Consider the following 288,358-nt stretch of genomic DNA (forward strand, 5'->3'; position numbering starts at 1 on the left):
ACAGAATGTGGGAGAATTCAAAGACAATGCATAGAGTTTGTACTTAAAGCGGAAGGCAGATGCTGTCATTTAAAATAGCTTTACGGATTGCTCCCATGTTCCCATAAAGTGTACTGGAGACTAAACGACCCCATGTGTGAGAAGAGCAAGTCGTTTTGGCTTTTAAAGGCATTCTTTTGAAAACCAAGCATAATGCTGTTAGGCAGTAATGCAGTCATTATCCTGATGAGCTGAGTAAGCAAACACACATACCTCCTGTGTTATCTTAACGCACACAAACACACACACACTCAGTCTGAACAGGGAACATTTATGTTTTCAAGTGTTAAGATGTTCGTCACTTAGTTTAAATAGTTACTGATTGATTTTATGCATAGGCCTAATCTAAACTAAGTAGATGTACATGCATGAATTGTACTCACTACATAGGATTATTCCAATATTAACCAGAATACAGTCATGTTCCAATTACATAAATGTAAATGCACAGTAAATACATACCTGACTGCCATTATCAGATTAAACAAATATTCCAGATTCTTAAACTCTGAAGACAGCTGTCATTATGTCTATTAATCAGAATTTGGGTTTGTGTAAAGACATTATTCTGGATATCTACTTTAACCAAACATGTATTTATAACTGCAAATGAAGGTAATTCTGTGTGACATAAAATAATCGGCATGTCTTCGCTTATTCAGATTATTCTGCCTTGTGAAAAAGAAGTACACTTTAGCACACTTTTAGTACTTATTACAGAAAACGTAAAAAAGTGTGAACTGAATGCATTGCTTTCAGGCACTTATTTGCATGTTAACTGTAATTAAATTAACATTTATTGTAGTTTAAATTTATATTAAAATACATGAGATGATGTTTGGAGTGCATTTTGACCCACTTAAGTTTCATGATTACTTCTATTGTTTTTTAAATAATACTAAAATTAATGTATTTTTTATTGAAACTTGTATGTAATGTATTTAAATATGTGTTATTGCACATTTGTAATTATGAAGTTGCATTAATGTAATATCTAATAACAAACAGATTGCATTAGCAGCATAATAATGACACTTATTACACACATTTTCTAAATTAACAATAATCTATTTCTTAACTTTGTTGTTGCCACATTTGCAGCATTTAGTTTGGTAAAATGAATCTCAGTTTTGAAGTTCTCTCTTCAGGGGACTACTGGCTCTCTGTAGGGAAAGCATCCCTCAGGCACTAATTAAACAAACCCGTACTCACCTCCTTTCACTTGCATCTAAATAAACCTATTATTTATTAATACTATTAGTACAAATGACAGATTGGGACAGACTGAGATCACATTCTCTGTGTGTCATTATGGCTCTTTTTGTCTAAGCAGTGTTTGTTTAATAAGTAAAGCATAAATGAGTCAGCCTTTTGAGATGATTTGGCTGTGAGTCAGGTCCTCTCTCTGTCAGGATACAGAAATACATATCGTCTAAAGGGGTACATGGTAATCCTAATTAGAATGGCTTTGGATTAATACAATTAATGCTGGGTTTGAAATTTTATTATTGTGTAAATAACTGAACTATGGTCTTTTGTATTTTTTAAACCTCACTTTTGTCTATTTTTGAAACAAATCAATACAATGCGTGAACCTGTCACTAAAGGCCCATAGTATTTTAAATTCATGTTTTTTCTTTGTTGATTCTTGTTTATTTTGTTTAGTTTGTTTCCATACATGAACATGAAGCACTCCTTTAATTGCTCACTATTTATAATGTGTGTCACAGCTGCATTTCCAGGGCTTTTCCGGAAAAGGCCTCTTTTTATATGAGGATTTGCTTGAGTCAGAGCTTGTGAAATGACAGCTCTGATGAATTATTCTATTCTGATTATGTTCTTTACAACATAAACCAAATATTTTTGTCATCCTCCTGACTCCCTGAGAGAATCATGTCAGTGACCCCCAGCAGTCTTGGGAATCTCAAAATCATCAACCGCCTGACCAGATAAACTCCTCCAGATTTCTCAACAGTGAACATTTTTGCCATTTTAGTGACCAAAGTTAATAGGGCCTGATGAATCACAGCACATCAGTTTTACACATCGCATGTGCCATGGATCATGTTGCACGGTATTAACACATCAATGAATGTCTCTAAATTCCTCCCATTGACTATTTAAGGTCATCTTTCCTGTGGCTACTCATAAACATTGGGGGGATTCATGTTTAACCCTGATATCTTGCTCAGTAGATTCCCAAAATGAGTCATAAGTTGTGCATGTTGAAAATGTTTGTGTTTCACTGTTTGCTTGCTTTGAAGAATGGGGAATGGTATGTTACTATATTTCACAATGAGTCCCCCCAGAGGCTTCTGGAGAAGAGTTTTTTTTTTCTTCAATCATTCTGTAACTGTAGAAACAAACTATTATAGAGCGGAACAAAACTTTATCCCAACTAACAGGAAAATCTGGCACGGTTCTCTCAAAATTAGATTTTTTTTTTTTTTCCTTTAATAATGTTCTCAAAACAATAGCATAAAAACTTAATTAATACACTCTTTATGGAATGTTTTTATTTTTATTCTGAAATGTTTTGGTTCGAAACTCATTTAATGTGTGTTTTTTTAATGTTACTATTAGTTTCAGAATGTTCAGAGAGCATTCAAAAGTAATGTTCCCATAATGTTTGTAAAATAATGAAGTGGAAATTCCCATTAACGTTAGAATAACCAAGAAACTTAAAACTTAATGTTTTGAACGTTCAGAGAACATTCAGACATAATGTTATTATAACTTAATGGGAACATTAGCAAAACGATCTTAGAACATATTTCTGTTCGGTGCTATCTTGAGCGAACAGTAATAGTATACTCTTCCAAACTGTCAAAAGGTCGATAACTTTTAGATTTAGGATATAGAAAGTAAGATCAGCTTGCTTTGTAATACTATTATGATGGGCTTTAAAATGAAAATAAATGAGATTTGTGTCTGTGTGCATTTATGGAACATTGAAGTGCTTTGTGTGGTCGATGTGCCTCTTTTTATAGTGTATGTTGATGTGAGATGGCTGCAGTGAGCATCATGTTACAGCAAACATTAGTGATGGCTTCGCAAGACTACTGAACCCAAGTTCCCTCACATTCATAAATGAGCAGAACTCAAAATATGTTGAACTTTTCAGGCCTGTTCTGGAACTGCTTGGTCCACAGCAGGATTTCTCCTTATCTTCCAGCACAGTTAACTGTGAGGTCATTTAAAGCCCCCCTCTGTTGCCCCCCACGATCTTCTGCATTCCACGCCTTTGTAAGTTTCTCATGCACTGCAGGATGATGGTTAAACCAACACAAACCTGCCCCCTTCCAAACTCCTCTTTGGCCTTCCACCCTGATTATATTATTAAGTATATAGCAGCTCTGTCCCAAAACCTTGTGAGTGGTCTTGTTTCCTACCTACCACACACATACAGTATAGGGCAGTTGTCTTCTAAGGCAGCATCCTAATCATCAGGCAACCTCACAAGTGACTGATTTGGACATTGTACATTGACAACAGTCCAACAAATGTCAAAAAAAAAAGAAAAGAAAAAAAAAGAAAAGAAAAAAAAATAGTCTGACATTGTAGTGTTTTTGAACCATTTTCAACTTTTTAATTCATTTACAGCAAAACTTTAGTACTGTGAAATACTTAAAACGTATAACTGACATTTCTAACAATTCACCCACCTTCATGGAGTTTGTTGCAATGCATTCTGGGTTGCCTGCTACACCATGAATTAATGCAATTCTGTATCATAATTAGTCTAAAATGAAGTAAGTAGTGCTTACTTGGCTCACAATTTTTTTAGTAACCACAAATATTAACTGAAATTCTTAACGTTTTATGTCACCTATTAGGTAGCACAACACAAAATGCAATGTTCTTCTAACATGTTGTAACGCTGAAGATCTACACAATTTAGATCCATCAATTTAGAGGGCTCAATTAAATGAGTTCATGCACTTAGCATTATTTTCCTGTAAGTGTCTTGCCCAGTAAATAGATGATGACTTAGAGCAGAAAGTATGAATGAGATCATTTAGATTACTGTTTTTGAATTGTGATGTCTAGTGCATTGTGAAAATCTGCCATTCAGACTTTCTTCTTTTGTGGTGCACAGAAATTTGGTGTTTTAATGAATATTTGGTTGAGGGTAGATGGCGAAAACCTGCTTTCATAAGAAAGGACATAAAAGGAAGGAAGGAAAGGAAGTAAGGACATACAATTTGAAGGAGCAAGTCCTTACATTGGTTTGTGAAATGCAACTAAAACACCAGAAGAAGAATAGCACATTTCCACCACCTACTGGAATGGAGTGTGAGGCACTGCAGGACACAGGAGAGCTATAGCTGCCAAGGTTGTATTGTTAAAATGGCTTAAAATATATATTTTTTCTACCAAAACTGATGGGAAAACATGTAAAATGAGTTTTAAGTAATTCAAATTTTTTGAGACATCAAGTGTGTAATTTATGTCAGTAGTAGACACAAGTCAAAATAATACAATAGTACACAAGCATGGTGTTCAGAGTAATCGCCCCAAGACAGTCATTACAGTACTGTTGATCGAAAAAGGGGTTGTGTGTCCTCTCTAATATGATTTTATGTTCGAGGCGACAGTGCATGCACTTATCTGACGTTTCATTTGTTGTGACATTAGCTCAATACATGTTCTGCTGCATCAAGGCATTAGTGCCATTCTGTTTTTATATAATCACCACAAGCCTGATCATGTGATAATGCAGTGATTGCACTACAACTGAGAGTCATTAGAAAGACTCTTTATCTAACTTGCTCTCCATCATATATGACCCTTTTTCGCCCCATTAACTGAGATCTGATGCTTTCAGCCCAGGGTTAATTGATCTTGCCTCGGGCCTGATTGAGTGTTAGATTGTTACAAAGACTGCCATTAATCCACAAGAGATCACTGTCAAAAGCAGAGCATAATACATTTCTGTGTTTGCAGATGCTATGTCTACAATTTTGGCAGCAAGTAAACTGACTCAGGGTCAGGAGACTGAAACAAACTCTCAGACAGACAGACTGTGTGCCAAACAAGCTCTCAGACAGACAGAATTGACTGCAGAACTGGTATTTGTATGCATGGTATGCCAGAGCAGAACAGCTGATGTAAAATCAGAGCGCAAACTGTGAATGTGGCAAAAGCCCTACAAGAGACTATAAGCATTTTACTATTTTGATGGCTGACATTTACTCTGCACTAATTATGCTGACTTTGAATACGGTGTGTGTGTGTGTGTGTGTGTGTGTGTGTCAGAGAGAAGACACACTGTTGTCTACTGACACACAGAAGGGCTATTCAGGCCCTGTAGGGGATCTTCTGACAGCTCCACTGGTAGTGGCTTTGTTCTGTTTTTCTCACAGAGATGGTATGTTAGATCAGGAGCGTCATGCACCATACTCTTTTTTTTCTTCTTTTTGAGGGCATCTCAGTTGCAATCCTTGCTTGTTTTGTGTCCTAGGCCAGGGTTTTCAAACATTTGCCCAGAGCCCTAAATATGATGACCTTACTAAAATATATATATATATTTTATTTATAAAGAGTCAAGACCAACTGACCAACCATGTTATAAAAATATAAAGTGTGATATTATAAAGGCAACATTCAAAAATAAATAACTGATATTTATATTGTCATTGTGCTAAAGAAAATTATTAAAATATTATCTGGAACATATTTATTAAAAGTTTATATTTTCTACTGATTATTATAATAAAGTTAGATGCATGAAACTGTTAAAAACAAATTCTGTGTCACTTCTTTAATGTGCTGAATCTGAAACCTGACAATCGTAATAATAAAGAATGAAACAGTAATAATATCAAATATGTTTTAAAAATGTGTTGGTTTTTATTTATTTAGAAAAAAAAGGTTTTTTAATCAATATGCAAGTATTACTTATATACAATATATACATATATATTATAATTAAATAATTGTGTGTTAATAAAAATGTTGTTTGTATAAAACACTTTGGCTAAATTTTCCAAAAGTGTTTTAAACAGAAAATTGTCATCAATGTCACTTTCAGTTGGATTGAAAGAAAAAAAATCATTACTGTCTCATCCTGCATTTTTAATGTTTTAATTTCAAATTCAAAAATCAGAGGTGGGTCCAAAGTATCATTTTCACAAGATCAATACAACATGATGCAAAAAATTTATTCACACATTTTATTGACACACTCTCACTTTAACATGCTTTTCTGAAATCTGTATATGAAATGATAAAATGACTGCATGTATCACATAGAGTTGGTGCTGGTTAATGAAGATATTCTCCAGAGGGCTATGGGGGGCGGGGCTACAGAAACACTGCCAGGTTGTCTCTGTCTGTTCCCCTCCCCCATTTCCTCATGGGCCGCTCTGATTAGCCAGTAGCAGCCACCCCACTGCCTGCCTTTGTCTGAGCTCTTTGTCTGACCTCAGGTATTGCACAAGACTTTATCTTTGGTGACCTGAAATTTTCTATAATGCATCTCAGCATGCGCACCACACAGCTGAACCAGGTTAAATTATGAAATGGAGTGAGACTAATTACAAATCTACTTTCTTTTGTGTTTGCTGAAATAGATGGGGGCTGGTGCACCACTTTAACACAACACCAACCCATCCAATCAAACAATGTACAGCATCCTTGAATACTGATAGTGTCATAATAACCCACTTGAGTTGAAACTGATCATTCAGATTTTCTTTTTATTTGTAATATGAAATACTACATAAAGAAACAGACCTTTTATATATATATATATATATATATATATATATATATATATATATATATATATATATATATATATATATATAAATAATTTATATATCAATTATTTCCAGGGGTAAATTAGCACAAAGCAATAGAACAGAATCGCACTAATCAGCAGCTTAGCATGAAACTGTCATTTAACAGATCTCCTTCTTCTGGGATCTGTCACCGGCACCTGATGCCTTTCTCATACCAGTCACATGCCTCAGTCTAAAGCAAACACAAAGTCGAAGGCTGTTTATAGCAGCGTTTGCACTGATGTTAGAGAGATCTGAAATCTGCATAGAATAAAATCTGATTGTCTGAACAGAGCTAGATATAAACCTAGGTAATGAGCTTCACTGCATACTCAAGTAATCAGTTTGACTGGGATTAAAGCATAAGAGCATGTTTGGTTAAACCTGGATCAGAAATACAACAGAATGCAATGAAAAACAGCTCAAGACTTGAAACAGATCATGTTCTCTGTAGTACACATGACTGTGACTGAGCTCTTATTAAATGAGTAATTCACCCAACATTTTATTCACCCTCAGGGCATCCATGATATAAATGAGTTTATTTCTTCACCAGATTTGGGAAAATGTAGCATTACTTCACTTGCTTGCCAGTGGATCCTTTGCAGTGAATGGGTGCCGTCAGAATGATAGTCCAAACAGCTGATAGAAACATAATAACAATAGTCCACAACAAGGCTTCAGTTCATCAGTTCACATCTTGTGAAGAAAAAGCTGTATGTTTGTAATAAACAAATCCATCAAGATATTTTAACTTTAAAATGGCAAAAATACAAGCCCATGGTCTATAATAACTAATCTTGCAGCTGAAAAAGTCTATCCCTGTTGTTCATACAAACATGGAGCTTTTCAGTTCACAATACATTAATTAAAGGACTGGAGTTATGTTGATTACTTGTGGGTTATTATGACATTTCAAAAAGCAGTTTGGACTCTCATTCTGATGGCACCCATTCACTGCAGAGGATCCATTATTAGTGAACAAGTGATGTAATGCTAAATTTCTCCAAATCTGTTCTGATACAAAAACAAACTCATCCACATCTTTGATGGCCTGAGGGCTAGTAATTGTTTTACAAAAAGTTTTAATTTTGGGCGAACCAAACATTTCTTTAATAACTGATAAATGCACAATTTACTAGACAGGCACCTATTTTGAGAGTCAACTCTTGTATTCAGCTCTTTTTAATATAAAGCATCTCTTTATTTGCTTATGCAGGCAAGTCTGACACAGACAGAGCTAAATATTCTGAATTGACTTTGATCAGAAGCAGTAACTACTTCCTGTCTGGCAAGTTATTAAACAAGAAACATCAATTAAATGTCTACAATTTTCACTCTTTCGCTTTATAAGTACATAAAGACGTCGGATGTCACCGTTGTTTACAAAAAAAATCTTATTAAGCCTGCTATATAAATTGTATTCACTTTAAAACTCACGACTGAACTGAATCTTTTAGGCTTCTACATCTTTCGCAGACCACTCAACCAGAGATTAATGTCCTCCCCAGTCCTACGGAGTGCTTTTATGACAGAGCACTTTGAATATAAAGCCATGGATCAGATAGAATGGAGTTTGGGAGAGGACATTATTTTATCCCCAGAAGAACCACTTGACTCCATTTCTATTGATTCTTATCTTACCAAATCTAATTTTATGTCTTAAAAAGTTTATAGGACATACATTTTCAAGTAGAGCTGCAGTTAAATTTGGGCCTATCAAAGTACTTCTGAATTCAGACTTCTAGTTTGGGGATCCAAGTCATTTTAAAACATTAATGCCATGTCCAAAACTCCCAGAGTAAAGAGCACAGCAAATGACTGATGAAAAACTGATGATTGCTCTGGCCTTTCTCTGTCCTTGCAGCCCCAGCTGATAGAAAGCTAACCTAAATGAGAGAGGTCACATAGCACAGTGCCTACAGCAAGAGCAGCTGTAACACATTTATACAGACAGACCTCCCTCAGTCTGTGACTTGAGAGGAGCTCCTAATAGAGATTCATAGGAGCTCACTTGAATATAATTAACCCCGCTGTAAGGGTCAAACAAGCTGAGATAGTAGCTCTCATTACTGATACTGATAGAATGTCAGGGTGTGGACCCTGAATATATTCATTGTAACATATTATTCATAACCATTCCCAAATATTGATTTGATATTATTATTATTTTACACATAAATACCTTTTTGCATATGTTATAGCTATTTGTTAATTGGCATATGTTAATATTTATATTTAAATGTTTTAAAATGATGGCCGATATGTATCTTTAAATTTGTAGGAAGTTTAAATTTGGGTGACTTTCCAAAGAGGACAGTGGTAATCCAGGCACTAAGTGGGTCAAAGCCATTCCAGGTTTTTCCCAAAATAGAATTCCCTGGATATTTTTTCTTCTTCTCTCTATTGGAATGCTCAGAAAATCCACAATTTGTTGTGTCCCGAGCAATGCTGAATTCTCACCATAAAAGTATTGATATTATTATATATGTCTAAATAAGTTAGGACAATTTCTGAGGAAAATTGCAAAATCTCTATTCTGCCTTAAAATTAAAAAAAGAAACAAATGTATATATTTTAGTGTTAGTGTTATAGTGTTCTCTGCTGTTTGCAAATTGAATAGCCTATAATCTTGATATGCTATTTTTATATGAATACATGCATAATATAATATAACATCTATCTATCTATCTATCTATCTATCTATCTATCTATCTATCTATCTATCTATCTATCTATCTATCTATCTATCTATCTATCTATCTATCTATCTATCTGTTTCTCTATCTGTCTCTCTATCTATCTACGTATCTATATATAATCGCCTTTTTGTTTCTACAATTAGTCTATACAAAGCATTTCAGTACTGATCAAATAATAAAGAAGATCTTGGTGCCAGACCACTATGCAGCTCTAGCGCTCTCACACGGGTGTGTCTAGTGGGCGGGGTGTCGTTGCCAAGCCCCGCCTCCAGCAGTCATACCCAAATGAGCCGGTGGCCTCTTGTGTTTTCTCTTCACAAAGATACAGAAGCGCACGCTGCGCGAGACGAGCCGGACCGCCGCTGGGATAAACGCGAGCTTCTTCTAATACACACAAGAGACACAATCCAGCCCTCGTAGCGGCTTCCCAGGCAGTTTGTCAAGAGTGTCTTAAGAGAGCTTTAAGCTTATTCAGAGGAATTACTGTATGGAAGGTGCGATGGGAACTTCAGCTGTTTGTTAACCGCGTGAATGAAGAGCATCTCTACAGTCAGTGGTACCCTGAGCACCAAACACCGGACAGGACCTTAATACAGATGGATACCTTCTTTGTTGAGGTGGGTGGAAAACTTGAACACTTCACTGGAACCCTCTCTCCCTGTTTCCTTTGTGATGGTTCTGCCTTTCAAAGGATGCTGCTGAGCTTACATCAAGTTTTGATCACTTTGCCAAATTATACTGTCTTGAATCAAAACATTATATATATATATATGTGTGTGTGTATGTATGTATGTATATAATGAAAAATATATAAATTGTGTCATTGTTGTTGCTGTACAGTCCTTTTTTTTGCTGAGTTAGGTGACTATAAAAACATGGTCTATGAAATGTAAACAGTACTTGCTGTGTTTCATTATTATGTGTTAAATCTGTTAGGACCCTCTGTCACTTCAGGTGAGAAAAAAATGGGGAGTCCCACATTAATTACCAGTTCAAAGGTTATTTAACACCAAATCACTGCCTTTGAAGATCACTAGCGCTTGCTGAGAAGCAGTGAACAAAATACCATCTTGATCCAGAGTAAAATGATCATAAATGGCCTAGTAGAGACCCCCAGGATGTGTTTCATGCCTCCCTCTGTCTGCTTTGCTCTTCAGTCTCTGTGTCAGCATGAGAACAAACCTGCTGGCAATGAAAGCTCAGACCTCACACACACCGCACTGACCCACGGCAGCAGTATTAAATAGATACTTATATAGCATTTGGATAGCCGTATAAACCCCCTTCCAATATTTCAGACCACCATAGAGTAGACATAGAGTTGGTAGACAAAATAAATAAATTTAAAGCCCCCACACCCTGGTTGAAGTCAGGTTTAACCAGTTAATTTTTGCACTACATGTGTTATTCTCTCTTAACTTTGGTGGTCTAATTAAAGAACAGTTCTTTTTACCTCAGCTGTACATAGGCAGCTGTTTTCCACACAACCCTTTTACTTTATCATACAGAGTAACATACTCATGTTGTATTGTGAGATATGAAGTCACAAAGTCGGGCTTTCATAGCAGAGCATTGGAGGACAACAGCAGGCCTTAATGGGAAGAGTAATTAAACATCTGTCTGGAATGGAGGACAGAAAGGGTCTGAGACACATCTAGGATTAAAAGCTAGGATCCACATGCATGGATGCAGCCGGAATGATGAGGCTTAGAAGTAGCAACGCAAACATTCCATGATTATTTATAGACGTGGTCTGCTGTCAGGAGGAAGTTCCCATTCATTGGCCAATGCAGCGGCCAGTGTGGCTTTAATTAATCTGAAACATTGAAAGCATTTTTACTCAGATCTACATCAGAATTATTAAGGCATGAGTTGGTTTGGAATTATTTAAACAATGTGTCTGATAATCAGGATGGATTTTTTTCTGAGCTCTGGCCTTAAGATTCTTCACCTTACTTGTATGATTTGTAATTCAGGGTTAAGCTATATTTCCGCTGTTATGTTTCACTGATATGTCAAAGCATTGCCTTCCTTTCCGTCTGAATCCACGTTTGGGACCAGGCATAATGATATTGCCAAATCCCTAGCTTCCCCTCCAAGCGGTGTCCTCCTTCAGACAAGCCCTCATCCTTCCTCTGCCAGCTGCTGAGTCACTAGACTATTAAACACTCAGAGTGCGTCATTTAGATCATTCTGCTTGAGCGTACCTGTCCATGCCTACTGATCCTTATGACTAAGTTTGGTTGTTCCCAGACAGACTAGTGGGTTCGTCCACATGGAGAGATTTATGAAGCATGGGCTTCCCGTTCCACTCAGCACTCCCACCCACGATAGTCTCGTCAAGGCTTTAAAGTGAGAGTTAACCCTGTGTTCCCCTGGAACAGTGTGTATATATGGTGTTTTAGAAACATAAATTAGAAACATTAGAAATGTAACTTTTATGTTTAAAGTGTTATGGATATTTCAGCTGAACTACCTCAGCTACTCTTGCATCGTTTTTTTTTTTTTTTTTTTTCATTTTTGGCAGTGAACTGCTGTCATGTTTACCTGTTGGAGCGTAACCATGTTATGTGCATGAAATAAATGGTGGCACAGTCAAAATGGGTAACTGGAGAAGTGCTAAATGTTTCAGTCAATGATTTCAGCCTTTGAAAACTATTTGATTAAAAACCATTTCAGCTGGATATTTTCAAGTTTGAATTCTGCTATGTGTGTAAAAATACACTGCCTTGTACTTGAATAATTCAGAGGTGTATTGGATTGAAAAATTAAAACCTATACAATGAAAATGAAAAATGATACATCCTGGACATTAATCAAACTTGCCTCATTACGAAATTTTGGAAGCAATGTTTTGGTCAATTAAATGGTTAGTTCACCCAAAAATGAAAATTAGGCCATAAATTACTAACCTTGAAGTCATCCTAGGTGTATATGACTTTCTTCTTTCATATGAATCCAGTCAGAGTTATTTTAAAAACTGTCTTTGATCTTTCAGGCTGTTTAATGCCACTCAGCGGGTGTTGCACTCTATCAGTCCAAGATAATTTTATTAAAAAGCTTTTTCTTAATGGATGCACTTTTTATTAAACTTCGATTGGACTGATGGAGTGCAACACCTGCTGAGAAACATCAGATAGCTTGAAACTCCAACTGGATTCGTCTGAAAGAAGAAAGTCATATACACCTACAGTAGGATGACTTCAGAGTAATTCATGGTTGAACTTTTTGGTTGAACTAACCCTTTAACCAACATTCAGGGTTACCTTAAATTGATCAAAACATTGCTATTTTTTTGTTTTTAAATAATGGAGGTTTGCATAGACTATGTTTTAGAAATCCTGTATGAACACCCTCTTCACTGGAGTGAGATAAAGTGGATAATGTTGAAGGAAACTGGGCAAACTGGATCCTAAGATACAGCTGGAAATGATGCCATAACTAAACACAAAATAAAAAACGAGGCCCCTTTTTGACATGTTTTTGCATATAGAAATGAAATTGTTCGTGGAGTCAGAAAATTATTAAGCAGTTACATGGGCACTCATGCCCATCCATAGTGTGCAGGAATGTTTATATTTCTCATTCGCATACTGATTTGAGGAATGTAGTTCATTCCTCAAACAGCACATGTGTCCATTCATTAACAGAACCACAAATACATTTCCAGCTCAGTGTCAGCTACGTTAAAAATACCCACAAAGTCCACTTCAGAGGAGCAACCTAAAAAAGGGATCGATGCAGTGATGATGTCGCCTGGAACAACAGCTGACCTGCTTCAAAAAAGGAATTCCTACTTTTAAAGTGTCTCTCAAAAGAGTGTCTCACATCCAACACCGGATTCCTTTTCCAGATACATTCCTGTCCTGAGGATCTCAGTCTCTTTAACCCTGACCCGAGATTCCTAGCCATGCCTCCTAGTCGCCCCATAGCTCTTAGATTTAAAGTACCTCTGGTTTAGATTTCACGCTATTCTTCTCACTGTGACTTTGACTTCCTCAGGCAACATCTTGGTGCTGAGATGTTGATGGCAGCTGAAATCATAGCTTTTCCTTTTTGCTCTGTTGGGTGTACTAGACAGGAAGAACAAAACAATAAAATCGATTTTTGTCTCTTCCTGTTCTCTGCCACACCTATTTTGTTCATCAGACCTTTCATGGGTACATCTCTTCTTAAGGAGGATCCATTTATCAATATGTTTGCTTGTTTATTATCAATAATAATCTGTTCTAAGGCACCCACTTGCACCGTTGTAATCTCTTATTATGACTAATCTGTCACAGGATTGACCGTATGTGCTCAGGAAGTGCTTTCGTCATGCTACAGGTTGATGTGATGAATTATGTATCGTCCTCTCACACGTGCAGGAGTTATTTCAGTTCAAACCGGATTGCTAGTTGATCCAAACTTGAGCAGGAGTGGGGCTATATGAGTACACCAGCAATCCCACAAGGCCATATTAATCCCTTTCACTGTGGCCTGGACTTTAGGAAGGCTTGCTTATTCTCGGGACCGCCTTATTTATTAAAGCTTGTCTGTTATACAGTTTTTGTGCATGGATACAGACAGGATTTATTCTTTGTAACCAGTTTTTTTTACATGATTATTAGGTTGTAGTGTGCATCTGGACACAAACCCAGATGGATTCACCCCAATCCAACTCTTTGTTCAGTTTGTGGGCTTAATTGGTCTTGTGAGGCCAATCTGTTGTTTTATTTTTGTTCATTGTGGAGTTTAAGCACCATAGCTGTCTAAATTTGCAAATGCCATTCTTGTTTTTTTTTATCCAAAAATCACAGCATGGCGGTTTTGGAGCCCTTTTGGAAACATTGTGCAGTAAACCAAAATATCCATGGCTCAAGAAGTCTTAAGCATGACTCAGTAAGAATAAATCCCTTTTGGTGAGCTGTATAAAGTTTATTTGTTTAAGACATAGCAGCATTTTTAAGCTACTGAATATAGTAGGTGTAGACTTGCACTAGACTTGTCTGTGATGCATTCAGTGTACGTACATAGCACTTTGTGTTAAAAAAAAAAAATGTTGACTAATTTGCTGTTTCAAAAACACTATTAAAGCTAAGGCATTGTACAGGACTGATTCTTTTTAGACACAATTTGCAGTGCCTTCTAAAGAGCGTGTGCATGTAAATAGCACTTCCTCTGTCATCCCCTTTGAGGCCTGGCCGGGTGTGCACTGCACCCCTTCCCCCTTCATTTCTTAATACTATACCTCTGCAGTTGTATCTCCATCTGCCACCACTCCTGCCCCCTGCTGCGGTACAGTGGCCCTGGATCCTCGCCATCAACACCAAATTGAGCTTATTGAAAAGGCTTTTGTTGTGCCTAAGGGGCAAATTATGTGGAAGTAGTTGCCAGTTTGTGCCAATATACCATTCAAGCCTTGAGGACTATTGAAGGTTGTCGTGTTAAGAGAATTTTTGGTGGAAAGTGTTGGTCGATCATCTTTTTTTGTAGTCACTGTATGTGTGGCACCAGAAGAATGGCTTCATATGAAAATAGTCATTATGATAATTCCAAAATATGATCATATAGGCTTAATCTCATTTTGGTCATCTGATTGTAGACTGTCATTTCTTTTCTTGTTTTCTGTTTTTTGGACTTGTCATGCTTAAAAAAAAAAAAAAAAAAAAAAAAAACGGGTTAGCAGAGATCACTTTCTGCTTTTTAGACCTGCAAGAGTGCATGAAAAAAACAAACCCTTAGAGGAATCTTGAAACATTTTGGCATAATAGAGCATCTGTACAATTATGACCCACTCGGGACCAATAAATTAGTCAGGTGGACCCACCTTTTCGTAATAGCTGTACCATCCCATCCTTCCTGTCCTTCTGGTGACGGTGCAGCATTATTTATGTGCCCCTGTCAGCGGCTGTAGCTCGGGGCACAGAGAGCAGACAGGTTTAGCAGACAGGCTTTAAAGGCTCTGATTAACACAATCAGTTCTTGTGCTGTAATCTGTCCACAAGAGACGGTCCCCTGACCAGACCCAAGAAAGATTCACAGGTGGCCGTGTCTATACACACAGGTTACCAAAAGACAGACAAGATGCTGGGTATGGTGAATTGGTCAGGAAATTTATTTGACATTTTTTATTGATATTTATCTATTATTTTACCATGTTTGCTTAGATATTGTACTCATCTCTTCTTTTAAAAAATAAATAAATATATATTTGTAAAATGTTTTAGGGGTTTATCTCTAAGGAGATTAAGCCGTTGCACAGCTGACATGTAAAATCATCCTTCAATTTAAGCTTGTTTAATGTCAAACCTGCTTTGACCTCACAATGATTTGTTTCATAATAGTTGGAATATTACTCTATGTTAATGCTAGCACACCACCTGGGACTTGACCTGGACTCAGAGGCGGATATGTTTTAAGCTAGTTATAAAAAATGAATGTTGCTTGAATATAAAGCATATATATAATACAGGATTTAGCTATTTTCTGTGGTAGTTTTGCAGTTAAAGAAATGTGTACGCAATGCATGCTATACAAAAACAAACGTCATTGGTTTTCATGCATCAAGCAAGCACTTCTGAGCTTTGGTTGACCATATTTGATGTGTTTTATGTATGTGCATTTTAGTGTTATATAGCCTTAAATGATTATGTTTGAGTTAAGTGATTGTGTTAAACTTGGATTACTCGATTCATGTGGATTACTTTTACAATGTTTTATAAACATTTTAAAGAAGTCTAAATGTTTTTGAGGAAAGAATTTGCTACATTTTTATTTGGATGATGAACAAAGTGTGAATTTTTATTTGTTAGGTATATGTCAATTTAATAGAAAGAAATATCAATAATCCTTGCTTACTTGGGAGACCATCTTGAGTAAAAAAAAAAAAAAAAAAAAACTCAACATGTAATTGTTTATCCAGCCCAGATGGTGAGTTTCCTATTTTAGCACGAGTTTTGCCCTGTGATTAAGACATCACGGAGAGACATCTGTGAATACAGTCACAGGTTTAAAAAAACGAGTTTGAGCATCCTGCCGTCCAATTAAACTGCAGCCGTATTATATTACCCTAATTGAGTCCCTCTGCATTGTTGTGTAACCTAAGTTGAAATAACTGTAATTAATTTATTTTTATGTGACTTTAAATGTGTCTGTAAATGGTGTTTAAATTGGTTATAGTCATCATTAGATGATCAGCAAGCTAGCTGTTTGCATTACTGGATGTGGCAAAGCAGATTTAGCTTGAGGCTTTGGAGCTCCAACCATCTCCTCCATCAGAGAAATACACTTCTCATTATGTTCTCAGTGGGTAGCACGACCTGGGTGGCACCATCGCTGTTATTTGCTGATGTATAAAGGATGTTGGAATAGTTTTAGATTTTTTTTTTTTAGTTCTAAGCGATACAAGTGGAAAAATTAATTGTACAGTCAAACACTTATGACACTGTTTAGTGCTTTATAACTTTAAAACACTTTTTTTTCTAAATGCTGAAAATTTGATAATCTACTGCGAAATACGATTTTTCTTCGGTACATCACCAGTGGTATCTCCATTGTAAAAACCTCTCACTCTTGTCAGCGTAGGCCATAGTTAGAGTAGAAATTTATCTTGATTTTATCTTGTTTCTATTTTGGGAAAAACTGTTTGGGAGCATTTTACCCCGTGGGGTGTTTTCCCTGACTCCACCCTATGCGTTCCCTACAGTGTACACATAAAATCTGAATTAGATTTTTGTGGTATTAACAGGGAAAAAAACCTGGAAACTGCCCAGTCTATTTTTCATTGGTTGATAGATTCTGATAGATGTGTTCTCAGCACTGCTTACTCTATTGCACACACCCGATGAGACTCTGAATTTATGAAGTTCTCCCTGGTATTGGTCCAGCTCTTGAAGTTACATTTCAACCAGTCTTTTCTAAAGTCTTTATTGCTTGCTTAGTTGTGGTACGTGCAGCACCAAACTTTACATATTCCCTTTCATTTCTTTTGTAATGTTGTCTCCCTGTGTTCAGATTTAAATACTGGCCTCATTAAAAACATAATCAATGACCAAGCTTACACTGAACCCGCAGCTGCAGTCTGAAGAGAAAAATACATTTGAACATATATAACTTGTAGTTTGAATAGTTGATAAAAAAAATAGATCCAATTTAACATATCTGTACTGTAAACAACGCTGTCTACTGTGTAGGAGTATTCATCCACAAGTTTCATTTACTTAGTACAATACATTTTTTTTTATTTAATTAAATTTTTTAATTTAAAACCTGTCATGACTGTTAATCACTGTCTGTTTGCTTTATGCAAATCAGTCAAACATCTCAGTTGTAAGGTTAATACCATTAAGTGTCACAATCTCTTAATGCTAATAGCACTCTTTCTGTTTCTCGTCTGGTCTGGGGGAAGTCTGGGAAGTGTCCTTCCCCTGGGGCCAGGATCTCTCCATTAGCTGATTTCTGATCAGCTGCACCTTCCATCATTTATTCAAACTGCTGTCAGCCCGGTGATGTTTATCTGATCCTTTACAAAACACTTCTCCTTCTCTGACTCTCTCTCTACTGTCAATTCATCTGTGAATTTACATGTTCTAAATTCTTAATGTTGTAAATGTATCGCTCGAGCATGACGTAAGGGTGCTTGTTGCAAATCATTCCTGAAATTTGTCCCAGAGTTTACCAATGTTTGAGTTCACCATCAGGAATTTAATTCAACAGGATGCTAAACGTCCATCTCGACTGGGACCCTGATTTGAGGTGAGGCAAAGCTCTCATTGGCTTGCATGATGTCATGCAGGTCTGGGGAGGTTGAGGTTGACACGGGGTAGGGAGCGCTGTCTTGATTTCACTTGGCAGTAACATGTGACATACAGTAGGCATCCTAAGGTACAGTTTCCCCTCTTGCACTAGATTGGGCTTTTGTTAGTCTTGTGTGTGGTCCAGTTGCTCTTGTCATGTATTTTAATGGAATCCAGAGTTGGACTAGGTGCAAAAGTAGTTTTGAATATTACATTAACTGAATGAATTTTTTCTTCAGGAAGCCAGTAAAACAGAAGATACTTTTATGTTGTTTATGTTTATAAATATACATACAGTATGTATTATTTTTGTTTATGTTACAATAGATTTCCATTTCAAATAAGTGTGTTCTTAAGTTAATAAGTTTCTGTTCACCAAATAATTCTGAAAAAGTAGTAGTAGTATTAATCAGAACAACTGTTTTCAACAATGATAATAAGAAATACTGAGCAGCAAATCTGCATATCAGCATGATTTCTGAAGGATCATGTGACACTGAAGTGGCTACTTAAAAATAGTGAAGACCATAAGATAATTATTTTAAAAACATTCAAAAATCTTACTGGTTCCAGACCTTTTAATGGTAGAGTATACTTAAGTGTGTATTTCGTCATTTAAACAAGTGAATCTGTTAAATAAATAAGTGCTTTGATAGCTAGTTACAGCTTTAAATTCACACACATTTTCAAACACTTACAATCTGAAAGCTAAAAAATCTTAAAGGGGTCATGAACTGAGAAATCAAAATTCCCTTGATCTATTGATATATAAGAGGTCATTGTGCTATAAAAAATATTCTGTATTTCAGAACTCAAAACTTTCTCCTTAGTTTAAAAACAGCTTATATTGAAGTTATTCTGCCAAATTGACAGGTTGTGGAATGTGCCACTTTATGATGTAATAGTGTGGCTAAACACCGCCTCCACAGTAGAAGATCAATGCCTGCTTCTACATCACTGCCTGAGTGTCCCCGCCCACCAATTTGCGTATGTAGTAGGTAAATGACTAGAGTGGCAAATGCAGGTCTACGGAGAAACCAAACAATAAACTTTATTTGAAGAACTTTATTTTTAAGTGCCAGACCACGTCAGTAAGAACTCAGTCCTTTATTCACTTCATTTTACTGCAGATTTGTTTACAAACAAGGTGCAATTTGATGCAGGATTTTCAGAAAGATTGAAACTAAAAGATGATGTTAAGCCAACTATATCTTGGATCTGACAGTATGTCGCAACACGAAAGTGTGGGTAACTGTTTTTATTACATTGTCACATTTGTTTTGTCTGTTATTACAGATTGTTTGATATGTACTGAGTATTTATGTGTCCATCTGTGAGGGATGTAGGGTGTCAAACATAATGCGCACAGCACAACTGTTCGCCAATCATAACAATGGTTGTTTACTTCCTAGTCTTCAATCCGCCACGCCTATTCAGTCAGAGCGTTCTGATGAGGGGGTTTAAAAACAAGACTAAAAATAGCATTTTACCTCGAAATGAAGATTTTTTTATGTAAAAATATTGATAACATAAGTGGAACTCAGAGAACATTACAAAATAATAAAAAAAGGCAGTTCATGACCTCTTTAATAAACACACTAGTTGACCTCAGCAATCCGCTGGGCAGTTGTTGACTGTCCTAACCCAACCCTACAGGGTATGTCAACACTCTTCAAATCACATATGTAGATCTGGAAGACTTTAAACTTGAGCCTGTAAGGTCAGCAGTAATTTCAGTCCATCTAATCAGATACCAACCCTTAATCTCACTCATTTCTTGGCCAATTTCTCTTCATTTCTGTCACTCAGTACTCCTCAGATAAAATCCCTGATCCTGGACATGTTTCTGCAACTTAACTTAAATCTTTCCAGTGACTAGTGAATGATTTTAAATACAAAAGAGCAGTTTTCTTTTAGCTTTGAACTGTCATCTGCCATGTTGCAAAGTAAATTAACAGTTGGACCAGTGGAAGTCCTAATGATGGAGAAAAGTGTTGCTGGAATGAATTCAAAGAAATGCTCTGTATGTTTTTTTTTTTTTGTTTTTTTTTACTCTATTACTGTCTCAAGATAATTACAATAAATATAGCATAGTGTTATGCAATTTACAGATTAAACCAAGACTCATTGAGATGTCTGTAGCAGTATCATTCAGTATTGAGTTTCCTCAGACAGATTATTCTTCAGTATAGCCGAGGCCCTCAGGAACGTGAAGAGCTCTTCACATCTGCACAGCTGCACTGAAGGAGAGCCAGAGGTCAGCGGAGGTGTCAGTATTTGTTATGATAATCTGAATAAGTGTCACTGTTTGAGATCTAAACAGTGTGCAGAAATCTCTTTGTAATGTTGCGTGACCAGCTGCTTTCTAAAAGACTCTTTATGATATTTGTGAAGTCCACAGGAGTCCACTCAAACAAGTTTTCTCAAACAAAATGTCTAGTAGTTCTGGTAAGTTCTCTGTCCCTCTTTCTCATGCATAATCGGGTATCCCAGACTAAGTAATAGTGTGAGTGGAAAAAAATTAATTAGCTTCGGACTAATTGCCAAATAACATCAAATTTTGTGGATGTTGATTAGTTTTCTTTTGTTGGGCTGATTGGATCACTCGATACTCTTGGTCTTGGGCTTCCTGCCACAAGGAGAAACAGACACGCCACCTTGCACTGTGTAGTCTCATTAATGATTGAGGCTCATTAATTAGCAAATCTCCTCCAAATTTGGCACCGTTAAACACAGAGGTAATAGTAGCCTTTTGTGACGGTTCAGAGTGACGGAGTGTTTTAAACTGTGTTTTCTGTTTTAAAGGGCAAGGGACTATTTTAGCAGTTAACAGCTACTGTTAAGTATTAAGATCCTTTGAATTTAATTCATCAACTTCATCAGCTTCGACTAAATGGTTGGAGAATCCAAAGAGTAGTCTGTCGTTTCACTGGAAGATTCAGTTATGACATTCTGATTAAGATGACAAGATCAAAATAGTAAAAAAAAAGAAAAACCCATGCACAGATGCATTGGTCATGAAATTATTAAGATATGCTATGTACTGCAGAGCAGTATGTTAGTCAACTATCTAATCGATTCACTGGCGTTCCAGTTGAAAGGAGCTGATTCATGTCTCTAACTATAATGCAATATGATATGAAGGAGTTATTTTGTTTGCATGTGCGCTGCAGTTTGACAGACAAAACCCTGCCTTGCAGTTGCCCAGCTGGCCTTTGTTGCGGGATTTCCGCTCAGCTGCCCTCTGGGACCCGAGCATGACCATTCTGCTTTGAGATGGGCGAGGTGATGGAAAGGTGGGGGAAGGAGGGGATGAAATGATGGAAGTGGAGGAGGTTTGTGTTTCTGTGACCATCTGTTGCCTATACAATACTCCCGGTGCACAAAGCAGGTTTACACTGCTGTGCTTTCAGAGGCATGCATCATGGAGCTCGCTTCTGGAAAATCTGTTAACCTCACCGCATAATCGATGACATCACGCGGTTTGCAGCAGTGCCAGTGGAAACATGTCTGGTCTTAAACGCTGTCATTATAGTGGGGATATTATAAGACTTTCAGAGTTCTTCTTCTCCTTTGAGTTCTCTCAAAATAAATATGAAATACAGGACCTCAAGGAAGAACCCGTTGTTTGCTGTTTCAGCATGATAAAAAAATAATTACACGGTAATGCAGTAAAAAATAGTAATGTTTTTGGAAAAAGATGTTTGTTGAGCACAATAGCTGTACTTGGCCAGATGCTGTAACTGTAATTTATCTCTGTCCATTCTGCCTTTAAATGGGGTCATGGGGGAAAAGTCAGATGTTTTGGTGCCGCTTGACATTGTGTGTCCTTGAGTAAGAGCATCTGTTATTTGGCCGTGTTTCTCTCTGTAGACTTGAAAGATCAATTGCTAGGGTGGTTGTTTACTAGACCAAGTCAAATAGTTTCTATGATAATCTGCTCCCTAGATACAACTTGAGATATGTAATATTTTTCACCAGTTTTATCATCCACCAGGCAAAATCCTCAGTCTGACTGCTTTCAAAAGTAGTTGCATTGAGCTATTAATTTTGATTATATGGACAAGTTCACATGGTCATGTTTATAAAAAAAAATTGTCAGTTTTTTCATAATGTCTAACATTAATTATTTGAGCATTCCTTTAGGGAAACACTACGATTAATCTCAAATATTCCATGAAAGCTAATCCTTATTCTTCCACCACATAAAAATAGAGTTCAGCAGTCTGAACCACAGTTATCTGAATCATGAAGAAGTTACTACATTAGTTATTCCCATGCCAGTTTTCAACCCACAATACCCATTTATTTATGGTAAATACAGCTGGATTATTACCGGTATATATTATGTGATTTATCTTTATTTGCAACTGTCATATTTTTGTATGTTAGTTTTTGAGTTGCTCTTATGCCCTAATGGTCTTATGCACTCTCATGTATATTTTATTATTTTGTCAATTAAACACAAAAAAAGATAGTATAATCCAACCACCTTTAATGCACTCAATCAACTATTGCAAAGGCTCTTATGTTTACTTCCTTTAATCTATGAGATTAAACACAAGTAATTCAATGACACCATGTGCCATAAAGTGCAAATGCTGTAAATGAGAATTATATAACAATGGCATCTGATCTCCTTAAATCCGTAGACCCTGCTTCAAATGTAATTCAGTTTGGTCAGGTCACGTGAAGCAGCTTTTCCGAGTCCTGTGCTTAAGTAATTATCCTCTCGTGCCAGTCGCAGACCTGGCTGATCTCTCTCATCTGATCCATGATTCCAGCTCAATAAAATGATGCCCTTTAGCTGTTTTAATTGTATTACTGTAAAGTTAAGCTAGTTTGTTGTGAGTGAACGCCTATGGCACACATTAACCAATGAAGGTAGTCATATTTAGTCTCACGCATATGTGATGATTGGACATGTCAGAGAATTTGAATGTTGGCTTTCTTCCTCTGCTCGTCAAACAATAGGAACACATTAGCATGCACTTTTAACCTCCCCACCTCTTCTTTTCTTCAAGCCCTTTTAACTCGGTCCCATAGCCCCAAAGCATAAGTGCTACATTTAGCAAGGCTTTGAGGCTTTTTTTGAAACCTGAAAAAGATCCTGTTGATACAGGACATGATGCTGTGTGGCACATACGGAAAAGAGATGATGGATCAAAGGTAAACTCCTATAGTAGTAAACAAGAAGATTTTTTTGTGTGTGTTCCAATTTCTTCCAAAAGCAAAACAGATGTTTTTATGACTTTCCAAAAGAGGAAAGAAGTATTGAGAGATTGATTATGGTGGTCAGAAGAGAGAAAGATCCATCATTTTGCATCACTATCTCAGTATTTTTGTAGAAATGCATACACAGCAGTGTAAACTTATTTTCTGTAATTTAATGCAAGTCAAAGTATATATAAAAAAAAAAAAATGTAACTGTAGACTGTGGAGATGCATCATCACAGTCTATGAAAAAGGTCCATAGAATTGAATGGTGACCAGGTGTTTTCAAGCTCCAAAAATGACAAAAAGCACCACAAAAATGTCAGGGAAGTCACTTATTTGAAAAAAAAAAAAAAGGCAGCATGAACATTCTTAATTACCCCATTTGATTCCAACAGAAGGCAAGTAAATAAAATGGGTTTAAATAGCTATTGAAACATCATGATTGTGAGTAAATGATGATAGAATTTTAATTTATGGGTCAACTATACCTTCAGTGAATGCCTCCTCTTAAAGCCTAGAATATGTCTGGCCTCATTATAATCTACATCTCTTTTCCAGTGTATCATATGTCTATGATCATCTTCATACCGTGTGTTTTGGAAAGAGTGGATGTATATTGTGCGTGTGCCTGCACATGCTGCCTACGGGACCCAGTGCTGTTGCACATGTCAGGTCATTATTAATAGTTAATGAGGATTGATATCTCTGAGCTCTGACCTTGGGGCTTGGGTTTCCTGGTGGAATCCGCTCCCATTGATCCTTTGGTTCTCATGTGCTGTTGGACAAACTACTCTCTCAACACTCCATTGGCCGTCTGAATGGCCGCGCTATGGAGATTTATGCCTGTCAGAGTAAACGTGAGGGCCATCAGAACCTGGCACACCATACACACATTTACACCAAGAGCGATCCCTATAAAGATAACTCAAACTATATTTGTGTTATTCTGTTTATTATAAGTAGTTCTGTCATCTGTCGCTTTAAATGTTTAAGCTATTTAAAGTCAGGTGGATGCTGATTAGCAATCCATTTTTTTTTAATCGATCATCAGCTGAAAATTTTTTTTTCCGAAATTGATTCCAACAACATGAATCCTTTGCATTGTTATTATTATAGTTGTGGTAGTAATGTCCCTATTCATTTTGAATTAAAACTCTTTTTAAACTTTATAGTTATAGTTGTTATCGTCCTTGGTGTAAGTAGCTCTTAGGACAGTGTTCGGGTTCACAACAGAAGGAAATGACTAGTGGTCTTAGCAGCCAGACTTGTGTCTTCCTGTTTTTACATGATCTCCATTTCTGCATTCTTGGCCTTCCGATTGAAAACATGGAAGCTGGCGGCATTGTTAAAGCATGCCACACAATTAGACAAAAGCATAGCTAGACCGCCCTTTTATTGCAGCTGTTTTCATCATCTGAGATTTTGAACAAAAATCAAAATGTTGTCAGCAGTTACTTACCTTAATTTCATTCCAAACGTATGTTGTTGCAATATGTTTCTGGACCCCACTGACTGTAATAGTAAGAACAAACTTGGGTTGTCCACAGAAAAAAGTTTTGTCAAGTTTGCTATTACATTTCAGAGTGATCAGATTGGGATTTGATTTTATTTGGCTTTGGAGCCAGTAAGCAACCATCCAGTGCACCCTAGAAACTACTTAGCAATGTGCTGGTATCCACTCAAATCTCCCTGTTATGGTGGCGAGTGCACAAGCAAAGGCTCCATGAGAAACAACCCTCTCTTTTTACACAGAGACAAGTAAAGGCTTTGGTGCTGCCAAAGGGCTTTACTTTGGTTTGCAGCATGTGCTGTTGGCATGAATAGAGTTCTGTAATGCCCATGTACCCACAAAGTGCGTTTAAACCCTTTGGGAGGGAGCTTTTCCCAGTCAAATTCACCACTGTATGTCTATGAAATTAAAGCGTAGCGAGATAGAATGGCTGTGGTGCTTTAAAGACCATGATGGCCTGTGGTTGAGATCACTGCTCTCTATTGGATCAATTGAAATTGCTCAGTGATATTCTCTCTGTATCATCTTGTTCGGTCCTCAGCTCTTTTTAGAAGCACATAATGTTGCCTGCATGCTCCATAAACATTTATATTTAATTTCTGTACCAGCCGCAATAGGAAGGAAATGTCTGCCATCTTCGGTCGTATCTTTAATGCTTGTGCCTTTTTATGGCTGCTCTTGATTGGTTTGCTGTGTTTAGTGTTTCATACAGTCTGTCTGTCTTTTAGGGAGCTTGTGTGTGGGTGCGGGATAAGGAGCAGCTCCTGCCCTCCACCGTCAGCTGCTGCGATGACCGGACCCTCATCCTCACCACAGACTATGGAGAGGTAAGAAAGACCATCTGCTGAAAACACAATTAGGAAACCTTAATTTTAAGATCTTTAATATCCAAATCCCATCTTTACTGATGACTAAACAGTTGTTTTTGCCATTATATTCTTGATGAATTGAAATGCCCATCTGTCTGAGAGAGATAAACATAAAGGTCTTAGTTGTGTGAGATTTTGTAGGTAGGTTATAGTATGCTTTGTCGGATCTGCAGTTTCTCACCGCTACTGAAGGACCTTTGATATGAATAGCAGGAATGTACATAAACGAGCCAATTTTAGCCAGTGTGTTTAATCAGTATGGCCCTCTGTTAAAGCTTTGTGTCTGGAGGAAATCCTGTTCTCATAGCACAATGAGAATGCAGTTCAGAATATATTTATCAGATGTGTCAACATGTAGCCTGTATGCTTTGTTCTGGTTCTTCAGAATGTATGAATGTGATATACTGTTCAGCTCATGTTTAAATATTCTTTGCATACTTCATGTGATACATCTTTTATCTCCATCTCCATCAGTCTGCGTCTATCTATGTCTGTTTCTCTCTATACATCTGTCTCTTTATGCACTGAAAAAGTCATGGGACCATCTATCTAAAATAAATTAGTACAAAAGTAATGTAAATAATTTATAGTGTTATAAAAGATTAAAATTTCAAATAAATGCATTTTTTTTGTAAGAATCATGAGAAAAATATTTCACTGTTTCCAAAAAATATTAAGCAGCACGGCTGTCTTCAACATTGATAACTATAAGAATTTTTTTTTGAGGGATCATTTGAAACTGAAGCATGAAGTAACTGCCATCATAGTAATCAATTTTCAAAATACATAAAAAAAAAAATTTAATTAAAAAGTTTGTAATATTTCACAATATTACTTTTTTACTATATTTTTGCTCTAATTAATGCAGTCTTTGTGAGCATAAGACATTTCTTTCAGATCTCTTTCATTATTTATTGTGCTCTGTATTCTATCTTGAGTCCAGTTTATCTGCCAAATGTAAAGGGAAATTTGGTTCTTTGTAACATATTGACAGAATATATGGACCTTCTGGATTTATTGCACTTACTGAAATTCTTCTATATGCATTAACATAAATGACTTCCACTCTGTGAGATCTGTCTATCTGTTCAGTCCAAATTCAGCCAAGTATACATTATGTGACCATATAGACCATAGAGAGGGTATCGAAGACCACACCGACTACAACTGATCATGAAAAAAGTTATCTCTCAAGTCATTTCCAAGTGTTCACACCCGAAACTGCAAGTTAGACTCTTACAGGGCTCCCAACATGCAGTTTAGCACCTGACTCATAAAATTGCATGGTGAAGCAGGGGTCGGCAGAGATCAGGAGGGTGTGTGTGTGTGTGTGTGTGTGTGTGAGTAGAGTTCGGTGAGGTGTGGAGAGACTGACACACCAACTTCCTCTGGCCAGAGCCATACAATCTATCTATTCATCTATTGTGTTATCTATCGTCCTGTCAAACATTCATTCTATAGTTATAAATACTGTTCATTAATATCTATCTATCTATCTATCTATCTATCTATCTGTCTGTCTGTCTGTCTGTCTGTCTGTCTGTCTGTCGCTCTGTCATTGTTCTGCTATTGTTCTGTTGTTTGTTCCGGCATTTTATCTATCGCTGTCTATCATTCTGTTACTGTATCTATCTGTTTTGGTCTTTATCTTTGTTTTTATCTAAAGCTGAATAATGACTCATGTATTAATACTGTACAATAAAGCAATTTTTTGTAATAATTTTAGACTTAAAATTGTTTTAACACAGTTGGAAACATATTATAGACTCCTGGCTTTCACTAAGTCTGTAGTTAGTGTTTTGTAAAGCAAACCCTGTGTTTTTCTGGGATTGCTTTGGGCAGGGTGCGACTCAGCAATGGTACAGCGGATGGGATGAGAGAAGACTGCTTCCTGTGAAGAGTACAGCCATTTCAGCTGTTCATTACTGGGCCGTCTCTGTCCTCCAGGCCCCACCCACATCATGCATATTCATATAGGCCATGCTCAATAATACAGCAGGGTGTGGTCTTTCAAACACAAAGCCTCATGCAGCACACTTGCAAGGAAGAGCAGAGAATCAAATATCCCAGTTACTCTTTTAATTACATACCTTCACTTAAAACCTAACAATTTTATTTATATACACATTTTTTTATTATTATTAACTAGTATATTAACTATTAGTATATTTTAATTACATCATAAAATGATATGTGCTTGGTTTTTAACACAGTCCTTCCAGTATGCACTGTAGAGATTATATTTATTCATTCTCTCAGATAGTAATTTTTTATGTGCTTTCTTTTAGTCACAATGGTGCATAAGTCAACGTTGCTGCCCTCGGTGAAAAGGCCACATTAGGAAAACATTGATTGTGTGCTTAATAACTCTAGATCAATGGATTTAGCAGATGGCTTCACATGCACAGGCACATTTAGGGGAGGGTGTTGTTGCTCACGCAAGTGGATTGATGTTGCATCTGTACTTAGTGTTTGGAAGACCATGAAAGCATTTATTGAATACTAGGACTTGAAGTGTACAATACTTACAGGAAGGAATATGTCATTTCTCATGCAAGTCATGCAAAATGAAATGAAGATTCACTATAATTCCTAATGCCTAATCACTGAGGAAGTCTTGCTGCTGAGGAAAAGAGATAAACCCGCATGGACAATGGAAGCAGTTCCGCTAAACCACTGGAAATGTAGTGTCTTTCCAGTGGTTGCATACTGGAACACAAATAAAAACTCCAGGAAATTCCATTTATTTATCTAGTACGGTGCATCATTTTTCAAACTGACTGCAGTGGTTGTTTTTTCCTCATGTTTTATTGATGACCCCATCATCAGGATTCCCAATACTCCCAGGGCTGGTCCATTGCTTAGCAACCAGAGGTGATGTTCCTGTTTCCTGGCACACTGTCAACACTGACACCCATTGTCCCGTCTGAATGCCTGTAATGTGCTAATGGCTTTATGGCAAGCTGACTCCCTGCCATGTGTCAATTTGTTGAGCACAGCAGGCCACTATAACCTGGAGCGAATAGATGATCATAGACGTTAAGTACACTCTACTGCGGTCTTGAAATATTCTCACAAATATAATGACAATTGGGTTGTGTTCTGTAACATTTGGTCTGTTGTTGTTGCTTTAGATTAAGCTCAGAACAAACGACAGCATTGGTATTTTCTTTTATGATAGCTTCCATTATCTTTTAAATGTTCATCTGCGTTGTAGGCCATTTTTCCTGTTCACTGTACTTTGTAGGGGTTACAGTTAGGGGTTGGTTAGATTTTTGAAAAATGTTTTTGAAAAAAGTCTCTTATCCTCACCAAGTCTACATTTATTTGATTTAAAAAAACAGTAATTGTCACACTACAGTGGAATGAAACGCACAAGGAAGATGATGAGCAATGCAAACATTCTTTAATAAATCCATGCAAAGGTAAAGCCAGGACAGACCAGGAGCACACGTAGGGACATAGTAGACCGGATGACAAACAGTGACCTGAACACAACTAATATAGAAGGGCTGATGAGAGTAATTAATGACACACACCTGAAACCAATGACAATAATCAGACATGAGGGAAAACTAGGTCACACAGAACACATTAGGAATGAAAACACAACAAAAGTCCAATGGGGTGTGACAGTAATATTGTGAAATTATGACATTTTTTAAATGGTTAATTCATTAATAATTGTTTTCTATTTCAGTATATTTAAAAATGTATTTTAGTGGCAAACTGAATTTTCTGCATCATTACTCCAGTCTTCAGTGTCAAATGATCCTTCTGAAATCATTCTAAAATGTGAATTTGGTTTGAAAAAAATTGTGCTGTTTAATTTGTATTTTTTCAAGATTCTTTGATCAATAGAAAGAACAGCATATATTTGAAATAGAAATCATCTTTGACATTATTACTGTATTTGCTGTAACTTTTGATTAGTTTAATGCATCCTTGCTTAATGAAAGTATTTATTAATTGTTATTTCAGTTTTCAAGTTATGGGCCCCAAATGTTTGAATGGCTGTTTATATATTAGACTATAAAATAAATTACATTTAAAAGAATAGTAAATAAATACGTTTAAATACAATTTAAAAACAGAGTTGTTATAGTGTTACTAGCAGCAGGTATCTAGTTATCTAGTTTATGACCACTATAGTGATATGTTTTATTTTATATGTTTTTTCTGTAATTTTTCTTTTTCTCTACAAATTTTTTTAGTTTATTTTGTAGTTAATTTTCCTTTATTTATTTTTGATGTAAATGGATTCATTTAGTTTTGCCGTTTTTTTTTTTTTTTTTTTTTTTTTTTGTGAAAATGTTTTATTTAGGTGGACTATGTTTTTATGAGACCCTATAATTAGGGCTGTTGATTGATTTAATTTTAAACCATTATTATGGATGATCACCCATACTCTTGAGTCAACCACAAGGCCATTTTACTGCAGCCTCTCTCTCTCTCACCTCCTCCTGTGAATATTTGGTCGAGACACATTTATTGTCATGTTACCGAGTGTTGTTCCAGCGTCCAGGCTGTTTGTTTGGCCTTAGCGGTGGGAGCAAGCATCTCATGAACAGGAATTTGGGGAATTCGTCTCTAGCGGGAATGTTTTTTTGCTTAAACTTCCTTGACCTCTGTGCTGGATGCTTGCTAGTGGATCACATGGCTTGAATCTTGTATTTTGTGTGTGAACTTTGACCCGGAGTGCGTCTGGTGGCCTGCTGTGTTGAGAAATTACCCATAGACAGCAGATTCCTGGTCTGGTTTTAAAGTCGAGGCGTCACACAGCGATAACATAAACTTTGAGACACATTCACACAACTATGAGCTGCTCTGCTTTTGCAGCAATGACTTCATTATACTTAAATGAAGCATTATAATAGTGCTTTCTAGAGTGAATTAGTGAAGAAACTTGTTCACAGATTCACACCCACAACTCTTATATGGTAAACAGAGCCTCAGGTGTTACGACACATTGATTTTGCGTATCTTTGTCGTATCTCCATACAGATCACATTAGCTCAGATGGGGGCGGGTGTTCTGTCAAAGTGCTGTTTCCTTCCTGTCTTGTCTGATTAATTAAGCTCATCCTTCTGGAGACAGACCTGACGAGCCACAATGATAAGATCATTATTGTATGACATCATTCAATTTTAGTGCCACTCTTTGCTAATGGATTTATCTTCCATCTCAGTTACCAGAAAAACACATCCAACACATTTCACACAAATTTAAGGAATATAGATATTTTTTAAATATATTTTCCATATTTAAAAATAATTTTATTTTATTTTTAGATTTCCAGTTTTTTATTTTATTTAGTTTTAGTATTTTATGTTTTTTTTATGTTTATCTGTATTTCTAATTAACTTTTCTATTATTTTATTATATTATATATTTCTACTTTTTAGCTATTTATTTAGCTAATAGTTTTAGTAAAATAGTTAATAGTTTTGCCACGGTTAAATAAAACATTTTCCCCTAAGTTTAAATGTGACTTCGGACCACAAAACCAGTCATAAGGGTCTTAACATTTTTTTTTTCAAAAACTGAGATTTATACATCACATGAAAGCTGAATAAATAAGCTTTCTTATATTTGGCCGAGATACAACTATTTGAAAATCTGGAATCCGAGGGTGTTGCCAGTGTATATTACTAATTAAAAAATTGTTTTGATATATTTGATATATATTTACTTAATATCTTCATGGAACATGATCTTTACTTAATATCCTAATGATTTTTGGCATAAAAGAAAAATCGATCATTTTGACCCATACAATGTTTTTTTGGGCTATTGCTACAAATATACCCAGTGACTTAAGACTGGTTTTTGTGCTCCAGGTTCACAAAAATTAACCTTATATTCGACCAACAATTTAGCAAACTCCAATAATTACACTTTTCCACCCTAAATACCTGACTTTTGCTGTCTGGAAGACAGGTATCATAAATTTTGATTCTGATATAATATGAACAATTATTTAGACTTCTACTTGAAGATTTATCTAGCCCAAATACTTGCATATATAACCTTAAGGCAAACCTCAGTGTGGGTTGCTTATAAATCAGTGTAAAATGACAGATACACTAGATAATGTCTGTATGATTCAGCAAAAAAAAAAAAAAAAATGAAATCCTCAATGTCAGTTAGGTAGATAAAAGAGAAGCATTTCAAATGTGATGTGTAAAGGAGATGTCAGCCTTGTGATCTCAAATAATGTTTCGAGTCCAAGGAAGATGTGTTCAGGACAGTGAAAGTGAGAGGAGCGCTGTGAGGATGTCATGGGGGTATGGTTTCAGGAATGTGAAACAACTTGGCTGAAAGATGGAGCAGGTCCGGACGCATTAGTAAAACAAGCTACAGGCTCACACATACACTGCGGTAAATGAGCCCTGCCTGAGCGCTCTGTTGATTCATAGCAGCATAAATCACAGCTTATTTCTTCACACTTCGGATTCCTATTGTGTTATTTTGGAATTAATATTTAGTCATGTCAATCATGTGTTCACTGAACTGTACGCTTTCTGGTTAATCTGAAAACACTTAAAAGTAATGTTCACAGTTGTTCCCCTGTGGACAGTGTGTGTTGTTAGTCACAATGAATGTGTGATTTTATGTGTTAAAGGTGATAACTCTGGATCAGGGTGAGGTGAACAGGCTCAAGGTTTTCCCCATGCATCCCACCAGCATCAGTGGAGTGGAGGACATGTCCAATCTGGCCGAGTTACACGAGGCCGCCATCATGCACAACCTCTTCCTGCGATACCAGAAGGACCTCATTTATGTAAGCTTCTTTTTAAAAAATAGACTTCTCTTGTTTGTATGTATAGCTGGTTATAAACACTGTAACTTAATCCACACCCTAACCCTAAGAGAAAACATTCTGCATTTTACAATTCAAAACGAAAAAACTAAACTTTAATTACAATAATTTATATATATATATATATATATATATATATATATATATATATATATATATATATATATATATATATATATATATATATATATATATACATACACATTTTTTTTTTTTTTTAAATACAAATGAGTACTGTCCCCAAAATGAGGGTTTATTAGAATTAGGTCACTTCTGGGTACAAATGTGTCTCCAAAATTTGGTTAAGCAGGTCCACAGAGAAACACACACTAATTCTCTTCATTACATTCAAATTGGAGTTTGGACTTTGCAGTGTTTTCACGTAAACAATGGAACAGTCTGTGCTTTGAGGAGTCTTGTGCCTCAAAAGAACTTTGTTCCATGAACCTTAATGGTGTTTAATCTGTGCAGAATTTCCTGTGTATCAATAACTGTAAGCATAAATTAAGCAATTATTGATGGCTATCCATTTCGTTTTTTCCTTCACAAAAAAACTGCTAGTGGTATTTTTGTTCTTACCAAATTGTTTAGAAATAAAATTCATTACGTGGTCTTCTAATCTGTATTTCATCTGATGATAATTGTATCTGACTGAAACTAATTAGAATTCATACTTTATGGAAATCATTTTTGATAATGTCTTATTATTATTCATATGAATTAATAATTTTTATTATCATTTTACTATTTCCTGAATTGTCAAAACAAATTTCAACACATTTTGGAATTATCATGGCATTATATGTAAAAGAAAAAAAAAAAAAAAGAAGAAAAAAAAAAAAAATATATATATATATATATATATATATATATATATATATATATATATATAAGCCCAAAATATTGAACAATTGATCATGCAGTTGTTGGTGGATTTGTAGAACTTTGGAAATAACAGGCATTTGAATTCTATAGAAATCTTTCGTGTGTAGAATCCATTTGATGCTAAATATATCTATGAGAAAACATTTTTGAACCAATAATAAAATAAAACAAAATAATTCCTGAACTTTCCATGTTAAACTTCAGTGTAAGATCAAGCTTGTATGTTCTTCTCATTGTCATTCATTCACTCTACCTTGCAGACCAACATAGGCTCCATCCTGGCGGCTGTGAACCCTTATAAGCAGATATCAGGTCTGTATGACACCGAGGCAGTGGATGTGTACAGCAGACATCACCTGGGTGAACTACCTCCACACATCTTTGCTGTGGCCAATGAGTGTTACCGCTGTCTGTGGAAGAGACATGACAGTCAGTGTGTGCTCATCAGGTAATGTCCTGCTCGTTTTAGGTTGCTTAACTTGAAGGCATTATTATCAGATTGGAATGGAATTAATTAGTAATTTTAATAGACAGCTAATAAGATAATCTACATATAAAGCTCACTAGACTGCTGCTGATGATTTGTGCATTTCAAAAAGCACACAAGATGACTGAGGTGCATTGGTGTTTTGGTCATCTGCTATTCCATAGGACTGCAATCCAATCAGTGTGACTGCTGAATCTAGAAATGGATTATGTTTGATTTATACTGCAAGGTTTATTGCATAACTCATCTTGGCATGGAGGTCAGAGGTCACTTTTATTTGCTTAGTGGCAGCTTGGAATCAGAAGACCTCTGAAGTGAGCACTTGGAATGAATGTGGGCTTGGTCTAATAGTGCTGTGTGAAGTGTTCTTCACATTGTATTTGCCCATATTAATCAAAAGCTTAAATCGTAGAGAGTTAATAGTATTGTGAGGGATTGCATAGGTGTAATTGAACTGCACATAGAACAAGTATATATAAATATATAATTTCACAGGAATTGGAGAGGAATATTTGACCCACCATCCACTGTGCACTTCCTCAGTAATGAACAAAGTTTGGCTAAAATAAATAGTGAAAGAATTAACCGTCATTCACCATTCAGGAGCAGATATTACTAAATAGAAGGTTTTGGGCTGTAATGAGTGATGCAATTTGAATTCATTTATTAATACCATTTAAAAGTTTGGCATCAGTAAGATTTTCTTTTGAAAGAAATTATAAATTTTTCTTAGAAGGGATATGTTAAATTCATTCAAAGATTCAAAAAATATTCATATTTGAAAGAAAGACTTTTGAACGTTCCATTTTTCAAAGTATCTTGACGAAATGAAAAAAATCAGTCAGCTCAACTGATTTCAACAATGATAATGATAAATGTTTCTTGAGCAGCAAATCAGCATATTAGAATGATTTCTGAGGATCATGTGACAGTGAAGACTGGAGTAAAGATGCTGAAAAATCTTCTTTACCATCACAGAAATAAATTCAAATTCAACAGCACTTATTATTTTAATTACAGTTTTTTCTGTATTTTTTAACAAGTAAATGTAGCCTTGGTGAGCATAAGAAACTTTTCTCGAAAACAAATAACCACAGACAAAATGTGTTCATACTTTATGCATCTGTATTCTCAGTGTTTTATGTTTATGCTTCATGCATCTGCATTTTCAGTGTTTTATGTTTATGCTTCATGTATCTGTATTCTCAGTGTTTTATGTTCATGCTTCATGCATCTGTATTCTCAGTGTTTTATGTTCATGCTTCGTGCATCTGTATTCTCAGTGTTTTTTATGTTTATGCTTCATGCATCTGTATTCTCAGTGTTTTTAATGTTTATGCTTCATGCATCTGTATTCTCAGTGTTTTATGTTCATGCTTCGTGCATCTGTATTCTCAGTGTTTTTTATGTTTATGCTTCATGCATCTGTATTCTCAGTGTTTTATGTTCATGCTTCATGCATCTGTATTCTCAGTGTTTTATGTTTATGCTTCATGTATCTGTATTCTCAGTGTTTTATGTTCATGCTTCATGCATCTGTATTCTCAGTGTTTTATGTTCATGCTTCGTGCATCTGTATTCTCAGTGTTTTATGTTTATGCTTCATGCATCTGTATTCTCAGTGTTTTATGTTCATGCTTCGTGCATCTGTATTCTCAGTGTTTTTTATGTTTATGCTTCATGCATCTGTATTCTCAGTGTTTTCTGTTCATGCTTCATGCATCTGTATTCTCAGTGTTTTATGTTTATGCTTCATGCATCTGTATTCTCAGTGTTTTATGTTCATGCTTCGTGCATCTGTATTCTCAGTGTTTTATGTTTATGCTTCATGCATCTGTATTCTCAGTGTTTTCTGTTCATGCTTCATGCATCTGTATTCTCAGTGTTTTTAATGTTTATGCTTCATGCATCTGTATTCTCAGTGTTTTATGTTCATGCTTCGTGCATCTGTATTCTCAGTGTTTTTTATGTTTATGCTTCATGCATCTGTATTCTCAGTGTTTTATGTTCATGCTTCGTGCATCTGTATTCTCAGTGTTTTTTATGTTTATGCTTCATGCATCTGTATTCTCAGTGTTTTCTGTTCATGCTTCATGCATCTGTATTCTCAGTGTTTTATGTTTATGCTTCATGCATCTGTATTCTCAGTGTTTTATGTTCATGCTTCGTGCATCTGTATTCTCAGTGTTTTATGTTTATGCTTCATGCATCTGTATTCTCAGTGTTTTATGTTCATGCTTCATGCATCTGTATTCTCAGTGTTTTATGTTTATGCTTCATGCATCTGTATTCTCAGTGTTTTATGTTCATGCTTCGTGCATCTGTATTCTCAGTGTTTTTTATGTTTATGCTTCATGCATCTGTATTCTCAGTGTTTTCTGTTCATGCTTCATGCATCTGTATTCTCAGTGTTTTTAATGTTTATGCTTCATGCATCTGTATTCTCAGTGTTTTATGTTCATGCTTCGTGCATCTGTATTCTCAGTGTTTTTTATGTTTATGCTTCATGCATCTGTATTCTCAGTGTTTTATGTTCATGCTTCGTGCATCTGTATTCTCAGTGTTTTATGTTTATGCTTCATGCATCTGTATTCTCAGTGTTTTCTGTTCATGCTTCATGCATCTGTATTCTCAGTGTTTTATGTTCATGCTTCGTGCATCTGTATTCTCAGTGTTTTATGTTTATGCTTCATGCATCTGTATTCTCAGTGTTTTTTATGTTTATGCTTCATGCATCTGTATTCTCAGTGTTTTATGTTCATGCTTCGTGCATCTGTATTCTCAGTGTTTTTTATGTTTATGCTTCATGCATCTGTATTCTCAGTGTTTTATGTTTATGCTTCATGCATCTGTATTCTCAGTGTTTTATGTTTATGCCTCATGCATCTGTATTCTCAGTGGAGAGAGTGGTGCTGGGAAGACAGAGAGCACCAAACTGCTGCTGAAGTTCCTGTCCGTCATGAGTCAGAACTCCACAGGTTCTCCGCTCTCAGAGAGGACCACCAGAGTAGAGCAGGCCATCGTACAGAGCAGGTCATACATGCTCTATCACACTTGCTCTGTTCTTACAGATGTTGTCATATCTCTTTCCATTTTAACACCCATTTTTTTCTCTTTCACTCCAGTCCAATAATGGAAGCATTTGGAAATGCAAAAACCGTTTACAACAACAACTCCAGTCGCTTTGGCAAGTTCATTCAGCTCCACTTTTCTCAGAGTGGAAATATCCAGGGTGGCTGTATTATTGATTATTTACTTGAAAAGGTATCTTCTATATGTATATTTATATTTATTTTAAAAAAAGAACTGTTTATAGCCATGCATTTAAGCAGTTATATTAAATGCATTGTGTTTTAAAAGTGTCATTACATTCCAGAATCGAGTTGTGCGGCAGAATCCGGGAGAGAGGAACTACCATATTTTCTATGCATTGTTGTCAGGTGCTAAGTATGAGCACAGAGGTGAGATTTTAGCATTATTTCATTATGTTTTGGAGGCACAGGCATTGCACACTTCACCTTTACACAAGCTGAACCTTTGTTTTTTTCTCTTTGGCCATTGAAGATTAACCCTGTGTTCTTTCCATCAGAAATGTACATGCTGGCTGATTCCCCCGAGGCGTATCATTACCTCAACCAGTCCGGCTGTGTGAAAGACAGAAGCCTGGATGACAAGCACCTCTATGATAGTGTGATGGTGAGTCAATACTGTATGTCTGACAGCATTCTCGACTCTTAAACAGTTGCTTTTCATTAAAAAAAAAACACAAGGAACAACATGAAAGAGTAAATGACAAAAATGACAAATTTGGTCTCCTTGATGCCATGAAATTGGGCTTTAATAAATGTCCACTAGAGGGCACCACATCATCTCTTATCTGTAACTTGTTTGAAAGGCATTAGGTTGAAATAATTCAACTCCAGTTATTCTGAGGTTTTTTTATTTATTGATTTCTGTTGGTCAAGTAAGAATGACCTTTGTGATCATAGTAAGTATAATGTGTCCAGATCCCATTTCTGATACATATTCTTCTGTTTACTACAGGAAGCATTGAAGGTGATGGAATTCACTGAGGAAGAGATCCGTGATGTCTTCAAGCTTCTCTCTGGGGTCTTACAGATCGGCAACATCGAGTTCATGACTGCAGGGGGTGCTCAGATCACCACTAAAGGAGGTTTGAGGCAAATCTGCATTTGTCAGAAGCATTGCTTTTGTGGAAGGATATCGTAGTGCATAGCATAGGGGAAGGATCTATTAAATACTGCCTGTAGACCTGACACACAATATCAGCTTATATTTTATCTGTCAGGAATTAAAGAGTAAAGACCTTCACTGAGTAGAGTGTGTGGGGGCATGCTACAACATGTCAGAATTCACTTTGATAACCGCACGTCATATGGGTGAAAACTCAGTAACCCGTCTTAAAGCTAGAGCAGTTCCAAAAGACTGTTGATTCATTAAAAAATAAAAAATAAAATAAAATCACTTCTGTCATTAATTACTCAGATCTACTGGTTGCATATTTCCATGCAGTCACAATGAATGGAGACCAAAGGTTATTATTGCAATTAAATTAAATTAGCCATTAAATTACTATTTCAATATATTTTATTCTTGTGATTGGAAAACTGAATTTTACTGAATTTGTTTCACGATCCTTCAGAAATAATTCTAAAACAGTAGTGGATTTGGACCTCAATTTTTTTTTTTTTTTTTTTTTTTTGTATTGTTATCGTTGATGTTTAAATGTTTAGTATTTTTGTGGAAACCATGAAGCATTTCGTTTAGGATGAATAGTTATTTTGATAGAAATCTCTTGTCATTTTATAAATGTCTTTACTGTTACTTTTGATCAGTTTAATGGGTCATTGCTTAACAAAGGTTTTATTTTTTTCTGACCACAAATTTTTGAATCATGGTTTGATTTCAGTTCTTTATCTTATGAATGCAATGTATACTGAAATGTGTAATTGTGTCATGTTGACTGTTGAATCTGTGTTACATAAACAAAAAGTTTGCATGTCATATGATGGAATATTTACGTGAAACTATAATATCCACTGAAGATCATCATTAACTGTGTGTGCACAAACACTTTACACATTGTGAAGGCTTATACTTGGTGTGTATTTGAATGACAGTGGTCAGCATCGTCAGTGATCTGCTGGGACTCGACTCCTTTCAGCTGTCTGAGGTTCTGACTCAGCGGTCCATGATCCTGAGAGGAGAAGAGATCTGCTCACCTCTCACTGTAGAACAGGTGAGGAACCAGGACATCTGTCCTTTTTTGTGATGTTGTATAGTATATATAGCACGGGTCTGTCTAGAAATAAGATATAGCTATGCATTTGCCTATTTAAATCTGGTTTATTTACATTTTGGCAAAGGCTTGCTTTTTTTTTTTGGTTTGTTTGCTTTAGCCGTCATGTTGTATCATGTCCTGGCATGTCTGTGCTGTGCCCTCAGTGTGTCCAGACACATGTTTCCCTGCATCCCCAGGCTCACCCCAGATTTACTGACAGACTGTCATTAAAAACATGCTCACACCCATACGCCTGTGTAGAAAGCGTCTTTGCGTGACTTGGTACCATTTCCTGTTTTTTTGTCCCCTCGGATTCCTGCTATAATAACTCGGTGATAAAGATCTCATGAGAAGCAACACAATAGAGGCCGAGTGTGGAGACAGCGGTTAGCAGCCGCCTAATGGGGGCAGTCTATTACACAAATATGCACGCTAAACACAAGAAACAGTCGATGTAGCACCAGTGCTTAAGAATTCCTCTTTTCCGCAAAGGAACCAAAATCAAAGGCTTGATTTTTGAAATGTAAAACCGGTTTATGGGATGACTGATGAGGGGAAAGTGTATGCATGTGAAGAATAAAGAGACCCCAACCCACGTAGCATGTAGAACGGACCGACTCGGTAGAAACACACAAGCAATCTTTTCATGAACAAAGACAATGGCCACTAACTCCATCCTGTGTCAGCGGTCATAAAGCAGTGCCACGTCTTAATGGAGGCCCTTATTCCTCCTCCTCCTTTCCCCATAATGCATTAACACAGTGGTCAGGACCTCAACAGCTGCCATTGGCCGTATCCTGCACAAACAGCCATTCTTTCAGGTCTTTCTGATGGAGCCAGCACACTGTTCAGAATCAGGCAGAAGTGTCTCTGACTGATGAATTATAGTGTTGCTCATACAATAGACGGGAGTTTGGCATCTTAGGAATAGCAGAGTCTAATTTGTGGGTATTAACTTTCTCTCCATCTGTAATCCAGTAATAGCAGCTCAGGGTTATTGCTGGGTTTATGAGCTGAACTGAAACTCCAGAAGCAAAGAGCTTCCACACTTTTCATCACTTTTGCGAAATGAATTGGTACGCCGGTTTCAGTGCATTGACTGTGTGAAGTCATTTCTCACAGTCTGTATGTGTAGTCTTGCACCAGTGTAGTTTATCAGATTTAATATGAACAAGTTACACTACTATTTTTTATTTCTTAATTCTGAGCATACTGTAGCTAAAAACAGAGCGTAATAAAAATGATGCTACTTTTTTTGGGAATGGGTGGTTTAAATGTGACTTAAGTGTCCAAATACTCATTGGGGTCACTGTATTGTATCCAGTCTAAGCTATAAATCAGGAAAGACATCCATTGTTTTCAAACTTGTCACGATGTTGAAATTCAAACAGACATATTGGTGTTTTGTAATAATCTCTCGAGGCATCGCTTGTTGACATTGTGGTTTTAAATTGCGCTGTTGCTGTTCCTAACTAAAGGAAACTATCTCTAGATTAATATTTGTCTCTGCCCTGCTTTCCAAAGGCAATTGATTCCCGGGACTCTGTGGCCATGGCATTGTATTCCCAGTGTTTTTCTTGGATCATCGCCAGAATTAACCAGAAAATCAAAGGAAAGGACAACTTCAAGTCCATTGGCATTTTGGATATCTTTGGCTTTGAAAACTTCGAGGTGAGAGTTGGTGGAGCACAAAGAGGTGAAATGTTCCAGCCAGACTGTCTGTCGATGGCATGTTGTCATGTTTTTATGACTTTTCCCCCTCTAGGTGAACCGGTTCGAGCAGTTCAACATTAACTATGCCAACGAGAAGCTCCAGGAGTACTTCAACAAGCACATCTTCTCCCTGGAGCAGCTTGAATATAACAGGTGAGTCCTGTCAGTGACCCTGCTCCTTGAAGAGATCTGTCAACAAAAAGAGCTTTATTTCTCTGATTTTGGCCTAAATAATGAGTGCTGAATAATGAGTCTTTAATACCCCATATTGCCATATTAGGTTTATGCGTGATCATAAGACCAAAACATTTACTTAAAAGTAGACTGGTCTAATGGCATATTAAAAGGTTTATCACATGCACACTTTGATGCTTTTCACTGTCTCAAAAACTATTTTTCGCATACTATGGGCCTACAGTTTGGAAGTTGGGCACAGTGTGTTTCCTGTCATAGCTATGCAAAGATTTGATTTAAAAACAGTATCATTACTATTAAACTAAATCTTATGATTTTAAATCTGGACTTGTCCTTAAAACAATCTTAATGTTAAAAGAGGTGCTAAAGTGTTTTTTTTTTTTGTGGTTGCACATTAAAATAAAATGATTGTAATCTTAATTCAAGTGAAGAAGGATTTTGCTGTTTTACAGTAATCGATGTTAGGTGCTACCGTAAGGTTAATCCTGCCTGATTTAAGTGTTTGAAAATGCTTAACGTTTGAACACTTTGGTAAGAATTTAGAAAAGTACCAAAAAGTAATCAGTTACATTACTTTGATAGAATAATTGAAATAGTTACACTACTTATAACATTTTAAATAGGGTAACTGTGTAATGTAATCAGTGACATTTCCAAAGTAACTTTCCCAACACTGGTTATAGCTGCTAATAACCAGGGGCGGACCCCAAAACAATAACTGCTCTTTTACACCTAACCCTTATTTTGCCCTCACTCTATTTTAAAGTTTATTTATCCCTAATTAATCAACCTGATGTTCTAAAGCCATATTAGGCTACCTTATTTTTTTCAGATCACAAACAAAAGACATTATAAAAATGTTTTTACTAAGTTAAAAACTTTTTCAATCTTTTTACCATCATAAATTATATCCCATGCAACTCACTCGATCGCATTAGTGCATTTATACAAGTGTGCAGCAGTTTGCACCGGCGTGCCTAAGAAAACCATTCAAGAGAGTCATTTTGAAACAACAAGACAAATAAAATTATTACTTGAAACACAATACTTTCTTCTCTGAGGTTAATATATCTGGTTTTAGACAGTATTATAGAGCCTAGAATGCACGCAAAGGGCACCCCCTCATAATCAAAAGCTGTCACTCACTTGAGTTCATTGTGATCTCATTGTGATCCATTAATAAGCCCTCTACACTTCAACAATGAATCTCTTATCTACATCGTATCTACTGTACACTTCGTCATAATGAGAGGATTCCCAAGCTTGTAGAACTCGGCACTTCAGCAACTTCACTGCGTTCAAGAAATCAACAGATATGTTTGTGATGAATTGATAAAGTGATGGCTAAACTGCTCAGTGCTGCAAATATGCTTTGCCAATTTCAGATGGGGCCCCTTGATTCCCTGAGGCCCTAAAAGGCCATTTACCTCGCTTAAATGTTAAGTCCACTCCTGAGAATAACACATTTTGAATACTGAGGGCTGTTGCTGACCCACAGTAATGCAAGGATAAGTGTATACGACTGGACTGCACAACTGCAACGTGTTGTCCGAGCATTTGTGTGCTTGCGCCTCCCTGCGTACGTTATGTCCTCACTGTTACATCATCATCAGGAGATGAAATCGCTGCGTGAAACCCAAAGCGTACCATACAGGCTCGTCTGTAGACACATAGCTTCACACTATCAGGTGTCCCAGAGAGCTCAGGACACAACGGGGTGAAATAGCGTAGAAGGGTGGAGGTGCGACCTGATCATGATATCCTGTGATCTCTTTTAGGGTAAAGTGATGGAGAGATAGCAGATGAAGTGAGGGCGGGTTTCTCAGCCTGTTTTTGCTGTAGTGGCTATGGAGGCACTCTGCCAGATGTGTGAATGGGTCTCCTCTTTCCCACACAGTTGTGTTCTTGTGTTGAAATGTGATGGCTGAGGGGGGTCAGCAGAGCCCGGTCACAGCTCATTTCATCACATGAACCCTGAGGATAATACCACCTTTGTGTACTTGTAGTGTTGTGATGTTGCTCAAGAGGTTCTCTTGTGTCTCCGCACAGGGAGGGGATACACTGGGAAGCCATCGACTGGATGGACAACGCAGAGTGTTTGGATCTGATCGAAAAGGTGACCTTTTGACCTTTTATCAGCTGTCACTGTGACCACGCAGTGCTCATTAGAAACCATTCCACTTTTGATAACTATTAGCACATGAGCAATTTTAGAATTTCAAACTATCATTTCCAGGAATCATCCCTTTTTTTTTTTTTTGAAGGCTTTGTCAATCATAAAAAAAAAAAACTATAAATAATTAGGGTCCATGTCTAGTTTAGCCGTGATGCTCATACAGGTGATGATGCTTTCTCTTCTCTGCATCATTTACACTACTTACTACTTTAATTTTTTTACATTCATTCACTTAGTGTTTTAATGCAAATTATTATTTTTTTTTATTGCAAAATATTTTTGTTTCAAATAAATTTGTTGAATTTTCTGTTCATAGAAGAATCCTAGAAAAAAAATCACAGTTTCGACCAAAATATCAAACAGCACAACTGCTTCCAACATTGATAATAATAAGAAATGATTTCTTAAATAAGAAATTTCTGAAAGATTATATGACAGTGAAGACTAGAGTAATGACTGCTAAAAATTCTGATTTACCATTACAGATTTAAATTATAATATAAATTACAATTTAAAATATATTAAAATAGGAGCATTTTAAATTGTAATAATTTCCCCCCTTGTTTTTTTTTTTTTTTTTTTGCTCGAATTATTGCAATTATTTTATGTTTGGTGAGGATAAAAATAAATAAATAAATAAATCTTGCTGACCCAATCATTTGAACAATGGTGTAAATCTCTAAGAGGTCTGGACCGTGTATCATCATAATTAGTATAGATATCTCCTAAACATTCTAAAACAGTGAATTTGCATGAACAAAAAAGGAGAGAAACAGATTCTGAATGTTAAACACTGAACTTTTTAGAGATTGCTAATTATTGCATATTATGTTTCAGAAAGAATTGCATGTTCCAGCTGCAATCGAAAAGATGTATGACCCATATGCTCTCAGGGCTTCCATATCAAGTGGCTAAAAAGGGCAATATGTAAAAAAAAAAAATGCAGCTAAGTTGTCACTTAGAATAATCCACAAATTGAAGTTGACTTGAAGCTACATGACATTACAAGTAAATATTAGTGTAATTTGAGAGATATCTCTCACAAACTAGACCCCTGTGGTTAATGTGGAGAGCCATAGAGAGCGTGTGCTTAGATCAGTGTGCTCTTTCCTCAGAAACTGGGCATGTTGGCTCTTATCAATGAAGAGAGCAGATTCCCTAAAGGCACGGACTACACCCTGCTGGAGAAACTCCACAGCCGGCATGCCGTAAGTCCTTCTTTTGAAAACACTCACAGACATACAGTATGCGTTTCTTTCCCCCATCTCATTTCAGATCACAGAGAGTTAATTCTTCTTTAAACTCACTGATAAAGGCCAGCGCTGAGCCAATAGGCAACACCCAGTCACACCCCCACAGCCTCTCACATGCACATGCACAATACAGTAACGTGAGCAGGCTTTCCTCAGGGCACAGGAACAATGAGTGTGTCCTCAGAGAACACACATACAGTATGCCCTGACTGAAGTACCTCTGTGTGTGCTCACTGCAAATATAATCAGTATGAAATATAATGTGCTGTGTGTTTCTATCTCTGCAGACAAACCCTTACTATGTGAAACCAAGAGTGGCAGATCACCAGTTTGGTATTAAACATTATGCAGGAGAGGTAATTACATCAACAAGAAGTGTTATTTTAGCACGTTTATATTATTCAGTCAGCTTTTCTTTTTTCTTTTCAGTTTTAATGTTAATTTAATTTAAATTTTATTTTCAAATATATATATATTTAGCTTATTTTTATTTAACTTTTATATTTTTTGTTTGATTTTAGTATCCAGCAATGTTTTTTTTTATTTTATTTCTATTTTATTTTTTTTAAGTTAACATTTGCATTTACAATTTGTACTATTAATTAATTTACTATTAAAAATTTTACTATTAGTAAACTGTAACCAAACTGTCAACAAGTGTTTGACAAATGTGAGAGAAACAAACATTTTTTTAAGATGCAGCTTAGAATTTATAGTGTGTCTTGCCAGGTATGTAGAAGAAAATTACAGTGTATAGCAAAAGTATTTTACAGTATTTGTTTTGTGGTGCATTATTTGTGAGGTTGGAAAGATTTTATAAGGTCTGCAGAAATTTATAGAACAGTTTAAATGCATTTAATTGACATCTGAGTTGGCAGGCTCCAAACACACACACACACACACACACACATATACACTTATGCATGTACATGTGGAAGTGTAACACTATTCTGTGTTTTACAGTAACATTGCAGTAGATAGGCTAAAATAGTATAACCTATTAATACAAAATATGATACACAAAATTGCTGAATATAAGTTAACACTAATTTTATGCAATATTTACTGACTATAAAGATATTTAAATAATGTCATATGAGCAAGATTGCTGTTGTTCTGAGTATTCGATCCAGTTATAGACACAAGGCATAGGGTAATGCTAATAAATCAAATACTCAAACTAAATGTAAAACATAAAATGTGCATTATTCATAGACAAGGTTGTTAGTTCATTTTGGAAACAACAGCAGGTGGCATGACCATTTCTGCTGAGACCTATAATCTCAAATATTGGCTGATATCCCTGTCTATCACTATTGCACAGGTGTGACACTGGACTTCCCCAGTCTTCTCCTTCTCTCATCATCTACACTACCAGTTTCAGACTTTAAAGGGATAATTTATAATTAACACGCAAAAATGAATATTCTGTCATCATTTACTCACCCTCATGTCATTCCAAACCTGTATGAGTTGCTGTCTTATGTTGAACATAAAAGAAGATATTTTGAAGATTGCTTGTAATCAGACAGCTGGTGGTTCCCATTGAGGGTGAGTAAATGATGACCGAATTTTCATTTTTGGGTGAACTATCCCTTTAAGAGAGGAATTAGTCTTTTCAGGAGAGTGAGAGAAAACAGTCAGAACAGTATGCTGAAAAAAGCACAGAGAGAGATGGAAAGTGAAGAGCTGGTTTGCCCTTTCACCATGGGCACCACACGAATCCTCCACAGTTTAATGTGCAGGAAACCACACGCCTAACATGCACTCCCACGAGAAGCATTTGGCATGCTGTCCAGCTCCTTCTCTAGTTGCCTTTTCTTTTTTCCTGACAGTTTCAATTCACGCTTGTACTTGCATTTTACTCTTTACTTTCTCTCCTCCAAAAAAAGTCATTTTAATCAGTCATGCTTTCCAGTAAAACATCTAAAATTGCATAGGGTATTAAGACTTGTATCTCATGGAGTTTTGCTCTCAATCTGCTTTTAAGGATGTTTATATATTGTTTATGCATAAAAATCTAATTTTGCCTGATATCTTCACCACAGTCTTGTGTGCAAACTGTCTGATGTGATGCATGTTTCACACAATCTGTATCCAGTCTTCGAAATGCTTTCAGGTGGAGAATATCTTTAGCATCTGCTCTCTAGGCCAACACAAATGAAAGATCGGACTATAAGCTTTAGATGAATTCTCTGTTTAAATGAGAGATTGTAATGATCAAGATGGCGTTATAAATACCACCAGCATGTGTTGTGGATGATGCATACTTTACAGCTCAGGAGTTTATTTCATAGTGTTAAGATCAGTGGAGGAATCTGTCGCCACGGAGGTCATGATTGAGTAATACTCAACAGGTGACTGCATTAAAATGCGGCAGCTCGATCAACCTCTCTCTTCAGCTGAAATGTTAGGAAAGAGACACTTTAAACAATCTATAATTTAAAAATATATTTTCCATCCATAAAATAAATGTATGCATGATCATTAGGTCATTGAACATGTATTTAGTAACTGTTTTTGTGTGTGTCAGGTACTGTATGATGTGCGTGGCATTCTAGAGAAGAACAGAGACACATTCAGAGATGATATTCTCAATATGCTGAAGGACAGCAGGTAACAAATCATTCACTTTGTTTCTGTTATTCTAAGCAGTGCTCCTTAGCTTGTCATGAGATCAATAATGTATATATGTACTGTAAATGGTGCTTCTCATACTACGAAAACTATTGCTAAGAAATATTTTGGGCATTCTGACATGGGTTTGTGATACTATAATGCATCTCAAATCATTCATTAATGAAGTTTTTATGAATAAATTTGAATTAACAGACTACATGGAATATTATTTATGCCACTGTCAGCATTTTTGATAATTTTCACTAAACGTTCATAGCCCCCAGAATATTTTGCTGTACGAATATCAGAACATGCAGTACATCAAAATAAAAAAGAAAGCCTCTACTTTCAAACAAAAAATTTTTATTCTTAATTTATTCTTTATTCTTTATGCTTCATTCTAGCTTCAAACATTCTTTTTTATCAACATGTTTTTGATTGGCACATTCTATACTAATTCAGGAGATATAGATAATACAGTAGTGGCCAAAAATATCTGCCCCCTTGGTAAATATGAACGAAGAAGGCTATTCTACGAAAATTCATCTGCATTGTTAATCCTTTAGATCTTTTATTTAAAACATTCATTAAAATGTATCATTTCATTGGATAATAAGAATTTAAAATGGGGGGGAAGTATAATTATGAAATAAAGTTTTTTCTCAAATACTCTTTGGACACAATTATTGGCACCCCTAGAAATTATTATGAGTAAAAAATCCCTGAAGTATATTCCCATTCATATTCACAATTTTGAGCACTCCAGCGTGATTATAAACATGAAATTAACCAGCCATGGCTTCCTGTTTCACAGAAATATAAAGAGGAGGGAAAACAAAGCCCAAATTCCCTTAATCATTCATCAAAACGAGAAAACCCAAAGAACATATTTCTGATGTGAGGCAAAAGATAACTGAGCTTCACAAATTAGTGAAGTGGCTTTAAAAAAGAGCTAGAGCAGTGATTTCCAATCAACAAAAAATGTTATGAAACTGCCTGGAAGAGGACATGTGTCTATATCATCCTAATGTGTGGTGAGAAGGAGAGTTTGAGTGGCTAAAGACTCTCCAAGGACCACAGCGGGTTCAGAAATCTTGTCAAACAGCACCTACATCACCACATGTTGTTTGGGGGGTTTCAAGAAAAATTCTGCTAGCTCATCCAAAAACAAACTCCAGCATATTCAGTTATCAGACATGACTGGAAATTCAAATGGGACTTGCTTCTAGGGTAAGATTAAACTAAAAAATGAGCTTTTTTAGCAGTAAACACTTAAGATGGGTTTGGTGAACACAGTGATAAAAAATACCCCATGTGTACAATGAAACATACTTTTTATGTTGTGGGCCTATATTTCTGCTGGAGGTCCTGGACATCTTGTTTAGACACATGGCATCTTTGATTCTATCAAATACTAACAGAAAAAAAATCAGTAAGTGACTGACTCTGTTAAAAATCTTAAAATGGGCAATGTTTAGATCTTCCAACCATACAGTTATCCAAACACAGTCCTCAAAAACAACACAGAAATGGGTCACTGAGCACAAAACCAAGCTTCTGCTATAGCCATTCCAGTCCTCTGACCTGAACCCTACAGAAAATGAGAGGAGTGAACTTGAGAGGAGAAGAACCAACATGGAGCTGGGAATCTAAAGGGTCTGGAGTGATTCTGGATGAAGGGATAGTCTCTGATCTCTTGTCAGGTGTTCTCTAACCTCATCAGGCATTATAGGAGAAAATTTAGACCTGTTAAACTGGCAAATGGAGGTTTCAAAAAGTATTGAATAAAGGGTGCCAATGATTGTGTCCAACGTGTAATAGAGAAAAACCTTTATTTCATAGTGATATTTCCCCCCATTTTCAAATTCTTATTATCCAATGAAAGGTTAGATTTTTGTGAATTTCTTAAATAAAAGATCAAAAGGACTATCAATGCAGATTAATTTTCAAAGCCTTCTTTGATCATATTTACCATGGGTGTCAATATTTTTGGCCATGACTGTATATACCCAAGCATTTGATTGGAAAACAGTTAAAAATAAATTTGACACACTGAAGGACCATTTAAAATCATGTAATGAAGGCAAAAAGCTGTAAGTTGATGGGTCCAAGATATACACTTTCCTAAATACATTCATCTAAATTCGAACTTAAAAATCCAGCTACCCTGAAGCAGTTGTTGCTGATCTTTATTTCTTCTGATATGAATGATGTTTGTGAGAGATGTTGTCTCTGTTGTGTGTCTCTCAGGCTTGACTTCATCTATGACCTGTATGAGCGTGTTGGTAGCAGGAATGGAGACGAGACTCTGAAGATGGGCACTGCCCGCCGCAAACCCACCGTCAGCTCTCAGTTCAGGGTGAGACAATCGATGATCTACTGTAAATGTGCCATCTGATGTTTTTATACAATCGTATAAAGAATCAGAACAAGAAGGCTGTGAGACATGTGTTCTTCCCTAAAGCCTAGCATTTTAAGGCATTATAGACATAATAAAATATCTAGTTTTCACTAAGTTAAAAGGCGTGGTTCACATAAACAGTTACTCCCAGAATACACTGCTCATTGAAAAAATAGATCCATGATGATGGATGAAGAAAAACATATTTCAGTTAATACTGTAAGAAATCTGCAAAACAGTTCAGTGTAATTAAAAATAGATTATTTGATTCAGCATTTATGTGTTATGTACTTCTATCTGAGTATTGTGTTATTAGCTTAGCAACTTGCTAACATCAAACTCTGGTTGACCTGGACTGTTGACCCTTAACCTTTAAAGACAGACCTACTCATTGCTGATTGGTTTAGCTCATGGCTAATAACTCTTTAACAAAGACCTTTTAAAAATGTCAATGGGAAAAAAAACCTGAACCAAGGCTGCTGAAAAAGTGGTTGATCACTGTTGCACTCTGTTGAAATCAGTTGTTAAATCACATGTGTGAAGTCCTTTTTGTGTGGCACGAGGAATTGCAGCCTATGTTGAACGTTTCAAGTCAGTCACTTATTGGGTTAAGGATGCTCCCTTAAAAGACAGCTGCTTTAGTAGGCAGTAGTAAGTAAGGCAGCTCAGTAAGTTTTGAAACAGAGCTAAAATGTGTGTTTTTGTGTTTAGGCTTAATATTTTGGGTGGACATTCCAGATTATGAATGCAAACCTAGCAGAATTTTTTTGTTTATTTTCCTGCACATGTGTGACTCTGTGTGTACCTTGCATGAGAGTTTGTGTGTGTGTGTGTTTTGTCCTCTTGTCTATGTCCCTGTATATCTACCCGTTTGCGGGGTTACGGGGCTTTGCATGTCATAACTGCCTTGCAGGGGATTTGACAGCTGCCCTTGTAGTGCGGCTCTTAAAGCCTGGGGATTACCCACAAACCGGGCACAAGGGTTTGACAGGGTCCGTGCATGTTCCCCTGTTCCGCTGCCATTAAAGCCGACCTGGAGCCTCTCAGTCTGAGACTGTGGGACAGAGTGCCAGGTTGAAGGGTCCTTGATGTGACTGGGTAAATACTAGCCCTGTCACTGTCTGTGTTTGCCAGGGGGACAGACAAGCAAATAGCAGCTGTGGTTGCTGAACGGCAGTTTTGGTGCTGTTACTTTCCTGTGCAGGGCTGTAATTTAGTGTTATTGTGTCTGTGTGTTTCAGGACTCTCTTCATGCACTGATGGCCACTTTAAGTGCCTCCAACCCTTTCTTTGTGCGCTGCATCAAACCTAACATGGAGAAGGTAGGATTGACACTTTTTGTACTAACCATGTCACACTCAAAGCATATTACTTTCGTTACTGAATCAAACAGAAAATAAAATAATTCTTATAAAACATCCTTTTCAAATGAATAGCTCAACCCAGAATGAAAGTCCATCATTGTTTATTCACCATCAGGTTGTTTCAAACATGTTTCACTGTCTTTCTTCTGTCAAACACGAAAGAAGAAAATTTGAATGAATGTTCATGCTGCTCTTTCCATATATTTCAACAATCAAAGAGCAACTTATAGTTCACCCCAAAATAAAAATTTGCTGAACATTTCCTCACCCTCAGGCCATCCAAGATCTATGAGTTTGTTTCTCTATTGGAACAGATTTGAAGAAATTTAACATCACATCACTTGCTCATTAATGGATTCCCTGCAGTGAATGGGTGCCATCAGAATGACAGTCCAAACAGCTGATAAAAACATGACAATATTCCACAAGTGACGTTAAAACAGCTTGTTCATTATAAACAAACTGATCAACAGAAAGCTGCTTCACTTGAAAGTTATAATATATAATCATGCCGGCACATCAAGAAGTGTTCCGCAATGTTTGGCGTCAGTAACATTAAGCAGCAGTGTTTTTGCTTGTCTCGTAACCAAATATTGATGCACCTAATTTGAATTTGCAGAAATAAATGCAAATGAGATTTGAGAGCTATGTGAGAGATTGTCAGTGACTTTTTTTAACTCGGCTTTCTCTGGTCACTATATGCTTTCATTGTCTGGCAAATAACACCTTGAACATAATTAGCAATTTCTTCGTTTTTTGTTGTTGTTTTTTTGTTAAATGAATTTTAAAAATCCACATGGGTTTGGTATGAGGGTGAATAAATGGGAGTTTAGATTTTTAAGTGAACTATTTAGCTATTTAACCTTTTAACCCCTGCAAACAAACAAACATGATTCAATAGTTTTATTAGTTACATGCACAGCTACTGTATACTTAGAATACAATTTCCAGGGAAATCTTAATCTGGTTCAACAACTTAAACTGTGAATTAAATATCTAAATGATGGATAACAATGGTGAAATCAGACAAACATAAGAAATTATAATTGATAAACTTTAAGTTTTCAAATGAAATACTTTTTTTTTCTGATGGTAAACATGTCCAAAATGTCTGATTAAGAAATCATTAGTATAAGTCCAGTGGCCTCTGCTTATGTTAAAGTGAAACTTCACAGGACAATCTAGCATCTTCACATTGTGAGGAGCTGTACAGCCAGCAGCACTCTGCACATAGAGTCACTGTGCTGATCTGCTCAGATTGGAGCAGCCCATCCCCACCGCCAGCACATTCCTGCAGCCCAAACCTGTCTGTGCTTGGGTCAGAGGTCACGGCTGTCCGCTTCAGCGGCACGGAGAGGGGTAGCACACTCCTGACCTGCAGCAGAGGAATGTAGAGATAACAGCCAGAAAATTACACAGAGCCTCTACCCTTTATTATGTGACACAATCAAGCTGTAATAATGCTCATTTACTGGAATCATTATGATTGCATTGATTCATAGATGACTCTCGTTTCAGTGGGCAGAGGATCAGGTTGGCTCTTCTGATGGGGTTGTTGTATCGTGATAACTGTCCTCAGGGAGGGGAATCACGGCTGTGGCTTTGTCTGGCGCCTGGCCTCCTCCGTCATTCCACACCTATTCTTCTATCATTTATGCCACACAACACATCCCACCTCACTTCGGGGCCCCTTTAAAGACAACTGTGATACTGCATACTTCATGCCTGACCCAGGTTAACTGCCCGAATTACAAAGGCAGACCAGAAATACACCTCAGTCTCTTGTCACATTAGCCTGACATTATCATTTCAGTTCAGATTGTGCTGACTGAAATGAAGGACATGGCAAATGGCAATAGTAGAACATGCTGTTAAGACGCACCAGATGTCCAGGCCACCAAGAATGAAACCCGCTCTCTAACATAGCGATCAAACAGCCTGATGAGACAGGACAGTGTGGGAGCAGCTGAACACCAGGCACTGACGTTCCTGATCCAGCTACAGATCGCCACTAAACATGACGCAACACCTCACACAATAGACATAATCAATCCCAGTTTAAAGCTCCCATGGCTGACGTTGGTGTTTGACCCCTTTTTCTGCCCACAGACGTCTTTTGTTCTTTGTGTGACAAATCAAAACAAGCATATCTCTGTTATCTCATGCTTAAGTCATGGTTAAAGTCAGAATCAAACCAAAATAGATCCTATAAAAATTCCTGGTCAGATTGAAAAAGATTCAACCGGTCTTTGTTATCCCGAAGATAAAATGTTTGTCTTTGTAATCTTTCATCAGCAACTGTGAAACATCGCCAAGCCCTCTTACTTTCCAGATCCTTCCCTTTAGCATAAACTTCAAAAAAAGTATTTTCTTCAATGTTTTATAGCAGTATTTTTGCCTTTTTAAAAATGTTATATTTGACTAAATTAAGATGTTACTAAGATTTATTATCAGATAATGCATTTTGGTGTATGTATCATATACCACTGGCATTTTTGTCCTTTTTTATTAACAATGAGCCTTTATGTATTTTTAATGCATTAATTATGCCTTGTAATGCACCTTAATGCCTTGTACTGTCTTGTGAATAATTGTAACCACAGTAAATACATTATGACACTTATGAATTAATTGTTACACTATCTATTGTCTGTTAAAATGATTAACAACAAGATATAATGTATTACAAAACATATTATGAATAATTTTAATACCCTTTAATAACCCTTTATAATGCATTATACATAAAGTCATTAAGTAAAGTGTTACCCAGTTTTCTCTTTTAAGCATAAACCTCACAAAATCCATCATCTTCATCTTAAAAAAAACTGCTAATGAGAAAAGAGCAACACATAGAACCAATAGAAAAATCTTGCGTCAGTGGAATTGGAATAGGGCCACTGTTCAATACTGAGGTTTGGTCCATTCAGTTTCAAGTAATATTGGGCTTAGTCGGTTGATGCCAGTGCTGATGGACATCTCCTTCGATCTTCTTCCAGAACGCAAATAAATTTGATGCAGATGTGGTTCTGAATCAGCTCCGTTACTCCGGAATGCTGGAGACAGTGAAGATCCGTAGAGCAGGCTTTCCTGTACGGAGAACCTTCCAAGACTTCCTCAGCAGGTGAGCTACATCGCCAACAAACCACTGACAGTCCATCAAAATACAGCTAGAAACACAAAATCTGCTCCAGATGCACATATTTGGTCTCTGACAGTTTTTGGAAAGGTAATGTGAAGTTAAAGTTCTTGAAATCATAATGAACAATACCGGGGAAGTTCTTCTGAATCTATCAGTAAATTGTTCTCTTGCAGTGAATTGAGTGAGGTGGAATGTATGTATGTGTGTTCAAGCTGTGCCCACTTCCTGTGCAGATACACAATGATCCTGAGGGACAAAAACCACACGGCGGACGAAAGGAGGAAATGTACAGATCTGCTTACGAAGTATGACGTCACAAAGAAAGAGTGGCAGCTGGGAAAGACTAAGGTGCGGTTGCGTGACCAACACATGTTCACACACACAGTTTAAAGTTCCAGGATAAATAATCAGTGCTAGACCTCAGTGCAAGAGTGCAAAGACTTTCTTTGAAATTCGTTTGAATTTATATCTGAATGCAAAAAGGAAAAACCATACAGTGTTCAGTGTTTACATTACAGTGTTTAATAACCATGGCATTTTACAGCAAGGAGAGTCTGTGAACCCTTTGAAAACGTCCAGATTTCTGCATTGCTAACTCATAATATGTGGTCTGATCTTAATTATATCACAGTTATAGCCAACCCAGCCTTAGTGAGAGTGGCAACAGTCCAGAATGTTCAGCATTTGTAGAATCCTACCATGGATGGATGAACATCCAAGTTGTTGCTTTTTTCAGCGTTGTGCATCTCTGTTATGCTTCGTTATGGTCCTGTGAAAGCCTTTGTGATCGAGGTATGGTTCACACTAACCCGTCATTCTTGAGAAGAATATATTTAGTCGAAGTCATGTTTTTTGTGCCTCTTTTTTAATGTGCAACACACTTTACCAATCCCACTTCCTTAATTGACTCCAATTAGTCATTTGCTTATATTTTCCACACTGCCCTGCCCTGTAAACAATCACAAAGTGTTTGTGTTACTAGTGTTTGTCTGTAATTGTGCACATTTAATAAGTAATTAATGCTGAAGTCCAGATATATTCAAAGGATTCACAAATGTATTTTTGCCAGTATGGTACTCTGAGGGACTTCTTTATAGCGAGCGCACAGATGATACACTTTTGGAATTTTCATAGGGGATTTTTTCAGTCTTATGGTGTTTTTTCTGTCTTTCCTTTTTACATTCTTTCCTTTTTCTTCCTCATACTTCCTCTGTTCTAACCCCTCTCAAAAAACCCCTCTCCACATCTTGGTAAGGAGTTTTGCGCTCCCTCACTTTACTGAAATGACTCATCCCGATCTAGCCGGACTGAAACAAGAGTGCAGCACTTCAAGGGCGTTTGGCAACAGGAGCACAGCAGCTCTGAAAAGAATACTTTCTGTTCTCTGTTCAACACTGTCTATTCATTCTTATCTTGTAATCAGTCAGTTATTCACTCTCCTTAGTCAGTCTCTGCCACACATTAAGCATGGCCGTTCAGTTGGTCTGTTTTTACAGTAAGCGGAGCTCTGAGGTTTCTAAGGAACAGGAAGGCACTGTAAATAAAAGGCATTCTTGCGTGCTTTGATTCAGACCACTTTTCTTTAAATTAATTGAATCCAGCATGCTCTGTGTTATTTCCTTTGCGGTCTTGTGGTTTCTGGCTTTCCTGAGAGCTCGTTTGGGTATCTCTTTATCAGGGGTCACATTGTAAGTTTGACAGGGCCTTAATGTGGTGTTGCTGTGATTACTTGTGTTTAGGTTTGGTTTTATTTGGGGCAGAGAAATGATCTCCTGAATCAAATAACTTGAGATGGAAACAGTGATGACCTGTCAATGCTCCTTTCGGTCATGAGATGCCATGTGGGTTATTATGAACGAAAAACCAATTCAAACCAAACAATTAGATGACTTCTGTACACAGTTAGGCTCTACTACTTAAGGAGCATTAAGGCAAAATATCTGTCAGAGTCCTCAAAAACATGATAATAATGATGATAAATAATGATAATAAGAAAGATCATGCGACTCTGAAAACTGGAGTAATGATGCTGAAAATTCAGCTTTGCCATCACGGAAATAAATTACAGTTTGAGAGATAGTAATTTCACAATATAACTGTTTTTACTGTATTTTTTGTAAAATAAATGTGGCTTTGGTGAGACTTTTTATTTATTTATTTTTATTATCAATTTTACTGATCCAAAACATTTTAATGCTTGTGTATATTCAGGTGAAGAGTATTTTGCGTTGCATGGCACATACCATCTGAGATTACTTTCAAGGCATAGCAGTGTCTATGATAAATTCAATGATATGGCATATATACTTATATAGTAGCGTAATTGTAATTGATTATATTTAATAGTCATACATCTTCGTGAACTGGTGCTGCTAAAGCAAATGTACCATAAAATCAAATATCACAGAAAATTTTATGCTTTTAAAAACAATTTCAGATGGTATGTGCCATGAAATGCACAATTTTTCTGAATTCATCATGGCCTCAATAGACGATTGAACGTAATGCACTATTTCTCCTTTTCCTAGAATTGATCTTTCTGTCTCCCACACACACATGCATTAAGACAGTGAAACAAATTAATTCAGATACACACACTGGACACGCAGTCTCGCTCCCTGCTGAATAGAGTCATGCTTTACAAATTGTTTAGCTGTAAAATAGCTTCATTGTTCTGAGCAGTGGGGTCAGAGCTGGATGGCTCCAAACTGTCCTCAGCACGTCATGTACTCAAGGTCAGCTACTTTAACCTACAGCTCTCACTGCTCCACCAGGCTCCATGATCATACTTGTTAAACAGCCTGTTGCCCTTAATGGACCCATAGAAAGCTGGTGTCTTCATGACAGAAGCTGGTCTAATGGACCATGCATATATCTACCAAAATGCACAGTTCAAAGTCTCTCAAAGATCACCCAACACAATACTTCACTAAAACATTACCCCCCGGTTTCAGTCCCAGTCTAAAATGTAAGTCTGAGCTGTGTCAGCTGAAAGAAACTTGCACTGACTGATCTTAAAATATATCAGTGCCTTTCTTTTGGCTCAGGATGCACACCAGTAATGTGTTTTCTAAAGCACGTTTATGAAATATTACATAAATGTCCTAATTAAACTATGGGCTAATTCTGGCTTAGTCTAAGCCCTGTCTGTGAAACAGGCCTACATGCATTTGTTCCCCACAGTTACCAGTTGATTATGTTTATCCCATTCAGAAAATACCAGTGTAATTGGCTCCCAGCATACAGTATGTTGTGTTTTGGATATTCACACAGGATATCATACCTAGTTTAGTGTCAACATGAATCAGCGTTCCTGACTCGCTTTGCTTTCATGGAAACAAACGATTCAGCGAGAAAAAAAAAATGTAGGTCATGAACTGGTTTGTATCTATTGGGAATTAACTTGATATTGAAATGTAGATATTACAAAATATAGCCTAATCTATGGGAGTTTGCCTAAATATCTATTTGGCGATTGGTTAACATCAATAGAGATGCAGAGCGAGTTATTACATTTTGAACAAAGAATATGGAAACAAACATTCTCTCTTAGGAATAATGTGTGCCAATTAATTGTTTGCAGTAATAGCAGAACATGTCTGGCAATGCTTCTCAAATCTTTGGACTCCACAGCCCCCCTTTGTTCAAGTCATTCGAAGGTCCTGCTATCTAAGCGGATATGTACTTCCATTATAATAAAAATAAACTTCAAATAACTTCCATCAACATTTACTCAACCGCAAATCGCCCAAAACCTGTATGTGATTTTTTCTTTTGTTGAGCACAAAACTATTTATTATGTATTTGGCAAATACTATAGATGTCAATGGCCATCAACTGTTTGGTTTCCAACATTCTTTTAAATATTATCCCTGTAAGTTTTGCGGAAGAAATGCAAAGCTAAGCTGGTCCTGAAATAAACCAGCATAAACCATAATGGGCCAAGATTGGTAGACACATAAAAGATATGGCACTTATCTAGTTTTTAAATAAAAACACCCATCTTTAATATCCAGCTTGTGTTCTGTTGGGAATAGGTGGTTGTGTGCTTCTTGTCTTTTTCAGTCAGGGATCTGTTGAAGTCAGGATTCTGGCCTTATGTCGTAATAGGGCCACATGAAGCGTTATTAGAAGTAGACATCAGGCAGTGCTGTAAGGAGTTTGTTTGATCGGTGTTTACACATATGTTCCTCACATGTGTTTCATGTGTCTATATAAATACAGTCTCTTGTGTAAAACAGTTTAATGTATTCCAGCAAATCTAGGCTGGGAGTCAAAGCTCCAGCCTGTGACCTATGACTGCGTCCGTCGCTGCTGTACGTGTTCGGCGGGTCGTTATAGTTGTTATCATGGCTTGAGGTGTGTTTTCTTTTATGATTTCATTCAGGAGTGTGTGATTGTGATCAGCAGGGAATGTGTGTTCACGGCTTTTGTTCGTGGTGTTTTCGTGAGTGTCAAATTTGAGGTGGAGGTTAGGGGAGGGGCTTCAGATCAAGAAAGGGGTCTGAGATTGTGTTTCCTTGCTCAAAACAAACCAACCTGTGTGTAATTATATCCACGCTGATTGTGTGTTGAGGAAGTGTGATCCCTAGATCGGGGCTCAGGGTTTTTGGGGATGGGATGGGGGAAGGATGTGGACGAGGAAACTTCCTCCTGTGTGTGTGTGTGTGTGTGTGTGTCTGCAGCTGTGCGACGTTGATTACAGGAACATCTGGGTCGTCGGTTTCAGGAAATCTCACAATGAGCTTAAAAGATCTGTGGGAGGCCAGACATGACGCGGTGTTCATGATTCTGGTAATGCCACCATATACTGTATAGACTGTACAGAAAGTACATTATAGTACATATGTATATGTATATTGGATGCTGCTTTGCTGGTGTTCCCATCAATCTTTTTCTTTTTAGCTTAACCAGTATAAACCAGCTCAAGCATGAAGACCATGCTAGGTGACCAGCAACAACTCAGCTCAGGTTTTGATGGACATTTCATGTTGGTATAATCACAGTTTCCACAAAATTACTAAACATGACCATTTTTATTTTTACATTGATAAATAATAACTGTTTCTTAAGAGGCAAATTAGCATAGAATGATTTCTGAGGGATCATGTGACACTGAAGAATGGAGTAGCCTAATGATGCTAATTCAGCTTTGCATCGTATAATTAAATTACATTTCGAAATGTATTCCAGTAGGAAACTGTAAGAAGATTTCACAATATTAATGTTTTACTGTATTTAAAATATTTAAAGCATTTAAAGCAAACAAACAAAAAAATAGTACCAACCCTAAACTTTTGAACACTATTGTGTGTATGAAGTCATGGGAAAGAAGTCATCACATTCATAAATGGCGTTAAACAGAGACTGTAGGTCATATGAGAGTGCCAACATGGAGGATATATTTTGTCCAAGTTATAGCCATAATACAAAACATGCACACTAATTGAGAAGATTTCCTGAAATACAGTGCATACTATGACAGTGCATACATTTAGAAGTAGTTGTTGTAGTCTTGTATCTAACCATCCAGCTTATTTTTGTGGAAAGGTGTGTGAAAATCAATTTGGGCATCACTACTCAGGATTTATTAAAAAACATTTTTTTTTTACCTTTGTTGCTCTTTCTTACCGAGTTCTCCTATTGTCTCTGTTGGATAAGGATAATAAAAAGTGTGTTTTTATTGTCTAATTTCTCTTCAATTAACCTGATTCTGCTAGCATATCTATAGAGGCGGCAGCCAATGAATGTGAGGATACTCTTCGACCATCAGTGAAAAACAGCGAGTCACGCCATTTCAACTTAGTGAAATACACTGAGAGGGGTGAACTGCACAATACAAAATTTGAACTATTTTCAGTACAGTTTTTATTTCTTGTGAGTGAAACCATTGTAGTAAAAGTCATTTTATGCCTTAAAGGGACAGTTCACCCTATAACTGAAAGTTCTGTCATCATTTACTCACCCTCATGATGTTTCAAACCTGTATGAGTTTCTTTCTTCCATGGCTACCATCAAATGTTTTGGTCATTCTTTAAAATCATCTTTTGTGTTTAGCATAAGAAAGAAAGAAATACAGGTTTGGAACAACATCAGGGTGAGTAAATGCTGACAGAGATTTGATTGCTCTATCCCTTAATGTATAAAACTTTTTTCAAATAGAGTCACACTACTCAATGTCCAGTACTGTTTAGGATAAATGTTCATTTACATTTAGAGTTCATTATAAAGCAATTAATGCAGATCATCCCTTTAATTCACCAGTGTTTCAGAGGTTTCTCTTCTATGAGTCAGCGTCAGTGAGTAAAGAGTTAAACCTACATCTTCTGTCTCTGAGACAGAGAGAGAGTGAGGGTGTGGCCTGCTCTTTGGCCGAGAGCCACTCTTTCCCCCTCCTCCTCTCTCTCTCTCTCTCTCTCTCTCTCTCTCTGTGTCTGTGCACGTCAGTCTGTCTGGAATAGCCCGAGCAGCAGCAGTAACAGGAAATCAGAGCGCTGTGGTTTCAGCACAATGGCAGAGCTCCACAGCTCAGCTCCCTGTAGCCTGTAGCCTGCTGAGCACACTGGAGACGTGCTCTTCACACCGCCTGGAGAGAGTGACCCATCAGTTGACCTAAACCTACTCTCTTCCCTCTCCTTGTCTTTCCTCTTTGGTGCCTTGCAGGTGTTCCTGAAGGAAGCTTTGGAGCAGAGGCTGGAGAAGGAAAGAGAGGAGGTGCGCACAGCGGCTGGTATGGTGATCCGGGCCCACATACTAAGTTATGTGGCAAGGTTAGTGCAGCTTTGTGTGTGTTTGTGTATAAACACGCTCTGTTGGATGGGGTCGGGGGAGTTACCAAAGACTGTGGTTGTGACTTGAGTGACTTGATTGCTATAATCGAATATGTGAATGAGATGGAAGTTTGCATAGCAAAATCATTTAGCAGGGCTGCCTGAAGCAGTGAATTGAGAGCAATGCAAAGTGGATTAGAATCATTATGAAAGTGCAGGGAAACAAATGAGGGAAGACTCTTTTCACTGCAAATACTGGCTGAATTTATTTACATGCTTTTTTTTTTAATCTTTTTTTTTTTTTGCCAGTCTTGACATAATCAGGGGATTTATGTTGGTTTACATGCAACTTTGTGTTTCAGAAGTGATGCTTAAACCATGGTGGTTTAGTTTTAGTTTTGCTGTTTGTTTTTTTTTAAAGGGATTTTGGGAACTTGTCAACCGATTAATCTGTAAAAACATCTGGCTGACAAACTAAGACCATCTGGGAAAGGCTTGGAGACCAGTTTGAACTATAGCTAAGACCAGCAAACCAGTTTAAGATGTTTTCAAACAGGTTGCTTTTACTGCTGTCGTTTATGGGATTGCTGAAGTGTCTGTTTTGCCTTTGTTTATTATAAATCCAGCATTAAAGGTCAGATCTGAGATTTTCTGATTTAGGTGGCCTGGTGTAAATGTATGAGAACTGTGGCACAGCTGCTCACACAGATCAAATGTCTTTTATTATCACAGACACCAACTAGCCCGAGTGTTTTATATTAATGACCCTCTTTCATATTTGTCATGCTGATTGCTTCTTAAATGCGTTACTGATGTGTTAATGACAGAGTTGTTAATTATGTTGAGTAATAGCTGTAATACACTCATAATTACGGTTATATCCTGTCAACTAATCACTGGTGAAGCCTCAAAGGCTTGCTCTCTAATGTTGCAACTCTCGTCCTCGCAGAAAAAACTATAAAAAAGTCCGGACCAGCACCATCACTATCCAAAAGAACTACCGCGCTCACTTCTGGAGACAAGCTTTCCAGCGTTTCCGCTCCGCTGCCGTGGTCCTCCAGAAACACATCCGCGGACAGATCGCTCGACGGCTCTACCGGCAGCTCTTAGAGGAAAAACAGAAGAGAGAAGAGGAGGAGAGAATCAGAAGAGAGGAAGAAGAGAAGAGACGACTAGAAGAGCTGTGGAGACTTGAAGAAGAGAGACTAAGACAAGAGGAAGAGAGAAAGAGGGAGGAGGAGGAGAGACAGAGGCTTCAAGAAGAGGAACAGAGAAGGAAAGAGGAGGAACAGGAGGCTTTACGGATACAGCAGGAAGAGGAAGAGTCGAACAGGAGGCAGGAAGAGCTGAAGAGCAAACAGATACTGGAGGATAGAGAGGCAGGGCACAGCAGGTAACACGCAATCCGGGCAAATGTTTGAGTTTTAATTTAGGTCATCTTAAATCTGTGTGGGCTGCCGGACTGTGCTTAATCCCTGTCTAAAAGGATTCTCTCCTGTTTTGCCTCATATTAGGAGTCTAGTGGAGAAAAATCATCACAACCACAAGGTATTATTTCTACTGGACATTTGATTTTATATTCTTATGAGAGTGATTTAAAACCTGGAAAGATATAACCTTGCATTATCCTAAATCTCTATCTTCACTTAAAAAAAATCTGTAGTAAAATCACAGTACAATTGTAAATTCAGGGGTAATTTTAAAAAAGAGCCTCTTGAGAAGCTTAACTAGTTTGGAATAGTTTTATTTTTTATAAAACTGTTTCAATGCCTGTTAATATGTAGATTATTTTATTTTATTTTATTTTATTTTATTTTATTTTATTTTAAATCAAGTTAAATGATCTGACCAACATGCAGAAATAAAAATAAATAAATAAGAATTTTTGTTTTATTTTTATATCATACAGATAGCTGCCTCTCAAAAATCTGATAAAATGACCCTTTTAGGAAATGGTCAGGGGAGCGTTTCCCAAAACCTTAATAGTATTTTTTATAAATTAATTAAATTAACTTTTTAACTTGAAAAATATATTTAAAAAAAAAAGTTAAACGTGAAAAAATATATTTAAATTTTTTTTTTTGAGTTTTTAAACTTTTCTTATAATGGTATACATTATATATATATTTTAAACTGATTTAAAAAAAAATCTTCTAGTTTACATGAATACACAAAATATCATATATTAAATGCGTGAATGATTACCATATTCATGTGTGCATGATGTTTACATAATACCAAAACTGAAAAAAAATACCATGGAATAACCATAGTGCATGTTAAAGCATTGGGCTTTTTCATTAAATCTGATATTTTTGGGGATTGACTGAAAGAACTGTATATATTTGGCGTGTCCTCACTATCCCTCCCCTATATTCCAGAAGGACGTGTCCCAAAGCCTGTGCCAGTACTCGTCTGAAGAGGAGAGTCGTCAGATGGAGGCGATCCTGCGGCTGGAGCGAGAGATTGAACGGCTGCAGAGACAGAGAGACGAAGGGGTGTCCTTGCTAAACGACAGCTCCAGAGACGACCTGCGGCAGAAGAGGGACGCCGAGATCTACCGCTTGGAGAAAGAGGCTTCACGCGTGGCCACTGAGTTCCTAGAGATGCTAGACTTCGGAGGTTTGGAGCAGTCGCTCTCCAGCGAGGAGAACCTTCACGACCCGTCAGAGACCACCGCACCTCTGGCCGAGGAAGAGGTGGATGAAGGCTTCCACGCAGAGGACGAGTGTATCCCACTCCCTGACTTCCCTCTCCCAGCTGCCGTGCCCATGGACAAAGAGATTCTCTCCAGTCTTCCACCTCCACCACCAGCCTTTGCTGAAGGTCTGGTGGCCACATCCTCACCTGCACGGATGGAGCGACCAAAATCCAATACCTCCATCAAACAAAACAGACTCTCAGACATTCCCCCTCCTCCAACTACAGCTCCACCCCCTCCTCCAGCTGCACTGCCGTCAACCACGGGAGATTATGGAGTGGTGTATAAAAACACCAGGAAGACGATAACAGAGATTGTACTGCCAGTGGAGGAAACCAGCTTCAGTATTCTGCCCGACACTGAGTCGGACTATGACCAAGAGGAGTTTGAGGAGGCGCTGGGGAGCTGTGGGGATGCAGGAAGTACTAATGACGGACACCTCACTGACGAGGAAGTGCTACATAGATCTTCCTATACCTACAACAGCACAGACTCCTTTAGAGGAAGTTCAGACTCAGTGAGTTCACTCTTTTCACACTTTATTTCACTGTACATCAGTATATCTCAGAGCTTTTTTGAACAAATGCATCATTTCAGGTAAATGCACTAGTTTTGCAATTTTTTTTAGGATGCAAATGTTTGCAAGAAAAAGCATTGCATTTCCCCCTCCCATCTCATTCTTCCCCCTCCATCACATGGAAACGAACACTGTAAGAAAATATGTCTATATTTATGGTAAAGAAAAATGGCAGGCTTGGTTGCCAGAAGTGTAATATGTTGGCAGTGTTTCAGGTATTATGGGATGGCATTGTATCTTTTATATAAAATAGACAAAACACACTTGCATATGTATATATATATATATATATATATATATATATATATATATATATATATATATATATATATATACACACACACACACACACACACACACACACACACAGAACAGGAGTTGTAACAAACATCATAATTTACATATCCTATAATTTTATATTTCAAGTGATTCTACTTGAACTACCAAAATCTACTTTATACCTTACACCAATAACCGCCATAATATTGCAAGTGGAAACAGAAAGCCAAATGATGAGTCAGAGTTCAAAGTAAGTGGCCTGTCTATAAAACATGACTAATAATTGTAGAGAGAGTGCACAGGGTCACACGCACAAAGACAAAACAACATCAAGGTAACTCACAAAACTAAAGTAATGCAAAAAACATTAACTAAACGAATGAAAATGTGACAAAATAAGACACTATACTAATAACTATAATATAAATATAAAATATAATCTTATGTGAGTTCACACAGGGACATCTGGGAATGTCCTTTTACTGTTTCTCACCAGAAGTATTTATATGGTATGGTGTATTTACTTGGGGAAAATAAAACTAATTTGACAGTATTTTCACAGTATTTCACAGTTCACATGTTAAACCTTTTTACGGTTCCCCATATAGGGCAAGGCAACTTACAGTATGGAACCCCGCACATCGCAGGCAAGAAAAAATAAATCAATTGTGCTCATTGAAATAATTCCCTTGATGTACTAAAACGTGCATATGATTACTATTTTATTACCTCAGTATACTAATTAGTTCCCTTGATTTGCCAAATCATGCACAAAATTTACTAATTCGTTCTCTCGATTTATAAATTGTATGCAAATCGAGGGAACAAATTAGTAAATAATGGGCATAATTTCTAAATCGAGGCAACGAAATGGTAAATACTGCATGCAATTTAGCATGCCATGTGCGGGGATCCATGTTATAGTTACTTAATTAGACATTTATTTTTCAGTGTATGTATTTAGCGTAACAACTGAATCATTGAATTTTCTTGTGTTTGACCACTGCTTGGATTGTCTTAGGAGCAGTGCTTTAAAGGGCATGATTTTAAACACAACATGTCAGCATGTTTTTATTTTATTTTTTTTTTTTACGATTTATTTTGCCATTTTAGTTTTTAGTATGATATGACAGTGTAGAGGAGACAGGAAGCGAACTGGGAGAGAGAGAGAGAGAGAGAGAGAAAGAGGGGGGACAGGGGATCGGGAAAGATCCTCGATTCAAACTCGGGATGCCCATAGTGCAATGGTGCGATATGTCAGCGCGCTGTCCAGAAGGCTATTGGTGCCAACTCAGCATGTTAACAGTCAGTGCATCACAACCCACGTGAATAAGTTAATCTCCTTTACAGCACTGCTGCTCTTAAATTTTGACATTCACCAGTATGAGCAGCTAGTTGATCTACAAATCTGTCTGTTGTTGTTTGTTGTGTTTCTACACAATTTTTGTTGGACCATGTTGGTTTCACTGTCTGTAAATCCATTAGTAGTCACTAAAGATTAGAGATTTTGCGAAAGTTGTGATCTGCTAATCTTTGTGGCATCTTTAACATCTTTGTGGCCTTTCACTTAAAATGAGCGACTTCCAACTGCTTTGTCACTGCAAAGTGTGAACGCCTCGTAAGGCATTTGGAATGAAAGGAATATGCATTTCATCACATTTATACAGTTTAGTGTCAGGGTAGTGAGATCCGGTATTGCCTGGAGCAAAACAAAAACACTCAACACTTTTGTCCTAATTCTTTTAAGACCTTTAAACTTGGCATAATACCATAATGAATGCATTATTGCTTTGGATTCCTTGTAGCTATTCATGTTTTATTTGCTAAAGCAGCATGAGGGGATCAGGTGAATATGATTTGATATATATTGAGTCTTTGTCCTTCGGGGTATTTCCAGAATGTGCAACGATTAGCCAATGCATGTCACACCTGCTCCAAACACAGTCCTGCAGCAGCTTGATTGTTGACTCTCGGAGAATATTTGAACTCAGAAACCTGATTCGGGTTCTGTTTGGGTGTAATGTGAAACTTGACATGACAGTTAACAATGGGAGGATATTTACTGATGTCATGCTCTTTTTGTTTGCATTAACTAGTAGGATTAGACAGTGAAATACAGATGTCATACTGCAGCAAGCGCAAAATTCTCCAGGGTGTACGGTTACAGTGTAAAGAAGCATTTTTAGCCAAAACTTTTATTGGCTTTCAAAATTTTGGGGTCTGAATTAATAATAATTCTAAAGGTTTTTGAAAGACGTCTTTTATGCTCACCAAGGCTGCATTTATTTGAGCAGAAATACAGTAAAAACAGTAGTATTGTGAAATACTATTGTAATCATTACATCATTTACTTTTTTTTTTTTTTTTTAACAGAGGTATACTGTAGTACAAGCTTTTTACTGACATTCACAATCCTTTTCCCCCCACAGTTCATTGACAGCAATGACGAGAATGACGGATATGTGGACACAGACGAGGAGGTTTCCAATGGTAGAGTGCATCTGCTAAACGGAAGTGGACCTCCTTATTTCCACAGCTACCTGTACATGAAGAGTGAGTGTTTCCTACCGTTTACTTGCTTACTGTTTAGCTAATGGCTGTATCACTGGATGACATTGCTCAAACTGAACGTATCAATGGATAGAGTAGATTCATGTTTCTTATTGTTCTTTTTTAAGGTGGGCTGATGATCCCGTGGCGCAGGCGCTGGTGTGTTTTGAAAGACGAGACTTTCATGTGGTTCAGGGCGAAGCAGGATTCTCTCAAGTCAGGCTGGCTGTACAAGAAAGGTGGAGGGATGTCCACTCTGTCCCGCAGGAACTGGAAGATGCGCTGGTTCGTCCTTCGAGACTCTAAGCTCATGTATTTCGAGAACGACAGTGAGGAGAAACTGAAGGGAACCATTGACATCAGAGCTGCCAAGTAAGACCTCAGTGCCCAGATGTTTGCTTCAAACGGCAATGCATAGCTTCTGCAACTGGCAAAAGACAAACTGATGGCTTACTGTTTTAATGTTCATCGACTGATAATCTGTGGTGTTTCCCATAGGGAGATTGTGGACAACCATGAGAAGGAGAATGCACTGAATATTGTGACCGAGGACAGGACTTACCAAATCTATGCAGAATCTCCTGAGGATGCAAGGTAGATTAAAAATGTATATTTATTTTATTCCAATTTTCCTGATCAATAGACTTTATTCAATGTGTGCAACTTTCCTATTCATCTGTTGCGCCCCCTTGTGGAGTATTAAAATGGATTACGTATTGTTGCCTAATACCTGTCATGCTTGTGTTGCAGTGGCTGGTTCAATGTGCTGAGCCGCGTCCACAGTGCCACTCCAGAACAGCTTCTGCAGATGCAGCACGAACAAGCTAACCCCAAGAACGCAGTCGTGAGTGTTCACACTAATCTTAACTTCAAGCACCTGTAAGTGATGTAAAGGTGGCATGTACCTTATATTTTCATATGACGTTTCATCCTCAGGGAACACTGGATGTTGGGCTTATTGACTCTGTATGTGCCTCTGACAATCCAGACAGGTAATGCGTGTTATCAAGCTTAAAATTATTCCAGAAACATAACATTTTCTGTGTCATCCGTACTGTATGTATTTAACCTATTAATTTTGAATTATTTTAGAACATTTCCTTTTAAATGGTAGTTTTAAAATAGTATTCCTGATATAATGGTCTGTGCTGTACTCACAAGATTTCTTTTCTTTAGGCCAAACTCGTTTGTTATAATCACTGCTAACCGTGTGATCCATTGCAACACTGACACACCTGAGGAAATGCACCACTGGATCGGCCTTCTGCAGAAGCCTAAAGGAGACTCGAGAATAGACGGCCAGGAGTTCATAGTGAGAGGTGAGTAAGACCGGTCTGTACAGGATTACAGAGATTTACCAGCACTATGCTTGCTACATCATTGAGGTCATAACGAATCCTGGTAAAAGAAAAACTAAAACAATGGGTGTCATTCATGTCCTCAATACACAAGCACTGTTTTATTTCAATTTTATTTTATTTTTCAGGTTGGCTGCATAAAGAGATGAAGTCCAGTGGGAAGAGCACATCTCTCAAGCTAAAGAAACGCTGGTTTGTTCTGACCAATAACTCACTGGATTATTATAAATCATCAGAGCGCAGCGCCTCTAAACTGGGAACACTGGTGCTCAACAGCCTTTGCTCGGTTGTTCAGCCTGATGAGAAGGTTTATAAGGAGACAGGTGAGTTTGCACATTTTTAATGCAAAACAAAATTTCTTCAAATATTCTATGGACCTTTTTAAATTTCTCTGTTCACCACAGGTTACTGGAACATAATAGTCCATGGGAGAAAGCATTCTTACCGTCTTTACACCAAACTACTGAACGAGGCCATGAGATGGGCTTCAGCCATTCAGGTGGCCATTGACAGCAAGGTTCCCATTGAAACACCTACCCAGCAACTCATCCGAGATATCAAGGTACATTCACCTTAAAAAATCAAATTGAATTCAGGATTCCACATGGAGTAAGGTTTTTCATCTTCTTAACAATCATGTTTCAGTTGGGGAAGCCGATACCTCTTGAACCCCGACAGTCCCTCAGGGGGAAAAACTGTAGTGTTAAGTGAGGTACACGGATGGGTGCTCTGTGTGCTGTTCACTCAGACTGTTTTCTCTCATTTTATTCTAATTTCTCGATTTATTTGATTATTTCTGCGTGCTTCTGTTCTACATTTATGCAACAGATTTGAGTCATTTTCAGTCATGTAAATGTAGCTCAGAATTCCTCTGTGTGCTGTGTTTCCATCTTCAGTAATCAGTGGATGTACATTGTGTTACATGAATAAACAAACCCTAATGCCTTTGTTCTTTTTATGGTTGTGCAGGAGAGCAGTCTTAATGTGGAGGCTGTGGAGCAGATGTACTGGAGGAACCCCATCCTGAGATACACGCAGCACCCTCTGCACTCGCCCCTGCTGCCGCTACCGTACGGAGAGGTCAATGTCAGCTGTGAGTCTCTCCTTCACACTGATCTACCTCTGTGTTTCAGCTGAGCATAACCATGGGTTTGATTCCCAGAGAATGAACTGTACTGTAATCAATTAACAAAATGTGTACCCTAAATGCAGTCTCTGAAAATGAAGTCACTGTGGATAAAAGCCTCTTTTAAATACATAAATGTAAATAATTTTTAAATAAGCTGAAGTGCTAAAATTATAAAAGTCATTAAAATAAAATACAATAATAATAATTATTATAAAATGCAAAGGCAGATAATAAAATTAAACTAAAATCAAAATGAAAACTAAGAATGTAAAAATAAATCCTATATTAAAATTGTAATAAATACTACTAAGTGTACATGTTCTTCAATACTTCACTGGAAGTCATAAAATCTGCATATATAATAATTCAGTTTTTTTTTTTTTTTTTTTTTAAACGCATGTCATGTCAACTACCCTTTTACAAACTAAAAGACAAAATTATATTCTGTGGTAATTGAGTGCAGGCCACTTATTCCATTCATAGATCTTACTGTTTATTTACTAGCATTCCTTTCTTAATCGTTCACACACATTCATGCAGTTGACATATTTTGGCCCTATTGTTGGATTGTTCACTGGTGATTTATTTGCTCAGTGACGCACAGTTTTATCTTTTGAACTCTGGGTTTGATCCTTTGTGTCTGTGTCCCTTTCTCCATCGGTCTCCTCTTTCTGTCCTACTTCCTGCAGTGCAAAAGGAGAAAGGCTACACCAGCCTGCAAGATGAGGCGGTCAAAATCTTTAACTCATTACAGGAGATGGAAGCTGTGTCAGACCCAATGCCCATCATTCAAGGCATCTTACAGACATGTCAAGATCTGCGGCAGCTCAGAGATGAAGTGTACTGTCAGCTGATCAAACAAACCAATCACGTGCCTCAGCCCAACAGCCCTGCCAACCGCGCACACTGGCATCTGCTCACCTGCATGAGCTGCACCTTCCTGCCCAGCCGCGGCATCCTCAGATACCTCCGCTTCCACCTGAAAAGGTGTCGTAGATGCACTTTGAATATGACATTTACTGTCTTTTTTTTCTATAGATCATAGATTTTCATAGTCTTTTAATAAAGAATTTAGTGGTTTTTAACATATATATGAAGGATTGTGGTGCACTTTGTGAAGAAAATACAGCAAGATGTTGGGAAAAGCATCCGGGCCCAAGCCCTTGTACATCAGCCAAAATAATGAAATTCATTGCTTCCTTTGTAAATTATAACAGTGACATAGACCATCCTATTTGTGTTGGGTGGCAACACAACAATTTGCAAAAATGTAAACTCATTTGATCTGCATGAATTATGTTAATGACATGTTTTGACAAAAAATTAAGAATTTTTCCGTAGGGCAATAAGTTTACAGCATTTTAAGAAACTTAAAAATTGTGGGGTATTTTACCTAAAGACTTTTATTTTAGTGTTATATTATTAATATATTATAATTATATTTATTCACATTTCAAATGGGCTTTTATGTTTATTTTTTTCAGTTCAGTTTAATTTTAGTTTGACATTTCTATTAACTTAATAACAATTTTTATAAATGTAAGCTTTATAATTTTACTAAAACTTGTGAATTTCAATTAGTTTACAAGGAAACTTGTCTACTTTTACATCTACAATTTTTATCTTTATTTTAATTAAATCATCTTTATTTATGTTTCATCTCAGCTTTATTTCGAATGCAGATTTTTTTATTAGTTTTAATTTAGTTAGCAATAACAACACTGATTCTAAGCACAGAACGTTTTGCATTTAGTGTCATGAATATTTTCTGATTTCCATGACTTTTTAGGATAAAGGAGTTGTTCCCCGGGACAGAAATAGAGATGTTCGCTGTGTTCATTGGCGAGTCGCTGAAGAAGACAAAAGCGCGGGAGTTTGTGCCTTCGCAAGAGGAGATCATCGCTCTTTTGCACAGACGTGAGATGACGACCACCGTTTACTGCCATGGTGGAGGCTCCTGCAAGATTTCAATCAACTCTCACACTACAGCAGGAGAGGTGAGGGATGCTAACAGACAGAAATATCATAAAGCAGTTTATAATACAACAACCCAGAGTTCTACGGGAAAAATCAGATATATTCAGAACTGCACTCTTGCACCTACAAATGTAATCATGCTTTTTTTATGCAGAATGACATAACAGATAATGATTTCGGCTCAGGTTATTGAGGGGATGAAAGTCTACCTGAGCTTTAACGGAGAACAGAAAACTGCAGATGAACAAATCTTGCCTAGATATATATTATGTTGCTCTTATTCAGGAATGTGTGGTGTAATACGCTGATGGAGAGTGTTTTGGTTTGTTTCTGTTCTTTGTGTAGGTGGTAGAGAAACTGATCCGAGGCTTGGCTATGGAGGACAGCAGGAACATGTTTGCTTTGTTCGAGCATAACAACTCGATCGACCGGGCCGTGGAGAGCAGGGTGATCGTGGCCGATGTGCTTGCCAAGTTCGAGAGGTAAAATCACACCACAAAGCTGCGCCTATTCACTCTCAGAAATTAAACTCTGTTCCTACAAAACGCTGCCAAATGCATGTGTCATCACTTGGTTATTAAAGCTGTAATATTCTAATATAATCTCCAAAGTCTCTAAAACCAATCTGAAATAACACAAAAACGATTGTTTGTGGTGGTGGTTGTTTCTCAGGTTGGCAGGAAGTGAAGTGGAGGAAGACGGCCCATGGAAGCTGTACTTCAAACTGTATTGTTTCTTGGATGTGGAGAGCATGCCCAGGGAAGGAGTGGAGTTTGTCTTCATGTTTGAGCAGGTCAGTCATTTATAGTTTCATTTCTTGCCTCTATTCTGTTCAAGTCAGTCATGGAGGTGTGTAATACCTGGAGAAACTATCCATACCATTCCCATGCAGCTGACAGTCGGTTTCTTTGACTGATTTAGCTTTTATATTTTTAATTTTAGTATATATGCTATTTAAGTTGTATTAATTTTAGCAACTTAAACTTACTTATTTCAGTTAGTTTCCAAAATATTTCTAATTTATACGGTTTATAAGACTAATAATTCTATTACATCTTTTTTTTATTTGATCTTATTTCAGATTTGTTTTCATTATTGAACATTTTTATTAGTTTTAGCATCAACAGTATTGATTCTGAGCATAGAATATTTTGCATTTTATGACATTTTCTGATATCAGTCACATCTTAGGATAAGGATTAGAAAAATATGTTCATAGGCAAGTTGCTGAAGAAGTGAAATTCATTTTTTCACTTCTTCTCTTTATTCTGTTCAAATCACTTTCTATAGAGTTTCAATTTAAAAAATCATATTCTGAATGGTCATCATTGGAGAAAGATACTTGAAGTGTTTGGTTACGGCATCTACCAGCAACAGTGCTAACTAGCTAACAGTGCTAACTAGCTAAATATTATCCCCTGTAATTCAGTTCTGTTCTATGTATTGCACCTTTGCACTTGATTTTACTCTATTTAGCATTGATATGTTTCCAAAATTTGGTATCTGCAAGCATGAAAAAAACACGGAAGTCGTCAGATGTGAGTCTCCATCTTATTCATCTCTCCAGGCTCATGAAAGTTTAATAAGCGGTCACTTTCCTGCCCACGAGGACACCCTCCAGCACCTGGCTGCCTTACGTCTGCAGTACCTGTATGGGGATGTGTCTCGTGTGAACTGGAGCTTGGACAGCGTCTACCCCACCGGCCGTCTGCGCAACCGCATACTTCAGTTCACCAAAGTAGGAGGCGCAGCCGGATCAGGACAAACCCTGGAAAGGAGGAGGACGAGCTTCCTGGACGGCACGCTGAGGCGAGGGCTGAAGACAGGCACCATGAAGAAGCAGCGCAGCATGCAGGAGGAACAAATGATGGAAATGTGGATCAAGGAAGAGACTTCAGCCACCAGGGCCAACATTATGGAGAAATGGAGTCGCCTGCATGGTCTGGATCAGCATCAAGCCATGCTCAAATACATGAACATCATTAAAGAGTGGCCTGGGTATGGATCAACACTGTTTGATGTGGAGGTAAGAACTGAGGATTTGAGATGATTACATTCATTGAAATGATCAAAAAAGCTCTCTGTGCCTCCTTTTACACTTGATATCAACATGCGTTTTCAATCCAGGATTGGCTGATCTGACGCTTGTTGTGATTCTGTGTGCAGTGTAAAGAAGGAGGTTTCCCTCATGATCTCTGGCTGAGCGTGAGTGCCGAGAACGTGTCTGTGTATAAGCGAGGAGAGGCCAAACCTCTGGAGACTTTCCCCTATGAACACATCGTCTTCTTTGGAGCTCCCCACGCCAGCACATACAAGATCACCGTGGACGGGAGGGACATGTTCTTTGAGACACCTCAGGTAATCAAATGTCATTTTAAATGGATTGTTCACCCCCCAAAATTCTGTTATTCTGTTATCACTGACTTTTCTCACCCTGATGTCGTTCCAAACCCATTAATCTTCAACATTTCTGTCGCCTCATTGAAAGCTCATGACACACAAACAGACATTGAAGACACAATCAGTATGAAGCAAGCAGTTTATTCCATGTCTTCTGAGGAGACAAGATTCCTTAAAATGAGATTTAATTTAGGCCTTTATTCACATTAAAACACTGATCAATGCAAATACGTAGAGCACACCAAATATAGTAAACGGAAACTCAAATGTACTACAGAAAGATTTGTTCTCACACGTCAAACAAGCACGCTTGAGCTTCCTCAAGAACCAGTGTGGTTTGTTCTCAAGTATCACACAGTGCGGTTGAGCTTCCATTCACCACATTTAATGTGCTGTAGGATTTTGTTTGTACTTGGATTAAACCTTTGATTCATAAGAACTATTTCACAATTTTGAAGCTTCAAGGTTTTGTTTTCACTAAGATTTGGAATGACACGAGGGCGAGTAAATGATGACATAGTTTTCATTTTTGAGGTGAACTTCTATAATAATCAACATGTAATTGAATAGAAGTGTTTCTTGGTTGGCTTTCTTCAGTGTTGTTCACTGTGAATAAACCGTGGCTTTTTTCAGGTTGGAGAGATCACCAAAATAATGAAAGCCTACATCAACATGATAGTGAAGAAACGATGCAGTGTCAGATCAGTGGCCAGCTTTGGCAGCAACTGGATCAGGTGATGAGTGCTGACCAATCAAGACGAGAGAGACTTCCTTCACACTGATGAATAAATGAATTCAACAGCAGGGATGTGGATTGATGAATATAAGATGATGATACAGGAACAAGTTACAAGACAAAAAGTTTTTCTTTTCTTTTCTTTTTATCTGCATGTGTGTAGACAACCACCCCTATTACAACATATCATGATTGATCTTTAATATACAGTAACATTTTGGACCAATGAGATTCCACTGTGGGCGGGGCTACACACAGACTGTCCTGTCAATCATCCAAGCTAAATTAAGCACTCGTTCCTTTATCCCATCACGTCTGGTTAGTACGTGGTGCAGTGCTAGTTGACCAGCAAATGTTCATCACCAGTACCTCAAAGTCCTGAATGCTTCAACGTGCTCCTTTCTGCTTTTGGCCAGCTTCAGTTTCGAACACTCTTTGGAGAGGAAAGATCAAAACACAGTTTTAACTGTTACACACATAACAATGTTTTGTTGAGAACTTTGGTTTCAAAGACTAATGGGCTTAGATGATTGCACACACTGAAGGCCTCAACAGCCATGTCAAAACTTGTCCATTTGCCTTACTCCACACAAGGGCTGGTCTGTGCCGATTTGTGTCATTTAGATGGCTTTCTGTGTTACTGTTACTTGGGTTGAGAGAATGAGAAAAAGTTGTTTTTTTACCCGTCTTGCCATTTTTATCCATGCATTCTCTTGTGTATTGTTCATGAGGGGCTATTCACACAGAAAGTGTTTTTTTGCATTCCACTGCACTGCTTTTTCACTGATGTATTTCTATACTGTATGTAAACATACGCTAGATGTGGCGCGTCTTTTGCAGTGTCTCATACATGGCACAGCGTTCTAAAAAATTTGTAAAACATGCCTCTAGACTTTACTTCTTGCTCTTTTTTTAGAATGCTGTATCATGCGAGATGCCTCAAAAGATGGAAGGTAAAACACTTCAGTCAAACATGTCTGTCTAGTGTTTACATAAAAAAATCAAATGTGAACGGCCCCATCTGGGTTAAGCTCAGGTACAGTATAAAGACATAAGCAATAACTCAACATTTCAGTGCAGTGTTTTGGTTGTTATAGCAAAAAGATCTGAAAGGAAATTGGTGGAATACTGCTGTACTGATATTTGCAGAAAAGCTATGACACAGTAGGTCAGTTTTAAATCCTTACTTTCAAGATAAATTGATCCATTTCAGTTTAAATGTCAAACCTTTTTCAGACTGATGTTTGGAATATGCTTGTCTTTTTTCTTAAGAATGTTTTTTTAAGGAAGCCTGCATACTTGTAACTGAAGGAAGATTTTGTGTGCCTAAAAGAGAGTGAATAATTATGGGTGGGCTGGGTATTTATTCAGTGTTCGTGTCATTGTGTGGATGGTGATGTTGATGGCATGTCGTGTACAAACTCCCTACATCAGTGATGTAACACACAGTGATAATATGAATGGAGGATGTCACTGTGGTATCAGAGACTCATTTACGTGTTACCACAACCTCATTCAAAGTCCTGTTCATGATTGCTCCATTAATAAATCTGGTGATCTGCTGGTCAGTTCACTGCCAGAGTGCATCTCATCATCTTTAGTTTAGAGTCACAATATTCCAGTTTGTGTAGAGGATGAAAATCAAAGATTCTTTTTTTTTTTTTTTTTTTTGTAACTGGATTTACAAAATGCTTAATAAATTATTTCAATTCCAATTGGTTTGGATTATTTTAAAGTGTCATAAAATTACCTGTTTTCCTTTCTTCCTAGCTTTCCCACAGTCTCATTCACATGATATAAAAAAGTCTCTTCTAATAAAAATATTTGGTTTCTTAGGTGGTTTCTGTTCATCTTTGTTACAAACAAAGTGCATTGCTAGAAGGCTGCCAAAATTCCTAGCACACTTCCTAATTTCATGTTTAAGTAAATCCCAACTGAGGCCATATTTACTTTCCTTTTGTGCTTTGATCCAGTGATATTCAATCAAAATGTTTTTCCTTAATTGATCATGCTTAAGAAAAGAAGAGTTAAACTTCCAATAAGAGACTCTAGGTTTTGAAGAAGAGATAACTGAAGATAGAGGGGAATGAATAAGAGTTGCTTTATGCAGTCATGGGTGAAGGGAGAATGCTAAGTCCCTAACAGATTGTGAAACAAGCCAGTAGTCTATTCAGGACTGTCTAGAACCATTTTTGTTACTCCAAGTATAGGATTTAGTATTCAGAAATGTTTCGCACCAAATATCTAAAATATCAAATTTATCCATCAATATCTTTAATTTAGAATTAGCAGAGGCAGTCTGTTTAGGTGGCAGTCTATCAAGATTATTATCAGGTACAATATTAACCCTTTCACGCATAGGGGTCACTACAGTGGACAGCTATTAAAAAAGCATTTTCTTGAATTTGCAAGGGTTTTTATGGCAAATTTGCACATCAGCCTCTTCATTGGTCCCTGGTGCATCATACTATAAATTGTGACCAAGTGGTAAGCTGTTGTGTTTCGATTTTTCCCCCTCCAAACCAAGATGGCCAAGGGTCACTCAGACATGCCAAGTTGTCCCATAATATCCACCCATTCCTTCTATCCTAGGAGACTCTTGTAGGTAAAAAAAATATTGCAGCATCAAGCCTTATCTAATGAGTCATATCACAGTAACATTTTCCAAGTTTTGATTTTAGATTGAGAGAAAACTCTGATTAACCACGTCCACTGTAGTGGACGTCATGCATCAATTGCTATATTTCAGCTACAATTCATAATTATAATGTGAATTTTGTTTTTGAAACTTAAAACTTAAAAACTTAATCGCAGTGACTTTTTTACTGTAATTAAGTGTATTTGTATTATTAGAATGTAATTTTCATTGACATTGAAAAAAGTCATGTGATTACATAATGTATGACAATTGTAATGCATGACTTTCCTTGTTAGATCAAAAAGTTATCTGATTTCGTAATGCACGTTATTGTTATGCGTTTTTTACTCATAACATCAAAATGTAATCTGATTACGTAATGTATGTTACTTGTAATGCATTTCTTTACACAACATCAAAAAGTAATCTGATTACGTAATGCATGTTACTTGTAATGCATTTCTTTACTCATAACATCAAAAAGTAATCTGATTACGTAATGCATGTTACTTGTAATGTGTTTCCTTACTCATAACATCAATAAGTAATCTGATTATGTAATGTGCTTTATTGTAATGCGTTTTTTACTCATAACATAAAAAATTAATCTGATTATGTAATGCATGTTACTTGTAATGCTTTTTTTACTCAAAACATCAAAAAGTAATCTGATTAGGTAATGCATGTTACTTGTAATGTGTTTCCTTACTCATAACATCAAAAAGTAATCTGATTACGTAATGCATGTTACTTGTAATGCGTTTCCTTACTCATAACACTAAAAAGTAATCTGATTACGTAATGCATGTTACTTGTAATGTGTTTCTTTACTCATTACATCAAAAAGTAATCTGATTAGGTAATGCACATTACTTGTAGTTAATTACTTGTTAGCTCAAAAAGTAATCTGATTAGGTAATGCATGTTACTTGTAACACATTACTTTACTTGTAACATCAAAAAGTAATTTGAATGTGTTATGCATGTTACTTGTAATGCATTACCCCCAACACTAATCATTTCAGATGAGATTCAAAAAACTTATTGCTAGGTTTTCTCAGAGGAGGGCTATGATAGAAATGTGCATGTCCATCTTGTACATAATCAGAATTATCAGCTAATAAGGGTAAATATCCATACTCTGGTGCACTGGAGGGAGCATCTGAGTGGTTTCCACAGTTGTACATTGACAGGCTGTAGAAAATTCTGATGAAATCATGTCCTCATGTTCTAATATCAAAGAAAAGTGCAACTTGTATGAAGTTGTATGAAGCCTTTGCAATATTTTGCATTTATATTTTTTTGTATATTTATAGTTTTCACATGATTTGATATAATTGTATTGATTAGTTTGTTAAATTCACATACTTTATCTGTTTGATTATTGTCTTATATTTAATATAGTATATCTTCAGTTTAAACCATAACCGCATGCTGTCCACACAAGTGGACATCTGAAGATCTCTTTGAAAAATTTGTACAAAAATAAAATAAAAATCAATTCTTGTTTTTCATGCCCTAAGAGCAATAAAAACACATAGGAAAAAATAAAATCCTGAGGTTATCATAATTCATGCATAAAAGGGTTAAAGTCCCCACCAATGAAAATTAAGGCATTTGGGTATAGTAGTAATTAGTATGGATTGAGCCACAGCAAAATTTTCTCTTCTATCGCATCAGTGTAGATCATTCTCATGAGAACTATTATACACATAGATATTAATTAGTATTACCAAAGTGTTGATTAAACAAATGACCATAAGCAGAAAATGTCCATTCGGGTCGCTAAAGTAGTGCTGCAGAACGTCCCCAGCAAAAAGGTTTTCCAAAGTCAGAACTTCTTTTCTTACTTTTCATGATGTTTTAGCAGCCAAAATGACGTCATGTTTTATTTTAATGTAGCCTACTTTTGCCAGCAATTTACTTTTATTTAACCCACATTAGTGTTTGTCAGGAAAACAACGTCTAAATCAGCAAATCAAATCAAATCCTGCTTAACCATAAAGCACTATTTCGAAACTGGGAGGATCTTGTAAAAGTCGTCGTTCAGTGCTTGAGTGCTTCCAGCAACACATGACCAGCAGCCAGGCCTGAAATCAACACAGATCCGCTGCGTTTGCAATCATGATCCAAACTCGGACTTCTTTACTTTTTACTTTTGTTTTCTTTGTCTTCTGCTTTGTGGTAGTTTTTGGTCAGACGACAAGTCCAGAAACAAGTAAGTTTCATCCATACTACTGTATGCTTACAAGCTTTTTAACCGTAGATATTGTCAAACAATGGCTGTGGCTTTACAATCTACTTGGATAGAGTTTTGGGCATCAACTAATTTCACGCAATCGGTTCAGAACGCGTTCATCATGACTAAATGCTCTCTGTGTATGCAGCTCGCGAGGAAACGCAGCCAATGTTTTTGCAGTTCGTTTGTCTGGCATTGAATTAATCGTCCAGCATATCGTCTGTTTCTTGGAAATTGTTACGTTTTAATAATAAGTCATGTATAACCAAACTGTTGAACGACAGTGTAACTTGGAAGTGACTTCAAGCAGTGATCATATGACTCGGCTCAGTAAAACAAATCTGGACCCCAAGCAGTGTTTTACTAGTTGAAATACTTAAAAAAATGTGTGAAAAGTTGTTTTGGTTTTCAATCAACTGTAAACCGTAACCATGGTAAACTAAGATTTTATTTGCTGGTTTGAATACCTTTTTTACTAGTTTCCTGTGGTTTATTAGGCAGAGAGACTTTTAAATCACATGATCGGCTAGAAAACAAAGGAATATTGTGTTCAGTATAAGAGTTTTATAAGAGAGGTCATCTCAGCAAGGCTGATTTCTGAGTTCATATGGCTTAGGTTTCAAATATTGAAATCAATTTTGAGAAAATGATTGAGATTTATAATAGTGATATGGTTAAAATCAGTTGTCACTGATATCAAACTGTTATTTTCACAGACTGCACTATAAAAAGCAACACAACTTGTGAAGAATGTTTGAAGATTGTTTCGGTAAGATATCATTTATTTATTCACTGTCAGCAATTGTGATCATCTGACTTCTAAACTCTTGTTTGTTCCACAGACACCAATAATTAGTGAAACATAAAATGTGTGCAATGTGTTTCTTTTTAAATCCTCTTTTTCAGTGTTTGTGGTGCATCTCAAGCCAGAAATGCATTGACTATCCAGTGAAGAGCATCCTGCCCTCTCACAGTGTTTGTGCGCTCTCAGAAGCACGATGGGGAGTATGCTGGAGTAAGACTGCCTCTTACATACATACAAGATACATCATGTCATCTCTTTACCTTCTTAATGGATGTATTGTATGCATTTGTTAAGAAATGAACTGTAAAAACAAGAAGAGCTTCACATTCACAGTTCATGGCAGCTTTATCTTGATTGTCACTTTATTACCCTTACACTCTTGTAAATTGTCAAGGCCAGTTTAACCTTTACATTTATTGCCTGTGACTGAGAACAAGCAGTGAGATTTTGCAAGAGTGTTCATCTGTTCTGTGTTGTTTGAATCTCAGTGAATTTCCAGACTCTCATCATTACCATCTCTGTGATCGCGGGGGTGATCATCATCGCCCTATTTGTCTGCTGCTTCTGCTGCTGTAAATGTGAAAACATTGGGTAAGATAAAAAACAGCACTTGTTAGAGTTTGTGACATCACCATCAGCCATTAATTGGTACAAATTTATCTTCATAATGTATTCTTGTCATTGAAAATGATATATAGTGATTTACTGCTATTAATTATTAATAACAAAGCACTTTAACTTTGGAACGTGTAAGAAATTGTTACATTTAATTTCTGCTGAAAATTCAAAAGGTCTAAAAGGAGTGACGAGCGAATGGAGAGACAAACTCATCTGAGAAAGTTCCGTCAAGAGGAGAGGTACGATATGTTTTGAGAAAATAAATTTATTAAAATGTCATACATTTTGATTATTTTAAGAACTGTGGAGATGTTTTGATGAAATAGGGCTCAGTAAGAAAAAAGTTCTTATTTGAATGCAGGAAAGCAGAGATGAGGCAGAGACATGAAGAAATGAGATTGAAATACGGTAAGATTTCCCTTTCATCATATATGATATAAAATAATATTGTATTCGCTTTATAGTTCACTGATAAATAGTAATTACACTATGTTTCAGAGTTTTATCGTTGCTTACTCTGTTTTAGGTTTGAAAAAGGATAACCAGTACTCCAGATTTGAGAACAGCTAAGAAACTAGTGATGATGCTCCACTGTTATCTTTTCTTTTACCTCACACCTATTTCAGAAATGAACACGGTTTCCTGCATAGCCAGCACTCCTTTTTTTTTTTGAAAGACACTGAATTTATCAGTTAGCTGCTGACCACACAAACATACCTTTTCTCTGGCTTGAAATTGAATTAACTAACACCTGTATTTTTCAATGAATCTTTAAGCAAACAGTATGAAGCCTTGTAAATATAGTTAATGGATGACATTTGCAAATCCAAATAAGCATCAACCAAATTAAGCAAGACATGTTGATTTTTGAGTCTGCATTGGACTTTTAGTCGGCAGTACAATTCATTTTTATTTAGCCTTAGCTAATTTTAGCTGTGTAGCTTTTTACTCTGATTAAACTTCATATAGAAAATGTGCTATAATAAAGTGCGCTTTATAGATTAATTTCCCACACATTTCAAATTGATGAATCGATTTGTCCCTGCCTTTGCTAGTATGTTGGCATTTCAGTGTAATTTGTCTATGTGCTGCATTTTTGAATGTTTTGATCACTAGCTCATAATGTATTTACCAAAGGGTTGATTTGTCAGTACAATTTGCAAAAGTCCAATAAACTGTGAGAAAGCTATCAATAAAAGTGAATATTTTACCGTAAACGGGAAGCAAATATACATCATTAAAATGTTAAATTGCTTTTAAATAGATTTGACTTAAATCATATTGTTAGTAATTTTGACACATTAAACATCAAAAGTACAACACAATTTTTTTTTAGCAATGTCAGTTAATTTATTATATATTTTAATATTTTAGTTATAATAAACTAAAGGTAGTTTATATATATTTACATTTTTAAATGTATATCATGTTTAATCATGTTTTAGTTTTTTTTATGCATGAGACCCCAAAGAAGCACAATAAGTTTACATTGTAAGAGCAATAATATGCAAATGCTTTGACAAGCCTGTTAGCCTAATGCAGTACATGTAGAAATGTTTAATACACATGATACGTATGTGTGTGTGTGTGTATGTATGTTACAGGCATAAACAATAAAACAAGCAGTTATGAAACGAACAGACTGCAAGTGTTGGAGGATCAAGTCAACAAATAGTTAAAACAAAATTAGAATAGACATTGCTAAAGGGCCTATTAAAAAAGGAAGAGATGTGTTTTTAGTCGTTGCTTCATTAACCAAAATGAACACATTATCATTTTGAAATCATATTCATAATTAAAAGTAATTTTTAACCTCAAACGTTAACCAGAACATGAGGATTGGTCACGTGGTTTCATACTGTCCAATAAAATGGACGAGTTGATTTTGCGCGTTCTTGGTCTACAGCGCCCTGCTGGGCGTCACGTGGTTTTGCCCGGGCCAATCAAACGTGGGAATCCAGTATGCGCTTTCTTGCAGAGCGCGGGGAGGACAGGACTCGTGGTACCGTCACATCCACATCTACCGGGAGAATCCTACATTTCTACAAAAATGTCAGACGAGAAGCCAAAGGTACATATATGTCTCTGTGCTCCGAGCTCTTGTAGCGTGTAGGGGTGTATTTTGATGTGATTATAATGTGTGATTATACATTGCCGGGATCGTGCACTTAATATGCGCGGAAACAAAGAGGTTTTCAACAAAGATTTTGCGCATTTTCTGCATATGGCCATGTATCTGAGCCATCCTTCCAACTAGATGGAGAATCAATACATTTATTGTCGCTAACAATATAATCGGCAGTATGCTGCTCCGTTTCAGCATCAACGAGGTGCTCAGATTGGCTTTCTTTCGTTAACGTTAGTTGCTTCAACTTTGCGCCAAACGCAGTTGCACCGAAAGCGTCGCACAGTTCTTTACGCGGTTCTTTTTCCAATAACTCTAGTGTTTTAACACATGCTGATGATATAGATGAAAGTCTGGCTGTTTTAGCGCGTTGTTCATCTCTGTACTCGGTATCACAGGAACCTCTAACGTTAATGATTAATACAGGGACTGCATATAAAGCACAAGGTGGTTTTAACTAAAATGATCTGTTAAGTTACCTGGTGTGTGACTAAGACCCTTCACAACAGTGCATGTTTATGATTCATCTTTGTTTAACACCACACACACTGCATATTTCATTTCAGGAGGGCGTGAAGACTGAAAACGACCACATCAACTTGAAAGTGGCCGGTCAGGATGGATCTGTGGTCCAGTTCAAAATTAAAAGGCACACCCCCCTCAGCAAACTGATGAAGGCCTACTGCGAAAGACAGGTGAGGATGCTAGACTGGAGCTTGAGCTCCGGTGACCCTGACATCTGTACACGCCAAACTTTGCACATTTGACGTTATGTTGATATGCAGCAGATCTATAACTTTTTGTTTTCTTTCAGGGTTTATCCATAAGGCAAATTAGGTTCAGGTTTGATGGTCAGCCGATCAATGAGACGGATACGCCTGCACAGGTTTGCACTCTTATTTTTGAATTTGTTGGTACAGATGTTAGCAGCTTCTAATATGTTAACCGATTAAAGGAAGAGTTCATGTTTTCCTGAATAGTTGGCAGAAAATGCACTTGCCCTCAGGCCTTATCCAAGATATAGACTTCTTCCTTTATTGGAACAGATTTGGATCAATTTAGCGCTGTCTCGCTTGCTCACTAGTGGCTGCTTTGCAGTGAATGGGTGCCGTCATAATGAGAGCCCAAACAGCTAGAGTCAAACATCACAACTCACCCTATTTTTAGTAATATTTTTTTAAATAAACATGTTTGGTGTCTTGCTATGTGGACTGTATTTTCCTAGTTGCTTTCAGTAATATTTAATCACCTCAATTTCTCATCGAGGATGCAGACTTTGTCCAAAAAAATTAAGCAATCCATAAAAACTGCTTTAAAAAACAAAAACTGCATTTGTCATAGTGTATTTGCGTACCTGGAGCTTGGCGCACACAAACGGTTATAAGGCCTCAGTTGTAAATGTACTCAGTGTATGTTTTTGTGAATTTTCAGCTGGAAATGGAAGATGAGGACACTATCGATGTATTCCAGCAGCAGACGGGCGGAACCTGCTAAAGATGAAGCTGGTTTATTTGTGCTCCTCTTCACTTCCACTGCAGTTCAGGGCTGAAATGGAAAAGGTTTTGGAAATCAAATCTGTTTAAGTTAATAGCTCTCTCTCTCTCTCTCTTTTTAATTTTTTTTTTTTTTAATCATCTAAAGACCTCGTTTCCGTTTTTGCAATGTTGTCCCTGAACTAAGTTGAGTTGACAGTTAATGTTTTCTATTTTTTTACCCCTTTTGGAGATTGTATGCCTGTTGTATATGTTTTTGTATTATGTATGTTTGCACCTCCCCCATCAATTTTTACATACAAGGAGGGAAGCTTTGTGAAAGAGGATGTTTGTGACCTTAGTATAGTCCCAGAATTTCTTTAATTGTGGTAAACAACTTAACTTTAAGACAACCTTTTTATGAACCGTTTCGAACAGTGACATTGTGTTCTTCTGAAACCTCAGGTTTAATAAATCTAGATTGTGGTTGCGGTACATTTTTTTTATTTTAAAAGGTTTTATGCATATGTCTTTAAAATTTGCTATGAATTTCATGATATAAACGAAGTGTTCCCCTTAATTTTATCATCTCATAGTTTGCCCTCTACAAATACGTCATATAGACACATTTCTCTCATTTAGCCCTTCTGGCAAATCAACAGTATTAAACTCTATCCTGGTGTAATTGCAACTCCACAGTGAATTCAAGCCAAATCAATATGTGGGTGTTGTAATAGGAATGGCAGGGCTGTTTGAGTGAGGAGAGGATCCTATGTTGGGCCATTTACTACTGTAAATAATAAATATACTTTGATACTGATGTGGATTTGTCTTGTTCTTCAGGCTGTATAAAGGTCAGTTCAAGACTGCAATGGTTTGCCACTAGATGGAGTAACTAGTGCAGGGTTTTTTTCCTTCGTTTTTTGAGAGAGATTGCATGCAGTTCTGAAATATTTTCTACCAACTAATCCTAAAATTTCTGCCACTGCATTTAATGGAATAGTATTAGTAAGAGGCTATTGTTTGAATGAGTTCAGCACACTGATTCTCACAATGTTTCGTTTATACGGAAACAAATTGCCATATGTAGAATTATTTTTATTTTTTTAAGTTAAGATTTTCTTACAACACTCTTTGAATCCAGGAATCCTTGTCTTATTTTTTTTCTTTAAAGTAATATCCAGTGCTACAATACAACAACAAAATATATTGTAGCTACATTCATGGCTAACATTCATAAAGACTAAACATAACATTAATATAGTATCGTCTTGCTTTACTGTAAAATTGTTTTACTGTGATGTGAATGTTTGACAATGCCACAGAATAGATCAATCTAGAGAAAGAGCTCTTTATTGTGGATCTGTAAAAGTCTGAGCCCCAGAATCATTATAAAACAAGTGTGACATGTTTTAGTTACGGATTAATTTTCATACCTCGGGCTAATACGTGTTCCATATATTACATATGAATTTAAGCATTGATACCTGACTGTTAAATGAGGTAAATTGGTAACATTATTAAGATAATGAGATGAGAAGGATTGTTTGCATCGGCATGCTTTATGAAGAACAATATATATTTGCATAACCTGATTTTGTAATTCATCTAATTAATAACAATGGAATCCCCACACAATTTGCATGGTTTAGCTGTGAGCTAAATAAAGCAGTCTTTACATTTCAATTTGCATTTATATCAAAGCTGTTTATTTATTCTCAATGTGTCTACATTCAGTCTGTGTAGGGATTCAAGCAGAGAAGTCCAACTGTGCTAATGAGTGAGTTCACAGTATGCTGGAAAACACCTCCCCCTTACACTGGAACACATTTTGCAACAGAGAGATCAGAGAGGAGCAGCAGAGAAGTGTGTTTATCTCAAGCATTTAACTTGAAGCACTCAGTAATCCCCTCTAAAGGCGGATGAATTACCTCCTGACCTGCCCGTACATGTGGAGAGTCAATGAGGGTACAAAGGGACATTTAGCATCCCAAAGATTCAGTGGGAATGTCGCGGTTTGGAAACATTATTCATCTCTCTTTTTTGAAAGATTTCATAAACATTGTACGGCAAGGTTGTTTGATTATACTCCCTACACAAAAATCGACTTCATTGTCTTCTCACAATCCCATGTTGACATGTTTTGCCTACATGATTGCTTCTCATTCCCACTCTTGAGCCACAACATGACGGCTAATGCTAATGGTGATGGATAAAAAAAATTGTCACTGGAAGGTTCTTTGGGGCACCAGAAATGGTTCTTCTATGGTATCACTGTGATACTGTGATGTTAAAGGGTCTTCATGGAACCGTATGCCAATAAACAACCTTTATTTTTGAGAGTGAACCAAAGATGAAGTTGCAAGTTTTCCATCTATGCACCTTAAAGGTCAGTCGCTATTGTCTATATTTCCTTAGATTTGAAATCACAGTTCAAATCTGTTCACATATTCTCATCCTAGTCCTGTGGTCTTTCAGTCTTCATGCTGTTTGGAGGCTTCTGACAAAGGCCATGTGATGAACTGCGTTAGATAAAAGTTGTCTTCAATGGCAGCAGGTGAAGGGCTGCAAACCTCTTACAGCCCACATCAAGGCCTAATAGGATATTGACTCACATTAAAGCGCTGAAGAGCATGTTGGAAAATGCCACGGCATTCTTTATCCCTTCATCTGAATGATGGTGTTATTTGATATGTGCAGGTGTTTGTTACACTTATAAAGATTAAAACTTTAATGATACATGCTGGTCTTGTGGAAAGCATCAGTTAGCGTAAACAGAATGATTATGCTGGATTCACACTCGAAAGTCCAAGTGTGTTGCTATTTTCACTATTTGCACATAATTGACTCATAGATATGATTACAGGACTGTCACTGTCCATGTGTGTGTGTGTGTGTGTGTGTGTGTCTGTTTGGGTCTCTGAAATGTTTGTCCCCAGAGTCTCTGGTGCTGCTGTGGTAAATTGGAGAGCAAGGTCTGATCTCACATGAGGAATGCTGTTCTGTGTGAGCTGATGAGCGGTTCGCTGGTCTGATTAAAGGCTCCCGCCGCTCTGATGTATCTCACGTGTCAGACAACCATCAGTCTGGACACAGACATAAACACGCTGACCTTATTTCAGCTATTGTGTCATGCATTCAGCAAGCCATTTAAGACAAGTGTGAAAAAACAGCAGTGTATGTGGGTGGGGGAGTTTTGTGTGAGACTGAATACAATAACCTGAATACAATTTTTACTGCATTTAAAACCAATTCTGTTTTGTATGTTTGTTTTTAATACATTTTCTGGTAAAAAATATTGATGCAATTACTGATCCAAGAAATGGTTCAGTGGGAATTTCTTGTAATGGAATAAACTTTTAGGGTAAGTTTAAGAGAAAAAAGTAACTAAAGTTACTACACTACTAGTATAACTACATGTTCAGTTGCGTGACGGTATAAGCATTATACACACACACACACACACACAGACAAAATTGTTTCTTCAGCGGTTCTTTGAGTTGGTTAATGTGCCATATGCCATACAAAGAACCTGTTAAGCCACTGTATAGTTCTTTAACTCTATCTTAATTATTTAGTTTAGCTGTGGAAAGAATTAAAAACGACATTAAAATACATTGTATTTCCTGAAAATAACAACATTTTTGCCCCCAAGGCCTGGAAATATTCCAGGGCCCCCACATGAGACTTTTTGACTTCAGAAAAGCTTAAAAGTGATTAAAAACAGCTTTTGCCTTTGTACTAAATTCCCATTCATAGCAAGAGTGGAGCAACGTATCCAAAATGTGGGGAGTAGAATGGGGTTCCACTTATGGTTCTACTGTACATACCATTTGAAAAAGGTTCTAGATAGCAGTTAAAGTGGTTCCTCTATGATTACGGGCCAATTAATCACTAATATAAAATTTTTTTGAGTGTTAATGTAGCTTTCAGAATTCCAGATAATTCTAGTGAGTCAGTTTGTTCAATTTGCAAAAATGGTTCACCTTGCCCGCTTGGACAAAAACCTCTTCTGTGTCCATGTAGTATCAGGCCTCATTCAGAGTTATGTAACACGTCATTACACACATTTATCACCCCAGTGATTATATCAGCCAATCATTTCCCCCTTGCCCCTCATATTCTCCCCAAAACACCTCAGGGTAGAGCATCACAGAGCTGCCGGTGGTTATCTGCTACTGTAACTCTTTGGCTGCTCACCATGGGCTGAGGGGCCCTTGAGATGTGAAGGGCCGTTGGATCAGGCAAACACTGAGCCTGATAAAGTGTTTCCTGTGTGGAGGAGCGCATTATCTGCCCTGCTGGAGGAGTTATCAGATGGTTATCAGTCTGTGTCTCAGCCTCTAGATCAGGCAGGGTGGCAGAGCTTGGGTACTGGGGCGGCAGATAGCATCTATGGTATAGCTGCAGTACATGCTATGAATACATGTAGGATTTGATTTGTCCTGACGTAGGATGGGATCTTTTGATCTTTGACTTGTGTCTCAGTAAGTAGCCTACATCAGATGGTATTGATGGAGTCGATATTTAAGTTTCAGCGAATTGTGTTTATAGTAAATTTCTTTACCATGCATTTCAGTCCTAATGTGTGTAACAAAAGGAATAGTTACCCAGAAATGGCTAATACCCGAAAAACAAAATCCTATTTTCTCCTGTAGCTCTCAGATCTCATTCACGCTTGTGCATATTCAAAATTGGCATTTTGAGTTTGGTTAAGAGACACATGAGAGCCAAAATTGTGTATCACCTTTTTAAAACTGTATAGGATTCTTGAATTTCCATCCCTTGTCAACTAATATAAAGGTTCCCAGCTGAATACATAAATGAAGAAGAAAGCAGTGGATGAACTGACCACTTAAAATGTGTACAAGTTACCAGTTTACTCATGGAGCCACACTGAGATCCCAATATGTCTACAACTGAACCTAATAGGCCTTTAAAAATGAAGATACCAAAAGAAATGTTAAGAACCAAAAACTGATAGGATATAAAGACATCTTAAACACTTCTGGAGATCCAGGCATGCAAACTTAAAAAATAAAACTTCAAAAGTTAGATACAATTGTGAATTACTTTTATTCTTCCATTACTTTTAATATTTTGGCTCTCATCACAATTTATGTTTGCCTTTCTTCAGACAAAAATTTTAACACAATAAAAAAAAAAAAATTGCGAGGGAAGTGTTTGAACTGGAACACTGAAAGCCTCGCACATTGAAAGTAAAATAGCAAGGCCTGTTATGTTAAAACTGAGGTGAATAGGTTCTTCAGGTCAGTGTAGTTTCTGGGTTGTTTAAAGCACCAGTCAATAAAAGGTTCACAAAAGACGTTCTTTGTGGAACTTATAAAGGTTCTGTAAAACCCCATTTGAAACTTTTTAAAGATTGATTCTTAGTTACCCACCTTTATCGCTCTGGGCCATAGTGCTGATAGTTTTTGATTGTTTGTGGCTCTTTGGATCAGATGACACTTTAAGCTCAGAATACAAAAGAATTGATCACACAATGAAGCCACTGACAGAGATGCTGCATATCTGATACATTTCCCCTCTGTCTGTACACTGGATACTACACCAGAATACATGTGATAGACACAGGACACAACTTGTGCCAAAACATGGATGTTATTTAGTCTTAAAAAAAAAAAAAAAAGTTAAACCAGAGTTATACTTGAAGTGTCCAAACTTTTGTAAAATCTAATGTCCTTTACAGCTTCCTTTTTGTCACACAAACTCTCTGTTAAAGGTTGAATGAATTATCAAATGTAGAAAAAGAAAATAAATATAACAAATATTGAAATTCAGAAAAACAATGTTTTAACTCTATGCAGTGTTTTATATATAAACGTTTCATCTATCTTAAAAATGCCACACATTACTGTAGTACAATCATGCATATCAATAGAAGTGAAATGCGAATGTTTCTCTGAAGTCATTAGATCCGCTGTGCCTCATATAATAAGAGTATGACATCCTCATGCATGCAGTCATGGGGTCAGGCTCAGGTATTTGGGTGTTTTCTGAGGTCAGGTGGTCAGTTGGAGGGTTAATGAGTAGGTGAGATGGACTGGTTGAGGCAGAGAGCAACAGTAATGACTGGGGCTGCTTCCCTTCCTGATTACAGCCTTACTGCGAGTGTCAATGTAGCCGCCCAACTATTAGCTGCCCTTTTACAATGCATTAGAGTGAAATATCACAGCCAGCTGACCTCACAGCCCTCAGGCTGAACAATAAATCCACTGTTTGCTTTTAATAGTTTTTGCCACTATGTAAAGAAAATAAATAATAGAAAATGATAGGAGTGTTCTTGAAGTTTGGTTGTTTTTTTATTTTATTTTATTTTTTATTCACTGTCCAGCCTGTAAAATAAGAACACAATGGTGTTTGTATTTAGATTGTGGATGTCACAGTTGTAGGGTGTTCCTCTCCAGAGGGCAGAAGATGTTCAAATGCAAACAGTAGCTGTCATTTCTCACATGCACTGATCGGTTATTCACCTGCCCAAACACGCCAGGATTCTTCCTCACACTGATAATGAAACGAAAACAGAAATGTAAGAGCTCCTACTTCCATAGAAAAGAAGAATGGAGCTTCACTGCTGCTGCTTTTTGTATAAATTTCCTAATTGTTTAGGGGTGAACTGCTGGGACTTATTTGACGTATGTTTACATGGCAGAGTTGTATCCATTATGCTGTATTACACACAATTTATCTTTGGCATCGCTGCGCAGAACCTGTAAGGAGTTTTGTAGCCAGCATCAACAAAAGAGAGCAGATTAATGTTGACCCTGAAAGATAATTTTCTCTTGTGTTGTGCTTTCTGTTTTATTCTCCTTTGAACATTTTCTATCAAGTCAATCTCTAACACAATAACATGGAAGACTGGATTACTGTTTGACCCTGTGTGCAATATCTTGCATTAGATTTACTGCAATGTATTTAGTTTTTTTGTGTAATTGTTTGTTATTTTTATCAGACTTTTCTCTTGTTTCCTTTTAGTGTAATCTATGTCTTTTTCACACCTTCAGAATGCATGACAGATTTTCAGATAAGACTGAGCAGCTTTGAGGAAGGAAATTGAAGACAAAATACGGCACAGGTGAAAAGGGCACAGAGTGTTCTTATTATTGCCTAAGTGCTTTGATGTATATTTTTTTATAAAATGTTAGGGAAACTGAGGCAAGGCACACACAATTTTCAACTGAACACAAATAAGATATTTTGAAGAATGTGTGTAATCAAACGGTTGCCGGTCCCCATGGACCTCAAAAGTCCAACAGAAGAAAGAAACTCATACAGGTTTGGAACAACATGAGGGTGGGTAAATGATGACATCATTTTCATTTTGGGGTTATCAATCCCTTCAATTTTAAAAGATGTTCAAAAATGTGTATTTTTACATGTTTAAGAGTTTCATCATGCAAGTTATGATTTTGCTCAGTTTAAATGTATATCTATTTTATCTTTGGGTTGGTGGCTAAACAGACACGCAAATGTCAGATATTTTCTATCGCTGGCAGCTACTTCACAGGATTACATCACGGTCAGGTAATGTAATGTTTTAAAATGCATAGTGAACATTATTAAATTAAGACTTAAATTTATCAGCTGATCAGTATATTTTAAAAGCAAAAATAATTTTAACATTAAATAACATTTCAAATTAAATGTCCCACATAGACATTAGTTTTTTAAATAAATAAAGGGGTCATATTACGTTGCTAAAAAAGAAAATTATGTTGTGTATTTGGTGTAATGCAATGTGTTTATGTGGTTTGAGGTTAAAAAAAATCACATTATTTTCCACATAATGTACATTATTGTTTCTCCTCTTGATTTTTACAAAGCTCATCATTCTGAAAAGTGAGGTGTGCTCTAATTGGCCAGCTATCCAGTGCATTGTAATTGGCCGAATGCCGCAAGTGTGTGATGTAAATGTTACGCCCCTCGCCATACTGTGATGCCATGTCCCGGTGACGAGACAAAACCAATAAAACCCATTACAAACTAGGCATTTGTTGCATCCAGTGGGGACACAATTACTGATTATGATAACTTGTTGGTTTGTGGAATTCTCCTTTAAAGGGGGGGTGAAATGCTATTTCATGCATACTGAGTTTTTTACACTGTTAAAGAGTTGGATTCCCATGCTAAACATGGACAAAGTTTCAAAAATTAAGTTGTACGTTTGAAGGAGTTTTAATGTTCCAAAAATACTCCTTCCGGTTTGTCACAAGTTTCGGAAAGTTTTTTTCGAGTATGGCTCTGTGTGACGTTAGATGGAGCGGAATTTCCTTATATGGGTCCTAAGGGCACGTCTGCCGGAAGAGCGCACGCTCCCATACAGCAGAGCACTGAGAGCACAACAGACGTTCACTGATCAGAGCGAGAGCGAATTGTCACAAAAGAACTGTGTTTTTGGTTGCCAGGGCAAGACAACCCTGCACAGATTACCAAAAAAAAAAAAAAAAAAAAAAACTGCATTAAGGGACCAGTGGATGAAGTTTATTTTTACAGAGCATCAACGGAGTTGTGCAAGTGTTTTTGTTTGTTCCCTGCATTTCGAAGATGCTTGTTTTACAAACAAGGCCCAGTTTGACGCAGGATTTGCATATCGTTTATTTCTTAAGGATAATGCAGTCCCAACGAGAAAGGGTCACGATCGTGTGTTGGAACTGCAGGCGGTGAGTAAAACTGCTTCAAATATCTCTGTGTTGTTAACTTAGCAATCGGCGCGTAAGCACATCAAGTAAACAACATGCGATGTTGTCATCAAACTGCACTTTCCACATGTACAGCTTAAAAAAAAAAAAAAAAAAAAAAAGACGACATAAAGTGGAACTTAGTCATTTTCCAAAACCGCTAAGCAAATATATACAGTTTTAATACATACTAGGGCTGTGCAAAAAATCAAATGCGATTTTCATGCACCTCTCATCAGTAAAGACGCTCCTGTAATTAGAAGTATATCTCCAGCATGTGCGTTCAGATCAGGGTTGCCAGGTTTTCACAACAAATCCTGTCCAGTTGCTTCTTAAAACTAGTCCAAAACTAGCCCAATCGAGTTTCTGGGAGGTTCCCCGATAAAAATTGCTTCCCAGGGTTAAAATAAAATTTTTGGGAAGGGTGAAATTAGCATTTTAGGGGCTAAATATCACGTTATTGGAATTGGGATTGCTTCAAACCGCGGACATGAAAAACAACCGCAGACTTGGCAACACTGGTTCAGGTGGAGCGGCAGTTACTACACAGAGCCATAGTCTACCGACAACTAACACAAAATCACTTTCAAAATCGACAAAGAATCGCCTGCGATTTTAACATCGATTTTGTGTAGATTGTCAGTGAATTACGGCTCGGTGTAGTAAATGTCCACCAGTGTTGCCAAGTCTGTGGTGGTTGTTTTTCATGTCCGCGGGTCACAGCGACCCCAATACAAATAACGGGATATTTAGCCCCCAAAATGTGAATTTTACCAAGGCAACCCTGCTAAAAAACGTATATTTTAACCCCGGGAAGCAATGTTTTATCGGGGACCTTCTGGAAGCGGGATTGGGCTAGTTTTGAGAAGCAACTGGGCAGGATTTGTTGTGAAAACCTGGAAACCCTGATCTGAACACACGTGCTGGAGATATACTTCTAATTACAGGAACGTCTTTACTGATGAGATGTACATGAAAATCGCATTCAATTTTTTGCACAGCCCTAACATAGAGAGTCGTTGCTGCTGCTGCTCTTGTTAAATTTCAGCCTCTGGATCTGATTCTGGATCATAAATATACGCTGAATCTGACTGTTAGCCATGGTTTGTTTTGGATGGTTTTTTTCCTCATGGTAATGTCACAGCTTCCACATGCTCTCAACGCAAAAGCTTACTCGGGCTCGTGATTCTTTAGCTCCGCCCACACGCCACACGTGTTTTTCCGGGATAAATCGGTACAGACTATCTTTCTCTTATGAATATAATAAAACTAAAGACTTTTTGGCGTTATGAAGGATGCAGTACTACTCTATAGGTACTCAAGATTAACAGGATATTGAGTGAAAACGAGCATTTCACCCCCCCCCCCCCCCTTTAATGCTAATGAGCTCTGCTGACCCCACCCTTATCTTTCTCTGAGGGACTGTTTACTTCAGCCACATTCATAGTGAAACTTGCTAATTAGCACATTAGGAAAGGTGATTTGCAATGATTCATAAAAAATACATTATACTAAAACTGCTTCTTTAGGTGAGGCTGGATCTTGAATGATTGATTCGTGCATGAACATAAACGCATTTAAGTAGATCAAGTGCGCATTTCTTTCAGATCCAATAAATTGGATTTGATTTCAGTCAGAAAATGATGACTGCTATGTTCATTATTACATCCAAGAACGAAACACCTCAATCACTTAGGAGTCATTCCTGTCTGCATCTCGGACTGATGACGGCTCACTCAGGGCGGGTCTGAGGTAAGACACAAATCCAGTCTGTGCTGAAACGCTGCTGTCAATCAAACAATCGTGGGAGGGGCCTCCGACCGTGTGACGTCACATGGTTAGATGGCTCGATTTGAGAAAGGGGAAAACATTTAACGAGATTACAAAAAAACAAACACTTGGTGGATTTTTATCATTATACAGTGGTTGTGTACACACACTGTCAACACACATTTCAGTTCAAACTATTTGTAAAAGTGCACGTAGCATTATATGACACCTTTAACTTTTTATAAAGAATGAGCTGTGTATTTCAGGTTTTGCAAAAATGTAAAATGCAAAACTTGAAATGGCATCATAAGACCCCTTTAATAAAGGGTTTCAATGCAGTTACTGTGATATTCTAACCTTATTTATTAAATTATGATTATAATAAATAATAATTATACTAAATTCTTTGTCAGTGTCAGTGTTTTTATAAAAAAAAAATTGTACTTTTACAGTATCAGTACAGTATATTTATTTTACTGTTTTATAAATATCTGATTCATGCTTCAGGCAAAATTATACAACTCCACTTTCACTCACATACTTTGGTCTAGTAGAATGATATTCAATCACTGAATTCGCATTGCTGTATATTAGACCGTAAATCAGCATTTTGGACCTCAATCAACCAATCACATCCAAGGACTGGAACTGAGCATTATGTGTTTATCAAATTAGAAGAATGTTAACAGTATTTCCTTGTAAACATTTGTTTATCCAGCGCTTGTTTCCCCTCCAGCCAGCCACATGGGTGTTGTTGAAGACACAGGTTGATGGGTTGAGATGCAGGTGAGGAAACGATTGACTGAAGGGAGATTTCCTTGACACGGGGTCCTCAGGGTATGGTGCTCATCACACCCATCGAAACGAGCAATGCAGTTTAGAACAAGAGCAACCTGACACACACACACACACACACACACACACACGTAAGACTCTGGGGAATTCCTCACGACACCTTGAAGACATGAGATAAGAGCTGGAAAAAGCCTCTCTCTCTCTCTCTCTCTCTCTCCTGTGTGTTTCACTCACCCCACCTATCCCTCTCTTTAACGTCGACCCCTCCCTTCTACAGCTGACTTATTCTCATTTAAATGTCTGTGGGGTAAAACACCTCTCCCTGTTCATAACTCACAGGTGAAATTTGCACTCCCCTTCATAGCACACTGACATGTACAGCAAAGCAGAGAGACCTCAGCTGGACACTGTTCAAGGAGGAAGTTCTTCACAGCCATGGAGTTCTGATAGACTCTCTTGAACAAAAGAAGTTTGGCTTTGATAACGCAAAATGCATTGGCATTGTATTCTGCATTGCTTGATCATGCATTCATTGTAATGCTTATTAAAATTAAAAAAAGGACATCAGAGGACAGCAGCATCTTCAGGAGTGAGTAAGATGCCAGTTTAATCGAGTGACACCTCAGCTGTTACCTGGACATCTTCTCATCCTCACAGTGATTTGTTGTGTTGGGATGTAAGGATGGTCTCTGGGCTTTGAGAATCACTTTGTTTCTGGCTGTGTGTGAATGGAGCAGAGAGAGTGGAGACCCTGATGTCGGAGCTGCTGCTGCTGGCCTGTGTGCTCCTCTCCTGGATCATCACCTGCCAATCTGGACCATGGAGACCTTGCACAGGTCAGGCCTACTTGCTGATTTAACATATATACAGCTATAAACAAACACGTTAGAAGCAATTTATGGAAGAATAATCCATGATAAGCGTTTTTTTTTTTTCTACATTTTTAAATTTTTATTTGGAAAAAGTCTAGTCTCAGTCACAGCTTGTCCCCTTTGTTAAAGACACTATGTGAGTCTTGTTATCCTTTATAATTATTGCAGATTTTCTACCGAATTGCCATTGGATTATGGGCTTTATGTTCAGTAAACCATTTCGGAAAAATAAATAAAGGTAGACGGTCATGGGAGGAAAAAAAACAGCTCTTGTAATTCAGACAATGTCAATCAGTTCTTACTGTCACGTTATACGCTACTCTTTTCTCTTTTTTTTGGTTATATACTTGGACAGGATAAGCCACTCTGAATATCTTGTTTCCCAGTGGGATGTAAGTGTAAAAGAAGACACAGATTAGATGTGGTTGCCAGGTGCTGATGTAAAACACTCTGGTGTTGTACAGTGGTTTCATTTGAAAGACGTCATGCTCCGTAGAATGACAATTCGGGGCCATTTCTAAACTATGTATCCTTGGTTTGTAACAACTGTTGCTTGACGGACCTAGCTAACAAATATCTGTTCTAAGAACATTTGCTTGCATTCCCATTAAGTTATGAAAATATTATTTCTGAAAATACTCTGAATGTTCAAAATGTACAGTTCTTGAAAGAAATTTTTCTCGTTTATGCATTAATGTTAAGAAAACATTTCATTTTATTATTTTGCAAACATTATGGACATTATGAAACATAAAAATGTTAGATGAATGTTGAACTAAAATATTTTAAAAGAAAATCATTCTGTGGGTAATATAAAGAATATTTTGTTGAGATCATTATTAGAAATAAATCTGAACCGAAGTTGTTCATAACTTTGAGAGAACCTTGTCAGAACATCAACAAAAGTGTCGTCAGCAAATTACACTTGTTAGTGACACTATGTGGAAACAGAACATTGTACACAATTCATCTCGGTATCATTGCTTTTATTGAATAAACTCTTTGAAAATATGATATGGTCCCAGGACAGGGCAAGTACAAAATGGCCAGAACACCTGATACAACTGATATTATATTGGAGAGAATCCAAAAAGCTGTGATAAAACATCAAACCAGATGTTTATGGCATTACTGCCTCTCTCATTTTTCATCTCATCACAACATTAAAATCATAAAGGGGCTTATAATGTAACAGGAATAGATTTAGTTTTCCTTCTAACTAAATCTACTCACAGGCAGATGCAGATCTAATAACAAGATAAGCAACTGTTATGGTAACATTATCCAAGCAGAATAAAATAGCCTAAAGAATAAAACATGGCAAGGCTTTTCACACACGCTTTGCTGAGTTTGTTAATAGTCAACAATGCTGAACAGCTTATGTGTCTAAAATGTTTCTGTTCTTTCAAAAATTTCCTCAAGTTGAGGGTATTGTAGAATTGAAATGAATATTCTACCAGTACGAGTTACAGTATCAGAATCAGCAGCTCAAGATGTGTTATTCAGCTACAGACCCACTGCATCTGAAGTGTAATCTGTACCAGCATCCTGAAATCACTGAGCTGTATATCTAAATGTGAGGTATTTTGAAAAGCACTGTTTGCTTTCCAAAATGTCTTTTGCTTTGCTGTCTTTGAAATATGATCCATAAAGTGTTCTTCACTCTAACCATTTCCTTCTTTGATTTACTGAAGTGAATCAAAACAAGAGCACTTGCCCTTTGAATCTTTCGTTTATATGCCCTAAATAATTTTATAGAATCCTGTAAGTCAATTAAACAGTGTTATGGTGCTCAAAAGTCTGGGTTGGAATTTATAATTATATATAAAAAAAGAACTCTCTTATTTTTACCAAGGCTACATTTATTTGATTAAAATGCTCTAAAAGAGAAGTATTGTGAAATATTACTACAAACTAAAAAGTATTAAATATTACAATAGTCATAAATCCCCCCATCTGAGGGTTGTCCCCTCTAAAATGTTGATTAAAACCACGCTGTGTATTGTAAATAACAATGCTTTATACTTTAAACAATTGTGTAAGTAGTAAAACAACACAAATGGGCCAAAAATGCATTTTAAGTTTAGAAAGATTTTTAGTCTCCCCCTCCCTTGCTTCACAGTGCTTTGGTCGAAATTCCCGCTTTGCTCAAACACACACACACACACACACACACACCAAGTCCTTTGAGAGAGACTTCAATAGTTATGGAACTCCAGTAAGTAAGGGTGTCGGCTATATTATTCACTTAAACATTGGATAAAGTGATTATTTTATTTTTAATACATGATGCCATGAGTCCACTATATTTTATTATTATTATTATTATTATTATTATTATTATTATTATATTACTACAGTCTCTTTCTTACATAATGAGGCAATTCCAGCTTAAATGAATTTTTCATGTATATTTATTTATTAATGTGGTATATTATTGCTGCTGAATGCACATAATCCCATAAAGCAAACAGTATAACGCATTCAAAATGTTATGATAAATTAATGTGAGTTTCTTTTGCAGATCTGTTACCACTGGACCTCCTGTCCCGGGTGCTTCCTGTGTCCGGCAGGGCTCAGGATGGGATACGCATGGTCCAGTCCAGAGGTGCTCGTGGATTTCAGTTTTCTGGATCTCCACAGCTGTTCAGCTTCCCTGCCTCTCAGCTCTTCATTAACTGTTTCTTCTTCCCCGCTGAGTTCTCCATCGTTGTCACACTGAAAATCCCACAGATGGCTCCTGAGGTGAGAGCAACAACAAAAAAAGATAAAGATATTGTTGAGTTTAAGTTTGAAAACATCAAAGAACTTTCAGAGGCCATTTCCTCAGAATATGCTGTAGATTTCTGAACGGCGATAGTGATCAGTCTTCACTCTTTGATGTGCAGAAGAGTGAATACATCTTCACACTGTTGGAGGGAGATTCAGATGAGCTGCTCCTCGGCCTGCGTCTGTCCCAAAACAAGTTCCAATTGCTACAGAAGGGTCACGGTAGCAGGAAACGCATCACTTTTAAGGCAGTAGGGCTGGATGATAACCGCTGGCACACTGTGGTCTTGGCAGTGACGGGACGCTACACAATTCTCACTGTGGACTGTGGCACACCTCTAGAACTGTAAGACTCTCTTTAGATGCTGTAGATGATATTCGAGTCAAAATGGGAAAACATTTGTACATTTATGTATTGAACTAATTTTGTTGCATTAAAATGTCCTGTTTTGTCTCAAACAGAGAGCTTGAAAGACCTTTCCCTGATGATCTAGATACAACTGGTTCCACATTCTTCATTGCTAGCAGAAAACGATGGAACGGCCTATTTTCTGTACAAAACTCATTTCAAGGCTTTTAGCATTTTAATAAGATTCCCAATGCACATGAAATCTAAATGCATCAGTTCATGCCACTGTTTTTTTGCAGGGTCTGATACGGCAGCTAGTTTTTTTACCTGGTTCAGATGCTACCTCACAAATTTGTCCCTCGTCTGAGCCCCGGCTGTCCGTGCTCTCAGTTCCTCAGGCCCTCTTACACCTGCCAATCAAACCATCATCCACTGACCTTCCCCTCCACCCTTATGGTGAGACTACAAAAACATTAACACTGGAATCATAGGCTGCATGCACAGTAATCACTAAAAGTACTCCGCTGGCACATACGTAGAGTATCACCTTGATAACACAATATCATGTATGGTTTCCATTTGCATGCAGGTGTTAGCAAGTCTTCATTCAGTAACTTGATATTTTGAACCTGTAAACTTGTCTCACCAGTAAGAATCGAAATGTAAGCTAATCTTAAAAAGGTGCAGGTGTTATAGATTGGTTTCTGTGCAGGTTATGTCCACTAAGGATGTCTTTAAATCTGCAGGAGTCCGTCCTCTAGGAATGCTGTGTGTTTTAGCTGTAAACACAGGTCTGTGATTGTATGGGGATGTGAGTAACTCTATCTCAGAGGCCTGTTACTGATCTGCTGACATTGACTGACAGCCTTGTGCTTTGAGTTTCTCTGTGTCTCAGAAGAAGTGCTGGTGTTTGAAAGCAGGGTGCAGTTGTGCAGGGCTCTCTGTTATGCTTTATACTGTGGGCCTGTTGAGAGACATGGCCACAGGGCCATGTTTGCTTTATTTACCCTTATATAATGTAGGCAGACTTAGGCTTCAATATATATTACATTCATACAGTTTTATGTGAGACAGATTTCTCAATACTTGAGCAATTTTCAAAATAGATCGTCTTACCAGCTTTCATTTTGGCACAGCATTTAACGTTCAGAATGCGTAGGCTAGATGATAACCTAATTGAAAAACAACACTTGTGTAGGTATTCAGATACATCTAATTGTTTTGTTCAGCTTAGAACTTAAGTTTAACAGTTTTGAAAGGAGTATGAAAAGGTGCATGTTGGCTTGTGGTGGTGGTGGTTGTGTTTTTTTGAGAAACGAATTCATGTAATTTGTAGTCGTTGAATGATTTTGTGGTAAAGCAGTCGAAAATAATCCAGAGTTAAATGTTCTGAGAATGAATCTCAGAGATTGTAAAAACTATCATAAATCCTACCATTCATCTGTGGAAGCTGTTTATATAGGGTTCATTAATATTGATGGCATAACTTCTGAAACTGAACAGCTCTGTTTATTTGACACAGAGGCGGAGGTTCGGGTGACTGCTGGTGTGATTCCTCCCTGTGGACACTCAGAGGAGGGACAGCTGTGGTTTAACACACTGAAGAGAGGACTGTTTCTCTGTGATGGGATTACATGGCTCAATATGCTGCAGGGTGATTTTGTAACCGTAATTTGCAACTGTAATTTGTATGAATGCAGCTTCTATTTATAACCGCTCAGGTATCTAACGATCAAATTGCATCTCTGCAGTGAAAGAGAAGCTGGACTACGTGGAGGATCACCAGGATTTATTTACCAACTCTGAGACATTTGACATTGAGGTTTTCCACATCACTTCTGTTGGACTTTTCATGGCGACCGCCAACCGTGATTCCAACCTTGGATCAGGAATTTACAAATGGACAGATGGGAGGTTTGAACGATATCAAAACATCAGCACCTATGATGCACAAGCATGGCAGTACTTCACAGTGGGCATAAAGGTGCGTGTGGACTACTGGGAGAATGTGATATAGCTTTTATACAATGAATAGTCAAGTCAAGTCAAGTCACCTTTATTTATATAATGCTTTAAACAAAATACATTGTGTCAAAGCAACTGAACAACATTCATTAGGAAAACAGTGTGTCCTTAATGCAAAATGACAGTTAAAGGCAGTTCATTACTGAATTCAGTGATGTCATCTCTGTTCAATTTAAATAGTGCCTGTGCATTTATTTGCAATCAAGTCAATGATATCGCTGTAGATGAAGTGACCCCAACTAAGCAAGCCAGAGGCGACAGCAGCAAGGAACCGAAACTCCATCGGTGACAGAATGGAGAAAAATACCTTGGGAGAAACCGGGCTCAGTTAGGGGGGGGGGGGGCAGTTCTCCTCTGACCAGACGAAACCAGTAGTTCAATTCCAGGCTGCAGCAAAGTCAGATTGTGCAGAAGAATCATCTGTTTCCTGTGGTCTTGTCCTGGTGGTCCTCTGGGACAAGGTATTTACAAGGGATCTGTATCTGGGGCTCTAGTTGTCCTGGTCTCTGCTGTCTTTCAGGGCAGTAGAGGTCCTTTCTAGGTGCTGATCGACCATCATGTCTGGATACGTACTGGATCCGGGTGACTGCAGTGACCGTCTGGTCTGGATACAGACTGGTTCTGGTGGCTACAGTGACCTCGGAACAAGAGAGAAACAGACTAATATTAGCGTAGATACCATTCTTCTAATCATGTAGCAAGTACACCGGGTGTTATGGGAAATGTTACCGGTTCCGGTTTTACCTAATTAATGCAGCCTAAAAATTAAAAGAGATGGGTCTTTAATCTAGATTTAAACTGCAAGAGTGTTGAATAAAATGTCAACATGGAGTAACTTACATTTGAGTAAACATATTGTAGGTTAATTTGTCTATTTTTGCTCTGCAAACAGCCTAGTAGTGGCATTCAGGATGAATTACAAGTTGGTTGGGTGAATAATTCAATGACTCCCTCAGAAAGGCAATTTCTTGTTTCATTCCTAAACGAATCAGTTTGCTTGAATGAAGCAATTTGGTAAATGATTCGGTGAATCACTTTTAAAGACTTTTTGCAATTTTTCATCACCTACTGGCATATCTGATGAAATAAATCCACACCTCTAATACAAAGACTTACAGTATATCTGAAGCAAACATAGACAAGCGGAGTAATACAAACAGTAAAAACTCTTAGTGCTGTTGGACTGGTACATCAGCACTCTTGGAATGTTGCTAAGCCACTCAGATTTGAGGACCGAAACGAACTGTTGTATAAAGGAAACCTGTGATATTGATGGGTCTGCCAAGTGGAACAGCTGCTAGGCCACTATCAGAAGATTGTGCAGAGTAAAGAACGTCTGTTTGCTCATCCCCAGCTGTTCTTTACACATTAGAGTGATTTTTTTATGTGGTTTTCAAGTGGGAGAAGGGGTGGAAACTTGGCTCTCAAGTTTTAATGTTGTAAATCACATGTGCATAATAACATAAATTAATTTTGTCTGATGCTGTATCCAAAATTTACAGCAGACACCTCCTGCTTCCCTTCACCGTAACTTACTGCATAATTACAGTCAAGAGTTAGAAAGCCGTATGGGACTCTGTTAATACCTGCAGTGCAATTATCCATATGTTTTTCTTCTTGGAAGTCTAAGATAAAATTATGATTCATGTTCAATTTAAGGTGAAATAGAGGGTGGAAGGCTTTGTAATTGCACCAGTGACCAGTTATTAAAAGATAAATCAGTGCACCATTAAACTAAAGTTCAGAGCTAGTCAATTCATTAAAATATTCCCATCAGCACAGCTTTGAAATCTGTCCGGGATAATTAAAAGCCTCTGAAGATGCAGAAAGCACCTACAATTATGAAGTACAAAACTCATTACAATTTAATTCTGTTTTTCATCACAGTACCCTTTAATTTACTGAAGCTGCCGACATGTTTTCTTACAATCGTTTTCCTGTGACAGAAGTTCCTGGTTGTTGCTAACTGCAGAAGTAAGGATGCAGGAGACCAGGAGCAGTCTGTGATCTATAAGTGGAGCTCGAGGAAGCTGAAATTTATTCGCTATCAGACACTGAACACACACAGCGCTCGTGACTGGGAGGCTTTCAGCATTCAAGATGAAACTTTCCTCGCGGTGGCCAATCATAGGCAAGGTAATGTTTATCAGAACAGCTCATTGCACATCTGTCATCTCGTGTGGCGTTGTTGTTGTCCTTTTAAATTGTATAACTCAACAGGTTTTATCTGCTGCACAATAAGAGGAGGAAGTTCATTTATATGATTTCTAAAAGAAGATTAAACTTGAATTCCATACAAATCTCATACAAATCTATGGTCTTTGAGGCACACAATCGGAACAAAAACACCATCAAGGAAATCTTTTTAAGGCTAAAAGGTCTCCTTGTTTATGTGGTTCACTTTGATTCTGCACTTGATGTCTATTCGCTTACGAGAGCACACTATGCTCATCCGTTTGTGTGATGTTCTCACGTGCACCTCTGGCATTGATCAAAGCGGAAACACAGGCATAAAAGACACCTTTCATAGCACTTCATAACCATACAGGCCCCATCTATACACCTGCATCTGCTGGAACCCATCCAAACTGAACCATTTCCGAGTTAAAATCAGGCTGAAGAAATGATTCCAGGCTCATATATGTTGATTTTTTTTTTTTTTTTGTCCACAGGAGAGAGAAACCATAACATTGACAGTGTAATCTACAAGTGGAACCCAGTTACTCAGTTTTTTGAGGTCAATCAGACAATCCCCACCACTGGTGCTTACGACTGGGAGTTTTTCACCATCGGCCCATATTCCTTTCTCGCAGTCGCTAACACTTTCAATGGGAGATCTACAGTCATTGATTCTACCATCTATATCTGGCTGGGAGGGATGTTTCAGCCTTATCAGTTCATTACAGTGAGTGAAACTGTTATTTTATCATCTCTCTGCATGATCATCATCACAATCGAAGCAGCAAAGGGACATACACATCCCTTTGTTCCCTGGTCTGCAAATCAGTTTTGAGTTTTTAGTGTTTTTGAAACCATTTTTGATCAGTAATAAATTATACATTATTCCATTATAAATGTCTTTACAGTCACTTGAGGAAGTACACCTGTCTGAGTAAAAGCATGAATTTCTTTCAGACCTTTGGGGCGATAGACTGGGAGATGTTCCAGATTGAAAACAGGGTCTTCTTGGCTGTGGCCAACAGTCAGATGCTCACGGAGGAGGGCAAGATTCTGTACTCCATCAACTCCACCATCTATGAGCTCAGCATGGCATCTCAGACCTTCGTCAAGTTTCAGGAGATTGAAACGAACAGGTGAATTGTGTGCTCTTCATTAGAAAAAAACCTTACTTTTCAGTTTTAAGGTTTTTATTTAAGGAACACGTTGTTGTCTGGGTCTTTCAGTGCTTTGGACTGGGAGTATTTTACAGTGGGAGATGACAAGTTCCTGGTGGTCGCCAACTCCTACGATGGAAACTCATACTCTCTTAATAGTGTTATATACAGGTACAGCTCTCGTATTGCACCAGGGTTATTTTATTCAACTAAAACTAAAACCATAAAATGTTTTACTACTTTAAATAAAACAAATATTAATTGAAATATAATGTGAAAAGAAAAAAAAATGAAACTTATTTTTATTTCAGCTAGTTACCAAAAAATAAAATAAATAATAATAAAAATAATATATATATACTGTGTGTGAGTGTGTTTGTGTGTGTGTGTGTATATATACTTACAGCTTCAGTATCTCAAAAAATTTGAATGTTCCGATTTGAACTTGATTAGTTTGATTAATAAAGAGGTACCCAGTAAATTTAATTGTAAATTTACTGGTTACCTCTTGGGCTAGTTTATAACATGCAACCACAATTAGGTGAAAGACTACTGACTTGACAGTTGTCCAGAAGACAATCATCAACACCCTCCGCAAAGAGGATAAGCCACAGAAGGTCATTGCTGAAAGGGCTGGCTATTCACAGAGTGCTGTATCAAAATATATTCATAGAAAGTTGACTGGAAGGGAAAAGTGTGGTAGGAAAAAGTGCACAAGCAGCAGTGATGACAACTTCCTTGGGAAGATTGTTAGGAAAAGCCGATTCAAGAGCTTCACAAGGAGTGGACTGAAGCCGGAGTCAGTGCATCAAGAGTCTCCACACTCAGACGTCTGCAAGAAAAGGGCTACAGCTGTCACATTACTAGAACCAAGCCACTCCTGAACCAGAAAAAAAAAAAAAAAAAAAAAAAAACTCAGAAGCATTTCGCCTGGGGTAAGGAGAAAAAGAACTGAACTGTTGCTCAGTGGTCCACAGTCCTCTTTTCAGATTAAAGTAAATATAGCATTTCATCTGGAAATCAAGGTCTGGAGTCTGGAGGAAGACTGGAGAGACACAGAATCCACAGTCCAGTGTGACGTTTCTACAGTCAGTAATGATTTGGGCATTGTGACGTCTGCTGGTGTTGCTCCATTGTGTTTTATCAAGTTCAAAGTCAATGCAGCCATCTACCAGGAGATTTTGGATCACTTTATGCTTCCATCTGCTGACAAGCTTTATGGAGATGCTGATTTCATCAGTAAATCATGCAAAAGGAGCCCCAACCAAGTATTGAGTGCATAATTAAATCTGCTTTAGAGATCTTGAACATTTCTGGTTTGTAAATCTTTTTTGATTGATCTTTGAGAAAATAATAAAATTTTATGAGATACTGATTTTTATTTCCCTAAGCTGTAAGTCATAACCATCAGAATTAAAACAAAAAAACTCTTGAAATATTTCAGTTTGTGTGCAATGATTATAGTATATAAGAAAGTTAACTTTTTTGAATTAAATGACGAATAATAAAGAATTTTCCCATGATATATATATATATACATACAGTGGGGATCGAAAGTTTGGGCACCCCTTGCAGAATCCGTGAAAATATGAGTAGTTTTCAAAAAATAAGAGAGATCATACTAAATGCACGTTATTTTTTATTTAGTACTGTCCTGAGTAAGATATTGTACATAAAAGATATTAACATTTAGTCCACAAGACAAAAGAACCCCACTCAAAAGTTTGGGAACCCTTGGTTCTTAGTACTGTGTGCTGTTACCTGATGATCCTCGGCTGTCTTTCTGTTTTGTGATGGTTGTGCATGAGTCCCTTGTTTGTTCTGAACAGTTAAACTGAGCAGCGTTCTTCAGAAAAATCTTCAAGGTCCTGCAGATTCTTCAGTTCTCCAGCATCTTTGCATATTTGAACCCTTTCCAGCAGTGACTGTATGATTTTGAGATACATCTTTTCAGACTGAGGACATTTGAGGGACTCAAACACAACTATTTAAAAAGATTTAAAAACTTTTGGAATTTGAAGATCAAGGTAAATTGTACTTAATTTGTGTACCGGGAAACATACAAGTATCTTCTGTTGCTTACGAAGGGCAGAACTAAATGGAAAACAATTATTTTCAACAAAATAAGAAAAATGTGGCCATCTTCATCGTGTTCAAAAGTTTTCACCCCCCAGCTCTTAATGCATCTTGTTTCCTTCTGGAGCATCAGGGAATGTTTGAATCTTTTTAAATAGTTGTGTTTGAGTCCCTCAAATGTCCTCGGTCTGAAAAGATGTATCTCAAAATCATACAGTCACTGCTGGAAAGGGTTCAAATATGCAAAGATGCTGGAGAACTGAAGAATTTGCAGGACCTTAAAGATTTTTCTGAAGAACGCTGCTCAGTTTAACTGTTCAGAACAAACAAGGGACTCATGCACAACCATCACAAAAAAGAAAGACAGTCGAGGATCATCAGGTAATAGAACACAGTATTAAGAACCAAGGGTTCCCAAACTTTTGAGTGGGGTTATTTTAATAATTTCAGCAATTTTTTTGTCTTGTGGACTAAATGTTAATATCTTTTATGTACAATATCTTACTCAGGACAGCACTAAATAAAATATAACATGCATTTAGTATGATCTGTCTTATTTTTTGAAAATTAATCATATTTTCACAGATTCTGCAAGGGGTGCCCAAACTTTCGATCCCCACTGTATATATATAAACAGGCAGTCCTGTACCTGACAAGTTGACAGCAATTCTGTTTGATACTGCTAGTAGTTCTGAAATGACACACTGCAACTTTGAGTAAATTGACAATCTGACAGTGCAATGCATTCTTTCCAAATGTTTTATAAACATTATAAATGGGTGTTTTGCAGGTGGCAGGGTTATGAGGGGTTTATCCCGGTGCACAGACTGCCCACCAATGGCTGCAGAGATTGGGAATATTTTAACACAACCGATGGCTCCTACCTCATCTACTCCAGTGCCAGAGCTGCTCTCTCTAAAGTCCTTAAATTAAGGACCATCTAGTGGCACTGGACATATGGACAGTATCTGCTGGGAGACTAGCTGCCAGAATCAGCGACTCAAAGCATGGACATAAGTGAACCCCCATAGCAGATGTTCTTCAATTAAAATTTTATCCAAAACTTAATCACATGATGACACTTCAACACATGCACTTAATGACATACCTTGAAACCAGCTGAAGGATGAATCTCTTCACTAACATTCAAAACAGTCCACTGACCGCCTGAACTACACAAAACATGTAAAAACACACATTTCAGAAGACTTAAAGCTGCACTTATTTGCACACAGATCATCAATATGCTATGTTGATTAAAATGTCATTATGTCCTGTGGTTATGCATCATTACTCTGCACATGAAGACAGTTAACAATTTATGGATGACTGGAAAAATAGTTTTATCAGCCAGCAAAGACACTGTGTTTAACTGTACTGTACTGTCTGTAAGCTAATGATTTATTATTATTATTATTTTTTTTATTAGAAGGCCTTTAAATTGAAGTATTCAAGCATATGCAATAAATATAATTAAGACATTATTTATAATAGATAAATAATAATAAAAAAAAGAAAACAAGGATTTCAGTAATACACAGACTATTTTATTTTTATGTTATAACTATGACTTATTTTAGAACTTGATTGTGTTGTAAAACAATGGGTTTTTTTTCTGTTTGTCATAATTATTAGTGGGCTGTGCCGCATTATATTGCAATATAAGTCATACTGATGCATTAAACACTTTTAATTTTTTTTATTTTAGTAAGTTTATTAACCTTTTGGGTTTGTCAAGAAATGCAGGCCATATTCATCCTGTCTTGGGCTTAAAGGAAAATGATTGTCAAAATAATTATTTTGTGCCAATACACATTTTTATTGAAGATTATACTTCACTCTACACGTGCTTATTTATTGTGTTATTGGATATTATAAAAAGTCGCTCTTTAAAAGACTTTTAAATCTGATGGCAGAAACTCTCCTGACGCTCATTAAAATGATTAGCCTACACAAAAATGCAATTTTGTATCTAAGGCGCCATCTACTGGAAACTCAATACGAATTTTATTCAAGTCACCATTTTATATATACCGTTTAGCGCTTTTACAGTGAAGATTGTGTCAAAGCAGCTTTACAGTAGTAAACAGGGAAATTGTGTGTTGAAATACTTTAAGTTATTTTAAAATTATAATTTATATATTTAAAAAAACTAAGAATACGTGTTTGTGTATGTAGAAAGATAATAACAAATATAAATGCTTTTTGTTTTTATGTTAGTATTATCCCCGTCTGTCCCACCCCTGCTGTTTTTCTAAAAAAGGAATCATATATATAACGTATAAAGGAATCAAATAAAATATACATGTGCAGTTCGCTGTTGTGTATGAAACAAAACATACTCTAGTAAGGCAGCAAAATGCTAATTACTAAGTATAACACTTAAATAGCTCTTTTAAAAAAGTATTGGAGTATACCGTTACTTCAAACAGTCAAGTGAAGAAAACAGTTTCCCATTCATATAATTTCTAGTGTAGTGAATGTGGGAAAAATTACTATCAGCGCCGTCCAATCGATGTCTTGCACGGATAACCTCTTTTATATATCGACCAATCAGGTCCTTGCTTACTGAGTAGTAAAGAATCTTTTCGAAATAGGAACAGCCACCCCGCATTTGATACCAGTCGGATGTTTTTTTTTTATCCATTGCTCTATGCAAAATGAATTGAATACAGCTCTGGTAGTGTAAACCATATGTTTATTATAGATGTATAAATAATGTAAAGTCTTTGACAATAAGCTTTTATCTGTGTATTATTTTCAACGCCCTCTTCCGGACGTTGCTCCGTGGGAGTGGAAACGCTGGTTTCTAAATGAAGCCTCTACGGCCGAGAAAAGCGCTCGATCCGTCGTTTCTTCGTTTGGACACTCTGTTTGTGTTTCATTATCTGTGATTTCTCTTGCGGTGCTACCATTGCAGCGTAATACATACTAAACAAAAATGAGTGACGCCGAGAAGGAATTCGTTGAGCGGGTATGTAGTATTTCTTGTACTGTTTTGTTTTTGTTAGTTTTTTGCACGCGCTCGTTTTTTTTCTAGCAATGCCTTCCATGTTGTGTGCTAGCCAGCAGGACTGAGTCAGGCGGGCTTCATTCATTTTGTAAAATCTGATCTGATCTTATTAATGTAGAAATGCAATGATTTTATAACGTCTTTAGAAACTTAATAAAATGTTATAACTACTAACGTTACATATATGGATATCGGTTAAAGTACGTTACGTTAGCCAGCTTCAGTACTAGCAGACCGTCTTTTTGCTTTTTCAATATTAAAGCAATTTGTTTTAACATTACTGTTTGAACCAAATGTAGTTTTGTCTTCGCATGTATTCGATATAACCTGTATGAGTAACACTTGCTGCTAATACTCGAGAGAAGGTCATCCTGAGCCTTAAAGTTAATCTCACATGCACAAAATGCTAATTCGTTTCAAAACCACGTGCGCTTTTAATATTATAACGACATTAGTATTTTGCTAATATTGTAACATAACAGTAGACTTGATATGTAACGTATTAGGCATATCGGAATTATTTTTTCAAATCCTTCAAGTTGACTTAGATTACTTTATGTAATATTACAAGAAATGCAGTTAAGTATTATTTTGTAATTGGAGTAATATGCATGCATTCACAAGGCTCAGGATGCACCTGTAAGTATCTAACTGCTCTTCATGATGGATATTCAAGCTCACTTTTCATTTCTGTTGGTTGTGATGTCTGGTGTTAACACAATCTTCATCCTTTTGTTTTTTTTTTGTTGTTTTTTTTTTGTTAAGGTTAAGGTTGGAAGAAGAAAAAATCTGAATGAAGTCAAATGTCAAGTTGTTAATGCAAATAATTTGAAGCTGAATTTTCAGTGCATGATAATTTTCGGAGCAAAAGAAGTCCCCATATAGCATTTATGGGCATTGAGAGAAAAGAGGGAAGAGGAATGAAGTCAGAAATGAAATTGAAACTGAAGAAAGAAGAAAAGATATGTTATGAAGTTAAGATCAGAAGTTATCTGGGATAAGATCACAGCGCTAAGTAACTCTTAGTATGTTTGTCCCATGCGTGCATGCAAACATCTTCTGTTGTCCATTTGTATTACAATAGTTACTATTGTCCTGTAGCATGACAGATTTACAGGTAGTAATTTTCATAATAATGCATAACATTTCAAAAATCTACCAATTTCAATGTTGTAAGTGCTTCAAAGTCATTTTAGGCTATTAACACTAGTTCCTGAACCTGCAGGGAAAAGGCCACTGCATATTATCCTAGTCTAGAATGCTCTCAGACTCATTTATATGCATACAGTAATTAGTTAAACATTCTCAGTTTTACCATGTTTTCTGGCTCAAACATGATTTGGATGTGGTTGGTTTAGGAGTCCCGTTCGACCTCTAGGAGCCCAAGTCCTAAAGGATCTGCTAAGTCAGCCAGTCGCTCACCTGCTCGGTCGAAAGAGGGATCCCACCACTCCAAGTCCCGCTCGCGCTCCAGGTCCAAGACTCGGTGAGGATTTCTAGATGTATTTTTTTTTAGGTCAAACAATCTGCATCTGAAAGCAAGGGTCTTCAACGTGTCCTTAATAATAAACGTTATTTGTATAGCACCGTCAGTACAAGGAATGATGTTCAAAGTGGTTTACAAAAAAAAAAAAAAAAAAAGCTGTTGCGTTTGATTAAGTCTTAAACTACATGTCATTTGAAACGGTTGAAATGTCTTTGTGGCTCAGCTACTAGTGGAATTCACAGTACACAGAGTTTCAGAGTAGAAGTCACATCTGCTACATTCCAGTTAAAAGTAGAAACGATGTTTGGGCCAGATATAAAAAAAAAAGAAAAAAAAAAGGTTCCCTCCCCACCCAGGACTTTGATTTTAAGCACTCTGCAGTTGATCATTTTACATCATGCATTGGTAGCAACTTGATATATAATGAAACTGAAGCCAGAGGTTCTTGTCTGTCTAAGAAGTTGAAGACCGGACTTATCACTTGGTAACTTGATAGTCTCCCTGTCTGTTGTTTTTTACGGTGCTCTTTTTCATTTTACTCCATCCTTCTGCAGGTCCCGTTCCCATCGGAGCTCTCGCCGACAATACAGTCGCTCCCGTTCACGCTCTCATTCTCGCCGGAGACGTTCACGCAGCCGCTCACACAGCAGTGAATATCGTCGCCGCCGCAGTCATAGTCATTCTCCTATGTCCAACCGTAGACGACACCTTGGAGATCGGGTGACACAACGAGTCGAATCCATACATGATGTTCTATGCAGCATTTTCATAGTGCTATATTGTAATCTGTACCGTTTTTTTCACCTTTAGGTAAACCCAGACCCAAACAGCTGCCTGGGAGTGTTTGGCCTGAGCCTGTACACCACAGAGAGAGACCTGAGGGATGTCTTCTCCAAGTTTGGCCCTCTGAGTGAAGTCAACATTGTGTATGACCAGCAGTCTCGACGCTCCAGGGGCTTTGCCTTTGTCTACTTTGAGAACAGAGAAGATTCAAAAGAGGTGAATTTTTCCAGCTGAATAGTAAACATGCAATTTAGCTGCAAAATCTGATTGGTTAATAAACTGCAGCTGTCTTTTGTATAGATTCCCATAAAGCAAAAGGTTTGCTTTGTTCATACAAGAAATGAGAATGTTCTGTATTTGCTGAAATCACTAATTGATAATTTTTTACATAGTTTTTCCAATTGCTTGATTCAGACGGTTAAATTGTTGTGTGCTCAGTATGGGTTATTCTAGTCTGTTTTGGTTTTAGGCTAAGGAGCGTGCAAATGGTATGGAACTAGATGGCCGTAGAATCAGAGTCGACTACTCGATTACCAAGAGGCCACACACACCTACTCCAGGAATATACATGGGGAGACCAACATAGTGAGTCCGATTCCTTGCAGTCTGTTTAATCACTCTCTCAAATAAATCATCTGAATGTTCTAGATGACAAACACTGATAATCAGTAAATTTAGGTGGGTCGTAGTGCTAGTTTATAATAAACTCAAAAAAACTTGATAGTCCTTAATGTTGACTGACAGGCTCCAAGTACACACACACACAGAATTATTGCCTTAATATTGTCTCCGAATGTTTTTTTTAGAATATTACAAGCTGTAGAGGAATTTAAGTGAGGAAACGAATATCATGTCTCCTCTCAAAACAAACATTAATCAAACACATCAAAACTATATAAAGACTTTTCAAGTGAGCACATTTGAATTAAAGGATTAACACTTTTAAATTAATTTAAAACCTCTACTCCACAAAGAAAAAAGGCATACTAGCTAGTTTCTGACTTTGTGCCTTTTTCATAAAACAAGTTGACTGAATAAGCCAGGTTTATTTCAGTTAGTCTGACGTATTGTCAGATGATTTGGTTCAAAATAAGCCAGAGTACCTGAAATAAGCCTGGCTTATTTGGTAAACTTGTTTTATGAATCAGGCCCCTGATGCAGACATAGAGCTGTAACTGACTGATATTGTCCTGGTCTGGAATGAGAAAATAAGTGGCGCAATTTCAAAACCGTTTAAATGGCTCTCAATTAGAGCGTGCTGCAGTTTCACTTTTCACCACAGATTTACATAAAATTTGTGGGGCGCTGTTAAGTTTGGGAGGACACCGGCACAACCACTAGTAACATTTTACACGCCTGCCATGCATTTTAATATCCTGCGCACCTTGACTTACAATTGTCAAGAAAAGGAAAATCCAAAAAATTATTTGTTGCAGAATGCTGAACATATTTGTAGTTTATTATTTATTCTGCTCATATAGAGGTCTGTGTTTTGGGTGTATATTTTGGTGGGGCTCTGCTCTTACTGATTATCCATGCCTGCTGATAACTGAATATCTCTGTTATGGTAAAAGGTCTTGAGCAGTGTTGTGTATTTCAGTGATCAATGTTGAATTCAAATCATTTTTCTTGTGTGCAGTGGCGGAGGCCCGAGTGTAAGCCGTCGCCGTGATCACTATGATCGAAGCTATGAGCGTGGATATGATCGCTATGATGAACGTGACTACTACAACAGCAGGTCATACAGGTGATTCCCCTACTGTTCAACAGTCAGTATGTCTTTGTAGAGACATCCCACAATCCTACATTGCTCAACAATAAGGATTCCTCCCTGCTGGGAGAGTGGATTAGATTTGTGCTTAACCAGATGATTTTGTTACTCATTTCACTACAAAATATTTGATGTTAAATATGCAGTAAATTGTAAAACACACTACCATGCTAAGAAAAGGTTTAAAGATAAGTTTTCTTTTTAATACATATACAGAAAAGACATATAATGACTTCCAAAGGATCATGGGACACTAAAGACTGGCATAATTCTGCTGAATATTCAGTTTAGTCATTATAGGAATAAATTGTTTTAAACTATTTAAAATTTTAATGTTATTTGACAATATTAATGTTTTTAAACTGTATTTTTTATATTTTAAAAAATGCATTCAATATACATTTTCTTTACAAAAATGTTGACATTGATTTTAATTTTATTTAATTTTTTATTTTTTTAATTCTCAGTAATATCTAAATGCTATGCAGCTATAATTATAAAGTAAATAAAAAAATGTTTTACTGATTTTTTTATTTTATTTTTTATATCAGTTTATAATTAGTAAATTCCTACAGGAATATCACAGATCATATTTTTTGAACATGCTAATCTCTGTTAGAAAGCTAAATAACAGTACACATAGCTTTTACATGAGCAGAGATTATTTTCAGTTGATTCTAGAAAAACAAAAATTGTATGAGATTAGTGAAGGTAAAGTGTAGAGTTGATGAGCACCACTGGTCAAATAGGGCAAGTGACAGTTGATTCATCTGGCCTGAAACACTCACACACTGGCTTCAGGACAGCTGCTTATTCTTACTGTTGAGCCCTGGGGTGTATTCCAAAAAGCTGGTTATGTGACATACCCAGGTATGTGCGAGGATAAGCAAGAAGTGCACAACATTATATAATATCACGTTAACACTTTAGAATACTGTTTCTTACTTACTACATAACTAATAAGGAGTTATTGAAGAACTAACAGGTGATTATTCATTAAAACTTAACTCACTAGATGTGTTAATTAATCAGTGTGTAATATAATTTGATTGTGTTAAGTAACAGTTAGCTAATCAATAACTAATGTATTGTCATACCTCCTGAAGAACTACTATTAATTATCTACTAGTTAGGGTTCAAGAAAATAACTATGAACTAACTACTAATGAACAGTTTTACACAATAACATTGAATTGTGACCATTTCATATAAATGTTATTAGCAATAGTAGTAGTAGTATGAAAATGCAATATTAATAAATGCAGAGGTTTTGTCTGTGTAGTGAATTGTTTTGTGAGTGTGTTTTGTAAGAAATAAGATTCCAAAAGGAACCCCAGCACGACTCCAGTGCCTTACAATAGTTTTTTATATTTTATATACAGTACTGTATGTGTGCCTCCTCAGCATATACCACATTATCATTAATTAAATTTCTGTTTGTAAGGCAAAGCCTGAGGAAAAGTGAAAATAGGTATCCAATTTGTAATTAATAAAGAATTATCAAATAATTCTTCAGGACTTATTTTGAACCTGAAACATTAAGACTGTTTTTTTTTTTTATATCTTTAATCAAGATTAGGCCTATTCTAAAGTGAAAATATTTGGAACCCATTAGTAATTAATAAAGAATTATTTGATAATTTCTCAAGAATTACTTAGATTCTGAAACAGTATTCTAAAGTGAAAACATGGGGAACCCATTAGTAATTAATAATTAATTGTAAAATAATTCTGCAGGAATTATTTTGAACCTGAAACATTAGGCCTATTCTGAAGTGAAAATGTTGAGAACCCATTAGTTATTAATAAAGAATTATCAGATAATTCTGCAGGTATTACTTAGAACCTGAAACAGTATTCTAAAGTGAAAACATAGGGAACCCATTAGTAATTAATAAAGAATTATCAGATATTTCTGCAGGACTTACTTAGAATTTTTCTTGAACCTTAACTTAGTTACTGAGTAGATAGTTACTGATTAGCTAACTGTTACTTAACATCATAAAATAACAATCATAAAATTATATTACATACTAATTAGTTAACACATCTTCCTTAGTAGTTAACAGTAGTGAGTTAAGTGTTACTGAATAATCACCTGTTAGTTCTTCAGTAATTCCTTATATATTTGTAACATATCTGTATGATATGTTAACGAAGCGCTAATGTAAGTAATAAGTTAATATATTATTCTAATATGGTTATATTTATTTTATTGGCATATGTTATCTGTATAAATTAAGCTTTTTGACAAGGTAATTTATTATATTATATATTGTTATGTTTTTATATATTATCATCTCACATGGATCTGCATTTTCTATAATGTCTAAATTCTAAATCAGAGACATATCTGATATGACTTAATATATAATAAGCATCAAACAAACAATATAATTAATATTCTCAAGGATTAAAGATAAAAAAAAAAAAAAACAATTAGGCGGCGATATGCACAAAGCATGTAAACGACCAGTGAACAAAAGAAGAAGAAATAAACAGCATGGCGTGCTTTTGTGTCCGTTTCCATAGTGACTAGTGGATTCGTCGCTCTGTTGAGAATGTCTTAAGTCTCAACCAGGAACATACTCTGTGTTCCCGGACATGTTTCTGGAACCTCGTACCTCGAGTAAGCAAGGTTTGGGATTAATGAACCGACAGTTCATGGTATAGTTGACCATGCTTTCTGGAATACACCCCTGGTCCCATAGACTGCATACTACATCAGTTCACTTTGCAGACAGCAAGGTATTTTTTCACATGAAGCATGTGTACTATGCCTTTGACCTTTTTAAATGGCATGCAGTGCTACAGTTTTGAATGTCACTTCTTTGTTGCGATCTGTAGATGCTGCCGTTTCCATTAAACCTCAGCTCTCTGTTCACAGGAGAAGATCTCCCTCTCCTTACTACGGCCGAGGACCGTACAGGTCAAGATCACGCTCTCGCTCCTACTCCCCTCGTAAGTACTGCACAAACACTACCACTGGAACTTACATCTGTTGTCTCCCTGGCTTTATATTTCGAGAGTGCTTCATCTCAACACAGTGTAAAATAAAACCAAGAATTAAGTAAACCTTTATTTGTTTTTACAGGTCATTACTGAAGTGAAGTTTGACTCCTTTGGCCATCCCTGAAGAGGATTTTGATGACAATGACATTATTGTTGACGTAGATGTTGATTCCTAGTGACATAAGTTTGGATGTACTTTAAAGTCAATCCCTTTGATTTCTTGCCTGAAGGTTTCACATGTCTTTGATTGATCTGGATATTCCAGTAGTTTGAGTATTTGTGAACAGTTGGTTTTTGGTTTTGTTTTGTCCCGATCTGATGCTGAACTTGCGTTTCTTTTATACGATAAAGTGTCCTGCTCACACCCTATTATGTTTTTATGCGTTTTAAGCTTAGCAGTGGTCTTGAAATAAACTGCTTTATACCTCCCACCTGATGTGAGCTTCTGCTTGAATCATTCAGAGCATTGAAATCTGTGTTTCAACCCTACTGAAATCCTTGTTGTAGTGTTCAGAATCAGAAGTGAGATGAATCCACTGCAGATTTATGGACGGCATATTTATTCAATGCATACACATTTTCTCATAAGACATTTGCCTTGAGCTACAGTGAAATTAATACTTTTATTGAATAGAAATGCTATAACACCATTGCCTGAGCTCTGTTCCAATTTATGTCTCAGTACCTCAGAGAATATATTGGTAATAATAGGATCATCTAAAGTACTTCTCCAGTATGTGTAAAAATGTAGTTTAAAGTACTCAGGGATTTAGCATTAATTTGGACATGGTGTGGGTGTGCTTTAGCTGACCAGTCTGGGATTTCCTACTTTTACTGTGCCTGGCTCTTGGAGGGATTTTAATTGGCTTTCTGAAGTTCTGAAATCAGCATCATTAATATATTTAAGGTGTTTTTAAGCAGCACAAACTGACATTAACTGGTCCCTGTTTAGTCACCGATTGTGTAATAAGGAAAGATTAAGCTGTTGTAACACTTTTGTTACTCGGCACAGCTGCATTTGGAGACCTATAATGTTGTAGGGTCTTATTTGGAGCTCTGATAAATAATGTTTTGGGGACACAGGAGAAAACCCCAGTATACTGCAATACAGAGCAATCCTGTTCTTGATGTATAGTCTTCTAAATACAGAAATCAGCAGAGGGGTGCAAACAAAATTTCAGGTAAAATACCTTATGTTAGAATCCCCCCACAGACTGACTTTCAGCATACCATTGCAATAAATGAAACCATCTGGATATTCAATAAAAAAAATTTAATTTAGAATATATATATATATATATATATATATATATATATATAAATATACATACACAAACACACACACACACATGGAATAAAAAAATAGTTCTCTTTAGAAGGCTCTTACCACAATCTACATAAGGGGAATCAATGCATTATATTCATATATATATATATATATATAACGCTCATGCACCTCCTAAATCATAATTCCATAAGGTTTCTTCACATTCCTGTTTCTTTTCCATTGACATGGGCGTTCCCAGAGAAAGTCCCATTTTCCAGCTGCTATTCTCTTAAGAGTCTGTGCTTACAGCGTTACAGTCCCAATTATTAATCGTAGATTAAATATCGAATCAAACACGAAGACTGTACACCATTATAAAACAAACAACGAGTTATTGTCACAAGGGTCAGAAGAAAACGCCCATCAATCCACAACACCCTAAATACGCCAATCAAGCTGTCAATCACGAATGGAAATGAAAGCTGCTTCTGAAAATGATTTAAATACGCATACATCCGTTTATTAACACAAGCTGAGACCTGTTATTACAATATATATATATATATATATATATATATATATATATATATATATATATATATATATAGACTTGAAGAGACATTCTCTCTCTATAAGTGGATTTAAATGAACTAACCCTCCTGTGTTGCTTACTGAGTCTTATCATTATACTTTATCCAATGATTTATGGTGGCAAATTGAAACCTCAAAAGTGAATTTGTGATATTTAAGAGCGGTTTTATTTAGAGGCGGCGCTTGTTGGCAACAGAGTAACGTAACGACACTTTTTTTCAATCCCAGTAAAAGAGTTTGAGCAGGAACAGAGTTGTGTACATGTAGCAGGGGGTCCGCTGCATCTGGGGGTGACTGCTGATTTTCAGCACGTTTATTTTTTATTTATTTTTTTTCTATTTTATTTTCTCATTATTTTCCTTACTTCGAGCAATCCATTGCACGCGCGCGCGCGCCGATATATTTGGACGTACAGATTTTTAGTATAGACCATGAACAAACTCTATGTGGGGAATCTGAGTCCTTTGGTGACCGTGGAGGACCTGAAGCAGCTCTTCGGCGAGAGGAAGCTTCCCGTGACCGACCAGGTCTTGCTCAAATCCGGCTATGCCTTCGTGGACTTCCCCGACCAGAACTGGGCGATTAAAGCCATCGAAACTCTGTCCGGTAAGTGCGTTTTTCAACTCGCGCGAAGTCGCGGTTATATATATGCCTTGGACTGACACCGTAAATGACTTTCTTGGAAAGGAAAAGAAAAAGTAACGCTCGCGCAACAGCCGCGCGCTGCTCTCGTTCTTCGCAACTGCGCGAATGAACGCCGCGAGCTCAATTACACTCGAGCTCGCTCGCTTCCAACGCGCGATACAAGTTGAATTTATGCTAGAAATCTTTAAATGTACGCTTGTTTCGCCTAGCCGAGGTGCTGAACGGGGGTGATTTCTCAGCCAACGGCCCATAGGAATGTATCGGATGGGTCTGATGCTCGGGTGGCAGGCATAATTATTTTCCAGTTATTTTTTGTCTTGATTTTATTGAAAAGAAGCGAGCGACCTGAGCGAGAAGAAGGCGTCACATGCATGTTCCTATGGTGTCCAGGTATGTTTTTACGAGGTGTCTTAAAGGTGGGTGATGGGGGTCTGGAGGAAAGTGCTAATAAACAGGTAGCTGGGGGGGACGGAGGTGAGATGCCAATTTTTTTTGTGCTGCGCCAGGCCACTCATACACAACAGATGCACAGTACAACACCTCTATATTCTTCTTCCACGCTCGCGAGTCGTTGTGCATGCAACAGAAAAGTAAACATCCAAACCTCCTTGAAGAAACGGGGCAAATTTAGGCAGAGGAGTCGTATCCTTTGACCTCCCATTCTTTAAACTCTCCTCAATGCTCGTTTGTGGTTAGTGGGAGTGGAAAGCATGGCTGCCCATTCTTCAAATCGTATCAGCTCATCAAGCATTTCGCATAATAGGAAATGTGGTAAAAATATTACACCTTACATGTAGACATATTAATTGTAGACATGATAAAACTCAGTACGTCGACGACGTGCATTTATAAGCACAGACTTGCACGTGTGATTGTATCCCACGTATTTACGTCGCACGCACGGATGTTTGTTTTATAAACGGGGTAAAAACGCTGAAATACATAATTCAGCAGCGTCTATAATGTACTGGAGGAATGCAATTTTGTGATCATTTATTTTGTTTCTCGCTTGCAGGGAAAGTTGAATTACATGGGAAAGTGATCGAGGTCGACTACTCTGTTCCTAAAAAACTAAGGTAATAATTTTGCTTTATTTATATGCTTTTGCAGTGGAAAGGTGCATCAACTGACGCATCTGGAAGTTGGCTGTGCAGTGTTTTGTCTTTATGAAGCTGTGATGTGTAGGGAAAATTAAATTTTCATTTTAGGTTATTTTGTGGATTTGTCCCTCAGCGTAACCTTAATTTTTAATGCCATGTTCTTCTTGTCTGCTCATTTTATTTGACTTGTATTTTTAATTTATACATTTCTTGTCAGGGTTAATAAGCACTCATACTGTAACAGTATTATGGCCTGGACTCAAAATACGCTGTTTTGCCTTAGTTATGAACTGTAAAAGCGCTGCCTTCATGTATCAAGCGTAGAAATAATATTGATTTTAGGTGTTTCTTTACATAATTTATTAGATTTTACCTGATTAATTAAAATAAAATTAAAAAAAGCTTTAAGAACACGTCGTGTTTTACATGCAATAGCTCCAGGTAGTAAATGTCAGTATGGAGATTAAGTTTTAATCGAAACATATCTGAAATCTGACATTATTCGCCCTTTTTCTTACGCTTGAATTGTACAAGAGCAAGATCATTGTGCATGACCTCATGGCGCATGTTTAGGCCCTTCCGAGGTCCACGTGATTTCCCCTATAGGCCCTGCGTTTGTGTTCCACGGGAGGGCGGCATCGAAATGGCTAGAAAACAACCCACAACCTTGAGATGTAAGGACTCGTGTAAAATTACATGTACAGACTTACAGTTCATGTCAAAAGCGCTCCTGTTACGGCCTCTCCTTGTCAGACAAGGCGTCACTCACAACGCTTAAATCGAAAAATCACCTTGCTATAAAGGTGTAGAAGCGTTGTTTCGTCAAACATGTTAATACTGGTCTCTGGCGCATCAGAGGGTCGCGTGTAACCCGGGGAGCGTGTTGCACAAAGTGCGCAGTCAAGATGGCCAGTCTTTGATTTGGAAGAGTCGGCCATGCTGCTGCTAGAGTCAACCTAACATGACTGAAAGCAGCATGCACGAGCAGAACGCGTGTGTGTGCAGCTCGTTCTAGAACGTTGAACGCAGTTCCAGAATGCTTCTAGAATTTTCAGTGTAATCTGAAGCGAGCTGGAGCGGCTCAGTTTACACATGTGCGAGATTTGGACGCATTTATGTCGTAATATAACCCTCACACACAAGGCGCGTATGTGTTAGATATGATACTGCAGTCTCCCATGTCCACATTATCCGTGATTATAGGTATTTCGGTTATTATTTACGTCAGTGTAATATTACAGTGCATTTTAGTTTATACGTAACATTACTGAGCATTGCTAATATAACGTACATTACGCATGTGACGTGGATATTCAGTGGAGCAGCACATACGTGAAGTTTTGCTGTTGTGATTATCGATATTTAATTGAATCCTTGGTGTATTTTGTGTTTAATATCGAGTGTGTTTAGTAACAGCTGTTTATAGTATTTATATCTAAATTATATATCCATACTGTGTTAAATTACCTTGGAGAAAACCTACTCTTTCAAAATGTAAATAAATGACTGAATAGTTGTCATGTCATTAGCATTTAACACAGCTTTAAAGAAAATGGCATTTAGTTTAAGGCTATGCCATCTATCTTACATATATCTGATTCTTACTTTTTTATATATATACACTTGCCTTAATAAATTATAACAGCCTATCAGTTATTTTATTGTTTGGCAGTTGTTTAACACTGGCTTTTTTTCTGTAAGACTTTAGAAACTGATATACATGCTGACATTAAACTCTCCTGATAAACTGGTTTCTTTTAAGAGAGGCTATATTAAAAATACAAAATTAAAGAGACGGTATTAGCTCACATCAGTTTGAATGTTTATTATGTTATATTGTGCCTTTGCTGAACAGACTTTACAGTTTACAGAAATAATTAAAATTGTCTTTGTGATTTGTATTAAGTAGTTATAATATTGCTGTTTTTGATAAATAATATTACATGTAAATATATTTTAATATAGCATCCAATACAATGTAAAAAAATATCTAAATGATCAGATTACAATATGACAAAATAGATACATACATTTTAAACAAGTATTGTTTTTGCCAAATTGACTTATTGATGTCTAAGTTATCAACTATTGTTTGATTGTGTCAGAATTTCATGAGAAATGATTTTAAAGTTTTTACCTTGTACCTGAGCATTTAGTCAGTTGTCTGAAAAGGAAATATAAATGTTACAAAAAATTGTAATAACTCATTTTAATAATATAGCACATCTGTAACAATTGTTACAATTTATTGTTTTCACAGGTTTTCATATAAAATAAATTGTATAACTAATTATTAGTGTGTGAATAAAGAATCATTTCTAAGATAATTATTTAAAAATATATATTTTATTGCACATCTATTTAGAACAGAAATGTCCTAGTATTTTCATGGAGTTTGTGAAAGTTCTACTGCAGTGGTTTTATGGGTTTGCAAAATGTCTTGAATAGCAGTTGCACTTTCCCTTGTTGAATGTTACTTTTAGATTCTTACATTTTGGCTCACATTAAGCAGTGCTTTACTGAGCAGGATTCTCCCTGTTTTCATGTGATGTTTTATTATGGAGTCCTGTGTGTTTGCAGTAAGGTGATGGGAGCATGAACAAATATAATTCAGAGCAGAGCTGCATGTATGTAACAGATGACATTTAATGCTGTGACTAGTTTCAAATGTGCTTCTCTCATTCTTCTAAAATATATATATGTATATTTAATATAATTATAATAAGTTTAAAATCATTCATTTATAGTGCATTGATGATGTTTTAAGCATGTAATGACTATTTTTTAATTATTCTGAAATGTTGTGCAGATTATGTAGATTTAAATGTGCTCACAATTTAGTTATGCTTTAATAATTTGTTTGTATGGCTGTGCTGGACAGTAATTAACCACAAATCTTTAATTCATGTTCTTATTCTTGTGAATTTGCTAAATCGTTTCTCAACTACCAGGAGAGGTTTAGAAATATTTTCTAATTTCTTTTGTCATGTCTTGTTGTTGTGCTCACGAGTGGTGGCAAGCCTGATATTTTAATCATCTAGTTTGTTAGGAACAATTCAGTTTGCTATTGATCCGATAAAATAATTGTTATTTAGCCAAATCCAAACAGTAACATATGATTTTGAAGCTTGCAGAACAAACATTCATATTTAAATTGTAGTGTATTGAACAGTTATGTATTGCTGACAGGAAATTTGGTTAAATGCAGAGCAATAATGCATTTTGTTTTAGGAATTATGATTTATTAATTTTGTTTTTAAATGAAGTGAAATTGTTACTGTGTAATTGTTGATCTGTGAGGTTTAGTCTAATATAGGTGATCAATTATTTGTTGTGTTAGTATATTCATACTCTGTTGAACATGATAGATTTTACTTTATAATTTAATGTGTGACAGGCAGAATAAACTAGTTACTCCTTTTGCTTTAATTCTCAATAACTTTGTCTGTAAAAAGGATAGATTGTAGATTTGAGGGCTTAAAATGATCCACCCAGTTCAAATGATTTTTCTTTATTGGCTCATGAGTTGAATAGATTGAGATGAAGGCTAAGAACAGATCTGTAGCTGGAAAAGTGGGTTATGAAGTTGAACTCTCAATAGAGAACTAGTCACAAAGCCCAGGGGCATTAGGATCTGTTCGGTAATACCCTTTCCCCCATCACAGCTTGATTCAGTGTCACTTATGGCAAACAAAGAAATGACCTATAATACTCTGTAATACATTCTAGAGTATTTGTGTAAAACCATAAAAGATTGTTACAATGACTCAAGACTGTTTAAGTTTGATGTACGCTTGAGTGTTTATTTTTTCTGAAAATTATATGCCAGAGGATTTCATGCTAAAAATTCATAGTTTTTCAGATTTGTTACGGCTTTAAGTGCGTTTATGTTTAAAGCATCAGTTTTTACATTATATTTGTTGTCATAAAAGCATAAGTAATGTTTAAACTCGGAGCAAATTAAATTCATTGCATTGTCCTCTGCTTGTTTCACATGATCAAAATGTGTCTAAAGCCCTGCTCAAATAGAATATCAAGTGATTTTGTTCTCTTTGAAATCGCTATTTGTCCATCTTGAGTCTCAGTTTGCAGAGGTTTACAACAGGCACTTCAAAAAAATCCCCATAGTGGTTTGTCAATGTGATTACCTTGCCAAAGTGATTAGAGATTATCTGTCTTGTCACTCTAGATCTTTAAACCCTAAAAAAGAGATGGCAGACACTTTATGCACAGGTGCTACTCACTACGCTATTGTGAATGTTAATACTCTGTCAGTCAAATGCAGAGGCACAAATAAATCTAATCTACCACATAGCTGCTCTTTTCATGGACACCAGCAAATCTGTTTTACCAGCGCTGAGTGCTTCTTTTATTGAAATGTTAGTGTTACTGTACTTGTTTTGTTTTCTGTGTCCTCTGTTACCTCGCCTCCCTTGAGATTCAAATACTGTAACGCATAATTCCTCATTTGTTAATCCCTTTATCGCTATAAAGGGAGCAGAGAAAAGACAAGGATTATATCATGAAGAATGTGAGAATGATTGTCATAGAAGCTTTTATGCTGTAATCTCTTGTGAAGCGGCTTTGGCTGCTCTCTTCACAGGCTCTTATCAAGTGTTTGTTTGTTTATAGACTAGCGGGCTAATGATAATGTTTCTCATTTGTTGAGCGTTATAAAAGAGATGGTCTGTTTTGATTGCTTGTGTCATTGTTGAACCTGTGAACAGGTGTAATGTTGGATTTTTGTGAGTGGAGTGGCAAAGGGCTGACAGTTAGTGGTTTGTAGCTCATTTGCGAGCTGGCTTATTTGTTGTCATTGTATGTTTACCTTAAAAACATTGTCTCTATCTGTTCATATGGTGACAGGAAGCATATGAAAGGTGGTGGACTATAATCTCAGACTCAGGACTCTGTTGCTGTACGTACAGTAAATCTTCAGATTTAATCTTCAGAGATCTGTCTAGGTGGCTGCATTGAGGAGAAAGTCTTCAGGCTTAACGTGAATGGACGCCATTTCAAAACAAATCTGCAGTCATTTCCTGCTTGCTTGAATTGAGGTTTAAAGTCGGCATGAAGTGAAAATTCAGTTCTATTTAATTTCTAAATGCACATTGTTTTGTGAGTGATTCATCCAAGAGAAAAAAAAAACTGACCTTGTAATATTATCAATGTAAGCACAGCATCATAATCTTGTGGATCTCAGATCATCCGATGAAATGAAAGACACATTTTGATCTTTTAGTCAGCTTAAATCTCGGCCATTTATTACACTAAAAAAACGTACAGTAAAAAACACCTTTTTGATAAAACATTCATCATGTCACAATATTTCCAGAACAAATTAAATTTGATTTGTCCATATCCAAATCTTGCATAAAATGCTTCAGAACTACATTGAAATGAAAATGTGCTTTTATATTGTTTGTTCACAAATATTTCTCTATGAGATACATATCTGCAGTAGCCTTGGCTTGAGGGAAGCCTAGCTTTGCAGCAGAGGACTGTGGGATATCTCAGCTGAGCGGCCGTGGCGTGAATGTTCATATATGGCACAGTGGCACTGCTTTGGGGTTTGTCTTGCTCTTGGGTGGCAGGGCAGGCTGGGGAAACGGGCAGCTGAGAACCCAGCAGGTGCTATGTCTTGCACTTCGGCTCTGACTGTCTCACTCTGTGACTGAGCCCTGATAGTGCGTGCGTGTGTGTGTGTGTGTGTGTTGGAGCAGTTGTTAGCCCCCAGCGCTGGTGAGATGGTATCAGGCTTGTTCAGAACCACCTGTCTCATACAACCTTTTCTTCTCCTGAACCTTCGTGGTTGTGTTACTGTGAAGCTTCGTTTGTTGGTCCACTGAAGATGCCTGTCAGTTGAACCCGATGGCATTCATCTTGTCCTTCTGCGCAACTGTCACAAGAAATATGCGTAATATAGAGGAGCTGTAAATATTTCATTGCGGCTGCATCAAGGGCATGGTGCCTCATCTTACAGCGTTCAGAAGAGAATGCACCATACCCTTAAAGGGAGCTTTTCCTCACCCAGCGGTGTTTGCAAATATTATCAGTGCTCCAACTGTTCTGGCAGAACAGAGTCTATACCCAACAGCGATTCCTGCAGAATAATCCTATGGTTACCATGGCAACCAAATAGGAGGGTTTCTTTATTTTTCATGAGAGGTCAAAGATGGATGAAAGGGATCCTGTATTATACATTGCATTTTGTAAAAGTGCATGTATTTATTTATTTTTTGGCCCAAAGGAAAATTTTATTGCACAGAGGTTGTTCTTTCATGGCTCAGGAGACCTGTGGAGTTCGTTTTATTTAAATATCAGCTTTGTCTAAGAAGTTGTTCCTAAAACTTTTTAGTAGGAATCAAAACAGGCACAACTGAGACAGTTGTTGGTGAATTATGTAAAAGTACAGAATTTTAGCACAAGTTTATTGGTTTGATTCCCATGGAATTCTTGAACTGGTAAAATGTATACCTTGAATGCAATGGAAGTCATTTTGAATAAAAGCACTAGCTATATATTTTAAATGTAAATTAAAGGTTAAATAGCAATAGTTTTTGTCCACAACTATTAATGTTTGTTTTCTGCATTAAGCAGATTTTTAATTTCTGAATTTAAATACATTTTGGGTAATCTTTTATTTCTTAAAAATATTTAAAAAAAACTGCTTCACTGCTAATTTCTTTTTGAAAAATGATGCCAAATAAGAGATTTATGTCGAAAGATAAAATGACTTCACATGATGGTTCCACCACATGACGTTTTAGAGTAATTCAATTGAAACTTTTATAATGTATCATTTGAATACAGAGAGTACATTTACTTGGCACATGTGCTTAAACTTATACTTTTGTACAATTTTATTAACATGGACACTTTTAAATAAATGTTTAAGTTGCCCTAAAGTTAATGGACAGCACAACTCAAATTACTGGCAAACTTGTGAAAAGGTTGTGACATTATTGACATCTTTTAAAAATACTTTCTTAACAATTACCAGGATCTTTTTCTCAGAAGAAAAGAGAAAATTGATCTCTAAATAGATATAATGATTACAAAGATTTTTTTCCCCTGTGTGATGTTGTATTAATTCTGCGTGTGGCTTTGTTTTATTTGTTATGTTGTATTCTTTTGAAACTTGCTGATTGAATTGTCACTGTCCATCCCTTATGGTCCATCTGCATCTCTGCATTTGGCATTTAAAGCACAATGTCTCTGGTGTTTGTGGGATCTTCCCCTACGCAACTGTGAAACTTTGTCAGTAGGATTTTTATTCATGAATCCCACTCATGCACCATCCATTTACATTTTGCCTCTCCATATGTATGATTGAGAGGGCATCAACAACACGTCCTCAGAAAGCCCTGCGTGAGTCAGCACCCACCAGCTCCTTGGGCACAACTCTCAGTATTGTTTTGCACTGTTTGATTAGTTATGAATGAAGAGGCAGTCCTTCATGAGTGGATTAGAGTGATAGAGGATCACAGTCATCCACAGGTCTTGAGAACATACTAATGAGGTTTGATGGAATTGTAATAATTTAATTCAGTGTTCCTGTGAGATGTTTGCTTTATTTGATGTACCTTTGACGGGTGTGGAAATTTAGTTTTTTTAAATTTTGTAGAGCAGCATTGCATATTGGACTGTATAAATTAAAAATGATTCTTTATTAAAGTTACAAAGGCTTTTTAATCAAGAGCAGTGAGTGATTTCTTTGTTGTTGCTGTTCGATTAATATAAAGACTGTCACTTTAAGAGAATGCACTGATCCAGTAGGCATACGTTCAACCGGCTATGTCTGCTGTAGGATACTTACCAAGACGGGCATTTTGACATAATTTTTGTCTGAATTTGTCCATTTAAATACAATACTTCAGAGAGAGCTTATATTTGCATGCATTCTGAGTCGTGGGTTTGCGCGCTTCGGATGACACTGTGATGCATTTTTTTTCAGGATTCTTTAATTAGAAGAAAGTTCAAAAAACATTATTTATTTGAAATAGATATCTTTTGTAAAAATATAAATGTCTTTAATGTGACTCTTGATCAGTGTGTCCTTGCTGAAAAAATTATAAAAAATTCTTACTGAGCCCAAATATACTAATTATAATGTAATATAATTACGTATAATATAAATACAATAATATATTTAATTTATAAATAAACATGTTGAATAAATTTTGCATTGCATAAAGAACTGCCTTTCTGTCATAACAGGTAGATAAAACTATATTGTAAATAATATTAATAAAATAATTATGTTAATGATGCATTAATAATAAGTATGATCTTTGCACACAAAAGTCATCATCATATGACCATCACCATACAACCTGACATTTTGTAACAGTCAATTGATGTGAACATTTTGTTTTGAAAAGTGCTGTTTGATCTGATGATGGTTAAATTCTCATTGAGTCACATTGGGATAATCATTAGCTGATGTTGTCCACATGGCTCTTCTCTTGGTTTGCATGTCTGCACTGGCTCTGAGAGTCACTGGCAGAGGGCAGTGTTTCAGAGGTGACGAACAGTCTACCTGCTACTGTGCTGGTGACATATATACAGACATTATTAGAAAGTCAAGAAGCTCAGTCATGAAGGCTTCTATGCCCTGTGCTGTACTCACAGATAGTCTGTTGTGGGTGTAGTTTGACAATGGATGAAACGATGTCAGCCACGTCTTTCAGTTACACCGTTTTTGTACAGTGTGTCTTTGTCACCCGCTTGCAGACTGAAACGCCTCTGCTTCAGCCTTCATTGTGGGAATCAGTCAATGAGTACATTGAATGAAACTGTCCCTGATAAATATTTAGCCTGTTCGACAGACTCTGCTGGCCGGGAACAGAGAAAGAGCCCCTTGAAATAATCATGCTAGTGAGAGGCCATTTGCAATCATTGGAAATAAAACCAAACTGGAATGGATCAGAATACAATTCAATTCTTTGTCTAAAATGTTCTACTTTGAATAATTTAAACAGGCTTATTATCTTCAATTAGGGGTGGGTGATATAGCCTCAAAATTCTATCACGATATTTCAAAAATATCTGCGATAACAATATTTATGACGATTTAGAAAAAAACATGGACGAAGGGAGCAGCATTTATTAGTGCAAACAAACTGAAGGGCATTTTCAATCCTTTTCCAATGAGCTACTGTCATCGATGACAGACTACCTAATTTGAAGTGTAAATCTATTGTCATAAGGTGGCAGCAGCTGTGTGTTCTACTTGAAGCAGACCGATCGGTGTACAGGGCTGTAGCTGGGGTTTGCGGGGCTCCGGTGCAGGTTTTACCGGTGAGCCCTGTTTGAAATTGTATAAATAGCACAAATAAACAAATATACAAATTAAACAATATTAAAGTTTTTTTTTTTCAAATTTGTAGGTATCCAGGTGCAGAAACCTAATAATCAAATGTAAATAGCATAGTCTTTACCGTATAAATTAAATATAGATTAAAGCTGCAGTAGGTAACTTTTGTAAAAATATATTTTTTACATATTGTTAAACCTGTCATTATGTCCTGACAGTAGAATATGAAACAGATAATCTGTGAAAAAATCAAGCTCCTCTGGCTCCTCCCAGTGGTCCTATTGCCATTTGCAGAAATACATCGCTCCCGTAAAGAAACAACCAGTAACTTTGTTTGTGTTATAAATGTAGAAAAATGTATATAATAAGCGAGTACACCATGAATCCATTTTCCAAACCGTGTTTTTAGCTTGTCCTGAATCACTAGGGTACACCTATAATAAGTGTTTATATTCGGACTATTTTAGATTGCTTTGGGGATACCACGGCGGAGTAACCCAGTACCTTTGTGATTCTTCATAGACATAAACAGAGAGAAGTAGTTCCGGCTACGATGTTCTTCCGCAAGATGCAAGCAGTTCTGTTTATTAACCGCTAGAGCGTCAAAAGTTACCGACTGCAGCTTTAACTCTTGTTAAAATTACAAAGTAATTCAGTAAAGAGCAGAGAGTGGTTTTCGCCCATTTCAATTCTTGGATTAACATTAAGAAAACTGACAGCAGCTAGTTAATTAAGCACGGTCACTCTAAAAGATAATACATCCAATAGGATACACATTTAATTTCTTTCGCAAAAGTTTACTTTCCGACATAACCGGAAAGTAGGCCTCTCCCATTTGTTCGAGGATACATTCGAGGTGCCAATTTTGTATGTATTTGTCGCTTCAAAAGCAAGAAGAGACTAAACTCAATCCGGTGTTTAAGGGCTGTAGACGCGGCTTTCTTAATTTGGTGCTGAATTAAGCTTTTCATGTCCTTTTGAGCTTTTATGTTTAAACTGCCGAGGTTTATTAGTTCGTTCAGGCACTGGAGGAAGCAAAGAATAGCTTGGTTTGGTGTTTGCACGGCTCTCCGTGTGCGCACTGAACTTGTCACGCGAACTTGGCACGTGAACTCTCTGTTGAGTTTTTCCGCGTCTTCTGTTTGAATGCTTTGAACAGTTTTAATATTGCGTAGCTTGTCATTTAATTGCGATTAACTGCACAGCCCTACTCTGAATCGGCAGGCTTGATGGAAAATTGGATAATTCCAGTCCCTAGCCATTCGATTGGTGCTTCTCTAGTGTAAATAATTTGTGCTATTATTTTGATAAGTACACTCTACTGTACCGCTACTGAACTTTCAGAGCAGCTGATGAAGGTCATGTGGAGTGTCTGTATATACTAATGTAGGATTTACTTTGAAACAATTTTTACTCAGAAAGTACTAATAAATTGTATAATTATTTTTTTGAGTTTATGTGTATAACCCTTATTCTGATTTATTCATCCAAATTTGACCAAATTATGCTGAATGGCCTGTCAAAATATACATGTGATTGGTTGAGTTCTGATATGATGTTTTGATCAGAACAAATCCAACATGATAAAAGTAAAGAGCTTGTGTCTTTATCAAGTATGCTTGATGTAGGGCTGTTACATATGCTAGTGGTATATATATATATCGAGCCATGGTAAAGATGGTGTTATATAATGTTTTTAGGTAGCTATGTTTTTGTGTCTGCCAGTGGGCAGGGCTGCTTTATTTACATTTGTAACTATGTATTGCAACAATAACAAAGGATGTGACCCAAAAAAGTCAAAATGAGGAATAACTTTTAAGTAGTGTTTGGAACAACAGGAAACAATTTTAGTTTGTTGAGCAACATCACAAACTTGTTTCATTAATATAGAAATCTTCTGGTGTGTTGACACAGGTGCGAATATTGGATGATTTTCAACAGCATCAACTATGACTGAGTCTTGTTTTTAACCCATGTTATGGTGCAGTTTAACCCATGTTATTAATTGTAATATATTTTATTAACTTCTATTTTTATATAAACCACCACAGTAATAAACAGAAATAAATACAATTATTGTAAATTAGATATAAATTTGTGGACTTAACCGCGAGCTGACTGTGTTGTGAAAAATGGCAGAACATTTGCGCACTTCTATTTTTCTGCAACAAATATTTAGGCGATCAACAAAGAATGACCCTGACAAAAACAAACAACACTTTCCAAAGCTCGATAATATTGCAGAGAAAACTTTTATTTTTGAATGTTTCATACACAGAAAATATATTTTTACATTTCACCTGGTATGCAGTAATACTTTAAATAATGACCATTGCTGCTCATTCATTAAAATAAATTAATTCACCGCACTTTGACGTAATTGATTGCATTTCCTTGAACTTGCATCTGCGTCCTTTTTAATTTGATCTGTCACATTACATAACACTTGAGCCATTGAGTGTTTTAGATGAACATGAAAACTAAGGAACCAAAAATGGTAGCCACAAACCGTGACAAAGCATTCATTTCAAATTCCCCTGTACTGACTTGTGGCTCAGCTGCCAAGTTCATTAAGTGATTCATTCAGAATGCATTGGATCATGTTGTTGACTCAGTCGCCTGAGGAAAAATAACATGTGGACTTAAGCGGTGGCCTTGAGGACAGACCAAAGATGTGAATTTGTTGAAACTCAAATCTAAAAAGACATTTACGTCCATTTGACCCATCTGGTCCTTCATTAAAGTCTCTCTTTCTCTCTTTTGAGAGCGCAAACAGTGCTAACTGTCTCCGCGATATTGTTCCCTAACAGACATGTTGCTAGGATACAAAATGACTTCAGTTAGCACTGAGTTTCAGTGCTTTGAAAATGACCACGGTGAGTGGTTTGCGTCTTTCAAACTTACTGAAAGCATATTTAGAAATAAATGCAGTATTTGCCACCTTCTATCACGTCTCGTTTATTTGAGAGCAAGACGTTTGTTTGTCATTTCCTGTGAATGTAAGACGGCAAACCACTCAGGTTCTGCTCGGCACTCACTTTTATGTGACGGTTCAAATCTTTCCACACTTGAAGCAACTTAATCTTTTCCAAGATGACACAATATTTTTGTGGCTAATCTGACAATGAGATTGGATGCCTGAAAGATTTCCACAAGTCTGAATCAAGCGTGAGGACTTTAAACTGGAGTCTGAGTTAGCCTAAATCTGAAGTCTCTTGTGGTCTCAAGACTCCATTTATCTGATTTATATTTGGTTTTAAAAAATAAGATTTACAAAAATGGCATTATATAGTCAAAAGTGTGTTATTGTAAATGTACCCATTAAGGGATAGTTCATTCTGTCATTATTTACTCAACCTCACGTGTGACTTTCATTATTCGTTTTACAAAAGAAACCATGTAAATATGTAAAATTGAAAAAAGATTTAAAAAAAAAGCATTGACACCTAAAGCTTAAAAAAATAGATATAATTCAATGTTTTAAGATTGTAATCTAAATGTTGATGTATTATTGTTACGTTATTTTTTTAATTAATGATTACTTTTTATTGATTACTTGCACTATATAACTGAAAAACTACAATAACTGAAATTTTATTTTAAGTTTCATGCTCAAATGAAGATGCCAAAAGAAGTCTGTTTAAATTCTAGAATATTCAAGTGAAAATGAAAGTAAAACGCAGAGCAGACTGTTTGAATAGCAGTTGGTGCTGCCATATGGTGCTGTGATAGATTTAGTTATGCATGTGTAATTTGGGTAATTATCGTACTGTAAAGTGTAGGTACATCTTCATTAGTTTACTCTAAAAATCAAAGGATTTTGAACAGTGTCCCTCCTAAAGGAGAAAAAGTTGTTTTACCGTGGATGACCGTCATTGCTCCTTTTGTTAAATGTAGAGACAGACATGTCCTTGTTTTTTACTTCAGAAATAAATAGAGCCCGACTGATATGTTTTTTTTGGAAGCCAATGTTGATACTGATATTAGGGATTAAAAAGACTGATAATAATAAATATCGACCAATTTTATTTATATGTAGGCCATATTATCGTACAGTATATTAAAAGTTTCGTATATATATATATATATATATATATATATATATATATAATATATATATATATATATATATATATATATATATATATATATATATATATATATATATATATATATATATAAACAATTTATTTTTGCAATGAACATGAAGATGTGTGATGGTTTTCACAGGCTGAAGTTTGTGAACCAGTGTTTCAGTGATAATCTACTATCTGAAGTTGCTGGAATATGTGCTAAACATGAGAGCTAACATGTTGAACATTAGTGGTAAGCTTGATATTTTTATCAGGTATCAGGTTTTTTTTTTTGGTAGGCCTTTCGTTTTGTTGCTTTATTCCATAAATATCCATTCGTTGCTTTCACTTTTTGAGTATGCTTTACTGAACATAACACTTTTCATAGCAATCTCAGATTCAGTCCTATGGGATGTTCTTCAAAGCTTGTTGTGACTAAATGGAGAGGAGTGTAGTGAAGGGTCAGTTGCTGTTCATAAATAAATGTAGGCAGGCATACAGAATGCTAATGTACTGTAGTTCTTGCATCATAATACTTGCAGTCTTAATGATCTGTTTTTACTGCATAATTTCCATAAACTGGTAGAGCTTTGCATTGTAAACATATGAGTATTTGTTTGTTGTGGGTCTAGGTCTTTTCTGTAACATCTCATGACACTGGACAGTACTTTTCTTCTTTTTGCAGACTGTCAGACTGCTATATGGTATTCAGACAGAGAGATTTATTTTTTGAATTCGAAGGCCTGTAACTCTCTGTGCACTGGTGGATTGTGATGGACATCACTTTATGAAGTGGAGAAACTGGTCTCAGTGTGCCAGAGCAGGCTCAGAAAAAACCACAAGCTTGCCAAGGGCAGTTCATGCTATCATCAGCCCGTTGACTGCGCCAACTGGGTTTCAGATGCGCTGAAGTCTCTCTCACACGTCCCTGTTTTGTCAACACTAACATTTTAAAATGCCTTCTACTAGGGGTGTAACGGTACGCAAAAATCACGGTTCGGTACGTACCTCGGTTTTAAAGTCACGGTTCGGTTCATTTTTGGTACAGTAAGGGAAAGAAATTCAAACATTAAACTGCAGGTTGTTTATTACTATAAACTTTTTTTAACAATTTGTTTACACTTTTTTAAAATACTTTTTAATAAAATAAATAATAAAATATAATTTATAATAAAATAAAAAAAGAATAAGAAATGAAATACTGCTGCAAAGTTCTCCACTAAATAAAATACTCTCAGTCTCAAACCAATATCATATAATAAAATATAATGAAAAATATAAATAAATATCTATGATTACAGTGCAGCATTACCAATCACAGCTTGTAGGCCTGCTCATATTTTAAAAATATATATAACTTTTCCAGTGTAAAGTGCAGCATCAACCGTTTCAGCTTTTAGACCATGCTCAGATTTCGTTATAGTGTTGGACCGATCGGAATTAAGAGCAAAGGTCTGTTTAAATGCCGACAGGAGCTGCGTTTGAATTACAATCGTTTTTTTCCTAGTTGTAGTGATGTTCACACTCCCGTGATGCCTTTTGAAAACCTTAGGCCGGTGACACACTGGCATATTGCACCTGTCAAACATATTCTATTTTGCTTTATATTTATGCTCAACATGAAGTGTATAGATATTGTTATCGTGAAGACAAGATCCTGGTCTGTCTGCGGTCTCCCTCTATGTCACCTACAGTAGCAGCAGCGTGCCAGCGCCGCGTCAGACATGATTCTGGTGTTTATAGACACAGAAAACGCGAAGCAACTGACACGCAGCAGAAACACCACGCTCATGCCACACAGCCAGTGTCTCACCGGCCTTAGAATCAGCTGCAGGGCGGGACTTCCGCCACTTAATATATTCGTTTTGAAACACGAAAATGTACGTATGTTACCCATACTAAATATTGCATTCGGTCATTCGGTACACACGTGCACGTCTGCATTAATTTTTTCTGTCAGCCGTGTTTTTTTTTTTTTTTTTTTTTTTGTAAAACCACAGAACTATCTGCTATTATCATTCTATTATGTAAACACAAATAATTACAACTATAAATTCAGGGAAAATACTCTATCAACATTTTGTCAGTATATTTGCTCTATATCAAATTAGAAGCTTCTGAGTCAGATGATTTTGTACTATACGACAGATGTGGAATGTATTAACGAATGTGGTATATGATTAATTGAATATGTTGCACTTCTGAGTAGCATAAGATTTTGTTGTTTCACTTCTCATCCCAATGATGCATGTTTCTCAGTATTATTTATACTGACAATATATTCCTGAAGAAAAATAAAAGCATCTTCTAAGCAGTATGAGCCTAAGGCACTGGATAACTCGTTAAATGAGGTAACTCAATCTCATTTCAAGTTGTTCCTCATTACATGAAGTCACATTAATATAATAAAGTATGACAGGAAGTGATTTAGGATTTTCCACAGACTGCTTCCTTTTGCTGGATGATACTGAAGAGACAAAACTGTCAAAACTGGCAGTACACTTTGAAAAGTACTAATATGGTCACGTTAGATATGAATATACTTTTAAAGTAATATTATGTACCTTTTAGGGGTAAATAAAGCATTCACATAAACATTTTTGTGAATATGCACTTAGTTAAAGCTATTTTTTGGTTAGCCAGGTAGCCTCCAAGCCGGTCCAAAACCACTGTAAAACCACCCAATAGGAAGGTCTGACCAGCTAAGTCCAGCAAATCCACTTACTGTAGGCTTGTTTAATAAGGTTGTCTTCAGCTGGGATGGAAATAAACAATGAATTGACTTCAAAAGTCTTTTGTTTTCGACAATAATGTATTACTATTGAATGATGTTCAATTAGAGGCTTTTCTCAGCAAATATTATATGCTGTTGTATTAACTGACATGCATATTAACAGGCACATTGTGTCATTAGTTCAACTAAAAAATGTGAATTATTTTAGAGCTGTAATTTATAGATAGACATTAATAATTTCATGTTATTGAAGGGAAAACTCTATTAGCTGTTTTAGCAGTGAGGATGCCTCATGTAAACACTCCTTCCTGTCTCAACCATTAATATCCTGGAGCAAAGTGGCCAAGCTCCTTACCAGAAGAACTCTTTGTGTTTCTCTAATGGGGCTGCTATTTAGAGCAGGGATTTCTCAAACAGGAGAACAAACAGATCACGGTTACCGGTGGAAGATGAAAGCACAAATAACTGATAAATACTTGCAGATTCGTGTTGCCAAGGTTTTGGTATGTGTGTGACTGACCCATAAAATGGAGCAGTACTGGAAACAGCTGGCAGACTTTACCTTTATTTACCTAACAACAACTCTGCTGCACTATGCTTTGAAAGCAAACTCCCAACACGCTGATTACTTAATGCATCAGTGCACTAACAATGCCCTCCTCCAAAACCTGTGATCTCTTCAGCTAAACATTGAAGCAAACAGTGAACACAGTGTACCTGCAGGGTACAGTGTGCTGTAGTAATTTCTGTCTTGCTTTCCTGGCTCCATGCTGGATTTCATGTACATTTCTACAGTGCTTTTATAGAGCGATGTGGGGATTCTTTTATTTATTAGAGAGCAGGGTGGCCGATGGACAATACAATGCCAATATATGATATCACACTATTTAATTTAAAGAGATTAAATAATGCATGCATAATGATTTCTGAAATGAAATTGATTCATTATTTTCATTTTATTATTTACTAGTTCTATTTACTATAGTAATTAGAAATAATCTGAATATATATATATATATATATATATATATATATTTAAATAATTAGTTACTTTATTTTCCAATTCTTGAAATGTTATACACCTTAACTATTACTTTTGCCTTGATTAACTCCTGATTTACTTCTAATTAGTAAGGTAGTTGTTAAGTTTAGGTTTAAAGTAGGATTAGGGATGAAGAACATGGTCATGCTGAATATTAATTCATATTAATTCTAGACATGCTAATAAGCAACTTGTCAATAGTGAGAAATGGTCCCTATATTAAATGATCACTATTGATTATTTTATCTTTTTGTGACTAGCTTTTCTTTCAGCTTTGTGTGAGAGGAAGCCACTCTGTAAACTATCCTCTTCTTTTTAGTGAACAGTGTTAATTATATGAAATGAATTTGAAGCCTGCGACCAATCTCTCTGACCGTACTCTTGCCACTGGTTTGGGTCTTCTGTCTCTCATTGGAAGATAGTGTAGTGCTCTCTGATAGGCTGTTCCAGTCAGTGGGTGGGGCTTGCTCAGGGTGCTTCTGTGTGATCTGTGTGTGAGTGAGCTGCAGTGCAGCTGCTGGAGTTGTAGTTACGCCTGCAGCAGTAAGCACTGTGTTGTAAAATGAAGTTAACAACATAATCTTGTATGCACTCTGTAAAGCAGTAGCAAGAGTGTCTGCACTGGACTAAAATGTTCATCTTATATGTCTGCATTTGTATTTACTGCAACGATTAGGGGTGTGCCAGTTTCAAAATTGGTAATGACGGTTATGATGTGAGTCAAATGTGACGGTTCATAACATAACCATCCAGGGGGGGGGGCTTAGTTTGAATAAAGGAGCAGACACTGATTAGCTACTTGCTCTATGTTTATTTAAAATTAACAGCAAGACAACTAGCAATGAACGTGCTTTGTTTTAAATAAATCACACACAGTAAACAAAACCTTTTAAAAAAAGTAGGCTACTTAAATTCTATAAGAACATAAAAATGAATGAGTAGCCTAGGCCTAAATTACAAATGATAAAATCTACATACCTTTATCAAAGAAAAAAAGTAGAACAACGACTGTTGTAATAATACCTTAATTAAACTAACTAAATAAAGGAAACAAAAAAAAGTGCAATGACATTTTAATTTCCTAATCTTTTTCGACTTCTAAGTTGCGTGACAGGAACACCAACATGTTCACTTTACTCGGTTTTAGTGACGATCTGACAGGGGTAGCTATGTTCCCCGCAGTGCTAAAAACTCTCTCTGATGCTGTGCTTGTAGCACAAATACACATGTATTTATGTGCCAATTTTGCTAAGAGCGGATAGCGTGTTTCATTGTCTCGCCACCATGCTAGTGGATCTGCCTTAGAGTCAATTGGTTGTTCTTGGAGATAGCGGGTTAACTCCGTGTCAGCGCGCGCTTTGATCGGTAAAGGGGCAGAGATTTCAGACCTCTGTTTATTAAGGAGATCTGTCACAAAACTCATCATCCGCGCCAACGTTTTTTGAGCAAATTTCAAAAAACGATGCAATGCTTTGCTGACGCGAGCCGCAAAAAAGCCCTTGTCTGTTCTAGAAAGGATGCAGCAAAGATATGTAATGCTAATGTATGAGGCATAGGCCTACGCTGAGTTTCATTTATGATGAGATATGCTCTAGGTCACAGTGCAGTGCAAGTGAACGCGGCACGCTGGTGCTTCCATGTCACGGTTATCATTGTCTGCTATATTTGCTTTTTATTTATTAAAATACATGCAATTGGTTGATGAAACATTTATTAAAATTAAGATAAAATTTGTACAAAACGAAATTAATTTTTAAGAAAGGTTTTCTACAAGGCAAAATTTAATTTGGTAAGCAAAGCAAAATTTAAGTGGTAAATATCATGTCTGACGATTTACAAAACTTCATTAAGTGGTAAAATCCATGCATCTTATGATCCTATCTAAAAAATGAAAATAATTTTTGATAAAAAAATGTTTGTAAAAAAATATTTTAATGACACGGTTTTGGCGGTTATAGAGTTCTAATGACGGTGTTCAACTCTAACCGCCGGTCTCACGGTTATATACTAACCGTCACACCCCTAGCAACGATTAACTGTTGTGAAATACATTGTCATTGACTGTCAGAAATCTGTCTCACTTATTTTCTGGTTTAGTGTATGTGCATATTATTATTAGATGTATTATTAGTATTAATATTAATAACTTCTGCATCTTCCTGCAGGGTAAACACATACTTACTGTATAGAAACACTAATTACCTAGTCATTGGTTACTGCTGTTACTGGCTTCACGAAATATTAATTTATTTCAACGTTGACTGTCAGTATTGCCTGCAGGCAGGACTTTCAACGGGTGAGATGGGAATGGTTAGGGGAGAGAAAGTGTCTGAAGTTGTTTAACGGAGTACATTTAGAATAGTCTTTTGGTTAATCTATAAATATTTAAACATTCAAAAATAAAATATTTCTGTAAGAAGTAGTTTCAAATTACTGTAGGGCAGAAAATGTGATGACCAAATTTTATGTCAGTTATCCTGCAGCATAACTGAAAATATGAATTTTTTTTTCTCTTTTTTTCTCTTTTTTTGTTTTGTTTTTTGTTTTATAATATTACATTTCATGGAGGGGATTTGTGAAAAGTACGTTTTCAAAAATTTCTTTATTTAAAAATGAAAATTATGTAATTATCATTTATTCACCCTTCTGTTGTCATGACTTCTTGCAGCTGACCTGAGTAAATCTTGACAATTAACATTTTTAGGACATTTGGGATCGAGATTTTTTAACTAATCTGTATCAACGCTATCCTAAGCCTGATCTTATTTTACTCCTTTATTTTAGCTGTGTGCTTCCAGTAAGTTTGCCAACCGCTATTAAAAAAGACGCACAAATGTGCGTGCATGATGCGACAGAACCAGTGAGGTCTGTTCTAGAGCCTCACATGTTATCAAGCTGTGAAACATAATGAATGCGCACTTTTTAACAATTCAGGATTGTTAGGGGCTGTGCCGAACACGGTATTAGCATGCTACAGATTGCTGGGGGTAAACGGGGGGATCACAATGCGCCATCTATCAGCCCAACCCTAATTCTGACATCGTGAGCTTCATGCTTTCTAAACTTATCTATTTTTCTTCTTTATGTTGCAGTTATTCTGATTATTATACATATAAAATACAAGAAGATTATATAAGTAGTGACTCATTCATAATTGTGACCACAAAGGCTGTTTACAATGTCTACCATTGTAGTGATTACATCTACCAATGTCTACGATTACTATAGTAACATTAAATTGCATAACATCATTTATTTGCTAGATCAATTTAATCAAATCGAAATTGGATTGCACTTCATCATAAAAGGGGTGAATGACATTGCATCACATCAGCTGCTTCAATGTATCGTATCATTGGATATGCATAGAGATGCCTATTTCATCGGCCTCAGTTATGGAGATCCACATCCCTTAAATGTATGTGTGGTGAGTGTGTGTTTGTGTGTATATATATATATATATATATATATATATATATATATATATATATATATATATATATATATATATATATATATATATATATATATAATTGGATTGATTTAACTTTATTTAATTAGTTAGAGTGATCGGGTCATCCCTAATTTAAATGGTGTGTTTTGTCCAATCTGAAACAGAAAATCATTAATTCACAGTATGTTAAATGCACAATAAACACAATAAAATACTTTGACTAGACCAGTAGTTTACAACCTTGTACCCAGACCCCTAGTAATTAAATATAAAGCATGATTTTTTTTTATGGCATAATAAAATTTTAATCTAATTGAAGAGACCACTTATTAAATTCCAGTAGGTGTTTATCTGTTGTTTATCCATATTTCAAACATAATAAACATTTTTCTCTCACTTCAGCTATCTGTTATATCCGGAAACCGTTCCAGCAGATGATGCAAGCACGTATGTGCAGCGCTCGCGACTGAAATACACTAGTTTTGTGAGTTTGTGTAAAGGAGCAAAGGAAGCAAATTTCCTTACTTTAGCAAAGTAAAACCAGTCTCCTCTCCCCCGTTTATTTCGAAATCCTCTAACGTTTTTCTTTGCAAATCCTCGGTTTGTGCTTCTAATTCATGATGGCGTTTTGTTTTGTTTTCTCTTCTCCCTGCATTCGTTGCTAATCATGGCACATGCTGCTGTGTATGACAGATAGATGAAGTGAGAAAAAGTTGTTTTATTTGATGACTTGTGAACTGTTCAACTGCAACACCCTCTGACTGCAATAATAGAGCTTGGAATGGCCAGGACAGTTTTTAATATAACTCCGACTGGATTCGTCTGAACGAAGAAAGTCATATACACATAGGATGCATCAAGTGTAAGTAAAACACAAGCAAATTTTTTTTTTTGGGTGAACTAACCCTTTAAGCAAGTACTAAACATTTCTAAACAGCTGCATAAACCTTTCCTGCTTGAACTAAGTTTAGGAGTTCATGAGTGGCTCCTAAGAGCTGGTTTGAGTGTGTGAATATTGACAGCAGCAGAGGGCCTGTCAGGAAACTGTTGCCTCCATTTACCCACGAGGAGCATCTGCCTCACGCAGGATCTCAGCCGTGCAGGTGGAAACACTGCATTCAGTTAACCTTCGCTCTGAGAGTGAGAGCCACAGCAAATGAGAAAGAGATGGAGAGGGTTAGATGGTGTTGCCCCTCCAATGGTCTTTTTGTAGGAATGTCTAGGGCACAGAATAAAGGGCAGTATAGATCAGAATAGTTAGGAAGGTTTTTGCAGTGATCGATAGATGTCATTGTCACAGGTCACATTCATCACATTGAATGTTTTTGGTGTCATTTGAGCACGTTGTATAAAACATTGTCTTCCTCTGTGATGTTTATTTGGCAAGAGTTCTCTCTTCTTACACTCTGCAGTAAATGTAAATTTGAGTACATGGGTACATTTATTCCGATCTGAGAAATTAAATATGAATTGTTTTTCAAACTTAAGAGATGACTGGATTTTTGAGCCAACTTTTCAAAAATGTTTTGCACTCAATAAGTTTATTCTTGAAATGCATGGCATAATCTTCTGTTGCTGTTAGAAAGGTACACAGTGTTCTAGTGACACTTGGACAGTTCCGAGTTTTAGTTCCTGTCATGAGAAGTTCTGTAGTGACTTCAGGAAACACTGAAAGCTCAGTCAGTTGTTACAGAGGGGAGGAAGTCATTTGTGTTGATCTCAAGGCAGACAAAACATTTGTGCTAAAGTACTCGCAGCCCCATCTTCGGCAACTTATCTGACTTGAAGAGTGACCCTCTGTTGAGGTGTTAACCTCAGCTGATTGCACTCTGAATGCTTGTTGTATTATACTATTACTCAGAATTTTAAGCCACAGGGCCCATATTTAAATATAAAATGATTAATAATATTATAAATTGTGTAAATTATAATATGCAAAAGATTTTTTCTACTCATCATTAAATTGCTGTTAGATTATTACGCTATTGTTCAAAAGTATTTTTTTTAATGTTTTTGAAAGTCTCTTACTGTATGTTCTTATGCTGTTGTATTTGACCAGAAATGCATATATAAAATCAGTATTCTTTGATGAATAGAAAGTTCAAAAGAACTGTTAATATGAAAAAAATATGTATATATATTGTTACATTATAAAAATCTTCACTGTCACTTTTGCTTATTACATGCTTATTACATTCTTGCTGAAGAAAAGTATGTTTCTTAAAAAAAAAACCTTTCCAATGGTAGAGAAACATAAAACTATCGGACCCACTTTATATTAAGTGGCCTTAACTACTATGCACTTACATTTTAATTAATAATTAAGTACAATGTACTTATTGTGTACATACATGATTTTACATTGTACTTATATTTAAAAAAAAAAACTACATGTAATTACCTCTATATTTAATTTCTGTAGTTACATTTATAATTACACCGTTGACCCATACTTTACACCTTAACCCACCCTTAAACTTACCCATACCTCCAACCCTCTCCCTGACCTTACCCCTATCCCACCTCAGTTGCAGCAAAAGTGTTTTACAATACAATATGAACACAAAAAGTACATTGTACTTATTTTTTTTTGTAAGTACATAGTAGTTAAGGCAACCTAATATAAAGTGGGACCAAACTATCTATAGAATAAACTGACTGTGACCAGTCTTTAGAAAGCAAATTTTATACACTTTCACTTATGTTCTTCCTGACTCTCAAGAACTGCAGGTCAACATTCTTCCCATCTTTTCTATGTGCTCCTACAAATCGGTAAAAATCTCAAGAACACCACCACATTTTATAGGGGTTCCTGAAACTGAGGGGAACCCATTGTGACTTTTAAAGTTCATATGAATCCGAAACTATTAAACTATTTATGCAATTCTTTTTAAATCAGCTGCTTTATTTACAGCCCAAGTATAAGACATTTGAAGTTGGGCTGCATTTCATGCATCTGAGGAGGGAGCAAACGTTCCTGAAACTGCCAACTTAGCTCTTCTTCTTTGAGTCTTTATGAGGCCACACTGTGGGATGTATAGGACAGACATGGAACATTGGCCGTCTGTGGCTTGTGAGCTGCCGCCTGGTGTCAGTTCTGCACACCCTTATGAGTGTGTGAGTGTATGTGTCCTGCCACCCATATGGAGTGGAGCCACTATGTCTCATCTCTGCATGAGTGCATTTTTTGTTCCTGTGGATGTAACCCATCATAACGTCTGCTCCTCCCATGAGACTAATATGGATTTAGATTCAAAGATGCAACAATAAATGGTAGGGCTGGATATTGACAATTTTTCCCAATTTTATTCAAAACTCTGAGTTAATCCATTTGGATATCAGGTATAATACAGGTCCAAAAACTGTTTAGGAAAAAAGTGTCTAAACAAAAGTTGTGAACTAGACAAGGAAACCCTGCCTGTTTTAAGGGCCAGATTTACTAACAGCTTGTGGTTGCACAAACCATATTTTGGCATTAAAACAATACTGCCAGGATTTAATAAAGATGTGCAGTAAAGAATTGGCACTGAAAAGGCATGGACAGAGATATTTTTGTGCCTGAACTTATAGAATATTCATTTGTAGGAGTTCCCCTTTCAGACACAAAATTTACGGGTTGAGAGTTTTAAAATGAATCACTCAATGGGATTTACTCGCATTGGCAGTGGTACTCGCATCAATGCTTTTGCACTCATCAAATTACTGGTAAACTATGCTAATTTGCACTGCGCTTGGTATATTTTGTTGGTCGATATGTAAATGAGACGTTGCGTCTGTGTTCTTTAATTTGTTTAATTTCCTCACCCATCAGCGCTGTTTTGGAATTAGCTCTAACGCTAATTTGCCCTGTTTAGTAAATCTGGCCCTAAAGGTTCAAATTAACAATGAAGTATAAACTACTAAAATACAATTATTTATGTTTTATACATCTGATTTGCACATAAGACAGTTTATATCAACTTTTTAAAAATGTGATTGTGTCTATATTCTGTCAGTGGCTTGATTTCATGACGGTTTTAAACATACATTAAATAAGACATCATTAAAAAGTTAAATAAAAATATTATGAATGGCATGCTTTATATTTAGCAAAATAAAGTTATTTTTCTAGCTTACAGTTGATTTGTAGCAAGAGGATTAAAGATGATTATTGGTACCAAAGATCTTTATTTTATGTAAACTAATGGCACTTTTCCACTGCATGGTACGGCTCGGTAGGGTTCACTTTTGGGGGGTTTTCCACTGAGTACAGTACCTGGAACCTGGTACTTTTTTTAGTACCACCTCGGTTGAGGTTCCAAATGAACAGTATTGTTACCAAAATGTGATGTGTCAACTCTGCTGATCACTGATTGGCCTGAGAGAATCATCACTGCCAGCGAAGGATCCGCAAACCGTGCAGAGCCGAGCCGTGCCGTGCTGAGTCATACCACGCAGTGGAAAAGCGCCATAAGATCCAAATTCGAGGGGTTAATGGGAGCCTCCTAAGCAGCCAAACCATGCCCCTTCTAGGGAACATGTAGTATTTAAGCTTCAATGTAGATGTCTCAGGAGCAGACGGAGTTCATGCTGATCGAGAACCTTTTTAATTCATCACAAGACATGCAAACCAACTCTTAGTCGCTTTTTGATTGCCGATCTGTTCTCATTTCCTGTGCATGGATCCAGATCAGTCCACTTCCTTTCTTTGTGTCCACAGCCGGAGGATTAGAGAGCAGTGAGGTTCACCTCTTTCTCATCCTCCAATGAGGAAAGGCAAGAGGCTTGTTTTCTGTCGGCACACGTGTGATGCCCAGTAATCCGCCCCTGCTCACGTGCCTGCGTTGTGGCCGGGTGATTTATGTATGGTGAATAACATTTCGTCTGGCTGACAGGGATGATCAGATGGTGGTCGTTAGCAGGTCTGAGAGGTCCTGGCCCAAGGTGAATAGTCCTATTCTGACCCGTCTGCTGCCGGGCGAACGTTCCTTCGCACCGTCCCCGCGGATGTGAGGATCTGTATGCTAGAGTGTGCGCCGACTTGGTTTTCTAGCTTGCTCGCTGCAGCCGGCTGCTGTAAATATTAGCTTTTCAAATGAACGTGGCCACCCTCAGATATTCAAAGGCAGAAATTGAGAAGCATGTTTTTTTATTTAGTTGTCTGGCACCCTTTCTAAACCAGCAGCAGACAGCTTGGTTACGTTCAACAAACATACGGTAAGCAGTGCATTCAGCCTGCATCTTCTAGTGCTGGTGGTTTTGGACTGGGGTGAAGGGGACTGTGAGCCTGGTTTCAAAAGGCATTGGGTTTGCTCCATTACACATAAATATAAACAAATACTCACTGAAGAGATTCGAAAATAACAAGCTAATAAACCTACCCCCTCCTGGTGGCACATCATAAATTGATCCTCAGAGATCCAGAATCTCCCTCAGTGTTTGTGTGTGAGTCCATTTATGACATTATTTATATGTGTGAGTGGGACAAACACAAAATTCAAGTTTTGCTTCTCTGTGCATGTGTTTCTGAGTGTGATTTTATGTACAGTAAACAGGCCTGCAACTTTTTTAATGATTATTTTATGGATGTAAAAATTGTGACTGTTACCAGTGGATAATACTATGTTCATTGTATTGGCAGATAAATGGGTTTGTACTATAAAAAAAAAAAAAGGAACAACCTACCTAAAATTGGTCAGAGCTTACACTGAGTTTTTATTTGGTATATATGAATAAGTTTTAAATGTATAGCAGATATTAAAATATTTAAAAAATACATTTGTTATTACAGTTTGTAATTATTATTTTTTTTGTTTGGTCTTTTATGTACTAATTTAAAGCTTGTTTTGTTTGTAATCATATGCAACAATATTAAAATTCTGGTTAATATTTGCTGATAACCAGTAAAAAGCCTTTGTTTATATAAATAAATGAAAAAACGAAGCACTAAAACATAGTATCAATTTTATTTAAATGATATGAATTATGACATTATAATGTGAAGTACGAATGAATATGCATTTTTTTTCACAATAAGTAAATGTTATGATTGCATACCATGCATTTACATAACTTCTCCATGATACTGATCAATTGAAAATACATTTCTCAAATTAGCCAAATAAGCAATTTAGTACCGATATTTCATTTTTTGACCTTTTTTTTTCAACACTTATTTATGGGGAACAAGAAGGAAAAAAGAACCCAAAAATGTGGGCAAATGAGGAGACAAGATCAAGAATGCAATGATGCAAGCTGGACTCAAAATTGTGTTGCCCATGCAAGCACCATCATGCAGGTGATGGAGCATATGCACCAGGTCACATCTCAGACAACGTGGACAGCTTAAGGTCCTTATATGCATGTCATTTAAGAATGAGAAGAAAGGCAGAGAGATGCTTATGCTGCTGAGGTTTACCAGGATCCTCCTGTGATGTGCAGGGCGTGTGCGTTTGAGCCTGTGCACGTCCAGGAAGGGCTCAGTAATCCAGTGCTGCCACAGGCATGCTGAAAATGAGGAGCCCCTGAAGAGTTGTGGAGAGCACTGTCACTTTTTCCACCCCAGCAGGGTGGAGGAGAGATGGAGAGATGGAGGAGGAGAAGAGAAGGAAAGAACACGGATGGTTATGGTGGTTAGAGAGAGAGAGTGAGCAGACAGAGAAAAGAAGCCGTTCACTTGTTGTGTCGTCGGCACTTGAACCTCAACACAAGGCATGATGGAGAAACAAACCGCTTCTTTCCTGTGATTCAGTGATCCAGCCTTCACCAGTTTTGTAGAAGGGGAGACCACTGACAATAAAAATAAAAGGTTCCACTTTATATTAAGTGGCTTTAACTACCATGCACTTACATATATGACCTTGGGCCAAAAACCAGTCTTAAGTCACTAGGGTGTATTTTGAGCAATAGCCCAAAAAACATTGTATGGGTCAAAATGATTGATTTTTCTTTTATGCTAAAAATCATTAGGATATTAAGTAAAAATCATGTTCCAAGAAGATATTTTGTAATTTCCTACCCTAAATATATCAAAACATATTTTTTGATTAGTTATATGCATTGCTAAGAACTTCATTTGGACAACTTTAAAAAGTGATTTTCTCAGTATTTAGATTCTTTTTGTACCCTCAGATTTCAGATTTCCAAATAGTTGTATCTTGACCAAATATTGTCCGATCCTAATAAACCATGCATAAATGGAAAGCTTATTTATTCAGCTTTCAGATGATGTATAAATCTTAATAAATAAAAAAAATTGCCACTTAAGACTGGTTTTGTGGTCCAGGGTCACATATAAATTAATAATTTGGTACAATGTGATAATTGTGCTTATACATTTTTTTACTTGTACTTAAATTTGGAAAAAAATACCTGCATGTAATTACATCTGAAATTAGTTTCTGTATTTACATTTAATTACACTTTTGACCCATTCCTTAAACCTACTCATACCACCAAACCTGTCCCTAAACTTACCCGTATCCAACTTCAATTGCAGCAACAATGTTTTGCAATACAGTATGAACACAATAAGTAAATTGTACTTCTTTTGGAGGCAAGTACATAGTAGTTAAGGCCACTTAATATAAAGTGGGGCTGCTTCTTGTCATCCTTTATTTACTTTCATGTCCTTTCAAACCTGTATGGCTATTTCCTCTGCCAAACACACAAGATATTTTGAAGAATGTAAACAAACTGCTTTTTTTATTATTATTGATCAGCATCATCCTTTGTTTAATTGCCTTGTCATTTCACCTATAGTTATGATTATTTCAGCTTTACCACCATTTAAATCATATGCCTATTTAGGGCCAGATTTACTAAACAGGCCAAATTAGTGTTAGAGCGCAATTCCATAAAAGCACAGAAGGGAGGGGAAAACTCTGAGGGTGATTTACTGACAAGGTGCACATTAAAGAACACAGACACAACAACTCGTTTTCACAGTGACCAGCACAAGCAGTTCAAATTATCACCTGCTTTAAGACACTGTTTTTTGGGGCATTAAATTATGCCGCAAATACCAGTGAATTGACAAGCGCAAATCTTAATAAATACATTATGTGATTCATTGAAATAATGCTTAACCATTAGCAAGTCAATAGTAAAAAACTGTGATATTGTGAAATATTATGACTATTTGATATATGAATATATAAGTAATTTATTCCTGTGACCTCAAAGCTGAATTCTCAGTATTATTACTCCAGTCTTCAGTGACACATGATGCTTCAGAAATAATTCGAAGATGATGAACTAGTGCTCAAGAAGCATTTCTTACTATTATCAATGATGGAAACAGTTGTGCTGCTTTAATGTTTTTGTGGAAAATTATACTTTTGAGTTTCTTTGATCACTAGGAAGCATGTATTTGAAATATAAATCTCTTGTAACATTATGAATGTGCTTACTGTAATGTTTGATATGGATGCACCGGTTGACCGGCCATAAATCGGAACCGGCCGGTTTTTGCTTAAAATACGCTATCGGCAATCGGCCGGTTTTTGGTCTTTTTCCGGCCGATTTTTTCCGGAAGTGCGCTCGCGTGCACAGACTACATTGTAATTGTTCGCTTTGTCATTTGTGTGGAAGTATTTCGAAACCTGTGCGCAGGACACAGGCAGCCGATCAGCGCTGGAAGTGCAGAGCTTCATGTCTGAGGCACAGATAGCAGCAGGAAGCGATCAGCCGTTGTTGTACTGACGCACAAATAATAAGAGCATTTCCTGCGCGCACTGAAGCTGCGCGAGCGTCTAATGTACCGGTCCGCGCCCTGAACACGAGTAAACCATGAAGAGATGTTCAGCTCAACTTCTCACGTGTTGGATGAGAAACGAAACGGACTTAACTGACAAAACTGAATTTTTTTTTTAATTAGAACTTGCATACACGTTTGAAAAGCCAGAAATAAACGTCAGTTCTGCATTAGGATGATTATTTTTATTTTACCTTAAAATTACATAGACTTTATTTGACTTAAAAATCACCTGCTGTAGCACACTGAAAAAAAGTGTTTCATTCATAATGATTCACATCTACATTTTTTTAATTGAAACAAAAAAGTTATTTATTTTTCATTGGCTCAAGTAAAAAAAATATAGATGTGAATCATTACCCTATTTTTTTTTTTTTAATTGGATGAATGATACACTTTGCATCTTTGTTTTATTCGCACAAACATTATTTGATTTTAACATTTTGGAAAATGTATTTATATAGCATACTTTTATTTAGTCTCACTGGTAAAGACTTTTTTTTATTTAAAACCAAATTTAAAAACTAAAATACTGAATGCTGATTAAGAAACATGTTATTGAATGTGTGTTGATTGTGTTGTTTTGGATTGTAGAACTATGCAGTTGTTGCCTTTAATTTCACATGGTTACAGTTAATGTTTTAATTTAAGGCAATTTCTATGTAGTTTCAACCTAATTCAAAAACAAAAGCTAAATGCTGATGTCTGTACCAGCTATGTTTGTATTGAATGTAGGCTACTTATGGTGCAGTCACTGCTGTTAATTTCAGATGGTTACAGTTATTGTTTTCAATAGCCAAAAGCAAGTTTGGCCTATTAAATACCAAATATCTTGTTTATGCACACTTTCCTTCTTTCTTGTTTGTTGCTTAAAAGACAAAAAAAAAAATCGGAAATCGGTATCGGAATCGGCCAGTTTGCTTGTAAAAAAATCGGTATCGGAATCGGCCATGAAAAATCATGATCGGTGCATCCCTAATGTTTGATCAATTTCATGTGTCCTTGCTGAATCAAATATTATTAATAAAAAAGGTACTGATCTAAACTTTTGAATTGTATCGTACAAATGGTTTGTAAAAATATTATCTTAATTAATAGAACAGAAACTAATACATTTTGTAACATTCAGTTCATGGCAAAAAATAAAAATACAATGTCTGCAAGTAAAAGCTGTTTATTTGTAGACTGAGATAATAGCTTGGCTGGAGTAGCACTACAGGTGCATCAGAACTACAAAGGACATGACTGTCCACTTCTCCACTGCAGACAGCATCATTGATTATAATGAGAGCAATTTAGTTTATCAAGTGAAGCCGATCTGTCCGCTGTAGATGTGGTGTTACAGTTGAACCTCTAATTGGAGGGTCAGGATGAAGAGCTGGAGGCTTCAGCTAGCTGAACCGCCATGCTCGAATGGGATATCCCAAATTGCCCCTTCTCAACAGGCTTAAAAGGATTGACAGTTTGCTGACCACAGCATTAGCCGAAGCTGAAGGGCTGGGTTCAGGCTTGAGGAAGTGTCACGGTTTACAGAGCCGTGTGAGTGCTTGAATTCATGTAGAGTGTTCTGGGCAGAGGCTGAGAAAATAAGGGCATCTTTACAGTGTATTCAATTCAGTTTGAAAGAATGAGTTTAATCTCTTCCTCTCTGGGACTGTGAAAAATAATGATCAGTGCATCTTTGTAAGCCTCTTGCGTGCACTTGTTATCGTCTGTTTACTCTGCATTCGTCTTGCTCTTATCAAAGTCTACCTGCAGAAGAGCCCTAATGAACGGAGAGTGAAAGTGTCTCTGAAGATCTGGTTCTCCCTCTCTCTTCCTGTCCTTAAATCTCTTCCTCTGGCCAGCTCGGTTCCACTCATTTTAATGTAGTTGTTAACAGCTTGCGGTGGAGCGGTTTGTGTGGCTTTGGTGTCAGTACGCTCACAGGCTGGTGGGTAGCGTCGGACCCGACGAATGAAGGATCGCAGACACAGTCAAATTCCTCTGGTGGAAAGTAGTGAATGAGACCTGCTTTCTCTTTACTACTCCACTTCTTTCTCTCTCGCTCTCTCTCTCTCTCTCTCCTGAGCTTGTGTCATTGGACGGTTGCCCGCAGTGAACACGATGAGCTTGTGATTGGTTTAAAGGATTTGAGCAAATTTTAGAATGGTGCAGAAAGACTTTGGACTTCATAGGCAGCAAGGCAATGGATTTATCGAAATACTGTACAATAACCATAACAAAAATGCTCCAATATGGGCAAGTTGAAACATTTTAATTATGTCAAAGCTGATAATATCTTATTTTTTCCATTTCATAAAGAATACGTTGTTTTTGTTTTCCATTAGATTTAGAAATACCTTAACAATAAAGTTATCGATAATGTATTTTTCCATTGTATAAAAGTAATAGTATAAAATCTCATATACACACAAATATTTAATATAAAAAATGTCGTGAAGACCGAGTTGGCTAATGCATATTATATCATGATATTTGATATTATATTTTTCAATATGTGTATATTTGCTCTGCAATAGTTTATACAAAGTTATTTTTTGTTCAGTCAGAGGAACCAGCATAGCCTAAGTATAAAAATAGTACAAGGCATGTTTTACACGTTTAACATGAAAATGAACAATATTTTCATACTTTCATAATAATAATTTCAAAATTTTCAATTTTTTTATATACTATATATCAATATCTCAAAACGTGGCAAGATAACAGCAGTATTTTTTTTTTTTTTTTTTGTTAAAACATTTTAAAATATACAGGATGTTATGCTGGACTATAGTGTTTTCAGAGTCATTGATTCAGTGATTAGAATTGATTCACTAAATTTTTTTTTTGTCTTAGTTAATGATTTGTGAGATGACACAGTCTTTGATAGTTTCAAGGGAAAAGCATTTAGAAATCATCACCATGTTCACAATATTCCAAGAATGAGTTTATGGTTTCTATGTAAGAACGAGTGGTAGTTTTGTCCCACAGTTTCTTTAGTTTCTGTCGGATCTGATCTAGAGGCAGCCTGTATGTTTTCACGCTGTAGCACTTATGTTGAATACCGCTGTATATCTCCCTTTCACTTTCTTTTTGTCTCACAGTCCCTTTCTTTCTGTGTCTGCAGGAGTCGGAAGATTCAGATCCGGAACATTCCTCCTGATCTCCAGTGGGAGGTGAGTGTTTCACGGCTCGGGCAGAGTGTGTGTATGTGTGTGTGTGTGTGAGTGTGTGTGTAGTCAAGACTCTGTCTGTCTGTGTCCTCTGGGCTGCTGCGCTTCTTTCTTTAACTCACACTACATTAAGGAAGCTCCACCCATACACACACAAGTACACTTCCTCTGCAGTCCATGCGTATCTGTCTGGAGAGAGTTCAGCCCTGGTGATCCGATTGTAAATCCTGATGACATCATCACAGTGAGCGCTGGCCCATATGAGCAATTAGTACTCACACAAGTGGCTGATCTGGTGACATTTGCACAGCCGTTTTGAATCTGAGCATGAACAGGCACATGATATGTATGATGTTTTGTGTGATGAGAGCTACACTACTGTTCAAAAGTTTGGGGTCAGTAAGATTTTTTAAATTAAAGTAATAAGAAACATTCGTAGCAAGGAAGCATTCGAGTTTTCAAAAGTGACAGTAAAAAAACTAATGTTACACAAGATAACGATCTCAAATAAATGCTGTTCTTTTGAATACATCAAATAATTATGTGATAAAAACAAATTTTAAGCAGCATATTAACTGTTTTCAACATTGATAATAGTTCAAAAGTTTCTCGAACACCTAATTAGCATATTCAAATAATTTTTGTAGGTTTGACATAATGGCTGCTGAAATTCAGCTTTACCTTTAAATTGATTTAAATAATAAATGTTTGGTAACACTTTAGAATGGGGAACACTTATTCACTTAACTATGCCTTTTCCCTAAATTCCTAATTTGCTGCTTATTGTTTGTCAGTAATGTAGTTGTTAAGTTTAGGTATTGGGTTGGATTAAGGATGTAGAATAAGGCATTAATATGTGCTGAATTAGTACTAATAAATGGCTAATATTCTAGTAGCATGCATGCTAATAAGCAACTAGTGAAGAGACCCTTAAATAAAGTGATAACAAATATTTAAAATAGAAAACATAATTTCAAGTTGCAATATTTCACTGTGTCACACTTTTTACTGCATTTTCAATCAAATAAATGAGATATAATAGACTTCCACCAAATGTTTAAACCATAGTGCATGTATACATTGTGTTAAACAGAAAAATAATAGCACACAGGGTTTGATCTTTGGCATAATGGTGAGTATAATGATGGCATTTTCATTTCGGGGTGAACTATTCATTTTATTTTCCATATCCTATTTTCTGGTATTCAATCTAAAAACAGTTAATGAGGTGTTTTGCTGTTTGTGTTTGTAACTGATTTTTCTTTTCTCATTTCAGGTTTTTGACAGCCTATTAGCACAGTATGGTACTGTAGAAAATGTGGAACAAGGTAAATGAGTTGCCAGAGTCTAAAGTAATTATACTTACATGTATAGTATACTAAGTTTTTTTTTTCTGTTTGCATAGTTGACATTTTAAGCAGTGCTAAACTACATCTAAAAATGTTCAAATACTTTTGTAATCAACATGTTTGCAGCTTGTATCAGGTGGATGGTAAATCAAATTCATATTTACAGTATAAGTGAATTGCTTATTTATGAACCCATTAAGATTGTTTTCTGTTGGGGACATGTGCTGATGTAGTGTGGATGAGTCTAAATTGCTAACAGACTGTGGACTACAGAGACAATGTGTGCATTTAGATCACACGTTATCCAAGCTTAAATCACTTCAACACATGCTGCCAGTGGAGACGTCTCAGTTTTGATGTTCTATAATTGTCTTTGCCAAATGAGAGAGCGCGTGAGAGGGAGGCACACAGGCAGGGCACCTGCGACTGAGTGTGAATGAGAGGAAGTCACAGACAGAGGGATAAACTCTGCTCTGGCTGACGTGAGCAGTGTGTGGATTGAAGTGGGACGTGAAGTGGCGAGGCTCCAGGTGTAACGTGTTGGGAGGTAGGCGCCTGCGGTCTCTTTCTCAGTCACAGCTGAGACAGGTATGAATGAGACAGGTATACCTGTTATTAACATGCGTCGACTAATACTACTTGAGATTTGATAGAAGAGTCTCTGATTTAGTGACTAAAAATAATTTTATCTGTGTGTTAAATTAATGTTGTTACAGTGGTGCTTGACATGGCCAATCATTGTATGTTGATATCAGACACAACAAACAGCTGTTCATAATCCAGACAAAGACACGCTCATTTTAGGAAACATGTTAGTAATAACCAGAATGTGCATGAGTCACCAATAAAGGAATACGTTTCAGAAATGTTGTGTAAAACACATATGCAGAGTTCCTAGAAATGTACTTTTTGGATTTATGTTGGTTTCATATAGATTTGAAAACTTTTTTTTTTTTTGCGATTTCCAAGACAAGTTTACTTTTAAGTGTTTAATTTAAAACTGTTATGTGGTTTAACAATCAATTAAAAATCTTGTTCTAACACCTTGAATATATGTGTTAACAATAGTGATTTTGTTCATTACCGTATTTTTCGGACTATAAGTCACCCCTAAGTATACAGAGCCATCAGAGTGAGTGAAAAAATTTCGTGTGGGAGGAAAAAAATATGTTTTTTGATTTTTTTTCGTTCTCTCGCAAAACTTTGGCGTTCTCGCAAAACTTTTGTGTTCTCTTGAAAAGATATTTGCGTTCTCTCGCAAAACTTTTGCGTTCTCTCGCAAAGATATTTGCGTTCTCTCACAAAACCAGCTGAGTTCAGACAAACACTTCCTGGTTAGCTTGAAGTGGTTCATACAGCTCCATAAGTCCACAATGGAGCAGTTTATAGAGTTTTGTTTTGAACTCGGAGAAATATTCAGTGCATGCTTATTAAGGCACGGTTTTGGGACATAGTAAAACGCTTAATGTAAAACACTGTGTGACGAGAGCCGAGGGAACTGATCGAGGCAGGTGGAGCACCTGCGCCATTCACCGGTATCGAGTCCCGCAGGAGCTTCGGAGGAGGGACTGATGACAGTGTTGGACAAGAGAGGAACAGGCTCAGACTTTATTTTGGGTTTTGGTTTTGTTTGTGTGCGACAGTCGTCCATGAGAAGGGGATGTCGCGCTCTTTTAGGTATATTGTATTATTAAAGTTTTGTTTGAATGTTCGCCGGTTCCTCCCTCCTTTTTCCCGTGACTACGAACGTTTGTTACACACTGGATGACTATTTATGAAAAATGACTGTGCTGAAGAACTTAATTAGTCATTATTTTCATTAAAAAAAAATTCTTGAAAGTTTCAATTAACTTTTTTTTTCATTATATGAAGACACATTTGTAACTCTATGACATTTTTAACTCTATGACATAAAAAAATATATAATGAATTTACGTTGTGAAATGATCAATGATATTAAAATATCCTCTTTATAGAAAAGGTGTATTTAAGCTATTGTATGTATGAATTGCATTGAAAGTTAATAGATCCAGACATATTGCATAAAACATTTGCAAATAATTCATTTCCATCCATTGAGTCAAAGACAACAAAATTGTCACTTTCTGATAAAATGGGACTATAAAACACTAAGAAAAGTAGGAGAAGCCACTGAATATAGTAATTTTAATTTATAATAAATTACTTGCACCTCAGAGCTAGTAGACGAAACAAAGTAATTCAGTCATTGCATTTCGGAGATAGATGCCTGCTGTTTGGGAACGCAGTTCTGGGAGGCAATTATACAGAAATACTTTGATGACAGACTTTGCTAAGGCATTTCAAAAATGGCCATAACAACATTTCTAATGCTATGGAACAAGATTGGTTTACTTCAATTGGTTAGTGAAGTTATCCCATCCAACAGCGCTAAGTCACACTTTTTGTGTTTGTACGTTTCCATCTCCCATTATTTGCATTAATCAATTTCGGACAATCGGAGCATCAAAACTTTTTTTGCAAATTAAAGAATTTAGCGCTTCCATCACTCGTTTCTGATATGATATGTCAGAATGCACATAAAAACAGGCTGAAAAAACAGGTTATTGTCTCAAAAACAGAATTCCCAATCCAGTCTGAATGAATGAAATCAAAGACTATAGTAATAATTATAATTCCAGCATCATTTATAAAACAAATCTTTTCCAAATAGTGTTTTTGTATTACTTGCGCGCTGCATCTTATGAAATAAATATGATTGTCTCGGCATGATGTAAGAGCATTACTACTTCTCATCGTTCTTTCTCAGCACTTACTGCGTGATGTGTCTTCTTTGGTGACACTCATTGGTTCTGAGATTGATCACTAGAGCTGTCTTACAGCAAGGCTTTGTGGTTCTCTTCATGTGTGAAGCTCTGGATTTGTGCCCAGCCATCCCACTCAACTTCCACTGTTCTTCCAGACAGACTGTCTGGTCCTCTAGACACAAAACTTCATTTAATCAATAAAAAGGCAGGCTCTCCTCTTAAAAATGCCATGCACATGCACATTGTCTCTGCAGTGGCTTCTGTCTGTAATTATTCAAATGAACCAAGAGGAATTCTTGTAATGTGGAACAACCTCCATTTAGCCCCATTTCACACTCTCCAGAGAGTATAATACAGCTTGACCTTTAGAGATCCAGATCTGTATGCAGGTGCTATTGTTAGCTGTTGGATGTGTATAGCTGCATGCACTCTTCAAGTGGAGGTCTTTCCCTCATTGTGTGCGTGTTTAGATGATACAGAGGGCTTTGATCTACAGACGTCAGGGTTGTTTTGTGCTTGTCCTCTGAAGTACACATCTGGTCATGGCACAGTAATCCTCGGTTTATTTGCAGACACTGAGACACACAAGTGGCTCTTCACAGCCCTAGTGTAAAACTGTTATTCACATAATACAGAAGCATTTCACATTTATGAATATGATTGAGCTCCCTTTTTCTAACTCATAATTTCTCCTCTCTCTGAATTTTTGATTTTTTTTGCAGTTAATACTGATACAGAAACAGCAGTGGTGAATGTGACATATTCAACAAAAGAAGAGGCTAAAATGTAAGAATCTTAAAAATAAACTTAATATAAAAAAAGCTAAGTCAAAATATTGTAAATACTGTAATAGTAAATAAATAACATTAATATAACAGTGGCATAAAATTTTATACTTTTACTTAAATATGTTAAAAAAGCTAGTTATTTAAGTAACTACAAGTATTTAATTACATTGCAAAATTTTATCCCAAAATATTTCAATAAATCAGTCCCATTATCGTAAATATATATATATATATATATATATATATATATATATATATATATATATATATATATATATATATATAAATTCTTCATCGTAATGCTTTTCTACAGAAGCTCTAATGATTGGCGTATTTTTTAATGCCACTGGTTATACACCGTCATGCTGCCCTGCCTTGTTTTTTGATTTACAAGATTACAAAAGCAAACCATCTGTACACTGTCATTGTATTCTACTGATAATCGTCCCACTCTGTGACTTCAGAGCTGTTGAGAAGTTAACAGGACAGACCTTTGAGGATTACTCCTTTAAAGTGTCTTATATTTTGGATATGGATGCTGCTCCGCCTCTGCCTGCGACCCGGAATCGTCGGGGTGGGAGGACATCACGGGAACAGGACTCCCAGCCCGGGACCTCTGCAGGCTCCCTGGGGCCCCGACAGAAGCAGCCAGACTTCCCCCTGCGCATGCTGGTGCCCACGCAGTTTGTGGGAGCCATCATTGGCAAGGAGGGGCTCACAATCAAAAACATCACCAAACAGACACAGTCTAAGTGAGTGAGAGAGTAAGATCCCTAAGTGTAAGAAAGAGACATCTGTGGTTAATAAGATTCAGAAGAATTCTTCCAGTGCAATGGATCTGTACAGCATCTATTTTTATAATGGTCACAATTTATTTTAAGGTCTATTTCTCGCTATTACTAAACCAATTTTCTGCTTATTAATGGTAAGCAAGGTAGTTGTTAAATTTAGGTATTGGGTATAATTAGAGATGTAGAATATGGTGATGCATAATATGTGCTTCATAAGTACTAACAAATAGCCAATTTGTTAATAATAGGCATGCTAATAAGCAACTAGTTAATAGTGAGAACCTATATTGTAATAGTGAGTGTTACCTATATAATTAACTGCATAACAAAAAAAATGTAATTACAAATGTGATATACACTACCATTCAAAACTTTGGGCTTGGTAAGATTTTTTTGGAAACATTTACAACAATGTTTCACTTGTTAACTACATTATTTAAGATGAACTAACAATGAACATTACTTCTGCAGCATTTACCTCAGTCTTAAACTGAACTTTTACTATTACAGCTTTGAAGACCAAAAGTTGTATCTGTAAATAGTAAAGTTAATACAGTGTGAACTAACATTAACAAAGGTTAATAAATTCTGTAAAAATATATTGCTCACTGCTGGTTCATTCGTTTATTTATTAACTGATGTTAACAAATTTGATCTAAGGTTTTACAGTTTTTTTTTGTCTTTGACAGAGGCTGCAATAATAAAAAAAAAAATACAATAACAATAATGTTGCCAAATATTACATTACATACATAAAATTTATTTTAAAATGTAAAAATGAAATTTATTCTGCTGAATACTCGAAACTAAATTTGATCATTACATCAGTCTTCAGTGTCACGTGATTAGACACAAGAAGCATTACTTATTATTGTCAATATTGAAATTAGTTGTGCTGCTGCTTAATATTTTTGTGGAAACAGTGATTTTTTTTTTTTCATTTTTCTTTGATAAACAGAAAGAGCAAAAGGGCATTTATTTTGTAACATTATAAATGTCTTTACTGTCACTTTTGACCATTTTAATGCATCCGTGCTGAATTAAAATGCCAATTAAAAATTATTGGCTATTTGGCTTAAATGTTTTAAATGGTAATGTTCACAGAATTGTTATTTTTTGCACACTAAATATCCTGGAAATATGTCACATTTATTCATCAGATTTGGCTGCAAGCATTAACTCCAAAAGATTTTAAACACATGCTTGATGACATTGTCAGCTCTTCATGAAGCTTTGTCTCATGTCCCGTGCTGATAGGGTGGACATCCATCGTAAGGAGAACGCGGGAGCGGCAGAGAAGCCGATCTCCATCCACTCCACTCCTGAGGGCTGCTCGGCCGCGTGCCGCATGATCATGGACATCATGCAGAAAGAGGCTGATGACACGAAGGTGTAAGTCTGAATCTTCTGAAGTCACGGGACCTTTTTAAATACATCTCTGTGGTGGCCAACCTGTGGTCCTGCTTCTGTAGAACTGAGGATATTCCTCTGAAGATCCTGGCCCACAACAGTCTGGTCGGAAGACTGATCGGGAAGGAGGGCAGGAACCTGAAGAAGATTGAAGAGGATACAGAGACCAAGATTACCATCTCCTCGTAAGTGTCTGTTGCATTTAATGGCTTTCAACTGGAAGGGAAGTTCATAATTGTTTCAGTGTTGTGTCAAAATCTATTATGTTTTGTCACACTTCAGCTGAACATATTCATCTGCTTCTATATGGAGGCATGCATGATTACTTGGTTCACAATGGAGAGTTGTTTTGATAGGAAATATGGTTTTTGCTTTGGCAGTATCGATCAAAACGTGATCTGAACATGTGACATCTTGTAATGGGCTGCTAAGTGCTGGGATCTGGTTCAGAGCATCAGAGTACAGGTGGTCTTATGTATTTCCCAGAAATAAGTGTGTGCTGGGAACACAGATAGCTTAGGAAGTGAGTCACCCAATTAAGCCCTAACCAGGACTCCTGACGTCATTGCATCGCTGTCCCTCTAAAAGCAGCCTCATTCACCAATGCTCATCAATACCGATTCGAATAACTTGCTCTTCACCTGGAGTCCCACTTACTTCCAGGTTGATTCAGGATGACTGTATTCATCACTGCAGGGATGCACTACACTTTGTCTTGGTATTCAGTTCAAGAACGACATACAGTTAGAGCGATGCAGTGCAAACAATTAGTGTTATGTCTTTCTGTGAGGTGGGTCAGATCTTTGTTATCCTGTGCTTCAGAGAACTCATGCCATAATGGTACGGGGTCCCAAAATTTTGGGAACGTGGGTGTTGTGCTCGCTTTGTGCATTCGGCATGAACCACATTAAAGCACAAAATAAATTATTGTAAGTGATCAATTAAAAATAAACAAACAGTTGGGACACATGTTGTTGCTTTCCATCTTGCAATTGGCAATTAATAATTATAGTAATAATTAATTACCCTCCCCCCATTTCTTTTTTTAATAATAATAATAAATATCGACCCATTTAGAGTGCTGTAATTATTACAAAGAAATCCCAATATCAGTCAAAACCAATGTGATCACATCATATGCACGATATAATAATAATAATGATAATAACACAGAAGATATTTACCCAATCAGACTGATGCAATAATTTAAATAATTTCTATTAGTCAGTACCATTCACGAGTTCACATTTACTCATAATTAAATAAAGGTTTAAGCGTATTTGGCATGCTGTCCGGGGAGAGAGCTCCGAGCCCGGCAAGACCCCCGAGCCCGGGGAAACCCCCCCCCCATCCGGGGAGAGGGGTCTGAGCTCGGAGGCCGGCCCAGAGTGCTCCCCCGAGTGCTTCTACCTGGCTGGGGTAGAAACTTGGGTGAGGGTGCGGGATTGGGGTGGCGGGGGGATTCTGGAAATCGAGAGATAGCGAAGGAAGGACTTGCTTGATTATTTATAGGCGTTTTCCTCTTGAGCTGATTGGTAAACTGTGTAATTGCTAATGATGAACTGGCCGTGTTTATTATCCGTGCATGTTCCTCCCGAAATTTGTTTGAGAAACTTCCCTTATGATCACATTATACACACACAATATAATAATAATCATAATCATAATAATAAAAGCAAAAGATAATTGACCCATTCAGACTGATGTTATAATTGAAACACATTTTAATATTAGAATAATAGCATTTACCAATATGATCAAATCATGCACACAATATTAATAATAATAACAAATGTCACAAATTAAGAAAAAATTATTATTTTTATTAATATCAACAATATAATAATTAATAAAACCTCGCCTTGCCTTGCTTAATTAAAAATACCCTCAACTGGAACGCTGCAGAACAAAAGTAGTATGCATCTTAAACATGTACCAATGATTTTACTCTCACCTACTTTTTTTTTTTTTTTGTCTTTCTTGATTCTTTCCACAGTTTACAGGACTTAACTATTTATAACCCAGAGAGAACCATTATAGTGAAGGGGAGCATCGAGGCCTGTTGTAGGGCTGAAGTGGAGATCATGAGAAAGCTGAGGGAAGCCTATGAGAATGACTTTGCTGCTATTAACGTAAGTGTTTGTGGAACACAGGAAATGGGATTTCCATCTTTAAGCCACTGTTTTAATGCCGTAATCAGTATGTCAGATTCAACTCCTTCAACTTTAGATGCTGATATGCTCTGTATAAAAAGCTGCTTATTGTGCGTCAAGTGTGATCACCCTTTAGTCAGCGTCTAATAGAATCCTAGGCAGTTAAATGCCTCGTCTGTTTACTCATGTTCAGTTATTGACTGTGTTTATAGGAAACAGCCTTGAGTCAGTCCGTCCCCTGCTGTGCATACGGAGAACGCGCTGTCATCCTGTCAACAGCCGTTCACACAGACATGCACGCACATGTACACCATTCCCCGTTAACATGCATGACGTCACTGCCAGTGTCTGAGGGAGGTGAAGCCGTAGACTGAGAGCAAATACTGCAACATTAGCATCATCATTCTCATTTACACCGGCAAATCCAGTGCCGCTCTTCATCTTCAGTGAGTCATTTATTTTGCGGAAGAGGCCTCTATCAACTACACAGATCAAATTTATGCGGTTTCATTTATACTCACGCATTAGTCAGTCCTCAAGTCAGGCATATGGTGAATTATTCATGCTCGGATCAAGTGTTTTTTGCGACAGTTTCGTGTGTAACTGTCTGTTAGTTGATCCCTGTAACCTTCATTCCCTTTTGTACGAAGGAGGCGCAGCAGATGAATCAGACAGAACATGAAAAATTTGACATATAAAGTTCCCTGTCAAGACTAAACTGCATAAAAACCTCTTATCTAAAAGCTTTTGCCATGATGCATCGGGTTGATGGAGCCATCTAGCGTGACGGTAGCAATATTACAAGATGTTTTGACAAATAAACACATGATTCATACAGCTCAGAAATACAGTGAAACTGAGAAATCTGTATTTAACTTTAAAAAAAAAAAAAATTTTTTTTACTCAAATGAGAGTAAGTATCACATAGAACATGATAGCTGAGTAATCATTCATAATCCATGATGTCTTGCAGCAACAAACCAACCTTATCCCTGGGTTAAGCCTGAGCGCACTGGGCATCTTTTCAACCGGTTTGTCAGTATTGCCAACAGCTGCTGGGCCCAGAGGCGTCCCACCTGTACCCCCAACTGGCTACAACCCTTTTCTTGTGAGTACAAACCACAGTATAGAACTACAGCAGCCTCAGGAATGTGTTACATGCAGGTCAAAATTCTGATTTTAACAATTTGCTTCATGTTGTGGAAATTCAATCGAAATTATAGAAACAAGATTTTACCAGTTGTAATTCAAAATCAATTTGTTTTTACAAATAATTATTAATATATATTTATAAGAATGTATATGTATATTATTTTGTATAATATGTATAAAACATTACTGTCTCAAGTAATTAGTATTATATATATATATATATATATATATATATATATATATATATATATATATATATATATATATATATATATATATATTATTGTGAGTTATAGATTAAGATAAAAGTTATTAGTTTACCTTATACCTAAATGTTATAATAATTGTAAATTCAACTTCTGTACGTTGCATTTTAAACATTTATTAATAATACTATACATTTCTAGAAATACCCCATTTGTTGTATATAATAACATCTTTAATATTTAAACAAATAATAGCTGAATGTTTGGCTTCATTTTGAAGAGTTTTGGGTATATTGAAAAAAGAAGAAATCAAGTGTAGTATAGACACACAACACAACAAATCCCTGTAGGTTGAATTTTAAACATTTATTATTAATTATGTGAATTTGTGGAAATAACCCATATGTTGAGTTTGATGATATTTTTATTGGATAATTTATACAAAAAATTACATATATGTTTAAAAACTAGAAGAGGAATTTATTTTATAATTTATTTAAATCATTGAAATCAAATTTGAAGTACTACATTCTTTTCTGTTTGCTAGTTCCATTTCAGGAATTAAATGGAAATGTTATCTGAATTCTCAAATCAAATGGAGCTCTATATCCTGATATTTAGTCACATTGTACATACTGTACACCGTCCCTTTCTCATTGAGCGCTCACCTTAGCATGCACTTACTCATGTTTGAGTTGTATAATCCTTCCGGTCGGTTAGTGTGCTGCAGGATTCCCCTTCATATTTAATGATGAGTCAGACAGAACATCTTATGTCTCACGGATGAACTAATGAATGTAGAATGAGTGCATGGGTGTGTGAGAGAGCACTCATTACTGAAGGAATATTCGCTGCTTTTTGGCATCCTCAGAAGTACTGTAAAACTTGATTAGTCATTTATTGTAAATTGTTACAGCAGGTTTTTGTTGTTGCACTTCTTTGGGTACACAAAAGTACCTAATAGGTTCCAGTAATTATTATGATTTTTTTTAATGCAATTTATATATATATTAGGGCTAACGCATTAATTAATTACCGATGTATCGAATTAGCTCAAAGGGAAAATATGAATAATCAATCATAACTAGTTATGATTAATTATAAATATTTAGATCTGTTGTAAGTATTTACTTGACATCTCAGTGTCCACTGTCAGTCGATTCTAAGAACGTTACTTTCCTGTTTGAGGAAAACAACTTTCTTACTGTACAATACTACTGCACGATTAGGGACTCCAGTTATGAGCAAACAATGAACTTCAAGTGAGATACAAGTAAGACTTTATTAACTACACACACACACACACACACACACATGCATACAGTTGGCATAGGAAGAAGGGTTAAAGCTTAAGCAGTAAAGAGAAGAGAAATAAAGACATGAAGCTAGGATACAATTTGATATTTAGCAGATCTACAGCCTGAAACATAGTTCAAAGTTTCTTAGTTCAAACACACCTTTGTAAAACGGTGCAAATGATACTTACTGTATGAATTAGTAAGACTAAGTTTGACACTTGCACTGCTGAAAGGGAGTCCTAATGCAATCTGAAGGCTTAAGTTGATCCTTGCTGAAGTTGGTTGATGAAAAAGGACCAGTTTGAGACAGGATCTTGAAGTGGAAAGACTAGGCTGAAAGCCTGGCACAAGGTTAGGTTTGGTTCTTGAGGACTCTTAGCTCTGCATCTCAAACAACTTCTCTGATCTGGTGATCAGTGATCTATAAAGGGTGACAATGTGACACCCTCAGGACTTGAGTGAGCCAATGAGGAATGGCAGCTTTGGAGGGAAAGTTTATGACCCTTTGACCTCAGGCTTATGTTTTGCATATGGTCTTTGATTGGATGTGGATGAAGAAATGATTAAAGATTCTGGTAACACTTATACCTTTCATAGGTATCAACATATAATATAAATGAACATTTAGACCATTGAAAATGCAGCCGAAAGACAAACATGGCATAACTGTGACCTCTGTTAACAATAGTATGTAGTTCTAAAAGGTTCATTTGAAAGAGTTTGTTTCAATACAAGCAAAACTCTATAAGAGGAAAAATAATGAGATGGGGATTTATCTAGAGGGATATAGAATTAGGATGGACTTTACAGTACAAGGGTACATTTGTCTGTTTCAAGGTGAATTTAGAGTAAAAACTCTACATTCCTTTGAGCGGTAAAACAATTTTATCTTGAGGTGTGTCTTTGTTACCACGGTAACCAGTTTTCTCTGCCAAGGTTCACAGAAGTGGTGGGATGTTGATCAGTACTGGCTTAGGATGGGCATCATCACGTGTCTCAACCACTGAGAGCAGCACTCACATGAACACTTCTGCTAAAATGATTTAGGATAAGCATCAACATTCACAAACCACTGTTCAATGTTATTTTCAACAGAATAGCAAGCATGGGCTGCTGCGTGCACAATTTGGCATGGCAGAATGAGAGCAGTGCTCCCATATTATCACTAAAAAGCTAACATCTCAGTTCATCACAATCTCATCAAGCTCTGTAATAATGCAATAAGAATATGCACAGTGAATCTTTCATAATGTCTACACTTTATGTATGTTATAATGAGAGGATTCGTAAGCACGCAATTTTCAACATTTTAGCGGTGATTGGATTCTAACTTAAACACCTTTGATTGGCCGCCATTGCGTTCCTGAAATCGACTGATATTCCTGGATTGTCTACATTGCTCAATGCTGCAAACACGTGTTATAAATTGAAACTGCTTATGCTTGCACATTAATCATTTTTATCTGATATAAGTTGTTTTTGTTGCTTTTGTGCAATAGATGACGATTGATATGTTTTTAGATATTTTATGTTTATGATATTTCTATTTTGCTGTAGTCCGACAAATCTTTTTATTCTCCTGTAACCCGTACATACACGAGTCTACGCACACACGCCCATCAAGTATTGTCCCACGCTGCACTCTGTTGCATTGGATCCCGTGGGAGTGTAGGTCTCTACACAAAAGGTGCACGTTATAATGTTATAATCGAGGCTCTGGACTCTGAGCATAACCTGTTTTTCAGTAACAAACTATATAAAAATGTTTAATATAAAAATATTAATGCTCTGGCAGTGGCAAATAGCTTTAGTTTTATATTTAATTTGATTACATTTATGTTTAAGTTGAGATTTACAAAAATATTTTGCCACTATATGAAAAGGAATATATATTAAAAAAGATACACAGTTACACAACACTCGTAAAACCCGTAAAACCTCAGTTTATCTTCGGAACACAGTTTAAGATATTTTAGATTTAGCCCGAGAGCTCTCAGTCCCTCCATTGAAGCTGTGTGTACAGTATACTGTCCATGTCCAGAAAGGTACGAAAAACATCATCAAAGTGGTCCATGTGACATCAGAGCAGTGTTGTAGTCGAGTCACCAACTGTCGAGTCCAAGTCGAGTCTCGAGTCTCAGTGTTCGAGTCCAAGTCCAAGTCCGAGTCACCAAAGAAGAGTCCGAGTCGAGTCCAAGTCGAGTCACCATTACCAGAGTTCGAGTCCAAGTCGAGTCCCTTATTGGATTTTTTTTTTTTTTTTTTAGTTTTTTGAGGAAACAATAGCAACCAACTGAGTTGGTAGGCATTGAAGTCCATTACATGAAGAAAACATCATTAAATGTTTTCCTTAAAAAACTTAATTTAAGAAAAAACGCCATAGATATACTGGATGGCATTGGGAGGAGTAAATGATTAGCAAATTTTCATTTTTTTGTGTGAACTAATCCTTTAACACTGTATTACAGAAATACACTCGGCGAAAAAAAGAAACGTGCATATTACAATGATTGTGCGTGTGTGTGTGTGTGTGTGTGTGTGTGAGAGAGAGAAAGAGAGAGCGCGTTTGTGTGTGAGTGATCACTCACACACAAACGCTCTCTCACGCTCATCGACGAGTGATTTAGTGTGAGTGCGTTTGTATGTGTTCAAGTGAATGTGTGTGTGTGTGTGTGTGTGTGTGTGTGAGTAACGCTCATGTTCGTTATTTCCAATGTAGGCGCGCGGTATGCACGCTCGCTCATAATGGAAGCGTACGCGCCCTCATAATGGAAGCATCCAGGCGCGTCCGCAACGCGCAACGAGTTAAAAACATCTCAACTTTTCAGAATGCCACAAGCGCACCGCGGGTCATGTGACAAGAACTAACCAATCAGCTTCATCCTTTCCCGCAAGTGCCCGAGCGCTTTGGAAAAAAAGTAAAGTGAGTGACGTCAGTGAGTGTGTTGTCAAGCAAAGAGAGCGAGCGGTAGCAGTGTCTGATCCCTGCCGATCTTGGGCACGAAACATTTTTTATAATATTTTTTGTCAAAAACAACGTGATGAATGCTCAAATCCGAGTCCGAGTCCAAGTACGAGTCATCAGTCCACGAGTCCAAGTCGAGTCACGAGTCCAGAGAATGGAGTTCGGACTCGAGTCCAAAGAATAGTGACTCGAGTCGGACTCGAGTCCGAGTCCAGGACTCGAGTACTCCATCACTGCATCAGAGGGTCAGTTAGAATTTTCTGAAGCATCGAAAATACATTTAGGTCCAAAAATAGCAAAAACTACGACTTTATTCAGCATTGTCTTCTCTTCCGTGTCTGTTGTAAGACTGTTCAAAACAAAGCAGTTTGTCATATCCGGTTCGCAAACTAATCATTCGCAGTGTTTGGAATAACGGCGTTTAAAAGAACGGCGTTAGGTAACGACGTTATTTTTTCAGTAACGCGGTAATCTAACTAATTACTTTTCCCGTCGTTAAAACGCCGTTAACGTTACTGAACGTTAAATGTGGTGCGTTACTATGAATTGATTTAATAAACTATGCAATCCGAACGGACCCCTGGCTCACACAGCGAGTGATCAGGTGGGTTAATGACGAGATAAGCGGTTGTGATTGGCTAAGGCAGAGTCATGTGTTTAATGGTAGCCAATCAGAGCCAGTGTTTTTACACACATGCCGGCACACGCAGCTGCGCCAGCGGCGCCAAACACACACACACACACACACGCAACAGCTTCACAGAGATTCGTAGCAGAGATGGCGAGTCAGGAGCAATCCGATGAAAAGTTGGCATTTTCAAGTTGAAGATATAAGCACTACTTCAAATTCATTGTGGTCAAAGTCAAGAAAGTGCATGTAATGTGTACATGTAATGTGTGACACGCATCTACAAAGCTAGTGGCCAAAAACACTTTTCTTACAAAGATAATACTTGAAGTGCAGGATAAAACTGTCTGTTGACGTGCAATAAATATAGAAAGTTATGTACCTGTCTGTTCTACTCATTTCAACTGACTTGTGAAAACTGCAAAAAAAAAAAAAAGAAAAGTACAAATTCTCTGACATGTAGCAACTTTTTTTTTTTTTTTTTTTACAGTAACGCAAATAGTTACTTTCCCTGGTAACGAGTTACTTTTATTATAGAGTAATTCATTTACTAACTCAGTTACTTTTTGGAACAAGTAGTGAGTAACTATAACTAATTACCTTTTTAAAGTAACGTTCCCAACACTGATCATTCGAGACTAAAAGAATTACCTTATTCAACAGTTACTTCTCTTCCATGTCAGTATCTGATGCGCATTCACTGATTTATTCAGCATTGTCTTCTCTTCCGTGTCTGTTGTAAGACAGTTCAAAACAAAGCAGTTTGTCATATCCGGTTCACGAACGAATCATTCGATGTAACCGGATCTTTTTGAACCAGTTCACCAAATCGAAATGAATCGTTTTAAACTGTTCGCGTCTCCAATACGCATTAATCCACAAATGACTTAAGCTGTTAACTTTTTTAATGTAGCTGACACTCCCTCTGAGTTAAAACAAACCAATATCCCGGAGTAATGCATGTCCTCAAACAGTACACTGACTGAACTGCTGTGAAGAGAGAACTGAAGATGAACACCGAGCCGAGCCAGATAATGACTCGTTCACAAACTGCTTTGTTTTGAACTGTCTTACAACAAACACGGAAGAGAAGACAATGCTGAATAAAGTCGTTGTTTTTGCTATTTTTGGACCTAAATGTATTTTAGATGCTTCAGAAAATTCTAACTGACCCTCTGATGTCACATGGACTACTTTGATAATGCTTTTCTTACCTTTCTGGAATTGGACAGTATACTGTACACACAGCTTCAATGGAGGGACTGAGAGCTCTCAGACTAAATCTAAAATATCTTAAACTGTGTTCCAAAAATAAACAGAGGTCTTACTGGTTTGGAACAACATGAGGGTAAGTTATTAATGACATAAAAATGCAAATTGGGCGAACTAACCCTTTAAGTCCAGAATAGTTAATGTCGCTTTTAGCTGTTCCTTTTATATATTGTGTTTAGTGATTCTTCTGTCTCTGTCATTCAGTCTGCTTTCTCTGTTTAAATTAGAGCTGGTGGTTCATTTTTCCAAATTTGAAAGTTTATTTTGTATTAAATTCGTTTTTTAATTCAATTAATTAGTTTGTTAATTTTCTTTGTTGATTGAAACAACAGATCAGCACTTAACCTACACAAACCTGGAGCTGCATTACAATTCATGATGGTCTAATCAGCAGGAAAGTTAAGCTAAATAAATTAGAAAGCATAAAAGTGAACCTATGGACCGACGGGTTAACTTAAAGGGATAGTTCACCCAAAAATAAAAATTCTGTCATTAATTATTCATGTGGTTCCAAACTCGTAAGACCCTCCTACAAGTTTAAAACGCAAGTGAAGATATTTTTGATGAAATCTGAGAGCTTTCTGACCCTGCATAGACAGCAATGCAACCACCACATTCAAGGCCCAGAAAGGTAGTAAGAACAGCATTAAAATAGTCCATGTGACATCAGTGGTTCAACCGTAATTTTATGAAGCTACAAGAATAGTTTCTGTGCACAAAGGAAACTAAAATAATGACCTTATTCAACAGTTACTTCTCTTCCATGTCAGTATCTGCTGCGCATTCACAGATTTAATCAAAAATATCTGAATTTGTGTACTGAAGATGAACGAAGGTCTTGCGGGTTTGGAATGACATGAGGGTGAGTAATAAATGACAGTTTAATCAGGACCATTTCCATCAAGTATATTTATGACAATTATAATTGCATACAGTTAGTGTTGGCGGTATGGTTATGTTCTGGACAACACTCCACACGCCTGTCCATGCAGCCATGCTTGGACAGAGCAGGGAGAGCAGCAAGACAAACCCTCTGGGGTACAGAACAAAACCATTATAAGCATACATAATTACAATTCACGATTACGTGAGTTGTAAACAAAATGTGATTTAGACTGCTTCCAATGAAGAGACTGTACAGAAAGAACAAAGTTAGATTGGATTACAGGTTCAGTTGGTTGAGTTGGGGTTTGAGGAGGGAGTTAATTGCAAGCAGCGATGCGTTGGAAGAGACACTGAAGAATGGGAATTTAAATAGACCGCAGGTGATAGGTGTCAAGAATGGATTGGTACATGCCAGGAACAGCTGACTGTCAGCTGATGCAAGTGTGACTAACGTGGCCTGACTGAACTAACGCGATAATTTTCATTTGGTGAACGATCCCTTTAAGGAACATCTAATTTCTTTTCATTATTTATGTGTAATAAACAAGAGCTGGTGAAACGTTTGATGTAAAACATTTGCATATTGATCCGTCTCTTTTGTTTTAGGGTCCCTCATCACAGCTGGGTGGGATGTACGGTGTCCCACCTGCTAGTGCCATCTCTCACCAGCACACAGTGAGTACTAAAACTGTCCAATAAAATGGATTGTTCTGGTTCTGGATGATGATCGCTGTTTACAGTGTTCCAGCCAACCAATTTTATGTCATATCATATTAACAGTATATTGATATCTAGAGTGGGATGGCTGATATAATGCTAATGTATATTCTATTGTATGTGCAACACAATTTAATTATAATTAAATATGATGTCCAAAAAAAACTCCCCACATATTTTACACAGTATTTATTCCAAACCCCCCTTTCTATGAGTGACAACATCTGTTAATGAGCCAATCGGACATAGTTATCAGCTTTACTGTAACCCAGTGCAACAGCAACATCTTATGTCATTTTAATAACTTAGTAGTTATTCACAAAATAACGACCTCTGTCTCTGAGCACCACAAGCTAATGGTGTTGACTTGAAATGCTTTTAACTAGCTCTGTGGCATCTTCAGTTTTTCACTGCGGTTCATGCTGAGAGTCTGAACAATGAGTCATCGGTTTCCTATGGTTTACACTTTGGTGTCAGGCAGGTCAGGCCCTTTAGAAACAGATAAGAGGTTTGTGTCCTCAACATTGATTTGAGTGATGAATGGATTGTTTTTGCCTCTGTACAAACCTGTGTGAACCTTCAGGGCATGACCTCCAGGCTGCACTGAAGTGAGCAGTATCTCAGTGGGATTGTGGGTGGTTTGGGGAAACTAAATGAAGTAAACAGACAGAGTGACGTTTTTCCAAACCACTTTTAAGAAGGATGCCTCTACAAGACATGCTCAGATGGATCATCTTGTTGAATAAGAGGATGTAATATTTTGCATGTTTCTTCTGCCCTCTTCAAAGCAGGCTCCTGAACAGGAGGTGGTCTACCTCTTTATTCCAACTCAGGCTGTCGGTGCTATTATTGGCAAGAAGGGCCAACATATTAAACAACTGGCACGATTCGCAGGAGCCTCTATTAAGGTAGGAGTTCCTTCCTACTGGAACGCCTCTGCTGTCATGTCAAATCTGTAAATTGAAAGTTCCTTTTGTGTTTTTGTAATGTGAAGCACAATAATCCATCTAATTTTCTGTGTCCTATTGCTGAGATCCTTGATTTGAATCTAACCATATCATGCTCAGATTTGACATAGTGCCTCAGTGTGGGTGAGCCAATCATCCGTAACCTCCCTGTTGATTCAACCAGTCTTGTGGGTTGCTGGGTAAACAGTAGGGGTGAGATAGTTCACCACCCATAATTCAGCATGTGTTTGTTCATGTGTTTCAAGCAATTAAAGTAGCTCCTAATAACCTCTGAACCTGATTGGTTCACACTTCAGATGAAGCTCTAGAAATAAAAGGATTTGTGGCATGTTGTTGATTATGTCAGAAAATAATGTTGATTCATATATTTGTGTAGATAATTGTGTTATTTTTTATGTTCAGATCGCACCTGCAGAGAGTCCTGATGTCACGCAGAGGATGGTCATCATCACTGGCCCACCAGAAGCTCAGTTTAAGGTAAAGGAATCAAATACGTATCACTTATATCCTTTAGCTCTCTTGTAATCCTATAATGCCCCTGTACAATGGACATTGTCTTTGCTTTTGCATTTCAGGCCCAGGGCAGGATATTTGGGAAACTGAAAGAAGAGAATTTCTTTTCTGTGAAAGAAGAAGTGAAGCTGGAGACACATATAAAAGTGCCCTCTTCAGCAGCTGGGAGGGTCATCGGGAAAGGTGGCAAAACGGTGAGAATATGGTAAAACAGTAGTTGTAAGCACTATCAGAACATTCAGTGATGTTCTTCATAATAGCGGATATGGGTTTAGGCCTCAGTGTGGCTTTTATTAATAAACAATGAATAAAAAATTACAAAATGGGGGAAATAAAGTGTTCTATGGGGATTGTTTGTTTATGTACTTATTTCGGAGTCTGAAAAACATATTTACATTGAGTTGGGTAATGTAAGACTTTCTATTCAAAGGTGATTGTTTCAAATGCCAAACATACTATAGGATTCTGATTCACAATAAACCATCTGTTTACACCTTTTCAAACAACAAAATGTTGTGTAGAGCAGCGAATCCAATTTTCTTATAGCAGAGTCAATAATCCTTTCATTATGCACCATTATAAATGGTTAAGTCAAAAATGTGTTTGCAAAAGTTAACAGTTATTCTCAGAATCCATAATAGCTTTCCAAAGAACAATGAAACAGTCATTGTTAAAGAATGGGAACTGATTAGTCAAAGTTAATGTGGTGCGAAGGGTTCCTGAGAAAGCTAATACGGTACATGCCACCAGAGCAAATGATGGAAATGTTGTTATTGTCTTTCCTAATCCTTTTATATGTACTCAACTAATTTTTCTAAATGTTCTGTTTAATTTGGTCAGCAAATTCGCTAAAAGCACTGAAATGCCATCGAAAGCTTTTTACTAAAGTTTGGATATTATGTTATATAACATGAAGAGGACAGGCTGATCCAAATCAATGAGGCCGGTTCCAGTCAGGAAGAAAATATTTGGCTCTATTCATGGTGACTCAGACCACAGGGGTGTCATTTGTAGGGTAGACAGGGGTTGCAGTTGTTACCCAAGGGAATCACAGCTGCTTGGTCTTGACGTGATGTACCAATGAGCACCTGGACATTATTGTTAGGTGCATTGTTATATGTGGTGTGGTGTCATGAACTTGTTTCTCTGAATCTCTTTCAGGTTAACGAGCTGCAGAACCTAACCAGTGCAGAGGTCATAGTGCCACGGGACCAAACCCCAGACGAGAACGACGAGGTCTTTGTCAAAATTAGTGGGCATTTTTTTGCCAGCCAGGTGAGTTATGCTTCACACATCACTTCAATTGTTAATTTTCACTCTAAACTTGATATATTGTTTAAAAGGGCTGCAATTTTCAGTTCAGTAACTACTATAGAGATCAATCCTAATTCTTAAACCATGATACATTGCCATGATACCAGGTTTGTGTAAGCAGCAGCAAACAAGTGCCCTTTTCTTCTATGTTATTATGATGTTTTGTCCTAATCAGCCACGACTGTCAACAGCATTCATTTAGGAGATATGTAGTCAGCTGTTTGTTCTTTAATTCTGTTGCCTTGAGCTGAACAGCCCAGTTTAAAGTCAGATCTCATTAGTATAAGATAACTTTTTAAACATCAAATACATTCTGATTGGCTGTTTTTGTTTGTTTTTTGCTTTGTACATTTCATTTCCATATTGACAGCTATGTATATGATGTTTAATGCCAGTGTCAGATTTTAGTAAATTCGTCAACTAGGTTTGACCCACTAGGTTTGGGGGTCGTTAAAGTGAACGTAACCAATTCATACTTTTATTCAGCATTACATTTTTTTTTTAAAGTGACAGTAAATTAATTAATTTATTATTATTATTATTGTTATTATTTTTTAAGATTTATGTTTGGGATTTTTGCCTTAATTATGGCAGGAAAGATCAGAACTGACAGGAAGCGAGGTGGGATTTTCAGTTGCATGCAGCAGTGACAAAACATGAAATGTTTGCTTATGCTTATCGTACTGTATGTTGCCGAATTCACTCAGCCACCTCTCTCTTATTAAATAGAACCTGAAATCAAACTTTTACCACTATAAACTTACTCTCCTCTGCTGCCACAGACTGCACAGAGGAAAATCAGGGAGATCATCCAGCAGGTGAAACAACAGGAGCAGAAGCACCAGCAAGGCGCCCCCGTGACACAACGCTCCAAGTGACCATCAGTGCAGCCCCAGCGTGTACCTGCCAATGAATGTAGCCCTCCCAACTGGAATCAGACCAGACCAGACTGGACGAAGGGGACCGGCCGGGCAGACCAGCAGCCGTGGGATCAAAACCAAAGAACTTCTTTCTGGGGGAGATGAAGGAGCCACGGGCAGAAGGCTCTGAGTGCACTGCCAGCTTGGGGAGGGAGGGAGGGGGGAAGGAAGCGCAAGAAGACAAGTGTTCCTTTTATCATTCAAACACACCCTGAGCTTGAGAAGAATAGGTATGGGGCGTCTGTTATCAGGACGGGAAACATCACAGTCACCCCACGTAAAACAATTTCTTTATAAACTTCAAAATTTAGGCTTAATCTAGGGTTAACACAGATATGAAGCTCCATTAACATGTGTACACTGATACATTTAAACTGAGTTGTGTTGCTGTTTTCTCGGGTAGGTAAAGTGTGGGTGTGCACTAGCAGTTGGCAACCGATTTATTATTATTCTTTTTTGTTATTTTTTGATGCTCAGATTGCGATTTCAAAGATTCTCAGCCATATTCTAACCAGTACACTAGAACAAATTTACTGTTATATCTCAAGCAGAAGCACGATTCTTCTCGTTTTGCACAAGCCATCGGGCGTGTAGTGCACATATGCGATCGCCTACGCATATAACATTGTTTTTCAGATTTCTTGATGATGGAAAAAGAATGGGAAATGTAAATGACAGAACGTATATTCATATCTTAGCCTGTTTGCATTTTCGGGGAAACACCATCCAGCTCAACGGATCCTTGTTACTTAGCCTCTGCGTGCCAACGGATGCCTATCTTTCATTTTTTAAGCTTTTATCATTGGTAGTTTTGTTCTTATTTCTGTCCAGCTCTTACACTCCCTTTTTAGTTTTTCTGTATTTAGTCATTTCATTGCCACCGCATTCTTGTGGCGGCAGTTATTACGAGACGGAGTAGGTATGTGGTAGATGTGGCTTAGGAGTCAACACCCCTTATTTGCTTTTGGGGGTATGAAAAGAATATAAAGCAAGCACCAGCGTCTGAAAGACAGCGCACCTTTACTGGCTCGGGCAGAATGAAATCCAATGTGCACCAAGAATCTGCCTTAATCTATGCTGAAAGGAGACGAAAAGATGGGGTACTCAAAATGTGATTGAAGGGTCAGGTTGATGTGGGACGAGGAGGCATCTTATGACCGGTGGTACACACATGGCTGTGCTTGGCTTTAAATCTCTTAGTCAGGGAGCTTTCTAAACGGCATGACAGCTGTGAATGTACAATAAGCAGCCTTTTAGAAAGAGCACCACCCTGTCATGTTCAGTAAGCTGGTCCGTCGGCAAGATTGTTATTGTTTTGTTTTTTTAACCAATACTCGGGCTGTTTTGGGAAACTGATTGACCGTTTCAACAGGACGAGCAGACATGGGTATCCCTTTATTCTTTTTTTCTTATTTTTGACCATGGAAGCTCGTGGCCTTAAACGTCACCGGTCTATGTCATCACAGACAGCTCCCTCGCCCAATGAGAGCTAAGCCTCATCTTCCAGACGCAAGGCTTATGCCAATACGCACAGCTTCCATTTGTGTGTATGCGTGTGTGTATATAGATATATATATAATGAGAGAGAAATATTTATGAATCTATTTTTTTTTTCCTATTTTGTGATGAGAGCTATTAATAAGAAACAAACAGAAAAAAAACAAGTCTTTTTTTGGTGGAACACTGCCATGTTATCCTGAAGGGAAGTGTTTGTTTTCTTGGAAGTAGACTATGAATATTGGTAGTATACTAACAGTAAGAACAGTAATGAATCACCGCAACACTTTGATCAGAATGTGATTGGTGCGCATGTCAGTATTGTGATCTACCTCAGGCGTCAGGGTACCTCAGTCCAATCTTTTAAGTTCCCTTTTTTCCCTCCCCGCATTTTGTATGCCTTGTAAACTGAAAGTTTTGAATGTTTTATTGGTTGCACTTTATTTTACAGTACGTGTACTAACATGTACTTATAGTGTACTTATAGTGTATTTAAGAAAGTATCTAAGAAAGTTCTGGTAATACAAGGTAACTACATGGGGTAGGGTTAGGTTTAGGGGTAGGTTCAGGGTTAGTACCTAGTTATTACATAGTTATTGTAATTACTATAATAAGTACATAGTATGTACATGAGGAACAGGACTGTAAAATAAAGTGCTACCGTTTTATTTTTAATAATAATAAAACAGATCAAGATAAAAATCTAGTATGAAGTCTAAAGGTCCATCTGACAGAAGAATGGATCTTAAAGCTTTCAAAACTGTATGGGAATTTAGTTTGAGGGGTACTTACCTGCCCGAAAGGGGTTCTGAATGTGGATACTGTGTGCTGATGTCCAGATCAGTGACAAAAGACTTGAAAAAGACTTTTTTAAAAAGGTTAAAAAGACTATGAATATCAAGCAAGAATGGCTTAATTTGAAACATTCTTCAGGAGCAACTGCGCTGTCTGAGGCGTAAGCCAGCTTTCTCTTTACATTTTATAAAAATGCATCCAAATTCAGGAATTACAGTCAGACCAAATTTTTTAATTAAGAGGTTTTTTTTTTATCGAGGCCTTACACAAAACAAAAACAGGTTGATATAAAATAAAATAAAAATTGAGAAAAAAATAATAAAAATAAAAGAGCTCTTTTTTTCTTGATGTGATTCACAGAGTAATTGTTTGGTAAATCATAATTACACAAAAATCACAAATGCAGGTATTATGTCACCTCAGATCTGCAGTGGATCTGTTGCCTGTTGCAGTCCTTGCGTGTTACAGCTGAAACAGCAAGGCCTATGTCAAATCAAGACGGTAGACAGTAGAAAGTCACTATGCTAGGTCCTAGTGTGTGTACTTGGGATGGCTGGTTTGCTTTCATACAGTAGCTGAACTGCAAGCTTTTCTAACCTTTGACCGTTTTTGATAGTGGCGTGTTACTGTAGACCTGTGTAAATCATTTTTTACTTTCTGAAGCAACTCACCCACACTTATCTGCAAAGAGTAGCGAAGACATCAGGCTAGGCTAGGTTGTTGATTTCTTGCAATTTTTCACTCAAGAAGCTGAATACGATTCTTAAGGTTCTTGACTCTGTGAAGGCTTGTAGCTAGACGAGGCCGTTATTTCCCCTGAATGATAGACTTTCTGCTTAATCTCAGGTGTTTGCTCATTGATGGAGTTCAGGTTTGTGTAGCAGTATGATAACTCGGATCACTTTGAACTGTTATTGTAACTGTAACACACGCCACGCTGTCACTAGACACCTATCTAATGTTCTACAGTGGTTCTTAACTTTTCTTTAGAGTTTGTATTTCGAGGCTTCGTCAGGTGTGCGTCAGTATTTAACTTTACGGAAGCATTAGTCGATACGTGCATTCACTAACACCACACTGTTATATTGTCTCTGTAGTCTGATAATTAAGCTGTCTCGCTATCCATTATGATATCCTGTAACATAACGCTAGGAAGAATTGAGGTCGTTGCATTAACTTTAGGCCAAAAGTCATAGCTAATATAAGTTGAGCGAATCAGGTCAGTTTAGGATAGCTGTTGTTTGTTGTGTTGGCATGAAATCTCACCGTGGTCTTCTTTGGGCCTTAAAGCTTTTAGGGTGAATGGAGACATAAGGTAGGTGCTGTTCAATGTTTATTTTTTGATATTAGAATAGGCCACAGGCACAGCTATAGTTGCTCACAGTATGGCGGCACAGTTGTAGTCGTGTTTAACTTGGGACGAGAGCAGGAAATCAGAGCGATGCATGAGAATTCAATGCAAATCATAGGCTGTGAAAACTTCTTTGCGCCTTTACCACGGCAGATCCATTCCTACGCAGCTCTCTAGCTTCTCACGGCAGTTCATTTTGAGCAGTGTGAAACAGAGACTGGGCTCGCTGCACTGCCTGCCGTGTCCCTTCAGCTGGATTGTGGGTAGTTAGGTGGGTTTGGGGGACTGAGAGCTGAACTTTTTTTTTTTTTTTTTTTGGCTAACAACCATGTTGTTTTGAAATGTAGGTGAACTGTACTGCTGATCAACATGGATTTGAGCAATAAAAAATTCTTTATAAAATTCTCATGTCTGAAGTTCATATTGTTGTTAATGTGTTAAAGTATACTTTAGCAGCTAGCTGTTAGAGAACACTCGTCATGGAGGTGCATTATGGGATTGAATAAGGGCAGAATGATTATATTTTCACAATAAATATTAGTATTGTAATTTCACATTTATCATCTAAAATATTTTTTTACCTTTAATACTTTTTCACAATTAAATATTATTTATTTTGTAATAAGCAGTGTTTCTTGGAATAGTTACATTTTTAAGTAATAATTATTACTACTGTTATTATTATATTTTTCTATACATACTGATATATTATCAAAATAGCACAGCCCTACAAAGAAACAAAAATTTTTATTCAAAGTGATCAGAAAAATCACAATGAGATTCTTAATTTAAACTGTGCAGCTCTAGATAGGGTATAGGAAGTGATTTTTGACAGCTGTAGTTATTTCCAGGGCAGCCTGGAGCTAAATTCCCTGGTAAACGCAGGACATGGTTCCCTGGTCAGACAGTTGCACTAATCATAATGCGATGCCATTTTTACCTTTAAAAAACCTGCACTAACATTGATCACCTGTGCATATGAACACTGGCTTGAAATGAACAGCACACAGATAAAATGTTCTGGAAGAAGGTAATGGACGGAGTTCATTATCAGACGATTGATCACATCATAAACAGCTTTACTCACATGATGTGGGTGTTCGGTGAATACAAATACTGCATTCTGCTCCCAGCATTGCTAAAACCACTGATACATAGAAAAGGATTTGCTTTAATTCACCATTTCAACATTATTAAGTTGGCCGTTGAGTGACTAGGCAGGACTTCACATACTGCATCCGTCCCCATAGAGAAACAAAACCAATAGTGAATATTTACAGCTCCAAGAAGTACTCCAAGAAAGTAAAATATTAAATATTTCTCTTCAGTGAGGTAGGTCACTTTTAAGGCTGCTGTGAGATTTCAAAGACAGTAACTCACATACAAAATGTTATTACAGTCTGTACATACAGAGGAATTATATTAAATACCGCAAATGTCATTACTTGGCAGCACGATTTCACATATTTTAAACCACAAAAGCATGTTCTAGACAGCTGATGTGCACTGGAATAAATGTACAGTATGTATACTAAGTGAAAACCAATAGATGAGTAATTCTGTGACTCGTACATAAAGGCAGGATTCAGAATTCAAGACCGCCAAGATTACCGGTACATATAAATACAGAAATTTTCTCACTTAACCCATGCAAGTAAAACCAAAGCAGTCTTCCAAGTAAAGAAATGTAAAAATTACATTTCCATTTTTAAAAATGTGAGGCCACAAAAAAGATTTTAAATACAAATAGCCACCCACAAAGCAGCCAAGGCCCTTATCGGTTCTTCTTCTTGTCTTGACTGAGTCCATTTGTTTCAAGGCCGTCCAGATGGAGATGCCGAGTGCTGTATTTACGGATCAGAGCTCCAGGGAGCAGAGCAACACAGGCAATAAGCAGTAGTTTCAACACCACACTCCAGGAGAACAAGTCGTCCAGAGAGGAGATAGTAGACAGCATTGATCCCGTCTGGACGCAGATGAAGTTGTATGGCATCAGGCCTGAAAGCAAATACACAGGTTTTAAATAAATTCTACAAACACAAGGGAAATGTTCTGAAATATCATCTACTGTCATTTACCAATGAAGACAGCCATGAAGAAAAGAGTGACAGGAATATTCAGTATCGGGGAGGTCATGTTTAAGAACCAGTTTGGACTCATGGGAAAGAATCTCAGGAACAACAGGAAAAAGAACAAGCTACTTCTGTTTTCCTCAACCTGGGAAAAAAAAAGTCTGAATTAGTTAGGTTATGAACAAAAATCAAGCAATGATACTTCGTATGTTGTACTTTCAGACATCTCGATGCACCTTCTTTTGCAGCATGGCCACTTTGCCAGGGAAGAGTCTCACAATGTGCTGTTTGCCAAACACCTGGGACAGGAGGAAACAGAGCGTGGCGCCCACTGTGGTGAGGACACAGGCGAGGAGAAGACCATACCACGTCCCAAACAAGGCCCCAGCCAAGATGTTCTGTGGAAGACAAAAAAATTGTTGTAAGATCAAAGGTGCACGTTATACATAATGCTCTTGCCATCTGTCAAACTGACCTTCATTGGTTTTGAAGATCGTTTGCCAAAACTACTAAATACATAAAAACCTCAGCTTATTAGAAACTACAAAAATATGAGAAATTATGAACAGTTCTTCCCTTTATGTTAGGGCTCAATCTGACATATGTATTTTTTTTGGTACATATCTACAGTACCCGTATTGATGAAATATAAAAAAATTTTGTGACTGTTCGCACAGAGGTGCAAATAAATACAACTAAGTATAAATAGTATATAACATTATTTGTGTATATTGTACATTCACATTTAATCATTCCACTTTTATCTAAAGCGACTTACAAATGAGGACAATAGAAGCAATCAAACAAACAATATGGAGGCTAGGAGCTGTGAAAAGTTTTTTTTCTGGTTCAAGATTTTTTGTTTATAATGAGAAAAAGGCAGATAGAATGGAACTTGAATAGAGAGTGCTAGTGTGTTAGAGGGTCAAATGAGAGATGGAAGAGATGTACTTGTAAACAGCCTCTTCTTTTATGTCATGTATGGTTCTCAAACCAAGGGGAATTTAGATTTATCACGCTTCTTTTCAGTTCTGCAACATACTAGTAACAACCAAAAATAAATGGAGTTTCACAAGTTTTGATTTTTGGTGAATCACATGGAAAATGATCGCAGTCAGCAGAATTTGTACAGGCTATTCAAAACCCATCTAAATGTTGAAATATTGCATGCACATTTCGAGCCCTAAATGAGGAAAATGTCACACTTTCAAGAAGGAATAAACAGCTTGACCACTCTTTCAAGCAGTTGACCTCCATTTAAGTATAATGCTTATATACTCTCCTTACTAAGAAAGAGGAACCGGGTATAGCAAAAGCCTGCTTGTAGAGGTAGGCACTGCAGAAGAGTAACAACACATATCCTGTGTGCTCTGTCTTGTAAAACTGCAACAGCTCTGCCATCTCTTTCAGCTCATCCAGGTCTGATGGGAACTTCAACCTGGACCAGAATAAAGTCACATGACAGGGTGGATATTAGTAAACTTGCAGGGACAGTATCTCTCCTGATTATGCATCTGGTTCAGTGACACTAACTCATCAGAGATCAGAAAAAAGACCAAGCTTCTTTAATATGATTAATATGCAGGGATGTACAAGAATAAACGTGGTAGCAACAGCAGATCTAATTTCAGTGCCAAAGGACAAATGAAAGCTGGAGATAACTACGAGACAGAGAGAATCCATTTTGGAAATGCTTCATACTTACGTTTTTTTTTTTACACTTTGCAAGCTATACATCCTCCGATAAAGGATGAAAAATCAGCTGTGAGAGCTGCATATAGCAGAAGATAGACAGTGGTCATTCTCACACATGCAAGAGAAGCACACCTGGAGGCTGAAGTCTCCATTTCACTTGGGCTGTCCTCCTCATCATTAGATGTTCTCGTCTCTCCTTCATGCTCTTTCTTAGGCAGCTGAGGTCCAGGGGGGAGATTAGTGGACAGAAGATAAAGGTAAAAAGTAGCCGTCAATATTACAACGATCAGACCAACAAGCGAACGCATGTCGGAGTAACTAGAGGGCGCAGGAACTGAATGTCCAATTCACTTCCGCAAACTACGAATTCTACGTAAGAGACGTAAGAGAAGGACAAACGTATTAATATTAATTTATATATACACGCTGCTGTTCATAGCCGCTGATTGGTAGGATTCTTGACGTGCCTGGCCACGTGATCTATTTAATATTCATAAGCTAGAACGTCGATTTTGTTGAATTCGCTAATTTGCCAGTTTACTAAACAGAAATGTATCAACATATGGCCAGAGTATAAGAAAACAGAACCAGAAAAAGTCAAATATTATATTTAACTATTAACATTTATTCTATTCTCTGAGAGCATACTATGGTATTCTTTTGTGTAATTTATGAAATTAAAATATAAATTACCTAAGAAATAAACACTTCCACTCATAATACTATTTAGTTTGCTCTTTTTAACATTTTGTCAATTCAAAAATCAAATAAAGAGAATACTGGGTGGGCCTCGCTTACTTCGTTAATTTTCATGAGCAATTTAGTGAATTCGCTTCCGGGAATGGAAGCGCCGTCCCCTGTTGTGACCAGATGTTATTTAAATAAGTTTTTTGGCAAAGCTGCAGTGTTTTATACTCTTCGTGAAAGTCAAATGTCATGGAAGACACGTAAGTTACGTCCGACGTCCAAGCTCAAATAATAAAGGAGTGGGTGCGATTGCACTGACGCACTGAGTTAGCTGGTGTTCCAAAGTTCCAAAGTCCCCCGTTTCTTTCAACACACAACGACATCGTTCAACTCGACAAAATGGCACGATATGAACTTGTTAAACGATCAGTTGCTCTGATCACTCTTACCAACCCACCAGTCAATGCCTTGAGGTGAGTGTAAACCTGCATATTCCTAAAACATAATGCATTCATTCAATGCACTATTATCCTTTTTTTTAAATAAAGAAAAACAAACTCCAGTAATACATACAATCTTGCATTCTTGTAATATATTTTCTAATGAACTACGTTGTATTAGACGTTTTATAAATGCTAATGTATACACATGGTTTTGTCCACATAGACAAATGTCCACTTTTTAAGTGCATTGTTATAAACCCATCTAAGTTTATGAACAATAGTGAAATAAACATCTGCCTTCTCCTTAGTTCTGCAGTGCGTCATGCCATGGCAAAGAGCATGGAGCGTGCCCTGAATGACCCGAAGGTCACGGCAGTGGTCATCTGCGGAGAGAACGGAAGGTTTTGTGGAGGTTAGAATATTAAAGATAAACATCTTCCATAAGCTTTTTTTTTTTAGGTTGAAGATTATTATTAAGTCTTTCAATGAAACGCTTCCTCTGGCTGAGTTATGTAATAGACTTTTTAAATCTGAACAGACTTTAAAACACTTGCCAACATTGTAAATAGTTACAGAGAAAAACTGGACCTACAACTGAGGATGTCACACAACCTAACTTTATAGTTCTTCTGACAAACTCATGCAGAAACATACATCTCACTGTGTGTTCAAGCCTTAAGAAGACAAGCTAATAATATCTCATGATGATATGTTTTTCTGCAGGTGCAGACATCCGTGAGTTTGCTGGCCCTTTAAGAGGACCTCCGTTGGTACCCTTGTTGGATGCCATAGAGGCTGGACAGAAACCTGTGGTTGCTGCCATAGAGGGGGTGGCACTAGGTGGGGGCTTTGAATTAGCCCTAGTCTGTCACTATCGTATTGCACACTTTAAGGTAAACCATTTTGTACTGCTTTTTATTCTTGTGCACATATTGTGCAACACTGTCTAGTGTTGATATGTCCCTAGTTAATCGGTTGAACTTTGATATCAATATTTAAAGTTTACCAAAGAAGGGAAAGGTTGTTGTTTTGTGGTTTATGCACTGAGTATGTAGTGTATAATGTATTATGTGTTCCAGGCACGTCTTGGACTTCCAGAGGTGACTTTGGGCCTCCTGCCAGCTGCAGGGGGAACACAGCGTCTTCCCAGGCTCATTGGCATTCCTGCTGCCCTAGAGATGATCACCACTGGTAAATCCTATACTTAACCTACTGGCACACCCACAATTCACCCCAACAGATTTCAGCCCCTTTTCTAACTTCAACCCCATGCCCTCTCTGCAACTGTTCTTAAAAAACGTAACAGTCATAGTCATGCGGAGAGTGTTTCTGAAATTTTTGATTGGCTAAGAAAAAAATTATCCAGTCCCCTAATTCTTTTTTGTATGTTCTGTAACTGCCATTGCTGCTAATTCAAAAGAGATTTAATACGTAATTAAATAGATTTTCAAATTAGCAAGTGCTAAAAAAAATAAAAAATGAAAGCAATAGATAACTACATTGTGTTTTCAGTAATAAATAAAACTTTTCCCACTAGGTGTCACTATTGTATTTAGTTTTTGATTGATTTGCCTTCGGGCTTGTTCATCCAAAAATGACAATTGTGTCATTTGTTTACTCACCCTTATGTCATTCCAAAACATATGTTTTGGATTTTTTTTTTTTTTTTCAGTGGAAGACAAACAGAAAGAATTTTCAACTATTGCCTTTTTTTCTGTACAACATTTTTAATTTTTATGATGACTACACACACACATATGTGTATATATATATATATATATATATATATATATATATATATATATATATATATATATATATATATATATATATATATATATATATATATATATATATATATATATCATATTTATTAAAATAACAGCTTGCTAGACTGAAACGCTGTGAGCATGAGTAATTTATTTTCATTTCTGAGTGAACTAATCCTTTAACAAATGAGCAATCAGATTTCAGTTGTTTAATGATTATGATGGGATTCTCCTCACCTGTTATCATAATATATTAAGCAGAAAAATAATCAAATAAAGCACCCCACATCGCTCAGTTTCCCTTTTACCTACAGCAGCATTATTGTTTGATGTTGCAGGCCGCCATCTCTCTGCCCAGGAGGCTCTGAAGCTGGGCATCCTTGACCAGGTCACAGAACAGAATGCTTGTGAGGTGGCTGTGGAGTTTGCCCTGAGAGCTGTAGGTATGTCATGAGCTGGCAAAGCAGAAATACGGATAATAAAAGCTTGAACAGTAAAGGGAAGCAGAGTCTCTGGCAGGCTTTCAGAGTCAGGGGACGTACCAGATAAACCCTTTGTCACAGCAAATGGAATTAATGTTTCATATCCTTGTCAAAGAGTTTCAGAGTTGTTCTGTTCTTTTGATCTATTTTTCAAGAATGTGAAAAGGAACAAACATTATTAGAATATTAATTGTGATCCCTCTGAGCATTGAGGAACGATTTGAACAAACTACATTTTTATACGCTTTCTTTTTTTCATAATAATAGGTCACGTTCTTGAGGATGTAATTCCCTATTATTATAAGATGGTCTTTATATCACCTCAAATTAGTTTTAAAATATGCAAAATGCTAATGATTTTTACTCCGGGACTAGAATCGTTGATTGTCTTTAAAAAACTAAGTGGTCAAGTGGAGTCAAAAACCGATTGTTTATTCTGTCGCTTGGAGGGTGTTGAATCATCCTCGGTCTGAAAAAGCGATTAGAGACTCTCTCTGCAGCTTCTGAAAAATGAATGCCAATCCTTCACCTTCTCTTGACCCCCCATTTCCTCCAGTAATGAAAAATCATATGAGAGCAATTAAATCATTGGGAGGATTGCTAGACACTCTGAAATATTTCTGTCAAATTATTCAGCTTTTCTAGGTCTACAGTAATTGCAGCTGTTTGTTGTACTCTACTGAGGGAGCCAGTCAGATCCCTTGTAATGTGAATGTTGTGAGTGACACTCTTAGGGAGAGATCAGGGTTCATCTAGAGTCAGGATAAGCTCTGGAGGGCGATTAAAGATTGGCCACAGCTAATGCTCTCACTGTAATCACACGCTGAGTGAAGATCAACCCGGCCAAATCCTCACGACAGTCAACTAAATGGAACTGCGGAGCAGGTATGGTGGAAACAGATTCACTGACTAATGCTAAATACCTAATGTAAATGGTTCAAAACGGTCAAGTCTTTTAGAATGTAAACAGGTTGATTCTACCTCAAAATGTGACAACAGAGAATTCGTTTAAAGAGAATGGCTGAGAATTAGCATGGAAGTTAAATCTCATGAATGTGATAGATTATGTTGAACAGTAGTGTCCTCAAGTAAAAATGATTTTCTCCATTGAAAGAGCTCAGCAGAGACTTCTCACTCCCTTGATGCACACAGTACCGTTCAAATGTTTATTTATAATTAAGATTTTTTATTCTAACATCCTGTTGTTCCTGAAAAAAGTATCACAGTTTCCACAATGGACCCTATTTACATTAGGTGGCCTTAACTACTACTGTGTGTACTTACCTTTAAATAAGTGCTGTCAATCGATTAATCACATACAAAATAAGTTATTATCATGTAAACAAAAACTTTTATTTTGGATACAATTAATCATGATTAATCGTCTGACAGCACTACTTTAAATTAATAATTTGATACAATTGTGTACATACTGTAAATTTTTTTCATTTTACTTGTATTTAAAAAACATGTAATTACATCTGTAATCAATTTCTGTAAGTACATTTATATATATACACTGTTGACCTATCCCTAACACCTTAACCCACCCTTAAACCTACTACTACCACCAAACCTGCATAACCTTACACGTATCCCACCTCAATAGCAGCAAAATTATTTTGCAATACTGTATGAACACAATAAGAACATTGTACTTATTTTCCCTGTTTAAGTAGATAGTAGTTAAGGGCACCTAATATAAAGTGGGACCACAGCAACTGTTTTCATCATAATAAAATAATAATAATAAATGCTTTTTGAGCACCATGACACTGAAGACTGGAGTAACAGCTGTTAAAAATTCAGCTTTAGCATCAAAGGATAAATATATTACAATAGAAACCAGCTGTTTTAATCTTGTAATAATATTTAACAATATCACTGTATTTTTTATTCAATAAATGCAGCCTTAATGACAAATATTTTTTATATATTGCACAATTATTATGGTTCATAATTACTAATTAAGTCAATACTTTTTTGTATCATTGCTTTCGAGTTCAAAATGCTGAGTCGTTAATTTACTCGTAAAAGATGTTATGAGTGTATTAAGTGCTCTGAGTGTCTTTTTACTGATTTCCATTTATTTATTTATTTATTTGCCACAAATCAAATGTTGGAATGTTGTCATGCATCTTGTAGCTCTTTACTTACAGAATTAGTTTAAAATCCCATGTCCCAATGAATGGGACAAATACTTGTGAATCCAGGATTATTATGTGTTTGTTTTATTTGATTACTTATTTAACAGGGAACCATGTAAAAAGTAGACAAAAGTGCCACACTTATTCTCCCTAAATACTTTCGGAAGAATCTCGCTCTCGGCTCTCATTGCTACAGAGATTTATATTGTTTTCCAGTCACAGAAAACATCTGTCAAATGCACCTATCAGGATCTGACCCAGCTCTACAGTACTTACTCACAATAAATCACAGCATTAGTGAAACCACAGCATCACAGATCAACCACAGATACATCTGTATCATGTGGTATAGCACAGCACACTAGACATCAAAATGACTCCTTATGCTTTTATGTGTTACATGAAATGGACAACTCATAGCCATTGTACAGTACAGTGAAAATGCCATCATGATAATTCATGGGTGAAGTTTAGTGAAAAATCGTGCAGTATTTGCACCAAAGAAATTTTGAGAATCAACTCCTTTCAAAATACTCATTCCTATCAATATGCTTTATATTATCTTCTCAAAACAGGACAAAACTGTTGGTTTCTTGTTCTGCTGGCCCTTTAAGTCTCATCCGTGTGACCCAGATTCCAGAGAGGAAGATAAATCTAATGCAGTTAGAAGCTATATTGAATCAAGTACCGCCCTGCATAATCCTTTTAGTAAGGCAGGAAGTCAAACTTTAGAACCTGATAAATTCAGAAAAATGCAGTTTTGATGGGCTGTTCTGTGTGTGTGTGTGTGTGTGTGTGTGTGCGCATCAGGAAGTGTGAATGGGTGTGTACCAGACAGAACAGGACTCAAGTCAGATTTAGTGTTGTGTAGTGTTTCTGTGCTGAGTGCCATGATTATACACTTTCAGACATGATTCAACTTAATGGATTACTAAAAGGATTTTGGAATATTTGTTGATAAACTTGTTGACGGTTTCATCACTGTATGAGATTTAAGTATTGTATTTTTTTTGTAATACCATATATAGATCACTACAACTTTCCATTGTTAATCTGTAACCTGTAAACCAATCGGAAACATGCAATATTCAAGGTTCAGTAATTTCCACTCAGCATTGACGTGTATCAGAATATATTTTGACATCATATTTTGTGTATCATTAATAGGCAAACCGCTGTCTTCCCGAAGAGTGAGCATGCTGACCACACCCTGTACTCCTGATCTGGATGCCCTCTTAGAAGCGGTCACCATGCAGGTTAAAAAGAAAGCTCGGGGAGTGATGGCACCTTTGGCTTGTATTCAGGCGGTGCGGGCAGCCGCTACAATGCCTTACAGCAAGGGAATAAAGCGGGAGAGCGAACTGATGGCCACTCTTTTCAACTCTGGGCAGGCCCAGGCTCTTCAGTACTGTTTCTTTGCTCAGAGGACTGCTGGGAAATGGACTCTACCCAATGGAGCGCAATGGAACAACAGCAAACCCAGAGAGATCCGGAGTGCAGCAATCATAGGTAACAAAAAATAATGTCTTCATCTGCATGAACAAGACCTGGGAATGGTACCAGGATTAATATTGCTAACTAAAACTATTAAAACATTTATGTTAGTTTGAATATAGCTGATATAAAATTTAAATATTAGATTAAAAACTTGGCCTTGGCAGCTGACTGCAACAAGTTGAAGCACTAAAATTACTAAATGAGGAAAGACAGAATAAAAGCACGCACAACAATAGCACAAAATTAGGTGGTCGACAAACCCCTGATTTGATTAATCACCTGAGAGTATAAAGGTGTGTTTACAAAACATAAATGGTATGTACATATTAATAATAATAAAAATAATGATAATAATAATAATAATAATAATAATAATAATAATAATAATAATAATAATAATAATAATAATAAATAACAAATTTACTAAACACATGCGCTAAAAAAATTAAGAACATTTAAATATGAAAATGATAGCTAATCAAAAATATTACTACAACTATAATAGTATATAAAAATATAAAATATCACTGCATTGTAGAGGGATAGACAGAAATATGTAAAAAATTCTGCCATCATTTTCTCAGTTTTATAATGTTCCAAACTCGTAGGACTTACTTTCTTCAGTTGACTATAAAATAAAAGAACAAAGGTGGATCCACTGACTCTCATTGTATGGACAAAACCATATTCAGACTTTTATATATATATATGGAACTTTAAAGCATATATTTGATCAGTGTGCCTTCTGTTTTTTTATAGTTAATTTTAAACCCCCATTTTTTCATTCCTGTTCAGCATTTTCATCTTGGACAGCTTTATGCATATTTATTGGTAGTTAGTGTGCTAATGTTGATTTTCGGCAGTGTTGAAAACATTTGTTTGTTTGAAGTTTGAAACAAGCAGAGATGTTCTCTTATCACAGAGGAAAGATGCTGGCACTGTGCAAACCATCATGCATACAATTGTTTTGTGCTCTGCTCAGTTTCACCATCTGCCATTGAACAAGTCTAATTGTTATTGTTGTCTAATATGTTATTTTAAATTGGTGGTTTTGTCTGACTCTGTGCTGACCGTCAATCTGTCACCCTTTTAGGTCTGGGCACTATGGGAAGAGGCATTGTTGTGTCTCTGGCACGTGTGGGAATTTCTGTCATTGCTGTAGAGTCAGAAAAGAAACTCTTGGAGACTGGAAAGCAGATGGTGATTGGCATGCTGGAGAGAGATGCCAAAAGACGGGGAGTGAGTGCCTCTCTCAATCTCCTCAAATTCACCCTCAGCTTACAGGACCTGAAGGATGTGGACCTTGTTATCGAAGCCGTCTTTGAAGACATGGCACTTAAGAAGCGTGTTTTCCAAGAATTGTCCAAGGTTTGTAGACCAGCCACTGTACTCTGCACCAACACGTCTGGTCTGGATGTGGATGCGCTGGCTGGTGTGACGGACAGACCACACCTGGTGGTTGGGATGCACTTCTTCTCACCTGCACATGTCATGAAGCTCCTAGAAGTTGTCTGCGGGCCTCGTTCCTCAAGTGAAACCATCGCTACAGCAATGAGCCTTGGAAAAAGGATGGGAAAAGTAAGTGTCGCTGTTGGAAACTGCCCTGGTTTTGTTGGAAACCGCATGCTAAAGCCTTACCTGGATCAAGCCACCTTCCTGCTGGAGGAGGGAGCCACACCTGAACAATTCGACAAGGCTCTGGAGGACTTTGGTTTTGCGATGGGAGTCTTTAGGATGTCTGACCTCGCAGGCCTTGATGTGGGTTGGAGAATCCGGAAGGAATCTGGGTTGACTGGTCCTGACGTTGACCCAAAAAATCCCCCACGCAGGCGCCAAGGGCGTAGGTACTGTCCAGTTCCAGACATGATCTGTGAACAAGGCAGGTTTGGTCAGAAGACAGGTCGTGGTTGGTACATGTACGACAAACCTGGAGGAACAAATGCAAAGCCTGACCCACTTATCCAGAACCTCCTCGAGATGTACAGGAGCAGGTACAGCATTCAACCGCGCAATATCTCAGACCAGGAAATAATTGAGAGATGCCTTTTTGCCTTGGCCAACGAGGGCTTCCGTATCCTGGAAGATGGCATAGCTGCCCGACCCGAGGATATTGATGTCATCTATCTGTTTGGTTATGGCTTTCCAAGGCATCGAGGTGGGCCCATGTTCTACGCCAGCATGGTGGGCCTGGAAAGAGTGCTGCAGAGGTTGGAGCATTACCACCAAGCCAATCCTGATGTGCCTCATTTGGAGCCCAGTCCACTTTTGAAAAAACTTGTGGCTTGTGGCAGTCCTCCTGTTCAAAAATGGAGAGAGCATATCAAAACAATGCACAGCCATCTCTGAAAGCGCAACATGCCAAATTGTCATTTTGAAACACTACTAAAAGCTGTTATTAATAAAGAATTTACTTTCTCAACTCTTAACCCAGTCTCGTCGACTCTCATTATCTCTCCCTGAAGAGGTTTTAATTTCCTGTGTTATATTTTTAGCATTTCTTAGGAGCAGATGTCTTTAGTTTTGGCAGAAAGCCAAATAAATCCAAACAAATTACCTTGTTTCATTTTTGCACAGCTTTGCCCATTGGTGTTTCATTTACCATGCTGTAAAAATGAATTAGAAAAGTGGCATTTTATCTTTAAAGGATTCATGGATGAGATGGTTCTCAGATGCTGCAGCTGCCCATACACATTCACAACTTACATTCGGTGTACACTACTAATCAACAGTTTGAGGGCAGTTAGAATTAACGTTTTAACATCTCTTCAATGCTCAGGAATACTTGATTTATTGGATCAAAAATACAAAAAATAAAAAATAAATTATATTGTTACATTTTAAAATAACTACTTTAGATTTTATTATATTATATTTATTTCTTTGATGGCGAAGCTGAATTTTCAGCAGCCATTATCAGTTATCAGTGTCACGTGATTTTCTGAAATCATTCTAATATGCTGATCTGTGCTCAAGAAACATTTCTTATTGTTATATCAGTGTTGTGAATAGTTGTGCTGCTTAATATTTTTTGTCAACTTTTATACTTATAAGTTCGAAAGAACAATTTTTTCTGAGTCATTATAAATGTCTTTAAAGGTCACTTTTTCATCAGTTTCATATATCCTTGCTAAATAAGTGATAATAAAAATTATATATTTAACATTTTTACTGTCTCCAGACTGACTCCAAAGTTTTGAACAATATGATGAATTACCTGTTAATGTGCTTTTTTTCATTTATGTGGCTGTGTATTCAGTTTGAGGAAAACTTTTTAATTAATTTGGCTTTGAGGATCTATGTGGAATAGCTGCTCTGTGAGGTGTGGTGTGTATGATGTGATTTGTGCTTTGCTGCAAGGGATAAGTTAATTGCTATTACTTCTGTGCTGCTACTCAACTATTTTTGAGGCTGTTTAATTAAACCACACTAAACCCCTGTTCACCCCTTTGAACTATGTCCAAAGACGGTCTAGAAATCAAACCATGAAGACCAAATGTGACCCTGGAGCACAAAACCAGTCTCAAGTCACCGGGGTATATACTATGTAGCAATAGCCAACATTGTATGGGTCAAAATTATTGATTTTTCTTTAATGCCAAAAATTATTAGAATATTAGGAAAAGATCATGTTTCATGGAGATATTTTGTAAATTTCCTACCATAAATATATATCAAAACTTAATATTTGATAAGTAATATGCATTGCTAAGATTCAAGAACTTATGAAAAACGTAAAAAGGCAATTTTCTCAGTATTTAGATTTTTTTTGAGCCCTCAGATTCCAGATGTATCTTGACCAAATATTGTCTGATCCTAACTAATCATACATCAATAGAAAGCTTATTTGTTCAGCTATGTATATTCACATTTTTTAAAATTGACACTTAAGACTGGTTTTGTGGTCCAGGGTCACAAATTATTTGTACATGTATACAGAGATCAGAATTTTGCATCAGTACCTAGATTCACTAATATATCATTAAACAATGCATCTTTACGACATTGTTTTAAATGTCCACAGAGTGCCGAAAACTTATCAACATTTCATATATTTGCTCAGATTTAACCCCTTTAATAATTACATACTAAGATCACTGTAAAATTATACATATATATATATAATTTTTTAAAAATTATTATTATATTACTATTTTAGAATGTCTTTCTAAAGCTCGTTCTTTGTGTCTTTGTACACCTTACATTACAATGTAAATAAGGGAGATTATAGCGCCGTCTGCTGGTCACGTGTCGCCACTGCCGCTGTGTGCAGTATAATATCTGTCAGCGTGCGACGCGAGCAGCTCTCAGTCCCAGCTCTCAGACAGCAGCGCGAGGAGCTCACGCGCCACCGGGCTCTTGTTTTGCATAAGTTTCAGTCTGTGCTGCTTTGATTAGCTGTTTTTCCTCTTTAAATAGCGGACGCTCCAGGACCCGTCACGTGCACCATTGTTCCTCAATACAGATCTGGCAGCTACCGTTGTTTTAACTCAATTCAAGTGGCATTTCTCTGGAAAATCTAGGAAAACCCAAGGAATATCCGCATCATTTGTCAGTTTAAATGGATAAAATGTCTTTCTTCATATTCCGTACGGCTACAGGGATCTTAATGCAGATGTTGTGGGAAGTTTAATGCAGATATTGTGTGATGGCAGGAAATCATCATCAGCTGTAAGTGCTCAAACCTGAATAAGGTAAGCAAACCAAACTTCAAATATGTCTGTAGTTCTTATAATTTGAGACTAACACTCTGCAGTTCTTCATTTATTTTTAATACAGTAATATTTTCCGTAAGATCAATGATTTTGCATGGTAATGTTATATAATAGTGTAAAATAACGTAAAATTTACATTGGGTATGGACACTTTCATATAAAGTGTGTCCTAAACACATTTTTTTCCTTAACATTTTAGACTAAAACTTTCCAATTTGTAATGCGTGTTAAGGCAGTAGATAACGCTGAGCTCAGCGGTGTATTTTCATTGCATGTCTCTTCTCTTCCAGTAACCATGGCTTACACCGGAGCTCAGAAGGCTTTGAAAAGTGATAAGTTAGATGAAGCTCAAGCTCTGGCCAAAAGCTGTGCAGGCAGACCAGACTTTCTCCCCTGTGATGGACTGTCCATCTGCGCGACACACAGCCACGGAAAGTGTTTCAAACTGCACTGGTGCTGCCATTTGGGCTGGTGTCACTGTAAGTGGCCTCCTTCTGACACACAAATGCATTCTATTCCACTCCATTTTATTTTAATGCATCACCTGATAAAACACTAAGTGTCTACTACTCTGAAATAAGGAATAGTATCATTCAAGTCACACAAAAACATCAACAAAGGGACAATAATGCAGCTGACATTATGATTAAAGATCACTGCCCCAACATTTTATACATGTAGCAGAAAGAAATATTCTGCTGTCGATCATCTTGCAGGAAAACTAGGTTATATAGTGAAGACGATTTCATTTTCTTCACTATTTTTATGAATCTAGGGTTTCAAATATGACATGTATTTGATAAATACCATGCGCTGTGTGTATGATCGCACAACCTGTTTTTCTAATTTATTGTCACAGCTGCTTTGGGAGCATTTATGAGCTTGTGCTGTCATCAGAAACTGCTGTCTGGTGTCGCTTGGATGCTTGTCCAGCAGTATATGACTACATATGTTTCTGAGAATTTCTTAGTAAACAAGATGTGTCAGCCATGAATATCTCTGCAGCAAATCTTTATATCTGACTTTATCAAAGCAGACATCACCCCATCTGAACCTTGGCGCCACCTTTATATTCTCCAGTCATTAGCAGTCTCTCCAGTCATTTGAGATGACCCTGGACCCGTCCATCGGTGTATACACAGGAAGCGACAGCTCCGCTCCTTTAGCAGGATGTTCACTTCCCCTTGTTCACGTCCCTTTGACTGAGTTCAGCTCCTGAGTGATTGTAAAAGCTTTCATTGTGTTTAAGGAAGGGTAAAAGTCAGCGCGAGGCCTTTAGAACCGTGTGAACTGATCAAACCATATTTAATACCCTCCCATGACACTTCCGTCGGGGGAACTGAACTGTATTGAGTTCAGCCATCAAATAATAAAAGAATATTATCCTCAATGGCCCTTAGAGTACTTTCAACTCATAGATTTTTGATTTCATCTATATTTTAGATTAAGTCCATTCTTTTCCAGCTTAGTTTTAGTAACCGATCAGCTATTGGTCTATGTTTGTGATTACTTATACAGCACAGAAAGGTTACTCTATTTATGTATTTATTTGATCAATTAAAGCATGTCTGTAATCATCACAAATTCACACTCTCTGCACAATGTAATATTGATATACAAATGCAGTTATGCAGCCTTTGTTTAATGACTACTTCATCATTGTTAGCATACATTGCGATGGTGTAATAGTTTTTCCCCCTTATTAATGCACACATGAGATATGAAGTTGCAAAATCATGCATTTGGATTATAGGATGGTTGGAGACACTCAGTGTTTCTTTAATACGTGTATGTCCTTTATCAGTCTGTGCACATTATGACAGCTTTAATCTAGCGTTATTGCAATAGAGACAAAGCATTATGTTAATGCATGCTTGTGGTTTATCAGCCAGCACACTTGCCCTGTGATATAACTACTGACTGATGCGCCATTGAAAAGCACTAAATGTACCATAAAATTGCAAACACAACATGTGCACCCCGTTATGTATTGTTTAGTCTGCCTGTTCTGTTAATTCATGGCTGGAAATCCTGGAGCTGATGCATAACTGTGTTACAGACATTTGAAATTATACCTAGCACAAATGGTAACTGTGTTATTCACAACCCCACGTGTGGCTCATTATCTGGCGTAATTACGCTGAAAATTCAGCTTTGCCATCACAGGAATAAGTTCTATTTTACAATGTTCAAATAGAAAACATTGTTTTAATATTGTAATATTATTTCACAATATTACTATCTTAACTGTATTTTTTAATCAAATAAATGCGGCCTTGGTGAGCAAAAGAGATCTTTCTTTTTCAAACATTAAAATCATTTACTGACCCCACTGAATGAGTACTGAGATTGTGCTCCGTGTCCAAAAAAACTTAAATCCTCTAAATCCTTTCAAATGCAATGTTTCCATTGTAGAAAAGTCTTTATTCTGTCTTACCTCTTCTTAGGATGCAGTGAGAACCCCATCAGGACATTGCTGTGTTATGGTGTACATTGTGATGATTTATTAATATTGCTGTTCCACAGCACCACACGTGATATGGTGAGCTTTGCTCAGCTGTGTTTGGGTTTGACAGTATTCAGTCATACTTTGAGCAAATCCAGGGCTGTGGTGAGAGAGCAGAAGCTGTGAGAGTGGCGTCTGTGCTTCAGGCGTGTGTGATGTTATGTGGCCATGTGTGAAACGTAGAGAAGGAAGCCTCCTGTTTCTGGCGCTGTGCCTGCAGCTCCAGCTGTCAAACATTGATTTCCTCTGTGAGCTCTGTTCTGGCTTGGAGATCCGGTCCTTTGTCCCACAGATTTATAAAACAAAGAACCGAAAGAAGTCTGTAAATGAATGCCAAATCGTACAAGTGGAACCTCTATTGTTGATTGCACATGAGAAAAGTACAGCAAAATAATTGTTTTCCGCTGAGTTGAGATAGCAGTTTGCTTCATTTGCACTTTTCACAGGACATGTTCGGAATCTCATTAGAAAGTAATGAGTTTATTTTGCTTTTGTTTCTTATGTTGTCTTTGCTCTTCTCGGAAAGACATGTTTATTAAGTTCTACTCATGAATTTATTACAGAAATCATCTAAAAATTTTAGGGCTACAATCATTTTGTGCTTTATAGCTTTACTCCTAAATTGTACATCTTAGTTTTTAATGGTAAGTATTAGCACTTTAAAAGTACATATTAGCACCTAAATTGTATCTATTTAGTTTTGTGGTTTAAAAAAAATATATATTTTTGTGCTTACAATTATCTTAAGGGGGCCTTTTCAACTAAAAAAAAAACAAACAAAAAAAATGTGTTTTGGCTGTTCATTTAGACTATAACAGCGTTTTGGGGGCTTGAAAATTCAAACCTTTTTCATTTTCAACGTTTTTGAAAGCGATACTGTTATTGTCTCAGTATTGACTATAAAAATGTGAGTTTGTGAAAATGGTGACTTCACGCGTATACACTTTCAGTATATAGTTGAGTTTCTTTACAAAGTGACATCACCATCTAGCTGCCTGGCATGCAAAATACAGCATTTAAGTCATTTGTGCAGTTTTGTGTGGAATTATTTGAAATTCTTTGTATTAAAAATATACTATATGCTATTATTAGATTTTTACATATTTTTATACACTCTCAAATAGGGAAAAGTTGCCCTCATACGGTTTTAAAATGTGGTTTATAGTTAGCTGTGTTACTACTTTTAGTTAAAACCTGGCACAGTCATCTCTTTGCAGCAATAGACACAAGATATTTGACAGTTGCTGTCTTCTACTTTCCTGGAGAAGTAAATGGGATGGATGGGGTTGCTGTCATATGTTATCTCTGTAGAGATGACTTCTTTATAATTAAGGGGATGCTAATGTGAAAGAGAAGGATGGAGACTAAGCATGTGAGAAAGGCGCTCAGACAAAGAGACATGAGACAAGAGACTTCCTGTCAAAGGCCATGAGTGAATGAGTGGATGTTGATCTGGGCCTTAGATAACAGGAGATTAGTGTTGGCATAGATGTCCTGATCACACCCCGGGTGAATTCTGCAAGATGTGTGCAATGGAACGGAACAGAAATGAGCATTATGATGCCGTATGTCCCTCCCTCTCTGGACTTTTCATTTTGACAATTTTTCAACAAAAGGGAGCATGAGCGCCCTCCTGAATCATAAAATGATAAATGGGACAAACAAATCCCCCTTGATCAAAATATACACTGTACTCATGCCCATATTCCAAGATGAATTCAGATGTCAAGTTTCATCAGGCTCAAATGATGAAAGATTGGCCACCTCAGAGTCCCGAGCTTGATCCCATTGAAAAGTCTTTGGGATTTGCTAGAGTCAATTTTACACTGCCTATCCTGCTTGAGATCTTGTTTTGACAATGGAAGACTTGAATCACTCTATAAAGCTGACTCCAACATACACTCTAAAATTGCTGGGTTTTATTTAACTCAACTGTTGTTTAGAAATTACTATATTGCCGACTTAAAATGGGTCGGAAATTAGAAATCACACACAGAATTACTAGAGGCAACAGTAATGATCAAAATATGAACATTCATTAATAAGGAAGAACACCCAATGACAAAAACATAAGACATATTGAATTGTCTGTTTTTTGATTAGCATAGATTTTTACAGTATTACATTTACATTTGTTTAACAAGCATTTTATAATAAATTTTTTTTAAATCTAATGTTTTTAATGCAAGTTTTTCATCTTCTTGTTCTCTGTTATTCCTTTCAAAATAGAGCTGATTCTTGTGCTGGTGTGTTGCCGAGCGATGTGTGATGGGCTAAGGTTGAACCAGCCACTAACCCAGCAGCTGGGTAACACCAAAAAATACCCAACAGTGGAAAAATCAACCCAATATATGACCCAATAGGTTCAGCCCAGCAGTTGGGTAATTTTTAGAGTGTACCAAAGACTTTCAGTGGGGCTAAGCTCAGGACTCTGTGGTGGCCAATTCATGCATGAAAATGATTCCTCATGCTCCCTGAACCATTATCTAACAATAAATCTTTTTTTTTTTTTTAAATAAACTTCCCACTTTTAAAAAATAAAATAAAAAGAAAAGCCCATTCAACAGCTTTGCCGTGGGGCTGTTTCTCATTTCATACGCAGAGAGGTTAACCAATCACCAACAGAGGTTATTTTTGCATAGAAGTGTTATAGTTACAATAAGATTCAAAGGAAAACCATCAAACAACTAAATCATGATTCTTTTGGTTGCAAGAAACATTATCTAACATTCTTAGTGGACTGTGATAAAAAATAAAATGCTACAACGTGTAGAATAAGGCCGGTTAATTAATTCTGTGAAAGCAGTATTGCTGCACTGTAATACAACCTCAGTGGATTACAGCATAATATTTGGATTATTCATTTTTATCTCTGACTACTCTGAATGTGCACAGTTTATTATTATTATTATTATTATTATTATTATTATGTAATGAAATATGTTTCCATGAAATACATTTTTTTTTTTTGATCTGCTGTCTTTTATGACAGCAAATCCGAAGATGAACTTAACTTGTGTGCGCCAGTAGTTTTCATCGGCATGCAGATGCACGCCGCAGGTTTTTGAATAACTTTCTCTGTGTGAGATACTGATATGTGTGCTTTAATGGAAACAAAACCGATTGATTTGTAAATGATGATGACATTCAGACCAGAGGTCTGGCACTAATACTGCAGCGCACTGCAAGAGACCGTACATAATGAAGCATCCTGTGAGTTTTAATGCAATGCATAATATTATCTTTTTTTTTTTTGTTTCTTTTTTTTTGGATGCCTCAGTAATACTTAAAGGAACAGTTCACCCAAAAATAAAACACAATTTTGCTGAGTATTTACTCACCCAGGGGCCATCCATGATGTAAATTAGTTTGCTTCTCTGTCAGAACAGATTTAGAGAAATTTAGCATCACATCAGTTTGACATCAAATTGATCCTCTTCAGTGAATGGGTGCCGTCAGAATGAGTCCAAACAGCTAATAAAAACATCACAATAATCCAAAAATAATTCACATGAACTCTAGTCCATCAGTTAACATGTTGTGAAGTGAAAAGCTGCATGTTCGTAAGAAACAAATCAATCATTCAGAAGTTTTTACTTCAAATGAGTCCTCTATCATTAATATCGCTCTCTCCAGTGAAAAAGTCCTCTCATCTGAATCAGGAGAGAAATATGCACAGATCAAGCACACCAAGATCATGTGGATTAGTAGTGTATTATTGCGATGATTTCATCAGTGGTTTACACTCTCAGTCTGACGGCACCCATTCACTGCAGAGGATGCATTAGTGAGCAAATTATGCATTTCTCCAAATCTGTTCTGATAAAGAAACAATATCATCTATATGAAGGCCCGAAGGTGAGTATATTCACACTTTGCTACATAAATATTCTCAAAGGCTCATTAGCAATTTACTGCTTGCTTTAGTGTTGATGAGATAATAAAATTGTAATGCTCAAATTCCTATGTACTTTCTAACACACCCAGGTAATGAACTCCTTTTACTCTGTCTGTACAGGTAAATATGTCTACCAGCCCATGACCAATGTGGCTCAGCTACCCAGCACAGCTGTTCCAGCTTCTCCATCTGACTGCACCGACACCATCGATCTGTCCATCTCTCTGACTGAACGCTTCCTCCGCATCTCCCCCTGTTTCCTGCCTCCACCTTGCCCAGAATCTCCCAAATACTGCAACATTGCTGAACTGTTTATCGATGACTACATTGTCAAACGCATCAACGGCAAGATGTGTTACGTTCAGCGGCCCCCGGTTCACACGGAGGCCCCTCCCACTCCACCTCAAATAAATCCCGCCTCTCTGACTCCACAGAAACTGCAGCAGACTGTTGAAGAGACTGTTAAAGGACCAAAAATGGGCCACTGCTCTTCGCCCTCCAACTCCGAGGACTCAGGGATCAACGCACTGGGAGGACACTATCTGGAGTCCTGTGAGGAAGAGTCTGAGGAAGAGGATGAACTTAGCACTGATGGACACTCAAGTCCGGGAAGTCTATGGGATCAGGATGAATGCACCCTACTGTCCCCTTCCAAATCCATTGTGGAGATTATTGAAAATATTGAAACTACTGTGTGATATTTGCTCTTATTGTTCTTTTTACACCTCTCTCTCTCTCTTTGTCGGACAAGATAAACTCATTGTGTTAAAAGAAATATTGTATGTAGAGGAAAATGCTACACCCATAAATACAGTACTATACTTTATATGTGTCTTTAATCTCTGTGCTCATTGTTACGCCTCACATGGTCCATAATTTGGTGTTAATCACAGTTCTTGTCTGTCATTATAAATGCAATATGAAAGACCTTTTATATATAAAAGTGAACCAAATACCATTATTGAGCAAACTGCGTTCTTGCCTTACCTCAATTCACTATAGTAATCCATAGTGAACGGGTTAAATCGCTTTAAATTAATTGTGGAATTGGGGCTAATTTATTCCAAATGAATGATTTTATACTCATGTCAGTACAAAGAAAACATGGTCAGGCTACTGTGGTGGCTACTTTATGCTACTTCCTCCGATGGCTTATTTTTCAGATGTTCATCTTGTGGGATTTTCTTCTTCGTAAATCTTTGTGTAGCTAGCAAGATATGGTGATAACATTCATCCGTGCACCCTCAAAATATCAGAATCATCTGTGCAGAAGAGCAGTGTTGAGACTGTCGACTCACAACCGAGGTAAAACTAAACCTGCTGTTTTATGTTTTCACCACTTTTTGTAGTGCAGGTTTAAGGAGAACTAATCCTACATCTGTCATGGTGCTTTTATCATATTCAGCTACTTCACTATTCTTCGTAGTTTGGGAGAGGGAAAGGCTTTGTTGGTCTTTGATAATTTAATAGTTGCTGACTGTTAAGTGCTGAATATGACTGTCCTTTCAAGCCTTTCACAAACTTACGTAAGACCATTCAGAACCCTCTGTGGTGTCAACATAATGCATTTTCTTCATCCTAGTCCAAAACACAGAACATGAATAGAGCACATCATAAACGTTTGATGGAAATTATATTCATGCTACTTTGACTGGTATTAGTCATAAATGTTCCAGGCAATTATGGCCATGATTGCCAAATCCTTTCCTTCAGTTGTCTTGCCAGGTTTAACAAAAAGGAACAGGTGTCTTGGTACAAAGGTTTCTTTTTCAGGTCCACTTTAACCATCATTAACATTATGATCCTTTTCATAGGTGTTGGTATTGTTAGTGCTCTAATTTCCATGTAAAAACAGCAAAAATGTTTTTCTTTTGCCTCAGCCATCAAGAGATCATACTTGAAATGTCCTTGAAATCCACAGAAGTGGATTCAGGATACAGCGTTTATGGTAATTATGAATAATAATTTCAAATGAAAAGTTGCCCAGATGACGGAAACCAGCCAGATGGCACACAACATCAAACTTACTAGATTTGGTTTAACCAACAGACACGAGAGATGATTTACGCTGACTCTCCGTTTGATTGAACATGATTTCTTAAGCTCAGATGAATGAATGAATACGTCATATCTGATGAAATTCAGAAAGGTCATGATATTTTAGTGCATACAGCCATGTCACAAAATCAGCTTAGCCTGTTTGGGGAAAAAAAATAATAATTCCCTTACATTGTTGTCTTTGAATTCCATTAGTGGATGATGAAAACAAAACAAACAAACAAAAAAACTGTTCAATGTCATGTTGAAACCATGATTGATGCTTGAAACTCGATGCATTTAGGGTGTTTTTGGCGATCGCCAATGCACTGCTTTTTCAGTTTTTAGTTATACGGTTCCTGGGTGGTTACTAGGGCATTGTAGGTGGTTATTTATTTCTAAATCTGATCGCTTAGAAAGTGATACCACACACCACATTAACATGCCAAGATGTGCTGTGTAGTATTTGCTCAAATCATCACATAACGTGAAGCACAATTACTACTGCTAGACGAGGACAAAAGATTTCCACACAAAGATTCAGAAGACACGACAAGCAAAAGTTTTTTGCACTGCAGGCTGTTAGATCAAAAATCATTCCTCAGGGGATGTCAGAATACAAACATCACTTGCAGTAGATACTGATTGATTTCTCCTCTGTGTGCTGTCATGTTTATATAGCACACTGTTCCTTACATTTTTAAGACAGTACTTTAATGCTACTATGTCTGCTCTTGTTTATGACCATATTTGATTTTACAAAGACGTACAGAATCGCAATAAAAGCTCAGATCACCCAAAACATGAACATAATGTCTTAATTGACTTTAAATTAAATTAATGGAACACAAAAGGAGATGTTTTGAAAAATGTTTATGCTGCTCCATACAACAAAAGCATATAGTCTCTTGACTGGGTAAAAAAAAAAAAAAATAGCATGAATTTTCATCAAAATGTTTTATTTTTTCTTTTATGTTCCATGGAAAAAAGAAAGCCATACAGGTATGAAACAATATGAAGGTGAGTAAATACGGACAGAATTTACATTTCTCAGTGAAATATTCCTTTATTTAGACTGAGAAAACAAAAAGACAATCTTAATTAGGATTTGACATTTATTGCCACTATTATAAATTTGTGCTGTATAAAGAATTGGAAAAAATTCAGAACAGCAGGTTCAAGCTCTCGGTTTTCCAGCTTCGTTTAGCATGTGTCCTCTTCAGCGTTGACAGATTCCTCTGAAAATATGAATATTTGAATACATAAGCCCACAGCAGACTGAGCACACACTGAGTCAGCTCAATGAAATCACACGAGCAGACGCATGCGTCGAATGACGTCTGTAATCTCATGAGCAGAAACCCCGCCACTGAACATTCTTATTTTCAGAAGTACAGTCTAATTTTTTCTTTTTCGTTGGAGGAATAATATCCCTCTGATTGAGGTAAATCAAGCCACTACTGGGTCGGGAACTCACCAATAGTTCACCTTATAAACAGCTGCCACGGTCTGTGATCCGTGTGCAGACCTCTGTGGGAGATCTGGGTTTGATAAGCTCCATAAATGTCTCTGAGTCACCCCGCCGAGCCCTCCACTGCACACACCCTGTAAAATATTCATTGCTTTTCTCTCCTCCTCAAAGATTGTTTTTTGGAGGTTGTTGTTTTTCTTCAACATGGCCCTGACTCCAGTCCACAGTCTATTCAGACATTCATTATATACTAACCGTGCACAAACAGTGCTTTTTCAAGGAAAACCAATGCTGAAGAGACAGGGTCAAATTCTCAATGCAAATGAAGAGGAATACTATTGAAATTGTACGGGTGGATGCTGCTGCAAAAGAAAGGCTGAAATTGATATTCAAATGTGCTTGATATGAATTGTATGAGGCCTGTGTGCATTTGATGGCCGGCAATCATTTATACCTTATGAATTGACAATAGCGCAGTTGTTTATTGCTCTGTGTGTGTTATTAGCCCTCCTGGGTAGGAATACATTCATAACAGTGTGAGTCACGTGCATCTTCTTGTAAATGACTTCAGCGGTCATATGAGGCTATGAATCTGATTAAGGTGATAGTTTTGTGAAGTGTCATGTCCTTTCAAGCCTGAAGTGCTCTGACCTTGAAGCACTATGGATAAATGACTACGAAAGAAAAGATCAACATAAATACTGATGCTTTTATTTTAGTAGGTTTTTATAATCCACTTCAAACCTGTAGAATCCACTTACATCCTGCTTTAAAATACATTTGAAACTGAAATATAACTACAAAAAAGGCATAAATCTGTATCTCCATTCAAGTCCAAAGCTTCTTAAACAGGACTCACAGTGTAACTCATTAATATATGAAGTGTTTATTCATTATTGAAGAAGATGTAAATCTAAATAATTGATATTCATGTGAATTTTTTTTCCCAACAAAAGTACTTTAATCTGCAATCGTCCATATTCAAATGTTAGCAGTGTTTTACTCCATTTTAGTGAAGCACTTGTGGCAAATGAGCAACTCGATCTAGAAGAGAATAGTACAATGGTAGCTTTTCAGAGCTCCATTGTTCTAAGTGCTTAACAGAAGATACCCAAAATAGAGTGATGAAAGTAGGATAAATATTGGGCTAGGCAGGCATAGGCAGTCTGTCATCATAAATATGGGGCAAAATTTTCCATTCAGCTTTTATGTACATTTTTAGAAACCATCTCTTGCTTGCTACATAATTGTCTTTTGAAGAGTAATGTGAAGTGTTTACTGTCATTTTGTACTCTTCACTTGGTGAAAATACAATAAATAAATAAATTAAAGTGTTATAATAATCTCTCAGTGCTAAAATAACACTGGTGTAGTCATATTTAGAAAGTCTTATTTTGTTGCTGTGATTCTACATTTTCCAAAAGGCTGAGCAATATGTTTTAGAATGTTATTAAACTATATAGTTCATTGAACACGTTGACCTTTTGTGTCCCCTCTGTATGAGGTGATTTTTCTCAATGAAACCTGCCATTATACCAACTATTTTTGACTTTTCAGTTAAATTCAAACACAAAAGTAAAAAAAAAAAAAGCATACAAATGATTTTGTAATTTTAAAGCATACAAAAATACTGTAATTTTTAAACTACGTACCTTTATCAGATTTAAAGTTCAACATTTCAGTTCAAATCTGTCATCTTTATATGGATCACTCTTGTCTGAAAGTGTGCATATTTCATTGTGTTCACCTCACACTCATGAGCCAACAGCTACAACATTATTATGATATTGGAATTTAATTTCAATTTTTTAAATTATTTTTTATTTAGAATTGGACTGACCATTTTTTACTATTTCACTTCTGATGCCCGTTCTCCCTATACTGTGCATAATGCATGTATTTGTAGAAATACTTTGCCTCAAAGCTGCACATTAAACCGTTAAAGGTAGAGCCAGCCATAAAGCATGCAAATGTAGAGTAGCCTATATTTCACAGGTACTTCCTGACTCTCTCTCTCTTTCTCCCCCTCTCATTTCATCTCAGATCCAAAATCGAGCAATTTTCTCCTCCATTCAATATATGGAAATGAAATGGTAACAAAACCCAGCGGCCGTTGTCAAACTCTCGAGGGAGTTGAATATGGCAGATTAATTTGTGTTTGAATGGCCGAGTGCAGTGGGGAAAGGCTGGGCTGGCAAACACAACTCTGCTGATGAAGTGCCATGTAAATGGGGCTGTAGACTGTGCAGATGGGGGCTCAGCAGATGGTTTTCCACATCACAGGGACGTGTGCCACGCTGACCTGGAATACGGCACGCCATCGGTTTTCCCTCTCATCACCTCTCCACCCCCAGTCTATTATCATGAGAAAGAGCAGCATGCTCGCTGGCGGTGAATACTAATGGGCTTTGTGCTGATAAGTGGAAGGCCATTGTGGCTGGATTATGTTTTTTGACAGATGTGCTAAGTGCTTGTTTTGGTGATTTGGTTTGTGTGCTTTTATAGATTGTCTGATGTGGGCTCAATCTGTGCTTTACAGCGCTGTTGTTCTTAAATGCCAAGCATTTTATCAATGTACAGACAAAAATGCTTTTTTTTCTTTCTCCGAAGAAAGCAGTGAGCAGAGAGCAGCGAACAAATTCTCTGTGAGCTTTTATAATGAGCAGTTATTTTAGTTCAACCATTTTTCAGCATCTCAGAAGTTCTCTCCACTGTTGATTTTCACTATTTCCCTCCAATAAATATGAGAAATAAAGCCCATGGCAATATGTTTTGAACCATATATATGAGAGCAGTAAATACAATTACATCATAAACCTTTAAAACAAAATAATAAAATATATATTAAATAGTTATTGAACTAAAACATCTTTAAAAAATTTGCATATGTATTGCATGTAAATAGCAAAAATAAAAAATATGACTTTTGGTACAAAAAGTCTGTTTGATATTTGAAAAAGTTTGTATCAAACTAGCTTACTAATGATTTTGATTTCGAAGTCGATGAAGGCAATCTGAAAAACGATTTGTTTCTACCTCATTGTCTTGCTCTTTTGCATCAGAAAAAAATGTTTTATTCTGTCCAAGCACTGGCAAATCCACTTCTAATCAGTAAACCTTCCCATGGGACAGAGACAAATTGTCTCTCCTGTTTGCTCTCTTGAATCCTGTCGAACATCTGCAAAGCTCCTGAGACAGTTGATGCAAGCCTATTTGAGCCGTCACTGTTAATCCCACTGTTTCAAGAAGAACCCTAATCAACACTGAAAGAATGAGTGATGGATGATAACTGTCCACCTCTCTATCTGTCCTCTCTCAGTTCTGAGGTTGTCTCCAAAGTTTACTGACTTCGTAAACAGATGACAGTTCATGCTCTGTTCAGAAACTGTAGTTACTCTGGACATTATAATGTTCTTTCGTGAATTCAGGGGTCATTAACTCTGATGCTCATAGGCATGTTAGTTCTTTATTTTTCTAGTACGGCAATAAAAAGTTATTACATTTGAGACACTGATCTCAATATTTCTGGTGCCAGACTTGGTCTCTCAAATCTTCTAGCATTATAACATTTGCATTTAGTGCAACAATGAATTTGATGGCAAGGATACCACACAGAAAGGGATGACTTCTTGATTTCATAATGCTTTTACATATTGAAGGAAATCTTGGTATCTGTCATGTAACCATACCCTGAGAGCACCTGAATGGATTTGTCTTTCTTCCATTTGAGTATTGCTCAGTTTTCAACAAACTAGCTGAGATCAAACCGAGTGCTGCAGGGATGACGTCTTTCCACCAGCCCAAAGTCATTTGTTTGATTAAATGCCTGAAATAAGGTCTGTTAACACAAGCTCAAAATATTTTCACATTTTACTCTACAGCACAAATAGCATCAGTAATAGCACTCTTGCTGTTGCTGAGAGGGACTGAATATGTGGTCAAAAAGAGATTATTTACTGCAATATTCCAAAAGCCAAAATCCTATAATTTTAGTTTATTTTTTTATTCAGTGCTTACTTCCTGTCTGGCCTAAAAAATATATATAATCACTCACTACAGCACTTTATTTAGATGAAGTCTCACTAATTTGGATTTTTGAGGCACAAAAACATATGGCTGTAACACCAATCTGGAAGTAAGGACATTAGCCTATATCTTCATAATGCTTTATCAATTTACAACATTTGCGATTTGCACTGCAACCATCATGCCCTGAAGGTGTAGGTTCCAAACATCAATACATGCTTGTCAAAAGTTATAAGCAATAAAACAATATTTGTTTTGTATGTTTATGTGGATACTTACTTAAAAAAAAAGTCTACAATCAAGAACTTTAGAAATGCTTTATTCTGTATACTGTATGTGTTTCACTCAGCACTCTTGAGTTTTCTGAATATTTGCCATATTTGATGTAAATCTCTCTCTTCTATAATCCTCAGCAGTCACTTTGAAGGTTGGAGCATTTGGGTGAGCGTTTCTTGCTCATTAAGCCTGATTGCTTATTGAAATTTTCATAGGGTTTCTTGTTTGTCAGCAGTTGTGGGCTTGATGCTGAAGAGAGGAGGTCTGGTTAAGCTTTAGAAAGCCTGTTTGAGGAAAGAAGATGTGTGTTTTCAGCCCAGACAGCTGAAGCTGCAGGTTAGTTGAGTGAGTTTAATGAAGAAGATGTGTGATAAAACTCATGACACAGTGCTTGGCACTAAATTTCCTCTCTGCTCCCTTCACACTCAAATCCCGGTCCACCTGACTAACCATTTAAAAAGTAAACAGGAGAACATATGAAGTGTGTGTGAGTGTGGAGGGCAGAACAGAGGAGAAGATATGAATTATTTTAAACAATTTAAAAAAATGAAGTTTCTTTGGAGAAAAAGGGGGAAATGGGGGTCAAATAAATGTTAAATGCAAGAGTGAAAGATGTTTAATACTTGTTACAAGATGCATAGAAATCCTAAATTACAGAGGGAATGATAAAGAGTGAACAAGTTGCTTTTAGCACATTATTTTTTGTTCTGTCAGCTTTTTGTCTGGGTTTCTCTCATCTTTTTTGTTTGTCTGGGTTCTAAAGTATACCACCATTCCCCGCAGTCTTTAATAACATTCATTCTCCATTATAATTTGTTGTCTAAGCACAGTATTTTGCAGTTTGTCAGAATTGTAGAAGTACATCTAATTAAGACCAAACTGCTTGTAAATAGAATTATTTAAACACACACACACACGTTTGTTTTTGTGAAAAGTGGGGACATCCCATAGGCGTAATTGTTTTTATACAAACTGTATATTCTATGGCCCTACACCTAACCCTAACCCTCACAGGAAACTGTGCATTTTTACTTTCTCAAAAAAAAAAAAAAACTCATTCTGTATGATTTATAAATGTTTTGAAAAATGGGGATATGGGTTGGTCCTCATAAGCCACCCTCTCCTTGTAATACCTGTGTCATACCCATGTCATTATACAGAGTTGTGTACTGATATGTCACTAAAACATGGCCACACACACATGGCCACACACACACGGCCACACACACGGCCACACACGGCCACACACACACACACACACACACACACACACACACACACACACACACGGCCACACACACACCACACACACACACACACACACACACACACACAACAACAACCACAGTCTCACCTTCAAGTTCTCAAGTTCTCTGCTCATTCTCCTATAACTTTAACAATTACTTTATTTAAAATGACATTAAATTTGCATGTTGAGTTCTGTGGTGTTAATTATCAATGCTGAACCTTGGGGAACAACATGACAAAAATAAATTCGCCTCATCAAGTTATCAACTTGTTGAAATGGTATTTCATTACTGTGCATGTTCATATAATGGGTGATTAGACTTTTAGATTTTTAATATACAGTTGAGAAATTATCCAATGTATCTAGCAAAATTTCTTGTCACATTCTCCTAGAAAAAGCCCTAAATACTCCAAGGGTCCTGCAAATAAATATGAATATGTCATACTAATAACTACCCTGTCTTTTATGTTGTGCTGTTTTATTGTCCCCCTTCACATGTATACTGATTTAACTCCTCATCGGCTTTTCACACCGTTACACAATCTCATTTATCATAAATTCTCTGTCAAAAGCTAGAGATTATCACCCTCAGAATTTCCACTTGCTGTCTGATCCATTTCTGAATACAATCACAGTAATCCAACAGAGATATTCTGATGCGGTGTCAGCTGGCCAAAGACTGTTTGCGCTTCACAGATTTTAGATGGATGTCACTGTGCTGTTTGACTCTGGAGGATCAGGGTGCTGTGATCATGGAGAGAGTTATTGGGAGATGGGCTGAAGCTTTAACTGAACAAAACTGCATGTCAAGATGCAATGATGTCGATTTTTAGAGCACACTCAAAAGGAAATGGTTTTATATTTTTCCATATGAGAAAAATTACAAGGCCACTGAAAAAGAACCTTATGCACTGGTGCAATCAGTTAAGGCAAAGTTTTTGATTACTGATGCTCAAACAAATAGAACAACATTGTAGAAATAAACTAACAATTGGCTTACTTAGCTGGCAGTGAAAACAGTACACACTTCATCTTTAAAGAACGAGAACTGTCTCTCCACTCCTAATCTGTTCAAAATGCGGCTTAGCTAAACATTGCTTCTGAACATCCACAGGATGCTTCAGAAGAGAGTTGTGAATTAATGGAATAGGGATCTTTGATGTAAAACTTTTGTGAAATGCAAAATGCCCATTCATAAAAGATATGCTATAAACTTTCCTTAATCTGGCACTTTCTGTTTACCGGCACAAGCTCATTGTTCATAATTTTTCTCCACAAACCTTAACTTGACATCTGTTTCAGCACATGCTCCTTAATTCAGTCAGTAACTGGGGGAACAGAAAGTGTTTTGATTGTTATTATGTGTCCACTGGCACAGAGAGTACACTTTACATATTTCTTTAGGGGAGCTGAATGACAATAAAGCGTGGCCAGTCATGAGGGCATCAAAACATTGAAAAAAATGCTGAACTTTATGCAAATTAGATGAAAAACTAATTAAGAAGAAAAAGTTAAGTAAGATTTTAGATGCAGTCGCCTGATGCCTGGTTAACAAAAGTGTATTAACATAATATATAATTGAGCATTCAGAAATAAAGTTTAAACTAATAAAAACATTTGCATTTTGCACGATGCATTTTGCAGACACATCCCAGAAGCAGCAGACATCTGGTGTTTTGGGCGCTACTTTTCTTTAAGTCATTAAAAGTCGCCAAAGCTCAAAACAGCAATTTTACGTGCAAGTGTAAGAGGAAATAAAAGCTCATGCTGGTTGTTAAAGTATTGTGGGCCGAATGTTATTTGGCAGATTAAAGCCCAGAGGACCACTGGATCCCTGCTAGTTCAGCCCTATCAAACAGTTGCGCACATCTTTCCAATTGAATTGCAGGCAGCTTCCTCAAATGAGACCCATGGGGAGAAGAACAGACCAATGAAGCAGCATGAAGACATGTAAGCAGCCGTTGTGCTGTAGATAGGACATTTTCAAAAAAGTGAACAAAGAAGTGAACCCAAAGCTCTCAGTTTCACAGCAGGTAAACACAGTGGAGCAAAGATGCACATTCAGTTTTTTTTTTCTTCTGACAAATCAATGCTGACATTGGCCTGGATACAAGTAAACGACACAGAAATGAATGATGAGTGTGCCCTTCTATGGCTTACACCTGCAGCACCCTTTTAACCAATCATGGAATCCTTTGTTTCATGCTCTTTAGACTTTTGTGAGCACATCTCAACTAATCCATAAACAAAAGCTTGTGCACTTGTCTCAAAAATATCAAAAAGTGCTTCTTATAACAGAATGTTTGTCCAGTATGGTGTAATAATGACGTACGTTGATTGTAAGACCTCCGTATAAGTATTAAAAATTATTTGTGATGAAATAAGCTTTTTATAGCTTGATTTTCATGTTGGAAATGAATAGTCAGTTTGATTTAACTTTATTCAGGATGGTTGATTCAAAAATTGTTACACCTGCTCCCTTCTGGCCTGGGCACACTGCCACAAGAGCTACACACTCCATTCTGCAGTGCACACACACTTTGGACATACATTGCCAAGGATTTTCTTTGGCTATCTGAATGTTTACCCTCACCTGTTCAGAACCTTGAGTCTATCAGCATCCTTTCTGGTGATACATTGTTGTAAACTGAGCTCACTGAAGAACAGCTGAAGGATGCAGAGAGAGAGAGAGAGGAGATGAGTGCTGGCAGGAGAGGCCGGTTCTGGAGCTGTGAGACTGAAGCAGATGGGCTCTTATCTCTGCATGTTCTTTTGATGATATTCCCCATCTTGTGAGATTTGTTGAGATTCAACCAAGTCGCCTCCCTTCTAAACGGTCAGGCAGATGGCTTTTTGCTCTATTTATCTGTTTCTTGTAGTGCATGTGTGTGTATTTATTTAGCTCTCTTTCGGGGACATTTTTCAGAAACTCCAAAAAGGTACCTAAAGTATTCATTCAATTACATTTCCAGCTGAAATGAAAACTAGTGGCAGTAAAAGACCAACTCATTCGATTCCTTTTTTTAAATATTTTCATATTTACATGGGGTAGATTGTTAATTAATAAAGACAAATTTTTGCATGGTTCCTTGCAGAATGACTTCACACACATGTACCACAGTACATGATTTTAAAACTACTATATTTTCACATAACTAGCTCCGTATATTTTCTGATGCAGTAAACTTGCTCAGTAGCTCACCTTACTGCATTGCAAGTGCTTGGCTACGAGAAATGTGAAACTTGAGTCAAAATAAAAGAACTCAATTGTTGTAAAAGCAAACAATCTTTTGGATAAAACATGATACACTTTAAGTTTCACCCACTTGATATTTCCTTTGAATGTTTCGCATGGCATGCAAGAAGCAATGTATTTCCAATAAGCCTGGGTTGTTCGAAGACATCTTCAAGTGGAAAGTCAATTTATAAATAAAATATGCATTTTTAAATTACATTTCTTTATATTAATTTTTATTCTGAAATGCAAAAGGTTTGAGTGACTCTGTAGTCCTTATAATTAGCTTGAAGCTAAAACAGTTCAGTGGCCTTATTTAGATAGAAGTGAATGTATGTGTGTGTGTGTGTGTGAGAGAGAGAGAGAAAGAGAGAGAGAGAGAGAGAGAGAGAGAGGGTGAGAATATTTGTGCATTTGAGTTTCTCTCTGTGACAAGAACATAGGATTACACATGACAGCGCAGCTGCTCTCTGGGTCTTTCCAAGCTCAATTAAATTGAGACGGATCCCCATTAAATTGGATTTTGCACAGTCATTAGCATACAATCACTCATTTGCTTAATGAAGAGACTGCACATTCAAGCTTCTTAATGATGCAAAGGTCATACACATATTTCAGTTCATGGCTGATATTAGTGCATGTATATTTTCATGCTTTATCTTATGTCACATAACCCTCCTGTGACTACAGTACCTGGCATCGCCATTCATCACATGCTACATAACAAAACCACTGGTGAGTTTAAAGGTGAGCTGTGTCGCTTCTGCTCTACAAATGGCACCAAAGGGAATTGTAAAATTAATGACTGTTTTCAAACAGGTTTCCCTAGCCCTCCCCAGATTTCTTTTGCACAGACAAACAGGTAGTATGACTTATCACACTTATGATTTATCACATGTAACATTTCGCTAGTTTAGCTAGCCCATTTAGCTAATGTGACCTTAAAATTGTTTGTACATTTTTAATTAAGAACTACTGAAGGTGAAATCAGTTACAGAGGTCCATGGCATTTAACTCGCTGCTCGCTCTGCCTTGCTGTTGTTTCTGAAACAGCTTGAAAAAATTGTGTTGCAAAAGTTGTAAAATTTTTGTTGCCTTGCGTCAGTTTTTTGACAAAATAACAATAAGGAAGTGGAAGTAGTAGTTCACTTGTTCTTTCCAAAATATGGACCCATGGGATTAAACGAGAGAAGCGCTTTTATTCACATTTGGTCACATTTGGTCAAGGGCAGGGTATGTGATGACAGGTAATTACGGCTGTTTTTCATCTAATAGGCCGTCAAGGGCAGTAGGCAACGTGGCATGAGGCAGATCTGCTCTGAAAAAGGAAGAGAGGAAAAAGACGGACATCACAGAGAGACCCCTTAAAACCCTGCCCTGCTGTGACTGAATGCTCTACTCTCATATCAATCATTCAAGCATGGCACCATGTTGTGTCCCCATAATGACTTTTCGGCAGTAATCATGGCAAATGCACAACAGTGACAGTGAAGCTCTTACAGGTCTGAAACAGGTGTTATAAAACTTATTAAATAAAGTTAAAAGTGTTCATTCATCTTTATTTGTCACCTGCTGAATGGCGATGGAACTTGTAGCTGTTGGTCTTTTGTTCAGTTCCTCCTGGTGGAATGACCTGCCTGAGTTCTAGCCTTCTTTAAGAAATGGCTTTAAAACTCATCTCTTCCATCTTTATTTGACCATCTGACTCTTGCTTTAGATAAAAGCATCTGCTAAATGACTAAATTAAAATGTAAATTTCTTATTGCAGTGTTCTTTGACTAAGTGGCATAAAATGATCCATTTATGCAATTTATAAGTACAGTTTATCAAACACTCCTTTTTTATGATGATTATGATTTTAAATTCAGAATTAAAATGAATTTTTAATGTTTTTAGGGAGCATAAAGCAAAAAATGTAAAGGTGGTAGAACTGTCCTGATACAATTATGAAAAAAATATGAATCTTGCTGGGAATAGTAGGTCATTTGTGACCTTTTGTTTTTTTGTTTTTGTGACATTAAACATTTTTTTTCACCAACTGTATGGAAGTATAGGGATATATGCAGGGTGTCAAGGTCAGTTTAATAGACAATTGGAGCTTTTTTTGAGATGATGTAATGTTCAAAATGTAATGATTTTTATTAAGTAATAATATATGATATTTGTAATATATATATTAGGTATGCAAAAATCACGGTTCGGTACGTACTGTACCTCGGTTTAAAAGTCACGGTTCGGTTCATTTTCGGTACAGTAAGGGAAGGAAATTCAAACATTAAACTACTTGTTTATTACTTTTTAACATTTTTTTTTTAAATTTTTTTTTGTCTTTTTTCAAACACTTTTAGAAAATATAATATATATATATATATATATATATATATATATATATATATATATATATATATATATATATATATATATATATATATATAATAAAAAATGAATAAGAAATAAAATAACGCTGCAAATTTCTCCACTAAATAAAATACTCTGTCTCAAACCAATATCACATAATAAAATATAATGAAAAATATAAATAAATAACTATGATTACAGTGCAGCAGTATGATTACCAATCCCATCTTGTAGGCCTGCTCATATTTAAAAATAAATATATACATAACTTTTCCAAAGTGTTTTTTTAGCACTTCCGTTTCTGACGCGCAGACTCAAACTAAACTTGATGACGTCAGCAACCTGTCTGACAGATTTAAATCTTCTAGTACCTGTGTATATATTACATATTATATATTATATTACCGTATCTTTAGAAATAAATAATGGACAAATGGAGTCTTTAAATGCCTCAGATGTAAAGTTATTCACTGTCAAAGTGACGCCAAAATGAATGGGACGTCAATGGGAATGCTAACGCAAGCGAAGTTTTGCTACAAGATGGCGGCAGGCGGCCGACTTCAACTTCCGGTCGACTTCCTTGCCGCCTGTACGGGATTTGTGCTGAACACGGAGATTCCCGCTACTTAATATGTTCGTGTGGAAACACGAAAATGTACCGATGTTCCACACAAAATATTGCATTCGGTCATTCGGTGCACTGTACTGAAAGCCCTGTACCGAAACGGTCCGGTACTTATACACGTACCGTTACAGCCCTTATATATATTTTTGTTTTTAATAATATATTTAATAGCTTTGTTGAAAATAATGATTAAATAACAATTACAAATAAATGTGTAAGGAAAATGTGGTATTCATATTTTCCTTTGTGGTAACACCACTGTAGTCATTAAATTAAAACTCTTCTTACATTTATATTTACATTTAAAAGGGTGGTTGATCCATTTTTTTTATAAAGCTTGATTGTGTGTATGGGGTGCAGTTTGTAATGTTTTCAGGCTTCATAAAAAAAAAAAAAAAAAAATTCACATATTGTTCCTTTATTCTCCTCAAAACGGTTTGTTGAATTCTGGGTTCTATGAAGCCCCTCCCTCAGAAATACACAATCAGGCTCAGATTGGTTAGCTGGCTCAGTGTTAGCTGCCTAGTGCACGTTGTCTGGAAACATCACAGCCCCTTACCATTACGGTTTCATGTTCCTGGGGGCAGGAATTTATGTAAACATATGAGTTAGGGATGTTGCAAACCCAGGAAGAAACATGTTGTAGTCCCTACCAACCTTTTTTGTAGTCTTTTAACAGTGATTTCTTTAAAAGAAAATAATGTTGTTTGTGGTCTATCAGCAACACACTAACTAAAGTTAAAAAAGTGAAATCATAATCAACCACCCTTTTAATAGTTCTGTCCTTCCTTGGTCCTAAGCTGGTTGCCTCTAAAACCAAACCTCTCCAAACCTGCTATGACTAGGCTGGAAGACCAGCTAAAACCAGTCAGCCTTTGAATGTTAGTCTGTTATTGTCAGACACAGACGAGGACACAGAGGATTCATTGCAATAGTGTTTATTGTGAATCAGAGGTTTCAGACACAGGTGAATCTTGACACGAAGTAAACACAGAATGATAATGTCTTGACACGTAGATGACACAGTGATAACACAACTTTCCTTTAGGTGATGGTGATACAGATGGCGACTCAGACGAAGACGATGGGAACAGGAATACAGATGATGACGAAGAGGGTACAGCAGATCAGGTAGGTCAGATGAATGGCGTTCAGGTAAGTGAGGAGATCGGTGCAAGACCAGACCATGGGTGATGGTGACAGAGGGCTTTATATGTGGCACTGGTGATGATGCACAGGTGTTCAGAATTCTGGTGATTGGGAACGAGTGGGCGTGGCGTAAGTGTCCGATTCAGGGAGTGTAGATGGTGTGGCTGTGACAGTACCCCCCCCCCTCCACGGGCGGCTCCTGACGGCTGGGATCTTGTGCGACGACAGGGTCTACCATGGCCACGGGGAGCGGGGCGGTCTGGATGGTCTCGGTGAAAGTCGGTGAGAAGGCTGGGGTCCAGGATGTCGTTACGATTAACCCAGCAACGCTCCTCCAGGCCGTAGTCCTCCCAGTCCACAAGCTACTCAAGTTGAGGACCCCGTCGTCGATAGTCGAGGATAGCTCTCACCCGGAAGATGTTGTTGTCTTCTTCGATGGCGGGAGGAGGAGGTACGACATCATCACCAGGCTCTGTGGATGGAGGAGACAAAGGTTCAGTGAATGGTTTGAGGAGTGAAACATGGAATGAAGGTGAGATACGGTACTGTGCAGGCAGCAGGAGTCTATAGGTCACTTCGTTCAGTTGCCGTTCAATCGTGAATGGTCCGATGTATTGGGGACTCAGCTTACGGCAGGGCAACCGGAGGCGGATGTCCCTCGTCGAGAGCCAGACTTGCTGTCCAGGTTGGTATTGCGGCGTAGGTCTTCGACGAGCGTCCGCTTGCTCCTTATGCCTCTGAACTGCCCGCTCCCAATCTCTTGTATCTTATGTTCAGTCTGGCCGTTGGTCTGTGGATGGTATCCTGAAGAGAGGCTGACGGATTCCCCTAGGAGACGGAAGAAAGCTGACCAGACCCTGGAGATGAATTGGGGACCCCTGTGCGAGATGATGTCTTCTGGAATGTCAAAGTGACGGAACACATTGTGGAATAGTGCCTCTGCTGCTTCAAACGCAGTGGGAAGTCCTTTGAGAGGGATAAGTTTGCATGATTTCGGAAACCTGTCGACTACTACCAGCACACAGGTATTGCCTGTAGAAGAGGGGAGGTCAGTCATGAAATCCACACCTATATGGATCCATGGACGTTCTAGAATGGGCAGAGGCACCAGTTTACCTTCCGGGAGTCTCACAGGGGTGTCCGCTATGGCGCAGACTGAGCATCCTTTGAGGTAACGGGAGGTATCCTGATCCATCGAGGGCCACCAGTAACGTTGTTGCAGGAGCGAGAGGGTCCGCCTCCTGCCTGGATGTCCAGATCCCGGAGAGGTATGAGCTAAGTCCAGAAGGGTAATCCGATGTTGAGGAGGGACGAAGAGTTTCCCTTCTGGACCTCCCGGCGGAGCAGGGTGTTGAAGGTTTTCTTGTTCAATCAGACGATTAATATCCCATTGAATGAGACTTACAATCATGGCTGGAGGGAGGATTGGTTCAGGAGATTCTGGTTCTGGATCTGCCTGATGAAGGCGGGAGAGAGCATCAGCTCTATTATTCTGGGAGCCAGGGCGATACGTGACTTTAAAGTCGAATCTCGTGAAGAATAGGGCCCATCTAGCTTGGCGATGATTCAGTCTCTTAGCTTCACGGAGGTATTCCAGGTTCTGGTGGTCAGTTATTACCTCGAAAGGGACCTTGGCTCCCTCCAGCCAATGACACCACTCTTCCAGAACCAGCTTGATGGCCAGTAGCTCACGGTTACCAATGTCGTAATTCTGCTCCGCTGGGGATAGTTTCTTCGAGAAGAAGGCACATGGATGGAGTCGTGGAGGATCCACCTGCCGCTGGGAGAGTACCGCTCCGACCCCGGTTGATGAGGCGTCCACTTCCACGATGAACTGTCGGTTGGGATCAGGGTGAGCTAGGATCGGAGCGGTCTTGAAGGCTTGTTTTAGCTGGTAGAAAGCTTCAGTGGCCATGGGGTTCCAGGACAGAGACTTGGGCCGGTTCCGGAGGAGTGAGGTTAGAGGTGAGCTGAGTAAACTGTAGTTCTTGATGAATCTCCTATAAAAGTTGGCAAAGCCCAGGAAGCGTTGGAGTTCTTTAATGGAACCAGGTTGGGGCCAGTGTGTGATGGCTTCCACCTTCCCCTGGTCCATCTTCACGCCACGTGGGTCAATGACGTATCCCAGGAACTGGACTGAGGGCGTGTGGAACTCACATTTTTCCAACTTGAGGTACAGATGGTGTTCCCGGAGTTTTCGGAGTACGAGTATGACGTGTTGGATGTGTTCCTCCTTGGATGTGGAGTAAATGAGGATATCGTCGATGTAGACAATTACGAACTGGTTAAGGTATTCTCTGAAGACTTCGTTCATGTAGTTTTGAAAGACGGATGGACTGTTGGATAACCCATACGGCATGACCCTGTATTCATAGTGCCCGGAAGGAGTGATGAAAGCAGTCTTCCACTCGTCCCCCTTCCGGATGCGGATTAAGTTATAGGCACTTCTCAAGTCCAGTTTCGTGAAGATCTTGGCTCCGCGTAGTTGTTCTAATGCAGCTGGGACCAGGGGAAGAGGATAACTGAATTTGACTGTTTGAGAGTTGAGATGGCGATAATCTATACACGGCCTCAAGCCTCCGTCCTTCTTGGCCACGAAGAAAAAGCTGGAAGCGGCAGGGGAAGTAGATGGTCGGATGAATTCTTGGCCTTCTGCTCCGGAATGGACAGAGGATAGACTCGTCCCTTTGGAAGGGTTGCTCCAGGCAGGAGGTCGATAGCGCAGTCCCATGGCCGATGAGGTGGAAGTTTCGTTGCCAACCGCTTGCTGAACACATCCTGGAATGCCCGATATTCTGGAGGGATGGTATGTTCAACCTTAGTTTCGGGGCTTTCCACTGATGTTGACTGGACCAGTAGGGATGACTTCTTGATGGAAGGAATGACCTTGGGAACTTTAACTGGTGGAGTGATGCAGGTAGAATGACAGGATTTTCCCCATTTCAGGATCTCACCTGTGGGCCAATGGATGTGTGGTTGATGTTGGTTAAGCCATGGGCATCCCAGGATGATGTCTGCATTGGATTCCTCCAGCACCATGAACGTGTTGTCTTCCTCATGCAGGAGACCCACGCGGAGGATGATTGTGGGGGAGAAATAGCGGACATGACCTCTGCCCAGCAACTTTCCTTGCATAATTGTTATTTTGAGTTCGACGGGGCTTTGATGACGCTTGACACTTAGACGAGTTAATGTTTGCTGGTTGATGAGGGCTTGTACTGAAACAGAAGAGTGGAGATGTCTTAGAGTAACCCAGGTTTTAGTCAAATGAGCAGTTTGAGGTGGTATATGGATGGTACTCACCGCTGGGCGTGGAGGTCGTACTGGACATGATGGTAATAGGTGTCCACTCCCCCACAGTAGAGACACAGCCCGGTGTTAATCCTCCGCTGACGTTCCGATGTAGATAGGTGGTGTGAGTCTACTTGCATGGGTTCAGGTGCTGGAGGAGCGACAGATGGTACAGCGGGCGGAGGAAGTACAGTGGGAGTGAGTTGATGACATGCAGTGAGTCTCTGGGTGACTCTGATGGATTTCTGAATAAGACACTCAAGTCCCAGTGAATCCTCATATACAACAATCAAACTTTGTATCTTCTTACATAAGCCGTGGCGATATGCTGTAATTAAGGCAGTTGCATTCCAACCGCTTATGTAAGCGAGTGTACGGAACCGTACAGCATAATCACTCACGGACTCATTCCTCAGTTGGCGAATTGTAAATAGTTGATCATGGACAGATAATTCAGAAGTTTGTTGACCAAAGACAGATTTTAACTGAGAACAGAAATCAGTAACAGATCCAGTAGCAGATGAATTCGACTCCCAGAGAGATTGGAGCCCATTGAGCTTTACCTGTGAGCAGATTGATGATAAATGCAACTCGGCTGCGTTCGGTGGTGAATAAGTGAGCGTTGGACTCCAGGTAGAGTGAACACTGTAGCAGAAACCCGCTGCAATCCTCCGCCTCGCTGCTGTATGTCGCTGGTTTGGCCATGGGACTTGCAGGGGCAACTGAAGAAGTGACCGGAGTTGTAGCGGTGTTTGATGGCAGTGAACTGTTGACAGCAGGTGAGGAAAGTTGCATGAGTGAGGACCGTACAGCGTGAACCAGTTCAGTGAAGGGATCCGCGGTGTGGTCCTCGCCTGTATCTGAAGAGCTCGGCATTTGGTCTGGTCTTCTGTCAGACACAGACGAGGACAAAGAGGATTCAGTGCAATAGTGTTTATTGTGAATCAGAGGTTTCAGATCTTGACACGAAGTAAACACAGAATGATAATCTCTTGACACGTAGATGACACAGTGATAACACAACTTTCCTTTAGGTGATGGTGATACAGATGGCGACTCAGACGAAGACGATGGGAACAGGAATACAGATGATGACGAAGAGGGTACAGCAGATCAGGTAGGTCAGACAAATGGCGTTCAGGTAAGTGAGGAGATCGGTGCAAGACCAGACCATGGGTGATGGTGACGGAGGGCTTTATATGTGGCACTGGTGATGATGCACAGGTGTTCAGAATTCTGGTGATTGGGAACGAGTGGGCATGGCGTAAGTGTCCAATTCAGGGAGTGTAGATGGTGTGGCTGTGACAGTTATCAGATTTTTTTTCAAAAGCATTCAGCTACTTCTGTGCCTTCTTTTTATATTTCAAATAATTTATTTGGGCAAATCCAGCAGTGGTTTCTTTTTAGAAAGTCCTTTATAGTGATTTCCAACAACCTGAAATGTGCATCACATACAAAAAATAAATAAAAATAAATGTGTACTCAGGTTCCCTTCATTCACAGATATTATAATTTCAGTTACAGTATGTTTTATTCTGGATGAAGGGCCAGGGAGAGGTAAATGCTTTTTGACCAACAGTGCTGATGGCTGCAGAAAGAGGATGGGTCATTTGAGCCACTAAAAGCTTCTCGAGTCCCTGTTGAAAGGCGAAGAAAACTGCAGTTGTCACAGCGGACAGCTGTATATTTAGAGTCTTGCGTAATATGCTTTTAACAAAAAAACAGACTGGATGCATTTTTAATGCCGATAGGCAAGGGGAAAAATGAACAGAGTTAAGTGTTTAATCTTCAGCGCTGCTGCTGGATGCTGTTTTGTGTATCAGAGACATTCACAATTACCATGAGCTTGAATGTATGGCAATAAAAACAGGGACTAGAAATAGAGAAATTTTAATTGCTATTTTTTTGGGGGGTGGGGGGGGGTATGGTATAATGCAGATAAGGAAAGGAAGAGGAGTTATGTGGCCATGTTGTGATAATTTAAAAGAAAGTGAAAGGGAAAGGAAAACTGTCAGAAACTTCACCCATGTTATCCAATTCCACACAGTCCATTTAATTCTTAATGTTATTGGCATTGTAAATGAATCACATCTGTTTTGAATTAATCTGATGGCATGCTAAAATTGTGAGCCAAACTGATGTTGACTTCAAAGTCAAATGTCTCTCCAGCTGACAGCAGTGCAAGGAGCTTAAAAGCGTCCCTGCTTGGGTACATAATAGAAATATACTTATGCAAAACTGACTGCGGATTTGCTTGGGCTTATCAGAGAGATACTGTTGAATGTCCTGGGAGATGAGGGCCATGTGGAGAAAATTAAATGATGCTTTTAAAGGCAGTTTTAGTGCTGATGCATATGATTAGTCTTGGCCATCACCCTGGCAACGTTTATTTATTTATTTATTTTTTTGTTGGAAATACTACAGCTACAGACAACAAAATCACAGTTTTTTCCCCTTTTCACACGTATTTATGTTCCTTTAGGACTTTTTAGATAATAAAAGATTCATTTAAAAATGATTAACAAACATGTTTTTGCTCAGGTATGCAGACGCCTTTGAATTCAAATTTTTTTAAAGCATGATATAAGGCAACCTTGCTTTGGTTGTGTTGTCAAGCTTGGCACTGCAATATCAAATGTTGCAAGCATAACTTAATCAAGTACTAATAATTAAAGTCAAGCACCAGGCGGGGTTATTATAGTTACCTAAAACCATGATAAAACATGTTTGTTGCCTTGAATAAAATAAACATTAAGTGAAATAATAATAATAAATTAAAAATAAAATGAAAATGGAAAATACTAAAATAAAAGTCCAACAATATGCAAACTTATTTCCACAGTGTGAATAAAAGATGCCTAAACTACAGTAAGTTAATAACGTCAGCAAGCAAATTAAGGTTAGCATTTTCCTTGTTAACTGTTAATATGTAAATTCAACTTTTAAATATATATTAAAATATATTTTTTTATTTGCATTTAGCATTGTTCTTTCCCTTACAGTCAGGACAGAACAATTCCCTTCAACCAAGGGTAAGTGCTTCACCACTAAAGACACATTTTGATGATCGGCCTCAGGTCTTTTTTGGTCATAATGAGAATCCAGCTGGTACGAATGTACATTTTGTGAGTAAAATTTACTGTATGAATGCTCAAGATCTTTGGCTGTGGAGGTTCCAATCAAGACTGTCTGGGTCATGCTGTGCATCTGCTTGTAGCCGTTATGTTAAGTGATTGTGTTGCCTTCACTTTGAGTACAATCTGTAGTGATTTGTGGATAACGGCAGGTAATCTGTCAGGTTAGTATGGCTCATGATGGGATATAGAACAACTAGAGATGTCTATAACTAGCTAACAGAATGCAAATTTATCATGAAAACGAATGTGCAAAATAAATTTTAAAGTGGGGGACAAATTAATTGATAGCAATTATTCAAATAGTGGGAGCTGAAAGACAGAAACAACACACTATTTAAAAAAGCGAAGTTAAATCTAGCATTTATTATAATGGGTTTGTGAATATTGTGTCACATTGTTCATAATATATTTATATAATATACTATAATTATTATAAATGATTACATTCTCTTTAGAGAGACACCAGCATCAGTATTGGTATCTGTGATATTGGACTTGATTCATTGTAATAAAAAAAAAAAGATGACAATAAACAAGTGCTTAAAATATGAAATAATTAATATGAACAGAAAAAAATAGTTCAAATGTGAAAATACAGTGATTAGAAATAAAGTGATTACAAAATTTAATGTTGGGTGCAATATCACACTTATTTACAGAAATCTGTATGATTTTTTGATTCATTGACAGCTGTAATATATTATAAGTGTACTTATATTTTCATATTTTGAAGAAACAAATGTGTAAATACTACCATAGTTCAATGCAATGCAAGACAGTGCTCATTTCACCTCACTTAAACTATATGAGATTGTATTGCTGAAAAATCTCAATGGATGTAGAAATTCTAGAGCCATTCATCATTCTACCCAAAGAGCAGTGACAAGGAAATAACCTTGCACTGAGTAACTTGATCTGTTCTTGAGATCAGAGTTTATTAAAAAAATATTACAAAAGAACCTTCTCACTTCCTAGTTTTGAATACAAATTCAAAGCACAGCACACAGTGTGAGTGAAGATTCAGATTTCAAGCATATGGCTGTAAGTTATTTTTTCTTTCTTTTTGTTTTTTAGAAGAAGCTTCGCTGTGTTCTCATTTCATTGCATATTTGCAATTGCATCTATTGAGGAATGTGTGAAATCTAAACCCAGACACCTGCATCTGTACGTTTTCCATCTGCTCTCCACTCTTCATCACACCAGGACCTAACTGCTAATGGCATCTTTGACAGCAGGCGATGTGAAGCGTTTTAGTGAAAGAATCAGGAATGCAGCTGTTTCAAGCACATCAAACAAAACTGAACTGGAATAATGATAATGAATTAATAACCACAGGGCCTGAACGTCACACTGATGTTGTGTTTTGGTTAGTTTTTCAGCTCACCCCTGCACCATCAGTCTCTTGGACCCATGATGTAAATTCGGTGGGTACTAAGATCAGAGTGGTTGTCATGTCAATGCGCCTCATCCCATTGAGAGTCATCATCCCTTCCTTCAGGCATTTTGAAGTGGTTTAGATCACTGGCTTAAAATCCCAGATTAACCTGCTCAGACCACTGCTATTTTAACACGTCCACACTGCTTAGGCACTGTGGGATGCATTTCAACAATTTAGACATGGAATATTACATTCGCACAACTATTTTGCTTTATCTGTTGGTTACATCATTTGGGTGGTGCTGTTTTCCGAATGCAGGAAAAAAAAACAGTCTGAGTTCAAAATCATTGGACAAAAGAAGAGGTGCTAAGGTTGGAGTTTGAAAATGTGTTTTACTATTTCATGTTCTCATTAGAGAAGAAGTAATAGCATCATTTGTATCAATGACAATAATAGATCCATTAGTTTTGAATGTCTTTGCTATCAGAGAATGATACAATCAAGGACTCTCCCATGATGGAAGACATTGTTTCTTTGGTGATGGATAATGCCTGGGAATAAGGCTGTGTGTGTCTGTAATCACTAATTGCTGTCATTAGCCCATTCTCAGCTGCCTGTTGGTATTCCCTGACAAACGTCTTTATTTCAGAAATCATCACATTCAGGGATGTCCTCTAACTCTTTGGTTTAGTTTTAGGACATAGAATTTACATTGGAACTCAGTGGTGACCTAACAAATGTAAAAATAAAATTATAGACTAACATGCTGCACACAAAAAGGATATTATAAAGAATGTTGGTAACCAAACAGTTGATGTAGCCATTGAGTTTCATAGAATGGAAAAAATGCTTTCTTTTCTTGTGCTCAACAGAAAAAAGAAACTCATACAGGTTCGGAATAAATAGCACAAAAAGTGGTTCACTGGCTTGTAATCATGGGGAAACACTACTGTATATAGCACCTTTGTTGAATGGTGCTATGTAGAACCAGAGGAATCACATTCTCCTCCTTAAATTTAAATCCACTCTCATATGTTTGCTATGAATTGGAATTTATTTCAATGGCAAAAGATGATTTGAATCACTTTTATGCTTTTCTTGGGTCAAGAAGTCTTGGGGGCCCTGGAATATTTCATTATAGGGGAGCAAAAAAGTTGAACCACGTAATCTTCAGCACACTGGATTTAAATTCATTTTTGAATCCTTTCCGCAAATAAACTAAGAGAGTAAGAGAAAGTTAGAGAACCTTCAAAAAACTATACAGGGGCTTATCAGGATCTTTGTATGGTAGTAGAACCAAATTTTTGCGGATCCATATGCAAGCTTTTATTGGACAGAGATGTGGTCATAACAGGCGTGGGTCAAACACTGGCAAACCAGTATACATTTGGCAAGACACAAGAATAATCCTAGGGCAAGCATGGGTCTTCGATGAGCGAACAATATCCAGAGGGAGAAGCAAGAGGAGTAATCAAGTATCCAGATCAAAAAGGTCAAAACACGAGTAACAGGGCAAGGCAAGAAAAAGACTAAACTATGAAAACTAGAAACTGAAACAAGAATATGAAAACTAGAAACAGAGACAAGACTATGAAAATTAGAATGAAAACAAGGAACTAAAACAAGACTATGAAAAATAGAAAAAGAGACAAGACTAACTGTATCAGGACCAGGGCTCAAACTTGGGTCTCTGATGCCAGAGTCTTAATTTCTACCGCTCAGCCACAGGAGGAAGTTGAACCCAATAGTCAGACGCCTTCTTAACTTAACTCAGAAGAGTTTATTTAACAAAAACAGCAAAAGGGAACAAAATGTCCTTTGTATCGAGTTAGGTTACAAAACAGAAAAATCTTCAGACCAGAAAGGGTCAAAAATAGTAAAATAGTCTCCAAAACAAAAACTCAGAGAAAAACAACAAAACTATTCACAGGAAAACAATTCAAAAATACTTTCAAAGAATATATCTTGGAACTAGAGCAGACTTACGGCAGCAACTTGCTTAGGAACAGTAATAATCAAGCAAAGATGCAAAGGAAGTAATCAGCTTAAATAGACAGCCCAGAATGAGAAACAATAACACTGATTACGAAAGGCACAATGTTGACATGAGTGCACATTGGGGACCTCTAGTGGCCAAAATAACACATTGCAAAACAAATCCTCTGACAGGACCCCTCCGTCTAGGAACGGCTCCTGACTTTCCCTCCAGGAAAACTGAGCTTGCGAGCGTAAAATTCTTGCACTAGTTTGGGGTCTAAGATGTTCTTGGCAGGAACTCAGAAGCGCTCTTCGGGACCATAGCCTTCCCAGTCCACAAGATACTGCCGGGACCCACGTACTTGACGGACATCTAGTATTCTGTGGACTGTAAGCTGGCTGGCCCCCGATGATACGAGGAGGAGGAGGTCTACCTGTCGCAAGGAAAGGAGAAGACAAAACAGGTTTTAACAGGGAGTCATGAAAAGTTGGATTAATTTTCAAAGACTTAGGCAAGTACGATTGATAGGTAACTGGGTTCACTTTCCTGGCAATCTTGAAGGGGCCGATGAATCTCTGGGAAAGTTTGCGGGACTCCACCCGCAAGGGAATGTTCTTAGTGGAGAGCCAGACTCTTTGGCCAGGGCGCAGAGTGGGGGCAGGTCTGTGTCTGTGATTAGCCTGCCGCTGGTACTGCTGAGAGGCCCTAAGGAGCTTGAGTCTGGCTTTTTTTAATGTCTGGCGGCAGTGTTTAACAAATTGATGAGCAGATGGAACTGCAACCTCCACCTTTTCTTCAGGGAATAGTGGAGGGGTGTACCCAAACTGGCACTCGAAAGGGGACATGCCTGTTGCAGAGGAGCGAAGGGTATGGTGTGCGTATTCTGCCCACATGATGAATGAAGACCAAGAGGTAGGATTGTTATCTGCCATACTCAGTGTAGTCTCAAGATCTTGATTAAGCTGCTCTGTTTGTCCATTGGACTCTGGGTGAAACCCAGAAGACAGGCTCGCTGTAGCCCCCAGAGATTCACAAAAAGCCCACCAGAATCGGGAGGAAAACTGGGGTCCTCGATCAGAGACGATGTCTTGTGGAATTCCAAAGACACTGAACACATGGTTTATAACCAATTCAGCAGTTTCTTTTGCGGTGGGTAGTTTAGGCAGAGGAATAAATCTGGCGGCCTTGGAAAATCTATCTACTATGACCATGATAGTGGTGTTGCCTTGTGATAGTGGAAGACTAGTGATAAAATCCATGGAAAGATGGGACCAAGTTCTATGAGGTATGGAGAGAGGGAATAGCCCTTGAGGAGAGTGGTGAGAGATTTTATTTTGCATGTGGTATTTTTGCATTTCATGTGGGACATGCATTCACAAATGCGGTCACATCCTCCTTAGTAGTTGGCCACCAAAATCGTCTTTGGAGGAACTCAAGAGTGCGTGAGGAACCAGGATGACAAGTGAGACGAGAGGAGTGTCCCCACTGGAGGATCTGAGAGCGGACAGCTTTAGGGACAAACAGACAGTGGGTTGGCCCCCCTCCTGGGTCTGGTTCTCTGGCTTGGGCTTGTTTTACTGTATCTTCCAGATTCCACCTGATAGGAGTTAATATCTTGGAACTTGGGATAATTGATGCAACACAATCTTCCTGTGGAGTTTTAACATATGCTCGGGACAAAGCATCAGGCTTTAGGTTCTTAGAGCCAGGGCGGTAGGACAAGATGAACTGGAATCTATTGAAAAATAAGGACCAACTTGCCTGGCGGGGGTTTAGTCGCTTTGCCTGCTGAATATATTCCAGATTTTTGTGGGTATAACTATATATTCATAGTGCCCACTGGGCGTGTTGAAGGCAGTTTTCCACTCATCTCCTTGCCTAATGTGTACAAAATGGTAGGCTTCTTGCAGAATTTCAAATGCAGTTGTCATTAGTGGCAAGGGATAGCGGTTTTGAATGGTTATCTTATTAAGGCTCCTGTAATCAATACATGGTCGAAGTCCGCCATCCTTCTTCCCAACAAAAAAGAATCCAGCTCCAGCAGGGGAAGTGGATGGTTGGATGATCCCTGCCACAAGAGCTTCATTAATGTATCTGTCCATAGCAGTTTGTTCAGGGGGAGACAAAGAGAATATACGACCTCTGGGGGGACAGGTACCCTGGAGTAACTCAATGGTGCAGTCATAAGGCCGATGAGGTGGTAAGGGGGTGGCCTTCCTTTTACTGAACACTGCTTTGAGGTGGTGGTACTGAGCAGGGACTTGAGACAGATCTAGGGTTTCCTGGGACTCGAGAATAAGGTCAGGGGGGTTCTGGGCAAAGCATTTAGTCTGACAGGTGGGACACCAACTGAGAACAGTTCCAGTGGACCAGTCAAAGTGTGGATTATGCTGGAGAAGCCATGGGTGACCGAGGATAGCAGGGAACTCTGGAGACTGTATAAGGTGAAAGCACATTCTCTCCTGGTGCTGGTAAGTGGTGAGACCAAGGAGAGAGGTGAGGTGGGTTACTTTCCCGGGAGACAATGATCTTCCATCCAAGGCTGTCACAGTTAGGGGTGCAGGAAGAGAATAAGTAGGGATCTGGAGACTCTTAGCAAGAGAAACATCCATGAAATTCCCAGCAGTGCCAGAATCAATCAATGCCTCGAGTTGGTGTTTTTGTTCTCTCCAAGTGAGTGTGATAGGAAGGAACAGCCCAGAGTTGGAAGGTGAAGTGGTGCGTGTAACTCCCGTCACAGTCCTTCCTTGCCTGTACGGGACTGGGCGTTTCCTGAAAGCTCGTGGCAGGTGGAGCGAAAATGACCATACAATCCACAATATAGACAACAGCGCTCTCTCATATGACGGTCTCGTTCCGAGGGGGAAAGCCTAGTCCTACCCAATTGCATGGGTTCCGAAGAATCTTGGGGCGCTGGTGGCATTTGAGTAAGAGCTGGACTGCCAGACAATGAGGAAACAGATGGGCGGTTCCGGCTTCACTCTCTCAGGCGATTATCCAGCTGGATTGCTTAATCGATAAGAGTTTCCAGATCAACAGCAGGTTCTCTGGTAGCCAGATCATCCTTGATTGCCTCTGACAGACCATTCAGGAAACACACCATGAAGGCCTCATTGTTCCAACCACTCCCTGCTGCAGCGGTCCAAAACTGAATGGCATATTCAGCTGCACTGCCATTACCTTGACGGAGGGTGAGAAGTCTCTTTGAGGCTTGTCGGCCACTGAAGGGGTGATCGAAGACTCGCTTGAACTCCTTTTCGAATGCAGAATAACTTGTACAGAAGGTGGCTTGTGCCTTCCAGACCGCGGTTGCCCAAGAAAGAGCTTTGCCAGAAAGGAGGGTGATTACATATGCCATCTTGGCCCGATCTGAGGGGAAGGACGATGGTTGTAGTTCAAACGTGAGAGAGCATTGAGTCAGGAACCCATCACATGCACTGGGGTCACCTGAGAAATGTTGTGGTGGAGGTAGGCGGGGTTCACTTAGAGGAGAGAGCACTCTAGAATCTGGAAGGGGTACAGAGGCAGCAGTAACTGAGGTAGAGGGCAGCCGGTCAAAGATCTGATGGACAGAACTCATGAGATCAGACAGCAACTGGTAGTGTCTAGTCATCAAAGTCTCCTGCTGAACTAGTGCTGACTCATGACGTTGGACTGTGGACTCATACTGAGGCAAGGAGTTCTTGAGGATTTGGCACCTCTGGGTTCATAATGTGGCTTGGTTATTCTGTCAGGACCGGGGCTCAAACTCGAACAAAAGCTCTGACAAAGAGGGCTTTTACACTGGGCTTGTTAGCTGCGGTCTGAGCCCAAACGCGATTGTTCCTGGCGCCTTACATCATCACAAATGCACACGGAAAGCGCACGGAGAACACAACGCGACTGAGCATAGTTGTAATTTTTTTTGTCATTTTGGTGCTATTATGCACAGTATAATAATTTATTTTAATTATTTTAATTATTTAATTTTAATTTATTTAATTTGGACTTTTAGGAGTGTGTGGAATCAACCTTGGCTCTCGTGTGTTGAGGAAACAATGATCGACAGTGTTACGTATGCGAGGGATACTTTACTTCCTGAACAAGTGCGCACCCGAGTCCATGTTGCTTGCACATTCACACGAACTGCGGCACAGCTTGGGAGCAACCGAACTCAGACCACCTTCTGTAGATAGTCTTGGGTTTGGTACCCCAGTGCGCACCAGGGTCCGATGACAGCATTCACATCAGCGATCTGCCCCGTTCCGCACTAAACTGCCAGTGTGAAAGCCCCCTAGGAGAACTAACACGGAAAAGCTTTAGTATCACAGCTATCGCTAGGAGAGGGATATATGCAGAACAATAATCTGCAGTGTGTGAGAGGAAGTCCAATGCTTATAAAGCGTGTCTGATGATTGTGCTGTGTGCATGTAATTGGTGGCAGCTGTGTGTGATAGTTATGAGGTGAATGTGGTTGGTCAATTGGAGCATGGGAAATGTAGTCCAGGGTATACTGTGTAGTGTGAGAGTCTGTGTTATGGATGATGACCTCTGGAGGTGAATTAATGGAAGTTAATTGAGCGTGTCTTGACATTTTGGTTGGGATGTCAGCATACCAAAATTCAATGTCAATTCAACGTCTAATGTCAGTGTTAATTTGATGTTGACTACCAATGTCAACTAATGTTGATATTTGTTGATTTTAGGTTGTGTAAATTTCAATGTTAAGTAAATTTCAAATTGGCGTCAAATATGATGTCAGTTCGATTTTCATTCAACCTGCCATCATATTGACGTCCTGTTCCTGCTAGTTTTTTTGTGTTGAGGGTGAGTAAATGGTTACAGAATTGGCATTTCTGGGTTAACTGTCTTTAATTCAAAAACCTTTTTTTTTTTTAGGGAAATTTTGAGATCCACTTATTAGAAGAGCTTCTTTCAAAAAACACTCTTAGAGGCCGTTTGTTTTTTCATTAACAGCAGTTTTATGAACAGTTTGAAAGATGTTAATGTGCAATATTTTCTACTGGCTGCATTGTTTCAATTTGTTGTAAAAAAGTAGCTGTCTTGCACAGAGATCACACTGAACGGGAGAGTTGGCTTGAGTGCAATTACTCAACTGAGAAGTTAGCCACTCTTGTACTGAAGAGGATAATGAGCAAAGATGGTGGCAGTCGCTTGCTGAGTAATGAGAGCTACTCTTTGGGATGCAGTCGCTGGGTTAGAGAGCACCAGTCAGGGTCACAGAGTTTACCTCTCCTATTAGCAGTCTCCATTATCACTACATAGGCACAAGTGCCCAATGATAATGACTGATCTGCAAAACTCAGAAAACAGAAGTGTTTTCAGAGAGGTGAGGTGATACAGGGATCTGATTATCCTGCACAGTACTTCAGAGTAAGGTCTTTATAAGAAATTTGATGCAAAGTAAAATAATATTAAAAAAATAAATTAAACACACACACACACACACATATATATATATCAATCTAGCCTTGCTGTCTTTATTTTTTAATATTAATTATAATATTAACTGGTTGTTATTTGCCCTTTCATTATAAGTAAGTTCAGTATTCCCTGCTGAGAGGGACTACATTGTGTTCTTATCTGTCAAGTGCACCTCCACACCAGCTCTAATCCTCCTTGAAGATTCTGTGCATTAAGGGCAGCTTAAACCCACTTCATGCCCTGGGACAAGATTTTGTTTGTTTAATCCCTTTTTAGTGCCTTAGAATTTCAGGTCAGTGAATATTGTGGAATATTAAGGGTTTGTGGACAGTGTAAATAACTGTATGCTGAAAAAAAAAAGAAATTAAATTTTTGCTGTTGATATATGACTGTGTCATCACATAGACTGCTGTGTGAGTTCAGATAAGTGGAAACACTAATTAAGATAACTAATTAACTAACACTAATTAAGATGACTTACATTTACATTACATTTACATTTAATCATTTAGCAGACGCTTTTATCCAAAGCGACTTACAAATGAGAACAATAGAAGCAGTCAGGTCAACAAGAGAACAACAACAGAATACAAGTGCCATGACAAGTCTCAGTTAGTCTAGTATTGTCATGATTCTGCCCTCGTGTCCTTGATTTTTCCTAGTCTTGAGGCAGGATCATGACAGACCCATGTTTTGTGTACAAGCGCATGGCCTTGTCTTTGGGCCATGTGCTTGTGTTGTCTCGTTCCCTTGCCCCGCCCCCCTTGTTAACCTAGTCGTGTCTTGATTGTCCTATCTGTAACACCTGTCGCGTCTTGATTAGTACCCCTATTTAGATCTCCTAGTGTGCTCTGTCTTGCGTCGGTTCATTGTACCTGTGATTGTTGTACCTGTGATTGTGATTGTGCCACTCTGTGATTGTTCCTTAAGAAGTGTTTGTATTACCGTGAGTGTTTGTTTATAGTTAGTATTTAGAGTCCTTGTTTATCTTGTCAGTCCAGTCCTGTTTTAGTTATTTAGTCTTTACCTTGCTCCGTGTTTTCCCCCTCGTGGGTTTTTGTTTCCCCTTTTTGTAATAAACCCTTTGTTTGAGAATCCCTGTCTGCACCTGAGTTCCTCCCTTGCTAAACCCTGACAGAATGAACCGACCACAATGGAACTCAGCAGACAGGAGGCAATGCTGGATGCCCATGCCAGCAGCGTTGAGAGCTGGCGTGCTCGTGCCAGCAGCATCGAGAGCTGGCGTGCCCGTGCCAGCAACGTCGAGAGCTGGCGTGCCCGTGCCAGCAGCGTCGAGAGCTGGCGTGCCCGTGCCAGCAGCGTCGAGAGCTGGCGTGCCCGTGCCAGCAGCGTCGAGAGCTGGCGTGCCCGTGCCAGCAGCGTCGAGAGCTGGCGTGCCCGTGCCAGCAGCGTCGAGAGCTGGCGTGCCCGTGCCAGCAGCGTCGAGAGCTGGCGTGCCCGTGCCAGCAGCGTCGAGAGCTGGCGTGCCCGTGCCAGCAGCGTCGAGAGCTGGCGTGCCCGTGCCAGCAGCGTCGAGAGCTGGCGTGCCCGTGCCAGCAGCGTCGAGAGCTGGCGTGCCCGAGCCAGCAGCGTCGAGAGCTGGCGTGCCCGAGCCAGCAGCGGTGAGCGTGCCCGAGCCAGCAGCGGTGAGCGTGCCCGAGCCAGCAGCGGTGAGCGTGCCCGAGCCAGCAGCGAAGAGCGCTGGCGTGCCCGAGCCGGCAAAACAGAGCCGTATTCAAGTCTGCAGTCGTGAGAGCGGAGGAGAGAGCCGCGGCCGACTCTGCAGCAAAGACTCTTGTACAGTCTGTCTCATCTCGTAAGGAGATGCCAGTTGTCCTGGCTGCTAAAGCCTTTTCTGATTATTTGTCCCGTCTTGTCCAAATCCTAGAAGTCCCCGTCAGTCCTGTTTTGTCCCCTGACCCTGTCCCCAGAAGTCCTAAGTGTCCAGCCGTTGTCCCCCCGTGTCCTGTTGATGTGGCCCCGTGTCCTGTTGATGTGGCCCCGTGTCCTGTTGATGTGGCCCCGTGTCCTGTTGATGTGGCCCCGTGTCCCGTTGATGTGGCCCCGTGTCCCGTTAATGTGGCCCCGTGTCCCGTAGATGTCGTCTCCCCGTGTCCCGTGAGTGTAGCCCCGTGTCCTGCGGATGTAGTCATGTGTCCTGTCGATGTGTCCCGTGGATGTGGCCCCGTGTCCCGTGGATATTGTCCCCCCCGTGTCCAGTAGATGTTGTCCCCCCGTGTCCAGTAGATGTTGTCCCCCCGTGTCCCGTAAGTGTTGCCCCGCGTCCCTTGTCTGCTCCCGTCATGTCCCCGGTCAGTTGTCCCGAGACCCCTCCCCGCCCCTCACCACCCAGACCTGCCCGTACCCCCCGTCGTCAGCCTTTGTCCTGTCCTCCTAAGATTCCTACCCCTCCCACCCGCCCTGGTCTGTCCCCCATGAACTTTGTGGTCCCGCCCCCTCCCCTTCCCTGTTTGTTTTTTTTGATTTGTCACCCCAACCCTGCTGTTGTGTATTCATGTTTGCCATTGTTATTATTTGTCATGTCTTGTTGGTTTGTGTCGGTGTCCCAGTCTGTCATGTCAGTCATGTCCCGTGTTTGATGTTCCCTTGAGGAGCGTCTGGAAGCCGCTCCTTAAGGGAGGGGTTCTGTCATGATTCTGCCCTCGTGTCCTTGATTTTTCCTAGTCTTGAGGCAGGATCATGACAGACCCATGTTTTGTGTACAAGCGCATGGCCTTGTCTTTGGGCCATGTGCTTGTGTTGTCTCGTTCCCTTGCCCCGCCCCCCTTGTTAACCTAGTCGTGTCTTGATTGTCCTATCTGTAACACCTGTCGTGTCTTGATTAGTACCCCTATTTCGATCTCCTAGTGTGCTCTGTCTTGCGTCGGTTCATTGTACCTGTGATTGTTGTACCTGTGATTGTGATTGTTCCACTCTGTGATCGTTCCTTAAGAAGTGTTTGTATTACCGTGAGTGTTTGTTTATAGTTAGTATTTAGAGTCCTTGTTTATCTTGTCAGTCCAGTCCTGTTTTAGTTATTTAGTCTTTACCTTGCTCCGTGTTTTCCCCCTCGTGGGTTTTTGTTTCCCCTTTTTGTAATAAACCCTTTGTTTGAGAATCCCTGTCTGCACCTGAGTTCCTCCCTTGCTAAACCCTGACAAGTATAGAACGCATACTTACCTCATATAAATAAGTACCTTATATCTATTTTTAGCATTTTTATCATTCAATCATCTTCTTTTTTTTTCTACACAAAATATCTAAAACTTCTAATTACTATAAATGAAAGCTTTTATTCCTAAATAGGATGAAAAAAATTATAATAATCATTATTAGTAGTAGTAGAATTAGCAGTAGGTTTTCCTGCAGTCACTAATTTTAGCCTTTAAAACCTTTAAAAAACCTTTAGCCTTTAAATCTATTTCTAATAAATCTAAAGTGTTTTTTTTCTTTTGAAAATAATTTCTCAAAGCCTTAAAATGGATTGAATTTAACTCAAGTGATCTTGATTTCATTTCATGAGTAACTGAATCATTCACTCAGCCATTTCTTTCAAGAACAACGATACAGTCAGGATCGAAAACCAATGCTGTTTTGTTCAGAGATGCAATGGTCAATTATTTGGTGGCTTTGCTAGCAAAAATAGGAACAGGCAATATTGTGTATAAGAAATGCAATTTTTACTTCCTGTTGTATAAAAGTGTGAAAGTTTTTAGAGGGGAGTGTGTTTAGATCTGGTAGTTTTAGCTGAGCAGTGGCTCTCATGAGGGGGCTGATTAGTGGTCCAGTAAATCCTCTGGGAGCACTTCAGTTTCTTCCACCTCTTCCACCAGAGAGTTCAGTGCACTCTCTGTAGCTTTTACAGTTGTATGACTTCTTTTTTTTTTTTATATCAACCATAAGTTATTTAAAATGAGAGCTTGACACCAAATGTCATGATGATCTAGCCTTGTGGTTACAGATAACAATGGGTTTTATCAGTCCTATATCATATCATATTGTGCTATCTCTTGACCCACAGCTACCAAAAGTGTGTGAACTGAAGACATGAGAGCGTGTGGCCTTTTAAACATCTCCCTCTAGTCCTCTTGGTTGAAATTGGAGCCACAGTGGTTTGATATCACTGAACTGTGAAATAGGATACGGGAGAGCAGCAAACTGTAGCAAAGAGGGTGATTAGACCTTATTTTGATTTTTAGTCCATAGGCACAGCACATCTGGAGCACAGGTTAAGAGGCTATTGCTAGAAGCATATTTCATAGGATGAGGACAGAGGACCTATGGTGAAAAGTGAACAGCTCTCAGTCATCTCCATTCAGACATGTAACATTGATATCTGTATTATAGTCTAACAGTTCTTTTTGTTTTAGACAGGCTCTAGACATTGCTCTCTAGTGAACTGGATTTTTTTTTTTAGTTTGGTCTATGCGATGTGCTAAATGTGCTGGTGAAAAGACTTGATTTTAGGAAAGAAGTAAGCCTACCCAGTGGTGAAATAATTAACAAGAACAAAAAGCTAAAATAACTTGACACAACTATGACACAAATGACGAATTCTTGATGTCAAATGAGCACAGTGTAAAACACAGGACTGATATGTATGTTTACCAATAAATAAATGTTCATAAGCATCTTAGTAACAGCAACAAATGCAATGTATTTAATGTTAACTTTAATGGCAGAACTCAAAATGTATTTATGAGTGTTGTATATGACGGATGTATATGACTCAGCTCTGTTCTAAAACCAAAATACCAGAATGAACCAGCGCTCTTCCAGCCTCAATATCCATGGTTGAAGTGCTATTGAGCAAGACACTGAACCCCCAGTTGCTCCCCAGGAACTGGATATAGCTGCCCACTGCTCCGGGTGTGTGTTCACGGTGTGTTCACTTCTCACTGCTGTATGTGTGCACTTGGATGGGTTAAATGCAGAGCACAAATTCAGAGTATGGGTTAGCATACTTAGCAAATGTCACGACTTTCAGTTTTACTTTAACACATAATATTTAACAAAAATAGTAATGAAATTACCATTAAAAAAAAAGAAGTTCAGGCTACAGTGAACCCTGTATGAATGTCATCACACATACTGTAGCCTGAACTTCTTTTTTTGTTGTTGTTGTTAAGCTGAAGATTCTGAAATTGTTTGTTCAGGATCTTTTGAATCTCTGTGGGAGAGCAGCTAGGATCATGTTTTTTGACAATGTCCAGAAATGAGTCTGTTAACCTTTGTAAGAAAAAAAAAGGACATTATACAGAAGTTGTTGCAAAACTTAGTAAAGAATAAGCACTGCAGATGGAGATGTCAGAGTGGATATTTCTGTCTTCAGTTCCATAATTAATCTGTTTTTGGATGCTGTGATGTCCAGCAGCTGAGAAAACACTAACACACTGGTATAACGATAAACAGCAATTAAATTCAAGCACCCAGAAATATTTTTGCTGAAGATCCTAAAGACCTCATTTGGCAAAACATTTTCAAACTTACAAAACAACGACAAAATAGCCTGCTTCTCAAAGGTTCTAGCCACATAACCGTATTCCTACTCTTACTCTGTTTTCCCTACAATAAAACAAAAACGAAAAATAGACGTACATTAAAATATTTAATAAATATTATTTGTTTAATTTATGTACTTGGGCAGTATACTGTAAATACATGTGAATTCACTGTGCTTCATGAGAAATCAGGTCTCCATCAACTATCAGTTAAAAGTAATATTGTAAGTACACCCAAATTATGTTTATTTAAAATATGTGTGGAACTGTGTCTGAAAATTAACATCCAGCTAGAGTGTTAAACCATTTGCCATAGGTCTTAGTAATTTAATTGTTATAAGCAGTTTGATTATTACCAGAAGAAATTCTCAGAAATTGATTGATTCATTTTATGTAAAAAAAATAAAAAAATACTAACCCTCTGTTGGTTGAAGGGCATTCTACTAAAAATACTAACCCTCTGATGGTTGAAGGATATTCCAAATAATATTGCAATATAATATGTAAGAGTTATCAAAAAATATTAGAAGGGAAAATATATCCTGTTTAGATGCAATCCTTATTAAATGAATCTGGCAATAATATGTATTTACTTTTCTGATAACGTGTATTGATTATTTCAAATTATAGAAGAGTATAAACATTTAAAGATTAGTTTCCATAACTCAAGAGCTTGAAAGTTTAAAAGCTTAATAGGAAACCTTGTGCACTTAAAGCCAATTAAATAAATGAAATATTCTTAATAATTAATAATAATAATTACAAGCACAATAATTAAACATAGATTAACATCTGTCTGCTGTCCTTCAAATCACAGCTCAGGAGAGTCTCTACCAGGGAGATGTTTTATAAATGTTAACAGATAGCTTTCTCCAGATATTATACATTTCTTTAGCACCATTGGGCTTGACAGCTTCCAAAGCTGCACCTTCTTCAGTAAATATAACTTTAGAAGCTGGGTGGGCAGGGAGGTGACTTTGCCCTCAAGTGTTTAGACAGGGACTGATCACTGAGCAGTCATGTGAGTGAATACCATCTGCTGTTAATGGGCCATACACATACAAATTTACCTCAGTTTATTCAAGAATAGAGTGTTATTTACACACTGAGAGTGCTTCTAGGCAATGGCATTTTTTTCCAATATTACCTCAATTCTGAATGCCTTTCTCTGACTTTACAAATACAGTTAGGTTCATATTTGGACACTGACGCACTCTACATAATTTCGGCTCTAAATGCCACCAGAACATTTTATAGAAAGATAAAACAATCATGATAAAATTGAAGTGCAGACTTTAAGCTTTAATTCAAGGGATTGAACAAAAATATAACATAAAATGCTTCGGCATCAGAACCATTTTTATACACAGTCCCCCCATTTTCAGTGACTCAGATGTAATTGGATAAACAAATATAATCATAAATAAAAAGTACATTTTTCAATATTCTGTTGAGAGTCACCCATTATATAACTGTAACTTGAATATGTTTTTGTCAGCTGTTAAAAAAATAAAAATTGTGCCTGTGTCCAAATATCGACCTAAATGTATGTACTCTAAGTGCATTATTTTCTGTTTTTCCCTTTCATTGTTAGTGCTTTAAAATTAATCTGAATGAAAGCTAGTAATGGATAACTCGCCATTGAAACCCTACGGGCTGCCATTTACTTCTTAGACTAATATTAGCTTCAATCAGCAGATGAAACAAAGGGTGAGCTGAACCATTGATTACATAAAATGGCTAAGGATGGACAATAATTATTTTATCTGTATACTTGCTCTTGTAATTTTGGTTGACTTGAGATTAAAAGCATAAAAGCATCTGACAGTCTCTAGCACTTAAAGCAAAATGTCATACTACTTAAACAAGTCCTATATCTTGAAGAAATTGAGAGTGTTCTCAGAAGGAATATTGGCATATCTTAAGTCAGTGAATAGACTGCTGCAGGAATTATGTTATAAGAAACTAGTTCATATTTTTGCACTTCCGATTCCATTTGTTCATAATTTCATAGCCTCATTATGTTTATTAACACACTCTTGCATACTATTCAAGGAAAACGTTTTACTTTCAGTTAAAAAAAAGTAAAATAAAGACTGAATGTGTTGTCGGAAGCTTAATGACAATGTGTGTACTGTATAGCTTTTTACTTCTTGTCAAAATGTGAAAATTTCTGCAGTACTCCAATGGAAAAATCCTGTGGGTTTTTTTTTTGTTGAGGGCAGCAGGGTGATGCTAACTTCTGGGCTGCCTTACAAAAATGTATCATATACAGCACTCTATATCTGCAATTATACAGCATGGTTCATTCACTCTGGGGTTTAGATGCTGAATTTGATATCATTCTGTTCTAGTGCAGGAGCCACTGGCCCTTTACAGCTTCACGGGTGTCAGTTCTGTCTTCCATGCAGAATGAAGTTGGGGGAATGTAATGGGGTCACATCGTCTGATTTGTCTGAGTTGGTGGTATATTGTGCACTCAGTGCACATGGGGATTTGGATCTCTGCTTTTTAACTGCTGCAGGAGCCTCAGTTGGTGCACACTGAGAAGACTTTCATGGAGTCTTTTTGGTCTTTGGAATTTGAGTGTTTGAGGGTGATGTTTGTGTTGTGAAATGTTTCATTAAAGGAAATTTAGAAAACTCTTCTGCTGCAGCTCTCGAGTCTTTTAGTTCGTTAATATTCAAATATGATGTGTCAGATTTGAGGTCACAGATGAGATTTAAGAACCACAGTGACTTAAGTTTCCTCTCACAAACTCTTGTAGTACTTCAGAAGACTTGGATTACAGTCAGATAACGCTTTTCTTAATTTTCGACACTGGTCACCATTCACTTTCATTGTATGGGAAAGAGCATCTTGATGAATGAACATCTTGTTAAACATCTTGAGCGAATGATCAAAGCGGGTAAAAACAACAACAATAGCAAAGCACTGTTGCCCTCAATGCCTACTATTATAATAAGGTGAGGTATTAGAAATTTACCAAAATGATGAATTCATTGCATTCCATCAGGCTGTTAGCCAGTAAAAGATTCAAACAGCTTCTTATTACATAAATAAAGCCATTATAACAGACGTCCGACCACTTCTTATCTTGGCAGTGTAATATCGCTGGGAATCTGTATTCCCATCACTAGAGTGGTCACCACAGGAGCCAGAGCGAAAATCAGCCCACGCACCCAGCATGCCAATTCTACTCTCATTAACAGACATATTACAGGAGGAGGTCTCATTATCGCACCTCTGACCGTGCAGCTGAGCTGATCTTTGAAATCTGGGCTTGCAGCTGAAGGAAACCCCTGTGGCATTACTCATAACTTAATCAGAGTAAAGACACCTGTATGGGGTCTCTAGAGAAATGGCAAAGAAAAACATTCCCAGTCAAAATCACTGACCTCTATAAATAATGAATAGATGGTAAATCCAAGATTAGAAAGGTGTTTACCTCCTAAGGGAAAATAGTGTAACACTAAAGTCACATCTTCTATTTGCTCTGTTATGACGAGTCAGGAAACATTTTGATGTCAAGTACCTTGAGTTATGCTTTTATACTCAGCCTAAATCCAGTGTATGAATGAGGTAATATTTCAAAATGAATGGAAGATTATGTATCATGAATAAATCAAAAGTTTCTTTTTATTTATATCCAAGAATAGTGTCTCATTCAGGGCGGTTAAAACCTCAGCAGTAACTGTGAGGCAAATATTTTTGCATTATTTGTCTAAAAGTCTAGATATAATTACATCTCCCATAAGCATGCTTTTACAGCAGGGCAGGTTTGGAATAACATGAAGGTGAGTAAATGATTACTCTTCATTTTTCAACTTTCCCTTTAAGGTTCGATTTTAACATTTAATTTTAATTAATGTATAATAATTTTAAAAGTAACCATTAATTATGCAACACCGACTGTAGTTCAGGCCTCTGTGTTTCCAACATTGCCTTTAAAAGAATGGAATTTGTGAGAGGGTAAATTCATTATAGATAATGTTTCATATCAGAGAAAGCCATCATGGGATGCACAATACATACTGCAAACAAAAGCAATTTCATGATGCAACATAATCTACCAGAACAAATAGACAAATCCAGGGACAGTGACCCATCAGAGCTTTTGATATTAAATTCATAACTGATCCAGTGTGTGCAGACAATGTTTATGATGTATGAAATTACCTTACAGAATTCAGAATATGTACTGAGCTGCATATTGATTCCACTCTGGTGGAATGTTGTGGAATATAGTATGTTAAGGATAAGACAATACCATTGGCATCGTCTGTCATCAGAAAATTATATTAGATTAAGATCTAGTTTCTAATAAAACACATTAATATTTGCTTGACTAATGAAATTGGAGCATATCTGTCCAGATCTGTAAAAGATCAGGTTTCATTACATTAACAAACCAAGTTCTATCACATATTTTCCACTCACTGAGGCAAGATAGTCAAGTCCTTTTATACAGGTTCTTTAAGCAAGTATTATTATAATAATTTTTGTGTTTCAGATTGTCACATGGATACAATGACATGATTAATTTTGTTTCTATGCATTGATCTGTGCTGAATCAAACTATAATGAAGCTATTATCACACCATTGTTAGTGTGATTATATAACAATTAAACAAGAAGTGAGTAACCTTCATTTTGGAACACATCATTTCCTGTTATTTTGTCATTTGCTGTGCTGATGAAACTAGTTTCAAATAAGATCAAAGCAGAATGAACAGGTAAGTTACTCTGTGCAAACACAATACAGGTACTATTTTCATGAAGGTATTATTAGGCTCATTTGACATCATTCATCTTGAAAGTAGTTGACGATAGACAGTTTAACAAATGCAACCAAACTGAAAAAATATCTTCTAGTGTAGTGAAGGCTTTCCTAAAAAATAAAATAAAAAAAAAATCTTCCCATGTACCTCTTTCTCAAATGCCTGATGTTACATCAGAAATCAAGAACTGCCATTTCAAAGATTACCCTTGTATAAAATGTCATAGGACTGACCTTCTTTGGTGAAGTACACTCATCTCTAGGGCCTGTCTGCCCTTCTTCATAATCTGCAACATTTGAGTAAGAAGCTTCAGTGATTCTGTTTCTTTTAAGTGGAGCGTCTTGACTCAAGCTCATCAGTGCATTAAAGTACAGAATTAAATCACCTCAACTACCATGCAATATTTTACTATTTAGGTTGGTTTTGAGAAAAAGTGGCTGATTGATGAAAGATGATTACTGCATTTGAACCAGATGGGCCCTTTTGTCTGGGATCCAGGATGGTGGATACCAGGAATGCAGGAGAGTGACTCTAGAGTGACAGAAGGCTCTTCTGTCCACCTACACAAACACCAGAGCTTAAGACAATCAAAAATATCTGGTCTGCTGCCTTCATATTTGTTTTTAGTGTGTTACTATGTGATTGCTAGCATTTTCTACTTGATGCTAGGGCAAGTGATTGCTATGTTGCTCAGTTGATATGATTAAGTCTATCACTACAAACAAACTTACATCAGTAAATACATACTGCAAGTAGTACAATATATATGTATATATAATGTAAAAGAAAAAGGAAAAAATACTTTTCCTCACAATTCTACGTTTATAACTAACAATTATGACTTTTTTCCCTTCACTCTTTTTTCATAAACTCAAAAATCAAAGCTCAGAATTTACAATTCTGAGATAAAAAGTCACAATGATCTTTTTTTATTGTATTATTCTATGATGGAAACAGGCTTCCATTTTATTCACAGTTAATTATTAAGTAAATTTTTATTATTAATATAACACAGTTATTTTATAAATTGGAGATCAAGTATTCATAAGAAAATTTTGTGTATAAAATGTAGATTGAAATTATATATTTTCCTAAAGAAGTATTCTAATGAATACACACACACACACACACACACACACACACACACACACACACACACACACACACATATCTATTCATTCACAAGGTGAAAATCATATTTATTATTTATTTTGTCTGGCTGTTTAAACATTTAAACCCTAAATCGAACACATTTTATATTAGAAACGTATCTTCTTTTTTTTCCTTCTTTTTTTAACTAAATTTTTAAACTTTCCCCATCTTGAAGCTCCCTCTTAAATACTTAATTTCAAAGAATTGAAAAAGCTTGTCAGAGGAAATAACTGTGAATTATTTTTCAGATGTGCTCCACAGTCCAATGCACAGTTTTAGACTTCACATAAGAAATGCAAACAGTCATTATATCCTTACTGCATCAGACGCAAGCTATTATTAACCATACGGAATGGTAAACGATGCCTGTATATTCAACCTACCATGTATTGAGCAGCGATCAATATTTGTCTCCTCTCAATGTTAAATGTATTTTTTTGCTGCAGTAAATGAGTGGTTTGTGAAATGTAAAGCTGTGCAGCTCAGCTCTGACAGGGCCCTGGAAATGTTCTGTGCTCGGCTGCTGAATAATACATGTTTAAATGCTTCATGCAGAAGGATGACCCTGAGTGTCCCTTCATCACAAGCCTCCTACAACCACATAATTACAAAGTGCCTATCACATCAGCTGGGTCCAGCATAATGAAATGTTGTGCAGCACTAAACTGTGAGTAATCGTCTTTCTTTAGGAAACGGAAAAGAGTTTGACTTTGATTTCTGGGTTCAATACCTTATAGGGCTTTTGACAATTAAAGGAATCATTCACTCACAAATTATAATTCTATCATTAAGGCAACTAAACTTCATGCTGTTTCATAACTGTAAGACTTTATTTTGGGAAACACAGATACACACAAAAAATGATTTATTCTTTCTATCAGGATTTTAATTTGTGTGTGATGAGTCCCTTTAAATTATTAACCCTGGGTCATTTTAAACTCTGGGTCACCATAATCTTGGGTCATGTTTTGTAGTCTTTTAGGTTAACAGTTTAAGATATTTAATAGGTGAACAGAGCATGCAACATTTTTAAATACCTACTTGTCTCACTTTTGTTCAAAATGTGCTTAGGCTATAAAGTATAAGTTGGTCATGAATGTGCTTTTCGAAACATAACTCTAAGAATAAAACGGTCTCCTCTTCATGCCAACTGACACATCTTTCCTTCATTGTCCGATTTTTTGATTAAACAAAAAAAAAAAAAAAAAAAAACCCTGATAATTTATGTGACTGTTCAAGAATAGGAAAGTGCTGTTCAGCTATTTTTTTTGTTGGTTGCTACCATTTTAGGGGCCGTTCACATAGAATGCACTTCTGTATTGCACTGTGCAGCTTTTCACTATTGTACTCACTGTGTCTTGTGCATGACATTATAAAAATGTAGAGCTATGGTTTTTTAAAAACTTTTTATTAACCGCTTCATTCCCATGAAGCACTGCAAATGACATAATCAAATCAGTCTTACCGCACTTTCAAATTACTAGGTTTTGCATTTTTTTAATATACAGTATGTATGTATGCATGTACAGTATGTGTGTGTGGATTTTTTACACAGATGAAACTACATATAGCTTCTTATAGTGTACATAGCATTGGAAAATATAACGATTTATCACACAAAAACACATTTCATTTTTTCAGTTGTTTGCACTTGCATGCCAACTGAAAATCCTCACAGGATTCCAGCTGCAGGAGTCTCAAATATCTCCCCATCAGGAGACATTCAGCACATTTGGCGCTATTTTTCCACTCTGCTGATTTTAGGGGGATCAACCATCTGACCTTGACATTTGCTCTTTAGCAGTTTCATTGTCAGAAGTAAAATAGAGCATTCTATGCAATCACTGGACATGGATGACTTGGCATACAGAGGATGCTGTGGTAAATATTGCAAGTCTTAAATGAACAGATCACATGTAGTCCCACAGTAAAAATTCTTATTTATGCCAAGAAAATGGTTCACCTCATTTTAACAATACAAGGATATTGTGCTGATATTTTTAGTCGTCTAAAACAGCTCATCATATTCCATGAGCACAACCTTCATTTTATTAGTCATTTTGAATTCTTCACTCTTTTTCAGCTCATTGAAGGTGTAATACACAGTAAGCAGCCAGTTTAACAGTTTACCTAGGTCAAAAAGTGCTCATTATTGTGTAACAGTCCAAGAGCATGACATGGAATATGGCAGAGTAATAAAGGCAAGGCTGCCACTGGCTGGTACAAGTCACAGAGAGCAAGCTGTTTGCATTCTTATTATCAGACAGCTTCATCTAGACCTCAGCTTTATCTCGTTCCTTGATAATAAACTCTTACCCAGGGAAGAATCAGTGTGGCATGCAATTCAGAACTACTGAAGATGATATCCCTTGTGAAAATAAATGAAAGTCACAGAACAGATGTGAAATAAATGATATGAGCAAAATGAAGTTCCACAGCAAAATAAATGCTTTATTACATGAGTTAACCTTTAAATGGGCTTCAGAAAATGCATGTGTTCCACTCTGCGAATATGCTATTCTAAAACATCACCCACTGTCTTGCGATTTATAAGGGATTGGAGCCCTCTGGGTGTCAATTTGTTTAAATAAATCAAAATAAAGAAACAAATGCATCTTTCAAATATGGCAATTTGCTTAATGGGTTTAGACGAAGCTGGCATTTCTCTCTTTATTTGGATGCAGATGACTGGCATCATATATTCAGTGTTGCTCCGGGGGATATGAGCTCAGTCATTTTACAGAAAACTATTGCTCCCTCCGTCTCTCTGTTCTGGAGAGACATAGTTTCTGTTGATATAAATCACTGAGCACTGATGAATACTGTTCTCAAAACCTTTTTATTCTGTACCATGCACACATCCTTGGGCCAGATATAGTCATGCGCACTGATGAGAATCCAACAGCAGCTCTCCTGTCTTTAGTGAAAAACAGGATAATGATTATAAAAAAATAAAAAAATTCTAAAGCAAACTAGTCATCTAAAGCATATTAAATTTAATTTATTTTGTAATACAACTAAAAAGCTGCAGGCAAAGTTAGAAATTAACTGACTACCAGATTTAATTCTCTTAAGCATTTTTAAGCAAGGATATCATTTTCACATTCACTAACATATAAGCTACTATTAAGCCTAGCTACCTCAGAAAAATTGTATCAACATAAAATCTATTGAAATATATATATTTTAAATGCATGTAAATAGCCATAACATGCAAATTAATCTAGGAAAAATGATGGTATAAAAACATAAACTTAACGTTTTCTTAAATTTGTAGATGAATACTCCCTGGTCCAGCAAGAGGAGGACGATTTCAGTGTCCCTTTACTCTGGGAGGTCCTGGACGGGAATGAAGCCACACAGTGGAACAAAAGTGCCATCTTCAGGTGAATTTGTGTAAGAACTGTTAACCTGAAAAAATCTGAATACAGCAAAACAGCATCTCACAGGTCTGCTACAAGAGACAACACACACAGCATAAAATGCGAACATAAAAATAAGCGAATATTAGTGAAAAAGAGTTTCAATGTATTAATCTTAAGATAACATGTATTCAATTTGATTTTAAAAAATGCGAAACGCCAATTTAGAACGTATTTGGCAGTATTCTGAACTGTATGACGGTGTTCTGTCACTCAAAACCACTAAAAATGACTTAATTCTGTACTTATGTCTCCTCCTGGGTCTAAGACAATCCAGTTGCAGAATTTAACACCTCTACTAGTTTCTCAATACGCGTATTACTAAAAACAATATAAAGGCGATTAAATAATCGAGGTGAGAGAAAATAAACTAAAAACAAAAAAATCAGTTTCATATCCTTTCCTGCAGGGGCGCGATAGGCGCGAGCTGGTCTCGTGAAAGCGGAAGTGCAGCGCGCTTGTGTCATTACAGAACGCGCAACTTCCGTCTGATTCAAAAAATATCTGCATTTTTTTTTTCTTTCAGTGAAGTAGGGCTGATCTTTTCTGTGTGGCTGCCGTGATAGTGACCCAGAATGGACATCCAGAGTAAGTTGTCGTGTTTTACTCCAGTCCAGTGTTTCGATGAGTTTGTAGAGACGTGCGTAAATGTGGCTGTGCTAATGTGACTAGTACAATACAGCGAAAAGACATGCGTTTAAGCGGGTATTTTATAGTTAGAGTAAAATAAATAAATAACTAAAAAATTGAAGCTGCAGTTGTTTCTAATTGTCCCTATATAGCTATGAAAAAGAAGTGTAGGTTTTAGAATGCAATTCGCAAGAAGTATTAAATATACAACTCACGGACCCCTTTTTAATGTCTAATAACAGGTATTGAACCAATGACTCTCGGGTCTCCAACCTCCCCCAAGCCTGGGGCTCAGTTTTTACCTGGGTTTCTGATGGGAGACCTGCCTGCTCCCGTCACACCTCAGCCCAGGTCTTTTGGGTTGACAGGAGGTGGGACAGAAACGAGGTCTCCTTTTCTGGCTGGTAAACACAAAACTGCATTTTGCTAAAACCATAAGGAATTGTTAATATGTTATTAAATACATAGCACAGAAGTTATTTTGTAAGACGTTTGATGCTGTCCTCCATCAGGTGGGTCTCCTCCACAGCCGGTGGTCCCAACGCCTAAAGACAAGAGTGGAGCCCCTCCGGTCAGAAGCATCTATGATGACCTCAACGGCTCCGCTGTGGGAATATCACCTCTTGCTGCTCGCAAGCAAGTGAGAAAATTAAAGATTTTGAATCACAGAACAACATAGAGAGATATTCAATAGATCATGTAGTTAATTTACTTGCAAAGTTATTAGTTAGTACTGGGGCCAGATGCATAAACATAGCAACTGTGTTTCTTTTTAGATTCAGATTTGACCAATTTTTAAACCTTGTCCTAAACTGTAATGGATTTTGGAGTATTTTAAATGAGCAACCACATACCCAAAGTTAGTCATTTGCACAAGAAACTCCAAAACCATTTCCTTTAAAGTGCTTTCCACACAACTTTTCCTCTACAGCCTTTCGTCACTCTCATCAAACATGACGTTTTTGAATGCCAACCTCTAAATCTGTTCAAACTAAATAAACACCTTTTATACAGACATGTTCATTAGCCAGCTGTGCATATGCGCATATGTATTTATTATTGTGGAAAAGCTTTGCAGCTTGTGCTATAACAACCTCAGCTATTACTCTATTGTTGTATTACTCAACTTGGTTTTAAGGCCACCCAGAGTGTGTAATGTTTGCTTATGGTTTCAGTTGTTTTTAGATTTATTTTTCTTACATTTTGAATAAATTTTAGTGCAGAAGTTATTGATGAATTGTGATTTGTTTATCAAAAACGTTTCATTTGATTGCAGTGCTGGTTAGTGAAGGATACACTTGATGTTGATTTTGTTATAAGTAATGTAAGAGAAGCCTTTAAAATATTTTAATGAGATTTTGTCTTTTTCACAGCCATTTGCTGGAGTGCACACACCATTGTCTGGTCTACCAGGGACACCAGGAACCAGTAAAAATAACTTTTTAAAAACTTTTTTATTATTAAATGAGGTGTTCTATCAAAAAATACAATCTTAGTTTCTTTCTTCTTTTTTTTTTGTCCTATAGTGTCTAATTTGTTTAGCCCCGCGGGGCAGCAGATGAAAACCGTACTTTCCCCAGCTCAAGCAGATCCATTCTTCACACAAGGAGATGCTCTGTCCTCAGAAGACCTGCTAGATGACACCTGGATCACAGTTTTTGGGTGTGTTTAGATCATCATTATGACTTATTTGTTCCGCTAGCACAGATATGATGTGTCAGGCTTTATAGTGTCCATGTCTACAAATGGCATGAATTTTATATTTGTTTACACACAGATTCCCTCCAGCATCTGCATCGTACATCCTTTTACAGTTTGCACAGTATGGAAATATATTAAAACATGTGGTAAGTACAGTCAAGTGTCAGCACTGTGGATAGGTTTTTATATATGATTTGTTTTCTATAAAAGTATGTTTCTGTCATTTACAGATGTCTAATACAGGCAACTGGATGCACGTTCGCTATCAGTCTAAACTGCAGGCACGAAAAGCTCTCAGTAAAGATGGAAAGATATTTGGAGAAGCCATAATGATTGGCGTCAAACCTTGTATTGATAAGGTAAGAAACACAAATAATAATTAAGCGATAATTCTATTAGTTGTAATTGTAACAGTGGTAATATTAAATTGTATTTTTATTTTTTTCAGAGTGTAATGGAGAGTTCGGACAAGAGCAGTACTTCCAGTTCTGTGTTCACTCCCCCGGTGAAGGCTCCCGGTACCCCCAGTCACCCTCTATCAACTCCCCGATCTGTCATGAGACCCCTCACTGCTGCTTACAAAGCATCCAGCAGTGACTACCAGGTAAAGTTGACCAGTAACCTCGCACACACCCACTGCTCTTAAAACCACACAAATGGTACTCAACAAATGAATTGAAATAAAACTGACAAAGGCAGCTTTTAAAAAAAATAAATGCTTAAAACAATAAAAACAAAAATATATATAATGCATTTGATAATGCTGAGGCTTTGTGGAATGAGATGCAGTTTTTTGCCATTTAAGGGTGGAGGAGCATATTATAAAGCTACACATGGATGCTCAAAGGTTATCAGTAAGGATTACAGATTAATTTAAATAATAAATAAATTGCCAAAATTCTTAGGCAAACAATTTTTTAATGATTTGTAGTTTGACGAAACCTAACAATACATGAGTTGAAATATTTGTGATATTTTTTTTTCTTCTTGCCATTTTGATGTCTGGGCAGTTTTATTGCAATATTTGTCAAAATATTTTCTGTATTATTTTGAAAAATGGAAACCGTGAGAATATTATCAATAAACGTAATAGAATATAGATACATGTTTAGAAATGCTATTTTAAATGCTACGGTAGTTAGTGGATCAAAATGAAATGTTCTGTAAGGAACAACAATTCAAAAGCATCATTTTTGAAGTGCTTGCTTTTTGTTTTGTTCTGATTCATAGGTTGTATCAGATCAACAGACACCAAAAAAGGATGACAGTCTTGTATCTAAAGCAATGGAGTATATGTTTGGATGGTAGTCCTGATGAAAAGCTCTGAGACCATCAACAGCCTCTGATGTATTGCTCTAAAAACTGACATTGGGTTTTCTGAGCACAAGCACTGAGTGAATACAAAAGCACTTTATCTCTACTTTTGCGGACTAATTGACTTTGCGTGCTGTTTTATGGAAGATGGACTCTTGAGTGTTTCACATGGACAGATTTCAGCTGCTGGGTTTGGAGTTGCATGTTTTGAAGTTAGTCCCCCCTGTCTGTCCTTAAAATCATTCAGATTTAACAACTTAATCGTAAGCATTAAGTGTTTCAGGTCTTAACAAACATGCCAAAAGAAATTCTGTTGGAAAGTTAAGAATCCAAATCATGACTAGCTCCCTCGTGGGACCCTATTGTGCAAAATCTGAAATTCTCGCTGGTTCTCTGGGTTCATGTTTAAGAATGGATCTCATTGACACCTACAGCTTTTTGAGATCAAGGCCTTAATCTAAGATTTATCTATCTTTGCATTTGGGTTATATACTCTGTTTTTAGGCTTTTGTGGGTTTTCACTAACTTTATTAGTTATTTTAAAAAGACAGAATCCATTTTTTAGAAATGTCTGAATTTGAAAATGTCTCTTTCTCTTTAATAAACGGTGTATGACAAGAAACTTGTTTGTTTTCTGTAGTTATGTATTAAGTACTAAGTTATTAACTAGGCATGATGAGGCTATAACACAAATTACTTTCAGATCCACATTTTTGCCTTTAGAAGAATACAGTTATTGTGAACATTATAGTTCACAGTAAGTAATTTTGTCATCTTAAACAACAACTTTTGTGCAAATAGATTTTATGGTCATAATGTAAAAAAATGTAATTCCTCAATTAAAAACAAAAGGGCAAATTTCTAGCTGAAATTTGTATTTGGAGAGTAAGAGGTTGATTGTAGCATGTCATCATAAATTAATGAGCGTTTGGTGATTGGGACTTTCCCCCCTCAAATGCAGGTTGTTTCCAAAACTGTCATACAAATATAATGAATAAGTGTTTGATCAGTTTATTCTCATCTTTGAGTCAGAAACCTGAGACAATTTTGAGGACTTGAGACTCTACTTGGAAAGTATCAAAATTCTTCTGACAGTCTTAATGAGGGTGGATTCAGTGGGTTTTTAAAGATGCATTTAAAGTGAAGATGGTTTGTAGTCATGTTGTTAATCTATCCTTACTGAATTGCAGATTTCTGCAAAATTATGAGCTCCATTTCATATTAGAATTTGATTTGGCTTGCGTTTCCCACCAGTGGTACAATCAATCAACCTAATTCACAATGCAGCACCGAATTGCAATTTACAGAAATCCAATGGGTCAATCGATTAAAAAAACTAATTAACTGCACATTTTTTCTGAAATTAATCGTGATTAATATGATAAAACCCTCTGGCAATGTGAGAGCAAGACAGCTCTGAATGCCTTCAAAAAAGTAGCTATAAAGCTATTTTTGTGTTGTGCTCATGTTGAAGGCTTGTAAGCTTGTTAACTACTTTAGAGAACGATACTCTTGCTTGGGGCTTTTTGGGGGCCTTAGGGCTTGTCCAAAAAACCCTGAAAGTTGCAGCATTTACTTACTAAAATTAATTTCATATGGGGTGAGATGTGCAAATGAGAACAAATTGGCATGCATTGCCTTCACTGCTTAAACCCTTTCTCAGCTCAGCATATTGAATACATCTATTGAATTATTGATTTTGTGTGTACTTACCTTATTTGTATTAGATTCTGTTTTCAAATGTCACGTATAATAGAATCCAATATGTAATTTTCAGTAACTTGACCCAGACTTCAGACATGCAAGTTTAGTCTTTATTGTAGATTTTTTCTTGAGCTTTGATTAGAGACTCAAAGGTTAATACTTGAACATGGAGCATTTTTCTGCATCGGACTCTTTCGCTGACCTTCCAGATGACCCTGAGACTTGTTTCAGGTGTCTGAACCACGCTCTGATCCCAGATCAGACACCTGGCGGAGTGCTTGCTGCCAGTGCACAGCTCAGGTGATATACTCCGAGATGCACGCTACCCCCAGGCCTGCTTCAGATATAATCCATCCTGATTACTGCTGGTTTTCCACCAGAGGCATGATTTAACTAACCTTGAAACAGGCTTATTTTTGTGGCATGTTGTTTGTGGCTTTTTGTCATGCATAAATGAAGGTGTAGTGGTTGGTATACGGTTGAAGCTGTCTGGGTTTCATTGACCTCACAGGACATCAGAGGCCACTCAGAACACAATATTAAACCTCTCCTTTTCTGTGTCAATGCTTCCTGAATAAATAGCAAATCAAAAGTACTGTTATTTTATAGTCTCTTTTGATAATGTGTATGTGTGGGTCCCTTCAGACTTGAATTTTCACGTAAACATTCACATTTTAGAAACAAATGAACACACTGTTCTCCTGAGAAACATTTACTCTTGTTTTGGATGTACTGCAATGCAAGAGAGCAGCCACACGTTTATGCATTTTCTAGCTTGAACCTATAGTGAGTTCAGCTTCGATGGGATGCTGGCCACTAGATGGCAGCGTGCTCATTTACTACTACTGTTTTTGTTTTTGTTTTTAAGCATGAGCAACTTTCTTCAAGTTGAAGTAGCGCCTTTATTGGGTTTGATCCTTAGGGGAAGCATTTATCTTTCTGATAAACTTGCAAAGAATAGTTGAAGTAATAACGGTGATCAAATCATTTGATGAAAATAACTTTTTTCTTTTTTTTTATGTTAAGATGTATTAATGTGGACGAAGGGGAGCATGCCAGTGATGCTGGAAGGCATAACTTGAGTTAAATATCCAACTTAACTAAGACAAAGTTAACTGAACTTCAGTCAAACACAAGCATAACTTTTTTTTCTAAGTGGAAACAAGGCTTTTCTTATTTTAATATTGAATTTCAAGTTTTGATAACTAATCAAAGCTATCATTTTTACAGTGTATAATTAAGCTGTCAGTTGAGTTATTCATAATGATAATTTATAATTATCACCTAACTATGTATATTATGGTATATTATTATAATAGTATTTTATAATATATTACACATTAAATTAAATTACATTTTCTGTTTTTGCCTCAACTTCTCAATTTCAGAAAATTTGGGATGTTTTGTGAAATACCATAAAATAAAGCATATGTTTTTCATTCAATTTCTTTAATCTTTATTTAATTGACTCAAGTACAAAGAAAAAAATTTCCAATGTTTTCACTGGACAAATTTATTTGATTTTCATGTTTATTTTGGAAACAAATTTAGATTTTAATGGCGAAAACACACTTGTTTACCACTGTGTCAAATCACCTTTCCTTTTAATTACACATTTTATTCATGCAAATTTTTGCAAGTTTTGCACGAATTTTTTGCCCAGTCTTCCTTGATACAAGACCTTAGCTGCTCATCAGTCTGTATTATCTGCTGACACATCTACTACATATGTCAACGAAACCATGCTGTTGTAGCACATGCAGAATGAGACATGCTATTGTCTTGATATAATAACCATGGACATCCCATGAAAGATGTCATCTTGATGGCAGTATATGTCTCTGTACATTCCCAATAAATGCCCAAGTCAACCATGCTCTTTTGCACCTATATACCATGACAGACATTTGTTTCCCATCTATCACTGATTCAAATCAAGACGGTAACTTTCGTCTTTGGGACTGACAATTTGATGTCCGTTGTCCCCAAAAGCAATCTATATTGTGGACTCATCTGACCACTGCACACATTTTCAATGTCTTTTGGGCAATCTAAGATCAGCTTAGGCCCAGAGAACTCTCTGCTGTCTCTGCCTAGAATTGATTTCAATATTTCTCCTTGTGTAACAGAGATTCAAGTTGCATTTCTTAATGTAGCTGCAGACTGTGATAAATGAAGAGTTTTCCATTGTACTCCAGAGCCCATGTGGCTATATTTGACGGCAGCATGAAGATTTCTCATGCAATGCCATTTGAGGGCTCAGAGGTCACACACATTCAACTGAGGTGTTTTGCCTTGACCTACACAGACTGAGATTTCTCTGGATTCCCTGAATTTATTCACAAAATGTTCTATGTAAGTTGGTTTCAAATATGTTTAACTTGGATATTCCATAACCATTTTACTTTTATTATGCCTCTTTCCCAACTTTTGTGTAGATTTAAAGTGGATAAAAAAATAAAAAAATAAAAAATATATATATAAAATTTTATTCTTTTTTCAAATAGTTCCATTTTAAACCTCATCAGTTGACTGTTTTCCTGGCCCTGACACAGCATCAGACATAAATATCCTGCTTTGATAGGTACATGCTTCCTAATTCAAAACATGTCAGGATGCAGGACCTCTTAGTCACTGTGTAATCTTATATTAAAGAGATCAGGAAAGAATTAAAGGAGACGTTGGCTGTGCAATAGGATTTATTCAGGTCCTATTAGACTTCTTAATTTATAGTTTTAATTAAATTCTGGAAATGCAGCACTGCAGAAAAGTAACCTGTTATTGGATAATCTGGGTGTGTAGACTCGCAGGGCAGGGTGCATATCAATAGCGCCTCCAGTGAAAAGGCCACAGCAGTATGGACTATTTAATGAGAGGATGTGAATTAACTCAGAGTGGGATAGGGGAAGAGGAGAGCCACCGTGCGATGAAATGCTCCTTTATTTGGCACACAATGGAATAAAGGCCGGAAAAATCAATGATAATATCTCCCGATTACAATCATCAAGGTTTACTTCTCTTTCAAAATGATTCTTATCAATTCCCTTAAGAGCAACAGCCTGTGTGAAGGATCAATACACCGCTGGTGCTGTGGTTTTACTTAATGCGATCAGCCCTGGGCGTTTGGTGCGGATGTGTGAGTGAACACAAGGCTTTCCTGCCGCATTAGAGAAGTACTGCTTTCATTTGACTCTAAGGAGATCAGAATAAGGACGGAGCTTCTTCATGTGAAGCTTTCTCATTTCAGATCACATTCAGACATGATCTAATTATTCTTCAAGAGGTTCTCCATGATTATTGATGGCGGTAATGAGGACTCCCTCTTCATGTTCCCAGTGTGGAGAGGGAATGAGGGATAAGAACTGACATTTTTTAATCAAGATTTTTGTCTTTTTTTTTTTTTTTTTTTTATAATCTAAACAAAATACATTTACTTGAGAACCAAACTTTCATGAAATAAAACTTTTCAAATATGTTTTTTCATTGGATGTTTTTAAATTTCAAGCCTAATATAAAAGTAATTAGTCTTCAAAGTATTTAAATAATAATGATAACAATAATAAATGCTACTACTACAACTAATTATTATTATTATTATTATTAAATAATTATTAAAATACATTCATATTAAAAAAACATTCTCTTCATGTTCCCAGTGTGGAAAGGAATTGAGGGATAAGAACTTTACTTAAGAAACTAACTTTTATTAGATAATAAAACCTGAAAGAATTATAAAGGCTGATTTCCATTGCATTTTTGTTGTTTAAGCCTCAATAATAATAATAATAATAATAATAATAATAATAATAATAGTTTTATTAAAAATATTATTGTTAGTAGTAGTAGTATTGATTGTTATTTTGTTTATTATTGTAACAACTATACAATATGGTGTATAACAATCATTATTAATGATAATTTTTAATAATTATTGTTTTATATATATATATATATATATATATATATATATATATATATATATATATATATATATATATATATATATATTTAATTTATAATACCAAAAATAATAATAAATATGTAACAATAAAAATTATAATTATTACACATTAATTATTTTAACATTTATAATTTTATTATTTTTATTGTTAAAAGTACTGCTAGATTTATGCATAAAAAACAGTTGTCAATGTGTAAGAAATGCATGCAGGGTTGCTGGGGTTTATGGGCTGACGTGAACTGACAGAAGTGAGGTGGGCATCACACAGGAGGTGAGAGAGTTTGAATCGCAGCTCACAGAACCTCCGTGGCCCTGTCAGCCCTGCTCAGACTCCACTGAATGATACAGCATGATGCCTTTAAAAAAATGGCCTGACCACCGCATGCAGGTTAAGTCATGCGCAAACATCGGCTGACTTTATCAGCGCACACATTGGCTGCTGACCAGCGCTCCTGAACCAGGGGCCTGCACAGAGATTCCTCTCAGGTGTTTGCAGGGACCATGATATGACGTGACTGGAATGTGAATGAAGCGTCACATAGAGTCTATGCTCTTGTCAAGGAGGATTATGCTTTGATGTTGACAGCCGCGGATACAGAGAGCATTGTTATTTTGAGAGGTGATAGTGCCAAACTTGGCTGCAGGTTGTTGACTTGCTCTTGTTTTTTGATGTAGTATTAAGAAAAGTAGAGCCTTTGCACTTTTGCACTAAACTAAAGTTAACCTTCATTATTGCACAGATTTAGACTTGATTCCATCGCAGCATTGTGTTAAAGATTTGTGAAGTGTTGTACAGTGCATCACTTTATAACTGACTGCTTATAAGTATAACTGATAGGCTTATGTTTATTTATTTTTTACTTTTAATTCGAGATATTCGAGCTAACCATATCTTGAAATATCTTGATTTTCAAATATGTTTAAGTAAATGCATTTGCACCTTTATGTTTATGTTAGTTGATCTAATTAGCGATTGGCCAAATAGCCTAATAATGTAATCTATAGCTACACATAAAAACCGGACTTTTTACAGAAAGACTAGATATGTCATGCCATTAAAAAAAAAATGTATATGACTGATTTTATATTTAATGTGAATTTAATTAAAACATTTTAATTGGCTAATTATAACACTTTCATTTTACAGAAAGCAAGCAAAGAACATTTACATTATCAAAGAACATTTTAAGCATTTAAAGACTCTCATTATAATCACCAACACTGTAAACAGTATGACATTAATATCTCACTTAAATTCGTACGCACATCTGCACTTTGTTTCTGGTGAGAAAATGAGTCAGAGAGCAGAATTCCTTCAGTCAACAAATGGACAAAACAGCGATGACTCATCTGAACACATATGATTGGTCATTGCATTCATAAACTCAACAGAATCGTGTCTGATTGGTTACAGTGTGCAGCGCTGTGAAAATGCATCTATTTCTGGCTCTGCACCAGCCAGCGAACACAGACTAAAATTTTCTTATATATATATATATATATATATATATATATATATATATATATATATATATATATATATATATTTTTTTTTTTATTGGTATTTTTTTCGTTTTTTTGGAAGCTGCATTCAAAATACACTTCAGAATCTGAAGGGGCACATGCACGCCATAATATTTTTTATTACATAATGTGTTGTAACATGCTATATGATGTGTCTGAATATTAAATATTACATGTTTCGTAGTACTACATGTTTGATGTTTTATAAATGTTGTTTTTAATACAAAAGTAGATGTATTACCAGTGAAATAATTGTATTTATTTATTTTTTTGTACTGACTTTCTCCTATTTGAAAACTTTCTCAGCACAACTGAGCACCAAGGAGTAAAGCTGGTAAATTTCTAATCACATACTGTGCTTTTAAGGGGTTCTGCACCAGCAGAGCAACTGGCATTGAATGGAAACGCAAGCAGATGGCTCTTTTCAGGTATTACAGTGCCATTTATTTCTTTAGTGTAAAACTTTTCAAGTAGGAAAGAAATTACTGAGTGCACATTAAATGAAAGCTTTAAGCTTAATAAAAATGTTCCCTGCTGATAGAAATACTTTTGTTTCAATCTAATTCTATTGAATGATGTGTATCTATTTATTTTATAATTAGGCCCTAGTTCAATGGTCTGTCTCTCTATTACATTATTAGTTTAAATAGCATTCAAACATTTTATAATATGAAGATGTACTGGTGATGATGGAGCTCGAAGTTCTGAGTCATTTACACTCCACACATTAAAACTCAATATTCTCAGTCACATTAATGAGTGAATGTACCAAACAAGTTGAGTGAGAAAAGCTGATCCCTTCTTAATGTCAAAAGCTTCAAATGTCAACGCTCTCCCCTCCTGAGCTTTCCCATTTATCTCCATCTCAGCAGCCTCTCGTTCCTGTCACAGGAATGGCTGCAAGATACTGCTGAGTCCCGTCTTTATTCTGTGGAAAAAGTCAGCAAGGATTAAAGAATGAGAGAAAAGTGAGCAAGAACAGAAATAAACAAGTAGAAAAGAGAGAAACAGCGTTCGAAGGAAATACAGAGAAGCACAATAAAAATAGATTATAGGAAGAAAGAGAAAGGGAGAACGAGATGAACAGTGTCCATCTTTTCAAGAATCCTGGGTCCCTCGGGCGTGTAACAATAAGTGGGACACCACGGAGTCCTGCACTTTCTAGGACTGTGTGTCTGAGAGTGTAAAAGAGAGAGAGAGAAAGAAAGAAGAAGAAAATGGGAGCCTATTTTCTTGGTTGCGAGACCTCATGCTGTCATTGTGCACAAATTCAACACACTGAGAGAAAGAAGTATACAAAAGAAGAGGAAAACGATAACCACAGGTTGCATGAACAAAGAGCAAAAATAGCAGTGGATCTGCAAAGGAAAGCAATAGGATGGTTTTCCAATTACATTCACTGCAGCATTCATCTCTGTCTGAGTTTATGTAATTTCTGTTCATTGATGGACACTGAACTGATAATGTGCATTGCGACCTCTAAGAATGCAGCCATATTTTGTCCACAGTTCCAAAATCTTAAAAGCAGCCTTATTCTAGAATTTCATCACACTTACTCACTTATAATGTTATCAAGATTTCTTGCATAAAGGTGTTGGGTTTCTTTACGCAGTTTAGTTGCACTTAGTATTAAAGGGGTCATATGATGCTGCTAAAAAGAACATTATTTGTTGTAATAAAATGTGTTTATGCGGTTTAAGGTTTAACACCCCCCCCCCCCCCAAAAAAAAACCCTCTGAAAATGTATTTCCACATACTGTACATTATTGTTTCTCCTCTATGCCCCGCCTTCTGAAACGTGATGATTTTCACAAGGTTTATCTCTCTGAAAAGTGAGGTGTGCTGTAAATGGCCAGCTATCCAGCACATAGTGAATGGCCGAATGCCTCAAGCGTGAGACCGAAATGCTACGCCTCTTAAGATATTGTGAAGTCTGTCTGGCCAGAGCGATGAGACATAAACGTAAAACCCGTTATAAACATGATATAAACATGATATGTAGTCGTGTTTTCTTTTGGAAGGCAAAACCAAAGTAGTTTAACTTTCGCAGTGAAACACACAGCGACTATACGACATGGCGGCGGTGGAGAAAATATATTTTCTACACCATTTTTTTTTCAGTATAGTTTTATGTAAATTTTATTTTTACTTTTTTTCAATTTAAAATGTCCTTACAGATTAAAAGTATTAATTTCTTTAAAACAACAACAACAACAAAAACTTACTAAGCCCAAAACATTTGAAAACTACATGTTTATAATCAAACATTAATTCTTTTACCTAAATTTTAAATTCAAATTCATATTAAGATTCTGCATACTCTTTGTTACCTCAGGGCCAAGTCGCTGGTAACTGAATAGTTGTATTATTTAAATGTGTTCAGTCATATGTTAATTTATTCATGGGTTGGTTTCCAAACAGTATATGGCCTTGGTAGATTGTGGACGGAACCTGCGATTGTTATAGTACGTAGTATATTAAATTGATTCCAAACCCGTTTCCCATTAATATACACATTTTTCAACATCGTCATAGGAAATTAAGTGTGACCCCGAGTCTCTGATTGACACATATGACTGCAATGGATGTGGGCAGCTGTACCCTCTTACCAACCAGCTGCTGTCTCTAGTCCCTCTGCTACTCATGGAGAAGGTCACAGTGCTCTACTATCCACATTTACAAGCACTCCAAGCCTCCATTTATATCCTTGGAGAAAGACCATTTGATGTCTCTGTGGTTTTAAAAAGCTGTTTTCACTTACAAAACCTGAAAACATTTTCAAAATGCTTCTTTCATCTGATAATAGTTCAGGTTACGAGACGGCCAGTGCTACAAGAAACCACTGTACTCAGACAGCAGACGCTAATGTTAATCAGATGAGCTGAGGGGAAGTCTAAAAGAGTTTGTGCGCTGATTTATAGGCCGACTTCAGATACGACATTATCTTTTCCCCTGTCTGATCACCTGAATGACAAGTGGCACTGACTCAGGGGAATGTGGACTCATAGACTTCGCCCCAAAGTGCGCGCACCTGCCAGAACCCTATCTGTAGCCAATCAGTCATATGTTCGTTCAGCCATAGACGTCCTCACCAAGGGCCCAAGCTCCTTCACAGACACACGTCAGAGGTGGGGAAGGGTATTATAAAGAGCTTTAAAAACTAATATAACCAATTGATTTGGAGGAACAGCGATGAGAGGAGGAGGATTCATTCAGAAGCCAAAACTGCTGCCAGCTTTTGCTCTGTCAACTGGATGTGTGGTAGATGTTACGTTCCAAAATAAAATGTCTCTCCACATTGATTAAATGGTCTTTGTCCTGCAGCGTTATCATTCGAGGATGAGACTTCATAAACCTAGCTGTGCACTGGCTAGATGTATTGCCTATATTTTTCATCTCTGTCTTCTATGTAGTTCACAAATGCACATACTTTGATAAGATCAAAGAAAAATGTGAGTTTGTACAGCGTGGACGCATTAAAATATAACTAAGTTTTGGAGATAATATAAATATGAGAGGTGAACTAAAAGCAAGGGTGTCCTCAGTGACTCACTTTCACAATGGTCCATTGTTCACGCAATATTTACCAGTCGCTCTGTGTCATCCATCTTGTGTACATTTCCCAGCTCTCAGCATGAGATGGCCTTCAGCCAGTGCTCAGGGCCTCTTGTTATAAATCTAACAGCATTGTTCGCTATGATGCTCAGCCTCCAGCAGTCTGTCATCACAAGGATGCACGCTTGGCTTGAGGAGAGATTTCCCCCTGACCACCTTGTCTCGGCCTGTTTCTTTTCCGATAAGGTTGAGAAGAACAGATGGAAGTGGAATTTGCAGGCTCGAAAGCCTGCGGCAGCCATGTTACTGCGTATGTGCTTTTGGAGGGAATGGTCTCACCGTCTTTGCTCCCAGTGCTTAGAGGTCACCGGTAATCACCGCTTTGTACAGGCGGGCCATCGAAATAGCGGAGGTCACGTGGCTTTTGGAGTGCAAGAACACCCCTGGGGCCTCGATTGCTTTAGAGCTGGCCTAGAAAGTAGCAACTAGAGGACCAATCAATTTATATTTGCAGTTCCTTCTCTTTCATAATGTAATGGAGATGCATTTCGGTTGACCTCCAGTCACTTTGGATGCTACACACCGCTGAAACCCTCCAAGGAGCTTGTTAGCATTTTTAGCCTCTTTTTCTTCTCGCTGTTTCCATGCAACAGATGCAAAGATGAGTGGCTCTGTACGACCTTAGTTAAGGTAGGTACATCCTACGAGACTCCCGGCATCTGCAAAGGTGTGTTGATGCTGAGTGATTGCTTTCCCACAGGGAGCGCTGGTAAGTGGGAGGTTTACCCTGAAGGTCCTCATGGAGGGGGCACTGTGATCGAGAATAGATTTTCACCAATGGTAGATAATGGCAGTCAGCAGAAAATGATGCCGGGGAAACAAAAAAAGAGAAAGGAGCACATTATCAGGAGTCCGGAGCAAGGCCGTCTCCAGCCCACCCCGAACAGGCGTGGGCGAGGAGAGAGTAGCTGGGGAATTCTAATGGCATTTATTCTTCTCTCGGAAACAGGATAACTATAATATGTCAGTAGTGTCTTGCGAATGAATCCATATTGGCTGGCTCCTTAGACATTCAAGGAGTTTTATTTCTCATAGGTCCTGTTAACACAGTATTTGCTCCTCAGCAATGTGGCACCCTATTTTTCCTCAGCAATTTGCTGTATACTTTGTAAACAAACACTCAAATCGATGTTTAAATTCATTCTCCGTAGCAAACAATGTATCTTATTAGCGCTCTTAGAAATGGCTAGAGAAAATGAGCAAAAGCAGTAAAACACAATCCATTTGCTCTATGAAAACCTGTTCATTTCCTTTATGTAATTGATATAAGCAGGGTTGTGTAAAAATCAGGATTGAAGAGTTAGTTTGCTTGCAAACCATCTCTCTCTGTCTCTCTCTCTGTCTGTCATTCTATCATTCAGCCTATCTATCCTTCTATCGGTTCATCTGTCATTAAAAAAAACAAGTAGAATTTCTTTAAATTGGACTTAATTCAGTGTGTACTTAGAAGTTATTGGTTTCCTCAGTTATAATTCAGTACACATTCAGAAAAAGGATTGGAATTTAAAAGACATGTCTTTAGGAACTTCCAAACACTTTTTCTATTTATATAGAAATCTGTCCTGCGTGAAATCTCAGAAAAAAAATAATTACTCCCCAGAAAACTGATTTTATTTCAGGGATGCTGCATGTCTAAGAAATTGCTGTTTCAAACACCTGTGGCCCAGAAATACAGCGCACTAATAAAAACCTTGTTTATCCCTGTTCTAGGAAAGCCTACAGCATTAGAGACCCTACCAAAAAAAAAAAAAAAATTATAATAATAATTATCACACTGTGACCAGCGAGATTGGGATGCGTCCACAGGAGGGATTAGTCTTATTGATCCCAGCTGGCAGACAGAAATATTTGAAAGTCAGAACAGTCACATTGGGAACAGACTCTCTGGGCATGTGGACCAAAGGAAATGGTAGATGTAAGATACAGTCACAGAAGTGTGTTTAGAGCAACAGGGGAAAACGCTCAACAGATAACAGGGCACTGACACATCTATTGCCAACAACAGATTCTGCCATTCACCCCACAACTCATTTGTCTCTTCTTCCCTGAAGTGTGTAATTTGTTATGCACTTTTCCTATCCTGGATATATATGTAGAAACACCGGTAGGCTTGGCTAATGAAAAGTGCACTTTTCACATTGCACAGTTTTAACATTCAATCAAAGTCACTTTAAAGTCACCATGAAATAAAAATGTACTTTTTGTTCTTTTCAAAAACATTACAATAAGCTTAATTTCAGCCAAGATTGTGGTAAGAAGTTATTTTCTTTCCTGTTATTTTTTTTTCTTCTGGTTTCTGTTACTGTATATGCTAATGGAGACTTTTTAATTTCTGTAAATCATTTACTACAAAAATAAACAAAGCTGGTAAAGAGAAAGATGTAATTGAATAATATATCATTCCACCATGACAGTGCTTGAATCATACATAAATTATTTGTTTGCCATTTTCTATGGATGTGCGTTCTCTCTCGCATTCTGGTGCGGAGTGTTAATGCACATTCACAGACATTCATTTGATCAGAAGACAGATGTGAGATCTCATCTGCGATCTAGTACCTTTGATTTAATCAGATAATAACAATGTGAACAAGATCATGCGAGTAAGCACTCAGTATTGTCGTGCAAGGGATTACATTTTTTTTTAAATTAATTTATGTGTGTGTGCATAACCTCTTCCATCACATTTATGACGTTGGATGATCAAAAAAGCAAGTCAGCAGATTCCCTTAATCTCAGAGCATGTTAGCAGGGGAGAGCAGCTGTGTATCCCAAATGCAACACCGCATGAAAAAATTCATGCAAGTAGCATGTTTACTCATTGACAGTCATATAAAGCTTACATATACACATTACACAACTTACTTAAAACATGGCAAACTTACAAATAAAACTGATCTATACATTGTTCTATCTATTTATTGCTCCATCTATCATTCTGTCATTCCATATATTGTTCTGTTGTTCTATTTTTCTGTCTATTGATCATTCCCTCTGCCCATAAGCATATAAACCTTCAAGGTTTTTTAATTATCAAACAAAACTAATATTTATTATTTGTTTTGTAAATTTTTATTAATGAACTAGATGTTTTACCAGTGCTCATTTTTTTACAGCATGATATAGACTTATTTCTCCCTGTCTGCTGCAATGTAAATAATTCCAATATGGTGTAATCATTCACATGGCAATATGACTTTTTGATAAATGAGACAGTGAAGTTTTACATGCTGAATAGAATTTTTATGCACGAGTAATAAAATATTAGCTTGTGTGTGTGTGTGTGTGTGTGTGTGTGTATATAGATATATATATATATATCTATATACACACACACACACACACACACACACACATATACACAAACTAATCTGTTATTACTCATGCATACAAATTACATGGTACATTCATTACACTAAGGTAACATTAGTTTAACATAAAATATAAACAGTTACCAAAAGTGAGTCATCCAAATTCAAAAATCTACGCTTGATGATGTTGTCTTTTATAACTAGTCCCACAATGTTCTGGAATGTTCCAGAACCAAAATATTAATTCTACAGGGAGATAAATATAATAATTAGCACTACAGAATTACAGAAGAACCATCAAAAATTTAAGTGAAACTAATTTAAAACAGTACATAAAACACACACACACACACACACAAAGTCACACCGCACTACGCTACATCTGCAAGAATTGATTTTTGAACTATCACTGTTGTGTTCCTGAGTTAGGCACTGACCCAAGGTTACTCCAGTGGGATTGTCCCTGTAGTAAGTGTAAGTCGCTTTGTGTAAGAATATCAGCTGTCTACTTAGACGTCCTGGTTTGGTATTCATTAAGCTGTGTTCTGTTCTTCTTTACAGCTTTATTGGGTGTTGCACATTGATTTAAATTCCCACAATGCACGCAGTGAGTGCTCACACTTTAATTTCTGAACATAGTGACGTTTATGTAAAGGCATTAGAAATGATCAGGCCTTCGCTCTGGGGACCAAAAGAAGCCCACAGCTCTCAGGGGTGCTTCATTTGATATTCTGAGAAAGAAATTTCTGCTCTCTTCAACATCCCATGATTTTGAATTGTTTTTATAAGATTGTAAAAACATAATGTTCCTCTCAAGGGATGAGAATTAATTAGCCTCACCATCTGTTAATTATGCTAAAAAACAGTAGGTGAGATTGCTGATAATCATTGACATGCGTAGTTTCAACTCACTCTCGTTTTATGGGGCTTGCATCAGAATATTGCTTGCTGCTCTGTTTACAGTGAATGACATTATCTTTGTGAGTGCTCAGTTACCTCAGCAGAGCACTTCTTATCCACTGTCTAATAACTTACTTCTTCACAACCCAAAGCAAGCAATATCTCTGTCTGAGTTAGCAGTCTACCCACTTTTCACTTTTTGCAATCTGTTTTCAGTGTGGCTAGGGCTACTGACCCGTTTCTACTAAACAGAATGAGCTCATTTTCAAACAGGACGGTTTGTCACATTTTTTTTTTTTTATTATCTTAAGACAAAATAACAGAAAATGCTTCAGCATCCACCTTATATTTCAATACAGAAGTAAGCCATTTTCTGTCAGTGTGCGAGACTTCCGGTTCATAAGCTGCTGTGGGGAAATAAAGAAACAATAACAAAGTGCAGTAAACAGTAAAACCAGTGTGTTAATAATTAACATACTACATTAAAATAATATGATAAGACACACCAGTTTGCAATATGAGCTGCAAAAAAAAAAAAAAAAAACATTGGTTTTGTACAGCTAACAATACCTGAATGTGGATGAGACTCATTCAATTTACAAATGGCCACACCCGCTCTTATGGGAAAAATAAGGTGGATAATTGCACATTTCAGTTATGAAAACATGTCAGTGTTAAAAATGTCAGTTTAAGGTAAAAAAAAAAACCTAATTGGATGTGAAGCACATACACATTTCTTTATAAGCTGTGTTGAGTGTCTGATATTACTTTACATGCTACATTTAACACTGGGAGTTGGCTCTTGGCGTTTTGCAGGTTTGGTTTTACTTTTCATCAAAACTTTTTTGGTAAATGGGGAAAGTTTAATTCAATTATTCTATTGACATTGACATGTAGCATTCACAATTAACACATGGAATTCATTAGTGGATTTTATTTAATCAACCAGTTAATTAAATATGTTCAGTGTCATCAAATGTATTTAACAAATTTGCATAATTTAAAACAAAAAAAACGATATAGTTATATGTTACTCTACAAGTTTACATATAGTATAAATTTACAGGGGTTATTTAGATTTTTCCTTTGTTTTTGGAGTGTTAAAAGTTCTTGGTGCATAAAGAAGATCTGTAAAGTTGCCAAATCCAAAGAGGTGTTCTTTATAAAAATTAAGACTTGTCCAAGCCCTTCTAAAACACCTTGTTTAAACATGCCCCACATGTTTATGTCACTGTGTGGGAAGAATTGCATAACACCCCCCAAATGTTCATGTAAAGAAAGAGGGCGTAACTTTTATTCTCACTGTAGTATTGTTGTTGTCGCCATGTTGTGGAGATGTTGTGTTTCGTTGTGAAAGCGAAACTACTTTGTTTGGCCTTGGATGATGACATCCTCTTCATGCCTAGAGCTATTCTGGGCTGGTTGCTGAGGTAATACATCGGCTTTGCGCTGTGGATCGCTGGATCGCCTTTCACCGTGGATGAAGTGGAGTCCATTCTGGGGTCATCAAATTTGGATTCTTCGCCGAATCCGCCAGCTGCATCGTTCTCTAACCTGCTGGCTGTTCCTGACTCAAGACCACAGTATGTGACACTGTGTGTCGCATTTTATGGAGGACTGTTTCCTAAACCTGCATACTAGCCTACAATGGGTCTTTTCTCAAATGCTGTTCTATAAAGTGATAGTCTATAAAGTCTATAAAGTTCCAAACTTTGCAAGGATAGTCTGGCACTTCTGACACAAAGCCTGTAAGAACAGGTTTTAAATTTAAAGGAATTGCTACATTGTAAAAAAAATGACTGTGAATTTAGTGGTAAAAAACTGTAAAAATGCTACAGTAAAAACCTGTTAAATGGTTTATGGTAAATTCACTTACGAAAAACTGTATTGGACTTTACACGTAATTTTATAGTATATGATTCAAACGTTAGTTTTGAGCAGTGTTTAATAGTGCTTGTTGTTTCTCTGATTGCAAATGCAACATGGTTTTAAGTTTACATGGCACTATACGCATAGGATAAGTCATTATAATCAGTAATCATGTCCCCACTGGATGCAACAAATGCCTCATTTGTAATGGGTTTTTATTGTTTTTTTTCTGGCGTGCCGGGAGATGGCATCATATTGTTATGGGCCTAACATTTCTGTCACACGCTCGAGGTATTCAGCCAATAACAACGCACTGGATAGCTGGCCATTCAGAGCACACCTTGCTTTTCAGAACAATGAGCTTTGTAAAAAGTTATGCGTTTCAGAAAGGCGGGGCATAGAAGAGCAACCGTAATGTACTTAATGTACATATGGGAAATAATGTTTTTTTTTTTTTAACCTTAAACTGCATAAACACATTGCATTACAACAAATACACAAGATAATGTTCTACTACATCATATGACCCCTTTAATATAAAGAATTAGTAAAGATGTTTATATTTCTAAAGCAAACATAAATTATTTAGACATTTAAACATTTTGTTTTAACATACATCCAATCATGAAACAATTAGAATACTGAAAATGTAATGTATGAAAACCTAAAAATAACAATGAAATCCATTTTTTATGGAGTATTAATGTACAGTCATAGTTTTAGTGTTATTTGCACTAGGAAAGGTAGGAGCCAGACTGACATGTATGTAACAATGTGTGACAGTTCGGTTTGACATTTGTCAGTGAGCCAAAATTTAAGTGACTGCATCTCAAATGAATTTTAGCACCTAATTCAGTCAAGCATGTTTTTATAGACAAACATATACTGTAGACATTTCTTTTTTCATTTCATTCATCAATTGTCTCATGCCACCAGTGGTATACTTGAATCTCTAATGCCATATGTTTTATAAAGTAAGTGCTCATTTTTCTAAAAACAACTAACAGTGTTAACTTAGTTTCCCTATTATTTTTTTTTCTTCTGAAGTTGGCAGAAGCGTTGGGGAGAGCATTTTTTTTTTCTCACAAAAAATGGGGACACAAATAATGCAGCTAAAAATGTACTTGTAGGGAGCAGGGAGACCGTGCCAAATTAAACAACTTTAAGCTGTTGTGGTCGCACCGAGATAGCACTTGTGTCTGTTGTAGATATTACCATACATCTAGCAGGTAAAGTTATTACTGCTTACATAGGGGGCTTATCAAAAAAAAAAAAAAATACATTGGCATCATCTGTATTAAAAAGAAATCAATCACTTCATCTGATGTTTAAGTAAACATGTTTTTCAGTGGGGTTCCCCCGGGATTTTTACATTCATATCACGTTATCGCTTCAACCCACGGCAACAGTGTTAAAGTAGCCCAGTTCCATAGGAAAAACATGGACTTGGCAACTTAGGTGATGTAAAAGAGGAAAACAGACATTTGGACCAAAGCACTGTGAGGCAAGGGAGGTGGGGACTCAATTTTTCTAAACTCAAAACACATATTTTTCCCTGTTTGTGTCATTTTACTACTTACAAAACTATTATAATATAAACATTGTAATTTACAATACACAGCGTGGTTTTAAATCTATTTTTTTTTGGGGGGTGGGGGATATCTTACCAGAATTACCACCTATGGAAGTTGGCAACCCTAAATGTGGCCCCTCAGAGAGAAAGCCAGCTATTATCCCCTCATCGCTGTGGGAAAAAAATAGCTATATATGGACCAGGTGTGTCACAAAACAAAATACCCCCTGGCGACACATCACTGTACCCCCAGACAATGCTACAGTCAGCGGTGTGGTAAGAGTCACATCCCGTTCTGTCTTCTCTGGCAGCAAAGCTTCTAAAAGCATCCCTCCATGCACTTAAAAGATGTCACTCACTGGTCCTGAGTCAGCAATCACTGCACTTTAGCCATATCTGTGTTTGCTGATGTCAGGGGTCTTCAATTCCCCCACTCACTCTGGAACACACTTCATGTGAAAGGGAGACGAAAAAAAGCCATCTTAAGTTTCCTTTCAATCTATCAATTCATTTTCTTTCTTTCTTTCTTTTCCTCTCACCACTGCCTCTCAGTAGCGGCAGAGAGGTTGCAGTGAATGGCTTTGAATGTGCACAAACGGCCAGGACAATAATCTACAGAGCACGAGGCCTCTTACAATTTCCACTCAGAATACATTTCCCTCCATAAATCTCTCTGGAGCATTTTCTTTTATTGTGAGAGAGTGATTTATATGTGCTCACTCTGAATAAAAGACCTCTGCCACCAATTAGATGATGGTGGTTGTCTGTCCGCTGTCTGGGTAGTCAGCCTTGTTCAAATTTATTGTTCTTTGATTGAAGAGGGAAACTCATTCGGTGTGAGCGTGAACCTGACGCCAAGCCCTCCGAGGTGCTGCTTGCACTCCATTGCCTGCAAGCCCAACTAATAACGCATTTAACTTTTCTAAGATGCACCTACAGTATGGTTCTTAATGAGATGATGAGGGACCTGAGCAATTAGGTTTTTCAACTGTCAGACGCATTTTAAAAACCACAAAAGAGTCCTCTAATGCATTGCTCTGTCGTGGTGTTAGAGATAAGAACATTTTGGCTGGATTTTATTTTGCTTGATATTTTCAAGGTGCCATAGAATGCATTGATACAATATTTTTAATTGTTCTCTGATGTTCCCAGAGTGTGGATATGAAGTTTTATGAAAATTCCCAAATTTCTGCTGGCATTTTTTTTATAGCTTGTTGAAATTGCCACTTTTAGAGTATAAATCCAAAATGCTTTAAAAATTTCCAAAAATTATTTGAGTTTGTCCCCTTTAAATGAAAATGAGCTGCTGCTCCCGCTTCCCTTTTCAGAGTGCAGAGCAGTCAGTGTTGCCAAGTCTGCGGTTTAACGTGATATTTATGCCCTAAAATGCTAATTTTACCAGGGAAATCCCACCAGAAATGTGTATTTTACCCCACTGGAATGTGATTTTTACTGGGGGATCCCCCTCAAAACGTGATTGGGCTAGATTTGAGTAGCAGTTGGGTGGGCTTTGTTGTGAAAACCTGGCAACCCTGTCATAGCTTCAAGAGCTCTTGCTTGTTGGCATACCTGTGTTACGTTTTAACTGGTGGTGACCATGTACTGAGTTCACTTTGCTTCCAAATGCACTTTTTAACTACAACATTCCTATTCATGATCATTCTGGTAGCACATGAAGGCATCATTATTGAAAACAGGCAGAGAAAATGGTAGCTTTAGCAACATTAGCCTTACAGAGAGCCAAGAAGATCTTTTGGAAAACAAATTATGATGCGTGATGCTTTGTCTGTAGTTTGGATGTTTTTTGGATGTTTCTTTTCCGTTTTTTTTTTTTTTTTCGGGACGTTTCCTTAGAAAATTAAAGTTAACCACCATGTCCTTAGTGGTCTATGGAGTCTCCTTTGCTTGTTGGTCCATCCCACACACAACACTGTTAATGGCTCTTTGGCAGTGACATTGTATCTCCAGCAGCTACAGCAAGAGAACAGTAATGGCGGACCGTAGCTTCTCACTCAGGGCTGTCTATATGCTAACAGGGCAGATAGCATCACAAGTCGGTGGGACTTTCACAGACTATGTCGTCACAGTAGTGAGAAACCTGGAACTGCTAGTTGGAGAGACTGTTTATAAATTATTGGGATTATAAAACAATGAGTGGGTGGATTTTTACTATTACAGGCTGGTTGTTTTTACACACTGCAGCCACACAACTATTCAAACACCTTATAAAAGTGATTTTTGCATTCAATGGCACCTTTAAGAGTATTAAAGGCATGTCGTATTTCACAATCGGCTAAATGATCAAAGAGTTGTCGAGAGCAGAGTGGAAGAAAAGGTGACGGAGACAAATGCATTAAATATTTGTCTAAGACTTTCATTCCAGATTGAAGCCCGTCAGATCCACAAGTATCCGCCAAACCTCCAGATGCAGTTTGGGCTCGTTTCAATTTCATTGAGGTCGCCTGCACTCCCACGGCGCCATCTCATAAAAAATAAACCTCCTCCTCGAACATCACACGCAAATTCATGGTAAATTCCTTTTGAGGCTTGAGTATTTGTTTAGAGAGCTGAAGCTTAAAGAGATTAAGATGACGTTTCAATGTTCACAGTGTTTACAGTTCTGCTCTATTTGTGTCTTAATGTCTTGCATTCTAAACACATTGGGCATTTCGTGCTAAAATAAGGATCATCTACTCTCTCCTGGATACGGATTTAGAAATACAGCACAATCTCCTGTTCCTCAAGTGCTGGTGTATTTTGACAGTTTGAAGTTGAGCCGAGTTTCAAACAGAAGTGTCTACAGCAAGCTAGGGGAATCAAATTCGGGTCAAACTCTGTGATCCAAAGCAGATTGCTTTTATTTTGAACATCACTAACACAACTGCCTTTTGCAAACCTTGCCATGAAGAGAAAACTTTAGGCAAGATCTGTTTCAATAGAAGTCTGGCTCCTGGCATCCGTAGAGCCCCCTGCCACTGGAAGTGACAGAATCAATGGCCGCTTGCCTTAAGGCTTAGAATTAGAGTATTGATGCTTGTGAGATTTTTCTCAATGGCTTACTGGAAGGTTGACCACTTAATTATCTCAAAATGGTTGAGAAATACTCAGCTTGATGATGTTATATTGAAACACGGTGTGAAATTACAGAGAATGTATGCAGAACGTGTACAGCTGCTCAAGTTGAAGACCGATAAACATAAGCATCCCTTTCGTGATGACTGTAATAATTGTTGTTGCTGCAGCAACCAAGCCTCCTCATCAAGTAAGTGCATGCCAAGTCGCACGCTTTGATTTTTAAGCTCATTCCACAGAGGTTAGAAATTAATAGATTATTGAAGAGACCTAATGCATTTGGTGAAATGTCTTTTGTTTTTCATTTATGTTTAACAACAGAATCGATTTGTGGATGTTCCACTCCATCTTTGGCAAGCTGCGAGAGTATCATAAGCATTCATCATTCTCCTGACTAACTTCTTACTGTTTTTGCAGATTGATGAATATTCGACTTCTTGCATCTAGGAATTTCATTGCATTAGATAACAAAGTATCAAGGCATGTCTCAATGTGATTTTAAAAGGATATCCGTTTCTCAGAGTCTCTGCTGGCATGTTTTACAACCAGATAATGGTTAGATATCTTGATTTTTGCTTCTTTTTCTATGATAAATGCCCAATTGATTTTCAATCGATATTTTAAATTTTGCAATGTGATGAAGATGTCAAAATATTGTAGTATTATGGTGTTCCTGTAACTCATTTGGTAGAGCACTGCGATATCAAGCGCAAGGTTGGGGGTTTGATTCCCTCGGAACACATGATGTGTAAAAATTGGGGGTGGTGTTGGCACAGTGGATAAGACACATGCCTTATGGTGTGAGACACCTGGGTTCAAATCCACTGTGAGACACCAATGTGTCCCTGAGCAAGTCACTTAACCCCTAGTTGCTCCAGAGGCATGCGAAGTCAAAGCATCAGATAAATGTAAATTAGAGGTAGAAGTAAAAATGTATAGCCTGAATGCACTGTAAGTCGCTTTGGATAAAAGCGTCTGCTAAATGCATAAATTTAATTTAATTTAATATGTTAAGAACTATAAATAGAGGACAAAATCCCAGTATAAAAGTATGATAACTTTTACTTATTTATTCGTCTGTGTGTTTTGTTTTTCATGTTTGTAAAAGAAGCCTTGCGCACCAAGGCAGAATTTATGTGATCAAAAACAGAAATAGAGTAAAAAAAAGGTAATAATGTAAAGTATTTATATTAAAATAACTGTTTTCTATTTAAATATGTGAATATATAGTTTTTCATGCATGTGTTCGTTTTTATATATACATAATAAATATACACAGTATACACACACATATATTATATAAATAAAAAAACTTTTATTATGGATGCGATTAATCATTTGACAGAAACCGTGATTTCACCAAGTACATCATATTTCTGGATCAACATCCTTGTTGATACTGGAACAACATTCCAATCAACCAATCAGAACTGAGACATAACTTTTCAGGAAATATCTGTTTTAGGCTTACAGTCAGGGTTAGGTGCATCTACACTCTTGTTAATCAGCTATAATTTCCCTCTTATTGTAGGAATAAATTATGGGTAGGGATAGGTTTAGAGGTAGGGATTAGGTTAAATCTATATTTTTGGATAATAATGTTGGATAATAATGTTTCAACAAGTGTATGTCCATATGTCTTTACTGAACTTTTCTGACTCATGTCACAAAAGCAAATATAACTCTATCAGCACACCATTTATGCAAAATAAAATACATAAACACAAATTACATAAAAAAAATTAAAGCAGAATTGTAATGGGTACTGTAACTGTTTAAGAAGCCATGCAAAGTCAACTCTTACCTTTGCCACCTGCATGGTGGTCTTGCCAGATGGAGCCAAACGTGGATTTGGAGCTGCAGTTTCCTTCTCCGGTCTTCTTTTCTGGGAGAGTGCAATCACCCTCTAAGCCAGAGCTGGAAGCTGTCAGGACAATTGTGCCATCAGAATGTGCAGCTTCTAGTCTGTCATTTGAGACAGATTTGAAAAGAGACTAAAACTGTATTTTAGTGCATTGTTAACCATCATTTTTCTTGCTCCAGACGTCTCAAAAGAACCGTGCAGCCCTAAATTTGACCTACTCGGTCATAGTCTCTCTTTCTGTACATCCTTCTCTCGCTTTCTTTACATTTCTTACATGAGCTGCTGGAATGTTTATTCGGACAAGCACCAGTGAACTGCAAAAGCGAAATGGAAACCTATTTGCCGACATGTGAAGTTGGGCTGTTATCAGCAGAGCCCGACTCCCCATACACCTCTGTATTCTGTCAGGCCTCGGCAGGTAGACACTGAGAGAGAAAAAGAGACTTCTGCTTTCTCCTTCCTGATAAGTGAATGACATCTCCACAGGCCAGGTCGCTGCGTGTGAGGCATGACAAGATACTTCTGATTGGAGCTGCGCATTTAGCTCTTATCTGTCCCTGCTGAGCCTGTGCGAGTACAGGAAGAAAATGGTCAAAACAGAACAAAATACAATCATTCAAAAGACCCAAATGATGTATGGCATACAAACAATGTTCTCCCTGCAGCTCACAGAGCCATGATAATTCTCGGAAATGGTAGAAGTGCCCTTGTTGTGTAGCCGCGTAATGACTCATGTTTAACGCTTATCATCGTGAACCGCTTACTTCTCTACTCCTTCATACATTGCACCTTATTTTGTAGGTGTAACTACTGCAAGGTAGGAGCTCAAATCCCATCTGGACATGTTCCATCAAAACGTTTGCTGTTAAATATGTTAGCTCTGAACTTTTTTGAACATTCTGCCCTTGTGCTAAATCTGCTGAGAGGCATCAGCAAAGCCCATAAAGAAATAAAAAGTGAACACTAAGAAATAACAATGAAAAGTGTGGTAACTTTATTGGCTTCTCTTTATAGCTTCGTATGCCGTGAGACTATGAGGTAGATGTTGTCATGGAGAATTAAGAATTTCTAAATTCAAACTGCATGCTGAATGTTTGTGGGCTTCAGGTACAGTTTAATCGATATAGATGAGCACTGATAACTTTTTCATTACTGACCTCTGAAATTACCAATTAGAAAGACTATTAGACATGCAGTCTTAAAATACATCTGTATTATACTTTAACAGAATTATCTACATTATATTATAGTAAAAAAGAATAACAAACCTATTGACAGTAATCCTATAAACCAAAAAGTGCAAAAACTAAAAGCATGTTGCAGTTGCATATGTAATGAAGGACATTATGTAATTATAGAATGCCATAAAGGAATACAGATATCTACATTTTTATATTTAGAGTACAATATTATACTGTTGTGGCATATTTTTAACATCGCTGCTCATTTCTCCCTTTTTCTCATCTGGGCAGGGCTTGATTGTATGTTTTTAATAATAAAATATATATTTTTGGCATATGTAAAAGCCCTTTCACACCAAAAGTGAAATGAATAAGCCTCAGCCTGAAGGGAATATAAATTAAATTATTAACAAATACAATTATTGCAAGTTTGCATCATTTTCTGAGTCTGAATTTCAGATTTTATTCATTTTGAAGAATATTAAATATGTTTTTGTGCAAGTGAGTAAATGAGTAAATGCATATTCATATTTGCATAGTTTTGAACTACAATAATTATTGTATTTACACACGGCAGACAATGCCTCTGTACTTATGGAATTTTTCAACATGGGAACAGGAGAGCTGTTAGTCAATAGTCAATAGACTCTGAAGTCTGATTTTACTTAACTAAGTTACTTGTAATGTGTTACCCACTACATATATATAGCTTTGCATCACAGGGATTATATTTAAGTATGTTAAAATAGAAAACCATTTTTATTTTATTTTTTAAATTGCAATGGTATTTTATAGTATTGCTGATTTTTTTCTGTATTTTTGAAAAATGTATCATTATTGAGATCTCAGTAACACTTTACAATAACAGTACTGAATATGGATAATCATGTACTAGTACCTAAATTAATTATTAAATTAATATGTGCTAATGATGTGTTAAGTCGTGTACTAATCAGGAACTAACCTTAACTACGAAATGAGTCATATGAATTAATGTGACTCACAGTTCATTTTAAAGTAATATTAATTTAGGTAATTCATCATGTACTATTGTTGTATAAGTGCTGCTGAGAATTCTTTCCAAAAAATGAAAACATTTTTCAGACCCCAAATCTTTGAGTGGTTAGTGCATGTTTTTTTCTTTCTCCAAAGTCATTTCTGTCACAACTTGCACCAAGAAGGACATACTATACCAAAGCAATTAATGTGTCAAAAGCAACTCAACTGGAGCTTTTGTGCTGATTTGTATCGCCACCCATCTAGTCTTCAGCTGAATGTGAGCAGGCAAGGCAGTACTTTCATTTCTAGTTCACTATTGTAGAGGTTAACACCCCTTTTCTCACACGTTCTCAGTAGCTCTCTCTCTTTCACATTATGTATGTGAGTGTGTGCAAGCATGCATACACAAAGAAGTGCCTAGAAATGTCTATGTTATTTTGGTTGTTTGCTTGTTTTTTTCTCGGTATGCAGTGTGCAGCTCAGAGCCTTGGGGTAAACGTAGGTTAAGGCTTCCTGTGGCATTTCGACTTTGCATAATTTGTTTGCAGAGATCCTCCAGCGATGGCTGTTCTACTTTAACCAGTGTTAAAGGTGTTTCAAAATCCTGTGTAGCTAATGACGGCCGGATGCATAATTTATTTTCATGTCAATGTGCATTGCGAAAGTGTAAGCCAGCAACATAAAGGTTATTTTGGTTGTCCTTTAAGTGGATGCATTACTGAGAGAAGTCCTTATTTCGTCACCTTTAATTAAGATATATTTGGTATGTAGTGTCTGTAAGGTCGTAGCTTCTGGCTGAAGTGCCTGAGTAACTCTGTTTTTCAAGCATGCCATTTTCTTCTCTGGCTCATGGAAGAGTGGGCTTTTATCACAAGGTCAATGACCACACTTTCAGAGTACAATCGCTTGTATATTGCTCAGAGAACACAGACTTTCTATGGCTTCATTGTCAGGTATATACACTGAGTTCATCAGGATTTTCTTCTTTAAAGCCATTTCCAAGTGTTTATCTCTATAGCAACAGAGGAAACAGAACAGAAAGTTTGAAAGTGTTAAAAATGTCCTTGTAGTTAAGAAACTCAGATATCCACATGGCAAGTCAAGACAGCTTATCATAGAGACGCTTTCGCTCTCTCTCTACATCAAATAGCTCCATGTTCTTTGCATAATATAGTTCTCAGCATTGCTTTTCTCCTCTCTCTGCAGATAATTCCCCACCACTCATCATTAGATTAATTCCAATGGCGATTTCACGTCTCTGAAAGTTAAGTCATTTAGGGATTTCCTTACCTAACTGGAGTCATCCTTCACAAACACAGAAACAGATAGAGAGAATTTCACAAATACTGAGAGATTAACTAAATATATAAATGCAAAGGCATTTCCATATGTGAGTGTTCCTTCAACTCAAGGCACTTTTGGCCTTGTAAACTTTCAATAAAACATACTTTCTCTTCATTTAGTTTTTTTTTTTTTTTGCATACAGAAGGAGAAAAATGTAAAATAAAATAAAATAATAATAATAACCTTTTACCACACGCCAAATAATGGATTGTGTATAATGATACTTTATATTGGAAGTAATGGTGATGCAAATGGAATTTTGAATATTTTTGGAATAAAATGGCCAACTCCTCTCTTCCCATGTTGATAGGCTTATGCAATACATGACATATGTAGAGGTGTAATGTAATGAAGTAAAAATACTTTGTTACAGTTAGTATTTTTTGGGAGTATCTGTACTTTACTTGAGTTTTTATATTTCAGCCAACTTTTACTTTTACTCCACTACATTTCCTAATTAAAATGTATACTTTTACTCCAATACAGTTCCCCTAAGTAAATTTTACTTATTACAAAATAGTCAGAAGAACACAGAACGCAGGAAAGCAGGTTTGACGAATCAGTGGTCTGGTGTTTGCAAGTTAGTCTCCTAAAAACACCTTTGCTTACTTGCAGAAGAGTGCGTGCCATGCACCACCGTGGATGATCTCATTTTCCACTCAAGTCGAGTCAGGGGTGTGTGATACAGCATCGCCTGTGATAATATAGTAAGTACATTCAAGATTTAAAAAATACTTTTTGTACTTAAGTACAATAAATATCACATACTTTAAGAATTTAACTCAAGTATCTAAACGGTGACTTCAACTTCTACCAAAATCATTTTCTGGTAAGGTATCTGTACTTTTACTTGAGGATGACTTTCAGTTACTTTTTACGTAGACATAAATGTTTATGTCCAATGTGTGTTACTATCTATATGTGTGTGTGTGTGTTTGTGTGTGTATATATATACACACAAATTTTCTAATAGCGTTTCATTATTTTACTTCATATAAGTAATTATTATATGAAAATTAAAGTTATGTACACATTACATTTGCATATGAAATTAACACAGAAATTAACACAGATTTTTTTTATTCAACTTTCACAATTAATACATTTTACACTTTTTTTTTTATTTAATTGGAAATAATGCACAATAAAATGATGTCCAAAAATATTATTTGTTATCTTCACACAGCTGAAGTATGCTATTAACTGACACGGTTATCACAATGGTAACAAAAGTAGATTGCAAAATAAAATAAAAAAATTGATGTTATATTTTGTCACAATAAATTCTGAAATAGTTTTTGCTTATTTCACAGTTTGCTTAGACTATCATAGTTTTAAACAACCAAGAATTAATATTTTCATATTTTAAGATTGAATGTATTTGTCTGGAACTTGGAAAAGTAGCACAGTTTAAATATACTCATATAATATTGTTAATGTTATTAAAAATCATCCTCTGGCGCAAAACAGTTGAAGAAACTCCCATATACAATAAACAAAGTGGCCTGTGTGTGAAAAATGGATAATGCCAATAACGGATAATGTCATGAATAATGTCACCACAACCTTCCACACAATGCACTGAATAATGTAAAATGCTGATGCATTTTACAGTTAGCACTTATTGATTAACTTACAGCAGATCAGTGATTTATATGTGAGTTTTTGTTGGGACTAGGAGTTGGGTTAAAAATGGGGGCGAATGTGTTAACCCTTTAATCATCATTAATCCTTCAATCCCACAGATTAACAGCAGACTCATCCATCAGTAAACGTATCTGAACTGTGCATTTGCTAGAAGGTGAGTGAGTCTTATAGATTCTCAATCCTGTTTACCTGCACACATCTGCTAATTAGTTTTCCTCATAATTGCCACTTCTGTTATGGGTTGTGCTTTAGTGGTTCTAATCGCTTTGTCCTTAAAATTCAAACTGACAAACAGGGGATGTAAATCACACATTTGTATGCTGGTCTGAAGTGTATGCACTCATGCATCTAGATTTATGTGTGTGTGTTTGATGAGAAGGTAAGCCTCTTAAACTCTCTAGCAGTTCTTTGGCACTCTGGGTCTTGAGAGGGTGGGAAAACTGACCAAGTTTATGATGAGCTTTCCTCAACAGACCACTGACTTCTCAGTTTTTTCCACTTAAGCTCCTTACGCAGTACTGCTGCTCATCTGTTTCCCAGTGTCCAGTAAATAGATTGTGCTCGGAATCTCTTATTTTGCCCATAAAATGACTTTTCTGCAAGGTGAAAAACTCCCATTTGAGCGGCATAACTCCCATCAACCTAACACCGCTGCTTTATGCTTGAAACACAGGAACGTTTTTGTCCCCCACTTATGAGTGATTTATGATGTAATTCAAAGGACGGCAGCTGAAGTGAGAGTGCTGTTTAGCCCATACTGTGATCTCATCATCTTTGCAGTAGCGGTGAATGAACTACCCAGGAAACAGCTCTGCGTGTTTGGAACCATGGGGACAAAGTCACTTAGCTATTCCCCCTAGATTACAGTACACCTTTACAAGCTCTGTGTCATTATTCATATGAAGGAACATTTGTTTAGGTGTTCTTTTGCCCATATGCTTACCATAACATTAACATGTGTAATATGGGCATTTTTAGAATGGAAAAATAATAAATGGCTTTGTTTTTGTATTCCTTAACAACAGCTTGCGGAAAACATCATGCCAAATGTGTTTCATCCTAGGTGGAACACTACAAAATGCTTAGTGTTTTGTGCATGGCCTGTACAAGGATTAAGACACACAGCTTTCTGAAAAGAAAACGGAGGACATTTTTAGTTTAGCGCTCCATAAATCATTGACATTACCATGTGAAATTGTTTATGAATTAAAAAAAAAAAAAGATTGATTGGCTATTCCTGAAATCTGGTGCCTTTTGGACACAATAAAATGTAGAAAGTTTTTTTTTTTTTTTTTTTTCATGACCGGCAGATTTAAAACATTTGAAAAATGATATTGATCAAACTTTGCCAAAAAAAAAAAAAAAAAATAGTGTGTGTGTGTGTCTGTCTGTTTAAAGTAATTTTTTGACTGTTTAAAGTAAAGTAACCATTTTGAGGCAATCTAAATGAGATTGTTGATGGTGTCAATGGTCAATTTGAGAGATAGGTGGTGGTAATACACTTATAAGTCTGTGATTTGCCCTAAAGCAAGAAGAAGAAGAATGTGCATCAGTCGCCAGCTGTTGAGAACGAGCAGTTTGGACAACTTCAAGTTGTTGTGGTCACGCCGTGTGAGTTCTTTTTTACCGGGTTATCCCCTCGAAACGTGATTAGTTTGGACTACTTTTGAGTAGCAAATGGGCAGGTTTTGTTGTCATAACCTGGCAACCCTTTCCTTCAAGCAGGTAATGTTAATATTGCTAACATAGCAACTCATCAAAAAATACATTGGCATCATATCTATCTTTTATTCTTGCTGTAGTATTGTTGCTGCTGCCACCACCGTGTAGTGGAGATGCTGAGCGTTTCGTTGTGAAAGCGAAACTACTTTGTTTGTACACAACTAGAAATCAGTGGTTAAGTTGTATTTACAACAATGTTCCAGAACAGTTCAAACCAAATATTTAGATGTGTGCAACGCATTTTACGGAGGACAAGGATTGTTTCCTGAGAGAGTAGCCTAGAATGCCGGTGTTCTGACCAATAATGCTGAATCAAAGCCTGTAAGTACGTTTTCATATGTAAAAAATTTGCAACTGATGATCCAAACACGAATTTTGGGCAATGTAGAGTAGTGCTTGTTGTTTGTTGTTTCTCTGATCACAAATGAAGACATGGTTGTTATCAGACTGTAGTAGTATTGGGAACATGTATGTTCTATCTGTTTGTTATTGAGAACATTGTTGTTGTTGTATAAGCTTCTCTTGTATTGGCTACACACTTGTTAGGTCATCTGTGTCACGAATCCTGACCCTGGCCTTTTGTTCAATTGCCATCAGAGGTTGCCCTTCCATTACATTGACACTCCCATTACACAGACTGTTGTCACCATGTCACCCCACACTACAGCTGTGTCCCAAAGTTGCACACTTTGTGCACCCGGACTTCAAAGACCAGGCCTCTGAAGTGCACGAAGGGCCCTCCAAAGTGGGTGAGATGCTCTGCCTTTGCAGGATTTCCTAATCCCGCCACCAGGTGTTTCCGATTACCACTCTGTTGCATAGCAACAGTGCGAGAGGAGAGCTGACGAGAGGACAATCCTGCCAGTATACTGTTGGTGGAGCCAGAATTACTAATTTTTGTTTTTATGTTTTACGTCATAATGGAGGAGACAGTGATGTAACTCAAGTTTAGTCAAGACCGAGGCCATGTAAGTTACACTGGTTTGCTGCGTCCTTTTTCGGATTAAAACTTTAAATGCAGGTACTGGCTTGGAGTTTAGTTAAATAATGTAATGATACAGTACATATGAAAAACTACAAAATGTCCACATACATATAGCAGTCCACATGCTGACTGATATCTTCTTACAAAGATGCGATTTTATGTAATTTATTGTCTTGACCATGGTGATCATATGTAGACAGGTTTGCAACCCGGATTTTGTAGGCAGTTAAGCATAAAAATAAACTGAATAATAATAATAATAATAATAAAAAAGTAGAGCATACTACAGCTCAGTGTGAAGCAGCAGCTGTCCCAGCTGAACAGTGCTCTGTTTGACCTTCCTGTTGAGTCCTTCAGATGCAGTCTTTGATATAGTTAGCAATAATTTGTTTATATTCTGAGAATAAATGTTGTTACTTTCATTTTCAATATAACCAGAGGTGGACTGTAAGCAAGTACATTCATTAAGTATAGCCGTACAAATGTAAAGCACTAAGTTTTTTTTTTTTTTTGTCTCACAGGACTGCAGCAAAAATATGGTCTTTTACATTATGCATTGTTGTAGATTAAACGACCCAACAATATATTTAGTAGGCAACTTTAAATGTAATAACCTTGAACATATTTAGAAGTAAACTGCAACATACACATTGAGATTGACATAAACTACGTGATTTCACATAGAGCAGCTGTTACTATACACAGAGCCATTGTTAACTGAGAAGCTGCGCAAGTCCACGTTAATTTTCAGCGTTTATTTGCGCATCTTCTCAGTTAATAACGGCTCTGTGTAGTAACAGCTGCTCTATGTGAAATCACACACCTGATGGAATTTACCGCTGATTACAGAACAGGCTTTACTGACGAGATGCGCATTAACGATCGGCCGATCGTGATCGGAGCACCCCTACTTTTTCAGAACAATACTGTACAAACCTTTACGGTAACACTTTAGAATAAGGTTCCATTAGTTAATGTTAGTTAACTACTTTCGCTAACATGAACTAAGCAAGCGCAATCCTTCTACAGCATTTATAAGTCTTAGTTCATGTTAATTTCAACATTTACTAATGCATTATTTAAATCAAAAGTTGTGCTTGTTAACATTAGTTAATGCACTGTGAATTACCATGAAATAACAATGAATAACTGTATTTTCATTAACTAACATTAACGAAGATTAATAAATACAGTAATAAATGTATTATTCATTGTTTGTTCATGTTAATTAACACATTAACTAACATTAACTAGTGTAACCTTATTCTAAAGTGTTACCACCTTTACTTTTGCTCTCAAAACCTTAAGTGTATTAGAGTATGCAAGATAATGCTTTTACTTAAAGGATAGTTCAGCCAAAAATGAAAATTCTGTAATCATTTACTCACCCTTAAGTTGCTCCAGGTTTGTAATTTTGATTTAGGTGTGCTATCCTTTTAGCTAAGGTTTTAAATATGACTAGTAGTTAGAGTTAGAAATTTTTTCCCAATATGGTATCGGTAGTTACTAAAAGTAATGTACTAAAGTATCTCAATATTTCTTGTACTAATTACGTTGTCATAGCTCTAAACAATAAATTTTTTCCTTCTTTCGCTAAATCAGACCAGACCCCTGTGCAGGAAAAAGCTGTTTATGGCTAGCTCCCTCTTAGCAGTGTAGCGTTAAGGGTTCGACGGCTCTGGCCCTCTCACTTATCCTCTGGACCCCACGGTGTTCAAGATAAGTCTTGTAGTTCCCTACCATGAGTGAAGTATTGAAAGGGAACGTACTCACTCGGTTACGAACGTAACCTCGGTTCCCTTAGATACGTAACGAGTACTGTGTTATATGCCGCGCCACGAGTCTGCGGCTTCAGTGTCGTCGCTTCAGCTGTATGACGTGATTTCCTCTGGCGATTGCCTGCTTATATAGCATTGGTGCTTGCACTGCCAGTGGAACATCATACAGAGTGTTTGACATGTGCCTCGTTCCACTATCCATCGCATTGTCCTCCGAGACGCTGAGGTGGTACTGGCCATTCACCAGGAGATTCACCTCCTGAAGACCCCAGAAAACATGGAGGCAGGGCATGTTAAGCATTCTCTCAAGAAGAGAAAACTTCAATCTTCTCTCTCTTTTCTCTCTCTCTTTCTCTGGAGTTTGATGTCCTCCCTGAGCAGCTCCAACAGCTTCCACTTACTCCCTCACATGTCCCAGGACACTTAGCAAATAAACCATGCCTGTTAACAACAACAGCACAATGAATTTCAGCAAAAATGTGTCTTATTTTTTCAGTCTTTCCCCAGCAGGCTCACTTTCTCCAGAATAGTACTAAAACAAGAGAAAATGGAAACCCTTATGAAAAATATAAAGACAGGTTTGCAATCTTAACATTAGAAAATATGATACAGCAGGACATGCATACAAAATACTGAAGTGCCTAAGTTTTGTCAAAACATTTGTAGACATCTCTTGCATGACAGCACTTCAAAAACACAACAAAGGCAAAGACAATTGCCTTATATAGTGGCTGTCTTATTGTTTGTGGGCTTTATGTATAAAAAAAAAAACTTATTTGCTAGGTATTTGAGTAAATAAAATCACAATACTTACATTTCAATGTGGACTCCTTCACACAAATCTCACCTGCCATGTTCTTTGAATATAAACTCCGGAGTTCATGCACTTAACACAGCTTACATATACCTAGTTCCATTTCACTGATTACACTCTCACCTGTAGCCAATCACACACATTATATAACACCCACTCAGACCCTTCTCAGACTGCCAAGTATTTTTAGCATTTAGCGATAGCAACTTTACGGAGCCATTCTGAGTCTTGTCTAGTCCTGATCATGACCTGATTTATCCGTGTCTTGATCCTAGCCTGCTTAACTCAACCTGTCTGCCCTCTGCCTGTCTTGGACTTTAGCCTGTCTTGGATTATCACTTTGTCTTGCTGTTTCGAAATTGGTTTGCATCTCGCCTGGACTGTTTCATGGGGCAACATGCTTGTTGCTTAAAGGGCTAGTTCAACTAAATATGAAAATTCTGTCATTAATTACTCACCCTCATGACGTTTCAAACCCGTAAGACCTTTGTTCATCTTCAGAAAACAAAATAAGATATTTTTGATAAAATCTGAGATCTCTCTGACCCTCCTTAGACAGCTATGCAACTGAATCCACTGAATGTAAATAATATAATCAACATTGTAAATTTTCAGTATGCTTGCCCTTTCACTAAACATAATCAGCATTGTTGACGTTCAGTAGATAATGCACGCCTGCTAAACGTTAACAAAGCTGATTACATTGTTTATGTTCAATGGATATTCTCCAAAATGGTGGAAGACGGTAACTCTAGTAGAACTGTTGAATAAATGATGTTATTATTGTTTTCTTTGCAGACAAAAAGTATTCTCGTAGATTCATAAAATTACAGTTGAACCACTGATGTAACATGAACTATTTTACCGACGTCCTTGCTACGTTTCTGGACCTGGGTACATTGCAGTTGCATTGCTGTCTACAGAGGGTCAGAGAGCTCTCAGATTTGATAAAAATATCTTAATTTGCTTTCTGAAGGTGAACGAAGGTCTTCCGGGATTTTTGGGTTAACTAACCATTTAAGACATTGAGATTTTCACTGTCATTTGTGTTGGGGGAAATTGGCATATGGTTTTGTTTCGGGGGGGTTATCACTGGTCTCTGTCCTCTCATCCATGCTAGGCTAAATGGATGCACATGGAGTTCTTGGCCAGTACAGAACCATACCACCAACCCAAACTGTATGCTGATTGTCAATCATCCTTGACAATAGTACCTGACAGAAATATACTTTTGCACCCACAAAACTTTCACCTTAATAATATGTGCCAGAATGATATTTAAAACTTGGATATAGTAGTTATTGTTCTTAGTGTGGACGGGCCTAAACTGATGGTTCTTTCTTTCACCCTGAAACTAAAAACGCAAAAGCTGATCCCACAAGTATTCACTCACAGCAGTGTCCTCTCTAGGATCATTCGTCTGTCTGGCTCTTTTCTCACTGTCAAATAAAAGCATTAAACAGGAGGTTGTATGCCGTTATTCTCTCTTTCAGCCCTCTTCTGTTATCTGATGTCCTCCAAACCAGCTAGTTCATCACAGGCTGAGCGTCTGATGCCAGAGACACAGGGACAGGACCCCAGCCCTCCTCTGTCCATGTCACAGGCTGTAATAGAGTCGTAAACCTTGGGGATCTGCTCAATTGAGTTGCATCAAACACAAAGAGGATGCTAATCTTATTATACATCTCCGCTACGTCACCCCTGTCCCAGACCCTTCCATTTTATGGGCTTACATAAGCTTTACGAGACATCGTTTAACAATTACGGAGCCTGTATGTTTGACCTTAAGGGTTCACTACATTTTGAGCTCCATCAACTGTATTTATTTTACAGTAACGCTGATTGCAACAGAAAATTATTTTGATGTGTCTCTTGGTTTTAAAAAATATAATAGTGACATATAAGGTGTTTAGAAACTAAATTAACCCTAAAATACATTCCGACAAAACACTCATACAGTATCTGAATTAACATTAGAGTAGTGTGATGGAATTGGTTACTGACCCTGTCTGTGTAAAGTTATATGCAGTCTTTCTATTCTGTTGTCATGACAACATTGGCCAGTAACATTTACACATGATGCCAGAAAGGGATGTTTTGTAATTATCTGCAAACCACTGTTTCCTAGAGGAACTATTGTAAATTTTGTGATATCCCACAAATGCTGTTTGTAAATACCAAGATGTGAATATAATTTCCAAGATTATTTAAATAAAATATTGTATGTGTCTTGATGCTCACCAAAAAGAGGTCACATGACTTTGCACTTAAGTGATGTGACTAAGTAATTTGTTTAGATTATTGTTGTTATAGTTCTACAGATTGCTTTTCAGTTTTCAGTCATTTAAATAAAGCTGAAATAAAATATAATTATGAGATGAAAAAACAAAAGCAATTGAAATAATTTGAAGCACTAAAATGGCTACACTGAAATAGAAGGCTATATATATATATATATATATATATATATATATATATATATATATATAAAACAAATACAATAAAATAAAACACATTAAAGTGAAAATTAAAATGAAAATATAAAAAATAAAGTATAATTCTAAATATTGATAAATTCTATAAAAATTATACTAAAACAAAACTGGTTTAGATAATTGTTTACTTTTACTGTACATCCCAGAATAATGTGGCCTTCCACTTGTACATTGTACCAATTTCTCCCCAACACAACTTAAATGGAAAGAAACACTAAGTGCAACACTTTTTCTTGTTTAATGAAGGGACTGAGGATGTGGTACTCAATGTTATACCACAAATATTGCTGATAGAGCTTATAAAATCCAGAACAATCCTTTAAGATTCCATTAGAAAAGCTTTCCTGTCGGTTTATTGACTGAAGAAAAGTTGTGGAGATTTAGCAGTACCTGGCTATGATGATGATGCATGTGTCTGGAAGGTATTTTATCTTGCATTTTAGCATGGTCCCATTTCTTATAGCATATTTGTAAATGATGGCCAATTCATCAGATATTTGTAGTACTCATTTTATTTGAAAGCCAAGATCAATGAGCTGCCCTCCTTGTGATGACCACAGACCAAGTTGCTTCTTTTGAGATCAATAGTAGTGATTTATTGAGTTGGTTACCCTAACTGGATATCTCAAGTTGCACTCAACATTTCCACCGAGCTCTGTATCATACAAAGAAACAAAAATACTGGCAAATGTGA

General features: G+C 37.2%; 10 protein-coding genes across 15 annotated transcripts; 9 read left to right on the plus strand and 1 right to left on the minus strand.

The window, feature by feature from the left end:
• The first annotated feature begins 9,837 nt into the window (after window positions 1-9,837).
• Window positions 9,838-76,451, plus strand: myo10l3 (myosin X, like 3). Of its 2 annotated transcripts, none has more exons than XM_052565842.1 (40): window positions 9,838-10,143; window positions 25,759-25,857; window positions 32,525-32,683; window positions 33,868-34,055; window positions 36,993-37,127; window positions 37,220-37,358; window positions 37,471-37,555; window positions 37,684-37,790; window positions 38,139-38,268; window positions 39,236-39,354; window positions 40,921-41,067; window positions 41,162-41,262; window positions 43,354-43,420; window positions 44,596-44,688; window positions 45,021-45,089; window positions 47,267-47,349; window positions 49,603-49,711; window positions 50,995-51,075; window positions 54,117-54,241; window positions 54,493-54,607; window positions 60,923-61,029; window positions 61,979-62,422; window positions 62,544-62,577; window positions 63,414-64,247; window positions 67,016-67,139; window positions 67,265-67,508; window positions 67,635-67,730; window positions 67,887-67,980; window positions 68,073-68,128; window positions 68,313-68,455; window positions 68,623-68,817; window positions 68,899-69,056; window positions 69,464-69,587; window positions 70,313-70,610; window positions 71,413-71,620; window positions 71,946-72,082; window positions 72,273-72,393; window positions 73,168-73,626; window positions 73,767-73,958; window positions 74,634-76,451. In XM_052565842.1, the coding sequence occupies exons 1-40, from the start codon at window positions 10,123-10,125 to the stop codon at window positions 74,736-74,738; spliced, it is 6,345 nt and encodes a 2,114-aa protein (XP_052421802.1). In that variant the 5' UTR covers window positions 9,838-10,122; the 3' UTR covers window positions 74,739-76,451. The 2 variants fall into 2 exon arrangements, with proteins under 2 accessions (XP_052421802.1, XP_052421801.1); XM_052565841.1 differs by having other exon boundaries at window positions 9,839-10,143; window positions 63,411-64,247.
• Window positions 76,452-79,408: 2,957 nt separating this feature from the next.
• On the plus strand, window positions 79,409-82,253 carry pttg1ipb (PTTG1 interacting protein b). The gene is made up of 7 exons (XM_052566164.1): window positions 79,409-79,592; window positions 80,330-80,382; window positions 80,520-80,628; window positions 80,907-81,009; window positions 81,210-81,275; window positions 81,398-81,444; window positions 81,563-82,253. Exons 1-7 carry the CDS (start codon window positions 79,499-79,501, stop codon window positions 81,604-81,606), a joined length of 516 nt encoding a protein of 171 aa, XP_052422124.1. The 5' UTR covers window positions 79,409-79,498; the 3' UTR covers window positions 81,607-82,253.
• Window positions 82,254-82,940: 687 nt separating this feature from the next.
• Window positions 82,941-85,453, plus strand: sumo3b (small ubiquitin like modifier 3b). The gene is made up of 4 exons (XM_052566165.1): window positions 82,941-83,107; window positions 83,728-83,856; window positions 83,976-84,047; window positions 84,593-85,453. The coding sequence occupies exons 1-4, from the start codon at window positions 83,087-83,089 to the stop codon at window positions 84,653-84,655; spliced, it is 285 nt and encodes a 94-aa protein (XP_052422125.1). The 5' UTR covers window positions 82,941-83,086; the 3' UTR covers window positions 84,656-85,453.
• A 10,621-nt stretch (window positions 85,454-96,074) lies between these two features.
• On the plus strand, window positions 96,075-109,121 carry tspearb (thrombospondin-type laminin G domain and EAR repeats b). The gene is made up of 12 exons (XM_052566264.1): window positions 96,075-96,733; window positions 99,294-99,514; window positions 99,658-99,884; window positions 100,001-100,091; window positions 100,187-100,343; window positions 101,410-101,541; window positions 101,639-101,871; window positions 103,859-104,048; window positions 104,585-104,817; window positions 105,048-105,226; window positions 105,317-105,418; window positions 108,114-109,121. Exons 1-12 carry the CDS (start codon window positions 96,652-96,654, stop codon window positions 108,265-108,267), a joined length of 2,001 nt encoding a protein of 666 aa, XP_052422224.1. The 5' UTR covers window positions 96,075-96,651; the 3' UTR covers window positions 108,268-109,121.
• Window positions 109,122-110,104: 983 nt separating this feature from the next.
• On the plus strand, window positions 110,105-117,824 carry tra2b (transformer 2 beta homolog). 2 transcript variants are annotated; one of them, XM_052566266.1, is made up of 8 exons: window positions 110,105-110,297; window positions 111,695-111,822; window positions 112,377-112,542; window positions 112,633-112,821; window positions 113,075-113,190; window positions 114,245-114,343; window positions 117,264-117,337; window positions 117,471-117,824. In XM_052566266.1, the coding sequence occupies exons 1-8, from the start codon at window positions 110,265-110,267 to the stop codon at window positions 117,479-117,481; spliced, it is 816 nt and encodes a 271-aa protein (XP_052422226.1). In that variant the 5' UTR covers window positions 110,105-110,264; the 3' UTR covers window positions 117,482-117,824. The 2 variants fall into 2 exon arrangements, with proteins under 2 accessions (XP_052422226.1, XP_052422225.1); XM_052566265.1 differs by having other exon boundaries at window positions 110,108-110,297; window positions 114,245-114,352.
• Window positions 117,825-119,458: 1,634 nt separating this feature from the next.
• On the plus strand, window positions 119,459-179,665 carry igf2bp2a (insulin-like growth factor 2 mRNA binding protein 2a). 3 transcript variants are annotated; one of them, XM_052564783.1, is made up of 16 exons: window positions 119,459-119,852; window positions 120,907-120,967; window positions 153,460-153,508; window positions 154,782-154,833; window positions 158,363-158,426; window positions 158,893-159,180; window positions 160,477-160,611; window positions 160,692-160,814; window positions 162,626-162,761; window positions 163,756-163,890; window positions 171,795-171,863; window positions 172,694-172,813; window positions 173,276-173,350; window positions 173,449-173,580; window positions 174,548-174,661; window positions 175,483-179,665. In XM_052564783.1, the coding sequence occupies exons 1-16, from the start codon at window positions 119,678-119,680 to the stop codon at window positions 175,576-175,578; spliced, it is 1,824 nt and encodes a 607-aa protein (XP_052420743.1). In that variant the 5' UTR covers window positions 119,459-119,677; the 3' UTR covers window positions 175,579-179,665. The 3 variants fall into 3 exon arrangements, with proteins under 3 accessions (XP_052420743.1, XP_052420744.1, XP_052420745.1); XM_052564784.1 differs by having other exon boundaries at window positions 172,697-172,813; XM_052564785.1 differs by lacking the exon at window positions 119,459-119,852 and adding an exon at window positions 120,002-120,281.
• Window positions 179,666-180,325: 660 nt separating this feature from the next.
• On the minus strand, window positions 180,326-183,413 carry tmem41aa (transmembrane protein 41aa). Of its 2 annotated transcripts, none has more exons than XM_052564786.1 (5): window positions 183,163-183,413; window positions 182,623-182,773; window positions 181,572-181,733; window positions 181,342-181,480; window positions 180,326-181,261 (listed from the first exon to the last, which is right to left on the minus strand). In XM_052564786.1, exons 1-5 carry the CDS (start codon window positions 183,336-183,338, stop codon window positions 181,038-181,040), a joined length of 852 nt encoding a protein of 283 aa, XP_052420746.1. In that variant the 5' UTR covers window positions 183,339-183,413; the 3' UTR covers window positions 180,326-181,037. The 2 variants fall into 2 exon arrangements, with proteins under 2 accessions (XP_052420746.1, XP_052420747.1); XM_052564787.1 differs by having other exon boundaries at window positions 183,041-183,175.
• A 426-nt stretch (window positions 183,414-183,839) lies between these two features.
• ehhadh (enoyl-CoA, hydratase/3-hydroxyacyl CoA dehydrogenase) lies at window positions 183,840-192,481 on the plus strand. The gene is made up of 7 exons (XM_052565939.1): window positions 183,840-184,190; window positions 184,469-184,572; window positions 184,884-185,053; window positions 185,240-185,351; window positions 186,268-186,372; window positions 189,726-190,067; window positions 191,149-192,481. Exons 1-7 carry the CDS (start codon window positions 184,117-184,119, stop codon window positions 192,399-192,401), a joined length of 2,160 nt encoding a protein of 719 aa, XP_052421899.1. The 5' UTR covers window positions 183,840-184,116; the 3' UTR covers window positions 192,402-192,481.
• A 1,808-nt stretch (window positions 192,482-194,289) lies between these two features.
• zgc:162707 (UPF0524 protein C3orf70 homolog B) lies at window positions 194,290-201,997 on the plus strand. Its single transcript, XM_052565940.1, has 3 exons — window positions 194,290-194,746; window positions 195,058-195,246; window positions 201,292-201,997. The coding sequence occupies exons 2-3, from the start codon at window positions 195,063-195,065 to the stop codon at window positions 201,867-201,869; spliced, it is 762 nt and encodes a 253-aa protein (XP_052421900.1). The 5' UTR covers window positions 194,290-194,746; window positions 195,058-195,062; the 3' UTR covers window positions 201,870-201,997.
• A 46,082-nt stretch (window positions 201,998-248,079) lies between these two features.
• nup35 (nucleoporin 35) lies at window positions 248,080-251,928 on the plus strand. The gene is made up of 9 exons (XM_052564546.1): window positions 248,080-248,249; window positions 248,534-248,695; window positions 248,804-248,931; window positions 249,665-249,719; window positions 249,818-249,953; window positions 250,069-250,138; window positions 250,223-250,351; window positions 250,441-250,596; window positions 251,223-251,928. The coding sequence occupies exons 1-9, from the start codon at window positions 248,237-248,239 to the stop codon at window positions 251,298-251,300; spliced, it is 927 nt and encodes a 308-aa protein (XP_052420506.1). The 5' UTR covers window positions 248,080-248,236; the 3' UTR covers window positions 251,301-251,928.
• Window positions 251,929-288,358: the final 36,430 nt, after the last annotated feature.

This window comes from Carassius gibelio, chromosome B9 (genome assembly GCF_023724105.1).
Source record: "Carassius gibelio isolate Cgi1373 ecotype wild population from Czech Republic chromosome B9, carGib1.2-hapl.c, whole genome shotgun sequence".
In the NCBI taxonomy this organism is placed as follows: domain Eukaryota; kingdom Metazoa; phylum Chordata; class Actinopteri; order Cypriniformes; family Cyprinidae; genus Carassius; species Carassius gibelio.

What these genes read in the sequence shown, in the direction of transcription:
- pttg1ipb (XM_052566164.1), top strand. Translation starts at nt 79,499, where the DNA reads ATGATCCAAACTCGGACTTCTTTACTTTTTACTTTTGTTTTCTTTGTC. An exon ending in TGTAAATGTGAAAACATTGG is followed by an intron (nt 81,010 to 81,209) that starts GTAAGATAAAAA and finishes AAAATTCAAAAG; the next exon opens with GTCTAAAAGGAGTGACGAGC. An exon ending in AAGTTCCGTCAAGAGGAGAG is followed by an intron (nt 81,276 to 81,397) that starts GTACGATATGTT and finishes ATTTGAATGCAG; the next exon opens with GAAAGCAGAGATGAGGCAGA.
- tmem41aa (XM_052564786.1), bottom strand. Translation starts at nt 183,338, where the DNA reads ATGCGTTCGCTTGTTGGTCTGATCGTTGTAATATTGACGGCTACTTTT. An exon ending in ATGGAGACTTCAGCCTCCAG is followed by an intron (nt 182,774 to 183,162) that starts GTGTGCTTCTCT and finishes ATTCTGGTCCAG; the next exon opens with GTTGAAGTTCCCATCAGACC. An exon ending in CTTCATGGCTGTCTTCATTG is followed by an intron (nt 181,262 to 181,341) that starts GTAAATGACAGT and finishes ATTTGCTTTCAG; the next exon opens with GCCTGATGCCATACAACTTC.
- sumo3b (XM_052566165.1), top strand. Translation starts at nt 83,087, where the DNA reads ATGTCAGACGAGAAGCCAAAG. An exon ending in TGTCAGACGAGAAGCCAAAG is followed by an intron (nt 83,108 to 83,727) that starts GTACATATATGT and finishes ATTTCATTTCAG; the next exon opens with GAGGGCGTGAAGACTGAAAA. An exon ending in AGGCCTACTGCGAAAGACAG is followed by an intron (nt 83,857 to 83,975) that starts GTGAGGATGCTA and finishes GTTTTCTTTCAG; the next exon opens with GGTTTATCCATAAGGCAAAT.
- myo10l3 (XM_052565841.1), top strand. Translation starts at nt 10,123, where the DNA reads ATGGATACCTTCTTTGTTGAG. An exon ending in TTGGCTTTGAAAACTTCGAG is followed by an intron (nt 41,068 to 41,161) that starts GTGAGAGTTGGT and finishes TTCCCCCTCTAG; the next exon opens with GTGAACCGGTTCGAGCAGTT. An exon ending in AGAGAGGCAGGGCACAGCAG is followed by an intron (nt 62,423 to 62,543) that starts GTAACACGCAAT and finishes GCCTCATATTAG; the next exon opens with GAGTCTAGTGGAGAAAAATC.
- zgc:162707 (XM_052565940.1), top strand. Translation starts at nt 195,063, where the DNA reads ATGGCTTACACCGGAGCTCAGAAGGCTTTGAAAAGTGATAAGTTAGAT. An exon ending in CCATTTGGGCTGGTGTCACT is followed by an intron (nt 195,247 to 201,291) that starts GTAAGTGGCCTC and finishes CTGTCTGTACAG; the next exon opens with GTAAATATGTCTACCAGCCC.
- tra2b (XM_052566265.1), top strand. Translation starts at nt 110,265, where the DNA reads ATGAGTGACGCCGAGAAGGAATTCGTTGAGCGG. An exon ending in AGAAGGAATTCGTTGAGCGG is followed by an intron (nt 110,298 to 111,694) that starts GTATGTAGTATT and finishes TGGTTGGTTTAG; the next exon opens with GAGTCCCGTTCGACCTCTAG. An exon ending in TACAACAGCAGGTCATACAG is followed by an intron (nt 114,353 to 117,263) that starts GTGATTCCCCTA and finishes CTCTGTTCACAG; the next exon opens with GAGAAGATCTCCCTCTCCTT.
- ehhadh (XM_052565939.1), top strand. Translation starts at nt 184,117, where the DNA reads ATGGCACGATATGAACTTGTTAAACGATCAGTTGCTCTGATCACTCTT. An exon ending in CCACCAGTCAATGCCTTGAG is followed by an intron (nt 184,191 to 184,468) that starts GTGAGTGTAAAC and finishes CCTTCTCCTTAG; the next exon opens with TTCTGCAGTGCGTCATGCCA. An exon ending in ATCGTATTGCACACTTTAAG is followed by an intron (nt 185,054 to 185,239) that starts GTAAACCATTTT and finishes TATGTGTTCCAG; the next exon opens with GCACGTCTTGGACTTCCAGA.
- tspearb (XM_052566264.1), top strand. Translation starts at nt 96,652, where the DNA reads ATGTCGGAGCTGCTGCTGCTGGCCTGTGTGCTCCTCTCCTGGATCATC. An exon ending in ACCATGGAGACCTTGCACAG is followed by an intron (nt 96,734 to 99,293) that starts GTCAGGCCTACT and finishes TTTCTTTTGCAG; the next exon opens with ATCTGTTACCACTGGACCTC. An exon ending in ATGGCTCAATATGCTGCAGG is followed by an intron (nt 101,542 to 101,638) that starts GTGATTTTGTAA and finishes GCATCTCTGCAG; the next exon opens with TGAAAGAGAAGCTGGACTAC.
- igf2bp2a (XM_052564783.1), top strand. Translation starts at nt 119,678, where the DNA reads ATGAACAAACTCTATGTGGGGAATCTGAGTCCTTTGGTGACCGTGGAG. An exon ending in TCTGTTCCTAAAAAACTAAG is followed by an intron (nt 120,968 to 153,459) that starts GTAATAATTTTG and finishes CTGTGTCTGCAG; the next exon opens with GAGTCGGAAGATTCAGATCC. An exon ending in CCATCTCTCACCAGCACACA is followed by an intron (nt 171,864 to 172,693) that starts GTGAGTACTAAA and finishes CCCTCTTCAAAG; the next exon opens with CAGGCTCCTGAACAGGAGGT.
- nup35 (XM_052564546.1), top strand. An exon ending in TCAAACCTTGTATTGATAAG is followed by an intron (nt 250,352 to 250,440) that starts GTAAGAAACACA and finishes TATTTTTTTCAG; the next exon opens with AGTGTAATGGAGAGTTCGGA. An exon ending in CATCCAGCAGTGACTACCAG is followed by an intron (nt 250,597 to 251,222) that starts GTAAAGTTGACC and finishes TCTGATTCATAG; the next exon opens with GTTGTATCAGATCAACAGAC.